This window comes from Agelaius phoeniceus, chromosome 2 (assembly GCF_051311805.1).
Source record: "Agelaius phoeniceus isolate bAgePho1 chromosome 2, bAgePho1.hap1, whole genome shotgun sequence".
Lineage (NCBI taxonomy): Eukaryota > Metazoa > Chordata > Aves > Passeriformes > Icteridae > Agelaius > Agelaius phoeniceus.
In genome coordinates, this window is record NC_135266.1 from 6,479,330 (window position 1) to 6,767,687 (window position 288,358).

General features: G+C 43.0%; 3 protein-coding genes and 1 long non-coding RNA gene across 31 annotated transcripts in view; 2 read left to right on the forward strand and 2 right to left on the reverse strand.

The window, feature by feature from the left end:
* Positions 1-6,426: 6,426 nt before the first annotated feature.
* On the forward strand, positions 6,427-219,876 carry LOC143692001 (uncharacterized). 18 transcript variants are annotated; one of them, XR_013179863.1, is made up of 5 exons: positions 6,438-6,928; positions 7,421-7,574; positions 8,994-9,099; positions 45,048-45,108; positions 111,336-112,551. XR_013179863.1 is itself a non-coding variant. In XM_077171472.1 (3 exons), the coding sequence occupies exons 1-2, from the start codon at positions 7,192-7,194 to the stop codon at positions 9,073-9,075; spliced, it is 465 nt and encodes a 154-aa protein (XP_077027587.1). In that variant the 5' UTR covers positions 7,115-7,191; the 3' UTR covers positions 9,076-9,099; positions 218,062-219,876. The 18 variants fall into 18 exon arrangements, 6 of the variants coding, with proteins under 6 accessions (XP_077027587.1, XP_077027571.1, XP_077027577.1 ...); XR_013179867.1 differs by lacking the exon at positions 6,438-6,928 and adding an exon at positions 6,939-7,108; XR_013179875.1 differs by lacking the exon at positions 6,438-6,928 and adding an exon at positions 127,244-131,943 and having other exon boundaries at positions 7,115-7,574; positions 111,336-112,723.
* Positions 169,845-181,469, reverse strand: LOC129133530 (uncharacterized). Its single transcript, XR_008536010.2, has 4 exons — positions 181,088-181,469; positions 172,353-178,824; positions 171,120-171,182; positions 169,845-170,679 (listed from the first exon to the last, which is right to left on the reverse strand). It is a non-coding gene; the product is annotated as an uncharacterized LOC129133530 (long non-coding RNA).
* Positions 219,877-223,315: 3,439 nt separating the features above from the next.
* Positions 223,316-255,499, forward strand: DIPK2B (divergent protein kinase domain 2B). Of its 2 annotated transcripts, XM_077171488.1 has the most exons (9): positions 223,316-223,364; positions 229,158-229,241; positions 231,747-232,343; positions 236,693-236,836; positions 236,932-237,544; positions 242,596-242,860; positions 251,165-251,338; positions 253,430-253,718; positions 254,869-255,499. In XM_077171488.1, the coding sequence occupies exons 5-9, from the start codon at positions 237,312-237,314 to the stop codon at positions 255,207-255,209; spliced, it is 1,302 nt and encodes a 433-aa protein (XP_077027603.1). In that variant the 5' UTR covers positions 223,316-223,364; positions 229,158-229,241; positions 231,747-232,343; positions 236,693-236,836; positions 236,932-237,311; the 3' UTR covers positions 255,210-255,499. The 2 variants fall into 2 exon arrangements, with proteins under 2 accessions (XP_077027603.1, XP_054484069.2); XM_054628094.2 differs by having other exon boundaries at positions 236,693-237,544.
* Positions 255,500-272,393: 16,894 nt separating this feature from the next.
* Positions 272,394-288,358, reverse strand: part of KDM6A (lysine demethylase 6A) — a 153,953-nt gene continuing 137,988 nt past the window's right edge. For 4 of the 10 annotated variants that reach the window (XM_054627958.2, XM_054627960.2, XM_054627954.2 and 1 more), the window contains 7 exons: positions 288,108-288,256; positions 287,008-287,122; positions 285,265-285,452; positions 283,959-284,100; positions 278,346-278,472; positions 277,255-277,425; positions 272,394-275,015 (listed from right to left, as the gene is read on the reverse strand). In XM_054627958.2, coding sequence (XP_054483933.1) covers positions 274,986-275,015; positions 277,255-277,425; positions 278,346-278,472; positions 283,959-284,100; positions 285,265-285,452; positions 287,008-287,122; positions 288,108-288,256 — 922 coding nt within the window. In that variant the 3' untranslated portion in view covers positions 272,394-274,985. The other 6 variants (XM_054627952.2, XM_077171516.1, XM_077171521.1 and 3 more) reach the window with 4 other exon arrangements.

Sequence of the window (288,358 nt, forward strand, 5' to 3'; positions counted from 1 at the left end):
GGGCAGTTATGATGCTTTATTCTGATGACATCAGGTTCCTTTGTACATGTCCCTTTACCAGGTCATCTTTGTGCATTATTAGCTGTTATTAATAAAGTTCACTGCAGTAATATCACAGGGGCCTTGGGGAATGGCTTCCTTTTGTGTTGGGGGACTGAACAGACCCCCAGACATTCCCATGGCATCCACAATCTCACTTCTCCTACACTGCTTGGGACAATAAATGGATGATCCACAGCAACTCTGAGGAACAGAAATTGTGATGGCATTTTTTGTCTCATTCTTTGTCTGGCTTTTATTTTTTTTCCCTTGATGGTATTGATTTAACCTTTATGAAAATTAATCTCAGGAGAGGGACAGAGCCTGAAGATTTTATTTTTAAGAACTTGCAATTTGCAAGAGCGTTTGCAAGTTCTTGCTCTTCCTGTGTTGTTTTTGTTTTGTTTGGTTTTGGTTTGGGTTGGGTTGGGTTTTTTTTCTTTTCAGGGTTTTTTGGTTGTGCTTTGTTTGGGTTTTTTTGTCGGGGCTATTTTGAGTTTGTTTGTTTGGGTTTTTTCTTTTTGCTGGGCTTTTTTTTTTTTTTTTTTTGTGGATTAAATGTCTTATTTGATGAAAAGGTTATTGTTTAGTGCCTCTTAACTTCACCAACCTGTTTTCAGGAGTCATTAATTCATCTTATAATTGGCAATAAAATGTTCCATCTCATACTGTAGCCTGCTTAAAAATCAGTCATTGCTACCAACAAATGAAAACTCAGCATGTGCTGTGTTGAAAAAAGATGCTGAACCACGTGGAGGGAATTTTATTCATCCTGATACTTTTGTGCACCTGTGAAGTAATTGGGGCATATGAGGCCATGATTAAATGTAGGCAGGAAAGTAACTCCAACCGTGTATTAGACCTAGGGATGAAATTACTCACATGGAGAATAACCTCTGTATTAACAGATTTGAGATACACCCCTTCAGCATGGAGAAGTAAAGAAAAAATCCATGACTGGCAAAGGGCCACTCCTCTTAAATCTGAAGTCCAGCTTGTGTTTAGGTGGCATTGCTATACAATTTTCCATAGCTCTGTCAATTTTCTTCACAGAGGCAGCTCTCAAAGTAAGCAGAGAATTGCGATGCAATCCTGGCTCAACCTGATCAGAAGCAAAGCAGGAGTTATCACCTCCCTCTGTGCCCTGTCCTGGCTGTGAATAGCAGAAAAGAAGTGTAAGGGGGATCCTAAACCAAAGGTACCTCATTCAGCAGACTCTGGGGAAACTGTGACCCAAGTCATAATCTGAACTTTGTGGCTGACTCTTCCTTCTTGAACGGGCTACATTAAAACTTAAAACCCAGTAAATGAGGTTGAATTGACAGAGGGGAAAAGACAATTCAGATATATACTGTGTTGCCTCAAACAGTGGCAAATTACCCAGTAGGAAGCTACAGAAAGCTATATCAGTGCCTTTTCTTTTTGTAAAAAAAAAAAAAAAAAAATTTGACAAAACTGTTTCCACTACCTGAAACAATTGCCAGTGAGGAGGCTGTATTTTATAATTTGAAATGCAGCCCAAGCTGCAAGAGTTCTATTAGATTGTCTAGCTCAATGTTTTATATTTATTCTTATCACTTAGGAGCATCAGATACTCATATCTTGGAAGGTGTCTCTTCAATAAGTGTTTAGTACTCACACAAGTGATAACACTGCATTGGAGTTAACTCAATTTCACAGCCTGTGAGTTCAGAGTATTATCATGGAAAGATCTTGGAGTTTATTTACATCAAATTGACCCATAATTAAGTTTGGCACTTGCATACATAAAATTTGTGATTTCTCCAGTGCTTTCTCTCCAAGATGTTCTACAATTCTTCCTTAGGCAGTCAGGCATCTGATTATCCTATTTATTGCTGTTATAAACCCCTCACTTTAGAACTGTATATATTGCATGGGTAGTTAGAGACAGAGCCCTTACAAATAAGTTTTAAGAATATATTCTAAAGAGATCCAAACTACTGGAACATGAACAGTCCACATGTTGCAGTGTTATGAGCTGAAATGACTGCAGGGAGCAGAAAAAGGGGCACTGGAACTTTTCCTCCTGTGTAGTGGTTGAAGAAGAGTGATCAGGCAGAAAGAGATGTTTGCAGAGAATTGCAGTTACTCTGATAATTGAGGTGTTAGGGCTGGATTGGCCTCGATGACCTTGAAGGTCTCTTCCAACCCAGTGATTCTGTGTGATTCTCTGTGATTCTGTGTGACTCATTAGCTTGGCAGCTATTTGGTTAACCAATTAAGAAATTATATTGATTTACACAGCAGTTCTTAGAAATGCATGTCAGTTTTATTGCAAATGCTTTTAATAACCAGTGGTGTCTCTAAATAGGTTTGGTCCAGGGAAATGGTTGCATTAGAAAACAGATTAATGAATGGCTTCGATGGTTGATGTAGACAAAAAGGAATATATTTCCCAGGGAGTTATGTGGTCATTGACATCTAATTTGTAGGCCCATATTAGCTACAATCTGTTTGAAAGCAGATAAAAATTTGTAATGGTTTCCCAGTCTGTTGGAACAGAGCTCTTGTATTTTAGATGAAAAATACTGGGTTTTTTTAACCTGTATTGGAATCTAAATGTAAGCTGTATTGCTTTTTTGGCTTCTCCTTGAAGAGGGCTTGAGCAAACCAATGTATTCTTTAGGGGGGAACAAAAGTGACTTGAGATCTACTAAAATCCACTCGGAGAAGAACATGGCAAGGGTTTGGGCAGACCTGTTGTGAAGAGCATCCTAAGAAATAAGACTGATTCTACTCTATGTGTTTAGTTAACAAGCAGCACTGATCATGAACCTGCTACAGAGATGGCAAGGGAAATACTTGAAAGCTCAGTAGATGAAGTAGGAGGGTTTCATTAAATGATTGTGTTTCCATAGAATTGACACTCAAGCCTTACTTTGCTCAAGCTAGGTGGTTGCTGGCATTATCATATTCATTGAGTAGAGACCAGAAATAGCTGGTAACGAATAAATTGATGTGAAGGAAAATCTCATTTTCTTGTCCTGATGGTTGGAGATTTTGTAACTCCAAAACAAGGAGTTTGGAATGATTGTAACACCATCAAATTGAAACAGCCTATTGCCTTAAAATGCTGTCCAGGTTTTGTTAACATCTTATGACTGAACATAACTCTCAGCTATTCTTTTCCAAAGAAGGAGAAAAGGCTCTTGATGATCCTATTATTAGAAGAATGATAATTTTACTGGGGAGGAAAGATGTAACGTGAGGAAACTGGTTGTTGTTATAGGCAACTCTTATTCATTCCCAATGATTTCAGCTAAAGCAGATTCTTCGAGGGAGAACTTGTTCTGGGGGAGCTGATCAGCTGCCTCCTGGATTTTTCTGGCTTGGCTGGAGACAGAGCCTTTGTAGTTCTGTTTGCTTAGATGTAGTGTGCAGGATTATAACATTTCCTTAGCCTTGCAGAAGTCTGGCCACACATCTCCCACTACCACCATGAGCAATTCCTTCCCACTGCCAGCTCATTTCCTTTGCTCTTCTGAGTCCCATGTCAGGGCATTTAATCTCCTCTCCAACTCTGAAGTTCTCTGGTGTAAATTTCAGTGCTCACTGACTAATGAATGTATCTAAGCTGATGTTAAAATTAAATAAATAGTTTTAACTAGAACTGGTTTTTTACTCTACAGCTCTTCCTTTTTTTGTCTCTGATGCCCATTGGGGTATGTTGAAGAGGTTTGATAGAAGTTGAAGATATTAAAATACCCTCACTGCTCCGTGCTGATGTTCAGTGTACATAGAAAATTGAGGCAAGAAATTAGGAGAACTTTCCAGCTGCTTGCACTACATTTTGCATAGTTCCTAAGGACTGTTTAACACAGATTTCTCATTAGCACACTATTCTTGCATACTAAATGTTTTATAGGGTATTTTTTTTTTGCTGCTATTACAGGCAATGGATGGTTTTCCTATAAGAAAATTGGTTCTTGATAAATGGGTTTATGAAATGGTTTTAACTCCTTCCTACTACTCAGAAACATCATGTGCCATCCTAACTCTGTCTTTGATTGTTTGCATTCATCTGTGAACATCAAAGAGCACACACTGTTATTCTTCCTCAACCAGCTGTTGGCTTTATTATGCCAAATTCTGGTTTCCTTAGAGTAGACTGAAGTCATTCTTTTGATGATAAATGGATCAAAATTGGCTTCATCACCTCACTGACTCTTAGAAGGGATTTTGCATGTATAGAAAACAAAACATATTTTCTCCGAAGTAGTTTCTATAAACTGCCTTGACAGAAAGTGAAAAATCTCTGCGCCCACTGTTCAGATTTCCCCAGACAATAAATAAGGATGTAGTCCAGCCTGGAAAGTTTAAGATTATGACCTGCATGTTCCTAGAGCTCTAAGCACACTTGGTAGCAACTAAAGCAAGAAACTAGACCAGAAAAATACTGGAGTAGAAGAGATTTCATCTGATCTGCTCTCAGATGGGCAGGGCAGGACATGGCAGATTAGACCTGCAGACACAGGAGGGTTCTTAGCAAGTTCTGGTGGAAGCAAAGGGAGAGATGATTTACCAGCACATAAAATAAATGGATGGTGCATTGAGATGTACTCAGTAGGAGTACTGAGTCACAGCTCATCATCTGGAAAACTGGAAATTTTCAGTACTACAGCAACACATTAGTTGATGTATATATTTTGGGAATGAGGGGACAGTGATAAGTAATGCTTTCTGGAGCATATTATAAGAGAACTGGGTTTTATCTTCTGGGTGTTTCCATCCTATAAGTTTTCCTGTCAGATTTGGGAGAACAATATTTCACTTGGCTTTCAGTTTGTCTCTGAATCATTGTTACAATGGAATTTATTCTTCCAAGCCTGAATTGCTGAAGAAAAAGACAGAGCTGTTTGGGAGGTGGGTGGTATAGAGGAGAGGAGGTGAAAGAAAGGGTCTGTGCATGACTGATCTAATTTTCTTCATCTCACACACTCAAGGCAAGTATGATAGTGTCTGATTAATAGTCATTATTAAGTGACCAAATGCTTATTTTCTTGGCTTGACAATAAGAATTGAGAGAGCATTTCTCCTGTGATGGGCTAGATTTAACAGCAGTGTTGTGTAAGAGCTGAAAGGAACAATGACTTCTTTTGCAGAGGGAACAGTCTGTGCGCTGGCCATGCTTCAGTGAAAAGACAAGAACTTGCTACTAGCATTTAATACATTTGTAACAGTTATGGGAAAGACACCTGTTGACAAAACATTATGTTTATGAAGGGCTCAGTGGAAAATGAATTCTTCTGCACTGGAGGCATGTCAATGTGGTTTCTATTGCTGAGGTCTGTTTGAACAGACACAGTCCTAGAAGTCATGGGCAGACCTCACTGTAGATAACTGTGGAATTTCATATGATATTCACCAGCTGGTAACTACTGGTATATTGATAGTTGCATTTAATCGAAATTTAGGTGAGGAGATAAAACTGAAAAACTTAATTTTGTCTCATGTATCATAAGCTCAAAAGAAAGAGGATAAACACACCATCTAGAGACAAAATAAATTTTATTACTTATCAGCTGTAAAAGCTTGTTCTGTATGTTTAACAAATGCCTTTTTAAGCAGAGCTATGGCACAGCCATTTTCAATATTCACATTGTTTTCTGAATTATTGCACCAATGTGCCACAAGGTTGTTAGGTTTTGAAGGGAAAGACAAAGAATGTTTTCTTGGATGAAGTACATTAAAAAACAATTTCTGCATGCCTGTATCAGTTCTTATCCTCAACTTTATTGGGTTAATTTATACCTTTTTTAGTGTAAGCTTTGTTTGGTTTTGATATTTTTACATTAGGAATGGCTGCAGATATGATTAGATATAATTGCTGTTTATTAATCTAGTGGAATTAAACTGTACAAACGTTTCTCAGATAAGCACCTGTGTATGTTGCTATCAAAATATGTGTGTTATATTTGCTACTTTTACAGATTTCTGGTTTACTACTCATTAAATATTCAGGTAGTCTGGCGTCTCACTTATGAGATGTAAGAAGAGGAACTGAAAATAACCTTAATTCTGCAGAAGACTAGATGAAGAAAAGTGATTTTATTTTTGTAGCTTACTTCTTAATATGTCTAGACTACAGGGTGATACCACAGTTTGTAACATGACCGTATGGATTTCTGGCTTACCTTGAAAAGGCTTGGTCCCAAAATATTAGGATTAGAATAAAACATTTGGGAAAGGTAAAGATTGTCTTAAACAAAGTGGAATCTATTGCTGTGGGAAGAATGAATGCAGTATATTTTTATTACACAAATTTGAAAATGGTATCAGTTGGTGTGACGCTGCACCAATGCACTCAACTCCTCCCCAGGCTCCTTTACTGGGTCGTGCTAGGGCACACTTTCAATGCCAACATCACCCATTTGAGGAAAAAGATACAAACTCAAGAATTTCAATACATCATATTGTTTCCAAGACGCAAATACTCAAGGCAAAAGACAGAGAATGAGAGAAGTGCTCATAAGGATGAGCTGTTCTTCCACCAGTGCGAGAGCTCCAACGGCACGTGCACAACCTCGAGTTGAGCTGCAGTTTTAGTTACAACACAGACATTTTCCTAACACTTTTCTGCATTTACCTGCTGCTTTTCTCGAATTTTTTAAGCGTCGCAACTCGAATTTTTAAGATCCTACCACCTCCCTCTAGGCTATCTCTCAACGCCAGCTGTCAGAGACCCATCAACAACTGGGCTTCCAGCACGTTCCTGAGCACGTCAATTATTTTGTAGCGGCCAAGACTCCTCGTTTGTTTGGGCGGCAGAGCGGGGAGGCACCCGGAGCTCCTCCAGCGCCTGGCAAACGCCTCCCCGCCGCGGGGGCGGCGAGCATCCCGGCCAGCATCCCGGGGGCTGCGGGCACAGGTGGGACGCGGCCCCGCTGTAGCGGCGCGGGAGCGTCACCGCCACCTCCTCCCTTCCTCCGCAGAGCCCCGAGCCCGCGGGCGGCTCGGGCGGGAGCCGCAGAGCCCCGCGCTGCCGGAGGCCGCTGCGGTGAACGGGGCCGGAGCGGGGGCGGCTCCGGCGGGGCCGGGGCGCGGACAGGTGGGCGGCGGGCGGTGCGAGCGCAAAGGCGGCGGCGGCGGCGGCGGGGGCGGACCGGCCGTGCGCAGGCGGCTCCGGCGCGGATGCCGAGCCCCCCGCACGACAGCGGCGGCGGCGGGAGCGGCGGGAGCCCCGGCCCCGCGATAAAAAGGGAAGGGAAGGGGCCGGAGGTGCGCGCTGCGGGTCCGCCCGGGCGCCGTGCGGCAGAACGTGCCCGGAGGGGCTGGAGGCAGGCTGAGCCGGCGGGGGAGCGGGAGGCTGTGCCCAGCCATGAGCCGCCTCCCTCGCTCGCTCCCGCCCTCCCTCCCGCAGGAATCCCGGGCGGCGCGGCGGCACCCGGGACGCGCGGCTCCCCGGGGCTGCACAGCAGCAGCAGCAGCAGCGGCTCGGAGAGGAACGAGCGGGGCAGCCGCGCTGCGAGGAGGAGCCGCCGCCTCATCCTGCGGCACCGGCCCGGCCAGCGCAGGTGGGTGCGCAGCGCCCGCTCCCCGCCGCGGCCACCGCTTGTCCCGGCGGAGCCGGCGGAGCCCGTGTGCGGCTGGGGCGGCTCGGGGGCCGTGAGCGCCAGGGCTCCGTGCCGTGGGGATGGCTCGGGGACAGCGGGGCGGTGCCCGGCGCACCTGAGCGGCCGCAGCCGGGCTGGGATGGTGGCCGGGTCCCGGGGGAGCCTCTCCCGTGCGGGAGTGGCCGGCGCTGCTGGGAAGGCGAGGGGGTTACCTGGACGTGTGGACAGCCCCGGCGGCGCTTGGGAATTTTATTTCTTTATTATATCATCTTCAGGGTTTTTTTCTGTTTTTGGTTGGGTTTTTTTTTTTTTTTCCTTTCTTTTTCTAAGACCAACTTGTTCTTGGAAATCGCGTTTGATTTCGGTTTCTGTTCCATTCAGTGTGAGGTTTCTGGCGGCGGCTGCGGGTGTCGCCGCCGTAGGGCAGCGCAGGGCGCGGGTGCCCGGAGCCTCCCGAGTTTGTTCCTGCCCGCTCCCGAGTCCGGAGCGTTTTCCCAGGGAGCCTTCGGGCGCCCGCTCCCAGGGATGGTGAGCAGCTCTTAGCTGCAGGAAAGGAGAAGGCATGTGCGTGCAAAAGCCAGGTTTCCCCCCAGAGCTTGTACTCCGAAACTTCGCTATTCGGTGAAACCCGTGTTCTGAGCACCAGGAAGCTTTGGTTTTTCTAGGAAGGCGTGAATTTTGTGTTTTTTTCACGTTTTCAGGGAAGGATTAACGTGAGGTCTCTGGGTATACTGGGTTTAGATCTTATTTTGTTGTAAATTGTGAATTTAGTAGCATCTGTAGCATGTTGCTCAAAAGTGCAGTAAGCCTGGAATAAATGGAATGGTTTTCATTGTATAAAAAAGTTCAAGATCACTGTTATTTCTATGAGATAATCTTTCAAATACTAGCAATTTTTATTTGCATACATTTCCTCATAACCTATATAAGGTAACTAAGCTGAGCATGGATATTATGTTTCTGTAAAACTATGTTCATTTTTCTGATGGAAGAACAAATCCAATTAGGTTTTTTTGTATTTACCAAGTAATTAAGTGCAGGTTTTTTTGCATTGCCACTTCAGAAGTCCTTTTGCTCTGTCAAGGTTATGATGTGTCCACCAAGCAATGAGGATAAAATAAAAATCTGCAAAGAGTCACGGAGTTTTAAATGTCCTCTTGGTTTAAAATTAATTGGGATTGTTTGGTGGTAATTATTCTATCTTTTTTCTTCAAATGTATTAAAGAGAAAAATGTAAATAACTTGGTTTGAATATTGAAATGCACATTTTACAAAAGGGGACGCTTTAGAATGTTTGTCTAGAAAAACAAGTGAGCTGAAACATTGTGCTAATAGGATTTGCAGCATAAAATATTGCTAATTTCTCTTGTATGACTACAGGTGGCAGTGTAGAAGCCAAGAACAAAAATTGGCAGAAACTGTGTTCTGTGTACGAGACTATGAAGAGTGTACTCATGACTAAGCACAGGAACCTGGAAAACCACAGGTATGTGAAGTGATTCATACAGCTGCTTATGGTGCTCCTGGTATTTACTGTATTCTGATATTCCTGGCTCAATAAGTATTTTTGGACCAATTATCACTTAATGTGTTCACAGTAAGAGCCTAATCAAAATGTCATGGAAAAATCTATATTTGACTACTAAAAGGAGAAAAAATACTTTGGAGGCAGTATGGAAGGAGAGGTGGGATTTTCCTACTTTTTATGGTTTATTGTAACTATTGAGAATGGGAACACTAAGTAGCCTGAAGTTGTGGTTTTTTTATCCTTTTAAATAAATACATTTTATATTGATAAACCTAGCAGCAGTTACAGGCCTGGATATCCTTGAAAACTTTAGATGCAAGAGACAACTTTGCATGTCTGGGTGTTTTGGATGTATTATCCAGTAAAGTTTGTTAATGAGCATTGAAGAACTGAAAGTGTGAGGAAAATTGCAGAATTAAGAAGATGTAATTAAGCTTTACATGTAATTTCAAATAAGTGTCCAGAGGAGATATGTATACCTTGTTAAGGGTTAATTCTTGTAAAATTAAAAAAAAAGGCAACACTAGGCAACACTGTTTTCAATTAAGAAATAAAAGTAAAAATAAGCAGTGTGTAATAAGAGCTCAAGATTAGGTCTCCTATTTCAAAGCACAGGGAAATACTAGATTATTTTAAAAATTATTTGGTCGTTAATTAGCAACATTAGAGTAAGGCAAAGCTTTTCTTGCATGTTTACCTTGGTGTGCACAGCCTGTGGAAATAAGTCCATGGGTCTGGATTCCTGGGAAGCCATGGAGGATGAGACAAACTCAAAGCTGGGGCTTGAAGATTTTTTAGAACTGATGAGTGGGAAGTTATCCTGGTAAGAAGCGTCAAAGTGGAATTATCACTGTGATCATGGATGTATTTATAGTCTTGCACTTCCTTCTCTGGCCCAGGAGAGCAGTTTGCCTAAACCTTCCAGCTGCTCCTGAGAGAATGTGGTTCTACTGCAAATGCCCATGGATGACCAAGCCACCTTGTGTCAGCCCCTCTGCAGGAGCTGGCCTTGGGCATGGTTTGAGTTGTGCCCAGTTGCAATGGAAATTGCAGAGAGAGTGATTTATTTTGCTGTTAAAGTGGGCCAAGGCTGTGCACCCCATAGGTACAACCAACCAGCTGTCACCACTAAACTGTTAAATTATACTGACTTGGCATCTTGAGATTATGGAATCCAAGTAGAAATGATTAATTATTTCCACCCAGTGCTTAAAGAAGTGACCAGGAAACCAAAGTCCAGGCATGGCTTTGTGGGCACTCAAGCACTGAAATTGTAAAATTGTAAGGTCTCTGTAGAAAAGCTGAGTCTCTGTTGGGGAATAGTAAGACCCTGATCTCTGGTTTTGGGTACATTATAATGCTTTCAAAATACTGTGTGCCTTGGATAGAATACCCTGCAAAGCTTTCCAAGTTCTTCAATTACAAATGAAAAGGTGGCTAAATCTAGGTCTTCAGGCTGGTGTGCAGAAGAGAGCTCTTCTAAGCATCTGGCTGTCATGTTTGTCTTGTCAGCTGTTACTTCTGAGTGAGCACCAGCACTAACTTCCATATAAACCAGTAGTTCTTTCATTATTATATGTTATTGAGCAACAGTGTTTGAATATCCATCAAAAACTCACATTAATATCTCTGATAAAGTCAGTTGAACTGTTTATGTAGTACAGGTCAGCATGTGCTTATGGCTTTGTTGAACATTGTTCAGTTCATTAGCTTGTGCTAACACATTTAGAAGAGAAATAAAAATGTCATTTGTCATTGGCACAAAATTTTAATGGGGTCTTCCATTACATCAAGTGCTGAAAATATTTAAAAAAAAATGGTAACTAAGCAGTGTGATGCTCAAGAGTTCAATTTACAGACACTTCTCTGTGCTAATTATGAAGTATTGACATAAATGAATGAAATCACTTGTTAAAGCGCCTTTTTCAGTGTATGGCAGTTATGTGTTCACAAGATGATTCATAACATTCAGCAATTTGTGATGAATTTCCCTGCCATTACAGGAGATTACTAAGTATCTGATGTATTTGCACTACAGTGGGTTACTTTAAATTAGATTTGATGGTGGAAAGGGAACTAGAACCATTTTCTATCAACTGAAAAATCAGGGCTGTTTTGTGAATCAGTATTGAATTTTTCTGTACTGTATGGCACAATTTACCCCTTACAATAAAATGCAAATGTTTGAGCATCTTGCCTATAAATACAGCAGTGACAGCGTGTGTGTGGAAGCTCTCAAGACTTCTTTTGTGTCGAAAGCTGTGTACATCAGAGCCAACAAAACGCAGCAGACTTGGTGTAATTGAAAGTAGAATTCATAGTAAGAAATCTAAATTTGGAATCTAAACACGTGAGGTCCCACTTTGAATCAGCAAGTCTTGGTTGTGTAGAATACTCTTTGATTTGGTGAAGGGTGTGTTTGTAAGTACAGCTCCCCTCAACAGTGCAGAAGAGGCTGCATCTTAAAAACCAGTTCTGTGCTTCTGTTTTGAGCTGAAAGTTGTGGCTGGTTGTGTTCTGTTGTCTTAGGGAAGCAGTGTTTAAGGACTTGCACAATCAGTCCTTTCATGCCATCATAAAGTGGCTGTGATCTGTTAGATTATAAAGCATGATTGCCCAGCAGTTATGGGAAATGTCTGTTAATGATACCAGAGTGTTACACAAGAAAAATGAAACTTTCTTACTCCTCTTTACTTTCGTGGGATTGTCTTGAAAATGGTTTGTGGGAACCTGAGGAATGGATTAAAGATGCTGAATGGAAGGCAGAGAAGTTATTAACATTTCACAAAATAAATAAATACTTTAAACTTTCACAAGCACCAACCAGTCCAGTATTAAAGATGGCTTTTTAGAAAATAACTAGAATGGTTTGAGATTTTTAGAAAACCAATGTCTCCCAGGAGGATGAGGACAGTCTGAATCAAAGTCTTTGGAGGGAGAGACACAAAGTGAAAATTTCAATGGAATACAATGAGAATAAGCCTAAAACACAAGGAGTGTGTCTGAGGGCATTTAGCCTAAACCTTTTGGCTTCTCAGGCTAGAGGTTGATATCAGATCTCCAGTTAGAAAAAAACAAACCATAAAAAGAAGCATTTACTTGCCCTCAACAGTGTTAATGCAGCTGTTAAACCAGAGGGATAGTTATGACACTGCAAGATGCTCACTGCAGATTAATGCAACTGAACTCTTGTGAAAGTCACAACATGCAAAGTGTAAGGAAAATATTCTCAATTAGCAAATGTGTAAAGCAAACCTCCAGGCAGGTATTCCCACCTCTGTCTCCAGGGAGGCTGCCACTGGGATTCCATGAGGAGCTGTAATGCAGCAGGATATCAATCCTGCAAAGGAGAAATGACCCTGCAATTACCTCCAAAACAAATCTCATCCTGTAGATGAGACCTTGCTGTCAGGTGATAGCCAAGCATCCTTTTGCTCTAGGAATTCCATTGTATGGTGCTGGTTCCAGGTGATGGAGAGACATCTCCTGCTGTGGAGTGTAACCAGTGCTGGAAGGGAGCATTTGGTGACCTTCCAACCACGTGCCAAAGTGGCTTACAGCAAAAGCAGTCCAGGCTGTCTTCTCATGGTGGAGAGGTGCTGGTGACATAAAGGCTACCAGAAGGGTGCTGGAAGCAGCACATGAGTTGCTGGATAAAAGGTGAAGAATAAAGAGCTGTGCAGCATCAGTCTGCAGTGTAATCCCAATGTCCTGCATGAGGGAAAGCAGCAAAGGCACACAGGGCCAGGTGACACCGGCTGTGGCTGCAGTGTGTGGGGCAGAAGTTGGTGAAGGTCATCTAGAGAACAGTCAAGGGCTGCTGGAAAAATTAGGTCCTGTTTAGACAGGAGCACAGAAGGAGAGGCAGGCAGACCAAAATGGAAGCGTTTCTATGCAAATGTTGGAAGAGTGGAATGTAAAATGGAGGGGTTGATGGCTTAGTTCTGCAGTGAGTTATTGACAGTCCACATCTGCCATAGAGAAGGTACCAAGCAGGACACTGATTAGGGTTCCTGTGGACAGCCTGGCAAGAGGAACTGTCAAGAGAATAAAATGCTTGCAGCCATTCTGGAGAGACTCAGAAAAAAAAAAGCATATTTCCTAAAAACTGCTTCTCTGACTCTTTAAAAAAGTTTTGAGGAATATTTAGCATGGTTGAGCAAGATGTAAGGAACAGAAAGATACTTTGCAAAAACTTCTTCAAAAATTTTAAAAAGGTGAAATTCATGCAAAATAAACATGAATTTTACAGTAAAAGAAGTTAAAGCCTGATATGTGATTTATAAAAGGCAAAGAAACTTGTCATAAGTTCTTTTGAAACAATCAGAAATGGAATGGCCAGTGGTCCAGTAGATAACTAAACTCTAAAAGAGCCCAAAGCATATTGCCCCTGTAGCTAAAGGCATGTGAGATAACAATGTTCACAGTAGCAGTGAAGCTGAGGGTGCCAAAGGTGATGCCACTTATTAAAAAGGCTTCCAGAAAGCCTCTGGGAAAGAACAGGACAAGTTTGACTGGCATTCATAGCAGCCAGTTTTCTGGTAAATACCATGGAGAAGAAAACTGAAGCGTTCATGGACAGTTTGATGTACCAGGAAAGAGTCAGAACAGTCTCTCAGGTCTGGTGGAGTTCTTTGAAGGCACTGCTGAGGTTGTGAGTAAGTGTGATTTAGCTGATGCAGTACTCTGGGGTTTCAGGGAGTCTTGTGAGAACAACTCACCAGAGGTGCTGAGCAAAATGAAACTGCTCTGACATAAGAGGAATTTTTTTTGTCCTGGACTGCTGGCCAAAAGATGAATAAATGTCCTGTTTAGCTGAAGGGATGGATAGAGTTATTCATGGATCTGTGCTAAGTTTAACACCAGCATGCACTGGTGATCTGGAAGGGAGAGTGCAGAATGATTCTAAGTTAATGAAAGCAGCATAAATGAAAGCCAATTATGAAGAACCCAAGTGGGAGCTTGTCATGCTTGGTAACTGGGGCTGAAGCTTGCTGCTGGTGTTATGAATTAATGCATGTGGAGGAGAACAATCCTGCCATTGTTGAGGTTTTTAGCATGGAAGGAAGTGATGTTGTCGAGAGTTTATCATGCCAAATCCAAGCATTGATCAAGTGTTTGGGATTGGTCAAAAAAAAACAAAAAACAAAAACAAAAAAAATTAGGGAAAAATGGCTCACAGAGCAGGAATCTGCTATGCCAGTTTGTAAACTGCCTGTGCTTTTGTCTTAACCTCAGAGTGCTGTTCTGAGCCCTGGATTTAAAGGAAGAATGAGGGGGGGAAAAAGGGGGAGAGAACAGAGCTAGAAATGGGTGGCAGAGATGATAAAGAGCAATTAAATAGATTGAGAACCTTCAGCCTGGCGAAGAAACAGCAAAAAATGAAAATGATAAAAAACTATATAGGAGTGTAATGGGGAAAAAAAAAAAAGAACAGGGAATGTTCATTAAGTGTCTCTTGTAGTACAAGACCCAGAGGGGATCAAATAAAATTATCAGGTGACAGATTCAGAACAAGTAAGAGGTGATATTTTTTTCATAGTGCATAGTTTAGCTGTGAGCCACTGCTCATACTGCTGGATTATCTGGGTGTGGACTCAGTGCAAAAGCACCAACTCTTGCTTAGAAGAACACAGAGCCCAGTCCCTGAAGGCTGCAGAGGGATCCCAAAGTCCATCCCTGCATGCTTTTCTTGTCCTGGTGCTCTCAGCCTTTGCTAAAGACACAATGTGAGGACAGAAATATCTTTGGCCTGATTGAATGTGGTTATTAATATGTAAAACAAAGAAAAATCGCAGTCCCATACAGAAAATGCTGACCAAACACCACTCCAGATGCATAACAGAAATATTGGTGAGGAAAACACGTTGAGATGGACAGATTTTTTTCTTTTTCTTGGGCCTGATGGCTTCCCAAAGCAAAAAAATTTCAATTTTCTTTGAACAATGGAGCAGTCTTTACTATACCACATTTTAGTGCTGTGGTTTAGTTGATATGGTGATGATTGGCCAAAGGCTGGACTCTCTGATCTTGGAGGTCTTTTTCAGCCTTTATGGTTGTATGATATGTGGAGTTTAATGCCTATAACAAGAGAGTTAAATTCTTAGTTCTGGAGTATCAGTATACAGCTGTACTTCTGTCCTTGTTCAACGTAAGTTGGACACTTGTTCTCCCTTGCAGTTTATCTTCAGATGGACTGAATTAAAAACCTACATGCAAAAATAAACTGGAGAATTTTGGTTCAGGATAAAATGCTTATTGATGCAATAAAATGAAAAATACAGGTTTTGAACATGGAAGATGAAATCTCTTTTCCTGTAAAAATGGTGAGGTTACACCTAGGCTTGTTCCTTATCCAAACGTAGAAGGACTAAAGCTATGTTAGCCTTGAACTGAGCCAGAACTTGGAGAGAATAGGTTGTTCAGAATAAACAACAACTTGACCATTAGGCATGAGAATGGCACTTAAATATTTAAAAGTATTTAGAAGTTATGAAGCCAGGCTTGTGTAGCCTTCCAATCCAGTAATAAATGAAATCAAAGAAGAGTCTCCCAGTGGTAGATCTTGGTGTGACACAGCAGAATCAGCACAAAGACTGCGCTGCACCTTACAAGGGGTCACAGGAGTGGAGGGTGCAGGGAACACAGGGGTTAATCTAACCCAGGAATATTTGTCTCCTTGGGTTCCTGGGGCTGGTACAATAATTCAGCTTCTCCAGTGGGTGATGAGGAGCACCCCAAGCTGGTTTCTGCTCTGAATTACCTGCTGGAGGAGGTTTTGTCTGTCCACACTGGCTGCAGACTGACAAGGGAAACAAAGCAGACTGGCCTCCCTCAGTCAAAGCTGCCCTTTGGATATATCCATTCTATATGTTACTGTCAGATCTGATTTTTCTAGAGGTTTTTGTAGGTCACTTTTTTTTCCCCCAGTGATACTAAGATAAAAATACATGAAAAGACAATACCAGCTAAACCCATTTTTAAGAGTTTCATGTAGAAGTGTCTGTTTCCTACTAAAGTTCAGATTGTCCCACAAAGTTTTCCATAGTTACCTATTGAGCTGAGAGCCATGTTAAAACATGAGACTAAAATATTCTTCTGTTTAAAGGAAAAAAAAAGGTAAAATCAGAGATTTTTCTGAAATAAAATGAAGAATTGTGCAAAAAGATTATATGGAGTTTTTTTAAATTACCAAATTAAGGCAGTAGAGTCTGTTTGAAAGAAAGGGTTAATTATTTACCTAATTATTTACCACCTAAGACACTCATCTCTCTCAAAGATGGGAGAAGAATCAGTCTTGTCATTAGCTCAGTTATTTTGATGGTTCCCTTGAATGGTCTTCAGTTTTCCCATTTGTTCAACAACAGCAAAACAGACTTAGAGTAATTTCTTGATTTTAATTTTCTGTAGTGGAATGTTATACTAAAGGGAAGAAGAAGTATAGGGAAAATCTTGGTTTTTCTCTTTATCCAGTAATTAATATAGTGAGGTAATGAAGCTGAACCACTGGCAGTCAGACACTGAAGGAGATTTGGGTCAGCACAGATAACAGCAAGGTTTGATTGTTCTCTAAAAAGAATTTGTTACCAGGCACTGTGGAACTGATCTTCACTAGTAACATAGTCAGGGGGTTAGGCTTTCATATCTATTTAAAATCATACTTTAAACTGTAGTGTGTGGTCTCAAGTGGTTAAGGGGATGCACCAGCCACAGCATATTTCCCAAGCAATTATTTATTCCAGCGTTATCTTAGAAAGTGGACTCTGCTGTATCTTTTTGTTTTTCATTTTAATTGAGTGGAATCAGCTATTTGGAAACTATTTCAGTTATATTTTTCTAATACAAGATCCTCTGAGAAAACAGGTTGTTTATTTCAGTATTATAAAGCTTGTGCATACATACCCTTTTTTATTTTCCTTTTTATCATCAACTATACTTGTATTTTTCATTTTTTTGGGGGAGGGTGTCAGGCACTGTAATTATTCTCTGTTGCCTTACAAATAGTTGGTTGTACTTGTTAGTTTTTATCTGGATGGTTCTTAGTGTTCTTGATAATTGAGGTGGTTGTGCACTATATAATGAAAATAATAATAATTCTGAAGTCAAAATGAAAGTCACATGCTGCCTTTGATTCAGATTTTGGTTGTAAGAAGTCTGTGTTGCTCACAAAGAAAGTTGTAAACTCTTCTGAAACCTTTGATAAAATGGAAGCCAGGGCCCAAAGCAAATCAGAAATTGCTTATCAGGTCTCTCCTGAGCCCAGTGCTGAGGCACAGACGCACTTCTGACATCACCTCCTACAGCCTTGCATCCTGCTGCCTCCTGAGAATGCACAGAAATTCCAGGTCCTCTAATTTCAGTCCCTGAAACCATTGCCAATTTGCTTTTTCAACTTTTAGATATGCCTTCGTCTCTCGTTTTGTTTTTGTTTGTTTTTTTCCTTTGCTTCACAGCAGTTTTACCTTTAATCATCAAATTTATAGGTGGAGGTTTTTGGTTTTTTTAATTTTGATCCATCTTGGTGCTTCTTGACACATGTAAACGTAATCTCTGTGGTTGCTTTACCCCATACACAAAAAAAAATTTCGAACTGGAATGTCTATTTAACAGCATATCAAATGACATAACAGTGCTCTCTCCATTGACCCAGATTGGGTTATTTTATGAAGTTTGAAGAAGTTTTTTTGTTTGTTCAGTCAGAGCAAGCTGAGCTACCCTAAGTGGTGGTGTGCTGTGTCAGCTTGCTGGTGGCAAAAGCCTTGAGAGGGTTACTCAGTTTAATATATATTTCCTCACCAGATAAACATTCATAGTATCCTTTACAGAGACCAAGAACTGACAGCTTCTTAAGCTCTGTTTTCTCAAATGATTTCCTGTGCAGGCATTTGCCTGTTAAATTTTTCAATTTGTAAAGGAGTGAGATTTGGTTGGCTGTGGTGAAGGTGCTTTTGAGCAGGGGGGTTCTGTTTGATGGTTTGTGGAATTTCAAGGAGCTGCAGCATCCAGACAGCAGCTGCTCTGGGGTGATGCTTCCTCATCCTTCTTCATCAACCCTGATCTTCTTAATTTTAACTCCCAAAGAAAAGGAAGGCTGAGGGGACCCTTAATGCTTTCTAGAACCCCCTGAAAGGAGGTTGTAGCCAGGTGGGGTTGGTCTCTTCTCCCAGGTTAACAGTGACAAGACAAGAAGAAATGTCCTCAAATTTCACCAGGGGAGGTTTAGATTGGTTATTAGGAAAAAAATGTTATGGAAGGAGTGATCAGACACTGGAACAGGCTGCCCAGGGAAGTGGTGGAGTCACTGTCCCTGCAGGTATTTAAGACACAGGGGACATATTTGAGTGGTGGATTGGCAGTGCTGGGTTAATGGTTGTATTTGGTAGCCTTAAAGGTTTTTCCAGCCCAAACAATTCTATGACTCTATAAATTTCTCTCAAAAATTGCTTGTAAATCTTTTATTTAGCAAAGGCTGTGGAAAGAAACATTTCCCCCCCACCAACCCCACTCCCCTATAAACAGACCCAGAAATCCCAGCCTAAAATAGAATTGCTTTGTATTCCTGAGGCTGGGGAATGGAGGAGAGTGGAAGTAGTGCTTTTAATGACTTCTGAAACCTTTAAAAGGTAGCAGTCCTTCCAAGAAGTCTGCTGTAGCTCCTTTGATTCAGCAAAACCTAGAAAACTCCTAAGAATCTGAAGCCAGGTGGATTACTTATGTAAATTATTGCTGATTTATGACTGGTTCAACAATTGCTTCAGGTTTTATTTCATTTTAATGATTCAAGATAGAAGAAAGTTTTGTCCCACAGAAATTTCCTTGTGTTTTATGTCTCATTAATTAATATCTTGGAACACAGTGAGGAGGTGACAAACCTATGGATGATATAAAGCTGGGAAGATGGAGAATTCTTAGGTAGTTAGAATTAAATCAAACTTACCTGTGAGGTTTTGGGGGAGCAGTATGGTACAAAAATTAAAGTTTTAGAAAAATATTTAGCTGTTCTAAAAAGCACAGGCATTAAGTAACTTAGTGAGCAGTGGCACTCAGGCCAGAATTTTGTAATTAGCAGCAAGACTTGAAACTGCTCAGTGGAAAAGAGGAATGTGCAGATTTCATGTCCATCCGGCTCTTTACATTTAGTGCAGAGGTTAGAACAAAAATTTATCAAAAGGTTTAGGGAATAAAGAACCAAAAGGTTTAGGGAATAAAGAAACAAACAACAAGGCCAGGCAAAAGATGTAATGGCTAAATAAATAAACAGGTATTATTAAAAAAGTCCATTTAAAAATCATTTTGTCTAATGTCTTGTTAAAAGATTCCAGTTTTATATGTGAATTTTGACTGCTACCTGCTTGCTGAAGATTATTTTCCTCTTATTCCTCAGTGGTCATGTGTTCAAAATATGTCCATCTAATTTTCCACATTTGAACTGGGGAATGTTTTATTATGAAAACGTTATAGATCTTCAACCCTTACATTTGGTATTTTATGCAGAAGTGTGTCTGAAGATAAAAAGTTTCATCCTTTAGACCAAATGTTTCTGAAATAGCACAGGACTTTCCTTGAGTGGCAGCTGTGTGTTTTCTTGGTTATATGAGGAAAGAAATACTTCTGCCTTCTTGTTAAAGTTCATAGATGGTTTTGTTGCCTGCTCTAATTGTCTCAAGTGCTCTTTTACTTTTGCCATCTCCAGGCTGTTTCAGTCTGAGACCCTTATGAAGAAGCTTCTCTTATTTTACAAGCTGATTGTAGTTACCTTTTAGTCACTTGGGTTTTCCACCAGCTCTGCTGGTAAAGACATGTGGCCACATGGCACCTTGAAGATCTAGCACATTTTTCTCTCCCAAGGCAGTCACTTTACTGTGATTTTTTCTCTCTAAACCTTTTTTTTTTTTTACACTGAATGTTAATCTCTCTCAAGCTGGTCTCACTGAAATGTTCTTCATTATCACCCTTTTCCTCCCACTCTGATAAATCCATTTCATGCTCCTGCTTTGTCAGGCAAGGCTTCCCCTCCCTCTGCCCCTCTTTTAGGCAGCATTATTTTCTGCTGGAGTGTTGGCTGAAGGGCATCAGCTTTGACACCTTGGGGCATTCACAAAGTCTGTCCTTAGTCTAGAGGGAGCACTGGCTGTGCTTCCTCCCTGGCTGTGGAAAATGATTGGGGTTTCCAGGGCAATTCTGAGTTTCCAAGTTGGGTTTTTTTCTGAATTGCCCCCCAGAGAAGGCAGAGCTGTTTGATGGTCACTGGTGAGGAGCTGGATCTCCCTGCCCAAGGTAGCTCAGTGCGTCTGGAAAGGAAAAATAAGATGAATGATTGGGAATTCCACCTTTTTGTTATGTTGCAGGGTCTGGGTTGGCTTGAACTGTGTACACCTGATATAAGATGTACCCTACAAGTGTTTCAGTGCTCGAGTTGTGTTTCCACTTTTCGTGGCTGTTGGGAAGTGCAGAATGCAAACAGCTTAGCTGGAATTTTCTCAGGGTGCCTCTCATTTAGTTGAGCTGCGAAGAATTGGTGGCTGGTATCATTTGCTTCATAATGTAGTCATTAATTTTCATCACAGTTCTGTAGAGCTTGTCCTGTTCTGCCATGTAGAAAACTGTGCTTTTTATCTTGCCTGAATTGAGGAGATTTTTTGAAGCTGATACATGGTTAAAATATTACGTGGTGCTTTTACAAAGTTGTCACTAATGAATTAATTACAAATCAAGAATTTCAGTTCTTGGAGTATGTCCCTACTTCTGTTCTTGTTCTGGAAAAAATGAGACTTCTATGGAGACAAAGCTGGCTTTGAGACCTTGGAGGCCTTACTCCTCATCCCTTTGAGTGGGTCCAGACTGTATTAAATCAAAAGTTAATGTTTGCTACTGAGGATGTCCATGATGCTTCACCATGCATGGATTTTGGGACCTTTAGAACCAAAGGGACTCTCTGGTCTCAGGCAGCTTTTTGGAGAATAAGACACTAGACAACAGACAAAGCCTTTGCTGTGAATTCTTTTGCTCTCTTAATTCATTGTTTTTCTTATCATATTCACTGTCTAATCTCATTCAGAAAGATTCCCTCACATGCATAATTTGTGATTGTATTTCTCAGTTTTTAATGTGAATGAGTTTAATATTTGCTCTTTTTGACCTTGCACTCCCTTTACATATTTTTTGCTGCCACATTTCTACATGTGGCATTTCATTTTCATTTTTTCTAAATGTTTTCATTTTCTACACCTACTGGGAGGGGATTGAGGATGACAAAAGGATGTGAAGATGTGCAAAAAACCATGGCCTTGAGAGACATAGAATTAAATGGTTTATTTGATGTTAATAACTTGCTTAATGCTATACCTAAAACCTACATTTGGAAGAAGAATGTGGGGAATTCCTTTAAAAAGTGGCACAAAAGCAGGGAAGAAAGTTAGGGGACAGTGATTAATTGCTTTATTGCAGAAGGGGAGCTTTTGGTATCTCCTCTTGGTTTGAAATGAGTTGCTGTGTGTCAAGAAGGTGGAGACTGGCAGAAGACTTTCCTGTCTTACTAAGTTGTGACATCAGGAAATAACTAAATTTACCACGGGGAGTTTACCTAACTAACCACAGCCTTTCAGTGATATGTTAACTTTGTCCTCACATACAAATTTTGAAATAAAAATGCCAGTACTTGGGGTGTCACTGATGGGAAGTAAAAGGCAATATTTTGGTCATAATTGGTAGGAGGCGAGACTGACATTCGCGTGAATTTTCCCCACTTATAGAATGAGCAGAAAATATTTCATAGAAATTAAATTATTTCTTTAAAATTCTGTCAAGCTGACTTGGCATTTGTAAATGCTTGTGCTTTCCCCACTCGTAATGCTTACTGTCTGAAAGTGGTTTTATTTAAATAAGAAACACATTATTTGTTTAAAGCATTAAATATTTTCTTTAGATTTCAGTCTTCAGCTTTAGCACAGCCCTCAGAATTTTGTTTTCAAGGCCAGAAAGGTCCTCATGCTGTCTTTTAAAACATCCTGCATGCCAAAGGACACAGAAATATATTCTGCAATGATTCTGCTGTGCTCAGTATCTTGCAAAAACTGAAGGGGATGACAGAGAATCCATCACTTAGCCTGGTACTCTGTTCAAGCAAATTATCCTCACTGATAATTTATACAGACTTAAACCCTCAAGTCTCACTTGAGGACACTTTGGTTTTATCCCTTAAATCACCAGGGCTTCTTCTATTTCTTCTCCACTTTTATTTAGCACCTTCTGCATACAGTTCCACTGCCTGTGCATTCTAGTATTGATCTTGCCATGCAGAGAAAGAGCAAGATTGGTGAGCTTGGATCTGTTGGGTGTCTGAGGACTGCCCTAGTCCTTCTTTTCCACAGCACTGCCTGCCAGGCACGTGTTGGGTGATTTGTTCAGTGATCCTGCATCAGTCCAGGCTGTGGTCCCAGGTTTCAGACATGCACCAGCTTTGTGTGCTCTCAGAGCAGTATGGCCTTGAATTAGCATGAGAGTTTGCCTTCATTGTGTGTAATTGGTGTCTGCAGATGGGATTTTGGGGAAATACCAGGCCTAACTGGAGATAAATCTGCTTTATAGGCTGCCTGAGTCTTGTAACACTACTGTAGGCCTGATTCTATTGTGTGGGTCTTAAGAGTAAAAAAAACAGTCCTAAATTGTGCCTTCTATATCTCCTTGCATTTTGTGATTATTTGAAAATGAGTCATGTACATATATGCTGGCTTATCATTATGCTTTGCAATTAAGTCAAACTGTACTTTCCTCTTATGCAGGGAAAAACTAGAAAAATTTTACTTTTTTTTTTCAACAAACTCTAAGACCTCTTGGGAACTCCCCTGTTTCCAGCTTGCCCTTCTGCAATCTGTTTCTGCCTTTCTGACAAGTTAGATTTTCATTTCTTGGCAGACCTTTCTGAAACCTGTGTCTGGTAGTTTGTAGCTAAAGACAGGCAGACTAAACCAGGCTTTCCAAAGCTGCTCCTCTTGCATAAACAGTCGAGTGTGACCCTGTGGCTCAGTGTCGTGGATGGTGGCAGTGGCAGGCAAACAGGTCCTGGGGACTCCTCTCACTGTGCACTGTCCTTCAAGTGGTGGCAGAGCTGCCTGAGAAGTTTGGGAGGGGAGAAGCAAGCAGCATTCCTTTCCTGACAGTGAAGTGAAATGTTGGCTTTTCCATGAATAAAGTTGGAGCTATTGATCTGTTTTGGGCAGCTGGCAAGTGAAGATGATCACAGAGCTGTTCAGCTGCCTTCACATGAGCTTTTTTGTCCATTTACGTGTTTCAGTAGTGGTCAGCTTTACCAGCCATTCCTGGTGTGTGGTGGTTCCCTGAAACAAGGTGGGCTACCAGCAAAAACACTGTAGAGCTTCAGCCTGAAAACTTTTTTCAAAACATACTCTCTATTCCTGCCCAGTATAAACTAGGCTTGGCTGCTGAAATCCATGTGTGGTCTTACCCAAAGGCTTCCTCAGTGCAGACCCTGGACATGGAAGTACCACCCTGTTAACTGCTGCTGTTTTCCCTCTGTTGTACCCTCTGTATTTCTCCTCTGGAAACACTGTGGCTGCACAGGGGTTGTCACCACCAGCATAATTCAGTTTGTGTGGGTCCCTTCCTTGTCCAAGTTGCTGCTGGAGGATAAGTGAGGCTGCTTATGAGTGGAGTGAATTATCCAGGCAGGAATTTCCCATTCCTGACCATTGCCTTCCCATCCCAGAGGGCAGGTGAGGATTCAGACTGAGTTGTGTTGTGACAGCGTTCACAGGGAACACTGAGGGAAGAGACGAGGATCTGACTCCATGTTTCAGAAGGCTGATTTATTATTTTATGATATACATTATATTAAAACTGTACTGAAAGAATAGAAGAAAGGATTTCATCAGAAGGCTGGCTAAGAATAGAGTAGAAAGAATGATAACAAAGGTTTGTGGCTCAGCTCTCTGTCCAAGCCAGCTGGGCTGTGATTGGCCATTAATTACAAACATCTAACATGGCCCAATCAAAGATCCACCTGTTGCATTCCACAGCAGCAGATAATCAATGTTTGCATTTTGTTCCTGAGGCCTCTCAGCTTCTCAGGAGGAAAAATCCTAAGGAAAGGATTTTTCATAAAAGATGTCTGCGACATTGTGTAACATAAGTTCAGAAAGTCTGAGAAAGCATCCAGGATTTGCACTGGCTGTGTTGTTCTTGTGGGAATTTGTGCTGCTGGGATGTGCAGAGCCCTCAGTGCAAATGGAGGGTGTTGTACATCTCACAAGATGTTCATGAGGCTGAGAAGGGAGGTATAACCTCGTGGTGTTTGGTGTCTTTTTGGGTGTGGAGCTTTGAGGAGCTGGAGTTTTTGCTCCTCAGCTGGTCCAGTTTGTGAGGTCACCATGAGTGCTGGTTCTTGGAAACTGGAGAATTGAGTTATAGTGACAAAACTCTGACTCCCTTCTGTGTCCCCCTGTGACATCAAGTTGCCTACCCCAGCAAACCATTTTTTTGGGTGGGTGGGGGAATTCAGAACCCCCACGCTGGCTGCATTTGTGCTTTGTTTTCTCCCTTTGGAGAAAGGCAGCAGAGTGCCAAGCGAGGAATTGGTGTTGTCATTGGGAGCTGGGAAGGCACAAGGACCAATGGCCAGCAGGGATGTTCAGGTGAGACAGCCCAGAGTGACACCAAGGAGGGCACAAGGTGGCCCTGGGGACCACAGCAGCTCTGTCATGGTGTGCTGGGTCTTCCTCTTACTGTAGGGTTTATCTGTGTGCCTGCAGAAGGGCAGGTCGTGGGCAAAAGTAAAGGAGAAATGACCTTTCCCAGCAGCTCAAGGAGGTGTAGGTTACCCAGCTGAAGAAAAATTGAATTTCTAGAGGAGAGGGCAATGGAAAAGGATGATAAGATACAGTGGAGTGAGTGTACATGAATAACTCCCACAGTGTTAAATTGACTTTGAAATAAAATATCTAAAATAAGTTACTTTGAGTGTCTGGGACTTAGGCGTACAGCATACTAGAAGTCAAAACTAAAAATGGAGCGGGACTTGAAAGGTCCGACATGGTTGTGACTAAGGTGAGGTCCATGTAGATAAAATTAAGGCCTCTGAAGGCAGAAAACCAGCTGCAGAGAGTTGTTTCAGGTAGTATTCACTAGAATTGACTTAAAAATAATGAACATGTTGATGTTTTTTTGGCAAAATGAAGAGCTTGTTTTGGAGCTGTTTAAATTCGTGGCGGGTGGGAGGGAATAATACTGTTGTAAACGTCATGAAAGCAGGGGAACAATGTAGATCTGAGCTCTTATTCCCAATGGGTTTTTTCTTTTTTGTGTTCTCTGGTACATGCTAAAAATATTTTCAATATCTTAACATCTGCATTGTTATGAAATATGGCACGTCTTTGTTTTGTTTTCAGCTGTGTCATTCTTCCATTACATTTTGTTCCATATGCTCTCTTCAGTTGGGATGTGAAGTCATTTTCTTTAGACAGTTTTAGGCCTAATTGCCTTGACTCCAGAACTGCACTGTGCACCACTTGGAAGAAGTTATTTCTTTTGTTCTGGCTCAAAACAAACCCCAGGCTCTATGTTGGGGAATATGGATTGTGAAAATGTCTTCTGATTGGCAGAGAGGGGCAGAAAATAGGGTAAAAAGAAGGCAGTTATGCCTCTTTAGAGATAGAAAAATATGAGGCTGAGGAAGGACTGGGTATACCAATGTATTTGGGATATTTCTGTGTATTAGCACATCTTACCTCAAGTGCAGCCTCATGTCCCATTTATTTGATTCAGTTGGAAGATAGGGCAGATGGACAAGGGTGACCAAGTCTCCAAAGCTCCAAGGAGCTGAGGAAGATGGTGAAGGAAGGTGGGAAGCAGTTCTGATTCATGTGCAATAGAAGCTGCAAAGCAGGCAAGAAACAGGGCCAGACTTGCTGTGAGCACAGAAAAGGGAAATATTAAGTCAGACTGGTAAAGAGGGCAAGATGGAAGAAGATGAGGGGCAGCCATGGGGAGATTGGATGCTGCTGCTGCTCCCCAGAACACTGCCTGAAACACAAGATTTCTGGGCTCTGCTTTCTCTCCTGGGCTGGGGCACTGCAAAGTAAGACAGACCCTGGTTTTGGCTTCAAGCAACAGCACTGGGTGTTAATGCTCTCACCCTATCTCTCAGGTGTGCAATTGTCAACAGGTTGACCCAAAAGAAAAAAAAGGAATTTGCCTGGGTTGATTACTTATTTCTCTCCCTTAAGTTTGAGGAAGCTTTGCATGCACACCATGAACTTTAAAAAATTTGCTAAGGTGACAAATCCTGGCTACCAGAACTGGGAAATGCTGAAATCAAGGTTGCATGTGTTACTTTAATTCTGTTTTCATGGATGTGTGTGCTGTAACAAAATCTAAATAAATGGTAAGTATTGGAGGTTTTATTGGTGTGTTTTTGGTTTTTGTTTGTTTGTTTGTCTGTTTTCTTGGGAGAAACACACCTTTGATAAAACTATGGTGTTTATGGGATGAATCAGGGCTAGGCAGTTAATGAGATGTCCACAGATATTTCTGGGATGAATTTTTCTGCCCAAAGCTGTGACAGACATTTGCTCTTGGCAATCTCCTCTTCCCAGGGGTTCCTGCCTCTGTGTGCAGCCCTCCTCTTACTCATGGCAGCAGCAGCCTCTGGGACTTGCTGAAAACCCCTGGAGGGAGGGGGTTCCCTGCTTTGAGCCCTTGTCCAGAGGAGGTGCTGGGCTCTACAGGCTGCCTTCATTTATAGCTTTGTAGTAGCCAACATCCCACTACTAATGGTGCGTGTGCTGTACCCAGAGAACATCTCATCTCTGCATCTCCCCTTGTCACAGGAGTGGGAAGGTGTGGCTGGCAAGGCACAAGGACAAAAAAGGGTCTCCTGGCTGGGGCATCAGGTGGTGTGAGAGGGAGCTGGGCTCTGGCATTGCTGCCTGTACCACAGAGCTCCTGCCTGAGGCTGTCATTTTGTGGCCAGCTGCTCAAATCCTGGTACGTGTCTTGTTTTCTGGATTTCCAAATCAACTCCAGGAGCCACGTGGTCATTCAAAGCCAGTTTTAGATGATTTGCTCTGAGGAATTCAATAAAAGGCACAACCACTATTAAGGGGTAATAGGGAGTGAGGCTTAACTATTGAATAGATTACGTGAGACTGGAAGAATCAGACAGCCTGAGGTCTGGAATGGTCTGGTGGTTGAATTTTCAATTCCAGGTCAAACATAACTTGCTGGGGTTCCCCTCCTCCCCCCCCCACCAGGCTTTATGTTCCCCAGAGTGCAGTGCACTTAAACAGAAGTGATTGGAACAAAAAAGGCAATAGATGTGTCAGTTAATCTATAGCTCTTTTCTATATTAAGTTAGTTTTAAATAGCATGAAAGGCTGAGTTTAGTGAAGCACTTAGTAAGGCATCTCATGGCATATTTGAATTGAGGCCAGCATTGATAAACTTGGATACTGTGTGATAATATATTCTAATAGGAGCCCTGCATCCACAATGGTTCATGTGTATGTCCCAAACAGGGGTGTGTTCTTCCTTCTGCTCCGATTCAGGGTTGCAATTTAAAGCTGGTTTATTTGTGGGTTTGGTTCATATTTTTCCAGTAAGAATGGGATAATTATTTTTTTTTTCTTTTGAAGTGATTTATAAGCAAAGGATATTCTTTAACTTCCCAAAATACTCGCTGTCTGTCACAGACCTCACTCCTGCTTTGATTCCTTTAACACTTCTTTACTTTTCTGGTGGATATTGGACCATTTGATGCTCCTGTATGAGATCCAGTTGCAGAAAGTTTTCTGAAAGATGGTTCTGAGGCTTCAGGAAATTGGAAGGGAAAAAAACCAAACATTCTTTAAGTAGACCAACATTAAAACAATGCTTATTCTTAATTTATGGAGAAATATGTAAATTGTGTCTGGAAGGTCACTGTAATGAGACCTTTACAATTTAAAAAAAGACACTATTTGCTAGGTAAAAAAACCGAACACAAAACCAAACAAAACCACAAAAACACTAAGGCTAAGGCTTTCACAGCTTCCAGAAGGTAGAACTTTGGACAGTATCCTCTTAAAAGAAGGGATAAATACTAAAAGTTTCCAAAACACATGAAGTAAGAACAAGAAAAGTAAACTTCTTGCAAGGAATAAGGAGTGCAATCAAGGACCTGTCTATGTAAGAGGCACAAGATGTACCTAAAACATTAAGCAGATTTTTGAAGTCTTGTTAAAAGTCATGTCAACCTGAACCATTATAAACAGAAATTAAATTAAAAGACACATTGTTTTAGCCTGAAAATTCATTGAAAAAATATTGACTTCATTTTGCATTTATTTCTGAAAAAGTCTTCAAAGTTATTTCCTGTGACTCTGGGCAAGAACGCCTTGGCAAAATGTTATTTAAAATGTTGTAAGTCCTTCATTAGTTTATAGGAAATAATAATTTTAATAATAATAATATTTTTTAAGTACATTTTCTTTAACATTGTGGATTGAATTATAATTTCAAATTTAAAATAATTCTCAGTGATTTCTTTTCCTTTAAGTCTCTCTTTAAGTCAAATCAAGAGTCAGAAAATGCCACAGTTTTCTAAGTGGGGATGCTGCCTTCTAGAAAATAGCATCTTTTAGATAATAGAAAATTTAACCAAAGTGTTTACATCCAAAGCAAAATAGCTGTTATGTGCAAGGATGTGAATATTTGATTATTTTATAGTAAAATGTAATTGCATCTGTTGTTGAGAGACTGGTGAAGTGGATACATTCAGAAAAGCTGTGATTGGAGAGAATGGCATTCCCATTGTACCCTCATAAAACCAAACGAAGCAAATAATGTTTGGTTTCATGATGCATTTGATCAACGTGTTAAAATAACATAATTTGAATTAGAATTTAACACAACTATTACCACCTTCATTTATGGAAAAAGAAAACGCCTTTTTTTTTTTTTCTTGTTTGTGATCATCAGTTGAAAGATTCTGTCTGGAAATTATCCTACAGATTGAGCATAACAGCTGATAAAATACAAAGTACTGTTTTAGTGTACAGTGATAGGGCACTTTGCTAGTTTTTAGTCTTAATTTTGAAGTGCTCTGGTAACAAAATTACTCCTATTTTCTGTTTTTACGTTTATCTTTCAGTGAACACAGCTAAATGATAGGAACCCTTAATTTCAAATTTCTACCTTTTTCTTTAAAAAGAAAACCTTTGTAAATTTAATGTAAGTTACTCATAAATATGTGTATCTGCTAGGCAAAATACCAAAATAGCAAAATATAACTTTTTTGTCCTTCTCTTTAGATTTTATTGGAAAGTTATGACATACCTTTGTTTCCTTTCTATTTCCACATCTGGGCTCTTGTTCTCCTTCTTCATGCATAAAGGTCCAACTCCAGTTTACAAAAAGACAAAACCACCCAAATGAAAAAACCACAGGCAACAGTGATGTAAAGATTTAATTTTTTTTTCCATCAGGAATGTGTTTCTATATTCCTAGTTTGGCCCTTCTGGGTAGTGTATATTTCTCTGGTGTGTAGCCTCAGCTGGGTCATGGTTGTAGAGGAATTTTGTGTGTATGGGTATCTGATGCATCCATAAATTAGAATATAAACAAGACTGCTTTAACCCAGCCACATTTAAAACAGTAGGATAATCTGCAGTCTTTCCTCTCACTCCTGGAATAATTGTTCTATAAAATTTTTTTCACCATCATTTTCTTCTGTAGCATTTTAGACTCTAAAAAAACCCCTAACAAACCTAGCTAGCTGATACTGCCTTAGTGAGTTTCTTTTGTTATTTCTACTTTTTGTTAGCTCTCACAAATATGTTAGGTCCTTTGAATTTTTGTTTGATATATATCCCTTCTATCTGATTTATGTTTGTATATATACATAAAAATATGGGAAGGGTTTGTATATATATCAAAAATATGGGCTGTGCGTATATATAAATAAAAATATATGGGGATGTGTGCATATATACACACACACACAAATATATTTAATACCTATCCAACTTCCTTTGGTTGTTTCTGTCATTGTGACTGAGACAAATGGGGTTTTTTTCTTCAAAGGAAGAAAATCACTTCTCTCAGTAGGTGATTTGCAAATGAAGTTGTCCTGCACATCTAGTTCCACTTCTGGAACTCCCCCTCCAGAGAGCATATGAAGGGAATATCCCTGGGTGATTCATAGGAAAAAATGATGAGTGGGGGTAAGATTTTGACAGAGAAGTTAATGACAAAAGCCCTGTTGACTCCAGGGATGAGAGGATTCACAGTAGAACACCAATGGTTTAAATTACTTTGTTTGTTGTTCCCAAATATAATTTGTGCTGCTTCACCACAGTTCACTGACTCTACCTTACTCTGCAGCTTGTGAAAACTAACTCAACTAGTAGCAAAATTCAGCTAAATCTCAAAATTTTCTAGTGCTTTTGTTGTCCTTATTAGGCAGCAACTTAAAATACTACTAAAAAGGTGTTGAACAAAATCAAGCTTGGTTAGTTTAAAGTGGGTTTTTTAGCACTTTTTTCTCTCATGTGCTTTGACTTCTGTAGAGGAAAAACATAATTCCTCTTTAGTTCAAATCCACAGTGAAGTGGAGATCAAGAAATAGATTGATAGTCTGCTAAGACTTGAGAACCTTAATGGCATTGCATGATGAGCAGTGAAATAATATAAGGAATTTGTTAAACATTTATGCACAAGGCCAAGATCTGCCCTCTGTTCTGTGACTTCTGAGTGTTTAGATGTGGGATTCAAAGTATTTATGTCTCAGGCTTTGCAGAAGTGGTGCTGCCTTTGGGAACCTGGTGGAACACCTGGTGTTCCCCTGTGTGAATTCAGTGAAAAATGGGGCAGGTTTGAAGCAGGACCCTAAAGTTCTGTTGCAAGTTTGGTAAATTACAGTGAGATGTCACAACCTTGTCTGAGGAGGGATTGCTGCATTGCTCTGCAGAAAGTGATAGAACTAGAAGACAGCATCTAGAATATCAAAATCTCACATTTGTGGCACTAGAAATACCATACAAAGGAGAGATACAATTTTAAAGATTCACTTTATTTAGAAGATAGGTGCTGATCTTGTTTTGAAAACGTGAAGCTGCATATTTGGTAGTTTAGAGATCCACCAATTTTGCTAAGAGTTGCCAAGAAGAAGTTGAGAGCCTGGACCAAGGATTGCTGTGGTTGCTATGTGCAAAAAGCCCAGAACAAACCAGCGGGAAATAATACCAGGGTGGGAAAGTATTGCTATGGTTACAGAGTATTTTCTTTAAAGGAGAGGTGGAGAACACAGCAAGAATCACTGAAACTTAGGTAATAATGTATTGTACAAAAGGAAAACGACTGAAAGATAATAACTGTCTTCTGCTCTTAATGGCATTTTGTTAGTTTCCAGCAAAGAGGGATTTAATTAAAGGAGGAATAATTTGTGAAAGCTTTGTTAGAAAAGTATCCTTAGCTTTTATTTTTTAAAAGTGGAATGCCAGCACAATACCTTGCATATTTTGGCTCAGTCTCTTTGTTTTTTAAAACAAAAAAGATTATTATTTTTTTTGTCAAGGAGATTAAGAGTTCTTTTAAAAACAATAAAAGTGTAATTATACACAAATAATTTGGCTCATGTAAACTTTTAAAACAGGCTTTCAGAACATTAAAAACTACAAAAGAATTCAGTGTTGCAAAAGATATATGTGATATAAAGTGACTACAAAATACAATAAAAATTATAATAAGTTATAAAAGCCTGCTTTAAGTGGTGCTGTAAATCTGAACTAAAAAATTCATCTGGGAAGCATCCTGTTTCATTTGTAGATGTCCTGCAGGATTTAATTGTAATCACCTCTGTGGGTTTGAGCCTGAAAATCAGGAAGCAGAGGACCTCTGTGGAGCTCAGAGTTGTGTCTGATGGCCTGGGCCATGGCCACCTCCTGCTGCCCACAAGTGCCCTGCTGGGAAAGGTGGGGCTGGGCTGGATTCCAGGTGGCCACCAGAGCCACTCTCTCACTCCCCTCCTCAGCTGGATGAGAGAAATTATAAAGAAAGGTTCATGAGTTGAGGACAGGGAGGGATCACTCACCAGTGACTTCAGGAACAATCTTGTGGGAGGGACAGGACAGATCTGTGCTCCAGGACCAGGAAAAGGGAAAATGTGAGAAGTGGACTTTCTGTTTTTTGGTTTTTTGTTGTTTCCTGTGGCTGCTGTGCCGTGTTTGTCCTTCACTCTGACATCCATGCCTTGGAATGCTGCCTTGCTCAGCTGCTCCTCGAGGCCACCACTGCCCTTCACTGGGCTGTGGTTGATGGAACCAGCTGCAGCTCCTGAGCTGGGTGACTGTGCTGAAGGTCTGCACCACACCATGGCTCGTGTGTCAGCCTAATCCTTGTCCAGGGACACGAGGAGAATTCATTGTGCTGGGGAGGAAAGGATGGGAAGAGAATGAATGGACAATTTCTCTGTGCTCGAGAGCCTGCTCTCCTCCAGAGCATGGCTCCACCACACCACATCAATTGTTCATCACATCTCTGCCTTGGGCACAATTTGTTGAAGTTGAGGGGGAGGAATTAAATTGTCAGCTGAAATATGTTCAGCTGTTTGTGACTGTTTTCTGTTGCTTTAGTGCCATTTTGCCTGTACTGTGGGCAGGGATTTGAGACTTGGAGGTGAGGCAACGTCCTTTTACTTTGCTCTTGATAACTAAACATGAAAATAACCTGCTGTACACAGCAGTGCAGACCCTGGATATTGAAACTGAGATCAAAGACCCTCCTCAAATTAATTTTGTAGCTTTTCCAGCAAATTCCTGGCTTTTTTTTTGCAGTGGACACATAAGACAGACTGTGGAGTAGAGTGGGGAAGAAATGGTCCTGATGGGGACTGATTATACCAGGGCTGGACTTGTTCTGTATAAAAACACTGACACAAGGGTCCTGACAAGTCCAGAACAAAGATCTGAGATGGGGTAGAAGCAAGGGAAATGAGGTCACCTGGGGAGATGAGGAATGGCCATTTTGTCAGGAAAACAGGGAATTTAAGAGAGAAGTCTTTAGAGAGAAAAGAGAACTGGACTAGATGCTGGAACAAAATGAGGAGCTGGGAAAGCAGGATAATGATGAGGGCCAGTGCTTGGAAGCTTAAGAGTGGATGAAGAACAAGTCCTGGAAGGAAAAAAGAATGAAGAGTACAGAAGCAGGAAATGTCAAGGCTGAGGAAATGGGCCAAAAGTTGTATGCAATTCAGGTGCACTGCTCCTTGCAAGGAAGAGCCAAAGATTTCTGAGCAGAGCCTCCTTTCTTTTCCTACATGTCTTGTGTAGCTGACCCACTGTCAAAATGATGGCTTGCATGGATGAGAGCATCTCACTGCTGTAATTATTCCCTCCATTAGTACAAATGACAGAGACAAATGTAGTGTGGATTCAGCTGTTCCACACTGGGCCATTTCCCTATGAGCATTTGTTCTACATTTTTTCCCTGGGGTTTTAAAAAAATATACTGAATAAAAACACATTGCATAATAAGATAGTAAAATAATAAGGTAGGTGCTAAAGATTATCCAAAGTTGGAATCAATTTTTTCCTGTGCTGCCTTAGCTCACTGGAGTTCTGATTATTTAGCCATGCTAGAGGATCTTAATTAGTTGTTATCATGTTCACATGATATTTATTCCACAGGACTTCCTTCTTGCACTCACTAGCTCAGGTGAATTTGCAAATCAAAATTTGACAGCTATGGATTCTGAAAGATTTGTTGTGAAGGAGAGAAGTTTGCAAAGCAAGAACAACTCCCTTAAGGACAGCTGAGGGCTGCCCAGGGACTCTCCCAAGGTCTGTGGGACAGTCCAGTCCCTCACCACTGCTGGAAAGCTGTTCTCCCTCCTCCTTTATCCCATTTTCAGAACTTGATTGTTGGCATTGCTGAACAGCCTCCTGTATTCAGAGAGGACAGGACAGCTGCATTTTGAAGGTCTCTGGCTCCTGGTTGGAGACACCTTAGTCAGACATGGTTGCCCCCAGCCCAGACTTATGGGAGGGTCTTGCTGTGGGCATGTCTGAGGTGGCTTGGAAGCAGCTGAACCATTTCAGTATTTATTTATACCCACTATAAATAAATATATTTATATTTTATATTATATATAAAATATAATATATATATAATATAATATTATATATAAAATATAATATATACTATAATATATTAAATATATATTAAATATTATAATATATATAAAATATATAATATAATATATTATATTATATATATTCTGTTATATTATATATAATATTTAAATATATAATATAAATAAATAAATAAATATGTAAAAAATAGGGTCCCCAGGTCTGTGGGAGGGTCTTTCTGTGGGCATGGCTGGGGTGGCTTGGAAACAGCTGAACCATTTCAGTTTTATTTATACACAGTATAAATAAATATATTATATTATATATAATATATAATATATAATATATTATATATTATATATTATATAATATATATTATATATTATATATTATATATTTCAGAGCCAGCTCAGCCTGTTGTGCCCACCTGGCACCATTTCCCATTTTCTTTGCTACTACTTAAGCTGGATGACCACAGTCATCCAAGCCTTGCTCTCTTTACACCTCAGTTCCCCAGGTGTGAAATTAAAATAGTTCTTCTCCCCTTTTTTCATAGGTGGGTGGTGCTTACAAATGTTATGGGACTCGTTTTCCCAGTATCCATATGGTGGTGATAAACCCAGGAAGAAATTTGAAGTCTCAAAGCTGGAGTTGAACAGGAGATGGCAGGAAAGTCTGTGGCCATGTGCTGAATGGCAGAGTAAACTGGAATATCCCTTTGCTTGTTGAGCAAACAGCCAATGATCTTGTGCTCTGACTGGGATGGACCTGTTCAAGGAAAAAAAAAGCAAGAAATCTAGGATTTGAATGATAGCTGAGGATTTTTATTGTGGTGTGTGCACACACAAAGCAAGATGGATTTACAGGTGCTCAAGGGTCCTTCAGTCTGGCCCCATCTGCTTTGTGAGTGCTCAACTTCACTCAAAGGTTTAAGATACCTTTTTGTGCACCATACATTTTTAGAAGCACTAATGCTTTACAGACCTGTGTGCATTTTTACCTCCTTAATGATTCTGTGAAAGCATTAAGGCACTGGGAATACTAATTCAGCAACAAAGTTTTCCAAGTTAAGTAGTTAAGAAGAGTTCTAAAAAGCTGGTCCCTTGCAAGCCCCCATGTGCCTCCATCTGGCTCACAACCTGAAAGACAGATTCAGAAAAAATCATTGAGATAATTTCTTTCAAAATCGTGGCTTTCAGTCCTATTGTTTAGGTGCAATGGACATTATATTTAAGGACTTGCTTAAGCAAATTTAACATTCCTTAGGACTTGAAAACTCCTCTTTTTTCTCTCTGTCCCGTTCTTGCTCTCCACTCTTCCTTGAAATCTGACATTCATTCAGTTTGCCAAGGTTCTCTCCTTTCTTTTGTTTTCCCATGGTTCTCAAATTAAATAAGACTTGATTTAAATAATGACATGCTACAGAAAAGAATTAGGCTTCTAGCCATAAAAACTGTGAATAAGCTATTTGAATTTTAATTGATACCTCACATTTGTACAGGATAAATTTTTTTAATAAGCTGTTGAAACTTTTTTATCCAGAATAATATAATGACAGTTTCTCAAAGACCAGAGAACTTCAACTCTCATTTCTTCTCTATTTAAAATTATTAAAAAACCTAAAATGCATCTTTTTTGATATAATGTAACATACTTAATTTTTTTGATCAGTGAAAGCAAGTGCAGTTCTTGTTGATGAATGTCACTGCTTATTAATTATAGCAATGATTGTTTATGAAACAGCTTGGTAGAGCAGAACAGAGAGCAGGGTGCTGATCACTGATCATCAGCCTTGTTTATGCTGATAAGTTTTTGATGTCCTGAATAATCCCAGTGAGATAGAACTGGAAAATAACAATGAATGGGAGGCCCTGAAATCCTCCTCCTTCCTTTCTGCTGGGAATCACTGCAGGACTCTTCATTTTGAGTGCAATCATTGCTTGAGATGATGTAACAAGACACAAGTATGCTGAAAAATACTGAGCAGATGTTTCTATAGACACATGGAATAAATATTCTTCCTGGTTTTGTATACATGGGACAAAAATTCACTTGTACAGGAACAGTCCAGGTAGGAGGGAGCTGTTGCAGCCCTCCTGTTTGTGTGCCTGCATCCAGCACTGTGAGATTATTCACAGCATGTCACACTGTAGCCACTGAGCCCCAAAATGAGGCTTTAAGGGTGTCCATTCACAGCAAAATCCCCAAATTAATTTTGTGTATCAAACATAAGGTGTCAGCACCAAAGCCTGAAACTGCAGCACCTGAAAATACTGCAGTGGAAATGGGAGTAATTATTGGTGCTGTGTTCCTTGATTGGCTTTATTGGGCTCTCTGAGGAAGCTGAATAAATATCAATATGCTTAAACTGCTGCTGGTCCCTGAGGAGCCAGTCCAGAACTGCAACATCCCTGCACCTTTCTGAGCCAATGATTGAGTTCATATTTTTCTTAGAAATCTTGGTCTGGAGAAGCTTTTAAATGTTTTCAGAAGCGTATTAATAGCAAAGAAGAAATATTTGAAGATGCCTTTCCCTTTTTGTTTTCTTTTTCCCTTAATTAGAAAGACCATGGGTCTGTAAATATTTCAGAGTATAAAACTGGATTTGAAAATATGGAAAATGCTGGAAAAGATGTGAGGAAAATCCAGTGTCATTAGTTTTGTGGGACAGAGTGTATGAAGTTGCATTGGGAATATGAGGCACAGGTGCAGGGCTCTGTTCTGTTTTGGCTGATTTTTTTTGGTGCTGCCAGTGTCTGAGGGAAATTTGAACTTTGTGCTGTAAGAAAAATCACTTTCTCCCCTATTTTGGAAACAAACCAGTTTGTTTCCCTTTTTATGCTGTGGTGAGGTGGCCTAGATTTGCCTCTGTCTCTTGTTGAATTTAATTTCTGATTTATGGCTGAGCATAATTGCTCTTACTTTGAGACAGGCAGCGTATACCTTTATGTGATAAAGAGATTTAGGGTCTTGGACACACAGCTTGCCCAAAGGATTCAAATATGAGCATGAAAAGGAGTCACATTGTAATGTGGGGTGCTTGGGGTGGGTTTTGGTGCCTGCACATCACTGTTCTGTGCTCTTTGAGGTGCTGCTGTGTCCCAGGCCCTTGGATGGGGTGCACAGCCCTGGGGCAGATCCTGAGCCCTCTGGAGTTTGGAGAATTGGCTGCAGGAGGTCAGGGGAGAGCTGGCACCAGAAAACTGGACTGGAAGAGCTGAATTGCACCTGTGAAATCTGAAGAGAATTTGTGGTTATTGTATTTGTGTCAGAGGAGCTGTTTGTTTGGTAGCTACCACTTTGGCAGTAGATTGTCTGATAAGAAGACCCAAAAGAGAACATTTTCTGCTGTCCTTCCTATGACAGTTTGACATTTCAGAGACTGCAGTGGGACTCTACCAGTTCATCAGACTCAGAGAGCTTTTGCTGCTTTAGTTCTGTTGGAAAACACTGTGAGAGCATCCTACAAACAAATACCTGAGTGACTTTGCTACTTTTAATTATGGAAGTGTTTTACATATATTTCCTTTCTAAATTCTCTGTTCTAAGCCCACTCTCTCAAAATGCTGGAAAACTGTGGAAGAAGCTGAAAATGTCAAGGTAACAGAAATGAACTGTCACTAAAATCTTACCTTTTTCACTCCAAAGAATACCTGGTATTTGAGAGAGAAAGGAAGAGAATAGTGAGGCTGAGGGATTCCTTGTCAGGGAGGGAAGGGAAGGAAAACAAAACCTGTTTCAGGAAGCCCAGCCCATATCTGAAAGTACGAAATAATGGTGTGTGATGGTGTTCAGAGGGGTCTTAGGATGAGGGAAGAGATGAGGATCTGACTCCATGTTTCAGAAGACTGATTTATTATTTTATGATATATATTACATTAAAACTATACTAAAAGAATAGAAGAAAGGATTTCATCAGAAGGCTAGCTAAGAATAGAAAAGGAATGATAACAAAATCTTGTGTCTTGGACAGAGAGTCTTAGCCAGCTGAGCTGTGATTGGCCATTAATTAGAAACAACCACATGAGCCCAATCCCAGATGCACCTGTTGCATTCCACAGCAGCAGATAACCATTGGTTACATTTTGTCCCTGAGGCCTCTCAGCTTCTCAGGAGGAAAAATCCTAAGGAAAGGATTGTTCAGAAAATGTGTCTGTGGCAATGATGTCAATGACAGCAGTGTGCACCTTACTCCAAGTACACAACTTTTCCTTTCCTCAAAGAGCTGCACACCTGGAGGGCCTCAGAGGCAAGCACCAAGTCCTGCCCTGGGGAGGAACAGTCCAGGACCAGCCAGGGATGAAAAGCTGGGAAGGAACTCTCCAGGAAGGGCCCAGGGGGCTGGTGGACACCAAGCTGAGCAGAAGCCAGCAGTGCACCCTTCTGAAATGGACTGATTGCATCCTGGGCTGGTGAGGAGGAGTGCTGCCCAGCAGGTGAAGGAAGGGGATCCCTGGGGGATCCTGGGGTGATCCTGAGGTGATCCTGAGGTGATCCTTCCTCTCTGCTCAGCCCTGGTGATCTGCAGTACTGGGTCCCCAGTAAAAGAGAGATGGAGCTGCTTTTGTGTTCCTTCAAGTGAAGGGACACAAAAGTGATGAAGGGTCTGGAGCAAAGGCTGAGAGAGCTGGGACTGTTGTGCCTGGAGCAAAGAAGGCTTTGAGGAAGGAGCATAAATGTGTTCAAATACCTGCAGGGGTGCTGCAAAGCAGACAGAGCCAGGCTCTTCTCAGCATTGCACAGTGACAGGAACAGAGACAGTGGCCCCAAACTGAGGCACAGGAGGCTCCATCTGAATGATAGGAATCCCTTTTACATTGTGAGGGAGCACTGGCACAGGTTTCCCAGAGGGGTTGTAGTCTCTGGAGGTGTTCCAGCCCTGGGCAATGGTCTGCAGGTGCTCCTGTTTAAGCACAGGGGTTGGACCAGATGACCTCCAGGGGTTTTTTCCAACCTAAACTATTTTGTGATCTTGTAGATGTGCTGACATGCCTCCTCGAGGTATTTCTTTACAATAAAGAAGGTGGAAATTACCTTCACTGCTCTTGCATCTGCATCTGTTTATTTAGCCCTCAAATTGTCTTCTGAAAGTTGTTTTTTGATTTATAAAATTAATTTATATTAATGTCTAAAAACTGGTTTTTATTTTAGAAGGCTTAGGTAGTAAGTTCTGTTCCTCTGTAGCACTGAAAGGTCTGTGAGTAGCTCAGTGCACAGTCTACACAACTCTGCTGATACAAGTAAACAACAGTGTGGTAAACACCACTGCTCTGTGGAACATAAATTCACCCACTGGAGGTAAAACAAATATCAAAACACTCTAAACATATCTAAGCTGCTAGATATAAATTTGTATACATTATCTGACCGCACTTTTGGCATACTGAGATCAGATGGGTTATTCTTGGATAGCTGAACACTTCCTTCACCTTTGAATTCTTATTATTTTTTCTTTTGCACTTGATTTTCACCTTATCATTAAACTGATACATATAATTCCATTCATTCTTGCTTGCAGCCATAATGTAGTTTGGAGACAGCTGTGCATACTGAACAATGTACCAACCTGATTGTTACTACTCTACAAGTGTCTCCTGCCTCTTCCCATCCCCTCTCCCTCTTGTCCAAGTAGCAAAATGCTGATTAAGTTCCTTTCACTTGGCAATTTTCCTCTGATTAGAGACTTTGTGTTTCCTTTTCCTCCTTTTTTTTTTTTTCCACCTACCTCCAAGTAGAAGCAGTGGTGATCTTTCTCATTATTTTCTCTGAAGTAATTTATTAATGATGCTATTTGTTCTCTGGAACACTTGTGTTTAGGTAGTGACTCAGTAGTCTGGATGCCCTGGTGGAGGTTGCTGGTTTGGTGGACACACTCATACTGGTTTATGTCAACACAGAATTTCTCCTGTAATGTAGACTCAAGATAAATATTTTGAAGGAGATAAACTTGAAGTGTTCATAGCATTTCTTTCTTTAATTGGTTTCTTGGTTTTTTTTTGGTTTTTTTTGGTGCAATTTTAAAAAAGAGAACTTCTTCCATCTTTGGAAGAGTTATCATAAATGTTTTGTGGGTTTTCCTCCTCTTTCTTCCTGCCACAAGTTATCAAACCATTAATGGTCATTTGTGCTGAAATGTCTATCAGTTACAATAAACCTTCTTGCTGTGAGCTGGGATATATTAATTATATCTAACAACAAATTATGGGGTTTTTTTAATATTTGTTTTGCAGTTCAGTTCTGCTCACAGTTCCTTGGGGATTGCAGACTAAAAATATTTTTAACTGTACAGATTGTTCTAGCTGTTAAAGAGCATTTCCTTATTCCTGTAAGGACTTGCTGTGGGAGCAGCTCTGAGTTGACTGAAGGGCAAATTTTTTTGGCAGAATGAGATTCATCCATTTAATACCAGATCAAAAGAGCATCCCTCTCAAATAGATGCTATTGAAATTTTTTAAAAAGTGAAAAAAACCTAGAAATTGGCAAGTCACAATCCAAAAAGTGCTTACCAATGCTCTGCAAAGAAGCCAACAGGTTTAAAAATAAAAAGCCCAGGAGCATCAGTGTTGACCAGTGACAGTGTCTGATTTTGCAGTGTTACACCTCATGTTTTCATTCCATCCATGATGCCTTGGGGACATGGTTTTGTATCTCAGTATTAATGGGCTTGCTGCCACATAATTGGTGAACTTGTTGCAATGGGAGCCTTGGAATGAGAATTGTGTTTTGAGTTCTTCCCAATAGTGTAGGGGAGAGTAGGACAGCTAAAAAGTGATCCATGTAAGTAAAGATATTCAGGATGGCTTTTGCTCGACATTATGGAATGCTGTCCCATGAGCAAAATGTCTTAGAGATGCAATTTCTTCAATTTTAAGAACTGGATGTTGGTTCAAATTAAATCTGAGAAGTTTATTAATGTTAGTGTACCAATTTTGAATGTCTTGAAAAGTTTGGAAGTGTAGGTTAGAAATAAATCATAAATAAATCTCTTTCCAGGCACTGCATGTGTGTTTCCTGCAGCAGATAAAAGAAACATGAGCAGATGCTACTTTAGGCCAAATTCCTTTAAATATGTTATTCAAAATTTAAGTTTGCACATAATTCTGGTGTAATATGGGTTTAATGGTTTGGAATTTTCTACTATACCTGCAGAAAATGCCTGTCCACCACTATTCAATTTATTAGGTTAATACCTGCAGGACTGTTGAACTTTTTGATGCTTGTTAGCATAAAGCAAGGAAGTTTCTCTTTTTGTTGGGCACAGGACTGGTAACCAGGAGATGAAGCTCTATCCTTGCCTCAGTCTCCAAGCCTTCCTGTGTGACCTGGAGAAAGTAATTTAGTCTTCTTGAGACCTTACAAACAGGAGGAAAGTTCTGAAAGTCCTCAGCAATGGGGCTTTTTAATTCCTGAGCATTTCCATGATGCCTTGGGATCCTGAAAAAGAAGGTACCAGATAAAGGCAAAGAACTGATTGCCTTTATTTTTGCAAAGAATATTTGTTGATGCTCTTCCTTTTCAAGATTCAAAAGCACAATTTGGAAAAGCCTTCAAGTCTGAAGTCTCATTTCCTTAATATATCCATCATCAGACAGAAACAATTTTTTCCCCTCCCTCTCTCTGGCTCATTTTTTTAGCTTTTATTTCTTACTCCTCACAAAGTCTCCTACAAGTGATCCGTGTGTTTCTGCTGATTACTACTTGATGCCATTTTAGAAAAATGTAGCATAATTAAGTAGTAAGAGGAACTGGGCAGTAAAAGGGGTAGCTTTTGGACAATTCATTAAATACTCGGTGCCTTTTAATGGTAGGGTACTTCCTTTGCTCATGAATTATTCATTTTAATGCTTTTGTTATAATGGCGACAGTGTTCGGTCTCTGAGGCAGTTCTGGACAGCCTTCCTCTGCTGAAATACTGCACAGCAGCAGCTACCATTTATTTTATAAACATCTAAGTCAATAACACAGTTAGTAAATGTATTTTCAAAATCAAGAACACAAGAAAAGCGGACAGATAACAATATTGTAACTGAAGGGATCTGTTTTGCTGAAGGGTTCAGTTTGTTTACTTTTCTGCGAACTATTTAGGGATGCAACTTAAATATTTTTACAGATTATTGTGTTTAGTATTAGATTCAAATTATGTCTATAATGGAAACAGACATTAGTGTCTCTGCTTTATACAGCATTGTGCAATAAAAGGCAGTTTTAAAACACTGTGCATAAACACATCGAGTTTTTCTTAAAACTAATGTTTAAAGGTCTCTTTGAAACAGTTTTTTAAGATGAAACATAACACAACCGCATAACCCACATAGAAAATGCATCTGAGTCATGTGCCTAGAGAAATAAAAGTTTCTTTGTGGTATCTAGTATCAGTCTTTCATTAAAGCATGGACTTTCCTGAAGAGAAATTCCAGTGCAGGCGCTTGAGGGCTCTCCCCATCTTCCCCCCGCCTCCCTGCACTTCCCTCACTCTGGGATAAGCCCCTGGATCTTGGCAGGCTGTGTTAGGGACAGTCCCATGAGGAGCAGGGAATTTGGGGCTGGGAACAGGAATTTGGGGCACTGGGAGCAGGGAATTTGGGGCATTGGGAGAAGGGAATTTGGAGCTGGCAGTAGGAAATTTGGGACATTGGGAGCAGGGAATTTGGGGAGGGGAGCAGGGAATTTGGAGCTGGCAGTAGGGAATTTGGGGCTGGGAGGAGGGAATTTGGGGAGGGGAGCAATGAGTTTGGAGCTGGGAGCACGGAATTTGGGGAGGGGAGCCAGGAATTTGGAGTGGGGAGCAGCGAATTTGGGGCTGGGAGCAGGGAATTTGGGGCTAGGAACAGTGCATTTGGAGCTGGGAAATTGGAGCTGAGTGCAGGGAATTTGGAGCTGGGAGAGGGAATTTGGGGATAGGAGCCGGGAATTTGTGGAGGGGAGCAGGGAATTTGGAGCTGGAAGCAGGAATCTGGGGCTGGAAGCAGGGAATTTGGAGCAGGGATTTTGGGGCTGGGAGCAGGGAACTTAGGGCTGTGAGCAGGGAATTTGTGGCTAGAAGCTGGGAATTTGAGGTTGGCAGTAGGGAATTTGGAGCTGTGAGCAGGGAATTTGAGGCTGGGAGCCGCAATATGGAGCTGGGAGTAGGAAATTTGGAGCTCGGAGCGGGAATTTGGGGATAGGAGCAGGGAATTTGGGGCTGGGAGCAGGGGATTTGGAGAGGGGAGCAGGGGATTTGGAGATGGGAGCCGGGAATTTGGAGATGGGAGCAGGGAATTTGGGGCTGGGAGCAGGAATTTGGGGCTGGGAGCAGGGAATTCGGAGCTGGGAGCAGGGAATTCGGAGCTGGGAGCAGGAATTTGGGGCTGGGAGCAGGAATTTGGGGCTGGGAGCAGGGAATTTGGGGCTGGGAGCAGGGGATTTGGAGAGGGGAGCCGGGAATTCGGAGCTGGGAGCAGGGAATTTGGGGACAGGAGCCGGGAATTCGGAGCTGGGAGCAGGAATTTGGGGCTGGGGTCTCCGTGGTGCTGTTCCCCGTGGACACCACCGCGTGCTCCTCGCAGCGCTGTCCCTCTCTCTGATGTGATTTTAGCGGCGCTGCTTCCTCCCGAGCCGTGTCCTCACTCCCAAAATGCCTCCAGGGCAGAGATAAGTGCGTGTGGGGGACGGAAGCAGGAGCAGATAGATGAGTGATTAGGTCATTGGGATGAGGACCGAGGGGTTTTTATTTTTTCACTCCGAGCTCCCTTCTGGTTTCTTGCTGATCAGATTCCCTGCGAGCACGGAGGGCTGAAACTGCGTAAGTAGAGGAAACAAAACTCCATAGATGGATAAAGCTGCAGAGCTGTTAAGGAGCAGCGAAGAAGAGAGAAGTCTGAACCGAAAGTAAATGTGGTTTCGGGGAATCTGAATCATGCAGTGTTACTTTCCCTTTTTCTAGGCTTGTGTTTCCTATGAACAAACCAGCGGGGAGATAGAGGTTCTGATTTAGATAATGGCTTGCAGTCTTTGGGATAGCACATCCTGCTGGAGGGGGAGTCCTCTGGCAAAGGTCGGGAGAGCTTTCCCCGCTGCCCACGTCCACATTGTTTCTGCTGGGAATGTCAGCTTCGGGCCTTTTCCTGCGGGTTTTTTCATATGTTTAGGTGACCACCCCATGTAAAATGGAAGCACCAATAGGAACCCCTCCTTTCCTTTTTCCTGTAGCCCTGCTCAGACCATTCTCTGTTAGCATGGTAGTGGTACAAAGTGTGTGGTCTTTCAGCTCTGACTAATGCATTTTGTGCTGTGTGACTGAAAATGTCTCGCAGTCTGCCAGGGCTGACTGAGGGTTGTGGAATGTGGTGCCTTTTCTCTTTTTTTTTTTTTCCTCTGATTTATTTTTTTCTTCCTTTTTTTTTTTTTTTCTCTTTTCTCTTCCCTCTTTTTTTTTAATTTCTTTTTTTTTTTTTCCCTCCAGTACAAATGTGTAGGCAGCTTGTTGAGAAAGCTCGGGATGCAGGGGAAATGCTTGAGCGTTGTGGAATGCGGCTTCCCCTGGGAGACCCCAGCCAGGCGGGCAGTGAATGAGCAAAGTGGAAGAATGAGAAAAGGGAGGAGGTCGGGAGGCAGGGACAGATAGGAAAGAGTGAGCGAGGAGGAAGGAAGGAGGTGGAAACAGAGGGGCCCATTTCCCTTTTTTTCTGAAGCAATGACAGCTGGTTCTGTCCTGCCTCGCATGACAAAGTGCTGTGGAGAGGAGGATTTCAGCTGGAAGCCAGGGAGCGAGGGTGGTCAGCTGATTATATTTTAATTTCTTTCCAGGCTTTAGTCAGGTGATCCCTGATGAGTAGCCAGCCCACCAGGAAGGGACTTGAGCACACAGGTAAGAGAGAAGCTGAGCACTCTCACATGCAGCTGGGGGGTCTGGGGGAGGAGGTGAACAGCTCTGACATTGTTTGAATAGTTAAAAAAAATCCTGATTCGCTTGGATGTGTAACACTGTGATTGTCTCCTTCAATGCTGCTACTTCTGCTATTCAGTCTTGTTCTCGATTTTTTTTGGAATCTGTCTTTAATTAGAAGCTTTATTGCAAAAAAAAAAAAAAAAGAAAGAAAAAAAAAAAGAAAAACCCAATTGTGTGGTGTTAAATATAGACCTGGGTATTGCATGAATATTGCATTTTGTTACTTTTTGAATAAAATAACTTTCCATAATGCAAGTATGTCAAACTCATATTTAGAGGGGAATTCCCAAATACTTGAACCATGAGTCATAAAAAGTTAAAGGACCAGTACAACAGTTCAGGATAAAAACTCCGTTCTGCCTTGGGTGGCTGCTTTTGTACACACTGGTAGTAAAATATGTCTTAAAAAAACCCCCAAAGCTCCACAATGCTGAAGCTCTTGAAACTCTGCTGACCATAACCTAGAAGATAGGTGGCAGAGAGGAAACAGATGACTGGGGAGGAGGATTGTGCAAGTGCTCTTGGTTTCATGCATCTCTTCTCTCATTGTGTCTAACAACCTGGTGAATGAGTCTTCTCATGTGCTGAGGATGTTTCAAAGAGATGCTTCTGGCTTCTTAATTCCTGTTATAGAATGTCTTAGTAAGAAAACAGACTCAAAACCAGTAATAAGTGTACCTACTATAAATGAAAGAGTAGAGAATAAAAATTCCTGGTGTGTGTAACAGATAAAATGGGGTTTAACTGGTTTTATGTGTGGCTACTGTGCCACACTCTCTTCTCTTTAAACATAACCATGCAAAATTTTCTTCCTTAGTGTTGTTTTTCCTTACTAGAAGAGCTCAGATACTCTCTGAAGTTCTCAATGACTCCTGTTTAAAGATGTGTTCAGAGTTTTTTAAGATGAAAAAGGCAGGCAAGTGTTCCCACCTCCCACCTGCAGCTCTGAAAAACCCCTCGTGGTCTAGGGTTGAAAACTTTATTTTAAAAACCTGTCATAAAAATTCCCATGTTTTACTGGTAGCATTGCTCCTGCTCATTAATTTGCAGTATTTAAAGTAAAACTATTTGAGCTGTACCTTTTTCTAAGAGGCTGGTGCTATACACAAGGATAATAAAGATGCGTGGCTTTCCAATTTTTTGTTTAATTCTGTGATGCTTCTCTTTTTCTCATTGTTAAAAGTCTTTGACAATCTGGCTGTGGGATGTTGGTATTGTCTTGTAACAACAACTGGTTCTTAGAGGCTCAGATATCCTGAAGTTTGATCTGGAGGAGACCCTGGAATGGGGTTGTGGGATGGGTGGAGGAGCATTTCTGTTGGCCTCAGTGGATCTTTATCATATGCAAGCCTGAGGAAAAACCCAGGTTTGAGTGGAAATCTGGGAGGCTAATGGCAAAAGCACGGGAAGCATCAGAGAGGTTGAGGGTACCAGTGGATTTACAGAATGGGATGAGAGCTGTGAAGTTGGGTTTTGCACTGATCATGGCACAGAGAACTCTGCAGTTTCAAATGATCCTTGGCAATAGTTCTCCACTGAAGGTTTTCCAGACCTGCTTTCCCCTTTCTGTGGGATGGGAGGAGGAGAGGTTTCAGGAGGGGAGGAAAGCTTGGTGGAGCGAAACAATGTCAGGCAATAAAGGTTCTGGATAGCAGGGACTGCTCTGAAGGGGCTCCTCTGCTTGCCATGAGGGCCAGCCAGGAGGCACTTGGTGCTCAATGCCCCCCTTCCCCTAAAAACTGGGAATTGCATGGGCTTGGGGGTCTGGAAAATTGGGCAATCGCCCCAAAAGTACCCCAGGTTCCTGCAAGCTGTTCCACATTGGCTTCATCTTAAGCAAAGGGATCCTTTATGAATGGATGCAAATCTTCTTAAGCTCCTTGCAGTTGTCCTTAGGGGAATTCCTGGCAGGTGGGCTTGTCCGGGCTGCAGCTGCAGAAATGCTGCCAGGGCACACCAGGGGTTCATGTCCTCACCCAGGGCTGCTGCTGGGAGTGAAAGGGGGTCAGACATGTGGAACTGGAATGGGTAAAAACTTTCAGAGAGTATAAGAGTATTCATTGCTTTTCTTCATTTTTGGCTTTCTTTTTTTAATTTTTTTTGCTTGCTTGCTTGCTTGGGTTTTTTTGGGTTTTGGGTTTTTTTTGTCTTGTTGTTGCCGTTTTGGTTTTTGGGTTTTGTTTCCTTTACTTTATGAAGTTTAACCTATTGATTATCTGTGACCACTAACATCTTTAATAATGTAGACTGTCTAGTTCAAATATATCTCAGAGACAGGAAATGTTTTAGTTTCAGGTCTATTTCTGCCTTTTCGCTTGTGTTCTTAATATGTTTTAGTCTGAAGAGACGGATTTGTTTGAAATATTTCAAGTGCAGTTCCTAGATTTCCACTTATTGACATGAGAATATCTCTTTCACATAACTTCTGACTTGTGATCACTGTGGGTCATGTTTAGTTAACCCTGGCAATGCCTAATGATCATGATTGCCTTGAAGATCAGTAGGAAAAAATAAATAACTTGCCCTGCAAATGAGGAACTGATTCTGTGTGTATGGCATTATAAAGGATAACATCTGCAGCATTTAATTTTCCTTAGAGCAGTGGAAGAAGAATTAAGAGTTCAACAGCTGTACTGAGTAAACTTGCAAGAACATGAGCTCTTAACACCTTTAAATACAGAGATGCTTACTTTCATAAATAAAACTGGTCTAAGAATCTCCAAAAAAACCTTGAGAAAGTTGAATCACAATATTTCAATGGATTGTTTATTATGATGAACTGTTTTACTATACATTTTATCATAGATTGGAAAAAAATCATTGGAAAATGATTTTTTGTTTTGTTTTGCCTTTTTTTTTTTTTTTTTTGCTAGATAGAGGGCAAACCCCGATGTTATTCATTTAGTAAGATCTCTACATTTTAGGGCTTAACTTGACACCAAAACAGTCATTACTTAAGTGCTACATCCCACTTGTCTTGCAGTTGGACAGCGCTTTAGCTGCTTAAAACCAAACCCCTTCATTCCCCTCTTTCCTAGTTATGAGCACAAACGCCTGAAATGGGATTTTCCACTCCTGCAGCACTAAGAGGCTTAGACCTTTTTGGTATTATTCACACGAATCTCTCAAGGCTCCACTTGCATACTAACGCTCGGACAGCCCCGCCAGGTTTCGCTGTGGCCTGGTGGGATCCTCCTGGCGCCTTTGGGGTGCTCCCAGAGGGGTTTTTGGGTGGTTTTTGGGGCTATTTTGGGGCTGTTTTGGCGCCGCGGGGTCGCGCTCGCAGCCTGGGAGCGGGCGGGGCAGCGCCGCTGTCGCCCTCCCGCGGCAGGACGCGGTACTGCACCCACCGCGCCGCTCCGCCGGCTCGGGGGAATCGCGGCTGGAAAAGCAAAGGATGGACTCCATCACTTCCCTGCCTTTTTCATTTATTCACCCGCAGAAAATGAAAAAAGGAGACTGGTAGAGGCAGCTCCAGCAAGTTCAGCGTTCCTCGCTTTTCCCTGATGTGATGGAGAGGGACTTTTTGCAAGGGCGTGTAGAGACAGGACAAGGGGGAATGGATTCCAACTGAGAGCTTGGATTGGGTGTTAGGAAGAAATTCTTCCCTGTGAGGGTGGTGAGGCATTGGCACAGGCTGCCCAGGGAAGCTGTGGCTGCCCCATCCCCAGAGGTGTTCAAGGCATGGTTGGGTGAGGCTCTGAGCAACCTGGGCTAGAGGAAGGTGTCCCTGCTCATGGCAGGGTGTTGGAATTATATGGTCTTTAAGGCCCCTTCCAGCCCGGCTGTTCTATGATTCTATGGTTTTATGCCATAGAATCATAACCTAAAATTCTATGGTTTGGGGTTTTTTTGTTTTTTTTGTTTTTTTTTTTTTTTGTATTGGTGCAGGTTGTGTGATATAACACATTGTAAATGGTGATTAATACTCTGGAGAGATATACTAAAAACACCTCGATGAAAATTGATAATATGCTGAAACAATAAAAAAAAAAGAATCTTCAGAAGTCTCTGTTTACTGAAATGTGACATTAAAGTTAGCAAAGCGGATTTAGCCTTGCTGCAAAAGCAGAATGATATTTTTACATGTCTGGATCAATTGGAAAGGCTCTTTGTGAACTTTGCATAATCTTTTGGACTGGAACAAAATGTTGGAAATACCCAAAGCTTTCTAAATCAAGTGTTTCATGTTAATATTTAATATCAATATACATGAGCTACTTCCCAAATCAATTTCTTCTCAACTCCAAGTCTTAGGAGTTGAGAAGAAAAAAAGAATAAACAAAACATTCCCTCACTGCTCTATGCACTGATAGTAGTAATAAGCTTCTAAAAGAGTCATGAGCTCTGATACTAAATCACTATTTGTGATGAATGATTATTCAGAAGCAAAAGTCCTGCCACAACACACATTTCATTTGAGAGCTGTCACTGCACCATGTACTCCAAACCTCAGTTCCACAAACTCAGTTCACTGAGGAAAAGGCACAGGCAAGGAACTGTCCTTGATCTGAAAATGATCTGAACTTTTGGAGCATCTTAGGAATAAAGGGGATGCTCAGAGAGATGGGAGGACCAGGCACGTGGAGCTGCTTGCATGGGATTTGTCCCTGGCAGCTTTTTTTTTGCCATCTTTTCTCTCCCCTGGCACCACAGGCACCACTTGGGCCAGCAACAGCAGATTGAACTCTGTGGAGGGTGATGAGAAGGATTTTTGGGAGCCTGAACACAGAAGGTCCCATAGCAAGCATCATAAGTGTCCCATACCATAAAAATGGCAAAAGAAAATATGAAAAGAGTTAGTCAGTGACACCAATGATGTCCAAAATTCTTCAGCAAAATCAGGACTCAGTATCTGCTCACAGAAAGCAGAATATGACTGAAATGAACAAGAAAAAAAAGGTTGCAATTTAAATGAAGCAAACGTCATCTTAATAAGCTTTGGGGGTTTTAGGGTTTTTTTTCCCCATTCATTCAGATCATAGCTGGCTTTATGTTGAATCACCTTTTCTGAGGAATTTATTTGTGTGTGTGCATTTTAAAAATCAGTGTCATGATTTGTCATTTGTAAGACAAGAATATGGGTAAACCCCAAAACAGTGACCTGCAGTTGAGGCTGGCAATCATTGACATCTTGAGAGGAATCAGAAAATCCATGTTAGGGGTGCTTCCCACGTGTTGCATTCCAAGCACTTCAGTAATACTGTGTATTCTGAAGCTCATATTTATTTTGTTATTCAATGGAAAGTCATACCAACAGAAGCAGCATATTATGACAAGTTAATGTAGTTTCTACTGCACAGTGCCACTGCTCAAGGTGTTGTTTTCATTAGAGGTTTTGTTTTTTTTCCCTTAAAAATAGAGACCTATTTTGATGGCACATCTTGTCTGTCATAACAATAGAAGTTCAAGACCTGCTTTTCCAACTGTTTTCTCCTCGTTTATGTAATTATTAAATACCCAAGTGTGCACTACATGATAGAAAATTTTAATCCTCTAATCTCTACATTTAATCTGTGATACAAATTCACTGCTTTTTTTCCAAGACTGCCCACTGCTTCCTACTGGGTGGGAATTGCTGCTTTTTGGAGCAGGGTATAACATTCTCAGGAAGTTTGCTCCTGAGGAGTGGCAAGATCTGAAGTGCTGCAATAAATCTTGCAAACAGGCAACTATGGTTTTAATTGTATTTTAATCTGTACATGCTCAGATTGTTCCAGTGGTTCTGAGCAATGGCTATGTGAGATCTCTTACTGACCACTCCATCTGAAAACTGTAGAGGAGAGTGTATTTTCCCAAAGAATATTGAAGAAAATAATTGCTGGGGTTCACTGAAATTAAAGTCTCGCTGTTGTGAGAATTCTGAAGATGTAATGAACCTTTCCTATAGCCCAACCTGTTCATCATCACACCAAATTCCTCTGAAGAAAAACAAGCCATAGAGTTGAAGCTTTTTCACTGAACATTTTGTTCTGTGGTCACTTGTGCGAAGTGTTGGCTGATATGGGACATACATTACGTGCCAAAGCTGAGTATTCTTCGTAATGGAAGACAAAGCTCTTTTTAGAACTTCTCATCAGTCTCTGAAGAATGCTTTGTAGACCCTGATGTAAATGTTTCCTGAGAGCAGGGGGGAATCCCCCTCAGAAAAACCTCTCTGTCTGGAGGGAGAGCTCAGCCCAGCGAGTCGGGATGGGGATTTACTGCCCGGGGGCGGCCGTGCCTGCTCTGTGCTTTTGGGGGATATTTGGTTCGGGTCTTTAACTGGAAGAGGTTTTAACACCAGCCCTGCCTGTGCACCAAACCCACGGGGAGGAAGGAAGGAAAAGAAGGAAGGAAGGAAAGGAAGGACCTCGAGTACCGAGTGGGGTCACGCTGGGAGGGAGCGGAGGCGGCGGCAGGGGAGCTCTGGGATGGGATGGGATGGGTTGGGATGGGGTGGGATGGGATGGGATGGGATGGGATGGGATGGGATGGGTTGGGATGCGATGGGATGGGATGGGATGGGATGGGATGGGATGGGATGGGATGGGGTGGGGTGGGGTGGGTTGGGATGGGATGGGATGGGATGGGATGGGATGGGATGGGATGGGATGGGATGGGATGGGATGGGATGGGATGGGGCGGGGATGACTCCCGGGGCAGGTGGGGATTGAGGGATCCCAGCCCTGCTTCCTCTGGCACCTTTTAAAGCCACAGCCCGGACAGGGCGTGCGGAGCCCGCTGAGCTCCAGGAGCAGGAATAATTCTGGGCAGCACCTGAAGGTTCTGTGCATTAACCCGATACTGCCCGGCTCCAGGAGTGCAGCCTTTCTTGGTTTCCAATTCAAGCAAATTTACATTGTATTTGCTGCAAGCAAAGCCCTTGTGAGCAACATTTTGGGCTAAGGTTTGATCTCTTTAATTTGGATCAAGGTGGTGCAAGATGTGTTTCTTCCACCTTGAGGTTTCCTGAGCCTGGCTTGCTGCAGCTCTGGATGTGTTCTGTGCTCAGTGTTCTTGTGAGCACTTGGCACAAAGTGCTGAACAGCTTGTTGCTACTGGTGCCTGTTTCCCCCTGAAGCACACAGCACCTTTTTTAATTTAAAGGAATAGCAATAAGTTAACTAGTTAACTAGTTAACCCCTAACTAGTAGAAATTATTTGCCTATTTCGTTTTCCTCTCAGTTATGAAAGTGCAAAATAATATTAAGTGTGCAGTCTTCACTCTTCTTGTTCTGTGAGAAGCTTAGAGGCTGTTACAGATTAAATACTTGCCCATTTATTCAGTATTAGTAATGCTTGTGTTAGAGAACATAGACTGTGTTATTCTGTGTACCCAGGTTATTTTGTTTTCCCTTTTTGTGAGATTTATTTTTCAAGTAATAACACCCAGTTAGTCAGCGATTGGGTGGACAGGCTGAATAGATTCCAACTTTATAAATGTTAATGCATGCTATGAGTGGCCTTGAGTAATAATGGATGACAGTACAGCATTCAATCAGAGAGGATGTCTGAACCACTCCAGTGTGACTCTGCTACGTGCTCTGGGGAGGGCATCTGTTTTTCTTGATAATAAGAGAAAATCTGGTAAATGTAAAAAGCTCCTGGGGAAAATGCACCTTTGCTTTTCCAAAGAACACAGCAGGCAAAGGCTTAGAGTCACAGAATGACAGAAAGGGTTTGATTGGAAGGGACCTGAAAGATCATCCCCAACAGGGACACCTTCCACTTAGACCAGGTTGCTCAGAGCCCTGTCCAGCCTGGCTTTGAATACCTCCAGGGCATCCACAACTCCTCTGGGCAACCTGTGCAAGGGCCTCACCACCCTCACAGTCAATAATTTCTTCCTAATATTGGATCTAATCCTCCTCTCTTTCAGTCTGAATCCATTACACCTCCTCCTGTCACTCCAGGTCCTTGTGAATAGTCCCTCCTCATCTTTCTTGTGGCTGGAATGGTACTGGAATGCCACAGCTGGGTCACCTCAAAGTCTTCTCTTTTCCAGGCTGAACAATCCCAATTCCCTCCACTTTTCCTCATAGGAGAGGTGCTCCACCCTCATAATCATCCTCATGGCCTCCTCTGGACTTGCTGCAACAGGTCCATGTTCTTCCTGGAGATGACTTCTCCTGATTTAAGTACCTTGACATGTGTGATGCCATACCTCCATTTATGAATTTTGTGGCTTTCTGCTTCTGAGAAACCAAAGCCTTAGTCCACAGACAGTTTGTAACCATTATTCAGAAATGAGCTCTGCTATGGATCTTTAACTAGAAAAAAAATCAAGCAGTTGTGGATTGATACTCAAAAACTGAATGAGACAGCAGCAATCCTCTAATCTGGTAGTGTTGAGTTAGCATGAATGATACTTGTCAGATGTCCCTGTAAGTATGAGCTGACACTTGTTTGTTCCTTGCTAATTTGGGCACAAGAATTGTCTCATAAAGTTGTGCAATCCTTATTGGAAATATACAGGCACTTTTTCAACCAATGATGAGAATTAGAATTCATCTGCTCTTCATTTTTTTGGTGTAATTATGTAACGTGTTCATCTGACATTTGGAAACTTTAACTGGAATTAGTCTCTCTTAAATGTGTTTGTCACTAAGATTTAAATGGGTTCCAGTATATTTGTTTCATGTAGTGGAGGAGGAGGAGGGGAAGTAACATTTGAAAGTTATCACTGCTTGCTTAAAAGCTTACAAATGCTACCATATGTCCGGAGGTTTTACATCATTTATTAAGATGAGAAAATAACCTAACCATTCATGCTTTGAACAAGATATCTAAAAGTGAAGCAGTATTTCCCTGAGAATGATATTGTGCAGTCTATTCAGTGTAGGAGAGGTCAGACTGGTTGATTATCTCTAGACACAATGTTGCCAAAGAGCAATAAATCAGGTATTTTTAAGCTACCCTGTGAACAGGAATACTTTAATGTACCAGCACCACTTGCCTTTCAGACTTGACTGAGCAGACATATTTTAAGATGTTTGTTACAGTGTATTTTTAATCTAACCTGCTTCCCAGAACATTTAATTGTGGAGGCGTCTGAGTGGTTAGCTGTCCTGGACTTAAGTGCAGGACACTCAGAGCCTGCAGGAAATCAAAAGATTCCTGGGCATGGGGTATAATAATCCTGCCAAACTTTGCTGCATCTGTGTCACAGGAGGACTGCAGTGGGGCAGGAAGGTGCAAACAGAGCTCCAGGAATACCTAAGTATGCCACCTTCCATTATGTGTAGATTCTGCCAGAGTGCCCTGGGAGTGCTGAAAATCCATGTGCAGGCACACTTTGGCTGTGGGAAGGGTTTAACCAAAGGATTCTCCTTGTGAAACGGAGTAGTTTGGGTGTTGGAGGCAAGGAACATTCAATAACAGAGCTGATGATGTCTGTGACATGAAGGAACATGAGCTGATCACTTTTTGTCTGCTCTTGAGGATTTTAGTGGCTATTCACAGGTGTTTTACCAGCAGAGATCTATGAATGGGATCTTCAGGCTATTGAGCAAACAGGGGGCTTAAAGAGCTTTGATGAGGAGTTACCAAGGTGCCACTTTTGGGAGTATTGGCCAGACAAACACTGAAAAGATTGTGCAGAGCTCCCAGTCTGCCCATTTAATTGTAGTAATGGCTGTGATGTGGCTCCCTTTACAAAGCAGGTGAGTGCAGAAGAGAAAGGAAATGTTAGGGGCATAGAAGGAGGGAAACCATCCTTGTGAACATGTCAACTACTCCTGGTGCTTTCTTTTTTTTGGGTGGGTTTGTTTTTGTTTTGGTTTAAGGTTTTTTTGGTTTTAGGTTTTTTTGGTTTTTTTTTTTTTTTCCCTTTACCTGCTGCTCTGCTGTTGATTATCCCTCCCACACACACACACACACACACACACACACACATCCCATGCTGGTCTTTCCTCTCCAGCTACAGGTTTATAGGATTTCCACAGGAGTGTTTCACAATTGTCCCTAAGCATGTGGGGGTGATAATCAGACAAGGGATATTATCTCCCAGTGCCATATTTGCCAGGGCTCTCCCTGAGAAACCCTGTAAGCAAAGACTCACCCTACACAGCCTCTCTCACAGTGGTGATTTCAGGGTGGATAACATGAGGAGAAGGCAATCTCTGCTCTTTCTCCATGTCCTGCCTAGCCAGATCACCAGAAGATTTTCCTTAGGACAAGATAGCCAGCTTAGAGAAGAAGATTTAAGAGTAGAAGATTTACTATTGCTGGAGTCTTTTTTTTGTTTGGAAGAGAATGTTTCTGTTGATCTTCTCCACATGTGTGCAGAGTAGTTCTTCAAGATGTCATTTGTGGTCATTTTTTGCTAGAGAAAAGGTTCTGCCCAAGCAGACTTGGCCTCAGTCATGTCACAGCAGCCAAGGTAAATGCAAAAAGCATTTCCTATAAAATGGGGTGATGTACCCAGACCTGGCCATTCAGGCAGGTAACAGCAGGTCAGCATTGGCCCTGCTTAAGCACCTGACTGCTGAGCAGGTCTGGGTCAGCTGCAACCCTGGTTTTGAATCTTGCCTGGCAGCATCAGCAGAGGGCTCTGGGCTGCCTGTGGAAGCTCAGAACCACGGGTTAGGAAATGAAGTGTCTCAGCTCTGTGCAGGAGGAGCTGAGTGCTGCTTTGTTCTACACTTCGATTCTTGCTGAAGTCTTACTGGGACTTCTCCAAGCCAGAGAAGTCCCCATGTTTTGTTGGGCAGCTCCTTGCAGGGTCGATTGTGCTGGCTCTTTTGCTCAATTATGTCACACACACAGGGGTTGGAAAGAGTGGAATTACAGACCAGGCTCTGCTTTTTAAGGTACATGTTGGCTGTTTTGCTCAGCATCTTTCAGGGACAGTCATGCACAGCTGTCCAGGCTGCCTGTGGTGCACCCTGTGGGGAGGAACCAGATGGATCCTAGGTTTTCCTAGCAAGAAGTCTTACCTCAGCATCTCTTTTTTTCTTTTTCTTTTTCTTTTTTTTTTAAGTATAGAATACATTTCTTATCCATTCTTATACATTTCTTGTGTGCACTCCACACAGAAGTGCAGGTGTGTTGTCAAAGTTGTATGCAGATTATTCAGCCTGGTGAAGTAACTGCAGCATACTTTCACATGATTCCAGAGAGGGAGGAATTCCATGCTGGCTGAGCAATACAGCATTTCTCAACCTTAGGGGCAAGGGAATTTTGTAAGGTGTTTTTTTCTTTTTCCCTCAGTAATAGAGCTTCGTTTGTTTGAACTGTAATAGTTGGGGTAGAAAAAGGCAACTGGCTACATCCCATTTTTCAGCTCAGAGAACTTACTTACAGAATTACTGCTTGTAAATTTTAAGTGATGTTTAGATTGTTAAAGAACAAAGTGATTAAATTATATTATTTGGATCCTCTGAAGTCTTTCTAAAGATCTGAGTGTTGTTTGGTTTCGGTACGGTTGCTTTAGTGTTTGGTTAGGGCTCTTCATAAACAAAATACAAACATTATCTTTATTACTCACAGTGCTGCTGCATACTTGCGGTTTAGGTTTTGCCAACTATTTGCATTGTATAGCCACAGACTCTGTCTGGGTGGCATAAACAAAAACAAAGCCTTTCTGTTCCTATCAAGACTTGTTTTTTCAATTAGGTGCATTAGTGTGGTGTTAGGTAGAGAGGTAAGATTATGTCTGTGCGTGTGTGTGACTCTCCTCGAGTCTGAAGTGGCAAAAAACCACATCAGAATAGATTTATGTGCGTCTTATTAGCCCTGAGCACCCACAGCATGATTAATGCTCTGCAAGAGAGACAGACAAGGCTGTCTCTGCCCCTAGAAGCTCACAGTCTAGCACTGATAAGAGTTGCCTTGTAATTTAGGAGGTGTGAAATTAATTTTGCGTTTATTAGTATTGTGACCCTCCTCTGGATGCAGTTCTGGGGCGCAGGAGCTGTTGCAGGCACATGAATCAGCCTGCACTGGCTTCACTAATCCATGCAAATCAAATGCCTCCTGTTAGCTCTGGAAGAGGTGCCAGATCAGGATTGTCTGTGCTAAGACCTCTCTCTCCTGAAGCATGCCTTGAAACAAATTTCAAATAATGCGTTTCAGGCATCGCCGGCTAATTTAAAAACTCACATGTGCATCCGTTATGAAGTCACCAAAACTCATAATCCTGGACTGCCTTTTAAATTTAACAGGGCAGGAATAAAAAATGCACTGGAAGGCAAGCAATAGTTTGTACCCAGGGTTGCACTGTGTCTATGAGTTTTGAAAGAAAGAAGTTCTCTATTTTATTATGAGTGGTGTGTTATGTTCCTGACTACAATTGCCATTTCCTCACATCCCCACACACTCCCCCTTCCTATAGCTTTTCTTCATAGGATTGGAGAAACAAAATGTGTAATTGTGAAGAAGTATTTGTTCTTTGTTCTTGATGATGTTCCCATCCCATGCTTCAAACTGTATTTGCAAGTATTGGCATTTTCAAATGGAATTTCCCATCGTCTTTTCTTGAACTGTTCCAGCAATTCTGAAAATGTGAAGGATGTGTGGATTTTTTTGAAACCAAAACAGAATTTCAGTTTTCAAAGGCTACTTTCAGAAATATTTCTTAAGCCATTAAAGTAAACAAATAGTAGTAATATATGTTCTAATTTAAAGCCATTGCATTTACAGGAGGTTTTCTACAAAAATCTGTAGTGTTTAGATAAATCCCTAATGATTTTGCTAAGTGCATAAGTATATTATTTTCTGTACTTGGATAAAAATTATTCTCTAGCCTTAATATGGTTTTGTAGCCAAGTGCCTAGATAGAAGGCTCTCTTTGAAATTTGTCATTGAGATGGTTGAGAAGAGCTGGTAGAAAAGATATGTTCTAGCAGCTATGTAAAAACCTCATAGCTAACATACACAAAATTATATTGCATATAATAATAATAATATTTAAAACATGATTAATACCTGGGACTGAGGTGTAAGAGCTTTTCTGTTTAGTGGCTGAGAATGTTACTGCTCTGATCAATATTGGTATACAGTAATTTTTTGCCAAAGAAAAATGTTCTTTTCCTTTCTGTACCTTTCTAACAACTACAAGAAATGGCAGCTTTTTGCCACGGAAAGCTGGGAATTTACCAAGTGGTGTGGATAGGACAGTCCTATAAAAGTCCCTACTAAGCTTTGCCATTGTATGCCAAAATAAGGAGGATGGACATTTGAGAAGTTTGGTTTCTACACAGTAGTTGAGAAATAATTTAACCAGAAATGTAAAAAAGCCCAACAACCCACAGCCTGTGGTAAGCTATTGTGTAATAAATAAAGATGACCACAGCTATGGTAAAAATGCTGATTTATCCTTCAGGAAGAGATATTAAGCATCTTCTCTGGTTAACTTCTGGCAACTTGCATTTTATTTCTGCTTATTTCTGCTATTTCTGCTTGGAGCTTATTCTTCATTGCAAGTAAAATTAGGGAACATCAGTGATTTTTGTCTTGAGGCAAGTGAGGGGGAATTGGTCTTCTTTGAGGTTGTGAATATAAAGAAAAAAATTTGTATATTCTTATTATACCACCAGACCATCTCAAAATACTGATTGTCACAGTGACACTGATCTCTTTGCAGGAGAATTCCTATTTTGAGGGATTTTAAAGGATTGTTGGAGAGTTTCAGTTGCTGTGTTCTAGAGAGTCATTCCAGCCTGTGCTGCTGTCTGGTAATCCTGCAGTCCTGGGTGGCAGTGTCAAAGACATCTTCTGAGTGATTTTGTCCCCCCTCACATGTCCTGCTTGTGAGGTGAGACTGTGAGATGCTGTAAGGATAATCTGGATTATCCTTAATATAATATAATATAATCTGGATATAATATAATTTTTATATATATATTAATATAAATATAAGCTGGATAATCGAAGATGCTGTGGGATGATCCACATGGGATGTTTTGAATCTGCCTCTCACCAAGCACTGCAAAGTTGTCTGGGCTTTTGTCCTACTTGGCAGAGGTTTGGGTGAACCTGGGTGCTGAGTGATGCTGACAAAAAAGGAGGAACAGCTTCCACGAGGCAGCAAGGAGCTTGTTGGGCCAGCAGTTTCGTGTTTGAGATGGTCAGAGGGGGTTTTCCAGAATGGCTGAGGGGATTGTCTTCCATTTTCTTCCTTCCCCCACACACAGCCCTGGAGAGTCCCAGCAGCTGCAGTGGGCTCGACAGAAGTTTTCTGTCTGTCTGGGAGTCGCGTCCTTAAGGCTGGTGGTTCAGCTGAATTCCTGAACATGCTGTACACCCGTCCTTTCTGCAGAGAGTTTTACTGGGCACGTGCAAGAGAATTACTATGGGAAAGATCTGGAGTTGTTTAGGGGGAGGAATTGATTCCAAATGATGCCTTGCTGAGGCTTTATTGTGTTTTTCAGACAGGGAATTAAATAACATTTTCTCCGTACTAGAAGCTCGGAGGCAAAGTTTTTAAGTTATCAAAATCAGTGGTCCCTCACTAGTACAAAAATACATATATATCCTTAGTTATCTATCTAACTAGTAACTAATAATGCATGGGTTTGTTCCCAAGTATTTGTGTTGGCCTCTTTAATAGATGTTTTATGGTATAAGCCCTTTATTCTTTACCCAGTATCTCATAGTTAAGTAGTTATTCCAAAGTGTAAAAACCACTCATTTTTCCATTACCTTGTTTCACTCTCACAGGAAAAGACAAAGAGATATTGAGTGTTTTTCTGTTTGGCTTGTTCACTAAATAAGTTGTCTTTATTAGAATGCCTAATAAAGCATCTGTGCTAAGGTAAATCATGTATTCCCTGGACTTGCATTCTTGAGCTAGTCCTGACTGAAGCGACTACATGTGGTCTAATATCTAATTTTCATTATTAGCAGCAGTCTTTTTACCACTGGAGCAAAAAGGCTTCTAACAGATGAAGAAAGATTTTGTTCAGAGATGCTCATCTTTCCCTTGGTATAATAGGAGAAAAAATTAAAAGGAAGAGGAAAGTAATTGAAAGGTTTTAATTCCTGTGAATTTTAAATGGATTATATCGATTAACAAAATTGCTGCATCTTCCAGCAGAAACTTTTTACAAGAACGCAGTAATTGTAATTAATTTTTAGTCTGTGCCACATATTTGATGATAGCTCTGATTCATGCTATTATATTCTCTCTTCCTTCACCCACAGCAAAACAAATTTAATTTGATTCATACCCTTACGAAAAAAAAAAACCCAACAAAATTACTCACATGGTTATGATTCAGCTCTTGGCATAAAACCCTGTCCTCCTCCATCCTCCCCTTCTCCCACCCAAACCTCCCCCACCCTCACCCACTGTATATTTGTGTCACCGTAGTCTGAAAAAGTTGATTTAGAAATGGAGCAAATGAAATCCTTCTTCAAGCTGCTGTTTTACTTCTGTTGATAAGAGTCTAACAAGACTTCCTTTTCACAAGTGCCATAGAGGAGCAGCAGTACTCTGGTTTTCTTGCTACTTTAGCAGACAGCAGCACTGCATTGGTCTTGAGTCGTGTTTGCTTTTAGCAGTCCAGCAGAGCTGCAGCAAGCGATGCTAAAACTGGCCAGGTTCTTGTAATTGTGAGTCTATGAAAAAAAAAAAAATTATTTGAGAAAACCATATATAGGGATTGTTTGTTGAAGTGGAACACCAGAAGACCTCACTTTAATATTATTTGTTCCTTAATTAATCTTAATTTTGTATCCTTAACAAGCTTTTCCCCAAGAAGAGATAAAAGCTACAGTTCTTTCATTACACAAATGTGTAGCAGCGTGCCGTGTTTCCTACAGGCTTGTGCCAGATTCCTCTGTGGATGGGTGGTGGAAAGCTCCTGTCTTCACCCACCGCTGGAAACACAAATGTTACAGTTCTGCCCATCATTGTATCTGACAAGCCGTGTTCCCTAAGAGCTGAATGCTGAGCACAGCTCAGCTCCTGTGATCAGACACTGCCAGCATTCAAAGGAGATGTTTTATACATGAAAAAGAGATGTTTACACAGAGCTGGAATGTAGAGGTGATGCAGTCCAACAATCCCGGTGGAAATTAGGAGCAGCTCAGTGCCTCTGAAAGCTGACGTGTGTTATGTGTATAACACTGAGCACGGAGGGACTTCCTGCACACTGATGCTGTGAATCAGTCACTGCAGGTACCATAACTTGCATAAGCTGGTGGGAAAAAGTGCATTTTCAGCCAAGCGTGCTAGTACAGCCCTTCCACTTTCACTGAAACAGACAAATAAGGCATACCTTAAGGGTAAATATCAAAGAGGATTCAGTTTTAGGGGTTTTTTGTTTGTTTGTTTCTTTGTTTGTGTGTTTTGTTTGGCTTTTTAAATGCAAAGGTTCTAAGAACCTACATCACTTGTTTACCCAAAGGAAAAATAAACAAACATGGACTTGCTCACTTTCTAGTTAAATGATGCATGTTTCTTTGTGTCTGTGCTTACAAGCTTTACTTTTTCAAAATATCGACAAGGAAGGGGATCTGTAGGAGAGAAAAGAGAAAATTCATTTTTTTCTCCTCTTCCTAACATCCTCTGCTTCTGCATGGTGCTATAAGGAAATGATCCATACATTCACATGCATCCATGGTCTGTGACTTTTCCTGGTTCACACGTCCCAGTGGTGCTGGGAGCTTCCCCGTGGGCTGGGCTCTTCCCCTCGGGCAGAGGAGGGCCTTCAGTGCAATTAGCATTGAGGGTGGTGTCACTTTACTGGGGAGCTCCCTCCCTTCCTCAGGGAAACACCAGAGTCTGCTTTTTTCCCCAGTCCTGAGATCTTCAGATCTTCCTCATCTTCACTCCTGGTCACAAAGTACTGCTATAAATAAACGTGACCTAGAGTGACAAGTGGTCTTGCACGTGTGGTCTCTGTGCTTCTCTGTGCTGCCTTTTCCTCTCCCTCTCCTGCTTCATGGCTTTATGAGATGGGAACTGTCTAGCCTGGGCTGTCTGACTCCCCTGGCGAGCAGGAGTCCCAGAGGTGTGGTGATGGTGGCCTTTGGCAGCACTGTGGAGTGCTGAAATCTTGATAGGATCAGTTCCTCTTGCCCATGTTGTCATCTGGATGTCCTCTGTGTCCAACACCAATGACCAACATCCAGCACCAGCGCTGCCCTGTCCCTGTGTCCAACACCAGTGACCAATGTCCAGTACCATCGTTGTCCTGCCCGTGTCCAACACCAATGGCAAGCATCTCAAAAGCAATCAGGCAATTTATCTGTCATGTTTGGACCAAGACACAAAGGTGAGAAAGTCAGAAGAGAAAAATATTTGGGAGAGGTTGCTAACTACAGTAGGAAACAGTCACTGCTAACTACAGTAGGAAACAGTCACTGCTCAGACAAAAGAGAAACAGGTCTCCTGAGGAAATGGTCAGAAGAGGGAGAATAGGTGGGAGATTTTGTCTGTGAGGGGGCACAGAGCAGGGTGAAGAACACAGTGCCTTCCCTCTCACGTTCCCTTTTCTCTGCCTCCCTGCTCTTGTTGGGTTTCTGTGTTAAAGCACCCAGAGAACACGACAGAGGGAATCCACATGAAGTTCAGTCATGTCTGAATGGCCAAGTTGCTGAAATCAGACCATCACTGCCAGCAATTCAGTGATGCACCTTTCTGCATTCTCATTCTGCAGTAGGACAAAAGTCTCAGCCTCTGACCCTCAAAAAAACCACCCAAAAATGACACCACCACCAACTATACTGACTTTACCAAAAAGAGTATTTCTCAACAATGAGGACAACGATGAAAGCACTTCTTACCCCATTAGAGACCAGCTGCTATAACTATTCAATGTTCTGTTTTTGCCACATGGAAGGTGACTGTAGGTGATCCAGCTCAGCACTAGGTTGGAATGAGATGCACAGTGTGCTCTTACAGGAGATGTGGCATGGCACAGGCAGCCAAGAGCTCCTTAGGTGCAGCTCACTTCCTGATGGAAACTTCTGTGATGTTGGTCAAGACGTTTTAAGTATTCCTGGCCTCTCATTTTCTAAAGGAGACTAAAGACTACCATTTCATGGGGATATTATGAGGATTTACCTTAAAATGTACTTCTGAAGTATTTATAATGGTTAATCAGCTTTTCCATTATGGAGTACTTATGTTATTTGGCTGGCTTCAGCCACACGAATTCACACAAATGCTATACATAGAATACTTTGGTGGAATATTCTGTGTTTGGCTCATCTGAGTCACGGTTTCCATTCAAAAAGAACTGATTGTTTCAATCTAAATTATTTTCATGAAGAACCTCATAATAAATGCTTTGGGGAGAACTCAGAGATGGAGCATGATAAAATTGTTAGCATAAAATATCTCATCAGAGTCGAAGGCAGATATGACTGCTGCCTACCAGCGAGCTGCAGAATGGAAGAATGGGGGCATTTGTGGTACAGCACAGGAAAAGGAAAAGCACTGTTCTTGCAAAGAGAGGACAATGCAGATCACTTCATGTTGTGCCAGCAGCTGGCCCTGAATAAGTTTAAGATGGAAATTTTGAAAAAAGAAGTGAAGGTCCAAACCATCAGAAGCGACTTCTGGAACAATCTTTCAATTGCAGGAGCTGTGAGGAAGCTGGAACTTTTTTCAAGATGGGGATACAGTCACATTTATAGAGTCCTCAGGGAGGTGTTGGCTGGTTTGCTTTCCAGTTGCTGATTTCTGCAGCTCCACCTGTTATCCTAGGTCTCATATTCAATGCTACTATCTATCACCAAAGTTCCAATGGAGGTGGACAGTGCCTCTCCCATTTTTTATGTTAATAAAAAACCCGTGGCTATTTTAAGAGAGATTTATTCACTGTCTGCTAAGAAGATGGAACATGTTATTCTCCCTAAACTAATCTATCCGTTATTTAAAAATCACTTACTGGCGTAATGTCCATAGGCATGATTTATAAAGTATTCTGATCTCTTTATTCTAATCAAATAACTTTAAATCCAAGATAGAAAGTACCCCCAAAAGCTTAAAACGTGTGATCATTTTCTTTAAAAAAATTACAGCAGATAAAAAAGTGATACTGAGTTTTGTATGTACACAGTGTGAAATTTTTATTAAGTCATCTGACTTTAATTAAACATAACATTTTTTGCTATCCTCATGCTATTCTAGGATAGGATGTTTTTGTCATTTTATGGTTTTATTGGTCTATGGAATAGTCCAAAAAATTTGAAAATGTGGTTAGATTAGTTTTCCCTTGGGTTTGACCTCAGTAAACTTATCTTGTGGTCCAACTAGATTTCCCTTTAGTGTATTTGTTACCTCAGGAGAGTTGTTGTGAGTTTAATTAATACAATGTGAAAAAAGAGGAGGGGGTGGGGAAGGAATTGGGTGTTTTCTGTTCTGTGGGGGTTTTTCCCCTACCCCTGAGAGCAACTTTGAGTCATTCCTCTAAGAGATCCTACTCCCCGCTGCTAAAGAGGGCTGTTGTTCTGTGGAACAGGAGGGTGGGGGAGAGGCGACTTGAGTCATCTCGGCTGGTTAGTCCTGGCATACGTTTCCTGCCCATAAATTGGGATTGGCAGGGTTTGTCAGTGGCAGGCAGCCTGGCCCTTGTTCCGGCTGTGCACCCGTGTGATGCTCACGGCCACACGTGTTTCTGCAGGCCAGGAAAACCAGGATGCAGCGTGGCTCGCTGGCATCGGTGACATCTCAGGCAGGCGCCGGGAGGTGCTGGCCTGTGCTCCGTACGGGTTTGTGGGCAGGTGAGGGTTTCAGCATTGCTTTTGAGCCAGCCTGATTTCATACACTGTCCGTCTCTTCTCGCAGCAATTCCTCACAATTAAAACGTAAAGCATTAATTAGCACCGGCGCGTTTCTCTTGCGGGAGCCTCTTCTGGCACGGGGGGCTGTTAATTACTAATCGGTCAGTAATGCCTTTCAATAATTCCGGTTTTTTATTGACTCGTCTCATCCGCCGCGCTCAGAAGTTTTTCAGGGCAGCGCCGGCACACATCGCTCACCATCAGCTTTTGCTTTGCGAGCCGCTTCCAGCTTATACTCGAAAATATATCTGTATATGCGTGTGTGTGTATATAGGTAACAGACAGCGCTTTTTTGGCGGAGAGGCGGGAGGTGCCGCTTTGCCCTGGGCGAGGAGGGGGAAGCGGGCGAGGCGATGGCCGCGGTGGCTGTGTAAAAACCCCAGCTCGGGGGCGAGGATTAGCGTAATGTGCGCCAGACATTCCTCCCGCGGAGATGCTGGCCGGTGCTGAATGCGGCCGTGTCTGTGTGAGGCGAGGGAGTTTCCTGCTTTAAATCACCGAGCAGGCTCCGGCTGGGCGTTCCCGCTCCCGCTCGCTGCCCTTTTTTCCTTCCCCCCTCAATGAGTGTCCTTTGTGTAACCCCGCTAATTCAGAAAATTCTCCGCCGTAATTGGAACTGCCCCGTCACGTGGCCGCCGCACGCCGATTGGCCGCCCTTAATTGGCGGGTCGCTATAAGAGCGCGGCGCGGCCGCGCCGGCCGCTGCTCCGCGCCGCTCCCGCGGCCTCGCCGGGCCCCGCGCCGGGGCCGCCCGCCCGCATTCCCTCACCGCCTTCCCTCACCGCCCCCCGGCCCGGCCCGGGGCTGCCGGGAGCCGCCTGTCAGCGGGGAGCGCCGCTGGGCTCGGTGAGTGCGGAGCGGGAGCGCCCGGCCCGCTGGGGAAGGAAGGGGCGCACCTGTGGTGGGGGGAGCGCCGCGGGTGCTGCCGGCTGCCCCCTCCTCCTCCTCCTCCTGTGGCTGAGGGGGAAGTTGCTCGGAGGTTTCTCGGAACCCCGTCTGGATAAAAGTACCCCTTAGCACGTGTGCCTGCGACTTCCTTGTGGCGGGGAAAGTCCTTTCTCCTTGCCCGGGGGTTCAGGTGCGGGTGGTGGTGGTGGGCGCGGGGGGAGGCCGGGGCTGCGGGAGCTGTGAGTTTGCTTTTCCACTGTTTTTTCGTGTGTGGAAGCTGAAGTGACTTTAAATCACGAGCTGAGCGTGATCGCTTTGCGTTCTGCGTGTTAAAACTAGATATAACTTCCCACGTGCTTGTTACTTAATATCCTCTCAGTGTTTAGGGAAAAAATGGAATGTACTTCGGAGACACAAGCAGAAATATAGTGATATATAAATGCATGTAGATATTCAGAATGTTGGTTTTTACAAGATTTCCGAATATAGTGTGATCCTAGAAACCATGTTACTGTGTGAGTGCGTATAGAAACCTTTTTCTTTCAATTTTTTTTTTAATGCTGTACACTAATTGCTACATTGAAAACTGCCTGCAAGTCAGATGGGAAGCAGTAGTGCCTGTAATACGTTGTAGACCTTGCGTATGGTCAAGAAGTAAGGAATGGATATGTTATGTGGAAGTTGTAACCTGTGTTTCAAATTTGCTGTGAAAACTTTGTAAGCTTTATTTTTACTTTCTTTTTGAGCTGTAACTTATTAAACATGCACTTGGTAAGATCTTTGGTTACAGGTTAAAAGGTGTCATGCAGAGTGTGGTCTTCCCTGTTGGTTCTGATGCATAAAACGCTGCTTCTTATTTTATATCTCTTGCTTTCGTCTGTCTGAGATCCCTATGTGAAGATTTTTCCAAAAAGGGAAAAAAGAAACTAGCTCGTGTTGAGATTATATTTCTGTTATGAAGCTTGTCTTGGTTGTTCAAAGGCCTTTCTCTCTTTCCTAATACAATTTTCGGAAGCTCTTTGAACAATGCTGCGTATAAAAATAGAGCTCAAGGTTGTTGTGTAGCTAAAATTATTGCAAAAACGAGTAGGAAATGTCTAATAAGAGCAGCAATAAAAAGAATAGATGGTGAGATAAGCGTGTCTTCCAGAGGCACTCTGGCTTCGCCATTCGGGAAGAGCGTAATCCAAGTTGTGCTGTCGGGATCTCCTCCTTAGCTCAGGTGTGGCTGGGCACCAGCCGAGGGAAATGTTCTGTTTCTAGGCTTGAGCACACGGCTCTGAGCTTCTGTGATTGTGCTGGGGCTGGGGAGCAGCTCCCTGCAGCTGGGTACGTTTTTACTTATAGATTTACCAATTAAAATTCCAGAGGAAGAATTCATAAGGTTAGCATTCTTCCCAGAGGTCCCCCTGCTCCCTTCCCCCCACTCTCCCAAAAATAAAAAGCACATACTACTCTGTTTAAGTAGTCAGTGCTCGAAAAAAATTTAACTGCAATCGATTTGTTGTCTATTATTAAAATGATCAGTCCCCTCCCACTGGGTTTCGCTCACCTATTTTGAAATACTTGTATGAGGTGAGAGCTGACTGATTTAAGCATAAGTTGAAATTTTGAGAATTAAATAAACATGTTCCAGTCAAATTCTGTTTAGATCATGTCTGTTACTTGTACTTTGGTTTGTGTCATACTGTTGACTGTTCCAGTTTATTCATTAAAAAAAAACCCTTACATTTTGTAGTATATGATCTCATGCAAAACCACATTTTACTCTCATTCTGTTAGTAAGTTTTTGCTGTCTGATTTCTGTCAGCATATGTAATGAAAATATTTGTTTTAAAAAAGAAAATGCCTGGAATTACAAAATGCTTTGGGGGAATCTGAAATTTTATGTGTCATAATAACAGTTCTTACTGATTATTGCTAGTGGTGTTGCCTGACTGATGTAGAGAACGGGAAACATGAGGAATGCATAAAATTAGCTTTTCTGGGGAGGGGGAGGGATTGTTGTAGTTCTGTGTCAGCTTAGATGCTGAAAGAGTTACATGGCTGGTTCACCTCTGTCCCTGATTTATTCAGTTGTTTGGTAGCACTTCAGCAATGTGTGGATTCTGTAAAATATTTTGATTATGTAGACAGCAAGACAGTGTGGGGATACCTCCACATGTGTGATGGAGCAGCACTGCATGGTGACACCCAGAACTGTCAGCTAGCACAACTTCCAGCCTCATTAATTTGGATGTTCTTAGACCCTGTGCTGGTGCATGCCCCATTCCTCTCCTCTCTCACACATAACACACACTGACCTCCTGGATATCGAGACCTTTTTGCGACTAAATGGGTTTTTTGAGTGAGAGATCAGAAATTGTTATAATAGCTACAGTGAGCCATGGAAACTTCAAATGTGTGGTGTGTGCCACCCTCACCCTGTAGCATCTTGAGCAGGTTGGGTTCCATGGGACATTTCAGTGTCTGAGTAGTGCACATGCACACTCCCAAGTGGGGCACTGGGGATTGCTTTTGGCAGTACCATGGTTCCCTGTGTCTTAGATGTTACTTTTTCCCCTGCCTAGGAATGGAGGGCTGGGTTAGCTGCTGCACTTCTAGTTAGCCTTAACTTAGGGAAAGATTTAAAAGGCAAGGATGCTTGTTTCCAGTCCCTGAAGATACATTACATTTATTACATGGCAAAAGAAGGAGTTGCCCTTTAGATTGCTTTTCTTCACTGTAGTTTCTTTGAGCAAGTTTTTCCCCTCTATATTCTAGTTGTATTGAGGTTTGAAAACTGCTTTATTTATGTGGGGTCTGTTCTCTACAAATGCAGAAACACTTTGTTCATCCATCTGTAATATTAGTACTGCAGATAGTTCTTCTGCCCCTATACTTGTTAGAAATGCAGTGTAATGTGATTGAAGTAGTTTTCTTTGGGGATTACCATGTTTGATTTGTTCTTACAAATTACTTGACACAGCTGAAAAGTTGAGCTGGTATTACTTATTTGCTTGGGATTTGTGAGAAAGATGAGACATCTTTAAAAAGACACGTATAAGAGATGTAGCAATTTTATAGGCTTGTGATAGGCTGTTAATATTTCTTTAAATGTCTTGTTGAAAATCCTCAACACCAATAAAAATAACTTAAACCTAAGCTGCTGCATGGACAGACAGAGGTGGAGTGCATATCTAAATTCTCCTGTCTCCTACATATGATAAATATGATTTATCATTGGTTTCAGTTCATAATGCCAGGACATCATCATCAGCTCATTTCTGTGAAGATCTAGTATTGCTCATAAAGGCTGATGAGCAATAGAGATTGAAATAAGTGATTTACTGGTACAAATATCAGTATTTTAAAAGTTCAACAGTCTCAGGACAGAAAATCTGCTTTTATGGTTCAGCTGGATGATGTAAAGTTCACGAATGAATTGACTCAAGTAATCTTACAGAGTTGCTGGATGACTTTGAAGTTGATGATGGAGTGATGACCCACAAATTGTTCTTTCACTTTCACACCTTCTGTCTGGCACATAGGAGATTCTCTGGACCAGCATCCTGCCCAAATGGCTAGGCTGACAGTTTTCAAGCAGATCCTGATGGCTGTGTTTCTGCCTTGTTCTCAGAGATAACTGACACAGCCCTGTTGTGCAACTCCCAGCAGAAAAGCTTGCCTTGTCTAGGCTTGCCTAACAATACAGATGCTGCTGAATCTGACTATTCCTGGTGATAAATTTGAACTGAAACTATTTGTCCAAGAAGAACAGTTTAAACCTCCTTTTCAAGTTTGTGTACTATTATATCCCCACAGTATCTCAAAAGTCACATCGTGTGATTGCCTGAACAGAGATTTGAAAAGGTGGGACTGGGTGTGGTGCACAGGGGAGCACGCTCTGTAATCTCCTAGAAATTATTCTCTTTTTTTGAGCCCGATTTCTTTATAAAGGTGGAAACTTCTGTCTTTGACTATAATACACAATAGTCAGATATGCTGTTGTAAGCATCCAAGTTCAGGGAAGAAGCTGTAGCTGTTCTTTTAAAAAAATATACTATATTGGCACAGCTCATCCTATGTATTATGAGATGAGGTATTGAGCCAGGGAAACTAATGATCTGACAGAATTATTGCCTAGAAACACTGCACAAGCAGCATGTTTCTCAAATGGAAATACTCACCAACATTTTGTATAGCCCTGTTCAGATTCTTCCCTATTTCTAAAATGTTCTTTATTTCTCTATGAGAGCACAAGTGAGCGCTAGAACATCTCAACCATCAAGTTTTCCAGGCCAAGCTCTTACTTGTGGCTGTGTCTATATTGAAAGTGTCTGGCTGTCCCCAAAGATTTTTGTAAATGAGGGAGAACAAAACCCCCTTCATTTTGAATATGTGAGCTCTTACTTGTGTTACAACAGTACATGCTTGCTTTCAGGACTAGGCGGTGATGCAACCCTCCTAGTGAATTTGCAGACTGGAGTTATTCCCTGCATAATGAAATATCAAAGTCAACATCCTGAAAAAAATTATGTTGGCCTTCTAATGGTCACTCTACAGTCCATCTTTACAATAATTCTGCCTACTGCATGTGCAAGTACCTTCCTGCAGAATTTTGGGTTCCTTTTTGCACACCAGTTTGTGCTCTTGAAAAGTTATGCTCTGTAGTTATTATGTGATGAGATTTGTCTGTTTCATAATCATCTTGAACCAGATGTTTCACTTTTCTTCACCATCAGAAATATCTCCTATAAATAGCTGCATAGTGCTGTAGTACAGTTTTGTCTTGGTCATGGTGAAACTCTGTGTTTATAAATCAGTGCTCATTTTAAGAGCAACATCTGGTCTAAATTTTGTAGCCAGCTGTTCACACCTTAAGGAAATCATCACAGGTCTAGATGGCTTGTGAATAATTAAATATTTGTATTTTACTAATCTTTTTGTGCCCTTGTCTAACAAGTGTGGGATTGGGCAATACACCTGAAATTATTTCTATTGGCTATGATTTCTATTCTCTACCTTCATTGCAAATACTTGGAGTAGTTGTTAATTTGAGAGGCCCATTTTGCTTTGTCCTTTTAATCTATATTTGGGGGGGAGGGAACAGATTTTAAAACCCTGACTAAAGCATTTAAAAGATCAGACTTTTATAGTGCTTATATCCAATAGTACTTTAAATTTCAGGCTTAGTTAAGAATTATGATGTTGTGATAAGGAAGGCTCAGCATTTGGAGGTGTGCTTTACTGAATGGGATTTGAATGCTTTGAATGGGAGATGGTCACATGAATGTGATCATGTGATGTCATTCTTGGTTTTGGTACAAACTGGAGGTATTTGCCAGTATCTACCTGGGTAGATATGAAGGGGAAGTATGTGTGCTAGCAAGTTAGGAAAAAAAGGGTAAAAATTTTGGGAATATTGACCATTCTGATTGTTTCAGGAGGAATCTGTGGAAATTAGACTTCTTTTTGGAAGCCTGCTCTTGACATAGTCCCTAGTGAGTGAAAAAAATTAGATTACCATCAACAATTACTGCTTCCAGTTTACCTCTACCAGCAAAAGCAGCCTCCAGGGTGCCAGCTCCCTAAGCAGGCAGGGATTTTGCAGGGATGAAGTGCCAGGGTTTGGTGGGCAGCAGCTGAAGCAGGGGCTGAGCTGGAGCCCTGGCCGAGAGAGCTCCGCGCCTCCTCCGAAATTCCTCAGGGGAGGAAGGAGTGGACGGGAGGCCTCCCTCCCCACAAGCAGCTGTGGAATGAGGATGAAATCCAATGTTTATTCTTTCTCCCGGAAACTATAGGAAATGTAGCACTCACGTACATTGCATAACAGTGTTTGCAGTTGTGATAGGGAAAGCCTGAGCAGGGCACGAGGAGAGCGAGGTGTTAGAAACTCGCTGCTCTCAGGAACAACCACAGTGTGGACTGTGAAGGTATTAAGCTGCTTTATCAGGGAATTGATCCTTGCTTAAGATATTCTGAGCATCCTTAGAAGATTTTTGGCCTTCCTTTAGTAGGTGCCAGCTGAACTGAGCTGCAGTGCAGTGTCTTGGGAGCATCTGTTGGTGCAAGCAGACAGGAGGATGTGCCTTGTGGCTGGGGAGAGGAACTGGAAATGAGTGGCTGCTTTGTTTCTACTCTGCTGCTTAGCCCAGGCAATCTTTTGGTGGAAGCTGTCTGTGATTTATGTGTCTTGTAAAGGAGTTGCTCACTTGAGTGCTCTAGTGGTCCAGTCTCTTCCACTGTTGTCAGCTGCAGGAGTGTGGCTCTGCTCTGTGGTGCTCAGATGGCTGAGAAGCTGAAATGACTGATGATACCCAATCTTCACACACAGAACATAAAAATGCTGCCCTTTGTCAGGCAGGTGTAGGGTGAGCTTGTCTCTCACTAGTGACACCACTTTACCTGGGAGATCACCTGCCTGGCTGGAGCTGCTCAGAAATTGCTGAGCAATATCAAGCAGGTCTCACTAAAGCCTTCTTTAGTACAGCAGCTGGAGAAAGCAAAACTCTTCTGTCACATTCAGAAAATCAAAGTGCCTTCTTCCCAACTGGCTTATGGCTGTAGGAAGAATGAAGCTCTGAGGCTCTGAAATCCATATACAAACTTACTGAAGGTGTGCTGGTGTCAGGGTGATGCTCCAGGTTGCAACTGCCTCGTTGGTTTTGTTCAGCTGTTTTCAGTAGGCTGAATGATGGGGAGGGATGGCTCTTTCCTGGTTGTGGAAGGTGATGTCTTCCACTAGATGTGTCAGTAATAGCAGCAAGGTAGGAGAAACCTTTATGTAAGAAGAAACTGAAATGTACCACTCGATTCTTACACCACAAAAGAAAGCTCTTATGACTGTTATCCTATCTAGGTGTCTCTTTCTTGTCAATGATGTGTTTTAGTATCATTATTATATAACCAAAATTCCCCTGAAAACATATGTGGATCATACTCTAGAAAATGAGTACAGAAGGTGGAAATTTATTTGAATTAGAAGCCTCTAATTGCCTTTTAAGTATGAAGTGGCATGTCTTGCTCTTCTGTCAGGATTCATCTTCTTGGTTACCTCATCTGGTAGGGAGAGGGAGGAAAAAAGCTGTATTAGCAAGATGAGTGCTGTATTTTCCCCAGGATTTTCTGCATGTTATAGCCAGAATGCCCCTCAATAATTTGTAACTTCAGGGATTGACTTGTTTGCTTTGAACACTTCCAGCATGCTTTTGCTGCCTGATAAACTTGCTTACTGTAACTTTGTTAGTCCATGGCTGAGATTAAAAGAAATGCTGTGGTGGGGGAGCAGTGTGCAATTCAGTACCACAGAAATACACTTCAATTAAAAGGTGCCTAGATATGGGCAAGGACTCTTAGTCAATATTCATTTAGGGGAGGGGGGGAAAATTCCAAACAGAAAGTTTGTATGTTGCAGATAAAATTGCTTGTTTGTGATAGCCTGGAGAGCCAAACCCATGTGGAAAACTATTCCTGGGATGTCAGGTAAATCTGCTTTTAAAGGGTTGCATTCAGTGGCTCAGTGAGATGGGAGCAGTGAAGGTTCTGGTGGATATGCTGAGCAGTTAGGACAGTTCTAGTTGGTCTAACTAGTTCTGTAGTTAGGCCAAAGGTGTTTTCTTCCTGGAATCCCCCCTTTACTTTCCCTGATCTATTTGGTGCAGAGCTGCTTCTTTGGCATCTTATGCTTGTAAGTGTAATTTCTATGGAACTTCAGAGATGGGTCTTATGCTTCTGGGATGTGCTGATAATCAAAAATTGTTAAAAGAACTTGCTTAGCAGACACCTTGATTTAAAAACAACACACCCACTTCATTGTGATGCTATTCAGGGAAATGATTCAGTGCAGTTTCAGTGGGTTTAAACAATGGCCTAGTGGCACACCTATTTTGTAGAAAGCAGAGTTTTAAATGGGATGCCTATTTTCTGCAAGTCTATACATAGCTAACAGCTGCAAGGTGATACTCAGTAGTATATATGTCCTGTACAGAGCTCCCCTCGCTGCATTCTATTTTCCCATGCACTGAAAACTGCCAAGTGAATTGGAAATATTGAAATGATTTGTTGGATCCTTCAAGTTTCGCTTTCAGAACTGTTTTATCTTGCAGTAAAACATAGCTGGGGCTGAGTTGATTCACACACAGTATACACAGCCAAGTCCATTTTAAAAGGTACACTTGGTTTAGGTTTTTTTTCTCTGCTCTACACACAGGCTGTAATAGCATAACAGCTTATTTATCTTTATCTCCCTGTTCATGGCTAGTTTGAGTTGCAAATAGTGAAATACTGCGGACAGCTCACGGTCTGGAGCTCAGCTTGCAGTCCTTCAGCTCTGTGCATAAATTTGTGTTCAGAAGCAGGAACAGCAGAGCTGAGGCTGACAGTGAGTGGCAGGCTGCAGTGATGAAGATGTGTGTGAGCACACCTTCATGCTGAGCACTGGTGTGTCAGGGCAGAATCCCAGACTGGAGTCTCTCAAATTCCATGTGAACTTTGCCTGCTTCATCCCTGCCCACGTGCACCTCGGGCACACAGATCTGAGTGTGACTGTGCAGTGCATGGGTACTGTACAAATGAGTCAGTTCCTGTTCCTTTGGCTGGAGCTTCGTTAGGAGTTCTCAAAAAAGTATTTCAGAATGTGGATGTGGTCAACACAGTCATTTTCCAGGCATCTTAAAGGAAACCCACATCAACTGTGAAAGTGACCTTTTAACTCCTCTGTCCTGCCACTGTCAGAGCTCAGGCAGTGCTGGATGGGAAGGCTGGTTTGCTTCCATCTACATCTTCCCTCACAATTTGCACTTCTTGCCATTCAGATTAAGTGCCTGGTTATTCTTCAGGAGGATTTCCTTTAGCATGTCTGCCTGATCACTGGTGGCACTACACACGTGGTTAGAAACAGCTTCTGACAAACTTTGGGTCATATTTAGTTCTTCACCACATTTTAGCATTGAAAGCAGTTAAAGCCATTAGAACCTGTAGTGTTATTTCTTAGTTCTTAAGACAGAATGTGGTGAAAAACACTTGTACTGCATCTCCTGGGGTTTAATATATAGCTTCAGCTAAGTAAGTTCTCTTGAAGGCATCAATTATTAAGAGTCTCTTTTTTGAAATGTCAGAGGGATTACTTTCACTGAAAATGTCTGCCTTGTACTGTGAATCTCTGTCTATTTAGAATGACTTATTTTTAAACAACTTTACAAGAGTCTTTCTGCCTTATACCATGGATTTCTTGGTTTTTTCTTGTGGTTTTGGCTTGTTTGTGTTTTTGTTATTGTTGTTGTTTTGTTTTTTACATATTATGTTTGTGTTTGTGTGCACCAGGATCAAGGGTCTGAATGGCATTATCTCCAAAATTACTGTTTTAATGTACTTCCTTTACTGATAAGTGCAGCTCTGCCATCTAATTGTCATCTTGTGCTGATGTTTGTGTTCTTGCAGTGCACTGGATTTCCCAGCTATCCAGTGATGCTGTATGAGGCATTCTGCCAAGAGTAGGGAGATGCTTCCCCTGGGAGCCTTTGAAAGGCTGCTACAGTGGGATGGCAAAGCAAGTCTCCAAATGGGAACTTACTCTTCCTTTAGAGGAAAATGCTGCTACCAGATGATGGGAAAATGCTTTGAACCTGTGTTGGAGTGTAGAATTCTCAGGTCTCTCCTCTGGAAATCTGTGCATTATTTACAGTGCTGACTGTGCTGTACTGGTACAAAACAATTAGAGTGGAGAAGCTGTGCTATCCATAACTCTAAAGCTTGTGAGTGACTCTGCTTTATTAGTAAGCATTGAGCCTTCCTTACATTTGACAGGAAAAAGGAATTTTGTTGCATTACTTTGTGTTCATATCAGGAGTTGTGACTCTCTTATGGGCAGAGAGATAAAAAAACTTTGAAGCTGATCATGCCATTAGCAGACACAGAATGGACAGTCAAGAGTGCCTGTCATCCTTGCTGCCTATCAGAAATATTCATGCATGTGTTTTTGTTTGGGTTTCCCCACTCATCTTTAGAAAGGAGTGAGACTGGCTTTTTGATAGTTGTTCTTGTGTTACTGCTAGGCATTACAAGCTATCAGGCTTAGCTAGACTTTACCTAATGATTTATCAGTATAAATTTACCTGGTGTTTTTAAAATATGCTTTGATAATATCCAGAATTTTTAACAGCTGTTATGCCACAAAGGCAATATTTCCTTCATCTGATATTAAGAATAAAAGTATGCAGTGTGTGATCTGAATTTGATATGGTCACATTTCAGTTCTGTTAGATTTAAGTTTTCTCAGTGTCATCTTGACCTGTAATAGGAATCTAGTTCTAAAGGCTTTGCCTCAAAGATTAAACTTAATTGCAGCAATGCATCTGACACATTCCTGACTGTTGTACAATATTTTGCAGTGAATGTTACTTTCCTTGTCCAGGTTACCTTGCATTTAGATAAACTACTGTGCATGAATATAGAACTCTCTGACACTTATCTTCTGTGTTTATTGCAGAGATTGCTACTGATATTTCTCTTTTTAGACCAACAAAACATGCAGTGACAGACCTATGTCAGTGTGTCTTGCAGCTGTAGAGGGCTGGAGACCACTTCACTTGTGAAACAAATCTCCTTTCTGCAGTGCAGTCTTCATTTACAATACTGATGCAAACACACCTGAAATGGTTGGTCTGCATCCTCTGCTTGCTGATTCATACTTAAGTTGGTTTTGAGTTTTGCCCTTTTTAAATGCTTGTAGTGTTCTGATGTACCCTAAATCTTTGGGTTGTTTGATCATCCTTGCTGTCCTGGTCTTTAAAACCCTACCTTTAAGAGAATATTCTGCTGTCATCTGTTCATGCTGCATCTCTGATTATGAAAAAACCCTTTTGGGCAGAAAGTTGTTGAGTTGGAGTAGATCTGATTCAAAAATGCTGTCTTGTTTATTCTAGTGTACTGTGGCTAATTCAGTACTTGAATACCTTAAAATTACTTGGAATAAAAAAAAGCAAACAATCCCACAGAACCCTTAAAACTTCTCAGAGAAATAACCAGGACTTGCTCCTGTTTCTAGGAGTAAGACTAGGTAATTCTTGCATTTAGAACAGATGTCCTGTTAAGTAGCTGAATTTAACAGTGACTAATGAGCAAGCATTGCAGTAAGTCAGACTGGGTGAAATAGAGCAGGTATAGCCTGGGTTTCTGAAATTCATTCTGCTTTGAGATGGTGTTTTGAGCATGTTGGGAACCAGGAATAATGGCTTTTCAGTGGAGCTCTCCACTTGGACCTGCAGCCACACACTCCTGCAGCAGTGCTTGTTCAGGCCACATCAGGAATGTCATGAGAAGCTCCAGTTAAATCTGCTGTTGTAACACAGTGTTCATAACTCTCCAAGAGACCTTCTCAAATTGCAGAATGAGTTTAATCACTGTCCACTGCTACACACTGTTGTAGTGGGGTGTTAATCTCAAAGCTTTGGTAGCAAATACTGTTTAATGCACAGCTCAAAAGTGAGACCACCTTATGATTGCTGTCATCTGCTGTTTTGTCATAGCCTGAACCTATCAGCAATCCATCCACACAAGATTAGATATTACTGATATTCCATATTAGCCAGGATTTCCCTTCAAGAGGCCTTGTTCAAACCCACTGGTATTCTTGTCCTTATTCCTTTTCTCAGCATTGTGAACTCCTGTCACCATAGTCACTGCCTGCCCTGAAAAAATTTGCCTTCTTCATTTTAAGGTCACCTTGGTGAAGGACAATATTTCCTCCTGTTTGTCCTGAATATATTTTTGAATTTTTGAGTATTCCTGAGATTCTTGAGGTATCCCAATTAATTGGATACTTGAGTGAGTTACTTTTCTGTTCTTTCCAGTCACATCTTACACAACAGTCCTGGGCTAATTTTTGCCGTTTTCTTGGAGATGGTCTAAAAACAGTCCATGTTATGGAAAAACTAAAATATAATCTTAGCAAGACTCTGAGTGGGTAAAACAGCCTAGAGATTGTATCTACCATGAGAGAAGATGCTTCTCCAGCTGGTGCCTCCTCTAATCTGTTTTGTGGGAGTTATATCACTTGCACAAAATATTTCTAGAAGTTCAGGCTTTTCTTCCAAGTTCTGTATTTCCCCTTTTGAAAAAAGAGATAAAATCAAAGTTAAATTTTAATGTCATAATGTGTTCACATGAATTTTTTGACCTACTAAGGTCGTGGGTTTGTGGGTTTTTTTCAGGATCCCATTTAAGACTTCCCCAGACTTTTGTGCTTTTTTAGCATGGTTGCTGTGACATTTTCTAGAAGTTTAGTGATTAGCACTCACTGTGTACAAACTGCCTTTGCACTGATGGATGCAGCCCTGTGTTTTGGCTCCCTCTTAATTATCTGTATGATGTCAGGCATGAGAGGGCAGCCTGGCTTTGACTTACATGTGTCACTCAGTGAGTGGCCTTGTGACACAGCTCAGCTGGTGGCCCATGTCACACAGCCCCAGACCCAAACAGGCCTTTCTGCTGGAATGCTTAAAGAAGGTAAAGCAGCACTGACAGCCATCCATCTCCCCTGCAAAGGCTGTGTCCTTCTCTACCTGAGCACTCCAGTGAAGTGTATTTGTGTGGAAGGAGCAGGGGATCTTCATTTAAATGGTTGTTTCAGTAAAACACAATCATCCTTTTTTTCCCTAGGGATCCTTAATTCTCTGCATACTTTAAAACTCCTCTGCTGGTCAACTTGTAAAGCTAGAACTGTGTGACTTCTTCCAGTGTTGCTGGGAGTACCAATTTGGAATAAGAATCTTACTAACTTCAGCAGCATTGATGCCACTGTCCTTTACACATCCCCATTCCTGCTTTCTCCTCAGTTAAATATAGAATATTACCTGTCTAGAGCTGCATGAATTGGTGTTTGTAACCTGTGTGTGACTTGCTGGTGACTATTACTTTATGCAAATTTAATACCAGTAAATATCACCCTGGGTTCTGCAGAATAGATGCGTATTTTAGGAAACTTCTTAGTACATGTACCTGTTGCTTTTCTGCTGAACATATTTCTCTTCACCATTTATGGTCTGAAGGAAGCAAAGTCATGTTAGCTGTGGGATAAACACACACATTTTGGTATCTGTGGCACAGTAGCTTGCTGTTGTCATGTGATAATCTTCAGGCAAGATAAAATGTGCCCTTGGCTTTCAGATGTCTCTTGCAAAGCTTTCTTAACACTTGAGGAATTGCAAACTTAATTTTTGGTTGTTGAAAGGTGCTTCATCTTTTAAGTAATTTGTAGAACACTTATCTAAAACATAATTTCTGGTTTAATTTCAATTTTTTTGGAGACTTTAACTGCATCTGCACTGTAGTCTGGGTATTATGTTCAGATTTCCAGACTTCTGATGGCTTTGATGTCCCCTGGTGACTTTTCTGGCATCCACCTTAAGACTATGTGTGTTTTTGTTGAAGTTGTAGACTCTGCATTTTCTTTGACACACTTGTAACTTGCCCCCTTGTGTTTCCAGGGTAAAGATTGCTGCTGTGTAAGATAAACTGTGATACCTTGTGTGAACTTGCTCTGTTTTTTGGGATAGTTCTAGCACCTACCCAGGGAGAAAGGTGGCTGTCATCTAAATTGCATGGCTTGGAGGGATAAATTGAGTTATCTCTGATTCATAAGGCACAACAATGCCCAAACCATTTTTATAATCCAGACTCATAATCCTACAGGATTAATTAGTTTAAAACACCTATCTAGGAGTTACTTTATTTTCTTTCCCCACTTGCCCAGGTCTGCTTGGAGGCCAGAGTTACATTCCCTGTAGCACAGGGAACATTTTAAGGGTTTAAGGATCAGAAACATTTTAAATTCTCAGCATAGATTTTATGTTTTAAGTTTCATATTACACTTGGCTGAAAGGGAGGGGGGGAGTGTGTGTTTGCCTCCCCCAGCTGAATTCACAGGAAGGCAAGTAGGAGATGGTGGGCAACAGGACAGTGAATGAATTTTTATTCACCACCCTCCTGTTGCATATTTAGGGTGTGATACAGGGCCAGGTGGCTTTGGAACATCACCTCCATAACTAATTAAGTACCTTATTTTGTGAAGTTCAAGTAACACAAATGCTGTTCTCCTCTGAAATGAGTACTAACTGCTCTTAGAAGAGTAATTATCTTCTAAGTAGGTCCTTGAGAAGGATACAGGAGGATTACACTGTCAGTGCTGAGAGTCAGTCTTGGAAATTGTTGGCACTTGGCTTGTTACCCAACTTCTGGATCAGACTGGTCTCATCCCTGGTATGCTTTCACTTGTTTACTAGGTGCTTGCCATTTCATGCTGGTATTTTCTTTCCCTGATATTTTCTGCACGTTAAGTATCCAGCATGAATAAATAACAGTGTTACTAAAGATGAGGGCCCCTGTTTTCCACACAGACTGGGTACTGTAGAGGGTGGAACTGTGTGATAGCTTGGATTGAATTGCATGGCAGGGACCTAGCAGGGCTTTCAGAGCCCAGCCATCAAAGATTATGTGCTGTAGGGGTATTGAGAGAGGCTTGCCTGAGTCATTTCACCCAGCATCAGAATTTATTAGTATTTAGTCTTAACTTCAGCTGAATTATATCTGCACTAAAATACAATCTTTTGTGATTACCCATTTAGTTTCTGCTCATGTTTCAGCTAGTCAAATTGTTGATATTTGGCATGCTGGGGGTGTGCTGTTGCAAGGAGCATGCATGCTGTTTAGAAAAAGAGAATTAAGCTAGCTAAGAAACTGATAAAATAATTCTTTGGTGGCTGTTGAATCCTTAGCATCTCTACTACAACAATATTGATGTGCTGTGAGCACCAGCTGTTTGCTTCTTGAATGGCTGGGTGGGTCTGTTCTGCACATGTTCTACACCCTGATGTGTGCCCAAAATGCTCCTGGACAGTGAGCCTGGCAAACCCTAGTGGCACAGGGGCTGTGGCTGCTGAGAGGACACACAGGTTTTATCAGTCTCTTTTTCACCTTTCTGTGCTTTGGCAGCCTCCTGCACTGTAACCCTGCCTCATGCTTAGAAATGTTTGGTTTGTGTCCATGCAAGCAGGTCTGGCTGTGGGTGTTTCTCTAATACCTTTCGTGTGCACAGTGCTACCTTCCATATGTCTTGTAAAAAAAGGAGCTGGAATCCTCTGGCAAGGTGTTTGTTTAACACTGTGTGCCTAAACAGAAACTTCACTGGCACTGTTTGCTGCCTTTATATAAAATTCTACCTTACTGCTCATAAAATCGTGGTTTGATGAATAAGTTAATTCAGTTTCTCACATTCTATTACCATCCAGAGGACAGTTACAATACACTGGGGTATGAGCATGCACTAACAATAGCTGACAACTGAATGGTACTCACTTGCAGAACAGTGTGGTCCTAATGCAGGCATTACAGAAATTTAGCTCATTACTTCCTAGCATACAGAAGCCCCTAGCTGAGGGACCTTAACTCGTGCTTATACCCTTCCATGGAAGTTTTGTGCCACTCTTCAAAGCTGCAGGCTTCATTATTCCATCAATTTTGTGAACAGTTTGCTTAACTCCTTATGAGACCTATTTTATTATGGCTGTAAAATGTATGTTGAATTAATGTATGTTGAATTACAACTTGCCTTGGTCATTTTTTGCATGCTTAAATAAGTAATTATTTACAGCATCCTTTATAGATTTTTGCAGCTAAGTCAGTTTCTTTTCTGTATCATATCCTTCAAAGACCATGTCTGTGAAGTCAATGCAAAAATAGGTCCTGGTTAAAGGTAACTGTGTTTGCATTTATCAGCAATCAAAATTTAAAACCAAGTTAGTTAGTTGGCCTTTGAGAATGAGTGGTTTTGCCTTTAGGAAGTTGTTTCAGAAGGCTGTGCCAACCCTGTACCTCCCTAGGCTTGCTCATACTAGTGCTCTCTGGCAAAGCAATTTAAGAAATGTCTTGGGCAGGATTTTCATAAATCTATTCAGCCCAATCAGAAGCTTCACTTAATAGAGCAATGTATAAATAGTGCAGAGAGTCAAGTGACCATCAGCTGGTCTGAATGGGTTTGACCACTACAGTCACAGGGTCTGAGGTATGCAGGAGCTGGGATCACTGAAAACATGCTTTGCTGCAGAGATATCCTGGCTCTGGAGTAATTATGTAACTGCAGAGGAATTCATGTGTGTGAGAATGAGTTTTAATTGGACACCTGTATTTAATGTTTCACCTTCTGTGTCATTACCGTGGGCTTTTAAGAAAGAAAAGTTGGTGCCTTGATGAACTTTTCCATTTTGTTAAGTGGTGTGTATTGCAGTGCAGAGCTGAGCTCCACGATTATGCGTTTCCTTTATAAACTCTGTGCCTACTCTCTTGAAACAATGCACTGATCTGTTTCACTGAATTCAGAACTTAAGACAGAATGGCTCTTTGCCTAAGTTCATATTAGGTAATTAGAAGTTCTTGGCATGCTTGGTAAATGCTGAAATTCCATTGTGTTGTGCATTAGGCATGGGGAAATATTTCTTCAACTACAGTGCCAGTGCACTAAATTATGTGTTTTGGCTGTCCTTGGTGATTGCTTTATTAAATCTCAGTGAAACTGTCAGCTCTGGACTTGCAGGGGTGCTGCCTTGCTTTTCTTTGGGAAGTTACTGAAACTGGCATCCAGGTAATGATTTTTTTTTTTAATTATTTTTATTAAAAGTATGCAGCTTCCCTACTTGTAAATATCACAGTATGGATTCTAAACAAACCAGTAAAATGGCATCTATTTCTTTGAGTTCAGTTCACTTGACACCAGAGGCTGTGCTGTCCAGGACAAAAACATTTTACCAGATTCAGTAGCTTCATGGGAAGAGCTATTGTCCAAACACAAGTAATTGGTATTTCCCTTCTTCCTTTCCCCACCCACCAAAATATTTGTACTGAATAGCTTTCCCCTGCTCCACTACAGATTTTAATGCTTGTCAGTGCCATCCCTGTGCTTAGGATGTATTGGCCCATGATGTGACTCTCACAGCAGAGCTGTTTGATGAGACCCTGATTGTTCCCTTTCCTATCAATTCCATACATATCTAGACCTTGGATTTTAAAAGTTACACATTTAATCCAAACCAGAAAAACAATGGTGGCCTAAGCATCCTTTCCCAGCCCTGATTGATGCACTTGAAGATCATTCAATCATATCAAACATACCTGGATTCAGCAAGTAAAGGTGTGAGTCTGTTAGGAGGTGATTCACAAGTTTTCTGATCACCTGTCTTTGTATTTAATGCACAACACACATCCAGGTTTTTTTTCTAATTTTAGCATGATAGGGTGATGGGCTCAGTTGTATCTTGCTTTTTTTGGCAATAAACTTTTATATTAGAGCAGTTCACCAGTGTCAAAAGCTTTGCCTGTTGGATTTAGATGATGACAGATGGTGGGCTTTTTTCAGTAACTTGGTATTTTTTGCTTTAATGAAGCAGTGAGACTCCTGTCTGCACAAATTCCAAACCAGGCACTGCTCAGGATTATGGTACAGCTCGAGGCTTCAGGTTACATATGTGCAGAGAGCTCCTGCATCTCTGAGGTGTTCACAAACCTCCTCCCTTTCCCTTCCTGCAGGAGCTCTGAATTTGCAGTGGTCCAACCCTTTGTCACCCTTTTCCTGCTGGCCTGAGTAGTTCTGGGGTAAAGTTGAGTGCAATGCACACCTTAGAGGTCTGGGGGAACTTCAGAAGTCTGGGGGTCCTTACAAAACTACTCAGCAGCTGCCCCCCAGCGTCACCTGCCCTAGAACAGAGGGTGATATCTGGCTGCAAGGCTCTGCCCATCCCCTCACCCCACTTTTCCTCTTACAGTTACAGGGGCTTTGGCTGAAACACTCAAATGCCAGAATAGTTGAGAACGTAAAAAATCATACATGTTTTCATTAGAATAAAAATTTCTAATTTAAAAATAACACTTGTACCACCAAAAGTCTTGCAAAGCTGCTGTCTGAGCCTCTTGGCCTCAGACAGTGACTGTGCTGTTCTGCCTTGTTCCAGAACCTGCTTGACTGAGGATGGGAGGGGAGAGGTTTCCTCTGAGTGGCCCCAAGCCCAAAGTGCCTGTGGTGGAGAAGTTCTGTCTCCTTGTTTCAGGAGGGAGGATCCTTTGCCTCCTGAATGCTGCTGGGCCCTGGCTGGGAGGGAAGCTGGGGGTGCTGTGCTCTGAGGTTGGAAATGGCTTCAGCTCTAAGCTGCAGCATGGTGGTAACACTGCAGTGGGTTATGTTGGCTCCTCTTGAGGAGGATTGAAGGCAGGGAAGGGTGGGATTATTGCCTGCAGAAGGAGGGAGAAGTGGACAGGTTGCAGTGAATGAGTTGTGCAAATCTCTGCTCTAGCAGAGAAATGTTCAATTCCCAGCTTCAGTGCCACTGCTCTCATGCCTCTGGTACCTTTTCCTGGGAAACCTCCCTGTTCTGCAAGCTCCAGAGGCTGGCATAGGTACCTATGGCTAAATAATGTTTGTTCATCATTAATAAATGTTATTTGTCAAACTCTATTGTGGAAAAAAGTTCAGCAGTGCCTGCATGGTTTTATTACAACAGGGGCATAGTGACTACCACTTTTTTCCAGAAGTATCTGACAGCAAGCTGTTCTCTTATTTCCTTTGCAATGGACCAGTCTTGAATCACTGCTGATACTGCTATAATCTAATCAAACATTAGTGATAAAAGTGCTCAAAAAATTATTAAATATACTTAATTCTTACAGTCAGTTTTGGTTTCGTGTTTAAAAGGAAGAAAAAAACACTTGGCAGGCTGATGGCTATTAAAATACTCTGTCATTGAAGCTGAAAGTCTTCCCAGTTCCCAGATACATGTTTTATTTAAACAAATACTTGAAATATTTAACGAGCAGTTCTAATATGATGGGCATTTTTTGTTTGTTTTTACCAACAATGACATTTCTTGCAATGAAAATCTTAACACATACAAGACTTCAAGGAGTTACCTGGGGTACATTTCAGCCACCACTGAAAGGCCAAGCTGGGCATGAATCCCCTGGGATTTTTCTCAGCTGTGCTGCTCAGTGCTGGGGCAGTTCCTGAGCTGGCAGAGAGGAGCCAGGATTTCTTCATTTAACAACAGAGATAGAAGAATTTCCAACCACCATGAATGGGAGATTTTTAAGCAAAGTCTTGATGTGCTGGACTGGATTCTAATAGAAACTGACTCTAAGAGTCTTTCCTTAGCTCTGCTAAATGACACTGGAGTTGTACTTGCTTCCCCACTGCAACGTGGGATATGTTTTCCCATTCCAGGATTGCCTCTATGCCTATAAATTTACTTTTATTTACTGAATGCCCTTTCTGACACACTAAGAACAGCCTGGTTTTGCATAACTCATGGGGTTTTTTTTCTTGTAATTTTGTACAATATTGTTGGAGGATTAAGAAGAAACTTAATGTGACTTTGGCTCTGCTATTATTCTACTTCACGTTTGTGAGCAGTTCTTATTATTTGCTTTTTTGGGGGCAGGTCTTTAGTAATACATGAGGATGAAACAGTTTATTTCAGAATAAAGATGTAGCAACACTGTGAGCACTGTTTAACTCTAAAAGCCAATGACTGCATACCTGAGGTGACTGTTCTGACAACACGTTTTCTGTTTGCTGTCCACAAGGAGTCTGTGTGATACCAATGGTGGAAAACTCTTTATTTATGAAGGCTAATCTACAGAACTCTTTCACATACTGATTTTAATTTCTTTTCCTGGTTGTTTCTGCAGGTCGTTTTGGATTAATGCTGTGGATCAATCAACTCAGACCTTGTAGTTGCCCATCAGTCGCTCAGTAGTCAGTGTAGATTCTGTCTTTACTATCAGCAGCTACATCTGGCTACTGGGTCTCTGATGACATCTCCTACCTCCTGTCTAGACTTTTTGTTGGATTTGTGTCTTCTCTCCTGGGTGCAGAACAAGTTCACAGTGCAAATGAGTTAACGCCTGAGGTGTGGCCCCAAATAAAGGATTGGATATCTGTTGGATCTGCTTCACAGTGGGAATCAGATTAAATACCTGGATGTTGTGGCTTGGAAAGCAACAGCTTTTTCTGTAACCTAGTCCTGGGGGTTACAGTTGTCAAAAACCCATGAGAATATTTGCAAATTTGAGCTAAGAAGATAGATGGACTTCACTTTTTTCAGTGAAGGATCTTTAACCTCTCCTGCAAAGGGAAGGTATTGAAACACCTTTGCTGATTGCAACCTCCAGTGTGTTAGGGGAGGAAATTGTACTGTGAACTGGGTGTGCACAGCTGGTTTTTATCAGTTCTGTGTGAAGACTCTCCAGGTTTGGGGCATGAACCTGGCATACAATGTAGATTTCTGTGTTTGTTAAGCAACAGCTACATTGTCTGCTGGGTTTCCAGCTGCCTGGAAATACAAAGTGGAGGGTTGTCTACAATTTTTTTTCTTTTTTTGGTCAAGGTACCTCCTTTATGTCTCAGAGGAAGACAGTGCAATTCATGTCCAGTTGCTGCCTCCCCCTCTCTTCTCACACAAGGGATCCAGCTGGTGCCAACAAGAGCTTGGAGAGAGGGTAGATCTGAAATTAGTTAAGAGGATAAAACCTCAAGGAATTGAAGTGTGGAGACGGTTGAGCATGAGTAGATGTCAGGCAGAAGGTAATGCCTGCTTTCTGAGTAACCATTAGTTTCCCTTGGTAATGGTGCTTCACTTTTTTTTCTTTCAAAAATCTTCAGATGGAAAGCTATATATGTGTGTGCTGTGCAGTTATGGAATTCTTTTTGGAGAAGGGAGTAGTGGGGAGCTATTTATAGGCCTCTTTTTTGGTTTTTTTTTTTTTTGAAAGTATGCTGTGTATAGTGTGACTTACATACAGAAAGTGCCTAGAAATAATTGGGGAGGAATAAGATAATGTCTTGAGTGCTGATTCCAGCTGGATCTCTTGTCATTTAGTGGAACCAAACCTACTTTGCTTTACTTGTGCACCATATCCACCATGCAGTGAGAAAAGGGCAGTTTCAGTTTGAGAACATGAGGCCTGGAATAGCAGGGGACTGTTGTCCTTCCAGATCTGGTCTGCAGCTACAGCAGTAAATGGGGAAGCTTGTGCATCACGTGTCTGTGCTGTTAACCCTTCACTGGGCAGCTCTGGGCCATTCCCCCAAGGAAATCAGGACACTTGTGATGGCTGGAGGAATGGATGGTTTGGCTAAGCTTGTCTGGACTTTACAAAATGTGGTTTTGGATCAGCAGGCATCCAAAACCTTCCTCTGCAAGGGCAATACTCAGGAGGCTGAAGGGCTTCTGAGTGAGTGTTCCTGTTAAAAACTGTATTTTGTTAAAATGAATAAAACTTCTCATGCAAAGAACTGTGTGTCTTTTCTTGGTTTTTATATCAAACTTAGGTTTTCACCAGGTTGTTAGGACCTATAAAGGGACAATAAAGCTGTTCATTACAGTGTCTAATGTAGACAGCCCCTCAATACTTGTCAGCCTGACTGTTCTCATAAAATACACATTCACTTATGCATTTGTACCTTAAGTAAAAATGTACAGACAATTACCAGCAGCCAGTACTTGGCACAACTAATCACTCCCTATTGAAATAACTGTGGATTGTCTAGATAGTTTTGAAAACTGCTAGTTATGGCTGAGCAACTATTTATCCTTTGCTTTATGTTGTTTTCCTCAGTGCCAGCCTTTTGGCATCTGCATCTGTGATATTGCAGAATTGGTGGGTTGAGTCTTTTTGTTAAATTAACTGGCACATTCTCAGAGGTGTTAGTGATGTTTCATTCCATAGAACCACCCAACTCCTGACCACCATGTGCACAACATTCCTAAAAGTGGTACTAAGTTACTCTCTGCAGTGGTTTTGTGGCTCATTTAGCTTCAGCAGCATTAAGATATCAGCAGCTTTTATAGCATTGCTCTGTTCCTCTGTTTGTGGTTGTTCACCTCGACCCTTAAGGACTCATGTCAGAATAAGGTATGACTGCCCCAACTGTGTGTATGACAAACACCATAAAGAATTAAAGAGCAAATCAACCTAATGTTTAGCATCAAGCCCCTCTCCTATTCAGTTTCACTTCCCCACTGTGTTTCAGTTAAACTTTACCATGTTGAAATCCCCTTTGTGGGCAGGTACTTCTGGTTCCTCTTATTTTTCTGTCATGCTACTTGGTTTTGTATATGGACACCTTTAAAATAAAAAAAAAAATAAAAAAGAGGAAAAAACCCCATGCACTTTACTCTGTTACCTTACTCTGAGTTTTTTACTTTGTTTTCAGTGTCTAGCATAGCTAATGGAAGGAAAAGTGGGTGCTCTTCCTACTGTGATATTTATTTTTTTTCTTTTTTTAGTTTTTTGTTCCTTCTGTATGGATTTCAGTGAAACTGGTGTAAGTGCATGGCTCTTCCTTCCTCTCTCCTGCTGAGGGTGCCTTTACTACTCCTGGTTAAACTGCTGCTAACTGCAGCCACAAGTCCTTCAGCTTCAATAAAAGAAACTGGATCCTGTGACATAACAATTTCCACCTGTTCAACCTTAGTGAGGCTTTGAGAGTTTGCATTTTCTTTGTGCTTTTGTTCCCAACAGCACCCATGGCTATATTTTCATGATGTTTCTCTGCTGTGATGCTCACCAGTGTGAGACATAAGGTGAAGGTTGTTCCTCTGACAGGAAAGTGAGATCAAGGCTCCTGCCTGGCCAGAGCTGTCCCTCTGAAGGGGGTGAGGCCCTGGCACAGGTGGGTGAGACAAATTTTGGGTGCTCTATCCCTAGAAGTGTTCAAATCCAGGTTGGAAGAAGCTCTGAGCAACCTGGGATAGTGAAAGATGTCCCTGCCCATGGCGGGGGGGGAATAGAATGATATTTAAGGCAGTAAATGGTGAGAACTGCTAAAAATCTTGGGTTTATCCCTTCAAGATGCAGAGCTTGGAGTTTGGATTCAGACTTGATTTCCCCCAAATGCCCCCTCTTTCCTGCCCAAGCAAATAATGGGAACTAAGAGAATAGTGGCAGTTGGGTCTGTTTGACCTGTAGATTGAAGAGGATCACAGTACTTTCCTAATTTTCTATTTTCAGTTGCATCTCAGTTTATGTAATATCTTCCCACACTGATATTTTTTCTCATCCTCTGACTTGCTTTTAGAATTGAGTTGAATATCTATTTAAATCTTAATAGCAGGAAGAACAATATTTTTACTTTCTGGCTCCAGATAACTGCTAGGAAAGCCTCGCTGCCTACTATTTCTCTATTCTGTGACAAATACAGAACTCTAAGCTTTGTTTTCTTGGCTGTGTTTATTCTTTCTATGCAAATCAAGAGGGTACATTTAGCCCAACCTTGCTATACTTGCAGCATATCCTTCCATATCAGTACATGGTAGCAAGAAATACATTCTGCAAGTTTCTTAAAAAAGAAAGAATCCAAACAACCCTGCAGTCATTAAGTTTCTGAAATGGCAAGAGCCAGCATAAAACCTGAGACAGGGACACCAAAACTCAAAACTATGATTTTTGTAGAACAGAATAATGAATGGGTTGCTTTAATTGCCCAAAAGTGTGAACGGCCATTCCTAATGGGAGAGCTCCATCCATTGGATATGTGGCTTGTAATTAAACTATGGAAACCTGTAATTTGGACTTCTGCTGCTGTCCTGGGTAATTGAGCAGATTTTGTGCCTTGTGCACAGCTGCTTTTGAGGACTGTGTGGCTGTGGCTGTTTCCCCAGCTCCACTCAGCATGAAGGAATTCCCTGAGGCCTTACCTATGGAAGGTCAGGGCAGAAGGAAGGTGTTGAGGGTTTTAGAGCAGTCTTTTGGAGACCTTCCAGCGGGTGCATTTTCTTTCCCTCAGTGTGAGTTAGCATTTTCCAAAGGCATAAACACACCTGGGACTGCTCACCAGAAGTGCCCTCTTCACAATGTGCTTTGGTGTCTGACTTGAATGATGTTGGTGTGCTCATGCATTTTTACTCTGTAAATCTCCCAGTGCTCTCCTGAAGTGATGTTTCAGGCAAGATGAACAGCCCTGGCTCCTCTATCAGATGTCTCTGGGCCTCTCGTGGAGGGTTGTAGCACAAATCCTGTGGCACAGAGCTGCTTGTGTTCATGCTGCAGAGCCTGTCTGCCTGTGGGGCTGTTTGTGCTGTGATGTGTTGCTTTATACAATAAACTGAAAAACGAGACCTTGGTTGTGGGTGTTTGCAAAACAGACCTTTGCTGAAGAGGTGTTTAGCTCAAGTGGTCCTTGGCATTGGAGAGCCCTGCAATTTCTGAATCTCTCCTGTCCCTGGCTAGCCAGCTCCTCATAAAAGCAGCTAACCAAAACTCTGGAAAGCCTTGAGAATCCAGTTTATGCTGTCATTTTTCTCCTACTGTGTGGCTTTACAGTTCCTAGTTGTAACCCACAGAAAATGCTGAATTGTTTTAGGACGCTGCTCCAAGGCAATGGGGTGGCTCTGACTGGCTGTCCCTGTGTACAGCAGCGAGTTTTAGTTCAAAGGCTTTGAAGAGCAGTTGCTGCTCCTACACATTAACAAACTTTATCCTTTCAAGTTGGTAATTTTTCTATCCACTCTGAAAGTCTTGTTCTGTGGGTTGCTAAGTAACACCCGCACGTATTTAATTTTCCATGTGCTCTGAATGCCAGTCTTCCATGCAAAACACCTTTCCAAAATTAGTGTCTGTCAAGCTCCTGAAAGGTAGTGGTGCTGTGATGCAAGTCAATCATGTTGCCTGCTGTAGGTGTTAATTCTCCCATCTAAAGGCACTTGCAGAATCACTAATATGGTGAATCTCCAGTTCCTTTTAGCTACAGGAAAACAGTATCTTCTGAAATACTTGCACACTAATTCCAGAAAGAGAAGTGAATTGCAGGGGGCCCACTTATAATATCAATTTGTTCATTATGGTGGTAACATATCATTTAAAGCTTAGGGGTTTTTTTAGAGTGTGGAGTTCAGAAGGGACCTGGACTGAAGCATTAGGTAGGTAATTTCCTGTGCTCCAAGGCTGGCTTACCACTGACTGGGCAGGAGCTGAGGACTTAGAGGGGGCAGGCATCATGAAGATGTGAGGGAAGGGTTGATGAAGAGTGTAGGAAACTTTCCCTTTCTTTTAACCTGTTTTATCTTGTAGAAGGAAGGATTGGCTCTGCACTTTCTCTTTCCCCACCTCTAGAAATTCAGGATACTGTTCCACTGGACATATGTGCTATACCAGACACTTCAAGTATTTTTCTTCCTGTTTGCCTGTGAGTGTTCCCTGGTTGCTTGTATAATTTGGACTGAGCCTGTTGTGAGAAGAATATCAACACCTGAACAGTGCACTGTGTATGCTGAGACCAGGAGCTGCTGTTCTTTCCTTGAGCACGCCTTCTCTGTTTCATGGACTTCACACAGCAGTGTGTCTTGTACCCTTCCATGAAGAACTCTGGATAACTGCAATTACATGCAAAACATCCACATAAAAGACATTATAATCACAGCAGCACAGCCAAAACTACCAGAACTTTATAGCTGCAGCAACAAATAAGCCAAAAATGAATGAATGTGAAAATAAACAAACCTGCCACTGTGTTTTGTAACCTCTGTGAGCCCAGGCAACTGCTGCAAAGCACCGTGGCAGCCTTTGTCATGGTTACTACAGAACTGACTCAGGAGGTGTAGGATTAGGAATTGCAAAAACCTTTCCTAATGTCTCCCTCTGTTTACTTACAGACAGATTAGCTGGCTAAAGATGTGAGAGTGAGCCCTACCTGTTGCTGAATGGCCAAAATCTGCAGTGCTCTGCAGAAGGTTCTTGATCCTCTCTGCCACCCAATTCCTCCTGGCTGTGGCAGCCACCCCGGGTGTGATTGCTGCTGATGGATGTTTTAACAGCTCTCAGTTATTGCTACATTGGCCTCATTATCAGTCCCATGAAACTTTTATGCCCTTCTCAAAGTCTGGTGCACTCCATTTTTTCCTTCACCTGGGGTGAATAATGCTAAAAGAAGGATTTGAGGGACTGGTTAGGAGGCATTTCAGAAGCCAAATATTCATGGAGGATTTTGACCTCAAGTGAACTTTCTGGTAATTTAGAAAGACATGGATTTACATGGTGGAATGGGCTGCCAAGATCCTGGGTTTCTTTGTGTTTAGCAGTGTTACGAAAAACAAAACCATTCCAGTGGCCAAACTCCCTTCAGTTCTCCCCTAACAACAAGGACAGTGTGATTTAATGTGTTCTCTTGGATTCAAACTTCTGCTGTGTTGTGGGACCACAAAAGAAAGTTGCTGTCCAAGAATGCATGTTTTAAGTGTGTCAGATCTTCATCTGCCCTGTAACATCCCTGTTTCTCAGATGCAGAGTTTGGGCACAGTGAAATTAAAAGCCAGTCTTTTTAATTCTCCATGTAAAAATCAGATTTGAGTGAAAACCTGAAATACTGTGACTCCTGAGTAGCTTCTCAGCCCTGAGGGAAAAACCTGCAGAGAACTGAAAGTCATTGCTGTCTTTATTTAAGAGAAGTTGGAAGGCAGAGGAGAGGAGAGGATCTGAGTTTTGGAAGGCTTTGAATGCTGATCAGAAGAGAGACTTCTTGTCTTTACTGACACAGCCAATATGAATATAACCCAAGGAAGTGGGAGACCCAAATTTATTACCTGTGCATTGTCCTGCCCCCTGAGTTTCAGACTGATGGGCAGCAGGGGGGTGCATTCCCCTAATAAAGTAACATTGCTTCAAAGAAGTGGAAGTCCATACACCCAAAGAGTAGAAACACAGTTGTGATTTAGTGGTCAAAGCAGACAGGACTGAAATAAAGGGTGGCTTGAGGTAGGAAACCTGCTCCTTAAATGTTGATTAAAGAGCTCCTGGCTGCAGCAGCCCGAGGAGCAGGACTGTTACAGTGGTATTTTGCTTCTCAAGGACCTCCTCCTAACAGTGCATTTTGTTTTCACCACTGTTACAGGACCAGATGAACTTGGTCCCAGTGTTTGTAATGAGAGAGGGCACAGGACTGGAATCTTTCCTTCTGCTTTCTCGTGGCTCTCTGAACTTTGCTACTTACTCCCTGCCCCAGAACAACCAAAGTGGGAGTAGGACTGTTTCCCCCCTCCAAATGTGGGAGGTACAAGAGACTAAACCTGAAAATTCATCAGATTTTTAGTCAGTTAAAAAACCTAAGTGAACACCAGTTTTAATTTTGTCTGACACTTACACACCACACAGTCTCAGGAAAATGGAATATAAAGTTCAGACCTCAGCAGATAATGCTGCAGGGTGCTCTCAGACACAACTGGTGCTTTGGCTGTCCTTAACTGGGACTCCAGGAACTCTAATTGGAGTTTATTAGGGTCTGGTGTACAAAGACAAGCACCTCTATGAGTGTTCATCATGTGTAACACTCTCAGAACAGGAATATAAGCTCTCAGAAAGGGATTTAACCACAGTTAGATACTTCCTTGAGTGCTGTGTTGACACTCATTGTTTATCTGTTCAGACTAGTCATATTTGGAAACACTGTTCTATTCTGACATATGACTTTTCCCAGGAGCAGCAAGACTCACAGTGAAGATTTCACAATAAAGAAAATTCTGTTCCTCTTTGTGGGAATGTTATAGTAAAGCCATGACAACTCATTTGGCACAAGATAGTTTTGTGTTCAGCAAGGATTCCCCCTCCCCCCTATCCCTACACATTTTTGATGTGTTTCCATGTGTTGGGGTTTTGTTTTGGTTTTTAAAATATTTTTTGTGGGTTCTTTTTTTTTTTTTTTCAGGAGGGTGGGGGTGGATCATTTTACATTTAGCCTTCCAGCCATCCACTGAGAAACCAAACCCTGCAATAGGTATGAAGAACCCGAGTCCAGGCTTGTGTGTTTCAGTGTCACCACCAGCAGTGGAGTTGCTCCTAATTTATCACCACGTGAACAAGTTCAGCATCAGTCCCTTGGGATCTGCTCAGCTGGTGCAGCCCTGGAATTACACATCCTGCTCCAGGCAAAGGGGAATCATGGTGTGAAATACTGAGAGGTGGCACAAATCCACAGGCAACAGCTTAAATACCAGGTAGCAATTCCCAACCTGCATGACTGGAAAGGCTGAGGTATCTGCAGTAACCTGTGGGGCCAGTAAAGATCAGACACCAATTTTGTTCCCTGGCTCAGTGTTAATGCCATATAAGCCCAGGGTATATTTGGAAGTCCCTGGTACTTCTGGAGGTTTTACTTCTGGTGTCTGATCTTCTTGGACTTTTTTTTTTTTTTTAACTGCAGTGCACAGTGTTGAAGTGGAAATTATTTTTATGATGTCGCACCAGATCTTTTTCCAAAGTACAAGGCTAATTAACCAGGTTTCAGTGAGTTACACTGGGGATGACAGTCTAGCAGCTGAAAAGTCATTAGGCTTTTTTGCAACCTTCCCTGGAGATAAAGTGGTTATTTTGGGAAGAATACACATATGGTGAAATCTGGTCCTCAATGTAGTTCTTGGAAATCTTCCTCATGATCACAGTTTGCACCCACCTAAAATTCCTGAGTTATAAAGAGGACAGCATTTTCCTGCCTCAGTGTTTACTGCCCCATCCAAAAAACTCTCACTGTGTATTTAGGAGCTGGAAGAACCACAAGGTTACACTTTCAAAGAAGAAAGGAGAAAGATAGGAGGTTTTCCAAGATGTGAATTTGTAAGGATAGCAAATAAAAACCCAGTGGCATTGCCAACACTTCTGAAGCATTTCTGGAAAAGCTGCTAGGCCAGCCTTAGCCTGAATGTGTTTGCTGCACGCTGCTGAAACTATAGTTCAGGTTATGTTGCTGTTACTATTCTAAACCCTAGGAAGTGGGTGTTTATAAGTGCAGTCAACATTCCCTCTGAGCAAAAAGCTGGCCTTAAAAGGGAGTTGTCCCAACAGCAAGAAGGATTATTTAAAGAAAAGAAAATGCTAAATTTTTGCTGTTCAGAGAAAAAAAAAAATCAAAAAAGAAGAGGAAGCAAACCAAGGGATGGAATATTACAGCATTGCCCACACACAATTTTTTTTCTTTTCTTTAATGGCTTTTATCCAAGGCCATTCAGTACAGGCAATGATCATTTGTGATGGAAAATGAATAAAATGCCTTTTTTTCACACATTTAATTAACTTGTTTTGTTTAATTAGGAAAAATTACAGTAGCAAATGCACAGAAATGCATTGTCACTGATAGCATTATCATATTTTACTGCTCACAGTCAGTAAAGTCAGGAACATGCTCCTGGTGTTTCACTTGCACCTCTGTTTTGTTCAGTAGCTCCCAAACATTTTGCTGGAGCGATGCAGAGAGATGGCAGTGAGTCAGCCCAGGGGATACCCTCCCAACCTGCCCCTGGGAGAGAGGGATGCTGCCTTGAGGTGAGATGGAAGGAGGAGGCAGCTGGGGATGGACACTCCTGAGGCTGCAGGAGCCTGCTGAGACAGCGGCCTCCAAGCAAGGTGTCCTAAGCCACAATTTAACAAAGCCATGGACTATGACACAGTCCATAGCAGGGACTCACAGTCCACTCAGCCCTGCTCCAGACCTGGCTTTATTTAACGTTAATAAATCATATGATTTCCAGACATCTCCAGTTTCTGTGACATCTGCTTTTCTGCTTTCAGGTCTGATGCTTTCTGTCCCTTTTAATCTCTCTCCTGTGCCTCCCCTGCACAGAGATATTCTTAAGGCACAACTCATTGTCAACAGAAAGCCACTGCTGGGATTTCTCATTTGTGACCAGAGCTTCTCTTTCCCTCCTCAGCTGCTGTTTGTGGAAAGATGCTGGCACTTTCTGTCAGCTTTTTCTGGGTTTCTTGACAAATTGGGTGCAAATCAAGTGCAGTGCTCCAGTCATGTGGGTGTGCACATATTTATCCATCCAGGTACCAGCAGTGCACATGTGCTGTGTGACAGGGGGAAGCTGAGGAGCATCTGCACAGGATAACCAGCACTTAATTGCTGTACAGTACGTGCATTAAAAATCCTGGCACCTGTAGCCCTCTTAATGCAAAATCTCTCAAGTGAAACTTTTGAAGAAAATCATGCTTTGAGTCTTTGGGATTGTAAAGCAGGAGCAAGCCTTTTTTTTTTTTTTTTTTTTTTTTTTTTTGTCCTTCTGAGACATGAAACAAAAAAAAACCCCTTCAAACTATAACAATTTATCTTAACATGTTGAGAAACATAGGGAGGCAAAAAAATGAGGCAAGATTTCTACAAAGAGGGCTGCAGTCAGACCATTTGTACTGCACAGTGTGAAATGCATAAATGCATACAGGGCTCGTTGTGTCTGCAGGTTGCAAATCAGTCCCTCATCCCCTGCCTCCTGCCACTCCAATCTGAGCTAGCATCCAAATTGTTTAGGTTGTGTTCACCAGTGAATTTTCTTCTCCCAAAAGAAGCGGGAGAGCTACAGCAGTCTGTGCTCAGAGTGTTCTGCAGTGCCAGCTCTGGCACTGCCAAACCCAGAATGGGCTCTCATGTCTCAGCCTTACTGTGGCTGTGCTTTGGCTGCAGTTCACTGAACAGGATGGTTCTAACAGACAGGACAAAAACAAGGTGAAATGCTGCCAGGGTTGCACAGCTGACCCTGGTGAACTGCTGCAATTAAAGCTAATTTGTTGTCTCACTCCTCTGTGCCATCTTTGTATCATGGTGCCACTTGGCTGCAGAATGATGCTGTACTTGGAGCTCTTGGGTCAGGTTGAAGCAGCATGAAAGAATATTTGTGTCTGTGCATTGAGGTTTCTGTCTACATTGGTTTAAGTTTTATAAACTTTTTTTTGGTGCTAGTCTGCCCATCACAGCACATCATCATGTTTGTTATTCTCCCAAATCTGTGAGAATAAGGACTGGTAAGCAAAAGAATACCACTGAACAGAGAAAAAGTCATAGGCAAGAAGTGCCTCAAAATGTAGAACTCTCAAGATATTTTCTCCTTGAATATTCAAAGTGAGGACATTAAGGTGGAGAATTTGGGGGAGGACTGCAAATTTCCTGTAGTAACTCACAAGGGGCGAAGTTGGAACTGCTACTTCGCTTCTACTCTTTTATGATCAATTGTGATGTAAATGCTGATGGCTGCCTAACAGGCAAAACAAAGTAGGGAAATGATGAGTCATTTGTACTTGTAGTTTGTCTGAACAAGTAATGTGCAAGTCAAGTTTCATTTAAGTGCAGCAGAACTTTCCCCTGAGGATTATCCTCGCAAGGCAGGGCAGTGGAAGACTGAGGAGGGCTTTGGATCTGCAGCCATGGACAGACAGCCATGAACAGACAGACAGCCTCTCAAACAGACAATTTCCTTCATGCCAAGGCTGCCCAGCTTCAGTGCCCACTGTTCTAGAGACACTGAAATACAAATGGCAGCAGGTTTCACTGTATGTTGTGTAATACAACTGTATGTGTAACACAACTGTATGTTATGTTATGTGAGTGGAATTTTTTTCTGTTGCTCTTCAAGGACATGACCATATTTCTCCTGATGTGGGAGAATACATCCTCCCTAAGGAGAGGAACCACCTATACCTCTCCAGCAGCTGGGAGGAACTGGCTGGCTGTCCTTGCCATCCAGGAGGTTCAAAGAAGACTCTGTCTCACTACCCTCACACCTCATCCTGCTCCCAACTGCAGCTCAGATGGCAAAAGAGCCTTTAATATTTGCCTTGTAAAGCAGCATCTAAATTACCTCTCTATTGATAATCTTATGCCCTATTGCAATTTTTTTTTTTAATTAATAAACAAAGATCCTTTAGTGAAAGGATTTTCTTCAGTGGCAGAATATTTTCCTTCTCCACAAAAGAAGGAATGTCTATACTGGTAATCCAAGATACACCAATCCTTAGGAAGTTTGTAGCACAACTCCCAGTGACTTCAGCAAACCCAGGAAGGAAACCCAAAGCTCATGGAAGTCTCCAAAGGTATCTGTGGTGCTGTAGCATGAACCTAACTGTGACATCCACTCTAAGTGCATCCATCTGTAACTCAGAAATATTGTCCTTTTCCTGGCAGCTGTTCCAAAGGCTGATCTGAAGCCTGGTCCAAGCTGCCTGCTGTCATCTGCTGGGATGTTATTGAAATAGATGCATGGGAAACAAGTCATGGTTATTCAAACCAGCCAGAACCTGGGGGAAACCAATTTCAGAAGCCAAGGTGCTGTGTGTGTATATATATATATATATATATATATATATATATATATATATATATAGCAAAGGTACAGCCCTTTGAAACTGTGAAGTGAATAGGATACAGTTGGAAATGTGCTGCAAAGGGAACAAGAACACAGTCTTGCAGTTTTGAAAACTACTGTTTGAATAAGTAATCCAGTTCCCAATTCAGACCTAAAATAGCCTTCCTGTTAGTGCAGTGCTGCAGTCTGTCACAGTTGGCAGCAAGAGTTTTCTCTTTTGGTTGACTTTAGGCTTAAGTAATAATAAGAATATGCCCAAAGTGCAGTTTCTCTTCACAAAAGGCCTTTTTTTTTGCACATTATTTATTAAAGGGTGGCCTCATCATTTCAATGTTGTACAATTTACAGTTGGTAAATTTCTACCTATAATAGGAGGTGCCATTTGAAACACAAGTGTGCTTTCTTCCTAAGTTTTGGTAAATGTGTCTTGGACATCTGCTCTTAGTCCCAGAAGGTAATTTTGTATTTAATCACCTGGCTAATAAAGATTAAAGGTCTGATTCAGATCTTTGTTACAACTGGTGGCATAAATTAGTAGGAGCATTACTGACTTCAGGCTTTTTAAAATTCTGATTCAATTACTAAGGAAAAATTTAATATTACTTAATGAAAGCAGATGCCAGGTAAAGCAGTGGGAAATGTCCTATTATTCACTAAACAGGCCTTCAGTGAGTCAGTCAAAGGCTCCTGGAACAATTTAGAAAAAGTTGACGGAGGAACCCCAGGAGGTTTGGATGGTCCCACTCTGGCTGAGCAAGCACGTACAGTCAACCAGCATCAGCCAGCAAAGCACCAGGGCACATGAGGGGCAGGAGCATCTCTAAACCACATCTGGGGATTTCTCTGAACAGACATTTCATGAGACAGAGCTGCAGTGTCAGCTGTGGGGCAAGAGATGGGCTTTGGAAGCAGCAGGAATCATCAGAAGTGTTGCTGATCCCAAGGTGAACCAGGAGCAGTGCAGCAAGGAATCTCAGCCATCAGTGTTCACACATCTGAAATAGAAAAGTTCACAGGAAAAATTGCAGAGATCAATGTCCAAGCAATCCTGTGCATGATGTATCAGGGACTGAAGAAGGAACCCACTTCTTTGCTGAATTCAGCCAGACATGTGAAACAATCCATCCTATTTCAAATGAGTGGTTGGATGGATTAAACACAAATGTAATTAGCTTTTTCTCTTGTGCTTGAAGCTTGTCATTTAAAATGATGAGGAAGCAGGAGAGAGCTCTGCTAAAAGCCCACTGTGTTACACTTGTGAAAAATGCCTGGCTGTTCTGTTTATAGCCTGCTCCATAGCTGTAATCTTCAGCAGCCAATAAGGAACTTCACTGTCAGCAAAGCTAAATAAGAACAATCTAATCATTGTGTCTTAGCATTTTGCTTATTGCTGTAAAAACACAAAGTGCTCATATTTACTTGTGAAGGATCTAGAGTGCACTATGGGCTCCTGTGACTAAAGGAGCTGTCCTTCAGTGTAATTTAAACTTCCTTGCTCATTCATAACCACAACCACAAGGTTAAACTGACCTTCTTTGTTCTTCTGAGTTTCATCCCTGAAAAATGCACTGAATATCCACCCCTGCCAAAACTATGGATGTTCCATTCACATGAATTTTAAGTCTAATACAGAACCCTGTCCCAGGTATGTGACTAATTCTTAGTCACATTCACACAAGTTTTTCATCTTGAATAAGGCAGTGTATGTCCTTCCCTCTCCCACCATATGACAGATCTGTCTCTTGATATGTCCTAGTGATATGAAAATGAACACATCAACCTCAATCCTTCTTGATGACAGTGCAAACACCCAAACCAAAAGAATGAAAAGTTTGGAGGAAACACACACTGTCCTCAGACCACTACAACAGAGAAGCAAAACACTGCATCAGATCTCAGAGCAGGCCTGGTGAAGGGAGCCAGGAGCTCCAAAGAGAAGGTTTTGTTCTCTTTGCTTTGGAGTGTCTGAGGTCTTTCAGCATGCTTCACCCTGGGAAATGCCAATTCAGGAGCATCTGACACAGCGCAGAATTTTTGACTGTGAGAGGCAGTAAAGTGTTTAGAGAAGCCCAGAAAATGATTTGGGGACTTGGCAAACACTGATCTGATTTCTTGCTCTTGAAGCCTTGTGCTGTGAGATGAGAATCAGAGGTTCAATAACAACAAATCAGTCCAGTGGCATCCAATTCCCAAATAACACAACTGAGTTGCAACAGAAAGTTATGGACAGATAGAGACTAAGCCCTAAATAGAAGCTAAATGTATGTGCAGACACATGGATACATAACCTCAGAGAGGAAGCTCCTGTTCTGGATGTACTGACATGGCCCATTAATGACAGTCAAACAGAAAGGGGAAACAAACCCATGACAAACAGGCTGATATTGGTTATTTTCAAACCCATGACAAACAGGCTGATATTGGTTATTTTCAGGCCCCGTGATGTAATACCTTTTTCAGGCACTATCGCACAAAGTTTCTCTTTCTTGAGTTTCTTTTTCCTCTAGAAGAAATAGAAACTTAGCAAGTGCTGCAAAGCAGTCAGTCAATGCCTGGAGTGTGTCCAACTCACTGAAGCACATGAAAATGCATGGGAGAAATGGGTTGATTATTAGAAAGTCAAGCCTTACAGAAAGTAAAGGGAAATATCAGCAGCTATTTTAGACATCCGTGCTTACTTTCGGTCCTTTAACCTGATTGTTTTAAGGCATGTTAAACTAAGTGTGAAATGCATTTATCAGTTACATTGCACTGCCAGTTTAGTGTCAATAGGAAATTCATTGTATCAGAGACAAACTCTTCATGTTTTTGGTTTTTTTAGTAATCTGGAGTAAAACCATGATCCATCATCTTCCAGAGAGGTGAAGAATTTTTTAAAAAATTGAGAAGAATACTTGAAATGCCAAATACCTATGTTAGTGAGCTTTGCTCTGTGACTTACAATTAAAACATTTGAATGCAAATGCTAATGAAATGGCCTTGGAATACCTCTAAGCAAGTCTTGTCCCCAGGAGATATGTGTCCTTAGGAGATGTGTGCCTGATGATGTGTCACTCTGTGTAGGAGAGCATAGAAGCTGTTCACAGCACCGACCTTGCCCTGTAATGCTACATTTGCTCTCTTAGCGTGAACAATATGATTTTTTTGTTCCATCCCACATCTTTCTGGTGCCAATTTCATAGTTAAAGCAATTAAGGCTGCACTAGAGGAACCATTTGAAAAATAAAGTCTAGCTCTGGGTATGCAATAGGTGCATTTATCAGCTTCAGCCTTGGTAAGTGGACAAATAAAGCAGAAGCCAAATCCTGAAGGTCTTGGCACTTTCACTTGTTAGCTGTGAGGTCACAGAACAATTTTTACCCTAGACTTGGAGAGCCCAGCTCCTCTTGGCAGCTTTTTGCCCTTGCTCCATGCAGCACCTTTCCTGCTGAGGTGATACTGGGGTGTGCATTAGCTTGGCCACGTAGCTCAAGCTCCCTACCCAGAGCTGCAAGGACACCAGGATGAGGCACACAGGCTACAGCACAAGCTGCCACCAGAGCAGAATGATGAGAACTTGCATTCTGATGGTGAACAGTGTGTTAAAAGCCCATGCTGGTACATCTTCATTGCTGCCTTCAGTGCTGGCTGGCACAGACATGCTGTGCCTTCACTTTAAATGTAGATAGATTCATTCCACATCTCCCTTCCTCCCACTGGCCCTTCCATAACACAGTAGGATTCTGTCACACCCTAACATATTTTTCTCCCCATCCTCACGTTTTTCTTTGGAAACACTCATTGCAGGGAGTGGTGGTGCTGAAGCTCAGTGTTACACCATCTGTTTAGCAATCCCAGCCTGGTTTCCAATAGCCCACCTGAAATGCATGGTTACTTCCAGCCTTTCCTTTTGCTGGAGTGCTGGCTGAGCAAGCCACCTTGCTTCTTGCTGGTGTCAGCAACCACAGCCTCTCTGAGCACATCAGGGTGTGGGGAGAAAGCCTTGTTTCACAGCCAGCACTTGCAGAGTTTCTGTCAGCTGCCACAGAGCCCAGACGTCACCCAGGATATCCCTGCTTCCCCCACCAAGGGTTGCATAAGTGCTCATGTAATCCCTTGGTGGGTGGTAGGACTGGCCCTCCAAGGCCACACCAGCTTTCTCCAGGCACAAACCAGTCCTCAAGCACTGCAGGGATGCACCCAAGCCTGGCTGTGGAAAGTTGACCCTGGCTGGATACCAGACACCCACCAAAGCCACTCTGTCACCCCCCTCTGCAGCTGGACAGGGGAGAGAAAATATAATGAAGGTTGATATGTTGAGATAAGGACAGGGAGAGATCACTCACAAATACCATCGTGGGCAAAACAGACTCAAATTAGAGAAATCAGTTGAATTTATTACTGACAAAATCAGAGCAGGATAATGAGAAGTAAAATAAGACTTGGAAAATGCCTGGCCCCACCCCTCCCTCCTTCCCAACTCTACCTTCTCCCCTCCAGTAGGACAGGGACATGTGGAAGGGGGTTTACAGTCAGTTTATCACACATTTTTTCTGCCACTGCTCCGGCATGGGATCCTTCCCAGGGGAGACTGTTGTCCATGAACTTCTCCAAGGAGTGTTGATCCCATGGGAAACAGTTCTCCACAAATTGCTGCAATGTTGGTCACTCTTCCACAGGGTCAGTCCCTCAGGCACAGCCTGCTCCAATGTGGGTCCCCTGCAGGGTCACAAGCCCTGCCAGGAATCCTGCTCCAGGGTGGGCTCCTCTCTTCATGGGCCTCCCATGGGTTCACAGCCTCCTCTCAGCATCCCTGTGCCCCATTTTGGGTCTCCTCCCTGGGCTGAGGTGATCTCTGCATCCCTGTGCCCTCCTGGGCTGAGGTGATCTCTGCATCCCTGTGCCCTCCTGGGCTGAGGTGATCTCTGCATCCCTGTGCCCTCCTGGGCTGAGGTGATCTCTGCATCCCTGTGCCCTCCTGGGCTGAGGTGATCTCTGCATCCCTGTGCCCTCCTGGGCTGCAGGGGCACAGCTGCCCCACCAGGGTCTCACCAGGGCTGCAGGGAATCCCAGCTCCAGCCCCTGGAGCAGCTCCTGCCCCTCCCTGTGTCCTGACCTTGGTGTCTGCAGGGCTCTTCCTCTCACACATCCTCACCCTGCTCTTCTCTGGCTGCAATCACATCTGCACTATAACTTTTTTTCCTTCCTAAATTTGTTATCCCAGAGGTGTTACCACCTTTTCTAACTGGCCCAGCCCTGGCCAGCAGTGGGTCCATCCTGGAGCTGTCAGGAATTGGCTCTGCTGGGCTTGGGAGAAGTTTGCAGCATCTTCTCACAGAAATCACCCCTGTAGCCCCCGTCCACTACCAAAACCTGGCCACACAAACTCAGTACAGTGGTCCAGGGCAGCAACAGCAGAGCAAATTTTGCAGATCAGCAGCTGGATGTAGCCCTCCTGGTGATGGGACAGGAGGAAGGAAGATGAGGGCTAAGCAGATGGAGGAAGATGAGGGCTAAGGAAGATGTGGCCATAGCAGCCCATGCCCCAGGAACCATGCAGGGTGTACAGCAGTGGTGCCTGGCAGCTGGAGCCCCTTTTATTCAGCCCACAGTGCATAAAATAAACCCTAAGGAGATATAACATGGCCTTTTCCAAGAAGAGCAACAACCCCTCCATATGCTGAGCATCTTCTACAGAATCCTCTATAGCCTGGCAAAGTGTGCTGCCACACTGACCCACTGGCCACAGCCAGACAAGTCTCCAGGTGCTGGGCACCAATTCATTCTGAAAAGTGCCTGCTCCTGTTTTAGGACCAAATATCCTTCTTTCCTATTAATGCTCTGCTGTTGGCTCCATCTTCTGCCATCACACACCATGAAAACCAATCAGGAAAATATAAATGTCAAGGAGAAGTTAAAAACATGATATGCTAATTAGCAAGTGTTCTCGGAGTGTTAGCCCCACATAATAACTACTGACCTGTTTGGGTATATTTTCAAATGCTCTTTCTTTTTTCAAGTTGGCTTCTTCTGCAGCTTTGGATTAAGCAGTTGCCTAAAAGCCTTCATTGTAAAGCATGCGTTGCACTCACCCATCTGGCAACTTTATGTTGTATAATACAAGGGAGTGCACAGTATGTGGCATAAATTACAGACAAGAAGAATGAACAGCACAGCATGTAGGGTAAATTAAAGCAGGCATTCTTCATGGCCCATAGCAGAGAAGGACAGAACAATTTTGCATCATAAATACAGGAAAAACATGTGTTTTCAAATGAGGATTAAAAAAAAAAATAAATAAGATTTGCCCTCAGAGACAGGCAGCTTGTTCCTAGAGGCAGCAGTAACCATGCAAAACCACATAAAGGAGTAAAGAAAGGCATAATGGTAGATAACAAGAGGTAACAGATTGCAGTAGGAGGACAAAGAAAGAAACCAAATGCTGAGATGGAGCAAGCCCCAGTGGACTTTTAAAAACAAGAGTGCAAATTGAAAATGAAAGGAGCAGAAAGCACGCACGGATCTGAGGATGAAAACCATTCCTATTGGTTTTTTGTGACATGAGCATATGTAATGCACACCCCCTTGTTAGTGACATATCACTTGACATCAAAGGGTTCATACATGGGATCTCCTGACCATGGCCTGGTGAACTCAGCAGAACCCAGGAGCCTTCTGCTCTGAAGATCCAGAAGTGCTGACCATGCTATGCTGCTCCTCACCCTCTGGACCATTGTGTGGGCCTGTGTGTGTGTGTGTGCAAAAATGCCCACATAGGAGAGAAAAAGTGGGAAAAATTGGACAAAGTGGGAAAAGTTGAGCCAACTCCACTTGCTAGCAATTGCCAGAGCTTTTACTCTGTGCCTGACCTCTCCAATTCTGGGCGTCCCACTTCTTTTTGTGAGCTTCCACAGCACCTTATGCCAGCCTAGGGCACAGCTTTTGCTTTTCCACTGTCCTGCCATGGCCCTTCCCTCGTGCCAGCACTGGGAAAATCTTCAGGGAGGTAACTCTGCTACACCAACCTCACCAAAGGGAACAGGGGACTAGTTTCAGATCAGTGTTGCTCTTCTCCTTACTGGAGTGGAGTTACTCAAATTGTGAGCCAGTTTAAGCCACTGAATGGGCAATTAGAATTCTGGGTTGGAGGTGCAGGAGTGTGGCAGCTTCGGTTTAGATGAGGTTAAGCTGCCATTGGAACGGTGCTCTGGCTGTTTTCCTTTCCCACCCTGAGCTGTTTTTGTCAATTTAGAATATGTTTTTCTCAAGGCAGGGAGTGTTTCCCATTATGTGTTTGTGCATTGCCTAGCAAGTTGGAACTCTGATCTGAGGTGGAAACTTGAGGCCCCACCATAGTACAAATAATAAATGTAACACAGTGAAGAACAGATGCATTCACATATGGTGCTTTATAATTCAGACAAATAAAAATTCTTATGTTGTATGTTAAAATAATTCTATATGTGCCACAGTTAGCATGAAAACTGAAAATAAAAACAAAGCCATGGAGAGTCCAGGCATTTAGGAGTCCATACCCTCCTTCTGCATCCACAAACACAGACTCCTCTGTGGCCATCCTCGTTGCCTCATCATGCAGTAGTGCCCTGTAACTTTTGTATTGTCCAGGTTGTGCTGTCTTTTCTTTTAATGTTAATTTCAGAATTCCTTTCCAATCTACTCAGGCAGCTTCCCAGCCAGCCAGCCCCTCCACTGCACATATGGGGCTGTATATAAAATATCCACAACTTTTTCATTTTGCATAGATCCCAAAGAACACACCATTTTTGTCTTCTTGAGAATGTGGTCCCTAATGGCAGAATCCTCCTGGGGCAGTTTAGGTTTCCACTGAACTCTGAATAGGGATCATTGTGACAGAGGGTATTTTCCTCTGCTGTGCTGGCATTGGCAATAATAGTAGCAACAGCTATTTGCAAAGAGGAAGGATATTTGTGGCAATCTCTGGCATAGAGTATTATTCAACTCTTTTGGAGGAGACACCTTCCAATAGAAGAAGGAATGACTTTTGAAAGAGTTACAGCCATATGGTAGTTCTGAGTGAATTATATGAGTAGGGTTCTCACAGGTTGATAGAGATGGAAAAAAGTTCTTAAAGTGTGTCTTTATTAATTTTATTTTAATCACACTAATTCAAACTTTGCTGTACCAATTTTCAGAAGATTTATTCTGTATATAACAAGTGCTGCAGATTATGGAGGGTTGTTTTACATTCTTCAAAAATAATTAAATGTTTTAATTCCTTTTTAAAGCACCAAAATCACATCAGGCTTTGAAGTCATGAGCTTTGCCTCTATAATTAACATTAATAAATACAGACTTAGCAAGGCTGGCTTTCAAAAGGATGATGCATTTCAGGAATACAAATTTGCATGTACAAACCGAAGACGCCAAATGCAGCATTTCTGACTTCTCAATATCAATTTACTTATTTTACCAATTTGCTTCCTTGCTAATCAATGAAACCCTATGGAAAAAAAGCATTTTGGACAATTGCCAAAAGTATATCTCAAGGGAGCATAAATCAAGGCACTAGTCTTCTATGCTGAGCATTCATTAGTAACTAACATTAAATTGAAGTGAACCTTTTTACAAGCAAGGAAAACAGGCAATCCTGGAAATTGTTTTACTAGCAGCTGTTTATCCCACTTTTTCTTTCCTGGTCAACTGGAGGAAACACAGCCTAAGCAAAACATGTGGCATTAAAGATCTTACATAATTTTCACCATATTAATAGATTTGGAAAATGTGCAGAAAATAATATCCATAGAAAATGTACATAGGGCCAAGATTTGCCCAGAAGCAGGACATTTATTTAATAGGTGTAGACACAAAAATTAACATTTCTACATCAGTCTCATCTATCAGCTTGAGAAATCCATTCTAGTAGATGTCAAGCTCTGACTGTACAGGGATCACAAGCAGTGTTTGGACTTCAACAGCTTGACAATAATAGAGAGCTGAAAAACATGAAGTATTTCTTCATTCAAACCAAGCTGGTTCTTGCCAGTACAGTGGGGTAAAAGCCTTGCCATACTAAGGGATTAAATAGTTGCAGAATAGGGCCAGACTCTCTCCAGCCAGTTTATGAACTCAGAAGTTTACTTAGGTTGCTGGACCAGTGCCGGTTTACAGCTGCTAATGAGCTGATCCCCACAGTCTTTTTCTTTTTTAAATCATTTAGAATTAACCAAGATAAACTCTTCAGCCCTACAGTACTGGTTGCCTGAGGAAATATTTTGAAAGGATTCTTGCCTAAAATGTAAATATGTCAGAAACTTCTGGGCATATATTTGGTGTATTACTGGAATTGGTGAACATCCTATATAATATGAGCATGTCCTGCATCCTATATGAAAAACCATGTAAGCAGTAATTTTCTGGTACTTTTGGAACAGCTGCTCACTTCTCCAGCAAAGCAGTTAGCCCACACTATTAGAAGGGCAATCATGCTGTACTAGAGTTATTTTTCCTTAGTTTTAATGTGTAAAACCTGGCAACTTTACCTTGGCAAAGGACTAAGAGTTCACCCAAGCTTGCAGTCTGTCTGAGCTTTAGCTCTGCTTAATGTGGGGAACACCCTGGTCAGCACCTTGGGCCTTTGTGGTGCCCACCAGCTCCATGTCAGCACATGTGACTGAGAACAGCTCGTGGAAGGCTGAGTAGAAATCAGCCTCATTGCTCCAGAGGCATCCTTAGGGAGAGCAGACTCAACTGGACCTGCCCAATATTGCTTTCTCCCTCTGTCTTCCCACAGGGAATAACTGGTTGGATTAGTGAGAGGCCAGGATGAGAAAAAAGCAGGTCATACTCTAGCAGTGAAGACTATCACCACCCACTTGTCACTCCCTTCTCTGATTTTTCTCACAACCATCATCTACAGTGAGAAGAATATGGTGTCTTTTGGGCTCCCACTCCTCTCCAGCTGGCTTATATTTTTTAAATTCTATTTCTCTAATGATTTTAGCTTTTCCCCCCCTCTAATTTCCTCCCTCTAATTTTAGCTTCCCCCCCTCCTCTAAAGGGCTCTCCTGGAGCCCTTTTTTTGACTCAGCACTGATCACCACGAAAAAATGCAACAACAGAACTTCCTTCCTCCTTTTTCTCCCATTCACACAGGGCTGGCAAAGTTTCTCAGTGCTCATGATCTGGTTCATATGGTGACCTCCTAGTGAGTCACCAGGAGCACACAGTCACAGCCACAGCCCTCTGAAGGCACGTGGTGACCTGCTCCAGCCCTGCAGAGCTGGTGGGGAATGACAGGACTGCAGTGAATGAGTAGCAGCACCCTGATAGCCAGGAGGAGCTGTGGGTTGGCAGGAGCCTCTTCCCTGAGTCTCCTTGGGTGGCAGCAGCAAGCTGGGCGTGGAGAAGCCCTGCTGGCCCTGGGTTTTCAATTAGCTTTCTACCTGTGAGTGTGCAAGGGCCATCAGTCTGTCTGTGAGCAGAAGAGCAAAAAGCCAGAATGTGTGCATGTGGACAGGGCATAAGAAAAGGGGGTGAGTAGGGGGAGGAGTTGTTTGTAAAGAGAGCTCATAACCATGGTTATGTGTTTGTACAAATGGGGAGAAAAAACAGACCAGCTTGTGGACTGGAAGCGATGGGAAAGTTTTGCAGTTTTGATTTTGACGGTTTCTCTGAAGATAGCTCATGGCTTCTTCTGCCATTCACAGAGGAGCTGCATTTTCCTTTTCCAGGCTAGTGCTTTGAGAAAAGCCTTTCTGTAATTTTTATGGCATTTTTCTACTCACTGTGGTATTCACAGATATGAAAGGAGGTGGGAGCAGAGCGAACAGGCCCCTAAATCCATAATCACTCTGAGCAATTGCATTAATGAATGTCACCATTGATAAGTACAGTGTGCTGTACAACCAACAAGTGTTACCCAAACACAGAGCATTTTCATATGACCCATCAAAGCTATAAGGGGACATTTTGATGCCAGGAGTATGTCCTCCACTCCACTCCAGCCTGACTTCTCCAACTCCAAAACTTCTGGCCACCACTATTGCCTTCAGGTTGTCTGGTTTGCAGCCATAGAGACAAGACCTGGTACTGATATGTTGCTTTTTCCCCTGTTCAAAATGTCCCTTTAACTGTGGTGTTCTTCTCCTGTCCATGGAGACCTTGCACTCTCCTGTAAACCAAGTCTTCCCTTTTCCTGGGGACTTGGTCTCGTGTTGCAGCCCATCCAAATTGAACAAGTTCTTCTTGCATGTGTTTGTTGTGTGACAGAAGACATCTGAAGCATCTTCCAAACATGAACAATTGGCCTCTTCCACGGCAGTCAAGGGGAGGTTTGCCAACAGCTGTACAAAAATTAGGCTCAAACTCTCATCTGAAAGACAGATGAATAAAAAATGCAACAGACATTGCTGCTGAAAATAGATAATTTCTAATTCCCACAGCTCTCTTTGTGGTTTAAAATAAGCCTTTCTGCATTAAGACTACAGTTTTTAAACTAACGAAATTTTAAAACCCCTGAAATGTTCTTTCTGAGTGTTGTTTCAATTACATTTCCATGAGTCTACATACTTTTGATGTGTGAATTTTCCCATTAGATTCAGATTACTTTGGTTTGGACTCCATCAATGAGGCATACAGTGGCAGTGGGATGAGACCTCTCATTTTTACATCCAAGGGACCAAAGGAAATGAGTCAGCAAATTGGCAAGGTCCTTTCTGATTGCAAAACTGCTGAGCATGATCAGTCCTTGGGATTCAATACCTATCCCCTGCCTTGCAGCTCCAGATCAGTCTGCTAAGGGATCATGGTTTCAGGGTCAAGAATGAGTGGGTACTTTATTCTGTGTTCTATCCTAGTCTCTAATACATGCATTTGAAGGACCTGACTGTTAGTTGTTATTAAGAATGTATTTTACTCCTGTGATTGAATCAGCTGCTGCCTGGAAGCATTATATTTAAGTAATGGATTGTTGTTACTAGTGGGTTATGAGTTTAAACAGATGCCACCAAGATTGTTCTGGCCACAAAGAAGCATGTGGAGGAAATTAGAAAAAAGATAATTTGGAGGAGTAGGACGTGGGGTAGCCTTTCTAGATGCAACAATTTGTCTTCTTTTCAGGGTAGAACTTGACCCATTTATGAAAAGTACTCTATGTCTGTCCTGCCTGTGAGTGAATATGGAGGTTCAGAAGCTTTCTTCCACTTCTATATTCCCTGACCTCCACCTTAGGTGTGCTTTAAGCTTACTTGGTGCAACAGGGAGCCCCAAACAGGCTCAGATGCATTAAGCATTAATTTTGTTTCTTTTTTCATGCCTCTTTTTGATGTATTTCATCTGCTATAAACAGCAAGTGTGAATCACATTGAAATAATGAAATGTCAATACACAAACAATACCATTTCTCAGGGACAATGTAAAGGGCAGGAATATAAACTTAAGTCTCAAAGGCAATAAATGCTCCTAAATTAGTCTTGAAAAAATGCATTTCATCTGCCTAAAATGCATGAAAATTTACATATTTTGGTATTATTTACTCTTCTTCCCTATTAAGTATGTAGTGCTTTTCTGATTATGGAATATGTCTAGGGAATGAAAATAAGTTTGTTCTAAGGGAAGCACAGTAATTGCCCCTATATTTCCATTCAACCACTCTCCAGTTTTTAGTGTCCAGGCTGTCCTATTATATTATGTCTAAATGAGGCTGAAAATCTACTCCTTTGGGAATTTGCTAGTGATTTGGTTTGGAACAGGATTTCATCCCAGGAATGCCCAGAGCCTGGCAACTAATAATGACTGTGCATCTTGGGCTTTCACCTGCACTGGTTCTGGGGGAGTTAAAATTTTGTATACAAAGCAAAAAGAGCTGTTAAAATTTTGATTTCCAGTGCAAGTCATCATTTACCATATGGTCAGGTATTTACCCCAACTCTGTTGCTCAGCAATCATAGAGGTTTGCGTGGGGTGGGGCTGAAGCAGGGGGTTGTTGTTTTGATTTCAAAGTCCTGTGCATCAAACTGTCTCTAAATTGCTGTCACCATGATGCCTGTGAACCAGTCTGCTGTGTGAGTCTGACTGGAACAAGCCCCCAGAAACACTGTCCTTTATCCTCCCCACACTCTTGCTGTGTGTCCTTCAGAGCTGGGATGGACTCTGGGACCTTTCATGCACTGCCCCACCTCACCTGACTTTGGAGCAGACAAGACCTGTCAAACCAAGCACAGGAAAGACAATCAGAGAGCTAATCCTGGTGGTTTCAACTTTGCTCCTACTTTCAGTGGTGAAAGGCAAGTTTGCCTCTCAACAGTTAGGCTGCTCAAGTTGCTAGAAAGGCAAATAGCCAATAAACACCCACTGGCCACCTCTACGGGGCTTTTTGTTGTTGTTTGTCATTTATTTCTGCGGCTGGTACTAATTTTCAGTTTGTCATCCTTTGACTCATAGGAATTCTTCCTCTTCAAAAAGGATGCATCTCCCTGCCGACCACGGAAAAAATGTGGCATGCAATTCAATCCTTTCCTGATAGCACCGGAGACAAGGAGAGGGCAAGTTAGAACACCATGATGAGGAAGTTCTGTCATTTCCAGAAGGAAGCATGATTCACTGTGCAGAGCATTTTTGGGAGCCTGAATCAGAGCTGTCGAGGAAGTCAGTTCTTGGACAGTTTAATGTTTAGTTTAACCATGACTTTACCGGTGAAACGCGTGCCTCTCCCCACAGCCAGTGGGTAAGGAGAGATCAGATAACATGCCACCGAGGAGCAGGCAAGAAGATTGCCAAGGAAGCAGCTTTCAAATGTTTCGGATAAAACGAGAAGCGCCCCAGAAAAATCTGTCCTTAAATGTCATCGCGAGGCAGCGCTCTCCTGAAAGCAGATTTGAGGGAGAAATATTTTCTCACACTTTTCCCGAGCACAGCACAGGCAGTGGGAGGGACCTGCAGGGTGGCCATAAGGAGTCTGAGAGGAGGGGAGGGCCATGCAGGGAGCTGCAGCCGGGCTCCTTCCCAAAAGGTCTGGAATTAGCGCGCTAGCAGAGAGATGGCTTCATTAGTCATGGCACGGACCTGCTAAGTGAAGCTATCCGCAGAAAGAATGAGTCGCGTGTTAGCTGCCAGCAGGCTGCAGGAGAAATTCTAGTTGTTGTTTTTAATTGCCTATTGTACCCTAAAAGAATCATGATTTGATTAATGTAGTGTCCCCCCTCCGCCCACCGCACACCCCTCCACACACACACACCGTAATGCAGGAAACAAGATTAGTTTGGAGTGTCTTTCCCTGATCTTCTGCCTCCCCATCTTCCCTTTTTCCCCAAAGACTTACTGGCAAAGTACTCATCTGGGAAGGGTCCTCAGCTCAGGAACTGGACATATTCCTGGGCTACCACGACTGGTTTGGAGCAGGTGGCCAACTACGCCTTTTCTCCCCAAATGTAGTTTAATAAAGTAAAGGGAGAGAAGAAAAATCTATGTTATTACTTGTGAAGATTAGCAGACTGTTGACGTGCTTGTGCCTCCAGGGATGTGTGTATATCACTGAGGTCGAGCAGAGGGAACTGTCAAGATATTTACTGTATGGAAATACATGCAAGAACCCAAAACACAGTGTAGGAGGGCGGTGTTTATAGCCTGTACATTTAAATAAATAGAAACCATCCTTCAACTCACTCTTTGCACTCTGTTGCATAGGGATTTACATTTCTGGCCTCATGGATAAGGAAAGACTGAGTATTAGGGAGAGGCAGTGTTCTTATAGGATGTGAAAGGAAATAATGGGATACACTGAGCATGCCTACGCATCCCTGGAAGACGTCACTCAATCTGGGAGCCAAAAGGTAAGGGAGTGGGTTTGCTGACTATGACACATGGTGGGAGGAGATCTGAGACACAAAGGAGTCATGGGTGTGAACCAGGAAACAAGACCGTGCCCACCCAGCTTTTTTGTTTGCTTGAGGAGGATGTAAAATATGCTTACACCAGTTGTGCTCCAGCTCCAGCGCTAATTGTTAACAATAAAAGGTCACCAGAAAACAATTGCTGGGAACCAGAATTACACAAGGGGCCTGGGTAATGTGATCACTCCTTCATGAGGGAATGCCATCCCACCAGGGAGGGGGTGCTGGGACATCCCTGGGAGGACTGGCCAGGTCAGCCCAGGAAGGGAGGTGCTCCCCTGTGTCAGCCAGACCTCCCTCGACAGCTCCCTGCTCCCAGACGGACTCCATGCTGCACCAGGCAGCTTCAAGCTTATTTAGCACTTATTTAAGGGAGTTTAAATGCAAGGTGAAGGGCTGTTCTTTTTCCTATTATCCTGGGAGGAGAATATTGTCTTTGACATCTCTTCCTGTGGCAGTGTTGGGGCTTTGAAGGGACATGCTGGGTAGGACTGCACAGCAGGAACAAGGACTGCCATCTGAGGGAGGGCCAGGGTGAGCTGGAAGCAGCATATCCCAGAGGAAAAAGAGGGAGGTACCACTCCAGTGTCTTATTCCCTCCCAAAATACGTCTCTACTTCATGGGTGTGAGTACTGCTCTGGAAGGAATTTCTAAGCTAGCATTAAATTCATCTGTGTGGACACCAGTGACAGCTGAAAACTCCTGCCAGCATGTTGGATAAGTATTTTGACAACCCATCCTGTCCCAGCTCTGTGCTCTTGTGCCTCTCTGGTCTACTTGCACACATCTGCTTGTGTGTTCAGCACACCGTGAGCTGAGCTCTGACCATCCTGGTTATTTAACTTCCAGGACTGAACAAAATTAAGGGAAGTCTGAAGCAATGAGAGATGCTTTTAGGCCATGTCCATGCTGAGGAACAGCCTGAATGTCAGAGAGGGGCTGAGTTCAGGCCATTTGACAGTCAGTGCTGGGTACAGCCACAAAAATGCCAACCCTGTGTGGATTTAGAGGCATTCTGGAGCATCCCATGTCTGAGCAGATTCAGACCCTGTCTGCCCTGCCTTTGTTCCTTGTTCACACAAGTTCAACTATTACTAAATAGTCCAAGGCATTTATTTACCTTTTCCTATACCTTGCCCTCTGAGAAGTTGTATGTGTGTCTAGCTCACCCTAACTGAAGTGCTGAACCCTGAGCTTTTATAGCTGCATCCACCCAGAACAGCACAACTTTGTTATCCCCACAAAGGCTTCCATCAGCCACAACCAGCTCTCTCCCAGCCCTTCAAACAATTCCTGCAGCCAAACTTTCCACCAGGGAGAAAGAACAGACACATGTGAAAAGCAGTCATAGGGGGACAGTGCACAACTATTTTCCCTTCTTCCAGTGGTTGCACGTGTCTGATAGTGCCCATGCTGTTCTCTTTTATGATGAGGCTCAAGTCTGTTAAAAAAAGCCACTGCCAAAAACCATTTTCTCAACAATTCCATCAAGTCTAGAGACAGAGGTGAAGATGCCACAGATGACCAAGTAACAATTTCATAGGTGTTCAGTATAGGAAATTTCTCAAGAAAGCTGCAGGAATAGCATGATGTAAAGCAGAATGGGGATAATAACTTCTTGAGCAGCTGAAGGACACTGTGAGAGATGTTAGATGATTTATGTGAGGAGAGCTTGCTGAATTCTCAAACCTTCCCACATACTGTTCCCTTGTGTGAAGAATTTTGTGTTCTGCAGACAAGGAGAGCTCAAGAAGTGACAAGGTGCATCCCTGTGAGGTCTGGGACTGAAAAGGGGAACAAAGATTAATTCAGGGCCTGCTCCTCACTGAAAACACCATCATTATAAAAAGTGGAGGCAAGAGACCTTTAGTTCTCTTTGAAGGGATGCCAGGTATGTGCTAGGAGCTGTTGGAGCATGTCTGGGATCATGCAGATGCCATATGCAGGTCAGAGAGTCTGGGCACTGCGGTGTGCCCAGTACCAGTGCTACAAAAGACACTCAGGAGCCACAGGAGCTGTAGGTATTTTGTTCATCTATGAATCCAGCCCCATTTAGTTCAGTTTGGTCACAGCACATAAGAAAGATGCTGATAATCTGATGAAGATCCAGAGCATTGTTGCAATCCCCACAGATACAACAAAAATTACCTGTGGGGGAAGGACTGGACAAAATGCATCTGCTTACTGTAAAAAAAAAAGATATAGGAGTGAATGCTGAGAATGTTTTTAAATATCTGAAGAGTTACTACAAATAGCAGAACACAGATCCTGTGGTGAGATAGAGAGGTAAGGAGAGGCTTAAGCTGGAATAGGGAAGATTCTTGTTAGACACCAAGAGAAAAAACCCCAATCTTTGTGATAGTAAGATTATGAAGCCCTGTAATGGATTGACTGGAGAAATTCTGGGTCTCCAGACTGGATGCTTTTAAGAGTAGAAAAACATCAGCCAGGAAGAGCAAGGATGTGGCTGATGCTACCATGGATAACCTCCTGAGTTCCTTCCATGTAGTACACAAGCTGAAGAAGAGGAAGGAACTATTTTCCAAGTTGTCCTTCATTCATTCCTGTTTCCGCCTGTACCACTTTTCATTCCAGCTGCTTTTAAAATGAGCAAAATGATTCCTCTGTTAACAAATGACTGTGTAGTAAAACCCCATGAGTTAGGAATGAGCAGGTCATGAAAAAACAGAGGATATGAAAAATTTATACTTTTATTATGGTGACCAGATCCTCCTTTTTCATAGAGCAGGTCTGATTTTGTTCATTTGCTCTCAGCAAGCAGAGTTAATGGTTACTGGTTTCTGTAAAATAGAACTTCCATTACTGAAGAAAAAATCATTTTACAGCACTCAGTCTTCAGCCAATAAAGTTTAAAAGCTGCATGAGGAGTTTTACATTTTGAAACATTTACTTTTAAGTGAACTATAAAGATGACTATAATGCCCAGATTTTTGAATCAATAAAAATGTTCAAATGTCTCTGTCAACAGCATAGTGAAACTGAAGCCAAAATGCCACTAAACAAAGGATAAAATCTTGGATGAAATACCCTGGCCTTTACTGTCATTTGTGAGAAGTGCTGTCCCTTCATATAGAGATATGAGCAAAAAGTGAGTCCTGCCACTGTGACCAATGGGTCCTTATGAAGTGGGCCCAAAATAGACCAGTTAAAATAGTGCAGTTTGCCGTGCGCACAGGGACTTTCAGCACATGCTTTTGTTGAGATCTTTATGACAATAAATGTAGATACTCATTGCTATACTTAAGGTTGAATTCCAGCTTTTGTCCTAAATCCTTCCTCCTTCTCCTCTCTGCTACATTTTTAGCTGCTCAAAACTTTTGGAAGCAATTCCTTTTGTGATTACAATTGTCACATTTGCTTTTATCACTTCCTGGTAAAAGAATCCATGTTAGATTGAATAATCTTTTTTTTTGTTTTTCCTACTTGTTTGGATATCCCTAAGCTGTAATTTGAAACTCAGCCCTAACCTAGCTCAAAACTAACAAACTACACACCCCAGAGGTATGTGAGAGAGACCTGTGAAACAAAATCATGCCTCAGGCCTCAACTGAATCTATAAGGGTTCACTATCCACATCACCTTTTATGGACTCATGGTCCACAGTTGCAATAGAGAATTCAATGATTAATCTAAAACTGGAAGGAAAAAACTCCCAGGTTCAGCATGTTAAAAGCATTAACATCCTGGAAAGTGCTAATGTGACTGTAGATTTGAAATCTCACATTCTGTTGTCCCAGGAGGGACACATATGTGTGTGCTCTCTACTGACCCTTAGGTTTGATCCAAGGAAATGATGCCCCATTCTGATGGTGCTCATAGATCCTGCAGCCTCAGAAACCCTCATGTCAGTGGTATAAAATTAGAGGACAAATTAGTTGAAGCATGATGATTAATCATGACTTGAAATCACCATGTACACCTGTTTGCAGGTTTGGCTTTCCACTGTTGTTTTTTATGAGCAGGCAGTGGACTGTGTGCTCACCAAAAGCAGCCCCAGCCTTCAAGCAGGGTGCCTGAAGAAAAATCCTTTCAGTACCTGCAGAGCCAAACCTTCAGCAAAGGCAGGTGTGCTCCCCACCACAGAGATGTCAGTGAGAGCATCACAGACAGATCTGCTTAACCAAAGCCCCATTTAGGAAAAAAAAAGCATTACTAGCATGTGAAGTTTTCTATTATACAGAGACTGAGGTATATCCTAGCTTTCCATGGGATTGGGATTTCAGGAGCCAGCAGGAAAATGAAGTCATAGCTTTGTAGAAGCCATGGTCTACAGTTTAAGCAGCTATTGAAAAATTGGTGGCTTTCCTAGGATGGTGTGGGGAAATAGGGACTGCAATATTTATCTAACATATAAATAAAATGCATGTAGGCATTTATATCTCAGTGCAACCTGTAAGGGAAAGCAGCCCAGCCTAATTCCCTTCCTCAGGGCAGAGCCTGGAGTGTGCTGCCTGTCCCATCACGTGTGCAAATCTTCATGGACAAACAAGAACTTTCTCTGCCTGGAAAACAGTAACTTGCGATGCAAGGCATGCCAACCTATGTCAGCAGTATTGCTCCCCTGGCACTGCTCCTCCCCATTAATTGTAGAGTAGAAAACATTCTTCTTCAGGCTTTTCCTCTAACTACCCCAGTGTGAGAGCCAGGAACTGTGGACATTTGTGTGGAGGGAATTTGGCAGCTGAAACCCGTGGAAGCCTGGCTCTGGCAGGAGCCTTTCCAAGACCAGCATCTGGACTCCTGGTTAACTTCCTGACTGATCTGCTGCCTCAGACAGGATGCCAACCTCGATAAGTGCACCAAACATAAGGGAAGGGCTGGCCAGAAGCTTGGACATCTCTTCTGCTTTTAAAATAGCAGAGCAAATCCAAAGCACATTGGTAGAAAGACTGTAACTTCAAAGCTCAACTGGAAAGTGCTTCCTCCTGATGTTTGTCTTGCAGATTACTGCCTGGGTTGAGTTTCTGCCTGTCTCTGCAGCTGTAACCTCACTTACACAAAGAGGTGAATTTGAACCTCAAACACAAGACCATTTCTGGTGCACAGTGAACAGCTTGGCTCAATTTATGGGGGCATCTGTGTCAAAACTGTTGTGATGTTTGCAAAGTCCATCAGCATTTTGCTTGTCTGGGTAGTTCTGTGCGTGCTGTTTTCCTTGTTTATGCCATTAGGAGAAACCTTATATTGGCTTTCCAAAATAAAAGGGAAAAAAGGTGCTGTTTAGGCTACATTTCAGCTGAGTATATGTCTACAATGTATATGGTACATCTTTCCTTCAGAGCTGATCCAGAGATTACAGGTGACTGCAAAGTTATTTGGTGTTTTGTCCACCCCAGAAAAACCACCTCCCAAGCTTGGATTCTCCCTTGGTGTTTGAGACATCCACATGAGCCCCTTACCTTCTGGAATTCCACAGCTGTGGAGATAAAGAAACCAAACCACTAAAGAAAAGGGCCTAAAGCAGTGTGGCAGTGTGTTATTCCAGTGCCCCACTCCTACACAGGGCTTGTACAGCCCAACCCATGCCTGGCTTTCACCATCATGGTGTTTTCAAACATGAAAATGTGACAAGGCTTCTGTAACTTCTCTGGGACTAGAGTCAATCATTTTCCTACACACCAACACTTTATACATACACAGATGAAAACATGCAGGTGCTTGCAAACAGTATAAACACCATCCAGCACACCCTTTATACAAAAATCACCTACTTTGTTGATTCACCATTTCTCTTTTCACCACAGGGAAGACTAACACTTTCTGAATAACAAGACACAAAGCATTTTGCAAGTGGGAAACAAGTGGCATTGGATGAAAACTCTTGAACAATTGATTTCTCTTGTCCTTCTGCAATTCTTTCTTTCCATTAACATTGTTACCCTGCCATTCCTTTTAAAGGTGAGGAGGAGAACAGAAGAGCAGCTAAACCCAAAGGCAGTTATCCACGATGCACACTGCATCCTGAGAGTCCTCACCACAAGTACAAACGATGTTGATTTCCTGCCACAACAAGGTAGCAGGGCGGTGTGCCAGAGGAGGAAAATGATCTTTTTACAAAGAGAACCTTGTCCAAGACAACTTTATTACCAGGCATGAACTCAAGAGAGTTAAAAAGCTGCTTTTTAAAAATGATCAGGTGCAGGGTAGAAGGATTAGGTCAGGACTTAAAAGCTTTCTTCCAAAATGTGGCAAATAGATTCTGAATTCTGATCGTGTCTGCAGTGTCAGCAGGTGACTGATTCATCTGCAGCATGGGAAGAAGACTTTTAACACTGTCCAGACAAGGGATATTCCACTCCTCACAGGACACCCTGGCCTACTTCAGTCACTTGGCAATTCTCATCAGGCCATGAAGGCAAGTTAGTCATGCTCCTGTTCACAAAGTTTCTGACACTTCTACTTTCCAGTAAGCCATGAAGCCTCAGAGAGACTTTCTGCCTTATGGGTGTCGTGCAACGAGTGAGACTGTAATATCTTTTTTTTTTTTTTTTTTTGCAGGTTTGTCTGATAAGTGGGTGGGCAACAGTTAGAGGCCAATTTGTGCTTTTCCATCACTCTGTCTAGACATATTTGCAGGGACTGCTTTGCCTAAAAGAGGAAAGGGTATATCATATATTACACAATAATGGGTTATTTTTACTTGTAATGCATTAAGAGGCTGTTTTCAATCAGAAACCATTTGATATGAGGGTATGTTCTGGACGATAAATGGAAAAAGTGGAGAATATCCTTTTTTTTTTTTCTTTTTTCACACAGCAGACAATACCCATACTTTCCATATAGACAGGAAATGGTTTATATATAGAAATACAGTCTATTTTATATGCATACATAATGTATTGATTTATTTAAAAACTGTCACTGTAATTGGTTGAAGCTGCAAAATGGATAAACACCTATGTAAATACTTCAGTGCAGCCCAGAAAAGACAAATCTGGAAACTTTAAGTGGGATTCCTTGCCATCAGACTCTGAGGGCATGACACACATGGTGTGAGGGTCATGTGCCGTTCAGCAGTCGCTCAGAGCCACCAAATCTGCTCTGTTCAGCATCTGTGTATCCCAAGGTACAGTCCTATTTTACATTGTTGCAATGTCTTCTCACAGTTGTATCTTCTCACCACCCTTTCATGCCACAGCTCCCAGTGGGGCTGCAGTTTTTGTTCTTACAGGCACCACAACCAGTGGGGCTGGCTCCCATTCTGCCTCAGGGCTGCGGAGTTCTCCAGTCCCATATTCCCTGGCTGCCTGCCACCTCTTCTGGCTGGAGCTGTCCACTGTCCTCTTCTGTCTCTGGATTGGAAGAAGGTGCTCTACATTCCCCAGGAGCAGGGTGTGTCCATGGCAGAGCACTTTTCTGCACAGACACGTATTGTCTGTAGCCACCCCTTCCCCAAGGGAACAGCACACAAGAAAACCTTTCCTGCTCAGTTTGGAGTTTGGGGTTTCTTTCCACATCTTTGTGCTTCTGCCCCTGAGGACATGAACATTGGGAAGGCGATGAGCTGCTCCCAGGTTTCTGGAGTCCAGACTGCTTAAGAAGTCAAGGAATCCCTGCTTTATCAATGCTGCTCTGCAGTTCAACAGAGCTAAGTCATTTTTTGACTCTAAAATCTTGCAGAAGGTATTTGGATTGTTTTAAGATGATCTTCCACGAAGCTGAGACTCCAGGAGTCAGGAAGGTTAGGAGCTACGTGTTTAAAACTGTGTTCAGTTCAAATTGGATGAATTCCTGCTCACCAGACTATGATCCACAGTCAGGCATTATGGTCAGATTATTTAATACATTAGCAAAAGTGAATTTGATGGACACAGCCACCAGCTGGACTGTGATCTGATAAGGCAGTCACAGAGAAGACACAGTAACAGGCCAGAAAAAAAAATTGTTTCTTTCAGGCACTGTAAACAGATCTGTGTTTACTTTATTGCAAAGGGCTTTTTTTTTCCTGTGCTACCAACATGTAATCTTTCATTTGACTTAATATGTGTTTGATATTGTTTGTTTGCTTGCTTTTACATATGCTACATCCCTTAATGGGATTCTTCAGCCTTGTATTTCATTCCATGTAGATAACAAAGTTCTCCAATGTTTCCCTTTAGATTTCTCAAGCTCCACATGGCTGCACTGCTTTTTTCAATACATTTTTTCCCCAGCTGTTTTTTAATAAGGCAAGAAGTACAGTAAGAGCACTTGGCTACTTCCTACTGCAACCATTAATGGCCATGGTAGGCAAAGACTCACAAACCCTGTTACAGATAGGAAAATAAATCTCTCTCTACCATGAAGCTGTGTTGTAGGGAGTGAAATACTCTCTAAGCCGTAAAAGTTGAACTTGGAGTGAGGAGAACTCCAGCCGTCACCTTGCATATTTAATTTGTTACAGGCCATCTGTGTGCATCATCAGGGATCTCAGGAAAATATTACTCAGCTGTCTTTTATCTCTGTCTAGTCTAGCTGGAGCGTGGGTTAGCAGAATACAAAGAAACAGGTTCCTACCCTCAGCCTGATGATAAAAGATGCTGGTAACCTAATGGAAGCAAATGTTCTGTATTGATTAATAATACAGGGCTATAACCCACTGAATGTGCTGCATGAGGCAGAGTTTGGAAAACAAGTAATGAGTTTCTTCCTTCCTAATGAGCTCTTTATTAGTTGTTGAAGTGGAATGTGAGAGTAGAAAGTAAAGCTCAGGTATCAAAAGAAGTGGTGATGACGGGTTGAGGGGGGTCACTTGTGAAAACAGTGGAAATCAAATCAATTAGGCCTGTCAGCTGGAAAACATCATGGGGAATTAACACTTGTTTGTCTGGATTCCTGCAGCCTGCACAAAAGTGCACAAAAAGAAAAGTGTATTCAGGTAACAAAGAAAGTGTTGTATTAAAACTGTGGTTTCACTAAAGGAAGAAAAAAGGTGTTGTGTTATGTAAGACTTACAGCCCCTGACAGATGAAATAAGTTAATGGGATACAACTTTAAAACCAGCAGTGAGCTTTTACCCTTCAGAAACAAATGCATCTGCTCAGTAGCAATGGAAGGAGGTAAAGGCACCACCTCTGTGAACTTTAGGGCTCATAAAGAGTAGAACCTGGCAGGGCTCTGCTGAAAATGGTGGGATTTTTCCAGGTTACCATGAAACTGGAATTACAGCTGGTGGCATAAATGGAAAAGGCATGCAAAAAATCCAGGGACTATTTGGATCATGGGGCTACAAAGGAGGGAAACCTTGGGGGCAGAGACCTTCCAGAGTCTTTGGATGTCAACCTCATTTCTGGTTTATTTTGCTTTCTCTCACCTCAAGTTTGAAATATACTGAAAGGCCCTTCCCTCTACTGAAAAAGAGTTGTTTTGTTTTGTTTTTCATATCACACTCCAGGAGAGCAAAGATGGTGCCAGGGCAGTTACAACCACAGCTTCTACTGGATCAGTGCCTGACTGAGGAAAGCAGGAATTCAGGTCTACAGTCTCCAAGGCCTCTGACTAAACTCATTAAAACTTGGACACAAAAATTAAGCAGTGAGATGCATTGGCCCTGTTCCCTTCTCCTCCCCTAACTCTGGCAGACACCAGGGAGTTCCCCCCAGCCCCTGCCCCTGGGGCTGTCAGAGGGGTGACCACCCTGGGCACGAGGCAGGGATGCCCTCCTGCATCAACCTGGGCTTTGCAGAGCCCACACCTGGTTACCAAAGCCAGGGGCTCAAGGCTACCTGCACACAAAACCAAGCCTCAGCCTGCCAGATGGATGATTTTTATCACTGGTAAATACATGTAGGTGCTACTGAGACACCCCAAATTGCCAAGAAATAGTGTAGGAATAAGCAACAGGATCAAAAAGTTTCAACAACTTGCACTTATGTTAAAATAGAAGGGGACTGTGAATAACTTCTTTATCTTTTAAACTTGTGTTACCATTATTGATTTTCATTGCTGTTTTTTGAAGCAAAGTAGTTGCGGTAGCTTTGAAAGTCTGACTGGATTCCAGAATAAAAAATGCAATTGTTCTTTCCCTGTTCCCCCATTTTATGCACTGGCTACAAATACACATTCTTGGCACACACCACAGCCTTTAAAGTGCACAATTTTTAATGCAATTAGAAAAAGAAACAATTCCAAATGACAGGAATAAATTAAAGGAATGGCTTGAAGGTGCAATCACAAATGGCTTAGTACTTTTTATTCAGGGGGTATTTCTTCATGAAAAACATTTCTTCTGACTGTCTAGCAGTTTTTGAATCACCTTGTCCAGTGTTTCAAGAGTCATGGCATTCCTAACTGTAGTCTGAATTATTTTATTTGTAAAAATGCATAAAAACAATTTTTCCTATACTTGGGTGAAGTAACAGAAGAGAAAAGTGTTGTTTAACTTTTGTCTTTGTTACTCAAGCCATTGAAAAGCCCTGCTCACTCCTGCCTTCACATATTTTATTTCACAATGAAGTTGGGATGTTAAGTCAACCAACTTACACATTTCAATGCAAATAAAATATAACAAAGCAAGAGCTACTTGTTGCCCTTTACAGATCAGTGGTAGGGAAGGTGTGGAAAGCTATTTGGAGCTCCCCCTGCTCACCCCTGTTAACACATGCATGCTTCCTTAAAGGAGTGATTACACCTTGCTGTTGGCAGTGCAAAGCTTAGTAAATCTTTACATTTTCACTATGAAAGAAGGGAATTTCCTCTTACTTCTGTGGGCAGCCAGCCAGTGAAAGGTGATGGGAAATACATGACATCCTGTTCTGTCTACCTTTCATCTTTCCTGTTCACAGATGCATTTTGAGCCTGACATGCAGGTGTAATTAAAAACAGGTTGATGCCATGCACAGCTCAGCAGATGCACACAAAATTAGTACCTGCTGTGAATCCAAGTACTTTAGCTTTTATGAAGCAGCCAGGCATTTGCAAATTGTCTCTTGTAACTGCAATAATACGAACATAAGAATAAAGTGGATCGTGTGGCTTTCACTAACACAGAAAAATGGCAAACACTTTCCTCATTAGTACTCAAAGCAATGTAATCCTAACTATTCATGCTGATGGTTTTCAAATAAGCTAACACTCATGCACTGGTGCATTTCACACTTTAAGAAACAAATCCCTCTTTTCCCTGCTCATGTGGGCAGCAATGCAGCGCCCGTATTCTCCAGCTGGCCACTGCTGTGCTGAGGCTGGAAAGGGCTCTGGTCAGCCCCATTTGCCATGATCTTTAAAAGCACTTCTAAGGAGGATTCAGCTCTCCAGCCTACTCACTGGAGACACTGTGCTTGGCATGCCTAATGCAGCTGCCATGCCTTCTCTTCCCTAGAAGTCAAATCAGGAGAGGGAGATGCAGGCGGGAGGTGCTTGCTCTGCAATTGCCTGGTCCTGCCCTGCTCCAAACGATCTGAGGCTCTTGCCAGGAGGGGATTCCAGGTGAGGACACAGGCCAAAGTGACAGGGAGCAGAGGATGGGGCCATAAAATTTGATGGCAGTGGAGCTTTCAACTGCAGTACTTCAAAATGATGCCATGCTGGCTCCTCCCTGGCAACTGGCAGCAAGAAAAACACAGTAAAAGGAAGATCCATCTCTTGCCTGCCTCACCAGCAGCTCAGCCAGGTTCTGTTGCTTTCAACACTGGGGCAAAGTTGGCTATTAAAATTCTCCCCACCTCAGTTTAGTGATCCCATACCATGAGTAGGAGCAGTCCTTCACCTCTGATGAGAGCAGCAGCATAAATCTGTTCAGCTGCACATTTCAGCTCCGTGGTGTCAGACAGGCATAATGAGAGCTCCAGAGTCCAAGTGCCACCACTCCAGTCTTACAGCAGTGCCACTGCCCACGCTCCATGTGAGTCAGCTGTGGGAGGGGAGAATTAGGCCCAACATGTCTGGGCTGAAGCAATGATTTAATCAAACTGCTCCTTCCACCTCTGACAAGTGCCTTTTTGTGCTTCGTGGTGTTTAGCTTGAAGTTGCCAGTTGGAATTTTTCACACCTGTGGTTTATTTAAGTCCTTATTCTGCTGTAGCTCCACACATTTGAGACAATAAATGTATCCTGTAGAGCTGTGAAGTATTAGGTGAGGGAAACATTTATGTGCAGGTGATGGGGATAAATGAATGATACAGGCAATGCTACATTTTCTATTACTTTCCAAATACACACAACTGCTACCCATGACCTCCTAGGTCAGAAAACCACTTTTAAATGCTGCGAGGAGCTCTTGGTGGAGTCCTCAAAGTATTCAGTGTGTGTTCTGGCTATTCATGCAAGAAAATTTTTCATACCACTTATAAATATTCCCAAGAACGATCACATGGGCCGATTGTGTTCATCGGGAACACTTAATAAGAGAAAAGGAATGACTTCAATTTCATGCAATCACACCTGAGATCAAAATCTACTTAACAGAGAGGAAATTAGAAAATATTTACAGAACAAAAATTCCAAAAATAAATAGGAAACTCCCACTGGCGGAAAAAATTAAAAAAAAAAATACCAGGCAATACTAGCAGATCAGACTGTAGGAGAACATTGCCATACCTAAGTGGAGTTACAAAGTAACCCAGAATTATTTTAGACACTACAGTGGGTTTATCAAGACTTTAATCACCAGGTAAGCAGGAGATGATTTTTTTTTCAATCATTAGACATTATTGTAATAGTTTGTTAATCATTCATTTTCAAAAATCCTGGCTTCCTCCAGCAGTTTAAAGTTAACCAAAGAATAAGCAATTGTATCTATTTGAATTACCTTGCTTCAGACATAGTAGAGTTTCCATTGTCAGAGCAGCAAGAGCCAAACATTTCCAGCTTCTATTCTCAGCTGTAACAATTCAAACTGATTAGTCAAAAAAAAATTAAAAGAAAATAAAAATAAAGCAACACATTATATATTTTCTTGTTATAGTATCTTCTTTAAAGGCATTTTATTCAGAACAGCTGTGTCCCTACTACTTTCCATCACTGTCCTGTTCATCTCACTTGCACTATCAAGATAAATGATTGTTAGATATACATGGCTGGACCTTGCATTTAAACAGCCTCTAATCCCCATGGCCAGAGATACCATGAATAACTGAAATACCAGAGAATGAACAGTTTCACTAACCATGTTTTGCCTTAAATAATCAGAGCACCTGGTAGATCCACACACATTTAATTAATTTGCTGTTTGCTCCATTACATAATTAACCATTTAATTTCATTGCCCTCTGGTTTTGCTCACTAATTAATTATTTCTTGCTATTTCATCGATCGGCTGCTTGTACATTTCTTGCTTTTCCAGCTACCATGTTTTCCTTCTTTATTATATCAGCCCTCCTCCCTTTTTTTGTTCCTGCCCAATTTCCATTCCTCTTTCTGTCCTTTCTCAGCTGTTGCTCACTCTTCTGTCTCAGCAGTGGAGCCGCCCAGTCCCCACTGGGGCACAGCCACTGCCCCCAGACAGAGGGGACCCAGCTGGGCACCACATTCAGGTGTTGGACAGGGTGGGAACTTCACTGACAGAGCAAAACCTGTTTGAAGTGTGATGATCCCATGACAAAACATCATCCTGGCTGCAAATGGTTCATTTCCAGTTGTTAAAGCAAACCTAGCTGGACTGGGGAGGCATTATTTAGGACAAATGCTGCTTGCATTTGTTTGAAATGGGAAGGGTTTGGTGACTTGGGGATTTTCTGTTCCTAAGACAGGAACTGCTCGCTAGCTGATGTCTTAAACCTACTGTTAATGCTTCATGGCATCCTGCAGGTTACTAAAAAGAATGCTGTATGAACAATATAAGAAAAAATTATCTAGGAAATTAGCTCCTGTGGGAACACACAAATCTTAGCTGATGCCTAGAATACAGATTTGTTTCTCCTCTCCTCTATGAATTGGTGTGCTCATTGTCCAATCTGGGTTCACTTAATTCTCCCAGAAGTCTTTAAAGCTATTTCTACTAAACATTTTGGATTTTTTTTTTTCTCACAAACTGCTTTAGTGAACTTGCACTTTCTGCTGCAACCCGTTCAGTCAGCGAGTTTTAGGAGTGCAATGGTGACTTTGAATTCAATCTCCTGATGTTGGGCTCTCATTATCTAAGTGTAGCCGACGCTTTTTATTTCTGTGAAAGCTTGTTTGGATTTCTGTCTGCCCCAGTCTGCTCTGGTTTAGATTTCTTGTCTGAATGCTGTCCAGAATCCAGTGCTTACGCTACCATTCACCATATCACTTTTTGCTAATTGCTCCCATATTTGAAGAAGTCACGTGTGCCAAATTGCTGGATTGTGACTGCACTCTCAGACGGCTTCTAGCACCTCCCCAAAGAGGCAATTAAAACTCCAAGCAGTGCAGGGACAGGAAAATTGCCTGTCAGAGGCTCTGGGGGTCATCCGACATTCCTTCAAAAATGTCTTTTTTGTGCGTTTGACCTTTCTAAAAGAGGGAATATTTTTGCTGCTAAATTTTCCTCTTTCTTGCAGCAGCCTGAAAGCCTGTTTTGGATGATCATTGCTTGAGAGGATCAGGGAATGTTCCCTCTGATGGATAGGACAGTCATGGCAGCTCTGCCCCGGTGGTGGTGAAGGACTGAAGTCAGCTCTTCATTTCATGGACGTGAGGAACACTGCTGACCTCAGCAGGACTGCATGCACCTCTTGATCCTATCACTGGCAAACTGGTCCTAGAGACAAAGAAATAGCTCAACTTGAGCTGAATCTGCAGAAGAGATCAGTATGTAACCGCGTGTCTTGATGAATTAAGCAATTTTCCTTGAGATTGCTCCTATGGGTTGATACCATTCTTGGAAAAGGGCAACACAGAGGCTCTGGAACCCAGAGCAAAGTCAGGCCTAGTTACTGCTCAAATCTAGTCCTAATTAGGAGCTCTTTGTTCCTATTACTGAATAAAAGGAAGTAAATTCCTAAATTCAGTATTCTACATAACAACAGGCGAATGTAGCAGGATAAAGGCAGATGACATTTCTTGAAACACAAAGAACCTCCTGTGACTGAAGGAGCATCATTAAAAGTAGTAAGAATGGTGGTTTCAAAATCAATTGAGAATATTGGATCAAACAGGAATTCATTTAGCTCAGCTGTAACAGAGAAACTAGTGGGAAAAAGGGCATAAAATCCTCTTTCTGCCCTGTGCTGATGGGAATCACTGAATAGCTCCACATCATGGCCTCAGTGATCTGGGAAAAGCATCCTTAATGCTGGGTGAGCTCTGAGCCCCAGAGCACCCAGGATGGGTCATGTTTCCTTCATCTTCCTCCTCTGGCTGCAGGGGGACACCAAAAGTCCTTAAATGTCCAGTGAAAGCTTCTCCATATGAAGCTTCAGTCACGTTACACCTGAACACATGTTTTTGGACATCTGTCTTCCATTGAAAAACAGAAGGCTGAAAAATGTTTCTGAGTCTTGGGAGGGGAGAAGGGGAGTGAAGGGACAGAGGATGCAGCTTTTCCAGCATCAGGATCCTTGAAGCAGTTCTCCAGCAGGGTCAAGTGTCTCATTCTTTCTCAAGACCTCATTTTTATGTTGCTTTTTATTTACCCAGGCCCCTTCCTACACACAGGGAGCTGCTCAGGCTTGGCAACAGACACATGTAAGACAAATTGTTCAGTACTGGGTAAAGAACTCCACAAAACCCCAACAGCTCTGGGTGCTCTAGTTTGCACCTTGGCAAAATATACATATCCATTCACCCTGGAAGTCGGACTAACAGTAGAAAAATCTTTCCATAAAGAGGAAGAAAGCCTTCAGGAAAAGGGGGAAAAGCTGTTTTTCAACTAAAGTATTCCACTTCTCAATTTTGTAAACTGATAAAAGGATGGACAGCATGGGCGCTCAGAGACTGATGGGAAAGGTGAGGCTCTTCAGAGCTCAACTCATCCCATGGCAGCAGAAATGGCCCTGTTTGCCAGGTGCCAGCCAGCAGGTGCAGGATTTCCCAAGCTATTTTCCCTCAGAGAGCCTCCAAACAAGGAAAAGCTGGCCTCCAAACAAGAAAAGCTGGCCTCCAAAGAGGACAGCTCCGAGGGGTCAGCTACACCTGAGGCCCTCACATTACATGCGTGTGTCTAGAAATGTTTGGTTTTTGTTTATCTTTTTTTTTTTTTTTTGATTCAGCCCAAGTTTGCCAAACACCTGGGCTATTTCTTTGTCTCTGGGAGCAGTTTGCCAGCGGCAGGAGCAAGAGGAGCAGCAGTGGTTGGGTGACCCAGCCCTGGAACAGGCTCCACACGGGGCTGCCACAGCCGATCCCTTTGGCCGCTGCTCCACCGGCCCTGCAGAGGAAATGTCAAGGAGTGATTGTGCAGATTTGTCTGGGTTCACAGGCTCTGAGACAGCACCTGGCAGCACATGCCCACACTGACACCAGCCTTCACAAAAAGTTGGCTTGGCCCACAGCAAGTTCTGAGCTCTCCCAGGCAGAGGGTCCAGGCAGTGGGCATCTTCCTGAAGGGATGTTTTTGGCATAAGGGGAATGTGGATGGAAACAGCTCTGGTTTAAATGGCTTAAAGGAATATTTTCTGGGGGAAATAACTGCAGTGAGGGTTGTCTGCAGCCCTGTTGGGGGAGGTGCCTGTCACTTAGGCAGAGGATCATGCTGTGTATGGTTCATCCACAGTTTTGGGCAGATGCTTCCCTCCCTCCCTGCCCTGGCTCCTCCCTGCCCTGTCACCTGGTCATCAGTCCCAGGTCGGGTTTGCTTTTCCTTCCCTCCCCCTGCCAATTCCTTCCTCTCCTGCTACTCTGTAGCAGCAAATCAAGGCAGGTGAATTTCGGAATTTTTCAGAAAATGGCCACTGGCACTGTACCAGGGACCTCCCTCACCTCTGGCTGCACTCAGAGCCTGTCAGGTCTCTGGTGAGGGTGGGAGGGGGTTGGGGGGAGCAGCCAAGTGAAGTGCTTCAAGCTGTGAGACATTTTCTGTTTATGTTGCAGGCCAAACCTCTTGGATTTGAACCAGAATGGCCACTTTTTAATTTTTTTTTTGCAGGCAGATATATCTGTGGAGAGCAGGAAAGAGTAGCACATATCCTGGTCGTGGTGTTCTCTCAGGGAAAACAATAATGTGAGGCAACACTCTGCCAGCTGCAGGCTGCACATTGTCCTGCTCCATGGGAACAATGGCCAGGACAGCTGGCATTGCTCCCTAAATAAGGAGCAGCTCTTTGGTGCAAATTCACCTCTGCACCACCAAAATCACCATTACTACACTGCTTCAGATTTTCCTTTGGAGGGGCAGATTGCTCAGAAGGAAGTAGCAAGGCAAGCCCAGTGTCATGTGGAATAGCTGAAATTCCTCAAGTTCCTTTTTGCCAGGATTTCAAGCTGTGAAAGACACATGATCTCCACTGCTTGAGACTTTAACTGAGGATTTTCCCCAACAGAGATGGATAGGTAGCTGTACAATTTTTCTCTTTTTTTTTTCCTACATCTGAGTTAAATCATTGTTAGGGCCTGCATTTGGAAACAGTAACCTCAGATGGGGTTTATCAAAAGGAATATATGACTCCTTACCCTCAGGAACTGATCTGCCCTATGAGAAAATACAATTAATTCAAATTTTTTCACCTTTTCTGCCATTCACATTGTTCACAGCACCCCATGAAAGCAGGGGTTGAGATCCAGTGGCCTCAGACCCTTATTGCTGTATTTGGTCTCAGTCAGGGGCCAGTAACAAGCTGTATCTATAAATCTCTCTTGTATGCCTGTAGCAGGAGCTGCTGTCCGTTTTCACACTGATAGGGGATGAAGTTTAAATACTGAACAGCTTCATGCTGATATTCACTGATTCATCAGAAGTAGGTGAGGTGAGGAAAAGAGAAGTTTTATTCCTTGCCACATCAGTGGTTTTTTAATTGCCCAGCCCAGTCCATCAGGGGGTACCTGGTTAACTGAAGAGGCATTGCCATATGAGGGGAGAAGAGGGCTGTCAATAATTTGTGGGCAGGAGTGTTGAAACTGCCTCTTAAATAAAGTTAGAGATCAGCAACCTTTGGGGAGGGGGTGAGAAGATTTGGATTTGAAAAAACAGCTGTAGGAGGCACCAAAGGAACATGGTGTAAATGCAGGTTAGCATGATTTAGCAAGAAGGCCCTGTGACTTTGAGCTCCTTGGAAGACAATGGAGTGTAATTTACTTTAATTTCTTTATCACTCATGTCTTTATGAACCTCTGAAATTCCTGTTATCTGTTCCAGATTTTTTTTTCCCAGATAAGTATTTTAATGAACTTAGAATCACAGTTCATTTCCAGATCATTTCCAGATAATTAGCTAACTAAGGTATTACACACAGAATTCCTTCTCCCTGTGTGTCTGGAGCACCCATACGAAGAGCCAACACCTCCCTGCAGTGTCCAAGGTTTCCATTTTCCATGGCTTTGCTTCCCAGGACAGCTTGAGAGCTGATAGTGCAGGGAGGAGAGGAGAGGAGAGGAGGTGTTTCTATGCTAACCAGGGCAGTAAGGAACATTCCTTCACCTACAGAAAGTCTGCCACAGATTTCACTCAGGGCCAGGATTTTACTCAGGGTCTGCCAAGCTCTTGCCTGTCCTGTGGATTTGAGTGTTTTTGGAGCACGTTTACTGAGCATGAATGACCAAGTCAGCAACATGCAGCTGCCAGCTCAGCCATGGTGGCTGCCTGGGAATGCAGGATGAGCTCCCTGCTGGGGAAAAATAGGGCAGGTAAAAGCACAAGGTACCACAGTGCTGTCACAGTTATTTCACTTTTACCCATGGCTTTGAATGCAGCCAATTACTGCTGGAGAAAAGCAGCTCTATCACCTCCATTTGAATTTTTTCTTCCTTCTAATGCAGATATCTACAGCTTTGTATTATTGCCTTAATTTTGGAAATGAGAAAGGAGAAAAGAGAAGGAATGACACTTGTCCCTGATGATACAGGCATTGTCAGACCCATGAGGGAGGCTCTGAAATGCCTCCTCCTAGTCTTGTTCTCATTCCTCTGGGTTATAAAGATGTGACAGATACAGTACATGTTCTGTTCTTACACTCTGCTTAGCAAAATCAGACAATTAGGAAGACTCCTTGAACATGAAAACTGAAGACTGAATTATCCAGAAATGTACTATCTGCTGTTTTCTTTATTTTTTGAATTTAAAAAGTGTTTATTTAAACTTTGAAATAAATTGTCTATTTGTTACCAGGTTAAATCTTATTTCATTTCCCCAATTCTTCTCTCTAAAGGCTTTTCTTCTCAGTTTGCATTACATTGGATAACGTTTGGAATTAATATCACATAACGTTAGTCTAAAAATACATGCACCATTATTATTATCAAATAGAGATAAGTGTGCGTTGCCAAGTAGAAAAGAAAGCTGTGAAATATAATGCCACGTACAAGTATTTTTTTCGTGATCTTCCAGAACATGAAGGATAGACATGGGCTGCCAGATACTCATTTCTGATGGATAAATGCAACTGTGGTTTCCATAGCTATGCAAGGTTTTGTACAGCACCCATCACCACTGTCTCTAAGCATCTGTTGCTGCTGCTGCATGCCTGAATCCATGGAACACTGAGAGAATTAAATTAAATAAATGAAGAGAAGGTCCTTGAGCCTGGACACCCAGAGTGTGGAGTGACTTGGGCCAGGCTCACCTGTAAAACAAGTTGTTCATTGTATTTGCTGAAAAATGCCTTGACAAAGGCAGGAATGATGCATCTGACTCCATGTTCTCAGAAGGCTAATTTATTACTTTATGATACTATATTATATTAAAGAATACTATACTATACTAAAGACTACAGACAGGATACTTACAGAATGCTAAAAAGATAATAACGAAAACTCATGACTTTCTCCAGAGCCCTGGCACAGCTTGGCTCTGATTGGCCAGAGAGTGAAAACAACTCACACCAGAATCCAATGAAACAATCACCTGTGGGTAAACAATCCCCAAACACATTCCACATGTGAGCACAACACAGGAGAAGCCAATGAGATAAGAATTGTTTTCCTTTTCTCTGAGGCTTCTCAGCTTCCCAGGAGAAAAATCCTGGGTGAAGGGATTTTTTCAGAGAATGTGAATGCCACAGTTGTTTGTTAATCTGTCTTTCCACAGCTCTCCAGTTGCTCAGCTCCTTGTTCTGGTAGCACCTTACAGGAAAGGTCTCAGTGTCTCAGCTGGAGCCTCTCCCACAGCCCCAGGACACGGCTGGTCAGGACAGGGCACCCAGGTCCTCAGCTCTGCACCAAGTCAGGCTCCTCTCTGCAGTCTCACTGCCTTCTTTAGGACCTGTGGATCCAAAGATCCTTCCCTCTTGAAATCATAAAACCAAATCTATCAGTGAGGTTGGGAAATGCCTTTAGAGTCATCCAGTCCAGCCACTAACCCAGCACTGCCAAGTCCACCACTAATCCATGTCCCTAAGAGAGCCATGTCTCCAAGTCTTTTAGATACCCCCAGGAATAGTAACTACCACTAACCTGGGCAGTCTCTTTTAGTGCTTGACAAACCTTTCAGTGAAGGAATTTTTCCCAATATCCAATCTACACCTCCCCCGTGTAACTTGATGGGATTTCCTCTTGTCTTATTTCTTGTTACCTGGGAGAAGAGACCAACCCCACCTGGCTACAGCCTCCTGTCAAGGAGCTGTAGAGGTTCAAAAGGTCACCCCTGAGCCTCCTTTCCTCCAGGCTAAACACCCCCAGCTCCCTCAGCTGCTCCTCATCAGATCTGTGCTCCAGACCCTTCCCCAGCTCTGCTGTCTTCTCTGAACATGCTCCAGCACCCCAACATCCTTCTTGTCTTGAGGGGTCCAAAACTGGACACAGTATTTGTTGTCAGAATTTTGTGTCTTGGATCACTTTTAGAGGTTTTCTTCCCTGGTCTTTCTAGCTGAAGATCTCTTATGGGATTGTCAGGCTTCCATCCTCTCTGCACTACAGGAAGCGTTAAGTCTTGGGAATTTGGCTTTCCCTGTGCAGTTGAGATCCCTCTTTGGCAGGATCCCTCTTTGAAGATTTACTCAGCTTTTTCTTTTCTCCAGGAGATTTCCTTTATCTTTAATCAGGGAGGTTTACATCTTCCTTTTACCAGACCATTGGTTGTTCTCTCCCTTTTAACAGCACAAATATTTCTTTGGGATGGTCTGATGCAGTTTTTATTGGCTCAAATATTAAATAATTCCTGTGCTATCTCATCCTTGGCTTTACTTTTTGATGATGCAGATGCTCCCCATACTTGGAAGGCAGCATCTGAACTCAGAGCAAAATCTTCCCCTAATGCAATCCTCACGTTGTATAAGAACTTGTGCATTGGCAACACGATTTTATGCATTGGGAGCAAGAGAATCAGGGGTGTAAGCTTTCAACTCAGCTGTGCCTGGGACCAGGTAAGAGCCACTAAGAATCTTGAGGCATTAATAGGCTTGAAGTAACCTTGTTCACAGGTTTTTCTCTGAGGGAGATTTAGTACACCTCTGCATGAAGATGCCAGGATCAGGTCTTGGAAGGTGAACAGCAGTGTCTGAACATCACAGTCCTTAATGACAGAATCATAGAATGGTTTGGACTGGAAAGGACATTCAAAGGTCCTCTAGACCAAGCACCTGCAATGAGCAGGGACAGCTTCAACAAGATCAGGTTGCTCAGAGCCCATCCAACCAAGAGGTCACAAATTCACAGATCCTTTCAGACTACACAGACAAGTACCACCACTAATGAAGCAGTACCATAAGCCCTCAGCACCTTTTCCTTCACCCACACCCTCCTTCTACTTGAGCTGGCACAAACCTTTGCACCAAAGTGGTTTGGAGAAGTGGAAAAAGTCAAAACTAACTCATACGGATGCTTCCTTTTAAACCTGTCCAGTGCCCTGCTCCAGTTCAGGGTACAACATGTGCTTGGGAAAGGAGATGGCATTAGGCAAAAACTCACAGCTGGGACTGGAGAGCATCACTTCTCCTGACAGGAGCCCTGGCTAATTCCTGGTTTAAGGGAATTGTGAAATTGTGCCATTAAGGATGGGTTAACTGGTTTTTAAGTGCTGAAATGACCCCACTAATTGCTGAGCCAGGCCAAGTGTTTCCTCATTAAGCTCTGTTGTGTGATTCCATCTTACTCTGGATGTGTCACATTACCAGCTTCCAGTCCCATCCTCCAGTCTTTTCATCCATGCCTTGCAAATGAGCTGCAGGACTTCAGGAGATGATGCCTTATCCAACCCTTTCAGAAGGACATCCATTTTAGTGAGGGGAAATTTGTAGGCAGGCACCAGGCATTTGTAGTACCAGATTTTTTAACTGACCCATTTCCTCTGGTTTTCTCAGCACATTGTCATTGGTTAAATAATCCCTCATTAGGAGAGCTGGCTCCTCTGATTGCAACGTTCAATTTTGTATTCATGGGCTCCTTTACCGTTTTCTGCATTTCCTAAAAAGTCTGTCTGAATGTGGGGCAGGAAAGGATAATCTGCATTGCTCTCTTTTAGACTGCATAAGAAAATACTGTAAAAATCAGATTCTAGGACTTTCTATAAAATGTTTTTGAGAAAAGCCTGGAGCCTCTGCTCACAATCCGAGTGGGTGGATGTCCTGCAAGAGCAGCAATTACTGTACAATAAACCAGTCAACATGTCTTGTGTAACTAGCATGAGTGTTTATTATGGGAATATCACCCGTGCTGACAGATCAGGCCAGGAAAACCACCCTTCTCCATGCACACATGGGCAGACAGGAAGGCCGGGAGGATGCTCCACATGAGCACCTCCTGAAATCATGCTGCTTTTCTTCACTCAGTGCCTACCACGAGCCTGGAGATGGCTGATTTTGTGGGACAAATTGAAAGGGGACCCAAAAAAACCAAATTATCTTCTCAACCCTCCGCCTGCCTCCCCCAGGACAGAGACTGAACAGGGCAGGGGGGTGAGAACCGAGCTCTCCCTGTGCTGCAGTGCTGGCACAAAGAGCTGTCCATGGCAGCAATGTCCCTTCCATTTCACTCACATCCCCTGCTTTGCTCATGGGAGGGGGCAGAATCCCTACTTGCCACTTGAAATCTCACTTGAAACTTGAAGGGATGAGTGGGAGAGAGAGAGACACACGCAGTAAAATAAGCTGGCATTTAAATTTGTCAATTAAATCTGCAAAGATTCACTACCTTCGATTTTTGCTGCATCACTCCCCAGTTATACTTTTTCAATGCCTCTGTCCTCTTGCCTTCTGCAGGATTTGCAGCAGCCTCCTGTGCACAGGCAGCCTTACAGAACACCACAGATAATTTTCTGGCTTTTATTAGCTTTCCAAAAACACATGTAGCTGGGGTCCTTCACTTCAGCCCCCCTAATAGGGTGTCTATTGTAAAGCTAACTTCTTCATTCATTTGCTCGTACGGGGAATATTTCCTTTGAACAGCAGGCATGTTCTGCTAGAAAAGTCCCTCTGGGAAAATATGAAGCTTTGAGAAATGTTCTGTCCTCCCTCAAAGAGGTCCCATCTGAACACAGACAACTTCTACTGCAATTTAACTATCAATATCCACCCCCTGCTGTCCCAGTATCTGCTGAAGCACCCAGATCTGCAGCCATCCATAACTTCCAGTGAAATGTAAGCAATTAACCTGATTTTAATGTTAGGCAGGTATGTTACAGTCATCTGTAATCTTTTAACATTCTTGTCAGTGTAAATCACCTTGGAGGCAGGGCAGCCCCTTTCCTAAGGAATTTCAGCAAATGCTGAGTTACTAGCCAAGGAGCAGAGAAATAACTTTAAAAAGGAGAATATAACTCAAGATTTTTCACTAAAAAACCCAAACAAACAAACAAACCACAAACAACCCAAGACAAAAGCTTTCATTTAAAATGAATTCCAAATATTAATAATAATGGTAATATGGTTGCCCAAGAGAATGATTCCAAAGAAAACCTTTATGGGATTTTTTTTAAGGTAAATAAATTTCATATGATTGCACATGATTAATCAAATATTTCTGGAGATCTGGGGTCTGAAACACATTTCTACATTTGAACCCAAATATTTCAGTTGCTCAGAGACCATGTAGGTGCATGAGATCCAAGTAGGTGCTGGATGAGGGAAGGAGAAACGCTTTCCTTTTATTTACTTTCCAAATCCAAAACTCAGGCTTCTGCATTTAGGATTGAAACCCCAAAAGCCATTCTCCTGCATGTTTGGGCTCTCCCAGACGATGCCTCCAGTGCACAAGAGCGCCCAGCAGTGCATGAATCCCCCCCTCATGCTCAGTTCCTCTCCCACTGAACCCATCCCAGGGAGCTGCTCCTGCAGAGGGAAGGGATCAGGCCCAGCTCTATTTTCAGTGTCACCCTGGCAACCACTCTCCCCTCCATCTGGATGTCACATCAGAGAGATCCTGTCACCTCTCAGGTTTAACACAAGCCTTACAACTTCTGGGGAGGTCTCACAGCCCCAGCCCCAGACACTGAAGAATATCTTCCTGCAGACCTCCCTTCTGGAACTTTGGAGTATTTAGCTTTCACACAAAGAAAACCAAGAAAATATGCCTAGTTATACTTTAAAAATTGAAAATCAAGAGGATTGATTTAGGGGGGTTTGTGATTTTAAGTTTACTCTGAATAGTGGAATGCCTGAGGTCAGCAGTGCTGCCCCAATTTAGAAATTTGAATTTCTATTTATGCTGCTAATAAGTGAAATGGATTTTTGTATGTTTTACTGGGGTGGCCATGAGGGAGCCATATTGTTTAGCCAGCACAAATATCCATGTTTGGGGGTGGGAGTTCAGCCTTTCTGGCTGCACAAGTTCCCCAGAGCAGTGTCTGCTCACTGCCCTTGCCCAGGCAGCCCCAGCACTTCTGCTCTTGCATCCCAGCCACACCAGAGCTCAGTGCTGAGTCCTCAGCCCTCCCTTCTGCTCCAGTGGCAGCAACAGCAACACCTCTGCAGGCAGGTGAGAGGAGAGGATTTCCCCTGGCATTTTATCCTACATTTATTTTTGCTTTATTGTTGTGTTGCTGATGCTGGTCCTTCAGAGCATCCCTTGCTCGTAGAGTCACACAGGCTGGGACTCCTCATGAGGCCATTCAAGACACAAGGACTGATCCTGAGGCAATCAAAATCAGGCAAAAAAAAAAAAAAAAAGATCTTCACTTGTAATTGTTTTCCATGACCAGAGCTGCAGAGTGCAGAGCAGAGAGGACAGCATATGGCCTCTTTCTGAGGCAAATGTTGCAGCTGCCCATTGCACAGCCCTAAAGTGCTTTCCACCCAAGCTGCTCAGGGTGTTTTGGCCTTGTTAAGTATTGTGATGCCCATTTTAAAAGCAGGCAACCTGTGGCCCATGGGGCTTCCTACAGCCACATAGATTGTCTAAGATACACTTCAAACAGCAGGAAAATACCATATGCCTTCAGTTCTGTCTTTTCCTCCCATTGGTTGTTCTTTGGTGCATATCTGAAAGAAAAAATAGAAAAAAAAATGTACAAAAACAACCATAACTCCATAACTTAGGGAAAGCAATTATTCTCCCACGATATCAATGAAGCACTCCCACAGTCCATCACTGGGTCTGCAGCCTCCCATCTGCCACTGCTGGCAGAGAAAATCAGTAATTACTGGAAACTCTAAGGAACTGTGCAATACCAGAGGTGAGAAAGCAGCATGTGTGTCCCTTGCTGCCTGTTAAGGATGGGGACAGGAGAAAAAAGTTCTGTGCTTTTAATCCACTGTGATCTCTGGCCAAGTTGCCACTGGCTGGGAAAGGAAAACTGACATCCAACTTCCACAAAATCCCCACGGTCACTCTGGAGCTGCTTTTGCCCATCCTCAGAGACACAGAGAAGCGGGACAAAAGCAGGGTGGGTGGGAGGAGGATGTCTCAGACACCTGAGTGTAGCTGGGAGGTGCCCAGCTGGCAGTGCCTGGTGCTAGCAGCAGGTGAGGGAGCCTGTGCTGTGAAGTTCTGCTTCAGTGTCACTTGTCAGGGGCAGTATTTTGGGCCAATGTAACAAAAAAAAAAGCTCATTATAGGTGGATCTAGAAGCCTGATCCATATCCAAGCTTTCCTTGACCATGGAGGAGTCTCATCTCCCATTCAATCCTTGTGTTTGAATGTGGGTTGCCACTGGATCAGATACAAGTGCTGTTCTAGACCAAAACTTCATCTCACATCTTGGAAAAAAAAAAAAGAAGAAGAAAAGACAAAATCACCTTTTAGAGAATTAATTTACAGACAGATGATTACTAGTAAAGCCAATAGAATCTGAGTGGAATAGGAGATTAAAAAAACCCAGAATTCTCTTGGAAGTATTGAAAAAAATATCCTAAATATAGAAAGAAATTTCCATTTAAGATGACATTTGAGATTCACAGCAAGAAAGAAAACAAACCCAAATCAATCTTCCCTGTAAGATCATCAATACAGTTGCTCCAGATTAATGCTGATAGAACTGAAATCTGCCTTCCACCCATGTAAGAAATCTGTGATTAGCAGGTGGGAGATCACACACAGTTCTGCAGAAAATTTATGTATTAAAAAAAAAAAAAATCAGTGATGGAACAGTGTGGGGGGACAGAATGTAAGAAAATAAAGAGGGTGCAGAAGGTAATCTTGCCCCTGAGGAGTTGCAGCTGTACTAACAACCAAAAATTAGGAGCAGGCCTGCCCTTGATAGGTCAGAGCTGTGACTAGCAAGGGAGAGTGCTATAGAAGAGTGGGTTAGTGGGTCCAGAGGAGAGTTGGAGTTTGTTGGCTGTGCTGTGAAGAAAGAGGAGTCAGTGCTGCAAGGAGCTGCCCATGAGAACTCACCGAGAAGGTATGAAACCTTTGCAATACAATGGCAACAGAACAGAGCTGGTTGGTTTCCCATTCTGTGTTTGTTCCCAGTAGCACTCATGCAAAGTTGTGGGTTTTTTCCTCCTTCAGGCAGATTTTGGTTGTGTGAAGCAGCACAGCTCACCCTGGAGTGCGCTGCAGAGCAGCAGCAGCTGCCTGCCAGGAGCTGCTCCTCTGCAGGTGCTGCTGCCCCTGAGCATTGCCACAGCCAGGGCAGGAGTGAGCAGCACTCAGAGTGAGATGTGCCACCCCTTCTCGTGGTGCTGGAGGTGGAGAACATGTGGAGGAACATTTGCTTTCGAGCAGAGGCAGATGGAAGCGGGCACTGAACGGAGAGAACGTCTCTGATGTGTTCCCACCAAACCCACTGAATGTCTCAATGCCAGGATTGCACTGAATTTAAAGGAGAGGAAAATAAGTGGAAAAGCAGAATGCCTGAAGGGTCTATCAGATCTGACACTCCAAAAATCTGGGAGACAAGTGGGAGAAATGTAAGCCACACTTCACTCCATGTCTGTAAGCAATGAGTGCTGGTGAAAAAGGACGCAGATCTTGCTCCTGACACTAACTGGGTCTGATACCTTTGATGTATTCAAGCTTCCAGTTTCTCAAGCAGAACAGGACAGTAGAAATTTAACAATCCCATACTCCCAACACAATGAAACATGTAAGACATTTCTAACAGATTTATAGCATGAAGGTAGAAAAATGAAAGAGTAAAAGTCACTGATCTAATGATTAATCTTGTCACATGGGATGGAGAGGGGATTGTGATTTAAAAATGAAGAAAAAATGCCAACTTTAGGGATGGCAGGAGAGCCACAATCACCTTCAGGAGAGGAAGTGCAGATGGGAGAGGACAGTGCTTTGCTGCCAGGTGTCTGCTCAAGGAGCCACACCACCAGCATGGCTGTGTGGCTTAGACACTCAGGTGATCCCCAGCACAGCACAGGTGCTGTGACACCTTTCAGCAGGTGTAGGAACTGGGCTGGTCAGAAGGGCCTCTCACTGCCTGTATCAAAATAAATATTTACATATATATATATATAGATATAGTTATTGTTGTCGCTATGTGTTTGGTTTTAGATAGAGGATGAAAATGAATGGTTTGGAATTTTTCCTGAGAAGGCCTTGATTTCAGAGGCGGGGAGCCTGAATGAGGTTGCAAAGTGAATGAGTGAAGAATTCACAGGCTTCTTGCATCTCTCATTCTCCCTCTGGGCTCTGGTCCCCCTTCCTCCCCTGGAGGGGCTGCACCTTGCAATTTGGGAAACATTGCTGTAGGATAGAAACTGGAAGGTAGGCCAGGAGCTGGAGGCTGTTACAGGGAGTGTTTGATAGGGTAGGAAAATAATGGAGCAATCTGCAGTAATGGCAAGGCAAAGTTTTGTTTTGTTTGTTTTGTGTTTTACTCTGTGTAACTCTTTTGCTATTTCATTGAATTCCCAACCTCTCCCTCTCCGGTATTGCTCCATCCCTCCTCAGCCATCCCCTTAAGCCTCCCACTCACATGTTCATTAAGGATTAATTATTTCCTTTGCACTCATCCTTGCCAGTCTTGGCCTTCCCCACATGTTCAGAGCTTTACCAAGCTCCTTCACCTCTGCACCACCCAGCTTCTGTTCACTTAGAAATCCCCTCTTTGAGAGACAACAAATCTATGCAGCTGGCCTGGACCATTCCTTCTTTTCCTCCCCCAGGGCAAACCATGACTCCAGCCTCAAAACCAGGCCTTCCCTTGACTTTGATACTGAGCATCACCCAGACAGCCTCTCATCCCTGCCATCTGTTCCATAAAGGGGCTCAGAAACCCCCTTATTCTTGTTCTGGACTTTAAAAAGTGAAGAAAGCAGCAGGAAATCCTACAAGTGGCCTTTATCAAATCACTCTGGTCTAGGCAGAAGCTGATGCACTCTGTGCTTGGGCATCCCAAGGGCTCACAGGGATGTTCATCCCAAGGGGATGCAACCAAGCTGCTCCAAGGCACTGTGGCCACCCTGGCTGTCATGCATGTATTCACCAGCATGGACCACACTGCATATTGCAGGATGAATACCCCCTTGCCCCCAAAAACCCAACCCAGCCCACCCCAACAGGCAGAGTTTGAACAGCTGCAGTTCTGGCTTTGTTGATGTGGTTCAGTCCATTACCTGCATGACCAAAGTGCAATGCAACTACATAAAATAAAGCTTGTGTCTAGGGAAAGGCTGGAGGCAGGAGAGGGGAAGGCACAAATCACCCAGGCACAGAGAGGAAGAGATAATGAGGAAAGCAGGTATTTATAATTTTTTTTTTCCCCTGCAAGGACACCTACACCTTACCCACAATGGGAGTGTGTCAAACACTCAGATCAGTTGGAGCTGGGGGGTTGGGAGGTGGAATTTTTGCCTGTCTCTTTCCTTTTTAACAGAAGTGTTACTCCATCTCACTAGCTGAACCTCAAGGAGCCTCCTGAGAAAGAGGTAGCCCCTGCACTGCCACTCAGGATGAATACATTCATTTAAAGACAAAACAAATGTGTTTGTCCTTGAAACAACTGTGACGCTGCTGGCTGGAAGAGCTGTTTGCATTTAAAACGGTATGAGAGTGTGAAGTGTGAAAGTTATATATACAACACAGACTAGAGAAGAGCAGCCTTTCCTCCTTATAAGGAGAATCTTTTTCCCTTTTATTTTTCTTCCTTTTTTTTTTTTTTTGCCATTTGGATCCACACATCACCAGGATGGCAGGTACTGATCGTGTTCTTCCTTTGTGTCCCGAAAAGGAGGAGGGTGTTTGCCTAAACATGCAAGCACAGAGGCAAGACTTGTGTATTTTATATAGGAAACTGCTTTTGTTTGCTGCCAGTAGGATACACAATGTGCTCTCTACAGGGGATCAAGATGTAGGGTTGTACAAACACCAAGCAGCAATACCTTACATAACCAGCCCTAGGGGAGAGCTGTGTGTCATGAGGAGAAACAGTTTTGCCAGGAAAGGTAAAACACAAGAGGCAATGTGGAATTCATGGAAGAAAACAAGAGGCTGGTGGAAAACACAAACCCAAAGAAAACAAATTCTCTGTGCAGATTATCAGCAGGCAGTGGCTCAGTCAGAGCAGGTTCGCAGTCAATTCACTGCTCATTGCAGCCACTGCATCCATAACTCTGCTCTCCTGGGATTAGCTTTGTTTGCCAGCAGCAGGCAGGTGGGAAGGCAGTGGGCACCAGCCTCTGCCACCTGGGATTAAGGGATAGGGATGGTGCAGTGCTGCTGGAGATGGGACCAGCTCTGGGGTGGGAGTAGAGGTCCACTGGCTGCATGGTTTGGGGAAGGGTTGCTCTGAGGCTGGTGGGCAACCCAAGGATGGACAGAACCCCTGGAATAAAAGGCTTGGAAGGCGCTAATGCACCTTTGCTTCCCCCCCAGGGGACTGCCTGGGTGTGGGGTGAGAACAAAGCACATTGGGCTCCCCCCAAGAAAGCTGTTCAGAAACTCTCTGTTCCCATAAAAAACACTGTGGAGCTACATGATGAAAATAACCCTGTAATGGCATGACATGGTGTAAGTTTTGCTCATGAATGAATGGATAGATTCTCCCATGGGTGAATTGGAAAGAAAGACCCTCTGGGAAGAGAGAGAGACTGGAGGAAAAAGTGAAATGGGCTTTTAATTTATTGACAGCAATAAATTCATTGCATGCAAGGTCACTCACTGCTGGGCCTGGCAACACATGCAGCCAGTTGTGACCAGCAGCAGAATTTCTAAACCTGAGTCAAGAGAGCACAGAGAGAATATCGCTGACCTCTCAGGGAGTACTCTGAAACTGCAGATGCTCCCTGATGCACCAACAACAGCTTCTTGCATTTAAACCACCCCGTTAACACTCATTTGCCTTTGGGACACTCCGGGTTATCAAGTGACCTCTTGAAAGCCTTGCAGACCCCATGGAGAGCAGGTACAGGAAATCAGCCTCACCAGTACTGTCCATCCAAAAGGAAGAAATCAGGGCCTAGGAAAAGAGGAGAATTCCTTCTCCAGCTTCCCACTAGCACTGTCTTCAAGGATGATCTCCCTCTATAAAGGTGTCTTGGAAACGCAGGACACTTAACCAAGACACCAGCAAACATCCAAGCCAAGCTCAGTGCTCTCTCTGGTGATGTGCTTTATTCCTGCCGCTTCACTGAGGGTCCTTCACCTGACAGCATAGCCTTTGCTGATGATCACTGCAGGATTCTGAAGAAAAGATGGAAAACCTACTGGAAGCAGCAGTGAGCTGCTGCACTGTGCCTGATGCTAAGCAGGGAGATGGGTTTGATTTTTATAGATGTCTTTTGCACTTCAGAAAAGTACTGTAATTGCAGATACCAAACTGAGTAAGAAATAGCAGTTCTGCTGCCAGGGCAGACGAAACACTCCCCAAAGCCTGTTATTAATAGAAAGGCAGGGGCACTGCCAGCAGGATAAAAAGGTCAGGGAGAACTTTTAGCCATTTTCCAATTAAAAAGGAAAAAAAAAAAAAGTAAAAGAAAGGGAAATCACTCTAGACATATTCTGAGGTGAAGCAGAAGTCAGACTTAGAGTGAACTTGCAGGCAGTGAATCCAAACATCCTGAGGAGCAAACCTGCAGAGAGCAGGGACACCCTGGCTGGCTCCCACTGCTCCCATCCCCAGCCCTGAGCCCAGGCTGGGACCTGGGCTGGAAGCACTGAAAGAGCAGGGGGATTTTGGTGGTGCTGCTGTTGAAAGCAGTAGAGCTCTGCTGAGGGCTCAAGAACAAGTTGGGAGATGCTCCAGATCTGCTCCTACGCCTTCCCTGTCTGTGAAAAATGTTCACAAGACTCAAAGCCTCAGAACTGGTAGGATTTTTTTGGTAAAAAAATCAACAATTGCGTCCCAAAGTTCCCAACCCAAAAATCTGAAGGAGTTCTGCAAAATAAAAGAATATCCTTGCTCAAAAGAGGCATAACAAATCGTATTTCAAATATCAAAACCACAGAGAAAGACCATACAACAAACCCTGTGGAGAACAGATGCCTAAATAGAATTTCAGGAGGAATTTCTATAAGAAGATTGTTTTGTAAGAAGTGATTTTGTTACTACTTTGCAGTATTTTTTCTTATGTATAGGCTTCCTAAAAAATGAAAATAAAGAACTGACAAACCCTCCACCTTTTTCCTAAAACTGCTTCTTTTTTTTTTTTATATAACACTAACTGAACCAAATAACACTGCTTTATAAACAAGTAACACATACTTTTAATGAACTTGATGGAACCTGAATTCAATTTGCAATCACAGAAATATTTGATCCTGGATTAGGCAACTTCAATTTATGCTTGCAGGTCAGACACAACCATTAAATCTTTTCCAGAAGTATTTCAAGCCCCAGGTTTTGTGGTATTGGTTTAAGTGCTTGCAGAAATGGATCATAATATACTTCTGGAAAAGGATTAATTGTTAATCTGTTAGGAGAAGTTGTTTGAACTACAATTGCAGAATAATTTTCAAGCATGTTACACTTTCTTCTGGCCAACAAGAGAAAATCCTGAAAGCTTGAAAGTATTTTTTAGAATTTTACCTCAAAACCCTGACACTTTGATATTTTGTCAGGACCTTGATAAAAGAGAAGTTCATGATTTTAAATATTTTAGAATGAAACTTCAAGAAGTTATAACATCAGCTATATTCCTTGATTCATTACTAGCTTGTAAAACTCAAATTGAACCCATGCAAACTGAAAAAGTGACTGAGGAAACTGCAAAACATAAAATACTCTTTAACCTCCCAATAAAAATCTATAATTATTTTTCCATTTTTAAAGCACTGCAAATGGATTAATAACTTTTCAGAATTACAGCTTTATTTCTATCTCCATCAGGGCAGTAGAGACTGATAGGATGAAAAAAGTGTTTCCTACATTGGAAAACTTTGCTCTTAACATAAAAACGTGATAAGATGGAAAGATAATTTATGTAGTTCTATGATTTAGTTAAATAATTATCTCTTCCAAGATATATGTGGTATTTTAAGAGGTTTTATTTCAGTCTAAACAATTTTTGATAACAGATTACGTGAGATGCCAAGATATCATTAATGGTCAGTTTTCCTTTTGATATAAATCACTGCAGTTCTATCATGGAGACCATTGAGTGTGAGACGTAAAAAACATTTGTAACATTCTTTGAAAAATAAGTGTTTAATGAGTATGTCTTAATCTTGCACAACTGAGAAAGTATAAACACAATCATTTCAAAAAGAAGTAAAATGTCAGATGCTCAGTAAATGCTTTTTAATTTATAATAATGGACTTCATCATATACATTATACAGCATAACATTTCATCATGGAAACATTTCATCATAATTTTCTCAAAATATATTTTATATTCAAATTCAAAACAACTGAACAAAGTGAAATTTAAAATTCTGGTTTTGTAGGGAAAAAACCCAACCAAATTCTGTAACAATAAATGGGGGGAAAAAATTCTGTAACAATAAACATGGATTTTTTTTTCATACTTTTTCCTTTCAAAATTAACACTATATTTGTTTGGTGGTTTGGTTTTTGTGTTTGGTTGGTTTTCTGTGTTTTTGGTTGGTTGGTTGGTTGGTTGGTTGGTTTTTTGTTTTGGTTGCTGTTGTTGTTAGGTTTTTTGGGGTTTTTTTGTTCCTTCTCTCCATGCTCAATAACATCCCTTTTTAATTCATAGAATCACAGATCATCAGATGAAAAAACACTAACATAAACACAGGCCCATTGCCAACAATCTTAGGTGGTTTTCACTGTTAAAAATCCTGAATTGTGAACACTCTTAAAACCCATAAATGATGGATTTGGGAAGTGTTCCATGTAGGCTGTAAAGGGATGTAAGGGAAATGTACATTTTTTTTTCCCTGGAGTGAATGGATGTCCATTTTCAGACCTGTGCCTCACGTTCTTTGATCTGCTCCTTCCTTTGTACTTTATATAGTAAAAAAAAAAAGTCCAGATGAGATCTGAAATTGGTTGGAATCCAAACAGGTCACCTGTGCAAAGCTGCTTGCACCTTGACAAGGTCCTCCCCCCGCCTCAGCTATGTGGGAGCAGCTCCCAGCCTCTCATGCAAGTCAGGGCAATTCTGCATTCCCTGAGCTAAACAAATATTGCAGGAGGTACAGCTTGATGGGGACTTAGGGGTGTTTTAGAAACTACAGGAAATCCCACTCTAGCAGTACCCCAGGCTGAGCAAAGCCTCACCTGCCTACGTGCTGGGGTGTGAGAGCTGGGGACAGGGTGCTCTGTTGGCTTTGTGCTCACACACAGGAAGGAGAGATTAATGGGAAGGATTTCCTATGCACATATCAGGCACAAAAAAGAAAAAAAAGTATTCAGCAGGTAATCTGATTTTGGAGTAGAATTAAAGAAAAATTACACAGGGCATAGGGAATTAACCGGTTCCATATCTTCATATCAGTCCTCACATTAATTTTGGGTGCCACGTCTGTGCCATAGCAAAGGGCAAATGCTGCAGCTCAGGTAACCAAACACCTCCATGTGTTGCAGGAAAGTCTGTTCCTATCAGCTGAGGAGAGCTGAGAAGCTCCTCATAGCTCATGTGGTCCCTGAGGCAGTATTAATTCATACTAATGATTATTATGGAATGACTATAATAAAAAATGACTAATCATTCATTAATGATTATATTAAGTGTTTTATTTTGCATGGATGACAGCCTTGTGCCAGGCAGTGGGAAATATCTGCTTCCCCTAGTGTTGCCTACTTGTCAGTGTATCAATCTTCATCAAGCTCAAGGAAGTGGCCAACATGAACAATTTACTACAACAGATAATACCAGCAGCTATTCCTTTATTTCAAGTGAAAGGTACTCATCCCTTAGCCCTGAAGGTATTGGCTTAAAATCCCATCAATCCTACTTGGGAAATAGTATATAATGGACCCACACTTATCACATAGACTCTGTTAGAATGTCCACTTAAAATACAGAAAAGGAAGCTCCCCAATTTCCACATGCTCTTAAAATATTTTAAGCAAATTATTTTAACATAAGCATTTCTGTCTTCTTAATTTTAAGTTTCAGCCAATTATCAACCAAAATAAGGACGGAGAAAGGTAAAAAAATGTCCTTTCGTCTCTATAAAGAAATCAAAATTATTTTTTTTTTGCTATAGAAAAATTTCCAAGAAGCAAATGTCATTCTCCATTAGCACTGCCCAGAATATTATAGATTTTTCTGGTCCCCTCAGATCTGCACTACTCCTCTCCAGCATCAGTGCTCGCAAGCCACGCTTCCTCTGGTTCAGAGGGTAGCTGGTGAGATAATGATATTGATTCCCTTCACCTCTCCATGTTCTTGGCTCCCCTTCTCCCTCCACATCCAGCTTCCTCCAATTCCTTCAGCAAGGCCTTGCTGCCCAGCTCTGGCTGTGTTACCCAGAGAGGGTCACTTCCTCCCTCCCCTCCACTCCTGAGCCTGATCCCAGCACTTGTGCAATCCCCTCTGCTGATCCTTGCAAGCTGGGAAGGCAAGGCTGCCAAAGCCTGTGAAACCTTCAGCTGTTTCTGAAGGATGCTCTTCACCTGGGGCAGGGCTGTTCATGTGGCTTCCTCTCTTCAGACTCTGCTGGGTCCCATCCATCCACATATTTCTGCCTCCAGGTATTTCTCCTTATGGATTACACCATGCTGTGCTGGCAGACAGACTGCCACCAAGAAGAAGGGCCAGATTAGGGGGCTGAATGCTCAGAAATGGCCACTCACAAGAGCAGCATAGCAAGAGCTGCCTGAAAAATATATCAGCCTGGAGATCTCCAGCTTCCTGACTTCAGTTTGCCTTTTTCCCGACATTCTTTGTCGCAAAAGGGGAAGTGAGGAAGGAGTCATAGCCACTTTTACTTTCCAGATTAACCAAAGTTCTTAGGGACCCTTTGTTTGTTTGTGGGGGTTTCTTTTGTTTTTGTGGGGATTTTTGTTTGCTTGTTGTTGTTGTTGAGGTTGGTTGGTTGGTTGGTTGGTTGGTTGGTTGGTTTGGGGCTTTTTAAAATTAATTTTGAGTGGTGTCTCTCAGTTTCTGTGAAGATTTAGTGGGTGGCATAAGATATGTGTGTCTCACACACAGTGGTGCTGCCTTTTCTTTGCTACTGTCCCTGGGATCAAAACTGCCCCTGAGAATGAGACTGGTGACAGGAATGTTCTGTTTCCTTGCTGTTGAGAAGCAGGTTTGGGTTTGCACTTTCCTCTTGCTTTGTTTTTTTTTTTTGGCATATGGTGCTACTGCACAGAAAGTCTCAGCAGCATAGAAATCAGGCAGTTTCTCCCAAATTTACATTTCTCATGAAGCTTTATTCAAACAAGATCCCTTATTTATGCAGAAGAAGGATGCTCCTGCAGTTAGGGCTGCAGTCCAGGCTTTCAGAGTTGTGCTCTGGGCTCCTCATGTGGCTGGGGGATTGTGGTATCACCCTGCCCTATCCCTGCATGTACAGAGCATTTTCATACTTCACCCTGGTTCTGGGAGTATGAAATACCTGGGAGATGCTCTGCTGTCACCCTGAGTGCTGTGCAGAGACAGAACTGCCAGCTTGTGACAGGGATTCCTGGGAAACTTCCCAATTTCTTGCTGGGTTCGGCTAACAGTGGTTTCCTAGTGTTGTACATGAGCATTGTGGCTGGATGAGCTTTAAATGACCTGGAAAACAGATTTTGGAGAAAAATGTGCCCTTTGAATAGTTCTGTAGTGTGGGTACCATGCTTTACATCCCCACACTATTCCTTTCCTGTGGAGGACAGCAGGGATCCCACAATCCTTGGTCTCCAACTCAAAGACTGCATGAATATAATAAATATTCCAAACTCCCCTTCTGTGGCCACAAAGCCAGAGTCCAAATCATTGGTAGACATGAATTGAAAAGCTGCATTCCTGTCATACATATTTACATTTATACAAATATACCTATATATGTTCCTATATATATGCCTACACCTTTATGATCTAAGTTATGAAAATATATTTAAATCATCATCCTATAAGACTTGACAGTCAGCAGCTGCCTGGGTGCAAGAACATTTTTTTTAAAGCTTCAGAAGGAGGAAACAATTCAAACACATCTCTGCTTATGGGAAATAAATATAATTTTGATTCAACATAGCAAAAAGCTTGGCAAAGCTGAAACCTTGTGTCTCCCAAACTCCAAATGCAAGTGAGTCTTCCAAAAGTTTACTGAAGGAATGCCTGACCACTGCTTTACCTCCCAATCCTGTGTTTTCTATCCCTTTCAGATAATAGACTGACTTTCCTGTTTAGGTCAGAAACTGTAAAGCTGGTCTTTCAACATCACCAGCCTGTACGCTGAATCCTAAGCTTAAACTTACTGACCTGGAAAAAAAAAATCCCTGTTACCTTCTGAATCAGCAGACATTGCAATGCTGTGCAGAACTCACAGAAGTGGACATACAAAATTTAACACCAGTGCAAAGCAAATGAGAAGCAATCAGTGCAGTGGAGGGCTGGAACAAACAGTTTGATGAACCTGAACGTTTATTTGGAAGAATACTTATAGTCCATTTGAAAGTGAGAAAACTGCTTGAAACTTCAGAGATTTTTTTGGAGGGGGTTTGTGTGGAGGCTTTTGTTTGTTTTGGACTTTGCTGCAGAAAAATATCGTGTTGGTTTATGTATTTTAGAGTGACTTGTGCAAGAATAAGGAATATAAAGCAGTAAACAAAAAGCAGTAAATGCAGCTCCCCATAAGAGTGTAAGTGCCTTGAGACAATAAATATGGGAAGAAAACTGGCAAACTCTAAACATCTCATATTTTGAGCCAAAGCACTGTGCAGTGCCCAGCTTGTGTTCTAGAAAGACTTATATTCCTCATTGATGGGAGAAGCCCATTCCCACACAGAAATTGGATGCTTGAAATGAGATGATCTCTGAGTATAAATGAGGCTGTGTATAGAAGCTGCTGTCAGTGAGATCCAGACCTGAGATTTGAGCTCCAGGACACCGAGGGTTTACAAACCAATAAGGTGAAAAGTAAATGTAGACTTAACAACATTCAAAACCTAAATTTTGTAAACCTTGTAGACCTTGATTAGAACATCCTGTCTCTGAAGTTTTGCTGAGGTTGTCTGGGAGTGAATTCACTCTAACTTTCTATTTTGTGAACATCCTCAGGGGAAAAGGGTGAACAGCTGAGAACTGTGGAGGTCAGTAAGGTACCACATTAAGACACAGCAGGTCAGAAAGATGTAATTTTGTGCTAGGCTGCTACAGCATGTAATCATCCTTGAAATGTCTCATTTCTATCAGGAACAAGTCTACTGTATGAGCGAGTAAAAGAAGGAAAGAACACATCATTCTGAAAACTCAATGTGGCTGATGAGGCACCATAAAAACCCCTCATGTTTGGGATAAACAAACAGACATGACATTATGCCAACAGAAGGATAAGGAAATGCTCCATCAGGAGAAAAGGACACAGAAAGTCCACCTGAAAGAAACAAATGAAAGAAATGGAAGCACCAAGAAATGGGGGAGCAGAGGCAGATGGACCTGAATGTTCTGTTAGAGGGCTGGTAAGGGCAGCCTGACTCTGGCAATTTACTCTGGCAGTTCTGTCACCCAGATTAGGTCCTCACTGAATTAAAACTGGATAGAATTGATTCCAGTTTTGCATCCCATAAAAAATGGATCTCCAATTTGCTTCTGAAAAGAGCTTATAGAGAAGTGGGTATGAGCCTCTTCTCCTGACTAACAAGTGATAATACAAGAGGAAACTGTCTCAAGGTGTACCAGGGGTGTTTACATTGGATATTAGGAAAAAATTAGTCACTGGAAGGTTTGTCAAGCATTAGAGCAGTCTGCCCAGGGAAGTGGGGAAATTGCCATCCCTGAAGGCATTTAAAAGATGTGCAGATGTGGTGCTTGGGGTCCCAGTTTGGTGGTGAACTTGGCAGTGCTGGACTAATGGTTGGACTTGATGATCTCCAAGATTCTTGATGATTCTATAAGCAAAATTGCATATAGGACAATGAAAATGGGGCACCAAGTCCACCCTGGCTGCCTTTTCTTTTACCTCCTCCCCATGTCCTTCTCTTTGCCTTTATGCATTAAAACCTTTGGATTACTCATTGAGATACTGTGTAACAGGTGAATTTGAACGTGGGGTTAAAAGCAACCCATGCTTTGGAAACAGCAGTGTAGACATGCTGTGAAAATTGGGTTTTTCCTCCAAAAAAAAAGAAAAAAGCCTAGGTAGACCCTGTGAGGAGCTCAGAGCCCCCTGGCTGGTGGCAGATCTGGGGTGACCCTGGCTGCAGCCCTCCCTCCCTGCCACACTGCCCTGGCCTTATCCCCACTCAGGGCTGCTGTCCTGGTGCTCCCTTCCTGCTGCTGTGGGATCAAACAGGGCCAGTGAGTCAGCCCTGGGAGCCAGGGGAGCTCCATCTCCTGCCAGCCCCACGTGGGCACTGCCTGAAGTGGGTCATCCCAGGCCTGCCTGCTTCCCAGGGTGGCTTCTTGGCTTCTGGAGGATGGCTCCCTCCTCCGTGCTGCAGTGCTCCAACTGTTAGGAGCATCTGTCCTTTGCTGGCACTCAACACCCAGACCTTGGGGATGTGAACTCATTTCTGAGAGTTAACATATTCTGGCCTCTTCCCCTCCCCATTTCTTCCTTCAGCCCACCTCCCAAAAAACCCCCACCGCAAACCACAATGCTCAAACCTCCCTTCTCTGGAAGAATTGCTATTACTGAACTGTGAAAAGGAGGGGAAGGGAAAAAAAAATGGTTTCCATGGCAAATTTGCAGGATTTAATCTCAACACAAAAAGAAGAATTTTAACATTCTTTGCCTGTTTTAGAACAAGCTGGATAGCAGATGAAATTGTCTGTTGTGTGTTGGCTTTCAAGGGTATCACTATGATTTATGTCCACAGAGACTTTGTCCCACTATTTTCTTATTTTGTTCTTGTAATCAGAAAGTTGCTTATCCCTGCCCTGTGAAGAAGATTAACATAATTTAAACCAAGAGCTTTGTCCAAAAGCCAGTCAGAAGCCTGCAGAACTTGCTAGGAAATAACCAGGTTTCTAGATATTTCTCCCTTCTGAAACCCCCTGTTGTGATGATATTTTTCCCTCTTTGGTTCTTCCATATGGTACTGGATGCCTTGGTGGAAATCACCCTTTCTTAAAGTGCTCCAAAGGTCTTTTCTAAACTGGCTGCAAATACCTGATTTGTTGGCCTTGTGACCCAAGACATGTTCAGTGTATGGATATAGAGGAGACTTCATCTCCCCCTGGAACATCAGTGGTGTAACACTGATTTTGGCTTCAAACATTTATTTTTCCCCTCATGTGAATTCAATCAAATTGATCTTGGAGGAGAGTGCCTTTCTGATTGCCATCATCTGCACACTCTTAATTTTTCCAAGATACAAACACATGCAAACAAAGCCTGCAAATGATCAAAGATTATTAAATTAATGGATCTTTTGTCTTCCGTTTCTTTCACTGTGGTAACCATTCCTAAATGTTCCTGATAAATAAATTCTCTCCCACCCCTCAGCTCCACTTTCTTCTGCAAATCACACAAGTTCAGAGCAGAAGATTTACCAGGAAGTAAGTCTTCTAAATATGTTTCCAAAAAAGCAGCATGTATACTGTTGATAAAACCACCTCTCTGCTTTGCTGACACATTTCCTAGCTTGGCACCCTTTTTATTGAGAAACAATAAAAAATGGAAATTGTAAGAAAAATATCAGTCTATGTTTAGTTTATGTAAGTGAAACAAGATTCTTGACTTCTGGTTTTCAGTTGGATTGCTCCTCTTACCTGGAGGGATTTTAATGTAAAAGCAAAATCAGAATATGTTTGTTTGTAGATAACTCATCGGACAAAAACCTATACATTGAAAAATGTTAAAATGTACAGGTAAAATTGAGTTATATGAGACCAGATTTGTTCTCCACCTGAAAGTTCCTCTTCCTTGCTCTTCCCTTGTATAAGAATATACATGTTCTATATTATGCTAGATTAAAATATTTTCCTTGAGACCATGTTTAGTTAATTGTTAGGTCTCAGTACATAAGTATGTCTAAATATCAGCTTTAGGAAATTTTGAGAATCCCAGTCCTGCTTGTCCCCACAGAATAACTACTACTGCAGGCATGAAATAAATTACAGTATGATCTTTGTAAAAATGCATAGAGATTTGGATTATTTTTTCTCTCCATCAAAATTTCTACACAATGTTCCAAGAAGAAGTAGACCCAACATTCAAACTCAGACCAAAGGTTTTGAATGACCTTGCATTTATTAAAAAAACCAAAACACACAAAACCAAAAGGATTTGTTTGGGCTCTCTTATTTATCCTAAGACACAATGTGCAGGAAGTAAAAGGATCTATCAACTTTTATTCTGAGATCAGTGTCTGCATTCCAGGGCTATTTATTATTTGTGCAGCTCCTATAGGTTTTGTTGGAGGTCTGGGTGCTTTCCACATGTGGAAATTCTGTCTCATTATAGGCTTTTAAAGACCTAAACGTAAGAATCCTCTTGGCACCACCAGAACATAAAGAGTGACAGAAATGGCAGCTCCTGCTCTAAAGTACTCACAGTTAAAACTTGGGTGTTTTTACCATTTTTATTTTTCAAAAAGAACAATACAACAATCTTGGATATCTAGGCATTACCCTGTTTTACAGATAAAAGTGGAATTTACTTTTTCTTATGAATAGTGAATACAAATAAGGATAGCATAAGCACATGCTTGTTTTATTGTATAGACTACTAAAATGCTTGTGAAATTATATATACACATACTTCTAATTGCTCTGTTGTATTTTTTCTAAAGTTTTAATAAAAGGCTTAATCAACAGGACATAAACATTCAATAGTGTTAAAATATCAGTTGCAAGGTAAAGTTCATGTTAAGGTAAAATTTTTCAATGAAAATTTATGACAGAGGCACCTCAATTCTGTTGGGTTGGCTCAAGAGCTGCTCAGTCTTTTGAAGAGCTTATTCCAAATCCAACAAGTTAAACCTAAACAGAACAGATTCTGAGAAAGATCTTGGGCTAAGAAAGTGAAGTGTTTACAACCCATCTTAATGGGAATACAGTGAAAAAGGAATCCATCTGTAAATCATTTGTCATTACACTTCCACCTCTAAACTTTTTTTCCTCAGTAGCGGCTGCTGAAAAGAAAGAGAAAATAATTTCATATCAACAAAACATGTTGTTACAACAGTTTCAGGTTTTTTTCAATACATTCCCAATATAGAGAAACTTTTCTTTGGCTCTGTGATTGCAAGACACAGAAGGTGAACTGGAAGATGTAAAACTGCACCAGACACAGTTTTCTGGGGATCCCACACGTTCTCAGCACATCAGCTAATTGTTTTTGCAGATTAATCAAATCTCACTTTGTCCTGAGCTCCATGCAAAGGTAAGTCCTGCTTACAGAGATCCTGAGATGATTTCATTTCTTTCAGCACACCCAAATTCACACAGTGGCTCTAGAAGGAATTTTTAATTGATGGTAATTGCATATGAGCCTCCTAATGAGTCAGATGAGCTTTTGCTTTCCTACTGCATTCCAATGAATTCATCTGGGTGTGGGAGCTGGGGAAAGCTTGTTAAATATAGAGCCCTGGCACTGAGAGACAAATGCAATGCTGCAGGACTGCTGCTATTTCTTAAGAGTTTGGGCTTGGTGAGGGCTGTCCTCGTTAGCACTTCGTAGTCTTTCATAACTTTTTTTTTTCTAAATCAAATGGCTGAACTAGAGAGTGTTAAATATACACTAACATGATTTACTTGCTGCCTTCATTGTCATACTTAGAAATACAAACACTTGTGTATTTGTAAATCTTTCTCAGACAGATGTCACTCGCTGTGTTCTAGGCATGTCCATTAAAGGTTCATCTCATTTAGAAGTCTATGAAACACAAAAATTACAAGAAAAACTGGGAAAAAATCCCACCACTTAATTACTGAACTGGCTTTGCTGATTTTTCTGCATCAGAGTGCTTCAGAGCAATTGCAATGCTTTTTCTTGGTGCATTAAATACAGCAAATATTAACTGAGTAAACAAAAATCAGACCTTGAAAGTCTTCTCAGGAAGTATCTGTCATCTTTGCCAAAAGTACAGCTGCACAGCATGTATGGATCTTTACTTTACATGTACTGTTCATCTACAAACACTGCCCAGTGCACATATTTCTGGAGGTGATATACATTGATTTAATTAATGGTTCTAAGATTTTCTGGCCAATCTCTATCCACACACACACACACACAGAGTACAGTCCATACCTCAGTGTAGCTTTGCCCAATTCATTGTAAAAATGCAAGTAGGGCTGATTCAAAAAAGCAGAATATTTTCACCTCTATCTGAAAGGTCTCTGGGCAACCAGAGTTCATCATCCAAGTCACTGGACTTCCAGTTTGACATTTCCCCATCTGGAAGGTTGCTTTTGTAAGTGCCATTTGCTGACAACACTTTCTATTATGTAGCAGTGAATAAAGTCTGGAAATTGCTTTTTTTTGCTTTTTTTTTTTTTCCTTTGGTAGGAAGAAGTTTCAAAGAGCAGAGAGAGCACTGCAACAAAGGAACAGCCACTCAGGAGTGAGGTCCATGTTCTATACTTCAGAAATCTCTTTATGATAGGAAATCTATCAATTTGATGTGAAAAATACATCAAAGCCATGTTCTGTACTCCAGCAGTAAGGCCTGGCTGCAGAATACCCTCAGTCATGCTATGATGAGGAACATTTCTAGATCTTTTCAAACAACATGATTTGGGTAAATTGTCAGGATATAGATAAAATTTACCCAAAGATTAATACATGCTGTACAGCCTGGCAACATTTCAGAGCACTCTGTACTAAATAACAAGTCCTTTAGATTTCCTTGCAACAATTAAAAAGGGGCCACAGAAATTTAATTATGGCCAACATCAGATTATTACTGGTTAAACAGGCTAGATTCCTGGACTTAATTTTGTTGCTTGCTCAAAAAACACTGCAGAAACTAGTACAGGATGTAAATGGAGAGGGCTAGGAGGCATTTGAAAGGAAAAAGAGTTCAGAATGTTTCCTGAGTTTTCAGCTGCAATCCTTTCTTTTCCATGGCTGCAGTGGCAGGTGATCCAGAATGGCTTCTCAGAGGCTGTGTGGATGTTTGCTGACAGCAGAGGAGTAGGATGATGCGAGCATCCCCGGCTCTGTCAGGCAGCACCTTCTTTCCACTCTCCTCAAGCCTGGGTTTATCTTCACCAACTTGTCCCTGTCTCCTCTCCTTGCTCATGTCACTCTCCTCCCACACTCATTGGTGCTGACTGTTCAGTCAGTCCTAGCCTACAATTCAGGATTTCCAGACCCGGTCTCCTCATTCAGCCCATCCTTTCTCTCTTCTTTTTCCTTCTTCTATCCCTGCTCTCATGCACAATTCACTCAAACACACACTTTACACCCATGGTCCATCTCTCTGGCTCCCCATCTCACCTGCCTCTTTCCTTCCCCCATCATATCCTGATTTCTTCTCTTTTCATCTGGTCAGGCAAGATGTGATCTGTCCGTCTCCACTGGGCTGTTCTCTCCTCTGACAGAAAATGGAATTTGGGATTCATGCCCCATAAAACAGTTGTATAAACTACATCTCTTACAGCATTGCTTGGGATCAGGCCCTACAGTAGTAGAAGTCCTTGAACCTTGCTCATGATTATCCACTTTTCTTCCCCCATCTCTTGAAATAATGTGCCTTTCAACTCGATGTAGCTTTACATTCTCCTGAATGCTTATTATTTGGCTGTATTTTAAGTGCTCTTCCAGTTTTCCCTCTGCATGTGACCACCCACCTCTCCACCTACAGTCTCTATAATGTGATTTCTATCTGCTGTAGCTTATAACAGTTTAAATTATGCTAATTGTATTCAGAGATTAAAGTAAAAATCAGTTTGACTATTATTCTGCCCATATACTGTACCAGTGCTGGTAGTTATTCACTTCAGAAATGAACATGGCTAATAAGATAAGAAAATTACACTTGCATACAGTTAGTCAGTTTCATATTTAATTAGCAAGAAAAAAAATTATTTCCATGTCTTCTTGAAGCAAAATTAACCCTTTTTCTTCTGGCTGTGCTCACTGTTGAAACTCCAATTCACACACCATGCTAAGCGCCCTCTCTAACACCTTGAGATTTGATTTTCTAAATCTCTTAGGCTGGCTCAGTAAATATTTTTTTTTAAATACCATGGGCAAACACATCCACAGGCATCACTGTGGGCCATGGAGGCCATGCCTTGGCAGCACACACAGCAGGGAGCACACTCCCAACAACCTCACTCCTTATAAAAGCACGAGAGCTCCTTCAGCAAAACATTCCCTGCTCTAATTTTGTTAATGTGTCATGAACAGACTGGTCTCCGAATCACTCACAAATTTAAGATTAAACTTCTTAAACATTTACTGTGGCAACAACAACAACAAAAAAGTGCTTTCAGGATTTAAGATGGCCATGATATGCTGTCAGAAGGGGCCAACACACTCCCACACTTGCTATAAATAACGAGCCCGAACACAAGTACAGGCTGGATTTAACTGAATCTCCTCAATTGCTGCAAAGTACACTTTGCTACATGGTGAGGAGATAATGTGTCACAACACATTTTGTGTAAAGTGCAGAATCTATCCATGAGAAACACTTCTGCTTTGGATTTCCCTGCAGCCAGCACCATGGCAGGGTCCCTCTCACTGAAAGTTGTCTAAATCTCCACCTGAAGCAAGTGGACACCACCCTACAAAGGGAAATAGAGGCTCAACATCCATGTGCAGGTGGGGTTTGCCATGTGGGACTTCACTCCCATTGCAAGCAGATGGGCAGAGTGCTCCAAGAGCTCTTGAACTCATCTCATTTCTCTGACACAAGTTCAAAATACATTTTGAACCCCCTGGTTAGTTTTTGATAAAACCACAGGTGAGGGCAGAGAACCAATTCTGCTGAAGGGGATTAATTTGGTTTGTGCATCACCTTTCAGACAATTGTGCCCAGCTTTTCAAAAAGCACTTGTCAGCAGTGGTGAAAGCTCTGCTGCCAAGCCAGCCTCTTGTCCTGTGAAAGACACTCAGGTGCAGACTGTGAGTAAGGGCACTTCTGGACATCATGTGTCCTGGGGCTAGGATACATTTGGAATATTGGTAATAAAAGTCAATTTGCTTGTGTTGATTCACTAAATCTGAATGCTCTCAGCTGCAAATTGCAAATTTATCCCTCTGTGACTGCAGAGTTTAATCCACCCTGAGCAGCTAAAACGTTCAGCCAAGTCAATGCAGACCAGCTATTGCATTTAGTCCTTTAACAGCATTTTTAGCCACACCTAATTGCTACCAAGGATGTAGGGCAATGGAAAATCAGTCATAGCTAATAGAGATGCTCTGCCTTTCCTGTTATTGGACTTTCTTTATTTTGTTTGTGTTGTGACTCTGTCTCTGATCCTGCAAAATTTATTTCTTGATCCAATACTTCATGTGTCAATACAGCCCCTATACTTTGATGAGCCACAAGCTCTATATCCATATTCATACTAAACACTACAGTTTAAGTGACTTAAAGATTAGGTACATTTTTATTGCAATTCAATATATTTGTCTCAAAAAAAAAACTATCTGGAGAAATCATACCCTTTTACACTCCCTTTTCCAGTAGATTTTAATTTTTAAAATTTTTAAGCATGTACATACACACGTACACATACACACACACATAGAGGTAGATTGTTATCCTCCCTGTCAACAGAAAGACTTATAGGTGAAATTTGCATTTTATCACCACTGGAAAACCTACAGTGCCCTTGCCTAGAACATCAGGAACATTTAATCCCTTAGCACATGCAGGAGAACCATTTTTCGCAATAGCAGAGCCTGGCTCTCTGCCTGGGAGGTTGAATTTCTTTCAAGCTAGAGTGGTTGTGGAGATCTAAACACCTGATTTGGAGTTTTTATGATTCTTCTTAGTGCATTGAAAGTGTTTCTGGGCACATGACTGACAAAACCAGCAAGAATTTGAAATGGTATGTGTTTAAGAGATGCAGGTGTGATACAGATTAATATTAGTTTTACAATAGCTGCAATTTATTATTCTGGACCATTGCAATTATTGGGAACATTTTGGGGAAGAATGTGTAGTTATATTTATGTAGCACACTCAAGGATGCACAGCTGGGGAGGTACCTTGGCATGGAATTACTCAGGTGAAGGGAAATCTGCTGCAACACCTTCATCTGCTTAAAGTGAGTACTTGTGCCACCCTTTTACCCTTGGATCTTCCCATTTCTGAGACTTCCTGTGCTTCCAGGGTTGCTCAGCACCACCTTGCCTCTCACACTGTACCACACCTGCCTTCCCACAGGGGTCCTTTTCTCTACCCCCTCTTTTACCTGCTCTAGTGGAAGGTGTCCATGCCTTCAGAGAGCTGGAACAGGGTGATCTTTAGGGTCCCTTGCAACCCAAACCTTCCCATGACTCTATTATTGGTAAACCAACCACATTTAAAAGGACTTATCTCACAGCAGTGACTTTGTATCTCCTTTCTGACATGACCTGTTCAATGTTGCTCTTCAGGAAAGAAATTCTGTTCTCTCCTGGCTCTTCAATTAACAGCTTTGTATAAATCATTCCCATCAATGATTATATCTTCCTGATTCAGGAACCTTAAAATTAAGTATATGACTATTTTTCTGTTGTATGGCAGCATCAATGGAAGCCTAAATAAGTGTCAGCCCAGCCACTATCCAGTAAGAAGGTGGGTGGGAAAAGGCAGAAGGATTGTAGGATCCCAATCCAGTTTGATCCCACAGTCACTGTGGCAGTGGCCATGTTCTAAATTGGCTTTACCTATTAAAAATCAGCCAATCTCTTTAAGTCCTGAACTGCATTAAAAAATTATCCATTTAAGCTTCTTTGGATCTCTGACACTCAATAAACCATCTGCACTGCCTTTGAAGAAAAGCATCAAACCCTTTGCTCTGGAGGGAAAGTCAAACTCTGCATCAAAATTAGCAATGATCAGCTGTGGTACAGACATGAATAACACTCAAGCTTTACAAGAAATCAAGACTGGGGCTCCGAAAATGGAAAAAATCTATTTGTTGCTCTGCAAAATGAAACACTTGAGATCAGTAGATCTCAAATGTCACAGTGGAAGGGACTGTCCCTGGGCTCCACCCCATCACAAAAACCTCACTGGGCACTGGGACCTCTGCTCTCCTGGCACCTTCATTCTGGTCTCTTCCACAGGGCTGCCACAGAACCTCCATGCGCCCAGAAAGAAAGAGAAGGCTCAGGCTTGGCAGAAGATGGAGCTGGACTGGGCTTTTTTCTGCCGATGAAGCAACAGAATGATTTGTTTTTGCCTGGAGTAATGATTGCAGTGTGACAGAAAAGCAACTGGTGCCAGCAAGTTAATCATCAGACCCTTTGCACAATTGCTTCCCACACCCTGAAAATTCAGCTCTGTGTGTTAGTGCAAGCTCCTCATATTGCCATTGCAACTGTGAAACCAATTAACCTGATGTGACCATTCTGGATTTTACCATCTTTTTTTTCTGGGATATGTCTTAACTGCATCAAGGTATTGTCAGGAAAATGAAATCCGTGTTGCTGGATTGCCACTGAACTGCTCAAATTAAAGTACACTTCAATATTTTATTTTGTTATCACACCCAAGTATTGATTACCAAGTTCTTCTACAGATGCTCAAATGGAGATTAACGAAGCCACTTAGACATAAAAAAATTACTTGTAAGGATTATATAGTTCAATGGTACAGAAATCCTGACTACCACTTAGGAAAGGTACATCTGGAAAGGACTGGAAACACAGGAGAACCTACAAATCTTGTATGTTAAAAGTTCAAATCCTAATTATTCTTACTTAATGATATCTCATAGCATGACTCCATGCAGCTGAGGAAATAAATCTCTTACCTCCTTATGAGTCCAATAATAGCTCTTCCTGCACAGAGCAATTGATGAGAGCCTTGCCCAGATTAACAGGAGTGCTTTCTAGAGCACTCTGCTTGGAGGATCTCATCTTTCCAGTATTTGTTATGCTTATCTGAACTTTTGTTTAACTCCTTTGCTCTTCTGCATTTCCCTCTGAAATATTGATTTTGATCAGAGGCCAGAAAGAGGGTGGGGTTTTCCAAAACTTGAGCCATGGCAGCTGGGACTGCAAGGATTAAAGACATCAAGGAAGAGGGCGTCCACTTCTCTGGGATCAGCACTTCACTGCCACTGCTGGGAGATTTCATAAATATTCACAGCCATTAGCTAATTACAGACGCTTGGATCAGCTCCCATTTTGCTCCTCTTTCGAAAGGTCTTTCTTCACTCATTTCCCTTGTCACAGTTTGGATCTCTTGTTAGAAAACATCAATAGTAAGGGAGTTAAGGAAGAAGTTACAAGCCACATTGATCCCCATCACTTTGTCTTTGAGATAATTGGAGGAGCCCTGTGTAGACTGTGCAGCCAGAGCCCACGGGGCTGAGAAGAACACTCGTGGGGTTAAGGTTCAAGCCCAGCCTCCTCCCCTCCTACCCCTCCCAGGCTTCAGTCTTATTTCAGAGTGTGTCTACACCAAATAAAACAAATTTGGAAAAAAAACCTCCAGATACATTCTTCCTACACAGCTTTAGATGACATATGCAACAAGGCAAATATACAAATTAACAATAAAATGTATCTCATATCCCTTGAGACCACAGGCTTAGTTTTCCTTAGCAAAACTACAGTTCTCTCTTTTGGAGATTGAGAAGAGCTGGTTTCAGTTTCAAGGGGCTATTTCACATCCAGTAGAGGATGCTGAGTTCATCCATAATGCTGGTCCCACAGAATTACACCCCTTCCTCCCACAGAACTTCCCAGCAGGAGATCTGCCATGCAGCAGGACCAGAAGCTCTTCCTTATCTGCCCTCAAAGACAACCACATTCCTATCTCATCTTCTTTCCCGACAAAGTCAAATCCTTGGGTTACTTTTTGGGAGATTTGGTTTTAATTCAGAGCCGCAGCCAGGCATGCAAAGTTTTATTTCCTGCTGGAAAAGGGAGTGCAAGGTGTTGAGCTCAGTTCTCTGTCAGGCTGGACCCAGAATATAACTTCAAACATGTCTGAAAGCTCATCTAGGATGGTCTCAGGACATTTGGGTAGGAACACCTTGTACTACCCCTGGTAGGCAAAAGTAGGTCAACCAGTATCACCAGAAAAATAAACATTTGGGTGTAGCAATCTTCTTCAGGTGTATGGAATCCCTTTCAGTGACATGACTGGGCAAAATGTAGAGATTTAGCAGTTCTTCCAGCCTAGGACACATGTGGCGTCAGTCATGCTTAATCATGTTAACTGCTGTACAAACTTCTCCCTTGCTTGAGGCTAAGACAGGTCTGGAAATCCAGAAATGCAATGCTGTTTCTGGGTAAGATTTGCCATTCTATTATGTTTTCTTTACCCAAGATACACAAAGAATGCATTAAACATGAAGCAGTTGGTCTTGGCAAGGTCTGTTTGAAATAGCTGAATATGCTCATGATTTTATGCTGGAATCTGGGGCATGGATAAGGTGTAGGCACTGGATATTGTCACATATTAGTACAATCAGGACATCTGTCTGTTTCATTATAGTTATTTAGCAGCAAGTTTTGAAGTTATTCTTTAGAATTTTATCCATAGGCTTATCTGGTTTCCATGAGGAGTTTCTGTGGCTCTCCTTGAGTTAGCTTTAAACTAAATAACTTAGAAGCAAGAGAGCTCTGTTGGGTTTGCATCTGGGTTTCTGCCCTTTCCCAAATATCACAAAATCACAGAATGGCCTGGGTTGGAAGGGACCTTAAATATCACCTACTTCCAAGCCCCCTGCCTTATGAAAATCCAACATTGAGATGATGGGTTTTCCAGTGGCAGCTCATTTTTCAGTTTCCCAGGTATCTTATTTAAAGTCTCACTGTGAGTTGCAAAACACATATCTCAGAGCTTCCCATTTACCCAAAGCACCTCCAATGGAGATGCAGCTCTTCTTTTGCTGGAATGAATTATATTTTGTATTCATCCCAGTGAATTACCCAAAAGTAATGAGAAACTTGCCCACAACAAGCCAGCCTCAGCTCAGAGGTGAAATCTCACAGAAGCTGTCTGGCTAGGATCTAAATTTCACAGCTGTGATTCTCCATTTCCAACAGCAACAAAGAAGACAGAGGTGAGAGCTTTTACCACTTCATCTTCCTTAGTTATGGTTTTACCCAGGATTTTCAGGTCCAGATCCCAGACACTGTAGAAACCAAGGAATGTCAGGCCTGTGTGAGCTCACTATGCCACTCTTTTCTATTCACAACTTCTGTTGAATTAATTTTCCTCCTGCAGACTTCACACTTGGGCCTCCCATGGACCTTTTCAAGCATTCCTTTTTGTCTCCTTCCCCTCTGTGAGCAGGGGGTCACCAAGACTGGTGAAGCAACAGTAATCAGGGGTGAGCAGTGCATGTTGCTAGCAAGGAAAAGCCACCAGGCTAATGCTGACCAGCTGTGGTGCCCATGTTTTAGAAAGGCCATGGCCTGCTCCCCATCTATGTAGTTATCTGCTGAGGCCCCAAGGGAGGGTTTTAGGTGGTGAAAGAGGCTGCCCAAGAGGGCACCCAACCAGGGCTGTAGGGTTTTGACAGTAAAAAGAGAACCTGAAGCACATGCATTGGACTGTGGAGCAACAGCCAATCTCAAGGTGCATCAAACACAGTAACCTGCACCTTGCCAGAGCACCTGGGACAGCATCAATCCCTGGAACTCTGCACTGACGTGGAGCACACCATCCCTCTCCTCCTGCATGCCTCACTGCAGGGAGGGGGATAATGTATCAGGATATGTCACTGCCAGCACCCACGGGGAATCCCAAGCCTAAAAACCCCACAAAAGTATTTTCTATCCCCACCTACAGCAATATTGTAGGCTATAAATTTTGTATGTGGTCACTGTGTTCTTCCAGAGCATGTAGGCGGCTGTCAGCTTCCTAATCCTGGATTTATTGGCAGCAATGAGAGGAGAGAGGAGGCTCATTTCAGGGACCAAGAGGACAAACCTATTCTTGGCACCTTGGAGGGCTTTCCTGATGCTTGTTAGATGCACTGGAGTCCCCAGGGGCCCTCATGAGTGTCACCCTTCCCAAACCTGAAGACGATCCACCTCTGCAAGCAACCCCCTCATGTTTCCTTTACAACCAGCCCTCAATTCCCCTTCCTCTCTCATTCCCACATTCTGGATGACAATTCAGCACCAGCACCTTCGCAGCTACTGATGAGGAGCTCAGACAGAGGAGACAGCTCAAGCTCTGTCTCCTTGCAGGGAGGCAATTCCCAGGGCAGCATCTGACCTCTGAAACAGAGGACTTTGGAGGAAATGTCAGTGATGGACTGTGGCTGTGCCATGGTGCTCACAGGTTGGTTACAGCTCCAGGATCTCCAAATCAGAGCTCCTGGTGCCAGGTTTGGATTTATTACCAGGTTAACATGAGTTTCCTCACTGTCCTCCATAGATTTTAGCATTTCTTTCAGAAACAAGGTGACTGTCTCTCTGTTCTTACCTATGAAGAGTGCCTTAATCCAGAGTGCTCTTCTATGAAAACCAGGCAAAAAACATTCCAGAAGAAACTGAAAAGCAAGGAAACCCAACACTTTCTTTATATTATTCACATGGACTCTGCTACCTACGGAATGTCAAGCACAATTTGTGTGTCTCACATTGTGCAAACGTGAGCACCTGGCAGGAGTGCTCAGTGTACCCATGGCTGGTGTGAGAGAGTGGAACTCTTGCATTCAGCAAAGAGCCACAGGTATTATGTCATATAAATAAGTGACAGCTTTGGAAATGAATTCATTTTAAAAGAAACTGTCAACCTGAAACCTGTCCACTTTGCAAAAAAACCATTTCAAAACATTTTCAGGTTGATAGCTTCCCTGAATTTTCCCCATCACTCTTGGTATGTCATTTCTGTATCATTTAAACTTGCTCTGCTGTGAAGAATACACACACACAGACACAAATCTTGAGGAAAACCAATCATGCAGATTTACACGATAAGACAAAACCAAGAATGTGTCATAACTGAGGAAAAGCTATCAAGAGAAATCAACTCAAACCAGAGAGGGAAGGCAGGAAAGAATGTTAGATCTTGTAAAACAGTCTTCTAACATACCTGTAATAAAATCTAGCCTTATCTGTTTAACAGGACTACCAACTCCAATTCTGTAAGCTCTGCACAGACCTCTAAACCTATGTAGAGGTGCACTATTTTAATTTAATTTTGTTTTGTTTTATTACTGACTAAGAGCACAGCTCAGAACCACCTTCAACATGTCATGCCTTGATGCAGGGTTTTCACAGGAACACTGGCCTGCAGCAGCACTGATTCCAGCCAAAAGGGTCTCACAAGGCTTTCTTGCATTTCCCACTTCAGCTTCATCCACAGCTAAAAAATGAGTCTGTTTAAGCATAACTCAGAGTTATCTCTTTCAGCTCGTCTGTAAAATGTTAAAGCAATGTGCTCCCATTTAAAGATCCCTTTGCACTGCGAGAGCCACGTGAAGCAGCCTCCATCGACAGGAGAGCACCCGGATCAATCTGCCGTGGGAGCAGGAGGGATGAGGAACCCTTCCAAAGGGCACGGTGGGATCCAGGCAGTGCCAGGGAGCCCACAGGCTGTGTGGGCAGGCGGCAGGAGCAGGATGGGCACTCTGTCCACCCCGGTGCCAGGGAGCGCCTCGGCTCGATCCTACAAACCAGGCAAGATGTGACTCACGCAGTTTGCTTGCAAAAGAAGGAGGACCATCTGCTAGTCATGAGCAGATGACAAATTCACTGCATTGCGTCTTGTCGCTACTTCCAAATTTGTAAGTAAACACATTTTGTAACCTCTCTCGGAATATTTGAGATCTTCGATAATGGGAAAAAAAAAAAAAAGAGAGAGAGAGAAAAAAAAAAATATAAGGGGGAAAAGTTTAAATTTATGTAAGGCGCGGAAGGGGGGCAGTGTTTTATCCCGGATGGGGCCGCTCCGCTCGGTGCGGCCCGCGGAGCCCCGCGGGCGGAGCGCGGCGCGGGCGGCGGTGCCTGCGCTCCCCCGGGCGGCCGCGGCCCCGCGCTGCAGCCGCCGCATCCCCTCCCGGAGCGCTCCCCGGAGCCGGCAGCGAGCAGTGGGGACTCTGCGATGCCTCCCCGCCCTCCGGGATGAGCCCCCGGCCCGCCCGCAGCGCGCCCGCCGGGAGCGGGGCTGCCTGCCACAGCCGCATCCATCCGCCAGCACACCCTGGAGCGGTTCAGGGCAGGAGCTGCGGAATTCTGGCAAAGAAGTGAGGCAGCAAGGGCTTGCGGCAGCAGCCCCTGCACTGACAACCTCTGCACCTCAAAGCGATCAGCCCAAAACTCCAGCAGGTGCCTGTGCGCTGAATTTCAGCGAGCATCTCCAATGGAAGTCTTAGGAATTGCACCAGGGGATGGTTAGATTAGATGGATATCAAAGAACAATTCTTCACTGAAAGGGTGATCAGGCACTGGAGCAGGCTGCCCAGGGAAGTGGTGGAATCACCATGCCTGCAAATGTTCAGAAGTCGTCAAGATATGGCAGGTTTAGTGTTGGACATGGAGGTGCTGGGTTGGACTCAATGAGCTTACAGGTGTTTTCCAATCTTGGTGATTGGGAAAAAAGCAGATTTTGGATTTGGTCTTTTCCAATCTTAAAATTTAAGCATCCCTATCTTTCTGCCCCTCCGTAAAGACTGAGAGGATTAATGGAAAGAGCAACCAGGAAACACTTATTTGGCCAGACAAAGTATTTCCACAATTTTTGAAGGATAAGATTTGTGTTATTCAGAATTATAGAAGCTATACATAAAATGCAGACATAAGAATGACCAAAGTGACAGGACCACCTCCATTTTACATCAGTCCAGCCCCTTACTGCTCTTAGACATAGTGCAGTCTTCACTGAATGCAACTTTACTGCTTTTAGAGAGAGAGCCTGTCCTTTTCCAATCCCTCTCTTGGTGAATAACTGCTTTGCTCTGAGTCTCTGCCATCTGGACCAGACTGACAGGATGATGAAGGACTAAAACCATGCTGTCTCTGAAAACTGAAATCGGGGGAGTAGGGTGATGATGAAGCCTGTAGCTGTGCAACCCAAGTGTTTGCTAGCCCAAGGAAAGCCTCTTGCTGTTCTGCCCCTTCTTTCCCAGCTCTCTGTACTCCTCAGTGCACCTGCCTGACTGATTGCCTGACTCTGACAGCCTTCAACACCTCTTCTTCTTCTGGGTTTCAGTAATGCTGATCTTTCAAGTGCTGCAAGAGAATGCAGGATGTCCCAGCCTGTCCTCTGTCTCCTTGGTGTTTGTTCACACCTGAGAAAGGAGGGCAGAACAGCTGAAGGCAGAGGAAGAAAGTCAGAGACCAGCAAGAGACCTCTGCAGAGCAGCCTGTGAGGCCACAAGGAGCAGTGCACAGCCCTGAGGACACCACCTGAGTCAGGCACCCATGGAGCCACCACCCTCTCTTGGTGACCCACTGGCTTCTCTTCCTTGCTCAAGTCTCCTTCTGCAGATGCTTCTCTTCACTGCCCCACTCTCCAGGGACTTCTGCATCTGCTTCTCTCTTCTACTCCTCTCTGTGTGTCCATGTTGTCTCTGTGCAACCTCACCTACAGCCCCAAACTCGAATTCCCTTTCCCAGTCCCTTGTGATTTACAGACCTGCTCCCCTGCTCCATCTCTCCCAGCTGAGGCCTCTCCCTCTAACACCATCCAAAAGACAACTCTTCCCCAGCTGCAGCCCACCGTGGTGGGAGCAGAGCTGCTCAGCTGACAGCTCTGGGAGGTACCCATGGCCTCAGGAGCATGCTGCCTGTCCCACAGCCATCCTAGGAGATATCTTTGGCTCAGACTTCTCACATCCTCAGTGATTTTTAATTTTATTTTTTCCTCAATACCATCTTTATTCTGTGGCCTTTCGTCTCCTTTGAGCTAAAATTCCTGTGCAGGCTTCTGGCATTTTGAATCTCAGCTACTCCCACCTCTTTTTCTTTCTGGCCTTGAAAAGCACTGTCTGATCCAACTTGTACCCAGCTCAAACACTGCTGTGAGCATCCTTTCCTCAGGGGTGGCTTTTGCTCTGCTGCTGCTGCCTCTGGCCCCCTTCCTCTGCCCTGCTGTGCTCAGGAGAAGCCCCTTCCTTCTGCTTTCAAGGCTCAAGTGCATCATTCACCAACCAGATAAAATTTCTGCTCTCATCTGGCCCTTAATATAAGCTTTTTGATAGATAGATCAAGCCCACTTGATAGTTTTTCAGGCAGGCACCTTTGCCCATCACTCCCAGCACTCAGGTGTGAGACGGGCCCACCACCAACACCCACGCAGCCACTCTCTTGTCTTCTGTCAAAACCACTGTTACAAGCTCTCAGAAAATCTTTACTGTGGACTGCCCCTGTGCTGGGCTCATTTCTGGTGCTGCTGCTCCATCATTTTGTTCTGCTTTCCCTTCTCTTTGCCTCCTTTGTCATTCCCCTTGGCCTCTGCTTCAGTGCTAAGCTCTCCAGCACAGGGCCCATCTTTTTTCCTTAACCATTCAATACTCAATCTGGTGATGTCCTGGTCCTTGATTAAGATTCCTATGGTGATATGAATCATTAGGATTGATTCCCTGATGCTATACTGTCATTTGGTGCATTTGCTACAGCTCTTGGTAGCAATTTGTACTTAACTTTCCTTCAGCACCTCAGTTCTGAAGGTAGGAAATGTGTGATATTAATTACCTCTAATCACAGCTGACATTAGAAGTTCTGGTAGAAAGCCCATTGAAATAAGTACCATAATTCCTTGTCTCAGAATGGAGATACAAGTTTCTCTAGCGTTACATTTTTTAACCCATTTTGCTGAAATTTAATGTAGTTATTTAACTTTCATTTTCTTCCAGCTGCTAACCCCTCACCTAGTTCAAATGATTCATCCCTGCTGCATTCACTGCCCAGGAATGTTGGCTTTCAACAAACTACAGCAAATAATGTAAAATAAACACGAGTGTGCTTTCATCTCACAACAATCTGGGTTAAGTACATATTTCACACACTGCACCACAGGATATGTTAAATTAAAATCAGAACCACCAGATTTAAAAATCCAATGCCAATTCAAACCATTGATGAGTTATTTTTGTATTCACTTATATCCAACAGTGGGCATGAGCAACAGCCAGTGCTGTGTTAACCCTGAAATGTGCCACTTGACAACTTTTTGCTGCATTAGTTGAGGAAAACCAAGAATTTTGATTTGAAACTAGAGTTTGTGGAAATTACTCTTATATACTCAAGTATCCTGATCTTGAACAAATTTGAGAGCATACCAGTAGTTGTGTCTCCATCTTCCTCTTATTTTAGTGTCCTGCATTTCCTAAACTGCTTTCAATCACTCAGAAAAAGCAGCCTGGAATGGCTTCCTTGAAATGATAAATGTGTTTTTAAATGTCTGCTCCCTCATGCTGCTGGAATCATGAGGTCTGGGGTCTCGCATGTATTCATTTCCTAGCCAAAAGATGTAGGGGAGCTACATTTGAAATAAACAGCATTAAAAAGAGATTGGGATGGGAATCTGACAGAAAAGTGATGGTGTGCTGGGCAAGACTCAGATTTAATGCACTCTTACTCTAGATTTCCATAGTGTAACATTTTGTGAATCCAGCTTCTCATTCCAACAACACTGGGATAGGAATCGTGCTTAGTTGTTGATTTACTTTGAAGATAGTCAGAATAGGCATTACATTTCCTTTAGGCTTTAAATACAAGGTTTTAAAGAGATTCCCTAAGATTTAGGAAGCCTTCTGTTCAGTGCCATGTTGCTATGTTTAGACTCTAAAAGTCAAAAATTAAATGCTGGGGCTAGCAAGAGGAAAAGAGAATTAGTTTAGTTCATTTCTTTTCTTGACATTATGACTTGATGAGCTGTTGCTTTCTCTCTGCAGTGTCTGCTTGAAGAGATGAGCAGGGACCTTCTGGGGAGCTTTGCTTCCTCTGAGTTGCTTGGAAGGATCTGAGCTTATGGGAATGACTGAAGTGTCCTGGGGACAGAAAAAGAAACAGTTTCATTTAAATAGGTTAATGGTTCCTGGATACTGAAGGATCCACCACTTGCCAAAACTACTTCTTGCTTTTCTTCTTTTAGCTTTCATGCTGCTGTAAATCTAGACATCATCTTTCCCTGACCAAGGAAAAACATTGACCTTTTCTGGTATTGACAAAAACAGCAGAAGACAAATCCAGATACAAATATTTTCATCCATTGCCACAGAAACTCCTTGAGAGCCATATAGCCCTGTCTGGTCAGCTGAAATGTGAACTCGAAATGTGTCTCCCTTGGCTGAGAATGGATGGAAAACCTTTCTCTAACAAAGTAGTGCTATGTATTCTTCCACCTCGGGAGGAGAATCATCTCTGTACCCACAACCCTGCTTTGCTTCTTTTAGGTCAGGTTTTGTGTAAGGAAAGTGATGAAGCTTACCTCTAGACCCAGAGGCTGAAGGTGGTGATGAGAGCAGAGCAGTTGGCTTTAAAAGATAAGTACCTTTTAAAAGAAGACATTTTATTCTAGCTGAGACTTTTGAGAGGCAACGGAATGTTTGTATTCCCAGAATTAGAATGGCTTTTTTGCAGTGCTGCTACAGTAATTAAGGTTTAGGGCTCAGTTCAAGACCTAATACTACCACAGCTGGCAAAGAAGAGAGCATAAATACGCTAGCAGGTCTTCCACCTTCAAAATTAACAAAAAAAAAAAAGAAAACATAAATGTCAAGATTTTCAAAATTGTGGAAAATTCATTATAAGGGATTTTCTCAGCTGTCTTCAACGATCTTTGGATGCAGTCTTTGGAGACAACATTCCTCAGAAAAAAATGGAATATCAAAGGAGAAGAGCACTGGATCTCAGCCACTGTAGAGCAGAATTAGATCATTCCACATTTCTGTGAAGATCTATGTACTTGATTAGAGTATCTTTCCTGCTTCTTTCAGTGTCTGAAGCCCTTTTTCTCTAATCTTCAGTTGTGCCTATATTGTAGGTTAGGGGAGTGGTTGGTTTGTACAAGAATACAGGGAAGAGAAGCAGGTACATCACTGGAGAGGAGAAGTTGAGGAGACCCTGGGTCAAGTTTTGTTCCAAATGTTTCTCTTCTCTAGCACTGATTGGTAAAATCATTCCCAGTATCTCTATGGGCCAGCTCACTACAGAGCTGCATGGAAATCTTCCATGGCAACACCTTTCCCACCAGAAAAAAACCAAAAACCAACACCAAACCAACCAACAAAAAAAAAGCTAACAGTGCTAATTTGTTAAAAATAAAGGGTTTTCTGTTAAATTAAAAGAAAAATGAAAAAAAACCTTTATGTGGAAAACAAAACATCTTAGAGAAAGTCTTCAAAGGTCTAGCCTGAACTTCTTAAAAGCAAATGTTTTAGATTTTCAGCTTAAAAAGATGGGTTACCAGGGTTTGACTTTCACTTTATAGTACATGAAAAAAAATATTTTTCAAGGTGGAGTAAGAATGAGATGAGTTTTTTATCAAAATGAAACTTAGAGAGCAGTTCAAAAAGGGGGTTTTAAGGGTGTTTGGGGGAGGGATTTGGTTTGGCCTCATAGGAAATTTGAAAAAAAAAAAAAATCAGTGCTTTTTTCCCGTTCTGAGAAAGAAGAATGCATTCCCTGTGGACTAAAAAAAAAAAAAAAATCCATCTCTCACCCATCCTTAATACTCAGGAGTCTGCATCTTTTGCAACGGCAGGGCTGGAGTCATGCTGTGGGTGCTTGGTGGGAGCACAGCCAAAGAAAAGCACTTTGCTGTCAGAGGCATTGAAACTGCAGCTCGTGGGCAGGAGTGGGTGAGCCTGAGAATTCCCCAGGCTGGCCAGAGAGTTGGCAGCCTGGTTGGAAAACATCCATGATCTCCAAGTGCCCAGGCCAGCCCAGGAAACAGCCTGACTGAACAACCCTGGGACACCCGGGAGGCCTTTTTTGGTGAAGTGCAAACCTTCAGTCACACGCACACACCCCACCTCGAGCAGCAAACCCAGTCATTCCCAAAGAATGTCTTGAAAATAATTAAATGGCTTTACGTCATGTTCCAGGAGATTAAATTTTTTCTGCCTTGCATTTCTTAAAGCTACCAGCTTATAAGGTAGCATGTCAAAGCAACAAAAGGTCATACGTGGCACTACTTGCTGCTTCCAACGAGGAGCAGCCTGGTACATTACAACCCCTTTGCTTTGCTGAGGAGAGAAAAGAAGAAAAATGCAACAGTCTTGGCTTAGGCTAAGTAGTGTCAACAGACTTTCTGCATCTACAAGTTCTCTCTAGTCATGAAATGCTCAAAGAAAATAGGCAGTATTTTTAAGCAGAGCTGATACACCCTTTGCCTGCAAAATTAGTTGTTTTGTACACATCCAACTGCTAAAACACATATACTGTCCCTCAGTCTCCTTAATACAAATGCAGAGTGGTGCTTTTGGAATTGCTTTACCTCCTGTGAAGTCATGGGTGTCTTCCAAATATGAAGATTAATATGGAAATTATGTATTGAACAGAAAAAGTATCTGTCCTCAGGTGAAATTTGCATGTTCCCTTCATTTCTCTGGTATTTATAAAAACAAACACACAAAAACTCGCAGATTAAAAGTAAGGAAAAACTCCAAATAATACCAGTGTGGTATCACCTGCTGAGCTTGGAGGGCTGTTTTGCTTTCATTTTCTTTCTTTTTTTTCACTTTCATGAGGCTTAAATACCCATATTTTCAGGCTATCTGTGATGAGGAAAAAATGAAGTCTCATCAGCAATAGGCAGAAGCAGCCCTTGGAGTAACGCACTGTAAACAAACGCCTCAACCTCACAGAGAAACCTTTCTGTCACACCACCTTTGCAATCTCCTTTTTCACAGGGCTTTTCACATCAGCCTAATTGCGATTCTTAGGGGAATCTCAGCTTCCTCTTTGTATCAGGGTAATGAAAAATTTAGGTGCTGTTTCTGACCACTCCTCCACATCACAACCCAGTGTTTTGTTCCAGTTCCTGGCACCCCAAAGCACAGTACAGACATGGCTCTAATAACCTCTCCTGGATGAGCTGCTAGTTTCCTCACATGGAGAAAGGGCATAGAGAAGACTAGAGAGATCAGGATAAATGAAAAAGCTTCTCAAAATTTTTCTCTCTCTTCTCAAGTTTTATGAAAACATCATGGAGGATGAAATAGGGAAAAGCAAAAATGACAGTCTACGGTCTCTGTGTCACACAGAATATGAAAGATGGGAAAGGGAAAACAGAAAAGGAAGAAATAATACAAAACTGAATGAAAGAAAGGAAATGGTCATAGTATGGAAAGAAAGTGAGAGACAAAGTGGCTGAGAAAAGAGAGAGATGAAAATGTAAAGGAAACATGTGAGGCAGCAAAATAGTAGCTGTACATGTCTCTAGTGGAAAATAATTATGGGGCACGTATAAGCAAATATGACATTAAAAATTACACAATAGCAGATAAGTAAAGGCTGTGGGTAGGTCTGGATAATTCTCCTCCAAATAAGGAGGCTGAAAGTCAGCATTCCCTTATTGCAGCTATTGTGAAGCTAAAGTTCACTTGTACTGAAATGTTTCCTTACTTTGTATCATAGCCTGATAAGTGATTTGTTCCACTGGGAGAAAATGTTTTATCACCACGGCCCATGTGTGTTTTGTTGGCATAGTATCTGAAGTGCAATTATTCAATATAATTTTTCAGCTGGTGGGTTATTTGTTTTAATTTTTAACAAAGGCGGGGTAAAAGAAGTGTTTTCCAAAAAATCCTGGTTTGCACTTTCTCGTCTCTTCTTTTGCTACTTTTCCTCTCTGTCTACAGCCAGATCCACTCCCTAAAGCACGGAGGCACTGCAGCCCTTAAACCAAAGACCCTTTGGGTGTTTTGAACACCCTGCTCACCCACAGGCACTCACACCACTTGTTCCAGGTGCTGTTCCCACTGTCTCTGTGCTGATGGGCTCGAGGACACCAAGCACTGTCACCTCTGATTGTACCAAGGGGCGCTGCAGGGACCGCACACCAGCAAACCCAGTGCCAAAGCTGCACCAGGGCCTACTGCTTCTCCCAGCACAGCCACTGCTTGGTGGCAGCTTTTACAACACTCACACTTGTTAAATTCCTCCTCTCCTTGATTTCATATGGTGAACAGTAGCCAAAGCCATAATCTGTGATCTTTATACCTCCCAGGAATCTTCAAGCCATACAGTTTAACACACATGTGCCCTCTTACAATTAAAATGACCTGGAAATGAGAAAGAACTTTTCCTAAATGTGTCATGTAAACATCACATTTCTTTCAACATGGTTTTTTCCCCTCTCAGCTTTATTTACATAATAACCTTTATTTTGCTGGACTTCTTTCTCTTCAGTTCTTGAATTACACAAGCTTTACATTAAAATAAAAGTTATCCCTTTCCTTTGCCTGTGCAGACATGTGAATCTCTGTCTAAACTGAAAAAAAATCACAACTTTCTAGCATAAAGCATGTAACGTTTTATGGTAATGGTACCTTTGACCATTTTAACCAATAATCTTTGAAATGTACATAGAAATTAGGCAAGGTTGGGCAATATGTAAACATTACCTGCCAAGAAAGGCTGTTACACTGTACCAACTGCTATAATTCACAGACTTTGTAAAGACTGATGCTGGATGAAGTATCCTGCATTCAATAATGAAACAATTTTCTTTCTTTGATGATGGGTGACCATCCCCAAGCCATTGACCACATGTCATGAGATGTTTCCCATCCTTGTGGGAGGATTTCCTCGGAAATAAGTTGCAGATTAAGACATTGGAGTGCTGCTTGACTGCAGGTCTATTAAAAAATCAGCCAGAGAGTGAAAATAAGGAGAAAGCAATCATACACCAAAAAAGAAAAAAAAAAAAAGTGTGGTCCTGGGTAGAAACCAGAACCCAAAACTTCTTTTGGTTAGAGAGCTTACTGACAAATCCAGCCATGATTTCCCAACAAGGAAATGGACTTGTTGATTGTTCCCACTGGTCCAGGAAGAAAAACAAAGCAGGATAAATAAACAGGGTTGCTCCAAATAAATATTTGTCTCTAAGTATCAGTGTCAAAACAGCATCCTCCTGGAAACAAACTGGCATGATCCTACATGTTGTCTCTTTTACTGGGATGAGGGAAAAGCTGCTGGGGACTCATGGACTTATGGATACAGAACTGTGGAACTAGGACATTGCAGGGAAGACTTCTCTCCCCTCCATCTGTAAAAATCCTCAGGTCTGAGGAAGAAAGTACCAGTAAGTGAGAGATATAGCATAAAGTCAGTCTCATTTCTCAAGATGACCTGTCTTCCCCTTTCCATGAGCCAGTGCTGTTGCCTTATTGAACTGGCTGAAAACCAAAGGGAATTTTGCCACTTGAAACTGTTCACATTTAAACCAAAAAGACTTTCAGAATTCCTACAAGGCAGAAATTTAATAATAATCTGGCAGCTGTGGAAAATACTTAGTGCAGTATTCTGAGACTTCATTTAAGATGTTTTATCTTAATGCATGGGGTTTCATCTGTGGATTGGTCAAAGGCCTGGCAGCAGGAGTACTAGGCATGACCATGGGCCACCAACAATTCTTTGGAATCTGTCCCTTACAGCCCAAACTGTTCTGTGATATTTCAGTGGCAGCAGGTGACAATGATCTCTGGGCAGTGATAAGGATCAAAGTGATCACAGAATCAATTAGTTTGGAAAAGACCTCTGAGATCATTGAGTCCAACCTGTGACCAAACACCACCATGTCACCCAGCCCAGGGCAGTGAGTGCCACATCCAGTTTTCCTTAAACACCTCCAGTGACAGTGACTCCACCACCTCCCTGGGCAGCCCATTACAATGTCTAAGTCACCCTTCCTGTGAAAAAATTCCTTGTAATGTTTGACCTAAACTTCCCCTGTCACAGCTTAAGACCATGTCCTCTTGTCCTGACACTTGTTACTTGGGATAAGAGACAAACTCCCACCTGCCTCCTTTCAGGGAGCTGTGGAGAGTGACAAGGTCTCTCCTGAGCCTCCTTTTCTCCAGGCCAAACACCCCCAGCTCTGCCAGGACTTGTCCTCCAGACCCTTTCCAGCTTCACTGCCCCTTTCTGGACTTGTTCCAGCACCAAAATGTCCTTCTTGAGATGAGGAATCCAGAGCTGGACACAGGACTCAAAGTCCTCAGTGCTTTGGGGCAGCCAGCAGGCACAACAGGGTGGTGACACTCTCCGATCTGTGGGTCCAACATTCTGAGCTCCTTCCAGCTGGGGAGCACTGTGAAATCAATGCTGCTCAGTGTACAAGTTGTAATTCCAGTTTGCACAGACATGGAGAAGACATAGTAACACAGATTAGCTCCAATCCTTGTAAAAGCTTGGGTTTTGGCATGTCTTTCCATCAGCTTGCTGCCCCCTTGCATAACAATCGTCTTTATTTAATTATTACATTTTAAATGTATGGAATGGGAAAAGGCCTCTTGAACCACCATTCCCCCTCCTCAGGTGACTCCACATGTGACTACATCCAGAATTATCTTCAGAAACCTGCTCCAGCTCCACCTTAAAAATGTTTTGAGGGTTTTTTTAACATCATGGCTTAACACAAATGTTGAAACGTGAGATCCTGATAACATTCTGACTGCAAGCTTTGAAGTAACCTTTGAAAGCCCTACAAGCAGGTTATTTTGTGCCTTCAGAGGACTTGTTATTCTGCAGTGACATTTGCCTTTCCTCTGAGCGTGGCACACTGTGATTAAGAAGTGAGTTGCTTATCTCCTGCTCACAATCACTTGTAAGGATCTCAAGTACCCTTTACACATCACCAGCCACCCCTCCTGTGCTCTGTTACTTTGTCATTTAGCTTTATGACCAGTTTAACGTTCTTGAGCCAGATCTGAATGCGTGGGACAGCACAGTGCTTGTTCCAGGCACACAGAGAGAATGCTGAGGTAGGATTTTATGCACATCTCTGAAAGCCCATGGTGCATTCCTGTTATGATCCCTCCACCCAGAAGTTTTATGGAACAGTCAAGCTTCAAGGCCAGGAGTTCCCATCACCATCATCTGCAGTTTTTCACCCGCTCAATCCCTTAATACCCCTAAGGGAATTGCTGTTCCCTCTTAAGTGAATGAACTCTCCTGAGCCAAGTAACTTCTGTTTAAAGTAAAATCTGTTCCTCAAGAAAAAAGAATAAAAAACTCCAGCCTTGCTTACATCACCTTTCACTATCAAATACCTTCTCTTAACATAAGAGCTAATAAACTATGAGCAAGCCATCTGCTGACTTCATCAGTAAGTTAAACACACAGAGCTTCAACTCTGCCTCTGTGAAGCAAATTTTTCCACATATCCAAGGCTTTTTGAACTCCCTCTGCTTGGTCACATTCATTGTGAAGAGGGTGCCAAAGCAGACACAGCACTGCAGAAGAGGTCTTGGAGTCTGGCTCAGTCCAGATATCCAAAATAGGGGAGTCTGCTCCTGAGGCTCTCCCATGGGCCACACCTCTTCTCTGGAAATCTGTAGCACAACTTCCCTCTGCTGCCCACAAGGAGCCGCTTTCTAGGGCCCGGGAAATGGGAAAATTTCTTTGCACCTCCAAGAGGAATCCAGGTAAAAGTTGTGGGTCAATGATTCTCTCTGGGGATGGGAACAAGGGAGAGAGCCTGCTTTTGAGGACATTTATTTCTCACCAGCCCTGATGCAGTTACCTGTTTAGGAGACAGGTTTTTATATCAACATTGTCACAACATTAAACAGATGCAGAGTCAGGGTCAGAGCCCCATTGTGCTGGACATTTCTGATCTGAGACCTAAAGCTGCTCCTTTCTCTGGGAACAACAATATCTATATTTTTTCCTTTTTTTCTTTTTTTTTTTTTTCTCTGCAGACTCAGAGTGCTCACAGGGCTTTTGTTTCCTGTTTGTCTCACTATGTTTTAAAGTAAAAATGTAGTAATGATCAGCCTGGTTCTTCTGTATTTTTTCAATCAGTGCCTTATTTTCATTCTTCCAACTCTCCAGCAGTGTTTACAGTGGTTCAAAGGGCTTGAAAGCCAGGACATCAGAAAACACATTGTCAAGTCCAGCAGAATAATATGTAGTACAAAAATAGTAGTAGTCTTTTTTCTTTTTTAAATCTTTTAATTCCTGACCTGTAAGAAAATTTTTTATAAAATTATTGACATTTTAAGGGAAACAGAGAGGATCATGAGATTTCTACAGGCATTAAAAATAATGATTTTCACTTCATTAGAATTTACTTTACTGTCTAATTCTCAGTCATAGTTCTGCTTGTTGTACCTGGCTAGTAAACCTGTTCAGTAAAGAAACTGGGGCTAAACTCAATAGGAAGCAATTGTGGAACACTTTTACCAGAGAGAAGCTTTATGAAAACAGAGATTGTACTCATTCCTTTCACTTGGAAAACAGTGCTGGGATTGGATGAGGAAAATTTAATTGATACATGCTGTTACTCTTCATTTTGTTCTCTGAGTAATAACTGATATAAATTCAAGCCAAGTCATTCAACTCTAGATTTGTTTAGGAAGAGGGCAAGAAGTACAGGAGATTGCATCCCATCTAAGGTTTGACTTGCATCTCACAAAGAGATGGGGAAGATGTAACTGAACTTAATTCCTATTTAACGTTGTGGATTTTGCCTAAATTCTTCTCTAGAAATAAAAATGTAGTATATCTTTATTTAGGAAAGAAAGGCTGTGATGAAAATGATGAAGCAAAAGGTAGAGGGAAGGTTCTGGATCCTGGCAGTCCCTCTGCTTTAGCTGCTCTCATCACTGTCATTGTTATGGGCACTGGGCTGGACTGGGATGTGGCTGCTGTTTGTGCAGCAGATGGATGATGCTGAAGCATTCTGGAGGAACTGATTTTTTTTCAGGCTTTGACACAGACTTTCTCCATAATGTTGAGCAAATTACCTATGCAAAGAAAAAGCATAAAGGTAGTGAGGCAAATACATTCAGCCAATGCTTAAACACTGGAGTTTATAGCATTTCAGCTTCAGAAACAGTATGGTTTTTAAAAACTATATAATTTTTAAAGAAACATAATATCAAGATTTACCCTGTTATCTTGTGAAGTGAGTTTTCCCTACATAACAATTTGGATGATTTCGTTCTTAGTAAAAACAGAATTAAATCCTTTAAGAGCAAAAATAGCTATTTAGAAAAAACAATAATAAGCAAGCAACAATAAGTGTATGTCATTACTGCACTCCAGAAATGAAGCCCATCTGAAATCTGCTCTCTAAATCTTACTCCACTGAGCTCCTGTGGGCACCCAGACCTCTGTGAAGGAAGAAGAGATGGCAGAGGAGAAATGGATGAAAAGTTCAGACAATAAAACATAAGAGAAGTGCTGGATAAAATAGGTGGAAAACAGTAAGTACAAATGTCAAACATGAGTTAAGAAAAGCTGCCCATTTCGTTTTCCTCAGCCTCAGAGGGAATGGTTGGCTAAGTGAGTTTGTGTCCCCAGAAAGTGTGGTTTCCCCAGAAGTTGCTCTCTGCACAAGAAGTTGGAAGGCCACCTCTGCCAACCCAGACCTTTGGACCATTTAATCCCATTGCAGAGATGCACAGAAGTATCTGCCATCCTCACAGGCTCCATAGGGACCAGAGCCTGGGGATGTTCTTATGAGAGTCAGTAATTATATTTTCATTTTCCCTCTTTACTGAAGGGAAACATGCTATCAAATTTAAAAAAAAAAAAACAAGTGGAAATTCCATGGAATAAAAGAAAATGGAAGGACTAAGTGCTGAATGATTGAAGAATGGAAGGAAAAATAACCCACCTTCCAAACCTGTAATGCTCCCAGCAAGAGAAGAGAGACACACAAATGCAAAAAGGACAGAGGAAAGAGCAGGGACTTTGAAGATCTAAATCTTCTCCTCTGTGCTGTACAAAGTGTGCAGTTTTGACTTGTGTACACACATGGAGAAAGTGAAATATCATCTCTTCTCTGAAAAGTTAAATTACTCGAGAAATTTAGAGCATTACAGGACCTGTTCTCTAACATTTTCCATGAGTTAAGTAAGTCAGAGGAGATGCAGCAGCTCCACCTTTCTTCTGCAAGACAATATTGGCACTTGAAAGGACATGGTGGCCATGGAGAACTTGCTTTCCATGAAAGCAAGAAGAACTTGCTTTCTTATTAAAATGAATTCCATGTAAAGGTTCAACTCAGACACTCCAGGAACCAGTGGGAGGGTTGCAAAGTCAGTCACAAGAATATAGGTCTCTGTTTTCCAAAAATGCCTTCCTAAAGTAGAAATACCATCATGAAAACTGACCTGGACTATCAAGATTGTAAATTCCACTGACAGACACCTTAAAAATGCCTCTCTAGTTTTTCCTTTTTGAAAATGCTGTGCCCAAGAACAACTAAAAGCAACTCACCCTGTGGAAAGCATACCGAGGGAACCGCATTCTCCTTGAATGTCACTGGATTTAGAAAGCAGATCCTGTAGCCACACAGTGTCCCCAACTTCCTGCTTACAAACTGCTTCAGCATTGACTCAGTGGGAATAACACCATCCACTGAATCACCCACCCATGTGCAACACCTGCTTCTTCCTCAGCCATCATCACGCCTTCCCTGGCATGACTCAACTGAGCTGCTCTGAGCCTGGGAGATGGGAGAAGACCGTACCTAGAGACACACGGGCTGGTGGGAACTCAAGGCCCCCCACTAATTCCTGGTTTTCTGCAATCTGGGATGCAATAATCCCTCGTCCACTCCCTGTGACTCCACACAGTTGGGGGGTGTTTTGTAGCTTGTCCAGCCCTGCCTATCTGGAACACTTTTCCTGCCGAGACAGTGACTCACTTCCTCTCTAGGAAGCTCACCCAAAATCCTTTTCACTTTAGCTTATAAACTATTATTAACTCCATCTGTAAAGCAAAACTTTTTACTCATCAGTGGTGCTAAATGGGAATTTTCCAGTGATACACATATTTTTTTTTAATTGGAAGATGTTGATTTGTCAGAACATAAATCTTTTTTAGAAACAAACCAGTTTTGCTTAGGCTTTCATCAGAAAAAGTGTTTGCATCCAAAGAAGGAGAACAGCTCAGCTTGGCCAAGACACCAGTGGTTAGGTCACTGACATGGCAAAACTGAGCTTTTTGGCTACACAGGGATCTGAACCTGGCCACACTATCCTCCACAGTGCCATAACAGCAATCATCTCTTAGGATGGAGCAAGTTCATGGTGTCCCACTGATGATGTTTTATTGAGTCACCAGTCAGTGTTATCAGAACTTGGTCCTGATATCTTCTCCATTTTATATCAGTGCTTAATCCTTAGGTGACTGGCAGTTCAGGAAAGCCACAATATTTTTTCAGTCTTTCTCATTTTCCAGTGAAACTTCAAAAAATCTCAAGTTGTTCTCACCGAGGATGTTTTCAGATCCTTAAAGGCTGTCACAGAAGAGGAGAAATAGAGAAGATTCCAGATGAATTGTACTCACTGTTTTTCTCAGAAGTAGTCCCAAGCAGGAGGTCACTCCAATCACCTCACAAACACACAGGCTGTAGCAGTGGGTTTTTTTAGGACTGGTGGCAAATTTTTTTTGTGATGAACCATCACAAAAGACATTAAAGACACCCCATGAGTCAAAGGGTTTCCTCTGAAGTCCTTTATATTATTCTGTTGAGTGAGGTGATGGGTTTCTGTGGCCAATGGACACTCCAAATTTGTTGGAACCTAGGCATAACTGTACATTTGGATTTTGTTCAGATAGCAGATTGTCCATTATCCATGTGTCTATATTTTTCCATGGGCTGTAAAAGCAAGACTCAATTAGCAAGTGTGGCTTTTTTCTTCCTCTATTTTCACCCATGGCTCAGGATATGTCTTTCAGATGTAGTTTCAGAAATAAACTTAAGAATAAGTTCTGATATTTAAATATATATTCAGTACTTTAGTCTTTGAAATTGCTCATTTTTGCAGCCAGAAGGATGCCATTATCATCTGAGCTATTTCCCTGCTTGGTATTCCTATAGTACTGCTCAGTAGGAATCGTGGGGCTAATGGAACCATTCCCGCTCATTTTGGTTTTTGTAATCTGTTATTCATCAAGTGTTGAGCTTCCGGGGATTTCACAAACTATATCAACTATCTTACACCTCTAGATTGCTCCCCATCTAACAGCCAAGAAGTCCTGGAGCTGCTGACCACCATGGTCCTGCCAAAGCAATCATGGGCTGTTCAGCACCCATTTGATCCACACAACCAAACAGGGTGGTGGTAGATCTTTCTGAAAAGCAAAGGCTTTTGTTGCTATTTAGGCTGGAACACCCTCCTGTATGAGGACACACTGTCTTTTAGTACTGTTTACTTAACTGCAAGGCTTCATGGTGAGAAAGGGCTTCTTTCTGCTAAGAGAACTTCATCACTGGAGATATCTCATTTCTGGGGAAAATGTTTGTCATCTGTTTCTAGGAAAGACATTATTTCAGGGAGCCTTAGCCTTGGCTGTGCCTGCTTTCCATGTACATGCTGTGGACCCATATTTACTGCTAGAACAAAAGGACAAGGGAGGGAAATGTCTGTGCAAAGGAAATTTTCAACCTAAGAGTGAAGAGTCTCAAAGGGTTTTGACTGCAAAGGAAAAGGAAAGAAAAAATCCAAGCCAATCTGCCTTTTCCACCCCCTCTATTTGTCAGTTGCTCCCCCTCCTTTCGACTGTCAGATTTCACTCCCATTCTACTGTATGGGCACATAAATCTTGCCAGAAATGCTTCACTCACTTAACACCTACCTGCTGGAGCTTAGATTCAGAGAGAGGGGAGAAAAAGCAACCTCAAATCCTGGCAATTCTTATAAATCACAGTGTTGCTAATCTCTTTTCAAGAGAGTCGAATGTAAAGTCATGTTCTTTCTTGTGAAAACATTACTAGCCTGTGGGTGTCAACACAACCTTCTTTTCCAAGAAATCTGTTGCATCCCACAGCGACTCTAGAGAAATTGCACTCTGATGACAGTGAAGAGAGTCTGCTAGAAAAACAGCACACGCCAATTCCATACAACAGCAACCTCAACCAGCACTTGTTTTTGTAAGATCAGCTCTCTCTAATTTCACAAAAAGCAGAACTGAACTTGACCAAGATATATTTTTATGGGAGTTGTTTTTACAACCTCATTGTTGCGAGCTCTTTCCCCACCCCAAAATCACATTTTCAGCTTCCTTATTCATTCCATGCCAAGACACACTATCCCATTTCTTTACAGCTTCCATATAGAATAAACAAGAACATAAACCACCTGGCTGCTACCTTTACACATCCTTCTGCACCCTGTCCTCTGACAGTGGGACTGTCTCCTCTGGGAGCTCCTCAGCACCAAATTGGTCAGTTACCCTGCTGTTACCCTGTTTTGATAAAAGTTTTGTCTCTTCCTGAGGAAAAGATCATCCCTAATCCCCCAGACCATTGCAGAAATCCATCTAATAGTGAGATGTGAGGAAATCCCAAAATGCTTCACAGATTATTATCTGGAAAGTGTCCATAGAGGACTTGCAGGGAAAGAGCCTTTAACAGGAAACATTTTTGCAACTAAGTGAAGGAAACAAGAGATGCCTTATGAAGAAAGGACAGAAGAATCTCAATTAGTCAGAATGCAGTACATTACTGAAAGGCAGCAGCCATTGAGTATTTTGTTCCAGTATTTAAAGGGAGATTACAAAGAGGATGAGAAATCCATTTTCTACGTGGAAGAGACAAGGGGTAATGGGTACAAGTTACTCCTGGAGACATTTTGATTACAAACAAGAGAAAAATTTTTACAATGTGAGCAATCAGACATTGGAATGATGTGCCCAGGGAAGTGGTGAATTGGACACTTTCAAGAAGCAGCTGGGGAGGCTGCTGGGCTATCTTGTCTAGACTGTGCTTTTACCCAGAGAGGTTAGACCAGAGGTCCTTGAGGTCCTTTCCAACCTGCTCTTTTATGATTCTAATTGCATTTGAAGTCACATGGAGTGTGGGTTCTGTATTAGAAGTTACCAGAACAGGAAAATAATTTGAACTTCTGTGCATGATGAGGAGCACCATAAAATGACCAGAGATCCTTCTAGTTAATCCTTGAATTACCCAGTCTGAATCATTGGGGCTAACAGTTTGTGTGTGTGTGTTGGGTTTATGTATTCATTTATTTGGGTAGAGAGAAAACCCATTTGTGTGTGTTGCTGTAGTGTCTAGAGCTCAGACCACAGCTTTGCCTGGGCTGTGTTTCTGTCCAAAATAATGACTCGGCGTGTGACAACTTCACATGAAGTCATGGGGCTGTCTGAGAAGACTCCACTCCAAACAAGACTTATCCTTTCCAGCCCTCCCACTTCCCTTTTTGTAGCTGCCACACTGCCAGGGTGAAGTCAAGCCCCCACCTTTTCAGCCTGCCCTGAGAAAGCACATACCAGGCTGTGTCTGTCAGCCTTGCATGCACACCTTAGGCATGAACAGGCAAAGCTTGGTGCCTCACACCCCCTGAGGGGTGCACTTGCTGCCTGATGTGCTGTCACCATGGGAGAGTTCATTATGGGAGGGTTTGTTAAAAAACAAACAAACTCCGAGATACCAAAAAAAAAAAACCCCAAAACTATTGTTCAAATGCAACTATTCACATGGAAATAAGTGCCTGCTCAAGACAAACGAGGATCTGCTTCCACCTCACACATGGTTCTTCACCTTTATCTTCTTCTATAAGAGCAGGAGGAAGAAGTCACCTCCTCCTTCTAAAGTTCACCCTCTCACTTCATCCTGCAGTGGGGAGGCCTGGAGAACTCTGCTGTTTGTGACTCCCTCTCTCCCTCCCAGGCTGGACTGCCCAGAGCCAGGAGAAATCAGCCCAAGAGCTGGCTGTGCAGAGGGGTTTGGAATAATGACCCCACCAGGGATCCCAGCAGTCACCACCTCACAGCACCAATCAACCCTGCTCTCACCTCCCTGTGACCACCTCTGTGGAGCATCTGTCCTCTCCCAAATCTCCTTCCTCTCTGATGATCTACAAATCTGGGAAAATCTGACAAAACCTTGCAAAACCCATCAACAATAAGGCAGGAAGTGATGCCTTGAGAGGCTGCCTGGAACAGAGGCTGGACAGTGTTAAAGGAATAAAGCAGGGATTTATTAAAAAGGCCTCCTAGGATACTCCTTGGGCAGTGCAAGAGCCTGGCCAAGGCTATACCCAAGATGGACAATGGGTCACACCTTTTACACTTTTATAAGTTTTGGTCCATTTCCATGTTGGGGTTAATTGACCAATTACAGCTCCAGGTTATGCAGTCCCATCCTCCCAGATTGCTCTCTTCAGTTCCCTGTTGTTTGCACTTTTTGGGCCTGAAGCTGCAACGGTGTCCTTGGTTCTGGGGAAGGAAAGGGATTGTTTTATCTAATTAAACTGTGAGGAGAACCTGCTGACACTTTATATGAAGTTCAGAGTTCTATACTAATGAAGTACAGATTCTGAAAAATATGAAAGTTAAAACTTAAGGCATCAAAAAGAACAGAAGAAAGTCACTGAAAACAAATGAACTAAAGACAAAAGGAAACACACACATGTTTTAGAATTGCTGTCTGAGAGATTTGGAAGAAAACAAAATCATTTTTCTATGAATTGTTTCCTATTAAAATTTTGTAGCAAATTATGACCCCAATAAGAGCATTGGCAAGCTGGCATCCATTTAGTTCTGGTTCATTAATCCATTCTGAGAGGTGACAGCCCATATAATGATTTCTTGGCAAGGCAAAGAGGCAGTTCTTTGGGTAAATCATAACTCCACTGGCATCCCATGGTACCACAATAATTTATACCCCACAAGGGCCTATTCCACCATGTGAATTCCCTTGCCCATCACATTGCTGCTTGTATCCAGGCCAGCTTGACTTTTATGGTTAGCATCCCCATCGTTTGTTATTCACACTGTGGCAGAAACTTGAAGTCACAACCAGGATGCCTCTTGCACGGGGTTAGATGCTGTGACAACATATGCAGCACAATTCCAAAGAGCTTTCACTCTTCCTCTGCTGTTATCTGTCACGTTCCTACCCCCAGCCCATCCAAACAGATTTTCACCAAGTGCTTAAATGGCTGAACTTTGGCCAAGAAGGCACCATGGAATTACTCACAGTGGCAGGCCAGATGAAATGTAAGCATCACCAATTCATCCAATTATTTCTCAATAGAAGCTGGGGCCAGAAGGGACTTTGTACATCATTACTCTTGATATTCCAGACATTCTTGTTTGCAGTTTGGTTCTGCAGAAAGAAATAATAGTTTGTTTCATTGACAAGAGAGGACAAGTAAAAATTAGCAGATTTTATGGGACATAAAAAAGCCCATTAGAAAATGATGTTTAGAGAGAGACATTTTTTATTGTGCAACACAACTCTTTAACATGTTTCAAAATAAAATATTGATGAAAAGAATATGACTGTGCTTACCAAATATTATTTTTGAGTCATATATAAGTTTAAAGAGATTATAAGAAAATAATATAGGCATGTGATGGATAGGAGGAGGGGGAAAGTGATGGTAGTTTAAAATACATGTCTTTTTTTTGGCTCTGTTCACAGAAGAAGCTAATACTGGCTTCCTGAAAGTTGATTTTGGTAACACTTCCCTTCCATGCTTTAGTTCATTTATTGTTCCTGTAAAACTGAACTTCAGCATAAATCCAAACCATAAATATGGGCACCTCAGGACTTCTGGATTTCTTGAAATTTGAGTCCAGATCTCTGTTCTGCACATGAACTAGGACAGAACTCTAGGTCTGAATGCCCTCAAATACTATGGCTCTACTAGTGTGTCCACAGTATCCTGAGCCAGGTCTTCTGTCCACTGGAAAGGCAATTATTTACCTGGAAACAAGCTGGGAGAATCTCTTAAAAAATACTTGCAAAATGAGAGTTGAACAACTTGAGCTGGAATCTGCTTGGAAGTGACTCTATAAACAGAACTTCCCATGAATCAAAAACCGCTTTAAATTTTTATTGCGACTTGATTTAAATTTCTGGATTATTCAAATTTATGTGAAATTGAGATAAACCTCCAAGATTCAGTCACTTTTAATAGCATGAGATACAGACTTCTCAAACCTGCTGTGAAAGCTGGAACCTGGGCCAGCTTTTCATCCACAAGCCGAACTTAACATCAGTAAAAAACACATCACACTCTTCTCTCATTTCCTATACAGTTAAGGAAAAGAGAAAAAGAGAAAAAGAAAAAAAAAAAAAAAAGAAAAAAGAAAGAAAACAAAAGCCAACCCAGAAATATCCAGGACAGATAAAAAAATTATTTCTGAAAAACACAGTCCTTTCTCATTCTGGCACTTCCACTTCAATCAGATGCTTTGTTTCATACATTTAGCAGCTTGTATGCATCCCCACTCCTTCCTGGGAGATACACAGTCTCTGTGCAAGCAGGGCACACCTCAGAGGTGACCCAGAAACCCTCTCAGCAAAGCACTTGCCTGCACCCGTCAGAGGCTGAGCACGGCTGAATTGGCACCTTAACCCATACCAAGCCACCCCTGCCAACTGCAGGCAGGAATTTTCTAACTCCTTGTTCCAAAAAAAAAAAAAAAAATCTCTCCAGTCAAAATCCCCTCCTGGCCTGCAAATATGTTCAGGCATACACCTCTGTGTTGTAAATGAAATATCTGGCTTGCTGCAAAGCCGTGCTGGAGGAGCCAACTGGAAGCGAGCACTGGGAGAAGGTGTTTGAGCTCTTGAATTTAGTGAATTCATGGATGTCTCATCCAAAGCAGCATTGCACATTTCCCTTCAAGAGTCATGTTGGTGGGGATGAATTTAATACCTGGTCTTTTCATGCCCAATAATGGGTGTTTTGAGGAGGACTTCTTGGGTTGCTTCATGTGGAAGATATTCATCTTTCATCCTGCTTGCAAAGGGGAGCAAAGCCCCTGTGCCATCCACTGACTTCAACAGGAAGAGTTACAAGAGACTCAAGGTGTCCTGTTTAGTCTCAACAATGTGATTATTGAGTCCAGATTGTATCTTTTAAAGTCCAGGCCAAGGAAAGTGGGGCCTTTGAAACCACTAATGAACACCAGTCCAAAGACTGCAACTTCTACATGCCTTTGGATACACAAAACATTTCTAACAGGGTTGGTATGAATGGCTTAAAATTATGGTTTTTCTGCTTTCTAGATTGCAGCAGGTCTGGATTTTAAAGGGTCACATTAGTAAGAGGGAAAAAAAAAAGAATATTCAGTAGAAGGGATTTTGTGTGTTTCTTAATGAACTAGGAGGGTGATTGATCACAATTCCATCTGGGGCAATGAAAAGACCAAAGCATGAAACCATAAACTTTCATTCTAAGAGTAAATTGGTACTGAAAACTGTCTGAGTCAGTGCCAACAGTCTGATTTCTGATCTTTGGTGTACATGCATTCAGGTTTATTCCAATGTAATACATGAAGTAATATGAAGTAATAATGAAGTAATGAGGTAATACTGAAATCATGAAGAAAAGCTATATTTTCTCAGATAGCAGTAGTAGAGTATCTAGCAGTCTTGAAAAGCTGTGCAGGGTTTGCCAAACACCATATCAAACATTTATTGGGCAGAGTTTATATATTACCATAATTATCCTCCAGATTTTACTCTCTTCAGAAGTCAACAAAGAAAAGCAGAAACGAAAGCTGGATTATTCCTCAGGAATCATTGGTCTATTATTTTCCCGAGGGCTTGACTCTCCACACCCAAGAGACATCTGACTGATCTGGTATCAAAAATCCCCAGCAATAAAGAATCTATTGAGCTCTTGTTGAACTTGGCACATGGTATTTCAAATTAAATTCATAAAGGTGAAGAGCAACTTCATGCATAGGAGGACACAATTGTGCAGCAAGTTGTGGGAGGCAGCACCTGCCCATGTCAAACATGAGGGTTCTTCTGAGAAGAATCCATCCAATCTCCACAAGCTGAGCCTTGCAGGCAGCTGCTCCTTCGACTGTGTCCTGAATGAGCAGCTCTTTCCCTCTCACAAGCAAGGAAAACAGCTTTTAAGAAGGGAGAAAAGAGGAAGAAGCATCAGCTTGGGAAAGCACAGCCACTCTGTCCCAATGAATACCAGGAACACTGTTGGGACCTCCAGCTTATCAGAGTGACCCCAAGAAAAGTTGGAAAGTCTCTTTTCCCGGCCCGGCACTTGAAGGAGTCAGAGCTCTTAATTTCTCGGTCTCAAGGTTGTTTATTGTTTCTTATCTATAAAATTCTTTCTCCTGTCCTGCTGAGATCAGCTCAGCAAGGCTGTCCAGGCACTCTGCCTGCCCCCAGGGAGGTGTTATGTCTTTATACTAAAAACTACGTGTGCAATGTTTACAATTACTTCCCAATGCCTATCACCTATGTTAGACAGTGAGCTTCTACTCTAAACCAATCTAAAAGTGCCAACATCACAGCAGAAGATGGAGGCCAAGAAGAAGAAGGAGAAAGGCTGGACATGCCCAGTTCCCTCCATCTTGCGCCCCTGAATCCCCATTCTAAAAACCCCAAAATCTACTTTTTCACCCCATTATAAATTCACTATTATTCTACCTAAACTGTTGTGGCTTGCTGATCTTCATATAAGGTTGTTAATTTGCTCCATGGGTCATAATCAAACCCACAGGTGTTTTGGGCTCCATGCTGGGGCTTCTGAGCCCCCTGGCAGGGGTCCTGCTGTCCTGGACAGCCAGAGGGATGGTCTGGGTTCCCACAGAACAGCTTTAGCAAGAGTCTGAGTTAACTTAATTTCACTCTTCCCATGTGGATGCCCAGCAGGTGAATGCAACTTCTACACCTCACCCATGTGCATGTCCCCATCTCCCACACACCAAAGCACAGCAGATCCTTTGCCACTCACGTTCCCCTTCCCAGAGGCCAGCTCTTCCAGTGTTTAGTGTGTGCAGGAAGCTTGCATGGGCTTACCACTGCTTGGGAAGGAGCTTTTCCATCCCAGGAGGTTTCTGTACCCCACTGCCATCCTTTGGGAGCTCTGATGTTTCCCCAGTGCTCCCAGCCTGCCACATTTTGCCTGTGTGAGGTCTCTGCATTTGGGCTTTTCCTTCATTCACCAGCAAGGGGAGCAAAGGACACTGTTCTCCTTGGAGCTCCTGGCTGCAAGATTTACAGTCTGGGATCTGTCTGGGATTTTCTCCTCATTTGGCAGCCAGGTCCTTTGGCACCTCAGGTACTGTGCTGTCATAGGAGCCCCCAAGGCCAAGCCTGCTGAGATGCATTTCCTGATACCCAGTTTGGAGAGACTTTGGTGGGGTAGCATCCTCAGGAGAAACTTCCAGTGCTTTTCTAAATTCCTCAAGCAACTGTTGCCACACCCCACATCAGGCTGCAGGCTCAGCAGGCATTGCCCTGTTACTCTGTGGATTTTTGGATTTTTGCAGTGTTGAGGGGCAGTGAGAGATGGCTGCTCCCTAGGAAAGGGGAGCCAGGAGACCAGACTCACAAAAAGGCATCAATGCATCAGCTCCAGGGCTTGTTGGACTCCTTGTGCAGTTCCCTGGCCAGGCAGAAAAATCAATTGTTAAAAAGAAAGAAAAGCGTAGCTGTTTCCTGACCAAAGGAGCTGAGTTAAATGAAGAGAAGAAACGAAGGGTCAGGACCATGCAGGCAGGAATGGGGCAGGGTATGGCATGGGAAGAGGAGGAGGAAAGGTGCAAGATGGTGTTCTTGGAGGTGCAAAACCATAATAATGGTCCACCTGCTGTGGGTGAGCACAAATTGATCACCTCTGTGCTGTGCAGCAGGAGCAAGAAGCCCTGGAGAGCAGCTCTATGGAAATGGGAGCTGCATGTCCCACCCTGGTTACCACTCCTTGATAGCAGGAGACCTCTCCTGTCTGAAGCATTTTTGTGCTGACAGTTAGTTAAAAAGCAGTGCTGTGCTTGTCCTTTCCTTTTTTACCTATGGATGGGAGTAAAGAGCTTTTTTACCTCTGAAGTGCCAAATCACTGGGCTCACAATAAATATATCCACTTTAACAAAATGCAAGGCATAGGAAGAGTTCACAACAGTTAAGAAGAATAGATTATCACATCAGTCTTGGCAATTTTTATAGTTTTCCATGCATTTATACATTTCATGTGGTGCAGCTGACGTAAAATACAACCCAGAAAAATCAAGTTGGCCCAGCTTGGAAAAATCTCATATGCTTCAAGGTATTTGCCTAGGCTCACCAAGCTCATTTTTTGTTTTGCATTAAAATTCTACAAGGACGCAGGATTAACCCCACACCAGCTATTTCAGACCTGGCAGTGTGGTATTTAAAAGTTAATGTTGTAATCTTAAACCTGTAACTTGGGCCAAATCACCCTAATATACTTTCCTTGGAGCAGCTTTTTATTATGAACTTCAAGAACTCTACATGTGCTGTGCATGACTCTTGTCCTTAATTTCGTGTTTTCTGTACAATTTTTAAAAGCTAAAAATAAATATTAATTTTACCTGTTTAAGCATGTAAAACTCAAATATGTATTAAAAAAATGCACCTACTTAAAAGTACCCAAGCAGATATAGAAAATGTAGAAATGATACAGTGTTTTCAACGTAATATTTTTTTAACTAAGCTGTTTCGGTATGAGGACACAGATAGAGGTTTGATACTCTTCCAAATATGTTTTATGTTACAGGTTGTATCCCAGAGGAGTAGTGGGTGCCCTGTCCTTGGAGCTTTCCAGGCCAGGCTGGACAGGGCTTTGAGCAACCTAGTCTAGTGAAAGGTGCCCCTGCCCTTGGCAGGGGGTTGGAACTGGGTGATTTTTATGGTCTCCAATCCCAACCCTTCTGTGAAACAGATACCCCAAAATATCCCTTTCAAAAGAATGAAATAGAAACTATTTCATTTTTCTCCCTAGCATGGTCTCTTTATTCTATCTAAAGCAGATTATGATGAAGACTAAATGCTTTTGTCTGATCACTTGCTCATGTTGCAGAGAAGTCTGGATGCTGTCCCTGCCAGGTGAGTTTCAGGGTTTGTAAGGGTCCAAGCCAGGCAGATGCAGACAGCTAAAGGCCAGGCACTGCTCCTCACCACTTTTCCAGAACAGCAGGTGAGAATCTGCAGAGCTGTGGCACCCTCAGGCACCTGGGGCCATCCCCTGATGGTTTCTGTGCAGCTTTGCTGGGAATGTCTGTCTCCCACCCTGCCTAACCTCCTCTCCCTCCTCTTTTTCCTCCTCCTCCCAGCCCCAGTGAAGCACAATGTTTCTGTGCCAAACACGCTCCCATTGTTTCCCCTGTAGGACACTGAGTGCAGCATAATTCATTCCCCTGATTTGGTTCAGCAAGAGCACCAAGCAGGAGACTTGAAGAGCTCCATATGTTTAGCCTGTCAAAGGAAAGATCAAATACTCCTTTATTATAAGCACCTTATGTACTTTAATCAAGCAGAAGCCAAACATGAATCAATATCTGGGGGTTAAATCTGGGAAAATTCAAATGAGAAATAAGGCAGAGTGTTCTAAGATAATGATTAATTATTTTTCCAAACTACCACATGAAGAGGTGAATCCTTTATCTCAAGCCCAGGTGCCTTTCTGGAGGAGATGCTTTAGGCAAATACAAGATGTTGAGCCCAGGTAAAGGTACTTGAGTGAAATTTTCTGGAAGTCATACCACTTGCTTTCTCGGCCTTGAAGTGCTGATATCTAATAATCACCTGATTATAAATGGTATTTGACTTGAACTCAAAGGATTCAAGGCAAAAAACCCAAAACATTTTAGAAGATTAAAAAGCCTATCCATAGTTTATGCCATTCAAATCTGTAAAGTCACAAGAAAGGATGATCATATTCCATTCACCATGGAAACACAAGTACACTGAAGAAATCACAATGTTGGTTGTCGTGTGATAGAAGACAAAATGGGACACAAGGGCTGTGAAGTGAATTGTTAAAAATTAATTTTAAAAGAAAAAGCAAAGCAACTTGTTACAGACAGAACTTTTTTAAAGACTGAAGGACTCAGTCTCTAAGATGCATCCTGTAATTGCAATGGGAGGAAAGCAGCAAAAACCACATTTCTTGGGAAGGGCACTGGTAAAACCCAAAAACCATGCTCAGAAAGCCCAACATGCAACAGCAAGTTGAGGGGGAAAGTTGTAAGGCAAGGTACAAGATGATGAAAAATAAAAATCAAGCTATCCTAAAAGTTGGGCCAGTAAGTATGACATGAAAAAATGCATGCCATTTCCCAAATCTGAACTGATTTTATTATTCACTTCTCTTGTGACAGTGGAGGGACAGCAGTGTGAGGTTGTTGCTGGCCATTTTTCAATTTAGCAATGCTACTGTTGCTAAGACACAGATGTGATTTTTCAGATTGCCTGAACATGACTACCAGTGAGTTTTCTATTAGAAATAAATGTGTAAAGTGACTGTGGATACAAAAATAAATGTCTCAAACATGAGGAACTACATACAAAGTGGGACAGCTGTAAATTCAGAACCTCTTGGATATTGTTTCTTCTCTCCCTGGAGTAAATCAGGAATAAGTTGGAGTAAGTAAGGGCTAAGGTTTCTTTAGCTCTCAGCAGCTTCTGGCAGGACTTCCCAAAGTCATGGGACTGGCAGCCTGTCACTGAGCACTGAGGGATAACATGGATTAGGTAAGTACATTTACCTTCACCTCTCTTTTTCTTCTGAGAAAAAGCACCTTTCTGTTTTTTCTTTCCCTCAAAGCAACCACAGCAGTTAGCCAATATTGAATACCTCGAGGGTTGTTTCTATTGGGAAAAGAAGCCAGTGCTGGAGCTGGGTGCTTTGTGCAAGGCTTATTATTGAAAAAGGATGTCAGGAGCCCTATTTCCCTGAACTCAGCATGGACGGACAATAGGACGCAGTTTCTATTTCAAGACTCTTTTCAGCCAACACAATCCATAACAGAACTTCTTTTTTCCCCTGGTCTCTCTCTCTCTCCACAGCTTTATCTGAACAGCAGATGACAAGTAATTTTCTGGTGTGTCCTCATTTTCCATCTCTCTCTATTTCTTTTCCTGCAGACAGGGCATGCACACTCAGCTGGTATTAATTCAGTCCTTACGTCTTTTTGTTCTCTGTGTTCCCATTCAGGCTACCATTTAGATGGGTTTCTCCCATGAGGAACAAAGAGGCCATTAATTTCTCCACTGTTTCACTGATTCAGAGGTATTAATGCTCACCAGATTCAGAGCAGAGATGTGACTGCATATGGATCAAAGACAAGATTTGCTGAGGGCCATCCACTCAAGACAGCAGCACCTCAGCTGCAGCTCCCTCAGCCTCTCCACTTGACTTGCTGGCACGTGCAGTGACAAACCACTGAGGACAAGTTTCTCTCCTGACACAGATCATTTGCAGCCAAAAACTTCATTTGCTGAAAGCTCTGCCATACCAGTTTATGTCTGTCGCTACATTTCTCTTCACAGAGAAAAGCAAGGCACAATTCTTCCCAAGAATATTTCTGGGTTTCGCATTCTCTGAACCTCAGAGAAAGAAAACACAATTCTTATCATTTTCTGTGCCTGTGTTTGTGCAAAAATAGAATGTAATATGGAGATTGTTTACCCAGAGTGATGGTGTTGGCCAGGTGTGTCTGTGTGAGTCGGGACTGTCGGGTGACAGCCACGAGATTCTGTGCAGTGTGAGGTGTTGAGTGCTTGGCAGATTCAGTTTAGATGTAATGTAATATAGTGTAATATAGTATAGAATAATATAGTATAAAAATAAAATAATTAATTAGTCTTCTGATAAGATGCAGTCCTCCTCATCATTCTCTCCCCTCGTAGGGGACAGCCTGCAAATTCTATTTGTGTCTACTTGAACTGTCTAAGGCTGCAAAGTCAAAGAAGGGAAATAGTACCCCCAAATACGAAAGGGTAGATGTCTTTCTATAGCAAAAAATATTATTTTATTTCATGGTCACATTACTTGTTCTTTTTGTGGCATGGTCTGTACTTGATTTCAGTCTAAACCACACCCTGGCTCACTGTGCTGGAATGCTGTGCATAATGGACAGGTGGGCAATGAGTAAACCCTGAACAACTCATAAGATGATGTGAGACACAGAACACAAGAAGGCAAATGCAAAAGCTTCAGATCAGTTCCTATCTGAGCAGAAACCACTGCTTGTTTAATATTTGTTTTCCAGGGGTTTTTGCAAGTAGGTTTTTTCCTGTCAAGCTGAGCCCTGTGATAGAAGAGCATATAAAACTCAAATGTCCAAATTCAATTTTTTAAAAATCAGGTCAGATATATCCTATGAAGAGGGTCAAACAGTAGAAAGAAGAGAGAACAGAAAAGGGGAAAAAATCTACAGCTGTCTTTCCTGTTCTCATTTAACCTGAATAAGAAATTAAGGAGGGGAAAAGGGAAGGAAGAGGAAAGACAGAACTAGAACAAAACTATTTCAGGATCTTTTATGGATGACAATCTTTATATTTACATATGAAACCAGACTGGACAAAGCACTAAAAATACACCATATCTCATTGGGAACAGCAGCAGGGAAATACAGCAGTTGACATAAATGGCCTTTTTCTATCATTAGCCTCTGTGATTCCAAGCCCATTTCATTCACAGCGTGTATCCTTCTTACAAGGCTCTCTGTAATAATAGTTCCAGAAATACAATCCACCCAGCCCTCATTCTCTGCACTACTGAGGAACTGGAGCTTTTTAGTCCTTGTCATATTGGTGTGGACATTGATGACAGACATCCCAATGCCCCTCTCTATTCCATTAGTTTTATACCATTATAATTCATGCAGGGAGAAAATGTATAAGCAGAATGTCTCACACAGGTTTTGGGGTGATTTCTGCAGAAAGAACAGAGGATGCAGTGTGCTGCAAAAGTCCTGGAGAAAATGAGCACTGTTATCTGTCTTTGATGTACGCAGAAATTACTTATCAGCCATTAAACAACTGCCTTGACTTTTTACATTTTCTTTTTACACTTTCTCTTTCTACTTGTCCAGACCTAGAGTTACCTGTCTTGATTACACTGAACATGTCTTGTCAGCCTTGCAGCAAAAGCTATTTTTACAGGGCAAATTCCCCTGACCTGATAATAATGGGGGATTTGTCATTACCCAAAATATTAGGCATATGGGGAGTTCCTGTTAACAACAGAATAAAAGCATGAGGCATATGAGGGGTTTCAGTTAACACCAGAATAGCACTTCAAGCACTCTCTGGGAAGGTAAAAGGCCCTATAGGGCATCTACTGTAGTTTTTGAGCCCTACCCAGCACTCAAATGTCATATTTTGTCTTTCCTTTTTAAGGTCACCACTTGGCAGGAGACTCCAACTTGTTTAAGTATGTGGATGCTCTGACTGAAGCCAAAGTGATCAGGAACTTTGGTCAATCAGTGTTTTTTGTTTCAGGCTTTCCCCAGAGGTTATCTGAGGATCACATTTGATGTGACATTCTGGTTTCTCTGTATTGTTACAGAACCCACCTGGTATGGCACCAGGCAAACACTATGGAGGCTGATTTTCTTCTCCATATATTCAGCTTCTCATTGCAGGCTTATGGATTCGTTGTGTGGTGTGGGACAAGGGGGATCTTTGGGCTTGGCTGGCCCAGATTTCTTGTGTGAGGTGCTCTTGCAGCAGGTGGTGAAGACCAAAGGACAACCCAAATCCAATTGATGGCCCCAGAAATGAGGAGAGGAGAGGAGAGGAGAGGAGAGGAGAGGAGAGGAGAGGAGAGGAGAGGAGAGGAGAGGAGAGGAGAGGAGAGGAGAGGAGAGGAGAGGAGAGGAGAGGAGAGGAGAGGAGAGGAGAGGAGAGGAGAGGAGAGGAGAGGAGAGGAGAGAAGAGAAGAGAAGAGAAGAGAAGAGAAGAGAAGAGAAGAGAAGAGAAGAGAAGAGAAGAGAAGAGAAGAGAAGAGAAGAGAAGAGAAGAGAAGAGAAGAGAAGAGAAGAGAAGAGAAGAGAAGAGAAGAGAAGAGAAGAGAAGAGAAGAGAAGAGAAGAGAAGAGAAGAGAAGAGAAGAGAAGAGAAGAGAAGAGAAGAGAAGAGAAGAGAAGAGAAGAGAAGAGAAGAGAAGAGAAGAGAAGAGAAGAGAAGAGAAGAGAAGAGAAGAGAAGAGAAGAGAAGAGAAGAGAAGAGAAGAGAAGAGAAGAGAAGAGAAGAGAAGAGAAGAGAAGAGAAGAGAAGAGAAGAGAAGAGAAGAGAAGAGAAGAGAAGAGAAGAGAAGAGAAGAGAAGAGAAGAGAAGAGGTTCCATGCACACATTACTCAAGGGCCTAGTCAGCCCTTTCCCTCAAGTGGAGAAAGGTAACTTCTCTGTCAGAGTTAGAGTGGGCAGCCTTTAACACATTGATCATGAATTGACTTGGGTTGTTTCTGACCCAGTTGCATCACTTTAACAAGGGAATCAAGAGCACTCCTGATGAAACCACAGGCTTCCCACTCAAGCTGTCTCGCCTGCGATGTTTAATATTCCGCTGTGCTGACGATGATCGCAGCTCTACGTGCAAGGACAGGAGGATCAAATGCCTGACACTTCCTCCACTTGAATTTTGCATTCTGGACACCACTCATGCCCTGGCCCCACAGCAGGAGTAGCAGCCAAGGCAGCTTGTGCAAAAGGCCTGAAATGCCATGTTTTACAAGCTGAAATATGAAGTGATAACTTCAGGAAGTTTGTTCATGCTTTGGATCGGTAACTGAGGGAGGAAGCAAGTGCATGGTTTCAGAATGAGTGAATTATTTAAGCCAGCAGTCCAGAAATGCAAAGGAGGGATGTCAGGTCTCTGGAAGCAGCTGAACTGGACTGTATTCCCTTGTCATCAACAACAGCAGTGTGGGTGTTCTGAATGCTACCAACTTCTGGGGTTTGACATGAAATTGTGCATCACCAGAAAAAAACATCTGTTCAAATTTTCTTCACCAACACTTTTGTAATTTAGCAACTTGCCAGTTGCATAATAAAATCAAACTGGGCATGTTGCCTTATGTTTGGCACTTCAGTTTATTTACATTTTGCAAAGGTGCCCAAAGATCATTGGGCAATGACTGATGAGAAATTCAGACTATTACTGAAGGTTCTTAGATTATTAGTCACTCTTGGACAACTGAGATAATGTCACACAAAAGCTGAGAGAGCCAGAGGGTTTTTTTAAACCTGCTTTTCTAAGCTAATGAGGTTTGTCTGTTTCCAGTGTACGTGTATTTTAATTACGTGCAACTATGAGACCTGGCAATACTTTTTGAACCTGTTCATTGATTTTAAAGGGAAAAAATCTAACAGGAAGAGGGGAAAAGTTGACAGGGATACAAATTTCAGCCAAATTCATTGAAACAGAGAGAGAAAAAGCTAATTAAAGTCTACATGGGAGAAAGGAAAGGTCAAGAAGGAGAGAAAGAGTAAGAGAGACTATAAATGGAGAGCCTATAAATGGCTATCTGTAAGGGAAAACTTGAGTTACAGTTCATATCCTAGCAAAACTGAAGTTGATCAAACTCAAACAAAACCCACTTCCTTTATTCCAATGCTTGGGGAGATACTTGGAGCTTTGGTTTCTTTATGCAATTATATTTTCCTGCACAATATTCTTTACACACATTACTCAGCTACATATAAAGGTGTTTTAAATAATGAAGGGAGGCTGGAATATTTAATGGACAAATTTAGAAGGGAGGGAGGCATTCCATTGTACCAACTGGACTTCACCATCTCTCCTTCCTTGGCATCTAGAGAAAACTCCATTAGGAAAGCAAGAAAGCATGACAAAGTAAACCACAATTTTTTCCCTACTGAGAGCTTCAGGCATACAAAAGAGTTCTTGCCAGATAGCAAGTGAGATTGTATCATTTCCAAACAACTGACTCAAAGAAAAAAAATAAAATGCAGGCACCTTGAGAATTCTCTCAGACTCAAAACTGCAGAGATCATTTTGCAGAATTAAGCTTTGCTCTTGGATTACAAATGTTTGTGCCAAATTTCAGTTTCCGATGCTTTTGCCTGTGTGTGAGTAAGTGTGAAATTATTAATCCTTGAAAGCAGGGATTCATAATAACAGAGTTATTGACATTTTCCTGGCTCTAGCATTGCAGATGTGACGCTGAAGACAAGAAACATTCCCACTGTTTGATGAAGAGGGTACCCAGGAAACACCAGCAGCAATCATTCTCCAGGCAGAAGATGTTTTCTGTCATCTGGTTCTTGACAACTATAAATAAAGGGCTCAATCTGATTTTTATACACTACTTCTACACTGTAAGGGACAAAGTGATATATCCCACAGCTTGCAATGGAAGCCATATACGAAGTGATGAGATTATAAACAAAGTATGTGTGCGCCACAAACGTTTGTATTTTTAGCAGTGTTGTGAAGCAAAGTCTCACAACTGCACTTGTGGGCCTTGGTTAATGCAGAAACACCATTTCTGGTGCTGCAGCTGAAGTGTTTCAGAGACAAATGTTGGTACACAGGCAGAGGATGAAATCAGAATTTTCTCACCTGCATAAAAGAACTGCTATTAAAAGCTACCAAAGTGAAATGCTACCACTATTTTCTTTTCTCAGCTATGTCAAACTAAGTTATTTGAAAGCAGAAATACAGAAAATACAGCATGGTGCCCAGCCACAGGGCTAGAAGATCTCTGAAAGAAGCACCAGCACTCCCTGGGAGAGCAGGGGAGTTTAAGAACTCTGGCAGAACAGAGTCCTCCTCCTGGAGCTCACAGCTGAGCTCTGCTCTCCTGCTCCTCTGCTGCAGCAAGGTGGGAGCCCACCAGGAAAGGCCCAGAAGTGATAACCAATGAAACCTTCATTGTTAGAGGAAACAAAAGCCATGGAATTGTCTTTACTTTGCTACTCAGTGTGATTCAGAGGGCCCTGAGCTCGCAGTGGTGCAAGTCAAGCAGCTTTGACAGCTTAACCCACTTGGGCAAGCCACCACACTCCAGCTATCAGATTTTCACCAACAGGACAGCAATGATGAGCTGTGCTGCTTCCCACTCCGAGTCAGCAGGACTGCCAGCACCTCCAAAGGGAGCTCCAAGCAGGGGTATCCTTCCCTTCCCTTCCCTTCCCTTCCCTTCCCTTCCCTTCCCTTCCCTTCCCTTCCCTTCCCTTCCCTTCCCTTCCCTTCCCCACTTAAGGGGGCAATAATGAACATAAGCCACACAAAATACAGAACTACTGGGCAATAAGATGAAGGAGGTACCAATCCAATGCTCTGCATTTGAACATTTAATTTCATTTTCTTGTGATTAAAAATCTCTTTATATTCTGTTGCCTGACTCAGCACGGGCTCCCTTGTCACCATGCTGAGTTCCCAGGACAATGTGTTCCCCTTCCCTCCTTACTTCCTCCTGCAGGATCATGGCCATTCAGCCTCATGGAATCTGCCACCTGCCCAGCTGCAGCCAAAAAATGAAAAATAAAAAGCCAAGAAAGCTCTAATTGCCAATGTTCACATCACCAAATCTGTAATGAGAATAAAGTTTCACCACCATACCCCAGCTCTGGGGGGTTGTGCACATCTTTGGGAAGCAGATCTCCCCTCTGCCCATTCCATGTGACAATCTGCCCATCCCTGCAGATGGGTCTCAGCTTTTCCAGGAGCACCCAGAGCCCTTCCCTGAATGGCAGGGGTGTCAGTTTGCAGGCAAATGACCATGCTGGGCAGGCAGAGTTCTCAGGCTATCTAATGACTGCTCCACATGGATGTGTCATTGCTGTTCCCACCAGGCACCACAGAGCCTTGCACCGAGCCCTGTGAGTGAGAAATGAGCTGAATCTAATCAGAAGGAATGGCATAATTAACAGGAATTCTGTGAGGAGCTGTTTGTTAAGTGATATGCAGCTCTCTGCTTAGTGGCTCATTATTCAAGCAAGCCCGGGTAAAGCTTTGCTGTCTCCACGGAGCACAATGTAAATAGAAAAAAAAAAAAAACAAACCAGCTTCACTTTCCCCATCCTGTCACTGCAGACCATAATTTAAGCTGATCATACTTTTCCATTTTTCACAGAATTTTTCCACAGTGTGGACAGGGGCATCTAAAGTGTTATTAAAACATGTTGGGGAGGCAAGCTGGCCAGGGCTGCTTGGAGAGGGCAGCTCCTCTCTGCTTTCTGGCTGCTCCTGAGTCTGCTCAGAGTGAGAGGAAACAAGGATATAATCACAGATTTCTGGTGAGACAAGCAAAGTATCAGTGAGGCAAGTTCTGCAAAAGCATTTCAAGATCACATGGCGAGGTTTTCTCGGAAAGCAGCTTTCTCTTTGAGAAATAACCAAAGGATATTGTCAGGAAATGTGGAACCTCACCTGCTCCACAGCGCTGCATTGTATGCAAAGAGAAATTTCAGTCAGTAGAAGGCAGGGAGGAGCAAGAGGCATCAAAGTGGCTGCTGCTGAAGGAGTAGCTCCAGCATGACATGACATACTGCCACTGCCTCAAGCCAGCATTGCTTCTGCCCCACCATCCACCTCAGAGCCTGGTAAAAGCTCCTCTTCTCCCTACTGCCAAGGAGTTGTGTGCTAATGGACTGCTGACAGATGGGTGAGAACATTTGTTTTATTTTTTATTTCCTTTTTTCTTAATTTCTTAAAAAAAAAAAAACAACAGTGCCTTAGTGCCTTGGAAAAAAAAAAAAAGCCAGCCATTCCTCTGCAGTCTTAAGGAAATATGGGCACCCCCTGTTGATTTATATAACTTTTTTTTTTTAAATGAAGTCAGGACCTTACCATGTCCTGGGCCATTATACTTTCTTCCATTTTGTGCAGGAAATGCACTCATGTAGCAGCTGCTGACATATCCAAGTTGTGCTCCACAGCTGCTGCTGATCAACAGCAAACAGGAGGCCACCACTGTGGCAGGACGAGGACACCTGAGCAGTGTGCCCCAGGTTTCAGTGTAAAATCAAGGCAGGAAATCAAGGCCAACACATGACTAAAGACGTAATTTAGCTGGAGCGCAGCACAGTGAATGCTCTCCAATCTTCATTTCTCCATTTTTGGGTGCCCACAGTCTCAACATCTCTTCCTAGGATTTCCACATGTCTGCCAGAGGTGTCCTGAGCAGAAATGAGTGTGTCCATGCAGGATACTGCATGTTCATGGGCCTTTATCCATCTTCAGTGTCTTGGATTCACTGCTCTTGGGCAGAACATCTGCCTAGGATTCAGATTTACCAGCTGTGCCTTCTTTCTCTGCCCAGAAACTCTGCCTGGACAAAATCTGAAAAATGCATGCCCATTTGGCCTGAATTTCCCCATGTTCAGCAGTCCAGAAGGAGTGATATTTCCAGTCAGAAAATGAGACAAGATCAAGAAAACCCAGACACATGGCAGCTGTATCTCCTACAGCATAGATGCATCCTTTCTTGGAAAACACTTTCATCCTGACACCTCCATTTCAATAATCTCTGTTAGAAACTGGATCCCATTGCATCAATTCTCTCTTGTTCCTTCAAATCCCAGCTCAGCCTTGCTCCTGAGCTCCTGTTAGTGAGCCCTAACTGGCAGCTAAGGAAATAGGAGTGTGTTTGGAACTGTGGGGGTTTGGAGAACCAAAAGTAACCCTAAACCCCAGACAGTAATTAGAATGGAAAAGTGAGGAGGCTGGTCATACATGGAAGTGGAAAGAGAAATAGAGACCAACCTGAAATCCATTGCTGGTGATGACTCAGAAATGAAGAGGCAGGAAGTGGAGACTGAGAAGGAAACCACCCCACAACTGAGAGACACGATTTCCAAATAAGCTGCAGTTTGGCCAAACTATCCCAAGAGCAGCAGGTGTGTTTGTGGTAGAAAAGATGTTTCTTGGGAACATGAAGCTGTGCCTTAACTTGAGCAGAAAGGCAGCCACACCTATAAGGTAAGAAAACTCCCTCCTAATATAATAGTTCAAAACAAAAATAGAACAGCTGAATGTAATTTCCCCTCCATTTTCCTCTTTCTTTTTCTCTCATTAGACACATTAGATCTGCTGAAGGGAATTTTTTTTCCTATTCATGTTTCACGAATGCAAAAACATGTGCAACATGTGCAAATTAAGGATATAATTGACAGACAAATGGCAGCTGCCAAAACCAGGAGGGAAAAGTTTCTAAAAGCTAAAGGTTTCACAGATCCTTTCTGTTGCACTGTGGGTTTGTGTTTCCTGTTGTCTGTTATGTAGTAGATTCTGGTAAGAATACCCCAAACTGATGTTTTTTATGATTTAAAGTACTCTGTCCATTATTTATGTCGGAATCAATAAAACAGTTTATATAAAAAAGATGCATTGCAACAGTCAATTCAAAGAGAGCAATTTGTATGCAAGTGGAACTGATCAATCCAATAAAAATGATTGCCAAGTCTCCTGAGACTTATAGAAATCCTTTCAATAAATGCATTTTTAATAAAAAAAGCAATGAAATATATCACAGCATAGGAGTCAAATGGAAAGCAAACGTTTTCTTAACAAGTGAGGAAAAGAATTTACACTTTTCTTACAGTCTGTTTTAATTCAACTATTGATGCAATATGTGTATTTTAGTATGGTATATTATTTGTTTTTAAATCCTGGATTGCTCACTCAGGTCCCATTTGTCCATACAGTTATTTCAGTGGAAGTGCCTAACTCCAGGATAACTCCTGTTCCCAGGCTTAAGGAAATAAGGTGCATCTTTAAGCTTGTATGGTGATATCTCCACAATAAAATATGGAAATAACTGCTCAGAGAAGGTGCTCAGAGTCTAACTCAGGCCATGCTCAGCCTAACTCATCTATGACTGTAAGAAATTTAATTTCTTATGTGTCAGAAAAGTTCTGAAATACCAGTGTAAGAAGGTGACACTTTAGTTAAGAAAAAACCAGATTTTCTCGGGAAGACATTACATTTTCTGGGGAAGTTTGTGCTGTTCAGAGTCTCTTTCACTGGAAAGCAAAGCACAGCTATTTGGTGCTCAGCTGAGTCAGCATTCACAGCAAAGAAACTGCTTCCAAGGCAGGAAGGAGAGGATTCTTTAGATTTGGGTGATATAAGCCTTCCTTCCTTCTGACCGTGGCAGGCACAATTCTGTAACAGGACTCTCCCACCCAAGCTCCTTCAGTCATGGCTGGTTCCATTGCAGCCTCAGAGGCTGGGTTGTGACCTGACAGGGTGTGGGGTGGCACAGGGACCTGCAGCTCTGAGCCTGCTGTGGCCCTGCCTGCAGGTGACCCAAGGCAGTGACCCCGCTGCCTTCTCTGCAATCCCCCAGGGCTTGAGGAGCTGCTCTCACATCATCTCTGGGTGGATGGGGACCTCCTGCCAGAGGGCTCTTCATGACAAGAGGAAATAGTCACTTTTATGCTGTTATTTCTTTACGCTGCAGATAGATTCAAACAGGCTGGTTTGGCAGACAGAAGGAAACCCAACTTGTTGATAAACTTGCTTGTTTATAAGTTCTCCACTCAGATTTCTTAGATATAGACATTGGGGTTTTGGAAATCTTTGCCTGGCCATGGTTTGTCTGTCTGGACTCAGTGTCTATGGGATTCCTTTTTGAAAGTGAGTGTGATACCTAAAGATTTTAGCTTTTTATACATTTTTCATGCATTTGTAGCTTTGTAGACTGTTAATACATTGTTATGTAGCTCTTGGTATCTTTCCTACTCTTTCTCTTAGATTTTGGAATTATAAGCTAACCTTCTAACATATTCCTGAAATACTGTTTGGTCTTATTGCCAAGAGGACAACCTCCCAAAGGACATTTTGTTTTCCAACCAGAATCTGAGAGGACACAATGAGAAATGGGGCAAAGAAGCCCCTGGACCAACACCAGTAGGGCAGAACCCGGAGGAAAATTACCTAACCAACTCTTCTTCTAATTGAACAATATTTGTTAGATATGCTCATTTGTTGAACTTATAAAAAATTAGAGAAACCTGATGTCAGGTTTGATACCATGAGGGTATCTGGAAGCTTCCAATAAAGCCCTGCTTTTTATTTTACTATTTTAACACCGTTGCAAGAGTTTGGACCTTTTTTTATTTTTTTTTAGGTGACAAATGAACTCACCTTTTGCTGTCTTACCTTAAATCTATGAGGCTCTTAATGAACCCAGACACAACATTCTCCTTCTCCTTCACCAGGAATGTGCTCACCCAAACCCTGCTGCCTGCTGCAGAGGTCACAGAGCTGACTGTTCTAGAAGCCTCTTCTCCCACCTCCTGCAATTTCCTCAGGCCCTGGGGAGCCATGACTATTAGCTGTGCAATAATTACATCAGCAGCAATAAAATCATGGAGCCCAGGCCTTCCCACCACAGTCACAAGCTCAGATGATGGAGGCAAACAAGAAGTGTCACCACTAGTCACCACCAGGCTTGCATAGTTGTGGGGTGCATGAAATAAATGACCTTTGGTGTGACACACACTTAGTCATTAATATTAAAAACCCCAGTCATCCAGCCTACTGCTTCTCCTACACCACCAATGTGTTTTCATATTCCAGAAAATAAGTATTCCTGTGAAGTCACCCAGTCATCCTCCCAGGCTGCTCTCTTTTCCTAGATTATATTTCTTTCAGCTTGGGACCAAAACCCTGGGTAGCAGCATGAAAAAAAGCAACCATTAAAGACACATTTGATGAACCTCTAACATTTGGACTCAGGTACAAGAGTAGTCATCTCTGACGTCAAGGTTTCCAGGGACATATGGCAGCAAAATATAGGTCTGTGAAACAGAAATAAATGGATGTCTGAAATGAGTAACCAAGCTCACAGTGAGAAATAGGTGAGGCAGTTTGGAGGATGAGATCAACCAGTTATCTCTTGACACTGCAGTATCATTTTGTCAGCTAATTCTTTGTCAAGGTGAGCCAGGACAAATTCAAAAGCCTGACAGTGAACATCACCAAAGAGGAATATGTCTTTACTAATAGTATTTATTTCCTCCTCTGATGCTTAGTGATGTCCTCCACCAGATCCAAGTCCATTGAGGGGTCAAGGAGGCTGAATCAGATGTCAGCTTCACAAAACCAGCCTGGAGAAACACCCTCTGATTTTATCTTCTGAAACACAGAACTGCTGTCACAAGCACTCAAACTTACACTCATATGTGCAGCAACTTTTCCTTATTTTCTTATTATGAACATCCTCAAATTCCCAGATTTGTCCTGATGATTAATGTTAGTCACACGCCTTCCCATGGAATTTGTCCATCAGAAAATGGCACCTTAAAAAAAATCTCAAATCCCTATTTTGTAGCATGTTAAAACAGAGCATAAAACCTTTAAAGTTTCATTCCAGCAAGGTTAATTTCATCATTTTGACCTGCAGGTATATTGCAGATTACTATTCTCATGCTAGCAATAAATTTAAAGATCAAAACAAAATGCTGCAACTTTATTGAAACTGATAGCTGGTATTTCTGAAATAACCTAAAAAGGTATTGTGCCAATGATTTAAAATTGTAAAGTTTTACTGTGCTTTGGAACAAGAAGAATCATTGGCACAGTACCACGCTGTTCCCTCAGGCAATCATGCACATTAACCACAAATGCAGATAAAAATTTCTCAAGAGCAACCTCTTCCATGTTTTCCTGACCACAGAACACATGGAAGTAAAATATCACACATTAGACCTTTTAATAAACAGTCTCAAATTATTGAAAATACTGGAATAGGAATTTCAGACCCAAAATCCTGGATTTTGGGGAGCTGCAGATGGAAAGCTGGGACTCAGCAGCTCCTTTATGTTGCACAGACAGCGCTGACATTACGATGCAGTCATTTGATGTGACAGGGATCATATGCACTCCCAAAAGCAGCTCCTCAGGCTTACAGTCCTTGAGCAGTCATAAAAATAAGATGTCTCTTGAGACATTTCAAAGATAAGGCTGGAGAGAGAGGGGCCATGTGGTTTACAACACTCTTGGATAAATCCCATGACGCACCAAGGCCGTTTGCAAAGTATCCGGTTCTTCTCATGACAGCGGGCAGAAGTGCTGTGCTGGGAGAGCAAAATAGGAAGGAAGGATTTGGAGCTTTGCCACTTTTCCAGAAAAATTATGACTTTGTGAAAATGCACTCTCAAGAGCATCTTTGTCATAAAATTTGATTTTGGTGCTGGGTTTTATAGCGCACAGCCCCAACATTTCCATCCCCAGCCCATCCTTCTGATCCCCAGGGGGATGTCTTCTGGGGAGGCTGCCCTGTGACATCCTTTCCCTCTCTGAAGGATCAGAGACACTTTATTGAAGATTTCCACAGCTTTGTCAGTTTGTGCCTTTAGGGCATCTGGTGTTTAGTCACACAATCACACGAAGGAGGCCTATTAGCCTTAATTTCTGCCAAGTTTGCCGCAATTAGTAAAGATGCTCCTGGGTTTTAACATCTGTGCAAAGCATGTCCTGGTATGGTGTTTTCTGTCCTTCCTCCTTGCCTTTCCCATCTCCTCCTACTCCTCCTCCTTCTCTTATTCTTCCTCCCTCCTCCTCCTGGACCACAGCAGGTGGCAGCAGGAGCTGGCAGTGCCAGCCGTGCCCCTGTGCTGGCCCTGCCATCTGGGTGCCCCTGGCATCACCCTCCTGCAGGAGCAGGGTGTGGCAGGCAGGGCTGGAGCTTTTGATCTCAGATCAGAGGGGGAGAAGGAGGCTTCACTTCGAATCCCTTGCCAGCTGGTGTGGTTAATCTCTTCCCGTGCCCACAGCAATAAAAATCAGCATTTGCATAACACCTGGGGTCACCTGGGAAGCACTCTGCAGTTAGTGAAGGATTATGTCCCAGCCTCAGATGCCCCTGTCCCTGCAAGGGGAACTTCTGAGTGCCAGGCACAATGCAAAAGCCTCCTGTTCCTTTTGGGATGATGGCTCACCCCACAGTGAGGTATTTGAGTGGGTTTGTACTTGGGATAGCACAGGGGTGGGGATCAGCATCCACCTGCCTGGGTCCTCATCACAAACAAAAACTGCTCTGGCCACACAGGACAAAAAAACTTGTTTAAAGTGATCCCAAAGAAAATCTTTTTTTCATAAAAGAAAAAGCTTGAAGTCTTATTTCTTTTGCTTGGAAAAAGAAAAAAATCTAAATATTAAGTCCTGCCTTTCTTATTGGTGCTGTTGGGTTCCTTGGAGGGCTGGCAAACATGGGGAGCTGCAGCATCAAGCAGCAATGGGAATATATTTCATGTAAAATGCTGCTTATGTTAACAACTCTTCAACACAAATGCCTGCAAGAACACTCAGGGGACAAACTCTCTTTGTGGAAATTTCAATATCGCTGCCTCTTTCTCTGCAGGCAAGAAAGGATTCCTTTCCAAAACAGAAAGGGAAAGTGTGTGACATTCTGGATATTTCTAAAAGAGCAAAATAAACAGATAGCATTTCAAATGAAGTATTTTAAATATTTACATTGTTTGGAATGTGGTATGTATGATAAATTAGTAAATGAATAGAGAATTATCCATCTATACAGAGAAGTCTGTATGTTCAATATAGATATGTCTATATAGGCAGAGCAAGAGATGCAAATATAGAAAGAAATGTATTCCACAAGTGTTGGGGGGCAGCAGGACACATCACTGGATATGGGCTAGAAATCATAAAACCTGGGATTAAAACCTGGCTCTGCCACTAAGGTTTGGTGTCATCTTGAGGAAAAAAAACTTCATTTTTCTATGTCAGCCTTTCTCCTCTCTTCATCAGCTTAAACTGCAACTCTAAGGACTTCCAATTACCTTGTGCTGGTACTGAGGATCTCTGGGTGCTGCTACCATCACCCTCAGTGGTTCAACCAGTTCTCTTTCTGAGGACTGGCTGTAAATCTGGAAATGCAAACCAGAGAAGTACATCCAGTGTAGATTTAGCAGCTCCCAGATTGCCAGTCTAACAGCTTCAGTTCCCTCCAGTTTACAAAAGACTCTGCTTTGAAATGTCAGATTTCAGACGCATTTAAGCAAAAAGCTTCCTCCTAAGTAAGATTTAGAAACAAGCAGCAAGTGTTTCTACCCTTTTGGATTGCAGTCCTCCCTTTTCTGTACCTGCAATCTGGGGAGCAAAAACTTTTGTAACAAGATCAAAATTGAGAGTTTCCCAAGGCAAAACTGCAAATATGAGTGGTGTTTACAGCAGAGAAATACACAGTCCTGGACAGCAGGATGGTTTAATTGAGGCTGGTCTAAATAATGGAGGTTTTCATCATAATAAAAGTAATTTTTCTTGTACTTCTTGGGTAAATGATTCAGCATGATTCAACACCAACCAACAGCTAGTTATTACATTTTTTTATATGTCTATTTCTTACAGTGAAAGGGGATAGGACAGCAAGCTAAACAAGCCTTTTCTAAGGGAGCAGCAGGAACCTTCCAGGGTTCCCACCTCCCTCTCGCTCTGGGCAGGCAGATCAGCTGCAGCCAAGCTTTTTGGGGGAAGTGATAATCTCCACCAGCCTTGAGCACTGTGAATGGGCACAGTGCTCTTCCAGCCCTTCCACAGCTGTCCCCACAAGACTGAGCACCACAAAAGCAGCCTCCACCAACTGGGCACACCTGGTACCTAGGCAGGGGCATGGAAGCAGAATGGGAAGAGGAGATTGGCGTGCATATATGAAAATTTAATCCCGAGTAATGATCTGCACATCAAAAGAATTTGCAAGCATGTCTTATAGGTGGGGATATAGCAGATGGCAGAGGATTTTTTATGAGTTCTTTCTGAATATAAGGAAAGCAGGGAATGGAGCATTTATGCAACTGCATGTTGCTTGGCTTTTTTTTCTGTTTCTTAAAGGCTTAGATATTTGAATTCTAGTGATCTGGCTATGGATTTTGCATTATATCTGCTTTATAAATTGCCCCAGGTATTTAAATTTTATGCCATAGAAGACACTGGAGGTGAAGTGAAATATGTTTGTTTGTGTGGGTACCCACACAACACAAAAAATGTGTTTTTGATAGGAAAATCAAATGTTTATTATGATTCAGCCACGATGCTTGTTAGAGCACCCTGGAGTACAGAAATGGACTGTCTCCAGGTTTGCAGTTTAGAACTATCACAGACAATTCATTCTGGGTATTGATCGCACCTCTGAAAATTTGCCATGAGGAATATCTCTTCTCCACAAAACAAAGGGGAAAAAACCCCAACCTAACAATATGTAACTCCAAATTTCTGATATCACATCCCTGTGTGAAGAGCACAGATCAGTTTTTCCAAGATACACGCAGGGAGGGAAATCATTGTTTCTACTGGACAGCTGTACTCTGTTCAAAATGTGATTTGCATTCACTTTTTGGTTTGATTGAAATGCTTTCATTTCTCCTGGAATATCTCCCAGAGGAGCTTCACTCAGAGTAACTCCAGTATTACCAAATGACAAAAGGAGAAAAGGAGAGAGAAAATGTCCATATCTATGCATACATAAGTTTTGAAATAGCTAAAATCAATGCCTTAATGTGACAGGGGGAGAGAGGTTAGGAAAAACATATTTCAAAGGGAAGAATACTTAATTTACTAATAAAATTATATTCATTCTCTGAGGCCATGTATGGTCCTTTCTAAGGAAAGAGAGTGTACACCCTTACAACTTACCCTACCTCATGGTAGCTCCTGCTTTAAAGAATATAAAACCTCACCCAGCACTCCACCCAATTCTCAGGACAATTCAGAATACACACTTCTAAGGTTAAGTATATTTTAAACATTGAAAGATGTTCCCTCCTGTTTGCAGAGTTCAGACTGGCTCCCTCATCCCTTCAGACCCTGCCTCCAAGGGCTGAACAGCACTTCCAGCCTGCACTGAACTCATCCATCGCCCTCATTCTGCACCTGAGCAGCTCCTGTATCAAAACAGGACAGCCCCCATGGCAGGGAGAAATGATGAGGAGGACTCCATCTTATCAGAAGGCTAATTAATTACTTTAATATACTATATTATCCTATACTATATTACATTATGTTACATTACATCTAAACTCAATCTGCCAAGCACTCCACTGCCCAGAATCTCATGGCTGTCACCTGACAGTCCCAACTTTCACACACACACTTGGTCCTGATAGGCCAAGGGAACAAAACACCATCACTCTGGGTAAACAATCTCCATATTGCATTCTGCTTTTGCACAAACATAGGCACAGCAAATTATAAGAATTTTTTTTTCCTTTCTCTGATGTTCAGAGAATGTGAATCCCAGAAATATTCTTGGGAAGATGTGCCTTGCTTTTCTCTGTGAAGAGAAATGTGGCTACACTCCTGCACCTCTTGGCCAAGGGCTGCTGAGAGCAGCTGAGCAGACACCAGCCCTGGCCAGAAGGAAATGGATTTAAACACCAAGGAGGTGTCCACATTCCCATGGGAACCAAGGAGCTGTGTGCCACAGTGTGTGACAGCAGGGCTGGGAGATCCAAAGCACCCTGGACACCTGAGACACTTCCCTTCCAGCTGAGGAGGGTGCCAAGCCCCAGGCCAGGGCTTCCTCCCCTTTGCCAAAACCAGGGAGAACTTCTCAGCAGCTGAGGAAAGAAGGCAGGAGCCAAATACCAGCATGGGAGAGAGAGCAGGCCGGTGCTTTGGGAGGTGGTGACAAGCTTTGGCAAAGAATCCAAACTTTTTGCCAGAAAGAGAAACTCCCCCGTTCACTGCAGGAGCTCCTTCCAGGCTCGTTCCCCCGTTGCCTGCAGGCAAACACACACACAGACGCTCATCCTCTCCCCACTGGAGCTCTCCTAGAGGCAGCTGTGAGGCTGAGACCTCTGCCATGGCTTTGAGCGCAGCAGCACGGTGGGGGCTCGTCTGTGGTGCACAGAAGGCTGGGCAGCAGGGGTTGGTCACTCAGCCACCAAAGCAAGATAAGGCATTTTCACTGTCACCATCCAAATCAACTACTGGGTTCTGGTTGTTCAGATGATCTCTCTGCTAATCCCTCCCTTGATTAGCCACATAGCAGAACTTCTACTCAAAGAACACAAGACAATGTGAGAGAGAGAAAAAGTCCACCTTGTTTTTCATCTCTATTTCAACAACACTGGCTTCTCCAACAGCAGCAGTAGATGCTGATCCCCTGACCTGCTCTGAACTCCACAATTAACCAAGTTCACTATGACCTGGGGCAGGGGGAAGCAGCTCCCACCATCCTCTGACAGGGAAGGGACTGGTCAGTACCAGAACCAGCACATCTGGACACATGGGTGATCTGACCTTGAAAGAGTTAAGCAGCATGTGGAGAAAAGAACCTACCTCTGAAGAGTGGTGTACAAAAGCTTTTAAAAATTCCTTCCAGATTATTTTTTTCCTAACTTGTGATGATGTTTCTGACAAGCACATCTCAGTGGAAAGACTCCATGAGACATGGTAAGCACATCTGTGATAAATGCTGTCGGAAGGGCAGAAGAGACCAATCTGCCATGAGAAAGAAAAAAAAGTGAGAAGTGGTGAAATACCTGGGAATAATTCAGTTTAGTGTAAGAGAGTTGAGAGAGCAAGGGTAGTTCTGGATTTTTATACTTGAATGCAGAAGTTTGCAAGCAGTTTTTAATCTCTTGGGACCACCTCTCTAGTGAAGCTGGGAGTCATTTGAAAAGCTGGTTTTGAGACAATTCTTTCAGCATTGGTGTCTTTGTACCACACAGGGAGAAAAAAATACAGAGATTGTCTTTGATACAGTGATCATCTTTGCTCAGTGCCAATGCTGTTGTTTTCGACATTTTCAGCTCTAAGTTTCTACTGCAATTTTTCCACCACCCCTCTAACATTTCCCCTTCAATTCACTGCTCTCTGCCTGCACCCCACTCCCCAAGCTCTGTGTCTGGACTGCAAGCTACACCAGGTAGATGTTGAATTTGCCTGTTTAGGAGCCTTATATTCTGGGGAGATTCTAAAAACACCCCACAGGACTAATTTGGTTGACACAGCTTAGTCTAATTCCTGTTCTCCGTGAACACACTTAGAAACACTGGTATTTTTAGGCCTAGAAAAGGTGATCATTTACAAATCTGAGCAACTATTTTTCTGTACAAGAAGGAGGAGCCAGGGAACTCCAGTCAGTCAACCTCACCTCCAGCCTTGGTAAGGCAGGTAATACCATTCACCATCTCCAGGCATAAGAAGGACAAGAAAGTCACTGGGAGTGGCTTCACCAAGGGGAAGGCATGGTTGAACTTCTGTGATGAAATGACTGGCCTGGTAGGTGAGGGGAGAGCAGTGGACATTGCCTAGACTAAAGTAAGGCTTTTGACACTCTCCTTATCATCAAGTTGGTAAAGTGTGGACTGGATGAGCAGTGGGGTGCACCAAAATCCTGCTGAACAGTCTGGCCTGAAGGATGGTGGTCAGTGACATGAAGTGAGGGTGGCCAGAGAAGGCCCAGGGGTCTCAGTGGGTGCTGAGTTGAAGATAAGGCAGCAACATGCCCTTCAGCAGAAGCAGCTAAAGGTATCCTGGGCTGGAAAAAGCATTGCCAGCAGGTGGAGGGAGGTGATCCTTCCTTCCACTCTCCTCAGAACCAGGCAAGCTGGAGAGACTTCAGCAAAAGGCCATGGCAAGGATGTTTAAGGGACTGGAGCATTTCTTCTGTGGGGAAAGACAGAGAGATGGGACTGTTCAGCCTGGAGATAAGAAGGCTCAGAGGGGATCTCATCAATGTATATAAATACCCAAAGGGAGGGTGAAAAGAGGACAGGGCCAGGCTGCTCTCAGTGATGTCCAGTGACAGGACCAGAGGCAGTGGCACAAACAAACACAGGAGGTTCTGCCTCAGTAGCAGGAAATGCTTTTTCACTGTGGGGGTGACAGAGCACTGGCACAGCTTGCCCAGGGATGTTGTGGAGTCTCCATCCCTGGAGATATTCAGGAGTTGCCTGGACATGGTCCTGAACACCTGGCTCTAAGTGATCCTGCTTGAGCAGAGGGGTTGGACCAAATGACATCCATGTGCCCTCCAACCTCAACCATTCTGTGATTCTGTGGTTTGAGCTGCTGCCAGGAGCTTCTCAAGAGCATTTCATAATTCCAAAGGCTTCAGTGTTTGGTGTGTTCAGATATTGCACATCACCAACATGGCTTCCAGCTGGGGGTGCTGATGTGGCACTTCATTTGCAGTAGACAAATTCTCTATCATCTGATAGAAAATTGTCCAGTCATGGTTTGAGCTGCTCCGATCTCCCAGTGTGGGTTTGATATTATAGTTAAGGTGATCTTTGGATTGGCTGATTTGAGTGAGACAGCTCTGCCTGGAGAGGTGGAACCAGAGGGGTTATGAGACTCAGATAAATTCAGCCATAATATCCTGTGAAAGATCCAGCTCTGACCAACAGACCTGCTCCTCCTGAATGTCAAGATAAATCTCAGTTTCTCCCTGACCCTGAAAGTGACAGAATAAAAAATCATGGCTCTTTCTAAATGTTACTAATTCATGGCACCAAGAATTAAGTGCCTGGTATTGAAATGGGGATATCTAGCACATCCTCTTCCTCTGTAACAGGACACAGGACCACCCCAATGATTTACACTGAGTTTTCAGTATCAGCCTCAGGAACACTTCACATGTCATGGAGCTATGGTCCTAGGTTTTCTGCAGACTCATATCTGCCTTAATTACCTTAATTCCTTATTTTTGAGAGTCTCCTTCCCCATCACATCACCTGCAACCCTGTCTGTGTTGTTGTATGAAAGTACACAGTTTCCAGAGATTAAGATAGTTCCTCAGGAGAAAGGCACAGCTACAGCAAATTGGCACATATGGGCTGTTTCTAAAGTTGCTTCCAGTAATTTTGCAGCTGTTTACATGGCACCTTGGTTCAGTCCAGAAAGCACCAGTACTAATTCTAGTCCTTGGGAAAAAATTACAAAAGAGGTGAGTGATTTGCCATCTCATGCTTTCTTCATCCTAAACCACCTGTTTAAATTCATCAGAGCACCACCAAGCAGCTTTGTGAATTTAAGCCTTTCTACTGAAAGTCAAACAAAATTGCTAAAGGACTTAAAACCCTGAAATTTTGACTTTGCAGTCATTATTTTGGCTGCTGTTTTCCATATGCCTACCCTGTTGAGGGAGGATCTCTGGAAGCTTCTGCACCTTGTGTTGAGAATAAGAAATTATTTTGGTGGAAGAGGTTACAAAGGTGCATACAGGAGAAATTTGTTCTGGTCTGCTGTGAATATCCTCCATTTAAAGGTTCTGGTTGACCTCTGTGACTGAGACTCAAAATATGCACTGGTGGCTTCCCATTTGTGCACTCAGAGGAGGTAGAACCAAGAGGACAGCATGGATGGCATGGCCAAGGGCAGAAAACAGGCAGGCAGGGGTTCAGCTATTCATTTTCTAATGTTTTTTCTCTAGCTTTCATTTGAGCTAAGACTCACAGGAGTCTTCATCCTGTTGCCAGTGCAGCAGATTTCCAATCCACTGTAGCTGTCACATAAAAAAACCCAAGAACTATAGAGGTTGAAAAAGAGTATGAGAAAGCAATTCTGTGCCCTTGAGAGGCATAAATGGCAGCTGATCTGAGAGGGACAGCAAGGACTCTCAGCACAGGCTCCTTCTACAAAGAATCACAGATGGTCCTACCCTCCAGCCATGGACAAGCACACACCCCAGTGGGCTGCACTGCATGAGAAAGGTTAAATCCATCAGGTCTTTGTGGTGACCACGTTCTGTCCCCAGCAGGAAGGATCTGCTCAGTTCTGGGGCAAGCTCTGGCTGTGGGCAGATGTCCCTCAGCCAGGCAGCACAGCAGGGAAGGTGGCTGTGGTGGCAGTGGCTGCTCCTCTGCCAGCTGTAGAGCTTCTTCAGGTCTCTGATCTGCAAACCACCTTCAGGGCCTCTGGATTTGCCCATGCACTCTTCCAGAGTGTGGCTGCATGGAGCAGAGGTGAGCAGAGCCATGGCAGATCCAAGGGCCGGGAGGGACAGCAGCCACAGGGTGCAAGCTCTAACTTCCCCATTTGTCCCAGCTGCCTGCAGAGCGTGGCATGGCAGCCAAAACCACCCAGGGATGTGCTTTGCCCAGCACTGTCCCCCACCAGCACAGGAATTCCTTCAGGAAACACCTCTGTCCCCAAAGAGCCCAGACCCAACCCCTGCCCTGCTTGTGCCCAGGGCTCACCTTGAATCAAACCAGGCTGGGGCAGATCCTCCCGTCCTTATTCACTGTCAGCTGTGCTGTAGGCATTTACAGACACACAGGAATCAATGGGATAATGAATACCAATTAGTGGCAAGCCAGAGTAGGAGAATCTGGCAAAACATCTGTCCTTGCCCCAGGAGTGGGAGTTCCTCAGGTCCCTGCCATTGTCACACAGTTTGGGGGGCTCTCATGAGCCTGTGGAAAGCCAGATTTTGAATATTTACAAGCAGCATAAAAATTGGCCCCAAAAATCACTTTCTCATCAGTTTCACTAAGCTCTAATTATAATGTAAATTGCAAAATTGGAAGGAATTCAGAGACGAGCAACAAATACGACTAAGGGGATTGGAGGATTGATTTATGAGAAAAGATTAAAAGACCTAAGAATTATGCACTTTGACTAAATGATGACCGTGGGCCTGATCTTGCAAACTTTTCCCAGAGATGGCTCTCCACATTAAAGAGCAAGTATGATTTTAAAATATCTACCCTGTCCTCCAGTGAGAAGTTCTGCAAATCAGTATTCCAGCCTAAGACAGAGGGGAGCATTAGTTTTCATCATGCAGATAAGAAAGTAAAAAATTCTAGTACAAAGCTCAAAGATCGTTTTCATTTTTGGGGGGTGTTATATGTGAAAAAAAAAATTCTGAATTTATTTGCATCAGAAAGAAATGGGAGGTATTTGAATACTTGAGGTCTGAAAGTGACCAGTGTTACAGGACTGATAGAAAAATGATGCTTTTCACATGCTAGCCTGTAAAATGTCTTTATTTGTACCTTTCTGAACTGATGAATTGTGCATTTGTATGAGCTCTGCACAGCTTTTAGTGCTTTTGAGGATCTGTTAAGCTGTAGAAAACATTATAGAAATGTCACAGGACCAAGCAATTCAAATGACAGAAGAAAGCAATAGGAAATGAGAGATGCAGCACCTCACAAGGAAATACAACACCAAGTCCTAAACTGTCTTCTTGCACAGCCATGGCATGGCTGTGTTTGAAAAACCAAGGTACAGCAGTTTATCACTTACCAAAGCATGGTTTCAATACTGTTCTAATAATCATCACAAGATGAAATAAAGAAGATTTATCATGATTGGCAAGGAGGTCTTCCTAAAGAAAAAAAATAGGTAGTATTTTCCTTAAAGATGGATTGAAATATTTTACTTCAGAAAAAGCAACTTTCTCTTTGTTAAATTTGGGGAACATCAGGACCTTCAATTTATTTTCAACAGATATGGCTGGTATGGCCATAAAAAACTTCAACAGGTTTTTCTCAGTTAAAAATGAATGCACTATTTTATAAAGCAGAATTTTTTTTTAAATGCCAGGTGAATCAGAATCGAAGCCAACATTGACTGAAAAGATAAGGAAATCAGAAGCAAATCCAAAACTCATATGGATCAAAACGTAGTAAAAAGAGGGGAAGAAACCCCACAAAAAAACCAAGAAAAACTTTTGTGTTTTGGCTCAACCTAAGCAAAATTCCACTCATTTTTTACCTGTCTGTCCATCTCTAAAATCCATCACTCATCAGGCTCTTGCCTTGGGTAGCTAATGGACATGGACACAGATTCAGTGCATGACTGGCTCTGCAAAATAGGGTGCGTGTAAAAAATGCCTCCAATCTTGACACAGCAACTGAAAATCCTCACAGTGCTGCTCCTTAAACCAAACCTGGCCCAGAGAGATATGTCTGAGTCCACGTTGTGATGGAGAAAGCAAGTTCCCAGCACCTCCAGGAACAACCTCAGTGATTCAACAGATTTGTATTTATATCAGCAAGCAGAGAAGAAGTAATGCCTACTTCAGAGGCCCTGGAGCAAAGAAAAAACCCCACATTATCTTTCCAAAAACCTCACAGCTGCTTATCTGAAGCAGTTCATGACAGTGAAAGAGGTGGATAAATGTGTCATGTAATGCTGCAATGAGATGTTTAAAGGCAGGCATGATTTCACTTAGGCAAGCAAGGGAAGGGTGAGTCAGCAGAGGATTTTGTAAGAGAGATCCACAGCTGGCTCCAGCGTGGTGGCTCCAGCAAGGCAGGCTGGCTGCTGGGCTGGGATGGTGCCAGCTGTGACCCTGACCTGCCAGGACAGTCACCAAGGCCAACAGGGAGAAAAGCAACACCTGAGGAAAACTGCTGGGGCAGGGAAGGCAAATGCCATGGGAGAAAGCCACCAAAAAGTCTTTCTAAACCAGGGTAGGTCCACCATGGTCTTCATCCTCCCTCCTATGGCTGCTCCCTATTGCACTGCCCTGATTCCCACAAAAATTCCGCTCATGGAGGAAGAGGAGGATGAAGAGGAAGAGGGAGAGAAAGGCTCCCGGAGACCTGGGAGCTGATGCTCTCCTTCCCAGCTCCTCTTTCACGTGTCTGGGTCCCCCTTCCCCAATGGGACAGGGCTGATGACCTGCTGGTGCCAGCACTTTCCCACCCACCACAGTGCCTGGCTGGAGCCAGCTGCTCCAGAACTGCCTGGGAACCATGGCACAGCAGCCCTGTCCATCCCCCAGGCAGTGCTGGCACAGCCCATGGAGGAATCCCACCCAGGAACCCACCTGCAGGGAATGATGCTATGACACAGGGGCAGGTGAGGTCTGTGAGTTCCAAATGAAGGGCAGGTAGGTGTCCTTCCCTCCCCTCCAAAGCTGGGGACATCAGGGCCTCCTCCCTCTGTGCCTGTGATGCAGGAGGAAGCAGGAGCATCCAGGAAGGAGCCATCAGGGTAGGCTTAAAATACTTTGCAAGTTCGTTGATTTTTCAGACGGCTGGAACCGAGCACAGCCTCTGCTCCATGGAGGGAGGTGATGGAAGGAGGAACTGAGAGGCACAAGCTCTACAGACCATGGAATTCTGCCTGTGGTCTGCAAACCAAAGCTTCACCAGTTTTTTTTTTCCCTGCTCACCATCCCTTATTCACATGCCTCTGGCATAAATATCCTGCACAAGTGTGCTCTGTCTGACATCTACCAAACACGAGCATCACCTCAGCCAGCCCCAGGACACGCATGAAGCAACACCAAAACACCTTCAGGGAGAGAAAAGGAAGTAGTGAATAGGGGAGGGTGAGCAAGATAAAAAACTGGATGAAGCTTCAAAAAACTGTGGATTTATTCACAAAATTTGGAGGGTTTATCAACCCTAATTTAATATAATAATAAGCCATGCTTTCAAGTATATATTTTGCCATATAATAAGCCGTGCTTTCAAGTATATATTTTGCCATGTGAACTCTGATAGGTTTTCATGTCTTAGTCTGATATTGCTGTTCTACTTGATATTTCCTCCGGTTATTCCTGCACAGGTTGCATTCACCATTGCATTTCTTTCTCTTTTTTTTTTTTTTTTTCCCCTTGCAAGAAACTCATAATCAGCCTCCCTGAAAAACTCAGCAGTTCAAGAGTGCCATCTTGAGGCTTCCTACGTATAAGGACTTTGTGCTGATTGAACCTCGGGTATTCAGGGAGTTATTTACATTTAAAATATCATTTAAAAAAGGCATGAGCATGTGTACAGAGGGGCAGTTAATTTCTGCTGTGTATTACCTGGAGTTAAGGGATCCAGCCAACAGAAATGTCACCCACAGTCAGGATTTTCAAAAGCAAACAACCCTAGTGAGCGCTCTGCTTTGGGATATTCTATTTGAAATGCCTCAGGAGATACCTGTTGTTCAGACTGTGCTCAGTTCCAGCCTTCTGAAAAATCAATGAACTTGCAAAGTATTTTAAGCCAGGTACTGAAAAGGAATAATTATATTTTTTTTTCCTATAAGATGCATGTTTGTATGTTTAATTTAAGTTAAAGGCAAATTCAGAGGGAAAATAAGACTATGGCTTTCAAAACTATTTTAAGTCTACATGGGGAGAATATTGCTTTAGATATTCCCATGCTGTAAGATAAAGCAGAAACCTTCATGCTTTGGAGTATAAGCTGTGGGGTTATTATGAAATCTTTCTCCTTCCACGGCATAGTCCAGACATCAGTAATTTATCCCTGCAGGAGAGCAAATGTGTAGATTGCTACAACAAATCGTACACAGGTTGAGAATTTACCACTGAAAGTGGGATGTTGCTTTTCATTCTTCCTGCTGTAGCTGCCAGGTGGCTTTGGGCTTGGGAAAAGGATGTGTGCCAGCACGTTCACAATGAAGTGCCCTAAGGATGAGGCACCACAGGAAACCAGAGACCCTCAAAAATATGCATTGTTAGCACCATAAATAACCCTGTGTTTCCTTGTGATATTTTTCATTTGGAAGCCGAGCAGAAATGTAAATCTTTCTGAAAGGATTGCCCATGATGTGTATCCCCTGTGGTCACCAATTGTTGTGGTTTTGAGGGTCCCCAGGACGAGGTGAGAGATGAGAATTGACTCCAAGTTCTCAGAAGGCTGATTATGTTATGTTATGTTATGTTATGTTATGTTATGTTATGTTATGTTATGTTCTATTCTACTCTATTATATTATATTATGATGATATACTAAAACTATACTAAAGAAAGAGAAAGGAGACATCACAAAGCTAGACAAGAATGAATAATAAAAACTCGTGACTGACCAGAGTCCCGACACACCTGGACTGAGATTGGTCATTAATTAAAAACAATTCATAGGGAACCAATCAAAGATGCACCTGTGGGTAAGCAACCTCCAAACCACACTCCAAGCCATCAGATAATTATTGTTTACATTTCTTTTCTGAGGCTTCTCAGCTTCTCAGGAGAAAAATCCTGGTGAAAAGGTTTTTCATAAAATACCATGGTGGCAATCCCCCAGTTGTCAGCGCTGTCAAAGTTGCACAAGTGTGCTCCTTTTGGTATTTTTACATGAATTTTAGATTTCATTCGATGGGAAGTCATAAAACTGTGAATTTGACTGAAGTCCAGATGAAAAGCAATCTACCTCCAGCTACAGGAAGAAGTCCTGCTTATTTTCCAGCAGCAGCAGCAGACTGCAGCAGAAGGTAATTTTATCCTCAGCATTTAGTACAGCTACGACACATCTCACAAAAGAAATCCAGCATCGGCTCTGATCATCCTTAAACTATCAGGATCTGAGTCATATCCCGGTCTGGAAGGAGGAGTGGGTAAGGAACTAATTTCCCTTTCACAGCAAAGAAAACCACGAATTTAAATTATTTTTTTTCTTGCTCGGAAGTCCAAAACACCTTGCCAATAGTCGGTGAAGATGTGTCAGATGTTCTGGATGGGGTGGGAGCACCTTGGGACAGCCCATGGGCTGTGAATCCCACACAGATCTCCTTGGGCTGCTGGCCAGGGCACAGCTGGGGTGACTTGGGCTGAAAGAGAGGATTTTTTAGTAGTCCAACAGAGCCTAAATAGGAGAGCCACAGTCAAGGGGTTAGAGCAAATGAGGTCTGTCTCCACAAAGAGAGGCCATTTTGGAGATCTAGGTTGTGTTAAACATATTCACAGAGAATAAATGCCTGATTCTGGGTGTAGCCTGAGTTATTAATTGAGGACTAACACACTGCTGAGCATGAATGGTGTGGCAGAGTCTATCTCTGTGTGAGTGAGAGATCTCTGAAAGACTGAGCTGGGAGCTGGTTCACTTGGAAACTATGGCTTGGGAATGAGCCAGGTGTCTATTTTGGGTCTCTTCACAGGCTGGAATTGCCTGCAGTCAAGCTGGACTCCTTTCTAGGACAAGCTAAAATGTTGCTCTGTCTTCTAGAGGAGCGAAGAGCAGGAATACTCCAATAACTAAAAAGATTTCAATTTAGTTGGCTCTTAGCTCTAGGCATGTTCAAACAATTTTAAGCCTGCTGCTGTAATTTTTATTATAAATTCCCAGTGACAATTGGGAAGCTAATCAAAAGGTTCAGGAAGATTTACACAAAAGTTAATTCCGCAGTCTAATCAGCTACTGAAAGGTTTTGAATGTGGAAATTTTGACAATTATTTAGCCAAATGTTACATTTACATTTGCCAATGAGGGATGAAATTTGAGTACATGTTAATATCCTTTTGAATGTTTCATAAAATTTGCATTAATCAAGGTATTACTAAGTTGTCTTCAAAGTTTTTTTTGTTTTGCAGTCATTGCAGTGCATCATAACATATCTTACATGGGCTGTAAAAGGATGACATTGTGTCCTGTCACATCTTTAAGTTATATTCTAAGCAAGTATTTTTGCCTGTGTTTGTATGAAATCTAAGTGTTCTGGAAAATTGTAATTTAGGAGCCTTTTTCCTTTGTCTTACTCCATACCTTCTTAAGATATTTTAGATATTTGACTTTCATATGTATGCCTTTCTACAAACTTGATTTTTAATTATAAATTGAAAGTAATTTGCGCTACCTTCTAAAATTATTCATACAATTAAAACTTTAAAGTTTTTCCTATCAAAGTTAATAAACTTATTTCTCTGAAGAGATAAATGGATAAAAGAAAAAGAAGATTTGCTTTACAGCCACTGGCCAAAGACTAACTATTGACAGTGATTGGGGTGATTTTCCCAGGTTATGTTCAAAAATGAGACTGAAGGACACATATCAGGAGAAAATCATTTCGTTGGAAGGAGAAGAACATCTTGTCTGCCTTGAGTTAAGCCATCTCTGCAGTGATTTGGAGTGGTAAATGCAGGAACATTCCCTGGATATAGCCGTGAGGTAAGAAAACCATTAGCGGTTTCAGAAGATATTTCTGCCAGGGACATGCAGATCATTTTTTTCTATTCCTGCATGTGTAAGAAGTATTTCCAGGAGAACTTAAATAGCATCACTTGCTTGAGAGCTTGGAGCTCATGCAATGAGAAGAGAAAATGGAAATTAACAAGTAATAGAAAAGAAAACTGTTGTTCCAAACACTCTCTCCATGCATTGGGAAACACAGAGAGCTCCACCAGTGCTGCCACCAGCAAATGCCAACAGCACATTGTGAAATGCTGGGTACAGCTCTGTGATAAGCTTATGTACATATTTCTCTCCTTTAAGCAAAGAAACTTTAGGAATGGGACCTAAAAGAAGGATTGTCCTTGAATGAACTCTGAAAAAATAAAACCATACAGAACCTGTACGTAATCCTCTTACCTTTATGCATTTTTTTTGATCCAGTTTGTTGTAAAGTAAAATGCCAAGTTCACCTGCCTGCAGGTCTAGAGCTAGAGAAAGCTGGAGAGGAATATAAGTGATCTAACCAACCTTGTGAGCAAATAAGTGAGAAAATCATTAAAGACACAGTGTGTGTGTGTGTGTGTGTGCACATGAAAAATTTTACCATGTGGATGAAGTTATATATAAATACATATATGCTACATTACAGCTGACTGAACAATTGTTCTGCAGTCAACTCCAAAATTACACAAATAGGAACTTGCAAGTGTGTGTAGGCTGTGAATTCCTTGTGGTGTGAGGAGGCACCAGGAGGGTTATGCTCACCTACACCAGTCATTGCCAAGCCAGCCATGATAAAAAGCCAATAATATCAGTTCAATCCAGACTGAAATAAAAAAACTAATTGCAAAGCTGTCCATATTAAAAAAAGATAAAATAAAAATAAATATGTGGCTCTGTTTGCAAAATTAGCTGTCTTGAGGGAATCCAGTGTTTCTGAGTAAAAACCACCAGTGCTAGAGGTCTCCAGCCTCGCCCCTTGTAGCAAGGCTGGTGCCTTCACCAGCTGGACACTTCACACCAATTCATGTCACGCCTGTGGATGTGATGATGGGGACAACAGCCATGGACTAGGGGACAGAAGGGGAAAAAAACCACACAGAAAGCTGTGCATGCCTTTTTCCTTTGCTAATTTTTGATCTTACCCCGGGGGAAGATGTTCAGTTTGCCTGTTAAATCTGAAGATCCAGATGGGAGAAGGCTGTAAGCAAGACGGCTGTGACTGCTGGCATTCCTAAAGCAGAGCCACTTATTTCTTATTTCTCAGTCAGAAACAGTTTTGACAGTGGCAAAACGAAGGGAGGCAGAGGAAGTTTGCTGAACACTTCTTCCATCACTGTGGCCCTCAGTGGGGCTGATAGCAATTGTAGAAAATTAGTGCAGAAAAAAAGCAGCTGCAAACATAGGCACAGCCTGAAGCTATCAAAGTGACTCCTGAGCATTATTTTTACTCTGGAGAGGACTGCCCAGTCTCCCAGGAAACCAAGTTTGGCTACATCCTCCTCTTGCCTTTCATGTAATGTGTCAATAACTATTTATAATTGTTTTTTCCTTCACATACAGTCAGAATACACATTAACTCCAGGCAGAAGCTTTTTCTTTTTAAAGTCAGTGGAAACACAGGTTTCAATTTCCTCCCTGTTTCTGATTTATGATTAATACACATCTCCTTTGCAATGGCTCATATGCTGTCACTTTTGAACAGAAAAGCACTAGGGAACTTCCAACTTTGAAATTAATTACAGGAATAAAGGCTTCTCTGCCTATTTTCTAATTATCCCTTTCTTTGTTAATGCCAAATAATGCCTTTAGCATCTTCCTGGAAAAAGTCTCATTGATCGCACTCTGTGATTATAGTGCTTTTATCTCCCATCTGTGCTGTGAAAGCTACAGGCCTTCCATTTCCAAAGCAAAAACCTCCATGATTAAAATCATTAGTACAAACAATAAAATAAAATAAAGAAATCTGTACAGGTACATAATGCAAGCCATACACTAGGCAGCCTTATCTAGTTGTGGATGAAGGAGGAGAAAAAAAAAAAGACATGACTCTGTGATTGAAGGACAAATTAGACTTTAAACTAACCTAAGAAATTTTGCAGACACTGAGAAAACTCCCAAGCATTAAGAGTCCCTGAGATGGCTGGGCAAAGGTCACATCCCAGCCAACACTGAGCTCTGGAGCAGAGCAGTTGTGCTGCTTCACTGCTCACATTTGCTCTTTGCTGACCCCGTATCTCAGCTGCAGAAGGGGCTCTCACAGGTCAAGGTGTCATGCCTGTCCACCCTGGCCTCCCCAAAAAGCTGGGAGAGCAAGGAGGATCCTGGAGATGGAGCTGGAATTGAGATGGATGGTAGCCTGAGACCAGAGCCAGGAAGAAAGGAAGTCTTGCCAAGCTCAGGGATCAGGACAGGAGCGCCCTGGGGTGTCAGCCCCAGGAGGTAGCAGCAATCTGTCTGTCCATCTCCCCCTGCCCAGCACAAGGAACCAGCAGGGATGGAGTGATTGTGGTTTTACAAGTTATTCAATCCCCAGCTTTGCCAGGTGTCTCTGGGAGGAGGTTTCTACGTGTTCCAGATTTCCAGGCAAGATGTATTCTGTTACCATCTGTATGGCAGGTGTCTTTTGCCAAGTGGGCAGCTTTCCTTATCTCTCTCTCTGAGTAACCACACCCACTCCTCCCTCAGAGGGGACATCTGCTGATAACAGCCATTGAATGTCACTGCATGGCTGATAAGAACTATAACATCCCATTGTGAGATGTGAGCCCAGAGGGAGGAGCCAAGCATTCCTACCTGGATATAATCTGGAGATTCTGGAACACCAGCACGGCTTCTCCACTGGATTCCCAGAGGAGCAGCAGCTGCCTCTTCCCCTGGATCTTCAGAGGAAGAACACATCCTTCTCTACAGGATCCCTGCTGCAGCAGAACCACCCCTGACACTGCAGGAGGGCTGAGCCACAATTCCAATGGTTCTGCTGCCAACACCCCACAGGGTGTCAGTCTGTGTTCTGATTCTGTCAGTGTGGTTCTAGTGCACTGCATTGTTTATTTTATCCTTTTATTTCCTTCCCTATTAAAGAACTGTTATTTCCTGCTCCCATATTTGTTGCCTGAGAGCCCCTTAATTTAAAATTTATAGCAATTCTGAGGGGTGAGGAGGGTTTACATTCTCCATTTCAAAGGAGTCTCCTGCCTTCCTTGGCAGACTCCTGTCTTTCCAAACCAAGGCACCATGTACAGTGACTTTTGACCAGAGCCCAGGGAAGGGACTTCCCCAGGGTGACATCTCCCTGCCCCTGGTGGCTGCTGCTCCACTCCCCCATGAGATTTTCCCTCCTGCTGGGAGCAGCCTGTGCTCTGGGAGCAGTCACTTCACAGAAAGAGCAGAGGACAGCCTGTGCTTGCTTGGAACCCTCCACCCCTGCTGCCACACCTTGTTCTGTGCCCACCTGCCACAGCCTCCTGGGGACACCAGGGCAGGGCTGGGAGGGCTGGAAGAGCTGGATTTCCAGGACAGAGCTGTCAGCACACTCCAGAGATCTGCCAGCATTATGAAACTCACAGAAAAGTGCACGTGTGTCATTTTTTTGCTGCACACACCTCATGTCAGACCTTGCTCTCTCTTTTTTTTTTTTTTTGCTTGATCTCACTTTGGCTCCACAGCCTGCTGTTCTCTAGTTTGTTCTCATGATCCTTTGAGCTGTGCCATGGTGCTTTGAGCTGCTTGCAGAAGAGTTGGCAGATAGCTCCTGTTTTTCCTCCTGGAGTGATGATTTAACCACGGAGAGCTGGAGGGGATGACGTTTGTGCAGGTTACTGACCTGGAGGCCTGGAAGCCTCCTGGAAGAGGATGATGAGCTGTTGTGTAATGGAGAGTCCAAAAAGCACACTGAGAGCTGAATTACAAACACCTGGGGAGCAGTGGTGCTCTCAGCTCCACCTCCCACATCCACCCTTGAAATGTGTGAGTTTACTTTCCATTGCTCCCCTGATTTTTTTTTATTTTTTTTTTTTTTTGCAATTACAGAAAAAGCCAAAGCTTTTCCAGGGTAAATGTTAGTGAAGTGTCCCGGAGGATCATAAGTAACACAGCCCTGGGTTGCCCTCCTCAAACAGGATCTCAACAAAAATAGCTACAAAGAAATCACATCATAGCAGCAACAGCAGCAATGAATGTCTGATAGAGCAATTGGAGAAAGTTCCATGACTTTTAAGACAATGTGTGCTGTCAAAAAGGAAAAGAAAAAAACCTCCCATGTGTTTAAGTGTTCGTTATGCAAAAAATAAAGTCTATCTTTTTTGGCAATTTCTTGAAGGGCTGGATGTTTCTTGGGTTTTCTTCAAAGAAGATCCACAGAAACCAGTCAGAAAATGAGCACATTCCTTGTAATACCTAAAATTAACAACAGCAAGGCCTCAGTCTAGACCTGATTCACTTCTTTAAAATTAGTTTGGCCTGCACTTTTCATTTATTTACTCACCCAGCAGCCCAAGGGAATATTCTTCGTGTGTGAAGCAAAGCACGTGCCCTTGCAAGAGCAGATTTTATGCCCCTAAAAGCAAAAATGTAATGCTGCAAATGAAGGAATGCCTCATTAGAATTGCATTTACTTCACCACAAATGCCAGCCAAGAATTTTTTTTTAAAACATATACCCACACTTATGGCTTCCAGATATATTCTGCTACCAAAAAAGGCGCCACAAGTGGCCTGTGATGTGATCCCTTGTCTTAGGGTGTCTTTGCAGCTCATAAAGAGATGCCTAAGGAGCACATAAGCTAAGGGGTTGTGGGGAAAGAGAGGTGGAGGATGGCTGGCAACAATCACAATTCAAGAGCAATGCAAAGAACAATGGGGACTAGGATGGGATTCTCACCTCTGTCTTCACACAACTTCCCATGAAGAAATTCTCTTCCCCACAGACAGCTCCATCACAGCAAGAGCTAAGGATCAAAAGCCAAGCTTTCTATTAAAGTTTGTTTTAATGAAATGAGCTTGGATTCGGTTGGATTCAGTTCTGCTTTCCCATCCACATTTTGCTATAAGCAAGGTTATGGCCAACTTTTTTTATCTCAGTGAAATTTTGCCCTCATGGATCAGGAAAAAAAAAGAAAGTGGGGTGTTTGTTGTAAAACACTGCCAGGAATTCCCCCAGCTAATGATCCTTTGCTTCTCTCTCCATAGGCAGAAACAGAACGTTCTGCTTTTGGAATGGGAATCGTTTGCATATTGCAGCTGGGAAAAGCACATCAGTTTCTGAGCTCTGGGAGGCAGAGGCAGCCCAGGGAGGCACTTGCAGGGTGCCTTGCAAAGAGGTGTTAGCCTGGGCTCCCACAGGCTGCTGTGACTCTCCGTGCCAAGAGGAAAATGCATTCTATTTACAAAGTGCAGGAAAGTTGCAGAATGTTTCTGAAAATTGGTGGCCACCCCATGAATTCACTCTCTGCAGAGTTCAACAAGCAGTCAGCTGCTGAAAGAGCCTCTGAAAGTTTTCATTGAGCTGCTGGCTGCCTCCCCTCACCAGCTATCTTCCTGACTGGGGTTAAATAAGGACAAGCCTTTAAAACTGTACTATCTTAAAACAAGTTACCTTATTTTTTGCTGATTTGGCATCTATTTCCATGGAAACAGGAGCAAGAACTAGAAGCCAGCAGCTGAAGTTGGCTACACCACTGCTCTTGGCTTGTTCTACTTCCATTTCCATGGAAACTGATGCAAAATCACTGCAAACAAGGCAAAGTTTGCTTTTTTTTTAATTAACCCTTTCTTGATTTTCCACTCCTAGATTAATTTGTTGCCAGAAATGCAGACACAAAGTCAGTGGAAACGCAAGGAGGAGCAGCACAGATGCCTTCAGGAGCCTGTGCAGGTGTTTGCATGGTAGCATGTGTGTGCACTTCATTTCCTGACTCGAATCTTCAAAGTAAACTCCAATTTGCTTTGAGGATGCTAAAGAAAAAGAAGTGAGTGATGTGAGGGAGGGTGACGTGCATGATTGTCCCCCAGGGAGGTTAAAGGCAGAAGAAATAAAGTGGCAGTGGAGGGAAGCAGTTTGATGAAAAGAAAAGGCACTTCTTGCCTACAGCTTTCTACATTTCCTAGAGTTTTCCAGACTATTTCTCCTCTGAAGACATGTATGGTCTTCTTTATGGCTGAAAACCCATTGGAACTCAGATTTGGGCATTCTTTTTTCTTTTTTCTTTATTCTTTTCCCCCTCCTGATCTGGCAGTGTGCTAGAGCACCTAGAGCACATGCCACAAGCCTTCAGAGGTGCTGGGTAACACATGAAATTTAATGTGGAGCCAGAGCATTTCAGTCTGTGTTACAGAGTTTGGGCAGGCTGGGGTTGACCATGGAGCATGAGATATGCAGGTTTTCTTTGAGTTCATGGCTGAACCTCATCTGAGATAACTCATGTTTAAGGAATTGATTTACTTACCCTGCTTCGTTTGCAGGGATTTTGGTGCCTGTCCTAAAAAATCTGGATCCACACATGCAAAGCCCAATGTAATAAAGCATTGAATCATCTACCTGAATCCTCCAAAAGCCAAAAAAATATAATTTATGGCCATGCTCTGCTGTTTCACACTGCTGAACCAATGCTTGCATGTAGAAAAACTTTTACAGATAGTGACTCTGCTTAGACCTGGGGGGCTTTTGAGGAGCCTCCTGCAATTGTAATTGTTATTTCTTCTAAAATGCAAGGAGGAGGCTGGTGGGAGAAAATGGCTAAAGAGAATGGAGGTGGCCTAGGTCACACATCTAGTTACCAAAATATTAAAACACCATATTTATAGACAGAAGAGAACAGAAGCCAAGGTTTTAAGAGAGATGAAAAAAAATACAAAGAAAATCAATACTTTTCATGTCTTGATTCATTTTTTCTTCCAATTAATACACTTGCCAGTTTTAAAGAACCTCTTCATATTTGCACTGGACACAGCAGAACCTGGTCTGTACCAGCTCTGATCCCTGAACAGGAATCAATGCCTGGATATCAAAAATTGTTTATGGATATGGAAAATTGTCACCTGCAAATGTCAGCTGCATTCTTACAAGAACATTCAAGACTGTAGGGCACATATTCCCTTTGGTATGTGGGAAAAACAAAGGTCACTGCCTAAAGCGCACTTGTACTGTTAAAATTCATACTGAAATTCCCCAGTCCTAGCACTGGGTTTGGTCAAAACCACTCCCAAGGTTACTCAAAGCATGCTCCACTTCCCCCAAAATACTTCTTCTTCCACCCAGACAGCTGGAATGATACAGCTGATTAAAAGAGAGATTCCAGTCTGATGGACAGAAAACAAATTGGGCCAAATAAACAATGGGTATCTAGAAAGAAAGTTGTGGTTTTTTAAATTTATGGCTTAGCAGTCTGCCACTGGATCTGTGGCAAATATCTGTCATGTTTTATTCCTTCAGGGCATATTTTTTTTAAGATTTTTTTCATGTACCAAGTAACTAATTCAGAAGGAATCTTTTCATACCCATATTTTAAAAGTGTTTCACTTTGGTCTTGGAAAGATGGCTGGGTTTTTTAATGGCTCTGGTTCATTGGCCAACCATTTCCAAAATGGCCTTGCCATTTTTATTTTGGAAGATCATGTGTCGTCCTGCTTCTGCCTCACAGAGGAAGATGACCAAAAATCTGAATGACACCAGAAAGTCTGAATTATTTTTAACCCTTTTAACTGCTTGGATGCTGAACAAATAGCACATATCCAAGAAAAATACTGTGGGTAGGTCCTTCCCTTCTGAAAAAGTGTACAATGTGAAAATATTTCTGGTTTTCTATAGGAAAGAGATTTCTAAAAATGTATTTATTTATTTAGCCTAGGAAGTTGTTAGGAAAATTAATCCACAAACACCAGAGGTTTATGTCCAAAAAGGAGACAGAGGAGTCCTTTGACTTTATTGGAATAAAGGGAGAGGCCATGGAGCATTCCCCTGGGGTCTCTCAAATTTTTGGAGGAAGCAGACTCCTTTTTATCCCAATTTCCCAGCTGCATTTCCCTTCTCCCTTTGCCCATTGGCTGAGGTACTTGAGAGGTACAGACTGCCCAGAATGCCTGACACCAGAGATTTCCCTCTAATTTATAACCCTCCCTTTTAATTTTTAATTCTTATGGAGTTTAGGGGTTTTTCTTCCCCATTGTTTCTTTCATCTCTTAATGTCTAATTTCATTTATCAGCAAAGCTAAAGTTTATTTGTAAAGGCAAATATCTTTTTCCATTCATCAATCAGTGGAATCCTTCCCATTGTTTCTTTTATCTCCCAGTGCTGGTTTTATCTACCAGCAGACCCACAGCTCGTTTGTAAAGACAAATCTGCCATTCCTCTCAAAGTGATGCTTTCTTTCTTTGTTGCAGCATCACCAAAAACAATCAGGAGGCAGGTGCTGGTGTTGCAGCTGCAGCCACGTGGACTGGACTGGACCTAAGGAGCTGCTTGGTGGTACCAGTGGTCAAGGAGCCCATGCAAGTCACCCCCAAGGCCAGCTGCTCCTTGAGGAGGAGCTTTGCTCCCTTCCCAAGCAGCTCATCCTGGCCTCTTTTCCTCCTGCTTTGTGCAGGGAGTGACCAGCACACCCCGTCCTGCTGTGCAGCCAATTTTCTTTTCACTGTCAATTTCCCTTAGGCTCGAGATTCCTGCATCTCATTTTCAGTCTGTGGATAGTGATGCACCAAAATCCAGGATTCTCTTCCACAGTTTTTGCTGCTTGGCATGGTCTCCCATAAATGCTGCAAACACCAGAGCAGCCGATAGCATCCAGTGGCCTTCTGTACTGACATTTCAGCCTCTCACAAACTAGAACTGGTCTGATGTGCTGGCTGCAGTGCCTGAGGCTTTTCTTCTCACTGGCTTTTTCTTCCAGCCTACCAGAATGTAAAGACTTCCCAAAGAACAACAGGTTTCCCCTTCTGCAGTAGAAGAACTGAGTGAAGGAGAATCCAAAAATACTGCAGGTATAATATATATATATATAAAAAAAAATAAATATATATATATAAAATAAATTATATATTATTTAATATATAATTAAATAATTATATATTTAGTTAATATATAATTAATTGTATTATTTAATATAATTAATTTATATATATATATATATATATATATATATATATATATATATATATATATATATTATTGTTGCTTCAGATTAATTGCATCCAAGATTATCACACAATAGGAATTATTCCCTGGTGAGGAAATTTAAAAAAAAAGGTCAAATTTGCATCACTCTTTTAGTATTCAAAATGTAGAAAAATACATTCATTCATACATTCAAAATGTAGAAAAATCCATACACACACAACATCAAATGTTCTCAAAGAGAACTGAATTGCAAACATTCTCTGCCAGCTCAGCTGTGGAGTTTCACACCATCCACACCTCAGTGGCCCCTTTTTCAGTCTGTATTTGTAGTCTGGGCAGTGGTGTTTGTTTGCTTGAGTTTTTCCTCCTCCTCTTCCTTTCTCTTTCATCTTTCAGCAAAAGAAAAAGGGAAAGAAACAGGGTTGAGGAGAACAAGACTGTAACAGAAGCTGTCCATTAAAAATCCAACTGGAACAAAAATTTTCTGTTGCAGATCGCTTCAAAACAGATGTTTCTTTCATAATCATGCAATTGGGAGGAAAACAGAGAAGAAGGAAGTGATCGCATCCTCCCAAGTGCTGGGAGTTTTGTAGCATTCAGAATCACATTTTTCGTTTTGAAAGAATTGAAAATGTGTCAAGATGCTCTAGCTATTAATCCACACATCCAGCCTGAACTGGGATTGAAGTGATAAGCAGTTTGATACCCAGTCTGTACTGATTATTTGGCAATAGTTTAATGATTATCTTGGCTATGATTATTGAAAAATGTTATTAATAATAATCATGGTTGCACCACACCCCTCTGAGCTGCTTTCCACCCTGTCCTGCAAAGCCGCTCTGTGTGACAGCCAAGGTCTTATCCGGGCCCTGCAGGCAGCATGACCCAGGCAGGGATTACTGAGGGCCTCAGGAAGAGCAGGAGCCTCTCCTCTTCCAGCAGAACTTTGATTTTTCCTGTCTGTTGTTTCCTTTCTGTGTGATGCAGCCCTCCTGCAACCCACGCAGCAATCCATCCTTGCTGAGCAGGCTCTTTTGAAAAATAACCTGGGCTGAAGACGAAGATGAGATGATGTGACACCCAAAATCTGCTGGTTTAGGTTGGCCAAGCAGCAAAATCCCCATGACAGGTGCAGGTCAATAACAGCAAAGACCCTGGTGGCAATGTCAGCTGAGGAGCAGCAGCACTGCACCTTCTTCTCCTCTTGTTTTGAAACACTTATTGGTGATTATCCCAAACTATTTAATTAATTTTAACTAATTTAAAAGGTCTCCTGCTCTGCAAAGTAATTTCCAGTGTCCCACTGGAATTAACAGTGCACCCATGGGATGGGGAGAGGGAGGCTGCAAGGCTCTGCTGACATGAAACCCACCCCTGGGGGCAGCTGGCATTGACCAGGGAATGTGGGCAATAGACTGGGGTGGAAAGAGGCAGTGAGGAACAGCTGGATTGCATTAATGGACTGGATGGAAACCAGGAGGTGGGTTAAGGTATATTTCACCCCATGAATACTTGGGAAGAATCAGCTTGTGTTCTCCTGATCTCCTCCAGAACCAGCAGCAAGGGAGGGCAGGCCCTCTCCCACCTCGATGGGCAGCTGGAGATCACAGCCATACCCACCCAAACCTGCAGGGACTGGGTGCTTTTGGGACCCAGGAGCTCCAGTGCCCACATGGCTGTGATCAGAAGTGGGGCTGCACTTCCAGGTGTGTTCCCACATCCCTCATGGCACGTGGAGAAAGGAGGGACCAGAGCTAGATAAAAAACTCTTACCTCTGTTGGTAGAAACCACCCCAAAAGCTTTTCTGCAACTGTTCTGACCTCGATAGGGCAGTACATTCATACTGATCCTTTTTAGAAATTGTTAGAAATTACAACTTTTAGAACACTAACGAGGCTTTTCTGTCAGGGCCATGTTCTCACATGGTTAATGGTGTTGCATAGGAGTCTCTCTTGTACAAGTTTTGTGAAGGTCCCATGGGGTTGTTAGGGCCAGTCCTTGGTTCCAGCAAACACCATGGTGATCCATGCCCTGAAAATCCCACATCCTGGCACAAGGAGAAGATCTACAAGGCTCCTGCAGACCTGGCTGCTCTCCACCTGACCACAACAGCTCTGTACTGTGTCACCAGAGGGAAAGGAAAACAAATACAAAAGAAAGCAAATACAGGTTTGACATTACCTGCTGAATGACCTCAGTAAAAGAGAGGGCACTTTCAGGAGTGCAGCCCCTCTCACAACACTCACCCAGCTGTGGTTTCTCACCTGCCTCTCTGGCTAGTTCAGATATACATCTATTCATTTTTAAGCTTTGGTTTTTTCAGTGCTGTGAGCATGAATGAGTGTTTCCTACACACATCATCTGTGCTCAGGGACTGCCCAGCCTGAGCAGAAATGTTTGAGGGAAGGAGGGAGCTCAGATCCTGGGGGTAAATGCAAATGCCAGCAGCAAGCTTGAGATGGTCATGATGGACCTGCTCCCATTCTTCAAATAAAAAGTTGCTTTTATAACACTTCAAGGTAATGCAGGTGTGATACACTGTACAAAAGCACACTTACACATGCTGTTCCTAGGGAGGCATAAACATTGCTTTACATGTGCCTGAACTACATAAAAGTGCAAGAACAACACGGACACTGAGGCATCATTAATAGCACAGAAAGCCCACTGCCCATGCATTGGGTTTTGTGCCAGACCCTGGGGTTTGCATTGAGAAAGGCTCAATTACCACCCCCAGAGGTTGAAGCCCTCCCCTTTCCCTGGGGCAGCAGAGGCTGGGGCACCAGGAGATGGAAGCCTAGGTGTGCCTGCTTTAAAATCACAGGAGAGGGTAGAAGACAGAAGGAAGGCAACTGAATTAGTAAAGAAACTGAAGGATATGTGGTTTATGCATTACATAATGAAGATAAAGACAGATTGCTGGTGTGTAATTTTGGTACCATCCAGGGAAGAGCTGGGCAGGGAGCAATGTGGGCATGGCCAAATTTGCAGAGCTACTGGCAGGAAACTGTGGGCAGGGCTGGTTCCTGCAGAGGGGAGAGGAACAATGTACCAGCAATAGAAAAGACCAGGGATAAACTTCTGGAAGTGGGACACAGCTAATATTTGTTTAGCTCTGTTTCTGTCTCTTTCCACCAACACGTTTCAAAGAGCTTTACATTGGAGTGTTAGGCCAAAAGCAGTGATGGCTCAATGCAGTTGTGCTGAGTGCACTTGCTGGTGTATTAGCACTGCCCAGCCCCTTTGGCTTTGCAGCTTCTGCAGGGTTCATGATATCCTCCTTTCTTCTCAGCAGGGCTCCTCATCCTCCTCTGTCAGTGCTGTACCCTCAGAGGCAATCCCCAAACCTCACCATCTCCATTTTGTGCACCAGGAGGTGAGGCAACCCCCCACAAGGGCATGGAGCCAAGGAGAGACCCTGGATGTCCCAAGTGCCACAACTAAGGAGTTTCTGTGCTTTAAATAGCTGCCTTGCACTGCTGGGATCACCCAGCAGCCCCTTCAGAGAGTGAGGGGTAATCACAGAGCCCAAGGCACCTCCCTGTGGCTCTCACATCCCTTAGTACCATCAGGTTAAATGCCAGAGGAGATAATAAAGGATGGCTACAGTGCACCCCTTCTTCCATTAAAAATGTGCTGGGAAATGGCTTGGCCACTTGGTGTGAGTAGCCCAGCTGGGGGATGAGCAGTCTCCAAAGCCTCAGTCTGCTCCTCCCTGCTCCCATGGTGAGATATGGCCCAGGAGAGTCTCCTGTGTCACTGAAAACACAACAGCTGGGATGGAGAGGACCCAGGCCCAGTGCCACCACAGCAACATGTGCTGCCTGCAGCCAGAGTGCCACTTGCTCCTTCAAGGTGGGCTTCCCTGGCCCTGAGCATCCTGCCAGATCTCCTGGCATAGTCCCCAGCACCCAGGCCAGGATGGGTAGCCACCAGTTTCCATAACTTCCAAGTCTTTGTCCTAACAAGAACACCTTTTGGTGTGATCACAGTAATCTCTAAGTCTATTTGAAACTTCTGACATTCTCCTGAGTTCGCCCCCATCCCTTTCTCTAGCTTCTTTCCAGTGCCAGGACCATCAAGAAAAGACATTCCAAAGCACACGTGTCTTGCCGAAAACCTCATTTTCCAAGAGGGGCGTAGAGGTCAGGCTGCTCTATCAGCTGGGAGTTTTGGGAAAGCTGCAGGCTATCCTGCTTTCTTTTTTTTTAGCAACCACTGCTGAACAATGTTGTTCTCAAGAAACAGAACAATGATGATTCCACCTGACAGCCTTTCAAGAGAAGGGCCAAGGAAGCATCCAAGAAGTCATGTCATGCACCACCACAAATCTCCTGGAATAAAGCAACACCAAAGGTCTGGCTTCTGGCAAAATGTGCATTTCTGCCACGCTACTACTCCTCCCAAATCAGTTTTTTTACTAAGTGTCCCACATGTGCCCTTTTCTCCAGCGACAGGATATCCTTCATTTGTCTGCACCAAGAGCAGATGAGCACTCCTTGGTGTTGTTTCCCAAGTCTGCTGATGGGAGGGTCAGCAGGGGCCAAAGCAGCTGCAACAAGGAGAGGAAAGACAACCATGGCAACCCAAGTTATCTGCATCCTCCATGTATTTCCTTCTCCCCACCCTACAGCATATCTTTCCCACCCAAACCTCAAGCCAATAGAGCCAGTGACCAGCTGGCAGGATGGGGGCTGCAGCAGTGTCTCCTGCACCCAGAGTGTCTGGCTGTGTTTCGGGGCTCACCACTGCAGGCTGAAGTCACCAAAAAGAGACTGAAATCCTAGAGAGGGACAACTTGCAAAAAGCAGAGAGCTCTCCACTACTGTAGATGGGGCGCTGGATATGCTGCCTTTGCTCCAGAGTTGCAGATCCATTGATGCTGCTCCTGGTTTTGGCTCTGGGCTGTAACCCTTCCACAGCAGCAGCAGCAGCAGCAGCTTCTCCGTCTGTGCCCCACGTCAAACCCAGCTACAGTTTTGGCCGGACTTTCCTGGGACTTGATAAATGCAACGCCTGCATTGGGACATCCATATGCAAGAAGTTCTTTAAAGAGGAGATAAGGTCAGAAACTCAGCAGAGTAATTTTTAAAGCGTTCTGTATAGTAATTTCAAAGTTGCCTGTTAGAATTTCCAAGTATTTTCATGAGCAACAATGCAAAGAGCAACTTAGCACCCAGTTGCCATTTCAGCACTTAGTGTTTTAATTAATGCCTGTAAGCTCATGCTTTGTCTCTTTTCTTTTAAAGCAATGCAAACATGATCAGACTTCAGCCCTAAACTATAACTTGAAAGCAGGAGTAAAAGGCACAAATTTCTGTCTGGAGAGGGGCTCTGAAAAAAACTCAAGGCAGTGATGGGGGGAGGGAAGAGGGAAGGAAGAAATCAGCCCGTTTAGATTTACTGGAAGAATTTTATTATGAGCAAACTGACTAAAGGCAAAAGGGGGTTTAGCTTTGTGTGCTCCCAACAGAGTATGTTAACTACAAACATACAAACATGCTGTATAATTCTGTACCAGGTGCAACAACGTGAATGTGCAGAATTTCACGTTTTAACTAAGATCAAAAGGGATCTAAACCTGCCTGAGGCATGAGGACTTCTGCACATGAGGTTACCCACACGCTTGAAAATAGCACACAGCTAAATTACTGGTACATTTTGGGGAGATTTGTGTGAGAACTTGAAGGCAGAAATTGCATCTGCCTCGCTGTTGATGAGACACACACTGTCCAAGTGGTCATTGGACCAATCCAATCATTTTTAGGCTCAAAAGCAGAGCATATCTGATGACAGCAGGGAAAATGTTGCCACTTGAATTTGAGGAAAAAGTCAAAGGCAGTGCTTGGCAGAGGAAGGGTTTATTGGGTCTGATATGATTTATAGAGCCATATGCACTTTCTTTTATAGATATAAAAGCCTGGGGGAGAAGAAATTATTATAGTAAAATTGTATTTTTAATGCTATAATGTAAGTAGTATAGTATTAGACAAATCACCATTTTTATCTTAAACTATCCTATAAAATGCAGCATAGTAAAACCATAATGGTTTGTCTGGGATGGACTTGTAATACCAGACATCCATCCTTGCACTGCTGCTGGAAAAAGGCAGCTTGTGGCTTTGCTGAGCCAGAGCACTCCTTGCTGCTGCACATTGGGGGTCCCAGTCCTTGTCACTTTGCCCTTTTGCTTTCCACATCCACAGTGCCAGAGTGAGCAGTGAGTGAGGTGCACAGGGCTGAGTTCTGGGTTTCTCCCAGCCCAGCCTGGATTCCTGTCCCAAAATGCAGCGTGGATTTACAATCAGCCCAGCATGCTCAGCTGGCTGACAGGCTGGTGGGGGTCTGCAGGGGCCAGGGGTGCATCCAGGGCAGGGTCTGCTCTGCATTTTAATTCTCTGCAGCAGGATGGCATCACAGCTGCCTCCTGCCCCAGCCTGCTGCATCCCCACTCACCTGTGCAGGGTTTTTAGGGAATTGCTGCCAGGTACAAAGCAGCTCCCTTTTGGTTACTCCCACTTGGCCACTGGGGAGGCTGGGGCCATGCAGGCTCCCTCAGCCCTGCCAAAACCAGCAGAAGTGCCTCTGGCTGTGGGGTTCCAGCTGCACAGTGGGCTGTGGCAGAGAGGGGCTACGTGAGCCACGGCAGGAGGGCCCCGTGCTGGCTTTCCTCCCAGGGACAGCGGGAACAGGGAGCACAGGCTCCCACTGGGCTCCAGGAGTGCAGAGCCACAAACATGTGGGAGCACAATTCTTCTGCCTCAGGGGACACAGAGGGGCTCCCTAAGCCAGACACTTCTTTTTCTCTCCCACCAGCCTGCAGCTGGCATCCCACACATAAGTGATAACGTGAAGTTCTGCTGTGAGCGCTTCGGGAAGGGGAGCTTAAAAATGTTCTCCTGAGCACTCACTCAGCTTCAGGCTTTCCTTTGCATGGGTAAAACTTTTTCTCCCACTTGATTTCTTGAAAAACTGGGATTATTTTTTTGCAAGTGGGAGCTGAAACTAGGGGAATTTCAGTGGTGCTTAGACTCTTTGATCCACCCTCGTACCTTTTCACGTGTTCGCAAAGGTGGATGGCGCTTGGGCTTCTCTGTGCTAATTCACATTGGAACATGCTTCATTAATTCTCCATCATTTCTGGGAGCTCTGACATGCGTTCCCAGTGAGAAGATGTGAGTTTTGTTCCCAGAACGGCTGGTGACTCATCTCGTGCTCTAATGTTCTATACTTCCCTTATCTTTGCCCAACTTTATCCATCTGTAAATGAGGACACCAAGCCTCTCTACCAACTGTACTGAGAGCAGAGAGCAGTGGAAGTTTTTGTAAAATATTAGATTTTCAAAATACCACAGAACTGAGCCGACCAAAACTATTCAAAGACTTGTGCCAATGCTGGTCCTGAGCTTTGTCCAAGAATAATGGGAAAGAAGACTGAAGAAGCTGAAATGCTTCAATTAGAAGGGGGTTTATAGGTTACTTCTTTATTTTTTTTTTGTTTTAAGGCTTAGCTTACTTCTTTTTTAAATAAAATCAGAAATTCCAAATGCAAGCAAAATTATTTTGGCTGAAACAAAATACTTCATTTCATTCAGAAAAAAAAACAAAGGAAAACTAGTTTGGATTTCTTCAGCATTTAGTTCTGGGTTCATCTAAAATCTGTAATCTATGACTCACTTATTTGCATAGATTTTACTGAAGGTCTTAGAGGATTTGCTGGCCCTTAGCTAAAAAGCTCTGTACAAGAGGGAGTGGTTACAGCACAACTTGATGATGAATCTTGAAAGTATCCAGCAAATGTGCCAGGCCAGTGCTGTGCTGCCCAGAAATGATGCCAAATACAGACTTGCTGCAGCCCATGGCGGGTTCCCAGGCCAGGGTGGTTCTTCCCCCAGAGATCTGCAGAGGGAATCACTCCATCCACCCTCAAATTAATGCTCAGCCTTGGATTTCACACATCCATGTGCTGCTTGCACACTGGAGGTGGCACTTTCCTGCTATCTGCCTGATATGATTTCCCCTGAACACACAAGCTTGAGTCAAGTCACAAGGCATATTTGAGAAAGAAAGAAAGAAAGAAAGAAAGAAAGAAAGAAAGAAAGAAAGAAAGAAAGAAAGAAAGAAAGAAAGAAAGAAAGAAAGAAAGAAAGAAAGAAAGAAAGAAAGAAAGAAAGAAAGAAAGAAAGAAAGAAAGAAAGAAAGAAAGAAAGAAAGAAAGAAAGAAAGAAAGAAAGAAAGAAAGAAAGAGAAAGAAAGAAAGAAAGAAAGAAAGAAAGAAAGAAAGAAAGAAAGAAAGAAAGAAAGAAAGAAAGAAAGAAAGAAAGAAAGAAAGAAAGAAAGAAAGAAAGAAAGAAAGAAAGAAAGAAAGAAAGAAAGAAAGAAAAAGCCAGCCAAGAGCCATCTCTTCCCAGTACGTGCCTGGCACACTGTGCCCACTTTGCAGATTAGGCACTGGGAGGGGTCCTGATGCACAACAATCACAGTGAGGCACAGCAATTATTCTCTTTTCTTTAATCCTAGCTCAAAATCCTAGACCAAAACCAAAAAACCTAACCAAAACACTAACAAACCCACCAAAAAGAAACCCCAAACCCAAACTAAGTGTTTATTATCATGTCAGGTGCTCTAATTGTAGGGAATCTTTAGTTTCATATCAGGCAAAATGCCCAAAAACTGAAATGCAGGAATCTGCCAAGCTGTTCACACAAGGTTCCCCCACTTCTAGTCATCCTCCACGGCAAATTTTTGGAAGGAGGCACATGGCAGGAGTTGAAAGCCAAAGCAGGGGAAGCACCAGGGTTTCACCCATCCTGGGCACCTGTGCCTGCCCCAGAGCTCAGCTGCACAGGGTCTGTGGTGGGGAAAGGGAGTGGGGTGCTGCCTTCAGGAGGGATCATCTGATCAGTTTCTGATTGCAGATGGTGGCTCATGTCACTGAGTCAGTTATTTGCCTAAAATCATAGAAAATTAATCCTCTGTGCCAATTTCCCAAATGGAACTTGAAAGGAGCGACCAGCTTCAGCTTTCAGATTTGTTCATGTCTTGTAAGCTGTCTGAAACTCCAGCTAGGCTAATCCTGCAGGGAACCTCTTGCCTCTCCTGTTTCACTTCTGAGCTACTGGCTTTAACTTAGGGTGAGATTAAATTAGAACGTGCTTTCCTACGCACTTGGACAAGGAGCTCAGGGCAGGAGGGTTCAGAAGCAGCAAGGGCAGGATGCTGGCCAAACCAAAGGTCAGAGTTGGGCCATTTTCCAAGAGCAGGTTACAGACACCCTCCCAGAGCAGGCACCGCGCTCCTCGGCTCCGGCATGTGTGACGCGCGTGTGGGCAGGGCTGAGGGGGCTGCTGAAACAAAAAAAAATTACCCAATTACCCAGCCCATATGCTCCCCTCCTGTGCCTGTGGAGGGGGAGCAAATTAGTGCAAGATCTCCATGGCTACAGAGGTGCTGCACACCCAGGACACGCACACCCTGTCCCCCCATCACACCCTGTATCCCCATCACACCCCAAACTCTGCTGATATCAAGGAGGTCACTCATCCTGGCTGAAAAATAGTCGGGGATGTTGGGGGAGAAAATACAGTCAGGGATGTTAGGGGAGACAGGTAGACCCCTGCACTGACAAAAGCCACCACCTCAAAACAAGAGGCAATTTTGATATTCCCAAGTACATTTGTTGTTAGGTTTTAATATCAGGACAGACCTTTAAAGTGTCAAGTAGTCCTGTTTTGGGATCCTTCCTCTAGAAATAGGAAAATTTAAAAACACCAGGAATTCTTCATGAACCAAAACCCTGCAGCCCTCTCCCTTTCCTCCCACCCTCTACCCAAAAGATCCCATTTAGATGTTTTACCCTTCACTCCATGGCAGCATTCCTGCCAAGGGATGGTATTAGTGGGAAGCAAAGAAGGACTTTTTTACCAAAGCACATTTCCTTAGCTGATGGTTTCAACCTGCTGCCCCTGGGGCCACCCAGTTGGGGTGACTCAGCCTTTGCCAGGCACGGCAGGAATCCCCAGGGGCCGGCCTGGAGGAGCAGCTCAGCGGGGCGGGCGCTGTGTCCGTGCGGTTTTTAACCCGCTCTCCGTGGGGCTCTCCCTTTGGTTTGGCAGGTTTGACACCTGGCTTTCTTCTCATTTAAAGCTGCCCCCCAGCTCCCTGCTCAGCTACTCGGGCAACTACACGGACGATGCCAAGAGCTGGCGGCTGGTGGACATCACCCGCCTGACCTCCAAGTACCAGCACGACCGGGCGGACAAGCGCATCTGCACCTCCCTGCTCAGGACCAGGAGCTGCAGCCTGGAGCGCGCCCTGCGCCGCACACAGCGCTTCCAGAAGTGGCTGCGGGCCAAGCGCCTCACGCCCGACCTGGTGCAGGTCTGTCTGGGGGTTCTGGTGCCCCAACACAGCTGGGGGAGCACTGGGGAGAGCAGGTCCCGTGGGGTTTAGGGGTGTGAAAATGGTCTTGTGGGGATGTGGTTGTAACTCCCTGGTTGGAGGGTGAGATTGGGTGGTGGTGGGCGCTCAGCCTGGTCAGTGGCAATGGGGCAGCCTTGTGTGCCCCCAGCCAAGTCCACGTGACAAAGGGAGAGGCAAAATGAAGCACATCTGCACCTCCCTGCTCAGGACCAGGAGCTGCAGCCTGGAGCGCGCCCTGTGCTGCACACAGCGCTTCCAGAAATGGCTGCGGGCCAAGCGCCTCACGCCCGACCTGGTGCAGGTCTGCTTGAGGGTTCTGGTGCCCCAACACAGCTGGGGAGGCACAGGGAGTGCAGATCCTGTGGGGTTTAGGGTCTTGTGGGATGTGGTTGTAACTCCCTGGTTGGAGGGTGAGATTGGGTGGTGGTGGGCGCTCAGCCTGGTCAGTGGCAATGGGACAGCCTTGTGTGTCCCCAGCCAAGTCCATGTGACAAAGGGGAGAGGCAAAACGGTGCCTTGAGGGCAGGAAGAGCGCCACAGTTGAAGGCCAAGCCCTGCCAGCCATAGGTAATGCTGTGGCACAGCCTGTACAGGGCTGGGATGGGCCTGGTCCCAGCACCAGCTCCTGGCTCCTTGTGCAGGTTGAAGCTGAAGTCCTGTGCAAAGCCATAGCTTTGGCTCTTACCAGGTTGTAAGAGCTGAAATGAGGGATGCAGGACTCCAGGCACTCTCCAAAATGCAGTTTATTCCATCCAAGAGGTTGCAGCAGCCCAGGGTGGTGGGTGACAGAGCCTGTGCCCACAGCTGTCAGCTCCAGCTGCAGGCAGGCCTGGAGACCCTTTGGTTTAGGTTACAATGCATTATAGACTGTTCTTTGCTGAGCATCTTCATGCAGTACAACCAATCTATACCTGAACTTTTATCTATAGCCTATCATAACTACTGTAATTACCATAGTCATGTTACTGTTCTCCAGTCACTAAAAGTTAGTACATTGCAGTTTAACCTAGAAGTTCTTTTTCAGTTTTCTTGCAGTGGAAAATTCTAAGTCGTTTTTTCTACTTGCAACATTGGCTGACTTGTTTGCCTGTGCTGTCTTTCTGCTTGGTAAAAACATCTTCTTGTTTGGGGTGGGTTTATCCTTTGCTCTAAGCCATAAAACCCCTTCTGACTAACACACCCTGTGCATCCTTGGTTATCATGTCAGACTGGCCCAGCAATTCTTTTCCTCTATATCAAAACCTGCTTCCATTTCTATTCTTCTTCAGATTCTACATTCAAAAATCTTTCTGCCAAGCACACATATCTGTGAGACTTTTTTGTCAAACTTTCATCCTTCCCAACACCAGGTGGCTTCAGGCACGGGGGTAACAGCAGGCTGTGCACACAAATGTGGTAACAGCTCCCATGGGGAGATTGCTGCCTTTTTTTTTCTCTAGTTTTCCATCATGTCTCAGCATTGTGGGGTTTTGGGGTTTTTTTCATCATAAAGTTGTACCCACAAGGGCAGCCAGTGCCTTGAAAGCGATTTTGCTTTGGGCCAGGGGCCAAGCCAGTGTGGGTCTCTCTTGCTTGTGGCTGGCAGGACGAGGGGCATGGGCAGTCAGAGCCAAAGCCTCGATTACTCCTCCTCCTGCCATCCATAGCAAATGACCTCAGGCACAAGGAAGCACACTGCCCTTTCTCCCACAGTCCTGGGGTGTCACAGGTGAAGCCAGGACAGGAGCACAGTGAGTGTGGGTCACACCACCAGGTAAATGGGCAGCTACAGCACAGGGCATCCCCCTCACCCCACCCAAACAACAGCAAAACATCACAACAACCCCTGGAAAGGGCAGGGGCCAGTGTGGGGGTTGGATATACACTGAGCAAGACCCTGAGAGACAAAGGATTATTCCAGTACTTCTTCCCATTCCAAGAGAGAAGTGACTGTGAAAAACTGACTTCATTTATATTTGTATACAGGCAGCTGCTTCTGCATCCACTCAGCTTTGGTGAGTGCTAAAGCTGTGCTGCTTTAGTTCTTCCTCCACTGGAAGGAAGAACTAAACTAACTCTTTCTCCTCTTCCCTGTGGAGCAGCAGACCTTAGGAGAGAGGGAGGGAAGGATGCACTGGGCTTATGCCTGGACTGCCCCAAAAAGGACTCACCCAAACCACTGACAGTCCAGCTCAGCAGGTCACCCTGAAGTCAGTACCCTCCATGCTTGACAGGGAGAGGATTTTTGGAGCAAAGCTACACTGTATTTTGCTCAGTAACCTCGGGAGAGGCACTAGAGAGAGGGGATGGGTATCACCTCCACTCAGAGCATCCCTCACCTGAGCTTGTGGGCAAGGACACCTCCTCAGGCTGGCAGGCAGTCCAGGCACCTGCTGGCCACCCCTGTTGCCCCAGGCAGCACTGCAGGGGCTGCAGGAGGGCAGCTTGGGCTGCCAGGTCCTCCAGCCTCGCTGGAGTGTCCCAGGTGTTTGTGCCAAACTGTGCTGTCCCCCCACTCCCCAGCAGTGCTGAGGGAAAGGGAAGGAATCGAGAGCTTAAAACTTCAATTTGCTGAGCTGGGTGAAAAAGTAACTGGAGAAATGTGGCTCTGTGGTATCTCAGACCTGCTGCAAAGCTAAATCATCAGCTGAGCCCAAATCCCTCTCCTTAAAAGGCTCTTCATGTGGTACAGTTCTGCCTAGCCTGTCCTCCCAGAGTCAGAAATGCCAGCTGAGCTGGCAGGGCTGCACACAGGGGCACACACACAAATATGGATGCACATGTGCACACACAGCACCACCAGAGACCCTGCTGGGGCACCCTGCCCTTGCACCTATCCAGTTTCTCCCAGGAATTTCCCTGTGCAGGGGAATTCTCAGCAGCAGTGGGGAGCTGAGCTGATGCCAGCTCCAGGGCACCTCTGCAGGGAGCTCAGGGCCAGCCTGGGGGGACGTGCCCAGTGACAAACTCCCTGGGACATTCATCAACCCCTGCAGCTTTGTAGTTGGAAAGGGCATGGGTGGCTGCAGGGAGGCCCAGACCTTTGCACATCAGCCCCAGGATTGCTCTGGTCGTGTTTTCACAGTCCTTTGGTTCTGTAAATCAATCAGAGGAACACAAATTGGAATTTAAATCCCTTCTAACAGCATATAGATTTGAATACAAAGAGAAACATAGTGATCCAGAGACCCTGGGACTTCCTCATCACCAAATTTCTGCAGCAATCACTTTTTAAGATCAGGCATGTGCTCTGGAAAATGGCTTCTGGTCTCACACTGATCTTAATTAAAAATCAGCCAGTGGCAACAACATTTCAGTCATACTGGGTGTGTGAGTCTGTGTGTGAGACCCCATCCCAGCCCTGCTGTGTGGGGCACCACAGGTTCCAGTCTGACCTCCCCAGCCCACTCAGCCCCACAGGGATGGGGATGCCCTGGGATGGCCAGGGAGGTTGTTGGTAACCCAGCAGGAGCCTCTGGAGAGGGGTTTTTGGGGCTCCCATGTCTCTGCAAATACTTACCTAAAGAACTGCTCTTCTGGCTCTGTTCTCCCACTCTCCCTCTTTTCAGAGGGGTTAACAGAGCAGCTCTCCCAAGGCCTGACAGGGTGCCCAGCCTGTTTCACAGAGCTGCAGTCACACAGCAGTGCCTGTTCTCCCTCCCCTGCAGTTTATCCTGTGCAGCAGCACTGGGGGAAGCTCATGGGCCCAGGTAATTCTGTCTGATAGACAGAGCACCATGACAAACCACAACGTGCTCGAATCAGAATGACAGACCATGAAGTGATGTTTTTCCACTTTACACTGCCTGCCCTGCCTGACCCAGCCAGCAGCTGAGCCGCCTGCCACAGCGATTATTGCACCAGCCACAAGGAAAATCTTTACTGGATGCAGCAAAGTCTTCAGTCTTAAAATCCAGCCTGCCTCAGAGATGAGCAGGATTTGGCTGGGGCTCAGCCTGCTCAGCAGCCCCAGACACCAGGGGTTTCACCAGGAGCTCATCACCTCAAACCACTCTGGGTGCTTTCCTGCTGGAGGGGCTACAAAGCAGTTTGGTTTCAGCACAGGTCACCCACAGGGAAAATTTGCAGCCCTGCTTGCAAAGCACAGCCTGGAAAATGCTGAAGGCAGGTAGAGGAAAGCAGTACCAAGGTGAAAATCCAGCATTTGCAGATGGATTCTCTAGGATGGACTGCTTGAGACTTCTGACCAAAAACTGCTGACCAACAATTACTGACCAAAAACTGCTGACCAACAATTACTGACCAAAAACTGCTGACCAGCAACTACTGACCAACAACTGCTGACCAACAACAGCTGACCAACAACTGCTGACCAACAACTGCTGACCAAAAACTACTGACCAGCAACTGCTGACCAAAAACTACTGACCAACAACTGCTGACCAACAACTACTGACCAGCAACTACTGACCAGCAACTACTGACCAACAACTACTGACCAACAACTACCGACCAGCAACTGCTGAGCAACAACTACTGACCAACAACTACTGACCAACAACTGCTGACCAACAATTACTGACCAGCAACTGCTGACCAGCAACTACTGACCAAAAACTACTGACCAGCAACTACTGACCAAAAACTACTGACTAACAGCTATTGACCAGCAACTATTGACCAGCAGCTGCTGACCAGCTGGTGCCCACAGCAGGTGCACCAGCACCCTGGTTATGAGTCCAGTCCACGCCTCTTCTTGCTGCATGGGGGCAGCAGCTCACTCACATGTCCAGTTGCCCATTCTAGGGAAGGATGGGCACTCTGGGGCTCCCAGAGCCACCTCCTAGACCTGCCCCCTCTTTGACCCAGTACCTCATCATCAGGGACTTCCATAAACCTGCTGGCAGTGGGGATGAGTTTCTCAGGGCATTCCTACCTTCTTTCTTTTGGGAGTTTAAGAAACCCTTGGATTCACATCGCCAGGAGCTGTAGGTGCTTTGACACCTACATCCAAGTGTTTCTTCCTGGAACCCATCCTAAACCTGGTAGTTTGGTGAAGCTGGACCTAGGTAGTGGCTCATGGGCAGGAGACAGCTGTGATTCTGGTCTGGGCCATCCCTCCTTGGGCTGTCTGAAAAGAAAACAGAGCAAGAAATCTTCCTCAAGTTGTCTTTACATTCAAGTGAATTCTGGGCGTGTCTGTGCTACATATGCATAAACTCATGGAGTTTAAAATGCATCCTGTACTGTGTAATAGTGTTTAAGAACTCACAGCTGAGTGGAGCTAGGCTTTGCAGGAGCTACTCACTATCACATACAGAAATGTGGGTACTTAATCAAAGTAAATAAGAAGCTTTCCACATCAATCACAAACAATACATCAGGCTGTCTGTCAGGTCTTATTCTCTGGGGTGATAAGTCACTGCAAAGGACTAAAGATATTCTCAGATAAATCTGTATCTCCAGTGTTTCAAGTGTGTGTTCCTCACATTTTTCTTCTGTTGACAGTTTTGTCTGACAGTTTTACAACTCCAGCTCCTTCTCTGCTGTAGAGATGTTTCCATCAGCCTGCAGGAAGGTGGGACCCCTCTCCACTGAAACAATCAAGCAGGTGCTGAGCTTTATGCTGTTGACTGTCTCTGCTGAAACCAAAAGGCCTCATAGCCCAGTTTTTGTGGGTCAGAGCTTCATTAAACTGTAGGAAGGTGTCATCACCCAGCCCTGCTCCTCTGCTTCCACTCCTCCCTGGATGTGCCTGGAACAGTTCCTCAGGAAACCATGAGCCCCACAGGCAGCACGTGCCCACATTTATGTTAAGAGAATGAGCTCTGACCTCAGAAAAACCCTAATTACACCATCCATGCCTTCTCTGCTGCTGTGATTGATGTTCCCACTGTGTTCTCTTCAGGGCCTCAGCTTTTGCATTGCAGGCTCCTGGAAGCAGCAAGGCTTTCTAACTTCGGCTGCAAATATTTGCATACACACAGAGCTGCAAGAGACTTTCTCCACCATTTATCTCTTACTTTACATGTCTCTGTTCTGCTCATTTTTTATCACATCTCCTCCAAAGGGAAAGTGACAGAGTCAGCCACAATGTTCCTGCAAGTGCTGCAGGACAGAAATCCATACCCATCCCTCCCCCTGCACCTCTTCTATGGTTTTACACAATTAATTGAGAAAAAATTTTCCTCATAAAGCTACACCAGAGAAGTGTATGAAGACTTGCAACAGGAACTGAGTAGGATTATTTTTGGCAAATGTTTTTTTCTTTTTGGGAAGAAAGGTTTTTTGGTTTTCATGAAACAATGCTTCAGCTGTGGTTGAGTTTCTCAGGTGGTTTTGACAAGCTATTGGCATTTTGGACTTGTTTGTGCAACTGATGGCCAAGGAAGGAGTGTCTGGAATCTCACCGAGGCCAACAGGGATGCAGAGGAAGAGACATGGGACATCTAATTCTCCCCTTTCCTCCTCCAGCTGGGAAAGTGTGCTGCTCATCCTTCCCATGTTCCTTTATTTCTTTGTCCCGGCTGGGTGGTTCAGGGTTTTGTGCCAAACGAACAGCTCGCACAGGAGGGGCTGGGAAGGACCTACCCCAGGGCTGCCACATGAGCTGGGGAGATGCTGCGTCACATCTTTGCTGCCAGCATGGAGGATGGCAGGGAGAAGCCTGAGCTACACCTCCCTGTCCTCTGAAGCACATCTCCCAGCCATCAGATTATAAACAAAACTCAAAAGAGCAAATTTGGCTACTGGGATCATTTTTAATAAAGAGGCTTAAAACACCTGATTCCCTTCCCCAGCAGAGGCATGTCAGGGCAGTGCTTCTGTGCCATTGTGGGCAACCCTCCATATATAAACTCTTCTTGGCTATTAAGGAAGACTAACTGAAAAATAAAAAAAGGCCATTTTTGACTCTGAAGGTATAATTTTCTATGCTGTTTATCCCAGCCATAGATTGCTCATGCAATTTTACAAGCCAAACCTCCAAATCTGAAGGGTGAAATACAGTGCTAATTGATTCCATTAGCCCAACGGTTCTCTATTTGTTACTGGTATTTACAAAAAATAAACACAGGCTATTTGGTTTTGATAGTTAATGCATGAGTTTATCAGAGAGAGAACATATCCTGTGCTTATACTCACACATAATGTTTATTTACATTTTTAAAGCGTGTTTACTGACCTTAGCAAATAGTATTTCCAAGAAAGCTGCTCTCAGGTTAAGCAAATAACAAAGTGATCTGAAGATTATTTAACAAGGGAAGTGACTCACTGTTGTAACAACTGGAGGGCCTCCACCAGGAATGCCAGGGCTGGAAACCCAGGCAGAGGGAAGAGTCCCATGGTGTGGAGTGATGTGGTGCTGTGCAGCTGGAGGAATATGGGGTTACAGTGCCCAGGAATGGGGACCATTCTTGAAACCTGAGTTGGCAAATGGCATTTTTGGATGGCAAAGGTCCTCTCCTAGGAAGGGTGAGATGCCCTGTGTGCCCACATCCTTTGGAACTGTGCCAAAGCAAGCAGGGGCACAGTGGGCAGAGCACAGAGGTGTGTGTACACCCCAGCATGACCCAAGCACATTGCTCTCGGGGGTCTCTGTGGTCAGGATGCCCCAAGATCTGTTACAGAGTCTGTTTTGCCAGCCTGGCAATTGAAGAAGGGGTCAGGATTCTTCTGTTCTGGTTTTCAAGGTTGTTTATTTTCTGTTATTTATAACATTCTTTTCCTGACCTGCTGAGGTCTGTTCAGCAGGTCAGTCTGTGGCACACTGCCCACCTTCAGGGCAGTGTTGTCTTTTTGTACTAAAATCTATGTGTACTTTATTTACAATAACTTCCCAATACCTATCACCTATGTTAGACAGTCTGTCTCTACTCTAAACCAATCCAAAATTGCCACCATCACCCAGAAGATGGAGGCTAGGAAGAAGGAGAAAGAAGGACAAGGCATGCCCAAATTCCTCCATCTTGGCCTCTGAACCCCCATTCTAAAACCGCCAAAATTCTACATTTTCACCCTGTGACAAATTCACTAACATTGGCTTGTAACTCCTCCCACAAAGTTTTGGGTTTTTACACAAAGGTAATTGTTTTTTTCCATTGGTTAAAATCAAAGGCACAGCTGTTTTTGACTCCGTGCCAAGGTCTCTGAGCCCCCTGTCAGTGTCTCGAGCCCTCCAGGGCAGCCAGAGGAATTTCCTGGGCTCTGACACATGGCAATGTCTCGGGCTGGAATCAGACATCCCTGCTGGGTTTTCCCCTCTCCCAGGGCAATGTCTCGGGCTGGAATCAGACATCCCTGCTGTGTTTTCCCCTCTCCCAGGGCCTGCCCAGCCCCTTGCTGCGCTGCCCATCCCAGCGGCTCCTGGACAGGATCGTGCGGCGCTACGCCGAGGTGCCGGACGCCGGCAGCATCTACATGGATCACCTCACAGACAGGGACAAGCTGCGCCTGCTCTACACCCTGGCAGTGAACTCACACCCCATCCTCTTACAGGTACGTGCCAGCCTGCCCCAGCCTGAAACACCACCCCACAGCCCCTCACAAGCAAGCCCTTGCGTGAGATGTGTGCCAGGCTCAGCGGCAGAGGAGTCCCAGCCCTGGCTCTTGTCAGCTCCCTGGCCTTCAAAAAGTGTTTTTCTTTCATGAGGTTGGGGGGCTGAAGCCAGGCAGGCTCATGAGGTGCTCCCTGTATCATTCTGTGAGGCTGGAGAGAGGGAACCCCAGGTGTTATTGCACTGGAGCGCTGTGAAATCCAGGGTTTTACACATCCCCAACACTTCAAAGTGTTAGGTTTGCATTGCTAATGCATTACATAAAATCACAGCCTGTTTCAGGAAGAGAAAGAGCATGATTCCCCATGCTCCACGTGCCAGTGGTGTGTTTTCCACACACTCCTCCCCTGGACCCCTTCTGACCTGCCTGGCATGCAGCTCCTCTCTTTCCTTATGCGTCCAAGGGAGAATCCTCACCTTTCCCCATCCCACCTTTAGGCCTCACTGCTGGTTCTTGCAACCCTTCGTGATTCCATGAAGAAAAGATGGCAGTGGCAGCATCATCCATCTCTGGCCCAAGGTCGTTCTGCACTCAGCAGCTCACAGGGCTCTGTGTGGTCCCAGGGAGGGGAAATGGTGCTGGGAGGCTCCTGGGGTCACTCAGCCACCCCAGTTATGGGTCCCTGGGACATGAAGCTGTGGCCCTTAGCAGCCTGAAGACACAGGAACACAACTTGAAGAGATGAGAAAAATATGCCAAAGAGAAAAAGCTAGATTTTTATACAGCTGCCCAGAGTGTCTTCACAGCAGAAGGGAGAAGTAACCTTTAACATGAAACTGGATGAGTTCATAATGGCTTGGCAGGGTCTGAGGTGCTGGGGTCTGAGGTGCTGGGGACACAGATGAGCTTTAATGCAAATGACAGAAAGCTTTGTGCTGGCATAGCTCAGCAGTCACACAGTTTGGCACGAGCTGCAGGGATGCAGGGAGCCCAGCCCAGGTGTCTCCACTGGAGCAAACACCCACCACTTCTGCCCCTGAGACTGCAAAGTCTCTTACAAATGAGCCTGGCAGTTCTCACCAATTAGCAGAAACTGCTTTAGCCTTACCTCAACTCCAAGCTGTGACTTCATCTGTTCAGTGCTCATGAGGGACCTATCAAAGACACCTAAATTTAGCTGTTCTGTGGCTAAAATTTTCATGAATCTGAAAACTATTATTATCTTGGACTTTCCACTTAGTCTCTCTTACAGAATAAGTCTCGAAATACCAGATTCTTCCTCTGTTACAAAAAAGAACCATAAGAAAAAGAAAAAAGCATCCTAACTCCTCCAGGATGGGGTAGTAAGTACCTTTCCCAGCTGGATGGGCAAGGAAGGATTGCAGGGTGATTTAAGAACCAAACCACAACCTTTCAGAATCTCTTGTCAGAGTGACTCTGAGATACATACAAGCGTCTTTTTCCCAGCCCGGCAGTTGAAGAAGGAGTCAGGACTTTTCTGTTCTCATTCTCGAGGCTGTTTATTATTTTTTATCTATAACATTCTTTCTCCAACCTGCTGAGGTCTGTCTGGCAGGTCGGGTTGAGGCACACTGACTGCCTCAGTTATTTTTTTATACTGAAAAATACGTGTACATTATTTACCATAACTTCCCAATACCTATCATCTATGTTAGACAGTGACCTTCTACTCTAAACCAATCTAAAAGTGCCAACATCACCCAGAAGATGGAAGCTAGGAAGAAGAAGGAAAAAGGACAAGGCATGCCCAAATTCCTCCATCTTGGGACCCCGAGCCCCCATTCTAAAAATGTCAAAAATCTATTATTCACCCTGTGATAAATTCACTACCATTCTACTTAAACTTTCTTGACTTGTAATTCTTCATATAAAGGTTGGTAATTGTTTTTTCCAAGGGCTCAATCAAAGGCACAGGTGTCTTGGGGCACGAGCCCTCCAGGGCAGCCAGAGGAATTTCCTGGGTTCCGACAGCAACCCCGCTGCTTGGAGCCAGAAAGGGGCACTCTGAGAGGGCGGTGGCTCCATGAACAGAGGGCAGGGGTGATGCCCCCCTTGCTGTTCTTCCCACAGATCTTCCCTGACGTGGAGGGCTGGCCCTTCCCGCGGTACCTGGGCTCCTGCGGGCGCCTGCTGGTCAGCGCCAGCACCCGGCCCCTGCGCGACTTCTTCGGCGCGGCGCCCGAGGTGGCCGCGGACCTGGCGCTGCAGCTCCTGGCCGTGCTGCGCTCCATGGCCACCAACGACCTCAACTACTTCTTCTACTTCACCCACGTGGACGCTGGCACCTTCGGCGTGTTCAGCAACGGGCATCTGTTCATCTGCGATGCCAGCACGCTGGGCGTCATCGACAAGGAGGAAGGTACTCAGCGGGGTCCACAGCCACGCATCTGTCACGGGAGGGCTCGGGAGGCAGGGCAGACAAATCTTTCCCCTTCTGCCCTTGGCTCTACTGCTGCCTTTTTGATTTATTTTGGGTTGGTTTTGTTTGGTTTTTATTTAATTACCCAAACACCCCTTGCTAAATTAAATTATGAGAAGTTCACGGAGATGCTCACCATCAGCAGCTCCTGCCATCCTGGCTCTGAGTCGGGAAGGCGACGGGTGTTGTGTTTGTGCAGTCGGTGATTTGGTGGCCACTCTGTAGCTGGCAGCAGCTTTCAGTGTGCATGGTGTGCCCAATGCTCCCATTTGAAGCCTTCCTTTTCAAACTTTTGCCACGCAAATGTCAATATTTGCCAGCAGAAATTTTGTAATTTCCTTTGTTCCAAGTACTGGGTCAAATTAGACTCTTTTTACATGCATTTATCAAATTGACTAGTAATGGTTATTATTATTTATAACAATAATAACAGAATCTCCCTTTTTGTCACTTTTACATAAAATCAAGGGTTAGTATTCAGTTTTCACAGGTTACATTGGTCTACTCCTGCAAGTAGAGCTAGTCAAAGACTATTCATCCAATAATTTAACAGTTTCATTTTGAATATTCAGATTTTCAAAAGCTTTTTCCTCAGCTCACACATTCAGCTGAGTATTCAGAATATTCAGAAGCAGCTGTTAGAAAATTTTCCACTGGATTTCCTTTTCTTATCCCAGCAGACTGTTAACTTGACTTCAGCTAGATGAGCTGTTGTTTCAATGTAATGATTTTGGTTAACATGGAAAAAATTACAGGTCTGGCTATTTGTGGTAGTTTTTTGTAGGAGCTCCACATTTTAGATTTGTACTCCAATTCTCATTTTTTTCTGCATCAGCTTGACTCGACAGACTCATCTCCAGTTCCTCTGACAGGCAGTTCTGAACAGCTCTGTCATTCAGAAAAATATACATATTTCAAAAGCAAGAAAATTGGCATACACACAGCTTCAGCACCGAGTAATTTGCAGTGAAAGGTGGCCACATCCTTTAGACAGTAATAAACCCCATGTTAACACAGAGGCACAGCTATCTCTGACTGCCCAGCAGCTCACTGTTATGCTTCTAACAAGCAGTTTAATTGTCCCCAACAGGGAGCCAGCTGATCGATGGCCAACAGGAGTACAAAGACATCTTCAGCTGCCTGACCATGGACTGCCAGTCTGCATTTGTGTCCTGTGACTCCATCAGGGACCAGCACAGCCTCGTCATGGTGTGCCAGGACCTTCTTCCCAAGCTGCTGTCGGGGAAGTTCCTGCCCCCCGTGCAGGAGAGCATCGACGCCTTCCTGCGGCGCTGCGCCCGCGGCCTCGGCGATGGCGGCGGTGCCAGCGAGGCCATGGCAGAGCTGGCAGGGATCCTGAAACCTCTGCGCTCCTGCGACTCCCGCTTCGCCTACCGCTACCCCGACTGCAGATACAGTGACAAATATTGACATTGGGGCCGGGCCTGGCAGGGCTGGGGCAGCGTCAGCCTCCTCCCAGAGCGGGAAGAGAGAAGGAACCAGGGTGGCTGGAAAGAGCTGCCCCAAATCCAGGGTGTTCTCGGTGTTAGAGGGAGCAGAGTGCACATGGGATTTGTTATTCATCTGCCAGAGATGCATTTGTTACATGGGATATAGATGTGGTGTATGGTTTAGACATGGTTTATGGATTATTAACGTTGTCATGACTGACAAGGAGCCACAGGATTAATAAATCTCATTCATGTGTTTTGGCCTTGCAAGAGTTTCCCATGCCATTTGTTGAAAAGCAAGGCAGGATGCTCACAAGCAGCTAGACAGAGGATCTTTATTGCCATGAAACTCTTTCTGATGGAGATGATATATAAAAATATGGGAGGGATGGATGGATGGATGGATGGATGGATGGATGGATGGATGGATGGATGGATGGATGGATGGGGGATTAATGGATGGTGGATGGATGGATGGATGGTAGATGGATGGATGGATGAGGGATGATGGATGATGGATGGATGGATGGATGGATGGTGGGTGGATGGATGGATGGATAGATGGATGGATGGATGGATGGATGGATGATGGATGGATGGATGGATGGATGGATGGATGGATGGATGATGGATGGATGGATGGATGGATGGTGGATGGATGGATGGATGGTAGATGGATGGATGGATGGATGGTGGATGGATGGTAGATGGATGGATAGATGGATGGATGGTGGATGGATGGATGGATGGTGGATGGATGGATGGATGATGGATGGATGGATGGATGGATGGATGGATGGATGGATGGATGGATGGATGATGGATGGATGGATGGATGGTGGATGGATGGATGGATGGTAGATGGATGGATGGATGGATGGTGGATGGATGGTAGATGGATGGATGGATAGATGGATGGTGGATGGATGGATGGATGGATGGTGGATGGATGGATGGATGGATGATGGATGGATGGATGGATGGATGGATGGATGGATGGTGGATGGATGGATGATGGATGGATGGATGGATGGATGGATGGATGGATGGATGGTGGATGTATGGATGGATGATGGATGGATGGATGGATGGATGGATGGATGGATGGATGGATGGATGGATTGGTGGATGCATGGATGCATGCATTCATTTAAGACTTTCCCTGTGGTTAAGAACCATAGGTAAATGGAACAATCAGGTCAGTTCTGTTCCATCACCAATCACAGCTCACTTTTATAAAATATTTTAATTTTATTACTTTGGTGGCACAAAGAACAGAAAGACACAATCAAAAGCATTAAAAAGCTGAAAGGTTCCATGTCTCTTGAGACTTAATTTCTCTAATCCCCAAATATAATTGCTTCTAGTCTTTCCCAAGTCAATGGACAGTAATCAGAGACTAATACAGGACTTTGCTTTAAGGTGAGGAAAAAACTCCAGCTCTGGGATGGGATTGTTCAGCAGATATTTTCACATTATTCTCTCTAAAATGGAGGAACCATTTGCACAAAACCATTCAAATGGAAAAATTACCTTAAGAGGAGGAGAAGCACAGGCAGAGGATGAGACATTAATTTACACTGAGCCTGACAAGACTTGCCAAACACTCAATACTCCAGTGTAGGTGCTGGGGCATCCCCCAAGAGCTGGGGAGATCCAAGTTCTGACCAGCAAGAGCTACAGCAATCCTCATCCATTTGCCTTCCAGAGGAGGAATTGGTAAGCCAGTCCCCAGAGGAGTGAGTCAGGCACTTAAAATTTGGGGTTGTTCTGGAAACATTTCACAGCAATTGTCAAACCAGGGCTAGATCCAGGTGCCTCATTTTGCACAAGATGGTTGCAAAAGTGGCAAAACACAACTTTTCTCACTCAGAATCTGTCAGTCCCCCTCATGTAAGCTCCCTGTGAGGTGTCAGAAGCCCACACCAAACCTTGCCTGATGTGTAGAGATCAGACAGACCTCACCTGGGCTTGGGGCTTTCTCCTGGGATCCAGGCATGCAGGAATCACTGAGAAAATTTGACTGAGCTAAGTGAGAAATGAGGCTTTCTGCATCATCCACAAGAATTTTCATCATGGAAAGAGTCTTCTTCTAGCTATGGTTTAAAAAAAATTGTTAAAAATGTAAAGGCAGAAAAAGATGTGAGTGCGTTTGCATTGCCAGTGGTTGTTCTGGCTTGTGTTGCACAGAGAAGGAATGAAAATCCAGATTTTGTGTTGGCTGTGAGGGGCTCTGTGCACACAGAGCATCCAGCCTGGGGTTCCAGGCAGGGGTGGGTGAAGGATGATGGAACAGGCTGGGCATCCAAAAGCCCACACAAAGGTCTGACATAGGGGGAAATCTGACTCAGGACAATTATTTTGCCTTCCTTCCTGGCATGAAGTATCCACGTGCACCTTTTACCTCTCAAGATGTAGAAACATTGGAAATAATTTGTAGGTAAGTTTAGCTGCAGGCCCAGATGGTCAGACAGCAAAGAGGTTTAAATATACAGCCTCAGCCACTGCAGCCCTCTTTCCTGCTTTCAGTCTATTTCTACATCATGGCTCTCTTCCAGAAAGAAAAACATGTCCTTCACTGAGATGCACAAGGCTGTCTAACAACCTGCTTCCATCACTTCTTCTTCAATCTGTCTGCATCTCCAGTCTCTTGGGGAATGGGCTTACCTGAGAGCTGGGTGTTAGCTCTGGGCCCCTTTTCCTGCAGAGATTATCCCACACTGTGCTGGAAACACAGAGGGGATGTGTGTGCTCAGCAGGGAATGCCAGGAGCAAGCCCAGATCCCTCAGGAATAGCCCAGCATTGGGCAAAAGGACAGAGAAGAGTCCCACAGGCCCTGGCAGCCCACAGCCCTAAGGAGATGGGGGTCAGAAACACAAGAGTTTTACTTGGCTGCTTGGACTCATTTTGCAAGGCTGCAGCAGAAGCCTTGAGACACGTAGCATCTATTTTTACAGGGCTTGATTCAAAGTTGCTAAAGCTGAGAGGAGTCTCCCCACTGCTTTTAATAGACTTTGATACGAATTTAAATGAAAAAAACCACTCATGATTAAAAATAACGAAATTGTGGATTTACAAATTATTAAAGCACTGGGAGCTGTGTTCTCCACCAGTTTCTTTGCAGACATTGATTACAAAGGCCAGGCTCATGTAAAACTGTGACTAATAAACCAGCCATAAAATCAGTCCATGGCTCAGAGAACAATAATTTTCCTAAACTAAATCTCATTTCCCTGGCCTTCTTTTTTTTTTTTTTTTTCAGAATTGCCAATTTTTACTCTTAATATTTTCCTTTTTCTTGGCAGTCAAACTCTGGAATCAGTGCCCACCCTGTCTGCCAGCTTCAGTCAAGCCTTCAAATCCTAGTAGGCCAAACTCCAAAAGGATGTGAAATTAACTTATAAATGGCAATTATTTAAAACCTAATCCTTCCCAAAAGAACTCTCAAGCAATTTTTTCCTCACTGTGTTCGAGTTATTTCTGTCAGCGGCTTTGTTTGAGCCTTTGCAAACTGTTCCTGGTAACAACTTCAGCTGTTTCCACAGCAGAACAAGAATCTGATGGTGGCAGATCTTCCACCAATCTCCCAGGCAGCCTCAGCACCTCCTTTTTCTCTGGGTAGTTTGCAGCTGCCTTTATGCCCAGCTGCTTATCAGGTGTCTCTCTTAGTCCCACATATTTTTAGAGTTTTCATGTCAAGAGGTTTATAAAACTGTGGTTTTGGCCTTATTTTGACATGCAGTGTATTTTGACACTGTTGTTTTTTCAGGGCGTTGAGGCTGCTGCACATCCTGGGGTTGGAGATTCAGATTTCCCACTCCATTGCTTTTGTGGGTGATAACTTCTTGCCACATTTTGCACACACACACAAACACACACACACACACAAACACAAACACAAACACACATCCCCTTCCCTGCCAGCTCCCAGCTTCTCTTTTGGCATTTTGGAGAACCTGGAACCACCACTCAGCAGCTCCACGCCACAGGAGCAGCCAGTCAAGCACATCTCATGCATCTTTCCAGCAAGCTTGGCCAACATCAGTTGTTTGCAGGTGCTTTTTATTTGCTTTCTGGTTTGCTGAGACTTTAGGATGCACTTGGGTCCCATTTGCCAATTACTCTCTACAGCCAGGTGCTCTAGATGCTTTATTGCTAATTCTTCCTCAGCTTCTCCCATCATCCCATGAATCTGAAAGGCAGAGCTCTAACAAAAATATGGAGTGTCATGAGATGTTATGAAATCACAAGAACCAGCTCTGTGCTGCTCTGAATTGGCTCACCAAGACACATGAATTTGATTAATAGGTGAGTCTGCCTGCTACTGTACCCTCTGTTCCCCTAATTCAGTGCTGAAAGGAGCTTGGTAGCCATCCTGAAGCTACAAAAACACAAACAGGAATTTCAGGGGAAGGAAAATGAAATGAAACAGCTGCTCCAGGCTGGGGGGCTGGGAGGGGCATGCACTGTTCTCACCTTCTGGATTACAGAATATGGGCAGACTCATCTGCTCTCCTCCACAGAGGGATGGTCTCAGCCACAGTGGGGACAGTGGGGTTTTAGGGTGACCTGAACAACTGATAAGAGACCCCAGGGAAGGGTGAGGATAACCCAAAAGTCCAGAAAAAAAATGAAGAGGAAAGAAAAGACAGGTGGAAAACTAGGGAGGGACACCTGACAAAGATCTTCAGTTTTGTTACAGTCATAGCTTTACTTTGCATCATTCTACCTTTCTGCTCTTCCACAAAGCCCCACAATATCTATTCCTTGCAACATGCAGCATAAATGACAATAGTTAGTCTAGAACAAACTTTTCAGGTGTTTGAAGAGCAAGAATACACCAGCCTGTTCCCTGGGGAAATGCAGGTTGGAAAGAAGCAGCTTGTCAGGCTTTCCAGTGCTCTAGTACAACTCAGCAAGGATGCACAGAGCTCCAGCCCTCGCCTTACACAGTTCATTTGCTACATTGCATGCAAAGATAGCTCTTTAGACTTAACACCCACAGAAATGTCATGCAAGGTTCAGCATATTATGTGTTTGAAAAGGACCTTGTCAGTCACATGGGTGGGGGTTTTTTTCCCCTTTCAAAATTTAAACATTTGGATAAGGGCTTGTCAGATTCATTCCTCTAGTGATGCCTGAAAATAGTGGGTTTTCTTGCTTTGAAAAAAAATTATGAAGACACTTGGAATAATTCAGGCACTGAAACCTCCCTCTGTTCACATTCTTGGTGCAGAAAAAGTAAGAGAGAAAATCACCTCTGGGTGTTCACTCTGCTCTGGCTGGAACAGTTGTAAACATTTACTCATTTTTTTTCCTCAACACCTGAAGATGAAGATGGAGAAAATAAAAGTGCCTTTCTGTGTTTGCACTGTTTCTACAGAGCAGAAAAAAGCAGGGATTTGTGCACAGTTCAGGCACTGCTAAGGCCAAGAGGAGGAGGGTGCTGGCACAATGATGCTGCTGGGAGCAATGCTGGGGTTCAACACCTCTGCACCCATTCAGGGCATTGGCACCGTTTCAGACACTCCTGAAAGGAGCCCCTGCATCAGTGCTGGTGTTTCAAAATGGAAATCCCTTCAGCAGGTGGAGAAGGGATGGGAACAATTGTCCAGATTTCAGGAAATCAATTTGTTATCCCTTCCTGTTTCCACTCACAGCACTGCTTGTTCTGCCTGTCCTTTTCCACCAGGCAGATTCATTCCTCTAGTGATGCCTGGAAATAGTGGGTTTTAGAGGCTCCCATGGGCTGCCTTTGTTGATGCACAGGATCAAACCTCCCAGGTTTGATCAGAGGAACAGGGCCAGAGGTGATGGAGGCTTTCCATCAAATGGCTGCATTGACTGGGGACAAATATTGGCAGGAGTTTGTGTCTACAAGGTGTGAACAAAAAAACCAAACCTGCAGGAAATGCTCTTGTTGCATTCTGTGAGTAAAATGACCAGAAAAACCTAAAAAAAACCCAGCTGCTGACTTGTTCTGTCAAAGTGCTTAGGGAAAGGCTCCCCAAAGTCAAGGAGTTTGAGTTTTATTCCAACTTTTATTCCAACAGGAGCTCTGGGGTTACCAACCCCAGGGAAGGGCTGACTGAACTTTATGGTTGCACGTCCCCAGGCTGGAGCCAAGCAGAGCTGTCTAAAAATACAACTTTTGCATGACTGCAGCATGGCATGTGCAGCAAGATAAAATTACTGGGGAAGGAGGGCAGGAAAAAGGAGCTTCTGAATGGAGGACAGGAGTACAAATATGACCTTGAGGTGCCACCAAAAAAATGTGTATATTTATCAAAAAAAAAAGTCAAACCCCTGAGTGCTGGCAGATCAAAGGGGAAGTGTAAAAGGTCAAAAGGCATGGAGAAAACAGGGCTTTTCTAACTGGGTCAGAGCCTTCAAAAGACTCATTCCCAGAGGTGTCCATGTTCATGGGATTTCATGGGAGGAATTGTTCATAAATTTGATAGAAACACAGACTGAGCTAAAGGACAGGGGTCTCAGTACTACAGAGGCAAAAATAAGGAATTATTGGAAAAGCTGTGACCACAGGTTCCCTCTTTTCCCTGCTGCAGACCCAGATCCATGAGCACACTCTGAGGCACTGGGCAGCTTCTCCTGGGGCAGGTGGGAGCAAAGGCCCTCAGGTGCAATCCCCCAAACCCCCTCCTGCTGCTGGACAAGGATGGAGGGATGGCTCCCTGGCAGAGGGGTGAACTCACTCAGAGGGAAAATTCTGGAGGCTGGATTTGCAGGTTGCAGGAACAGCTGTGAGCTGCTTCATATCTTTTTTTAAGCCATATATGGAGCCCAATGGGAAAGTGGGATCTGCTGTGATCTCTGCCCAAGTTTTTCTTGAAGAGCCCTGCAAGAGTGGGATCCCTTTAAAGACACCACATTAGAAGTTCACAGTAAATGTGTGCTGACAATAAATAAAAAATACACACACACCCCCCAGGTGGCTAAACAGCAGCACAAGGGAGCAATTCTAACCAAACAGACACCCTTCAAAAGGGAGGAATCAGATGCAGAAATTAAGCAAATTAGATGCAAGGCTACAGTAAGGCAGCCCCAGAAGAGAAATCCAAGGAGTGACTTGCTAACAGCGTGGAGGCTGACAATGAACCCTTTCTCAAACACATCAGAGGCACAGAGTCTGCCAGGAGAGCTGCTGAGGCCAGCAGGAAATCTCAGTGCAAGGCAGCCCAAGGAATGAAGAAATCAGGATTTTGCAATGACAGTCACGGGCGGCGTTTCAAAGAAGAAATAGGAGTAAAAGCTTAAGTGACTCTGTTAAAACTAAAATCAGGTAAACCCCAGCCCAACCTCCCCTCTGAGAGAGCAAGGAGCACATGAGGGAGGGTGCACTAAGACTTTGATGCTGTTTTGCAGTAAAGATGGTGAAAAATGGGTGGGAATGGCAGCCAGTGGGTGCAAGTGAAGAGCCCTGCTCAGGGTGTGTGTGATTCCATCCAGGGCAGATGCTCCTCATGGGGAGGAAACCAGGAGCAGAGTAGAGGCTCCAGGGAGCTCAGGCAGCCAAGGGAGCCTGGGAAGAGCTGGGGTTTCAGCACAGTGCAGAGGAGAACAGGATAACTGGAGGGGCACAGGCGTGGGAGGGTTTTCCCTGGAGAGATCAGCCTTGCAGGATGCCATGGGCCTGAGGAGAGGAATCCCCCACGTCAGGGATTGCAGGGAGTGCAGGGACACAGCAGGACAAGGATCCTTCTTTGTCTTGTTTCTTACACTCCTCCCCAAACACAACACCAGAGATTTGGCCCAGTGCGATTTGGTCCAGCCCAAGGGAACTCAAATGTCACAGGAATGGCAGGAACAAGGATTGGGGTTCCTGGGGTGATGTCTCAGGTTGTGGTCAGGTGTCCAGTTGACCAAGAAAACATCTTTCTCATCTTAAGTTTTGCAGTGTCTGTAAAATTAAAGATGTGAATAATTTAACAGTATTTATGAATAAAGCTATTGCAACACAGCTACTAATGACTCACTGTCTTCTCAAGGAAACACCCTAATTTTTCACTGATATCTCCTTCTGGGGAATAAAAAAAACCCCAAACCAAACCCAACTTGAAGGAAATAACCTTATCCTGATCCAAAGAAACTGTCTTAACATCAGAGCTGTGAGTAGGAGGGAGGGAACACTGTGTAATGGCACATGGGAGCTTTGAGATCCCAGATCTATTAAAGTGCTGGTTTGCCAGATTAGCCACTTTGCATGCCTGGAAATGTTCATTCAGAACAAACTTTCATAATAATCAAAAGCAAGTTATCAGGCAAAAATGCATCTGGTTTGATTTTCAAGGGCTGGTATCCTCGAGAGACTTTTTGTTTCAACATCTGAAACAGCTTTCACTGGCTGTACATGGATTGATACAGGTTTCTCTGCTCTCACAAAGTCAGAATGGTCCAAGAGAGTTGTTCTGCTTTTTATTTGCTTTTCAGGGTTTGGAAACCTTGGGCTCAGAGAATTTGCTCAAAAGGCTCAGGAAGCTGAACCTTCTCCTGTCTTCTCATGTCCTTCTTGGCTTTTTGGAGAAATTAACCACCATGACCAAGTTGTCTTCATGTCTTACCCAAAACAGCTCTCTCTGTTTTTCCTCCTAACCATCCTCAGTCCCTTATGTTCACTGAAGTTGAGTCATTTCTCTCAGAGGACCAGAGAGATCCCAGACTCCTTCCCAAGGGACAATTCCTCGCTCCAGAAGAGGAGACAGAAGTGTTTTCTGACCTGAAATGAGGGACAGGGAAGAGGAACTCTTTCCTGGAAGCCACTGCAGCTGGAGAGGTGCCAGAGGAAAAACTTCCCTGTGGTGCTCCCAGAGAAGATGAAAGAAACCCCAAAGAGAAGGAACAGGGGAATGTTGTTATCACCCAAACCAGCACTGGGTCCTCCAATTCCAGCTTCATTAAGGGAGCATGGCAGGGCAGAGGACCCCAAGGCAGGAGGTGTCCTGTGCTTCTGCACATCAGAGGAGATGAACTGTGCTCAGGGGAACCTGCCATCCAAACAGGTGCAACAAACACATTAAAGAAAGCAGAAACTGTGAATGAGGTTTCACTGCAAAAAAAAAAAAAAAAAAAAAGTAAATGCAACTCTTTCTAGTTCATTTTCTATTTTTTTTTCTCAGTTTTTTTCCTCTGCTGACCCAATAACCACTGGTCAATAACCTTGGGGAATAAAGGAGGGAGGCAGAGGAGGGAAAGACTTCCACACTTCCCTATGTGGGAGGGAAGTGATGACCCAAAGCATTTTAGCATGGCAAGAGGAAAATGTGAAAAAAAACCCCAACAAATAGAGAACCACAAAGTAATTCAAGTCAAACCAACATTGAAAACAGCATTTTGGTAATGGGGACTAAGGTGGAGGAGCATTGGAGGGACATTATGCCTTCAGTTTTTAAAACTTTAAAGGCATTTAATGCTTTCTCAGACAGCCCAAACAAATGAATCACTTTGCAATGAGACAAATAAAAGCCTGTTTTACAAAGAACTATTTTTCATGTATCCCAGTGGATTTGCCATTATCAGTGACAGGCACAGACCTACCTACAGTATTGAGCTAACTGCTTTATGATATCCTTTGGTCTGGAAGTTTCTCCTAATGCCAACCTATTCTTCAAACCCAAATTTTTCCTCCCCTTTGAGCATTAAATCCACCAAGAGAAGGTGAAGAGCATGGCTGAGACACAAAGAGGGTGTCAATGAACAGAAAGGCTGCGCTAGGGATGTTTGCCAGTGACAGCATGGAGATAAATGTGAAGAGAAAGGGAGATATTTTGAGAAGGAGACATGAGCACAGCCACTGAAAGGCACCAAAATGAGCACACAAATAAGGCACAGGAGACATTCAAGAAGTGAAGAGATTTGCCAGAATAGAGAGAAAGAGGGCTTCTTCTCTGGCAGATCTCAAGCAAGATAGCTTGCCAAACAAACTGGAAGAGGAAGGAGGTGCAAAAAAAAAAAGACACAGAGCAATGAGCAGCACTTCCTCTCTGTGTGAGATTTTTTTTTTTTTTTCTGTGTATTCAAGTTTTTCAAAAGCAGTCACACCACCCAGCTTCTGGAAGATGAGAAGAAATGCACGTCCCTTCTCCTCAGACAGAGAAAAAACCCACTTTTTAAACTCACATCCTCCACTGCTGCCCTGCAGCCAAAGGTGGGGGATCCCTGGCAGGCAGGAAAGGAAATGCTGAAGTGAGGTGCTCCACCCCTCTATCCTCTCTCCAGGTACCAAAATCCAGCAGCACAGAGCTCCTCATTCCTTCCAAGACCCTTTCTCAGCAGAGCTCAGAGACGCGTGTGGGAAAGCACCGCGCTCGGCCTGGCTGGGGATGAGCAGCGAGGGAAGAAGGGGCTGAGCTGGCCCAGCACCCTGCTCCAGGAGCCAGCACCCCTGCAGGGCCACCCCTGTGACCCCCAGCCCCCCTGGGAGGTTCTGCTGGGGCACAGGAGGTGCTTTGAGGGCAGGGCATCCGCGTTCCCACAGCACACAGGGGCTGGGGATGTTTCCGTGCTGGAGGCCAAATTGATTTTTGTGGCGCAGTTTCCACATTAATGCACAGCTCAGCAGAGTCCAGCATCACACCCAACACATCTCGTGGCCACAGCCCCAGGGAAGGGAGCCATGGGTTGTGCTGGCAGGGCCTGGGGCTCCTGCCCTGCAGGCGCCGGCAGGATGGGAGGTGGAGGAACACCAGGGAGAGCTGGAAAAGGCAGCTCCTGGCACACACAGGGCAATCAAATACCTATTCAAACACAGCAGCACTTCATTCATATGCTGTTCTTATGTTCTCCCATCTCGTGGTTGTGTAAATAAGCCATAGAGAGCATTAGCCATGGCATTCTTCATAACACAGCCCTAATTGCTGGAGGCTCCATCGAGCTCTGTAAACAGCATTTTGCACTGATTTTGAAAATTAGGAACTGAAGTTGCACTTATGATAATTGCCAACTCGTTTTGCTCAGTGCTGGAAAACTCATTCCACCTTTGCTTTCACTTTGGAGCTGCTGAAGCAGCTTTTCAAAGGTATCATCACTTACTGACACACACATTATTTCTCTGTTAACAGAACTCAGGGGGGTTTACAAAGCACTCAGTCAAACAATTTTTTGCCTCCCCAGACTTTTGCCCTGCCAGAATTTGCTTCTCTGCTTCATTTGCTACCTTTAAAAAATGGTATTCTTGTATCACTAAAACACTTCTCACAAAAACTGGTATTTTTCCCCTGATCTTTTTTTTTTCTTTTACAGGGGAAATGTCTGTATCTGTCTTAGAGACAACCCTGCAGAAGATCTGATTGGAAAGCATGGGTAAAAGCTGAAAGATTTAAAAAAATCACAGAATCATTAATGTTGGAAAGGCCCTTCAAGATCATCAAGCCCACCCTTTGACTAAATACCACCACACCAATCAAACCACAGCACTAAATGCCACATCCAGCTGTTTCTTGAGCACTTCAGGGTGACACCACCACCATCCTGGGAAGCCCCTTCCACTGCTTGACAACCCTTTCAGTGAAGAAATTCCTCCTGAGAATGAAGGTGCTGAAACAAGATTCAGCTGTGAGGCTGCAACTTGACTTGGAATCACATGGTTACAACACACAGACACAGCAATTTCCCTCATCCATGTTTAGGAATATCAAAATCTCATTGCATTTGAGTGCAGGAATGGATGATGGTGAAGGAAACCTAATCCATGTTGTCCTGGATTGCCAAGCAAATTGTATTCTATTGCCATCTGTATGGCACCTGTCTGCTGTTCAGTGGGCAGTTTGCCTTATCTCTTCCACAATCACTCCTCCCTCAGAGGGAACATCTGCTGATAACAGCTATTGAATGTCCCTGCATGGCTGATATGAACTACAGCATCCCATTGGGAGATGTGAGCCCAGAGGGAGGAGCCAAGCATTCCTGCCTGGATATAATCTGGAGATTCTGGAACACCAGCACGGCTTCTCCACTGGATTTCCCAGAGGAACAGCAGCTGCCTCTTCTTCCACTGGATCTTCAGAGGAAGAGACTGCACCTTTCTCCAGGATGCCTGCTGCAGCAGAGCCACCCCTGACACTGCAGGAGGGCTGCAGCCATATTTCCAATGGTTCTGCTGCCAACACCCCACAGGGTGTCAGGCTGTGTTCTGACTCTGTCCGTGTTGTTCTAGTGCACTGCATTGTTTATTTTATTTTTATTTTCTTCTCTATTAAAGAACTGTTATTCCATATTTTTGCCTGAGAGCCCCTTAATTTCAAATTTATAACAATTCTGAAGGAGGGGGTTTACAGTTTTCCATTTCAGGGGAGGCTCCTGCCTTCCTTGGCAGATACCTGTCTTTCCAAACCAAGACATGTGTGGAGCTGAGCTATTTTTCTCCTAAGACGTCCCTCTGCCTAGGATCTGTTTTGGGCTGGTTCTCAGCCAAAATATTTTGATGCAAAACGTGTGCCATGGGGCACCCCTGGGCTGAGCCCACACTGCTGTTTCTCAGCAACATTTTACCCCATCAACCTGTCACTGAAACCATTTTTTTATTTTTAAATCTCCCAGCCAGGCATCCAGTATCCTCACCCTTATCTGATGGCTGCATATCAGCATCCCAGGGCTGCCCGGGCACTTCTGCCTCCTCAAGCATAATTACAGCCTCTTTGCCACCTAAAACCAAACCTTTCTGGATGCTCTCCTGAGGTTTCCAGGGTTTCACCAGCCTGGGAAGCATCAGGAGGTAACAAGATGGGCAGAGTATTAAAAAGCAGCAGCCGCAAACCCTCTCCAAGACATTCCCAGCTCCTGCTGTCTGCCCTTCCTAAGGGGTGTGGGTGAGCACCCAGCCCTGCCCTGGGCTCTCCAAAAGGACTCTGGAGGAATCCTATTGGAGCTGCTGTGCTCCTGGAAGGCTCACACAGCCCAGGGGACTCGAGCAGCCACTGTGCTGTGGCAGGGCTGGAACAATTGACACTCCTGTGCCAGCTCCTCCCTGCTTCTCCTTCCTCCTGGTGCCCAGCCCAGGAGCTGGGAGAGCTGCTCTGTATGCAATGGATACATCCCTAAGTCACCGTTTAATCTGGGACAGCAGAGATAACACTGGCATCTCAAGACAAAGTTCTGCACATAAATACTGAGCTGTAAGTCTGTCCCGAGCCTGCCAGCAGTTCCTGAGCCCCTGGAATACCTTTGCAGATGTTCACTAAGAAGGCATTTGACCTTTAAGGAGGTCTTCAACAACTGGAACCACAGGAGATGCTCTTATCACATTGCATTGGGTACCCTGCCTAGTGCTACCACTCTTAAAAAGCCCTTCACACTCCCCCCTGCACCCCCCAGAAAACCCCAAACATGTGGCAACTGTGACTGGCTCCCAGTGGTTGTCCTTGGATTTCATCACAGCCCAAATGAGGCTGTTCCTGGTGGATCACTTACCCTCCAGTAGCCAATGTTCACTCCTACCTGAGGACCACTTTGGAACCTAAATAGGTTCCAATGAGTACCTTACTCTTTGTTTCCGAAATAGGTCATTTTTGCACCTTGCTTGCAGGCAGGTGACCAAACCCTGTTTGCACCCACTGCCCACCTCTCAGCCTTCTCCAGGTGCCACAAAAATCCTTCAAGTTGCTGCTGTGGAGGCCAGCCTGTGGGAAAGCCCACTGGCAGTGATGTTCTGGGGGAACAAAACAACCCCAAACCCCTAAATTTTATATATGTTAAAATTGAACAGATTAAAGCTCCAGCAGCATCCAGGACATGAGCTGCATGCTGCACTCAGCATATGGCATTGACAGCTGCAGCTGACTGACCACTGCCACAAGAAAAAGGCCAATTTCCTCAAAGGACTGCTCAGTTTCCCACTGATTTGGTGATGAAAAGAACAGAGGAGGAAAGGGGTGAAAACATCCTTGATGCCTGTTCATTTTCTCTGTGCCCACAAGGCTGAACTAAATGATAGCCCAGCACACATCTTAGGCTACTTCTTCTCTCAGTCCTCTCTTGTGGTGTCCCTTCCTGACTCTTTCAACGATTTTAATTTTTTGCATGTACTTGGAGCCAACTCTCTCCTGCCACGTTTCAGTGCTCCCATGGACTCTGGCAATGGCTGAGTTGTTTGGGTGTGACTCCTTCAAGAATCTTCCAGCTCAGCGCATTAAAGGAGTCGGTGCTTTTAGCCTAGTTGTTTAACCATTAGCCCATCCATTAACCCTTGCCTGGGATTTTGCTACTTTTAAATTGCTCTGTCCTAAGCTTGAAAATATCTTCTATGAGGAAAAAAATAAAAGGTAGGATGTCATTTGAGAGCAGTGCTCCATCCTAATAAAAAGCAGAGTGTGCTCTTCTGTGAGACTGTGAGAGAGGAACCACTGCCTGTCAGGAGCTTGGGGGCAGGACAGGAGGGAGGCAGCCCTGTGGCAGGGCTGGAATAATTTCCTCTCTTATGCCAGCTGAGCCAGCTTCTCCCTGCTCCTCCTTCCTCCTGGTGCCCAACCCAATGGGCACCAATTGATAAATGATAAATCCATGATAAATCCATTTATAATGGATGATAAATTATAAATCCATTTTCATGTCCCCTAACTGCTGTGCATGCCCACAGCCCCACTGTTCCCCAGGGAGGGGCAGCAGTAATTGCATTTTAACCCTTTAACAAGGTCCTGGCAGCAGGAACTGCAGTAAAACACTGACACTGCTGCCCTAGGGAGGCTGGGAGCTGAGCCCTCCCTGCTGCAGTGAGGTGCCTCTTCTCATCTTCCAACCCTTCAGTGTTTTTATGACATCCCAAAATAAATATGGATAAGGGCACCTCACCCCTCACCTCTACGACCCATCCTTGCTCCCTTTATCCCACTGCAATGGGAGAGGCCAGCACTGCTCCTCCTGGGCACAGCAGCTGACAGGACAGCTCCTCCCTGCTGCGGTGACAGGGGCCAGCTCCTGCGGGGCTCAGGATGTGACTCTGTGCTCCTGTCTGGACACACAGCTGTGCTGCACCCCCTCCCCATGTCCCTGTCACCACAGGGGCCCTGCCCGGCACTGCTCTCCCTCTCATCCGCTTTCAGCTTTGCATGGAGTTTCCAGCACCAACAAGGCAATGTCACCTTCCACCTCCCCCAAATGTCTTGCTCTCCCCTCTTTGGAGGAATGCCTTTGTTTTCCTGCAGTGAGGCTGCCCTGTGCCCTCCCCTGCATTGCTGCCTTGCTGGCAGCCTCATCCCTGGCACCCTGTGCTCTCCTCCACGGGGCCCTCGGGCAGCAGCCCTGCACTGAGCTCACCTGGGGCTGAGCTTCAGCTCCATTCTGTGCTTGAACTTGTGTGGGCACCACCTGCACCCCTCCTCCCTCCATCAGCACCAGTGCAATGGGAACAGGCAGCACTGGTTGGCTTTGACCTGTCCCTGAGTAAACCCTCACACTCACCAGCCTTGTCTCCGTGCACTCTCAGCTGCAGGGATTCCTCTGCCTGTTCCCACAATGGCTAAAGCAGCCATGGAAGATCACAGAATCATATTTAGACTCAACCATAGACTTTAGAGCTCATCTAGTCCCAACACCCAGCCATAGGCAGGGACACCTCCCACCAGACCAGGTTCCTCAAGGTTTTTATCCAACCTGGCCTTGAACACTGCCAGGGATGGGGCATTCAGAGCTTCTCTGGGCAACCAGTGCCAGGGCCTCACCACCCTCACACAGAAGAATTTCTCCCTAATATCTGCGTTAAATTTCCTCTTTTTCAATTTATAACCAATCCCCCATTTTCTGTCACTACAGTTTCTAGCAGAAAAGTTCCTTTCCAGCTTCTCTGTAACTCCTTCAGACTCTGGAAGGTGCCCTGAGCTCCCCACACAACCTTCTCTTCTCCAGGACGAGCAGCCCCAATTCCCCAGCCTGTCTCCATAGGGGGTGTGCTCCAGTCCTTGTCAACTTCATGGCCCTTCTCTGAACCTGCTCCAACAGTTCCACAGCTTTCCCATGGACAAGTCCACCTTACATGAAGCTTTCCTCCCACACTCATCTGCTGCTCCCATCATGGCTCTGCTCTGGTTCCACACAAAATGGTTCTGACCTAACTAAGCTCAGGTTTAAACACCCTCCTCCCTCCTAACCCCAGCACTAAGTACCACGTTTGAAACCCTTCCCAGGATCAGGGCAGCAACCAAGGATGAGTACCCTCTTCCCTGTGGTCTTGGCTGAACCCCTGCATCTTCCTTCTCTTTATTAACCAACAAATGTATTTGTGGCCAGGAAATTCCTAGCTGTGAAATCCCCAAGCCTTGCCCACCTTTGACCCAAGAATCAGCTCAGCTTAGCCAAGCTGTGCTCATTTAAGCAAAGCATCATCACTTTAATGCTACTTGGAAAGTCCTTCTTCCACATGGCAAGGCACAGATTCAGGGTACTTTGTCTTTAGGATCAACAAGTTCTCTGCCACACAAATTCAGGAAGCTTTGGGATTTCCTGTCAGTAGATACTTCTCACTTTCTAGTGATTTTTATCAAAATACTTCGTATATAGATATCAACATCACTACTTCTAAACTGTAACCACTGGTAGGACTTCTCCAAAAAAGCAAAGATGAACTGCTCCCAAATTATGTATCCAGAGGAAAGCTTTAAAATCAAATGCTGTTGAATATATTTATGGAAGGACTTAATTAAGCTCAGAAACACACAACTATTTATTTCCTCATTTAAGGATCCCTATTTGTCAAGCTCCTCAAGGACAGTTCTCAGATCCACAGCTCAGTAGCAAATGTTGCTCTTACTTTCGAATTCCTTCTAATCTGTAATTCAACTTTATACTATTTTTTTAAACACCTATTTTTATCTCTGGTTTTATCCATCTCCTAACAGAATCACTTTTCTCTCAGCCTGTAACTTAATGAAAATTCTTGCAACAAACACCACGTCTTTGGCCATTTTCATCTTAAATCTGCCTGCTACTACAATAAGTAGCTACAAGCAGATCAAAATCACTTGCACTAGGGCTCAGCTGTGGAGCTTAAGGGCCCCAAGATTCCTTGGAAAGTTCAGCTCCAGACTCCAGCCTCCCCCCACCCTGCCCAACTCCTGATGCTTGGAAACACCCAGAGATTACAAATGCCTCACTTGGCATCGTGTGCTTCATGACTGAAGAAGCAGAAAGTGCTTCTTAAGAAGTACAACTGACGAAATATTAACTTGTGCTTTTTTAATGAGGTGAAACAAAAGCATTCTAAATCATAGCAGCTTATAGATCCAAACTGTCCATTGCTTGGGAGCAGAGTGGGATTAAGAAGTGTGGAAACTGCAAAATATTAAAGCCCTGCAGCAATTCCAATTCATGACAACCCTTCCCACAGCACGAGGAATGCTGCCTGATGCTCTACTCATTTGGTCTACTTGCTCATTGGCAAAATATGAATATTCTTCCTTGGTAATGCCATATCCTCTTTTCCACAGGGGAGGAAAGGTACAAAGCCCTTCTGATTAGCACACAGTAGCTCTTTCCCTAATTAGCAATGTTCTTTTACAGCACTGAGAAATGAGGACCTTCTGTTTACCATTAGTTGAGGTAAGTGTATCTTGCTTTTATTTGGGTTTAAGACTACTTTAAAGGAGTAGCTTTTCAGTTGCAGCATGGTTTGTCAAGATTACAATATTTATGACTGCGTAAAATACATAAGTAAAAAAAAAATTATGATTTGTAGAGTTTGTTATCAAGAGCTGAGACTTACACCTTTACAGCACTGCAAATACTGGCTTCCTAACTGCTAGTTGATAATTTTGCTGGCAAGAACATTTCATTATGCTTTTCTTTAATCTCTACACCCTTTTGTCCAACTAGTGAGAACTAGCAAGAAAGTCAGCTCTACCTGTGGTTAAACTGTTGTAACAGCATTAGATAAACTGTGCTGATTCTTCATTAAAACACCCTTCAGTTTGAAGCTACAACATAAGAGGCGATTCTTTTTGTTCAAAAGGAACTATCTGCATGCTCTGTGCCTGGAACACTTCACATTGATTACAAAAAATTTAACAATGCAACCACTAACATACCCCACTAATGAGAAATTATGAGAAAGTGTTCGATGCAGAACCTTCCGCATCAGTCAACTCTGATCGATAAGGAAGCTATCAATTTTGAAATTTAGATTTAATGCATTTTCAAGAAGCTAATGAGAAAGGAGCAACTTAAAATAAATACCATCATTAAAACTGCAAACTGTTACAATGATATATTATAAACTTGTCCTAAATAAACCTAGTGCTTCGAAAATTTACCAGTGAATTTGTATTACAAAATATGTGAAAATACAATAGAATACCACAAAACAACGTCCTTTTTTTGGGGTCAACAATGACGCCAAGATGATTCAGTCTTCACTTTTAAAATTGTTAATAGAACATATTGTAATATATAAGTTGCAATTTGGTTGAAATCTAGAGAACATCCCCACCAAAACTCAATCTTCTTCATTCCTCCTCTAAAACTAGTGCCAAACTTCCTGTCAAAGTTGGTATTTTCTTGAAGAGCTTTAAAATTTAGCCGTTACTTATTTTCTACTACTACATTTTGGCAGCAACTATTTATTGGTCTGTTATTGCAAAAAGTGCAATTTAACAATAAACCAGTCTGAAGGTCATTCTATGTCTTGAGGATACATACCATATATTTCTTTAAAAATAATCATACTTTTGTAAGCAATACTTTACAGTAGACACCTCAAATCTACCATAGATGTAAAACTTAAAACGAGAAAAATTTAGTCTCTAAATCTTTATACACATATTTATATTCGAGTTTCTATATATATTATATATATACACAAGCACAAGAGTATATATAAAATATATATAATCAGATTCAAAAAGAACAAAAACTGGGCACTGTACATAAAATCTTTTTAAAACTCAAACAATAGAAAAACTTTAAACATTAAACAATTTTAATAAAAGTTTCTGTACAATGCTAAGCAGTTTTATTTACATATAGAAAATGTAATAGGAGTAGTGTTTGAAATTACAGAACTCCTTAAAATTTCAATGGCAGGTAATCTGGAAAAAATAACAGCATTCCATTCACAAATATTTTCAAGCAATAAATATGTATTTATAAATAGTGTAAATTTACATCAAGATTAGAAACAAAAATCACAAATCTGAAGTTTATTCCTTAGTCTATGTGCAACCCATTTATCTTTGTGACTTGGCTGTTAATTGTTTTAAATTTTATTTAGGAACCAAAAGTGTAACCGTCATGGTTTCAAAACAAGACAGAAAAACATAAAAGCAGTAAAAAATTTATATCACCTAACTCTTCACATTAAAAAAAAAAAAAAAAAGAAAAAAAAAGTTGCCCAAAGAAAGACTTAAAATTTCTAACTACCTTACAAAGAAATGACCAGCTAAGCTAGTACTTTTTCCAAGGGAAATTCTGAAGGGGGAAAAATGGATGAAACCAACTCATCAGCCCAGAAACAGAGAAATACAAAAGAGGTGGTCTTCAAGTCAGTAGTCTGTATAATGTTGCCAGTTTTGTCAGATATATACAAAACATGGAATTATTTTTTTGAAGTACAGCTGGATGAGCTTTATTTGTTTTGAGTTCTGGAGTAGGAGGCAGTGCTCTCTCCTGTCCAGTTGGTTGACACTCCGCACTTGGAAGGTTGCATAGACACAGCTTTCAGCCAGCAGCCTTACGGGATAGCTACAAAAATCAGTGGTGCAGAACTGGGTCACTTCCTGAATATCAGAAAAGTTTTCATTTAATGTCCATGAAAAAATGTCAAGATGAGGAGGATGGCAATGGAGGAGCCTGAAAGAGAAAACATTAAATTACCTTTTCTACAAGGGTGCAAAACTCTGTGTTTAACTAAGACCTGCACAAACGTAACCATGAGAGTTTAAAAGTCACACACACACACTATTCTTTTTACACTTCAGGACACTTTAGAGAGAACAGTGGCATTTTTTTTTTCCACCTTACTCAAATACAACATGTATTTTATGAACACTCTGCATTAGGATTTTGCCTGTACTGCAGACTGGAGTATTCTGTGGGGATGTCTGTGTTAATATGATGTGAGCAGCCCCAAGTCCCACTGTGGCAGCAAAGGGCTCCATGTGCCTCAGTATAGATATATCTTTACACAATCTAAAACAGGGATTCTCAACCTGTTTACCAATGGGGAAATGGTCCATTTGTGGCTCTCCAAAGTCTTTGTGGGCTTCATTTTCCCTCCTCCCCTCTACCTGAGCAGTAACATACCCCCCTGAGGTCAAGGTATCTGTGGAAGGGGTCTCAGATTCTCTGACATGGGGACCAAGTGCCTCAAGAATGAAGTGAGGTGTCTTGTTCCTGCCAGCTGCCAGGAGGTCCAGAAAATCACCTAAATGCTTCCCAGTATTGCACTTTGTGGCATTCCATCAATGTACTGAGTCTCTGCTGGCATTTCCTCCTCTTTTCCTGCTCATCTGTGGAACCCCTTCAAAAAGCTCCTCACAGTTGTTAAAGACACTTTAGATCATACCAGAGAACCTAGCCATGGAACTGTAACACTGGCTCATCCCCCTGTTTGCTCCTGGTGCTTTACCCCAGTCTCTCTTTGGCATAATTCACCTTTGCCAGTTGAGATTATCTTCATCCTGTGACTTACAACAAACCTTAACTCTCCTCCTACATCAGACAGATGTCACTTCTGGGCTATGACTCTTCCCAATTGAGTGTGTATCCCCTTTGAAAGAAATGAATGGCACAGCAACTTCATACAAGAACAATTATCAGTGTCCTTAGCCTTAAGTTTTGGTGGGGGAAGGAGCTACTCACAGGTTGAGAACCCTTGTTCTAGGGACAGTATCATCACTGTTACCTATATAATGTATAAGCACAGACAACAAAACACCCCTCCCTCCCTCTCATCTCCATACAGAAACATTCTTCCCCATTTCCACTCAACTGGATGAAGTATCTGAGAACAGGTGTTTATTTATATGTTTTTCTATAACAGATCATCACTTTGAAATTGCAGCATTTCACAGACTATAATGACAGTGGACCTTCTAGAAGCATGAACTGAAGTTTAACCAATCCAGGCTCTGTGGGACTAATGAAGAGAATTAAATTCAGAGGACATGGTCCCACACTCTGGCCAGCCTCTGCTGAACCTTGAGGCCTTAATTCAGAAGGTCACAACTTGGCATGCTACCAACACATGAAAAAACTAAACACACATTTTCTGCAGCACCTGGAAATAAATCGAAAGGCACAGCCCTTACTGGGCTGTCATATTAAACCCAACATGAAATTCCCATAACACTTAGTCCAATGTTTGTCTCCTTTGACAGAAAGCCAAGCCTTATCAATACATCCAGCATCACTTTCATTGTGGTTACAAAAAAAGCCATCTTTGCCTGGAACAATGAAACCTGGGTGAAATGTTAGGACAGTTGTGCTGACGCAGTTCAAAGCAGGAGGCTGCCATATATAGCACAGAGCTACAATGGCAAAGAGGCTTTTTGCTTTAAATTGAAATGCAAAGGAGGCCCCAAGCCAAGAGACAGAACTGTTTGAGAGCATCCACTTGCTAAGCAGAAGGACAGTGCTGATTTGGGAGGGGATGGGTGGGGAAGGGGAAGGAAGGGTCTGAGTGCATAGGATGCTCTGCTGCTATACTGACTTCATACCACAACCAATGTATTAGAGATGCTCTTGAACCTGGTGCTAGTTTCTCCAAGCTTCACTGTCCTGATTCTTCCCATCTCCATCTGATCCAGTTATGGTCTTCAGGTGATCTCTATTGGATTTTTAAAGCCACAACTTTATGAATTGTAACATCATACTTTTCCTGAAAACTCAGTGGTTATGTTCTGCAGTAAGTTACTGTAGTATTTGACACAATTCTGACTCTTCAGGTTTTGTTCTGCAAATATCACACACAACCCAAACCTCCATTTGAATCAGAAAGTCCGTGGTACTCGTACAAGGGAGCACCAAGACAGTCTACAACTGCTTTACAAATAATGTATTTATGCACCCACTTATTAATTTGACTTACTAATGTAAATTGATCATAGACTTGCATCAAGTCCTCCATTTTGTACTGTTCTAGCACCACAAAGTTTTCCAGGTTCGTGCTTATCTTTCGTGCACAGTCTTGGCAATGTACAACATAGGTCTTTCGAGAGTTGCTCTCACTAGTGACAAAAAGCAGATCAAAGACTTCCACCTATTAGACAGGAAACAGAAAGCCAAGCGTTACAATTTCATTTTTTAAAAAGTTAAAACCATGAGAATGGCGTTTTCTTCAAGATTTACAAGCTTACCCTGTGCATGCAAAGAGAAAAATTAGATTTGTTCAGGGAAAATCCATTCTCCTAAGGCTTGGGCAGAGAAGTGAAGCAGTGTAAAACCACTAATATTACACTTAGGGTGTGTGCATGAACAGCACCATGGGAAAGCTTTGGGTCAATATTGACAAAGCAGGATTCATCTGCTGAATAGTAAGGTGAGGATTTCAAAAAATTATATTTATTTTTCCTTTTTACTGTCTGCTAAAGAAGTTTGTTTTTTCCTTACTACTGAGCCACATGCTCATCTTGCCCAAGAGGCTCTGTCAGAGGATAACTAGAAATGGATTTTCAGGGGGTTGGAAAATGTTATTTTCTTTTAAACGTCATGAAAATTATTATCTAATACTTTGAAGCAACTATTAACAGTAAGTAGAATGAAAAAATGCAGCAAAAAGGGATGTCCTTCAGAAAAAAAGGACTTAAGTTCTCTCTCTTCTGGGTGTGTTGGTGACTTCTGAAAGGAAGACCAATGTACCTTTAAAATGAAGCTCAGCAGATCAAATTTTATGCAGGAAGGGACAACAACATTTTATAATAACTGAAAATTGAAAATCGACCCAGTGAAAAACAATATTGTGGAAGTGCTGTGGGAGAGCCTTCAGCAAAATACAGCCCATGTCCAGAAAAACATCTGGATGAGCTCCTGGAAGGCACCACTGCATCACACAGATGTGCTTACAGCACAGAGCAGATGCTGCAGCTTAGAAGCAAACTTTAAACATCATCAACAACAAAAGACAGGGCAAAATTTAAATAAATATTACAAGAGTAGATGACCCAAAACATTTTCACTGACCTCACAAATGCTACAGTAATGAGCTGGCTCATCCTTTGCTCGTCCATGCCAGACAATCTCCTTTCCTGCAGCAATCAGAGCTTCCCTCAGTGTCTGACACTGTTTGAGAGTTCTTAACAGGCAGTACCTGCAAGCAAAAGCAGTTGTGTGTTCAGGTCAACATTCAACTGGACAGTAAAACTCAAGAAGGCTTCAGCTTTTTCCAAGACCATGCACTTGGAGCTTCCTCTTCCTCTGGGATTGCAGAAACAGCTGCCTAGAAAGAATCATTGGACTCATGGCTTGGGGAGAAGTCAGACCTTGTGCTTCTGGACCTCTTCCAGGACTGCCCCTTGCCCTGTACCTTTCATTTTTGACTGAAATACATGAATGCTCTTTTAAGCACAACAGAACAATGTGTTTTCAAAAGCAATCCACGTATTTTATTTTGAACCATAACTTTGTCAGCAAAAAGTTAGCTTGCACTGCCAAGTTCAGCACAGCTGCTTACATTTTGTGTGACTATAGCCTGATCCAAAGGACTCTTTTAACATCCTAAAACTCCTGTTACTTTCTCAGCACTATTAAAACTTTATTATCCCAAGTTTTCTGAAACCCCAAGTTCTGTCAGGAATCACTTTACACACAGTGGGAATAGAATCTATGAACATGTATCTTCTCCCATGAAAAGGACAGGTTGGTATTATGAAAAAAAAATTGACAAAACAATAATTCTAGCACTTATTTTATGAATGAAGAGAGTAACTGTTCAAATGTCAAATTAAAACCCACAATTCCCTGTCATACCCCCTGCAAAGGCAAAAAAAACCAAAAAACAACTGAATAATTTTATATCACAATTTTATACAGTTCTTGTCCTTACAAGAAAATGCAACTTGTTTTCTAGCATTTTATGAACTATGTATGTTCTTCAAAAAAACCCCAACAAAATAGGTCGCCAAATTTCTAAATTACAATGTTATTTACAATAATTTTAGCTCTCAGCTACTCTATTTATTTGAGCTGCAGCCTTTGCAGGCTTCAATTTTCTCCTCCACAGGGTGGTTATGTTACATGCTCATTAGAAGCAGAAGGAAGACTGAAAAAAATTAAGGGTAAAAACAAACACTGGACAGAAAATGAAGTGCTCAAGACTTCTATCAATTGTTTTCAACTTGAACCTTCTCCCATTAGAGCCTGAAACATGTAATGCATTCTCTATTTTAAAAAACACCACATTTCTTTCATGTGCTTCCAAGTAGTTAATAAAATCCCAGGGTTCTGAAATACTCTCCTCTTGTTTTACACTCATACTGTTCATCTTCACTAAAACAGGGGCTTCACTATGGCTTCACTAACACCCTCACTGTAAGGATAACACAAAACTGAAAGTGTGTTTCCCTGTTAAACATCTCAATTTCATGTACCCAATTCCAAGAAAATTATGCAGCTCCTTAAGCTGTAACTCCTTCAACACTTTTGAAGTTTGATGTGAATGTGAGTTATGATGTTAAGGCCAACCACAGGTGATAGATTAAATACTAATTCATTCAAGTGTTGGGTTATTGTGCTCCTGACAAGCTCAGAAATTTTGGAAAAGCATTCATTTATGCAATACAGCCTGATTATTTAAAATAAACTTAAAAGCTACCATTCTTCTTTTCTGCTGTTACCTGGAAAAGTCTTTGGGCATCCCCAAGAGCAACTGCAAGAACAACTGCACACCTGCCACCATTGTTCCTCACTCCTGACTTCCAAAGACTTTTCAAAGTGTTATTATGTTCAAAGTGCTCTCTATTGCTACAGTTATGAACAAAAACCTGCCCAGAATGAACCCACTTACAACACTGCTCCAATGCTTGCCAAATTCACAAACAAAGCAGAAAACAATAGATTGAAGGTGAACTCCCCCCTCCTTGGATAAAATTCAGGTCTCAGTAATGAAACTTGAAAATGTAAATGTTAACTATTTCATGCATTTAAATTTGAGAGAAAGGATACAAACTCTCACTGTGAATATGCAGCACAATTTCCTGAAGTTTGGGAAGGCTTAAAAAGCCAAAAAGGTTCCTAGCAAAGTGACAGTGTGCAAGTTCAATGGGGTCAGCTTTTAGTACTGCAGGCCAGTTTTTATTCTGGCACAGTGAGAATTCAATTGGAAGAAAATCTAGACCATCCCCCTCTCAAAGTCTTTGCAGGTGTGGCATAAAGATATGAGTAAATCATGTCCAGTCAAATTCAAATATTCAAGAGAAGAGAATTAAAAATGGACATAATCCTGATTTATTCTAGAAGAGCAGTGATAAAGCCATTTAAATACTAAGATATTCAGTAAAACTTCTCAAAAGTGTGGAGACCATCCCAATGGCAATGCAGAACTGATCTCTTGTACCTTCCAGTAATACATCTTCCTTGATATTGAAAAGTATTTTACCTAACTTCATGATTTTGTGCAAAATAATTTCTCCCATGTCATGTTCTTTTACATTTCTGAAACTATTTCTGTAACAGAACTTAGTATTTCAGTTACTTTGGAATTAATTTTTTAAGCTTTTATTACTATGCTCATTCTACCTCTAAAATTCTTCTCTTCCTCAGATGCATTTGTAAAAGTCCTTCTGGCTCCCATCTAAGAGGTTTGCAGTTAATTTTTCTTTTTGTGAGGGCTGTCCTCCCTCAGCCAAGTTTTAAATAATTTTTTCTGCTCAGTTCCTGCTCACACTTCTACTGTTAAAACCAAATCTTTAAGAAACATCTCATGAGAAAGTTTCAAGGTTTTGCTCTTTGACCTTTATCTTGCAAGACAGCACTGAACTGCACATTAACTAAAAATATAATGAGGCATCAGATTTCTTCCAAAAGCAAAGTTTCCTTCTATTACTTTTCCTCTTTTGCTACTCCATTTCTTTTCATCACTAACCTGGTTCCCAATATTTACATCTATGCTCAAATTTTAGTTTATTGACTCTGCAGTGGTTACTTTCACACAACCCACTAAGACATATTTGTATTTATCTTTCAAATTAAATTAGAAGCTACTTTTTATTATTTTCCAAGAGCTAATCTTTTGTACCTCAGAAGTCCCAGAGAGAGAATTTAAAACCACCTTAACATTTTATGTATCTTTGACATGCAATTTTTGACAGACCTGTGCTCAGCAAAAAGATGACAGCTGTGTCACTTATTTTTATTTCCTGATGACAATGAAGCCAGCTGTCCAAGATGAAATTCAACCAGCTCTATCAAAAATGACTGCTTTTTCCAGCATTTTTATACATAAGCATACACTCCCATACACATAACTCACAAATGTCTCTGTTTTGTACACAGAAAATCCAGCTGCTGTGGACAACAGCCACGATCCCAGATGGTTTTTCCTGCAGACAAGGAGCCCACAGGAAAATTATGCAACTGCTTCCCTCTCTTAAGGAAATTCATGAAGGTTTCTGCATTTCCAGTGTGTTTACAAAGCCAAGGTCAGACACAGGCTGTGCTGATACTGATTTCTAGGAACTGTTTTTCCAGAACTACAGGAGAGACCACAACAAAAAGTTATCTCAGGCTGCTGCTGCTACTGGACATTACAGACCAGTGCTAATCATCCCCTCTTTTTCCCCTCTGCAGCCACAGCAGGAACTTGAGTTTTGGCTGACAACTAACCTGGATGGGGGAGGCCTAATCCAACTAAACTGGAAATTATTTCAGTAAACTGGAAAAAGCGAATGCACATGCACACCCAAAATTTCTATCTGCTCCTTAGCATCTCTGTTTCTTTGTAATCTACACTAAAGTTTGAGTCTCTTGCTGGAAAAAGCTGGGCTGCTGTCAGCCAGCAAGACAACAGCAAATTACCATTTTGTCCTCTGTGTTTTCCATAACCTTTTAAGCAATTCTCTTGGAGAAGGATGCTGGGCTCAGTCACATTCTTCTCCTTTTAAACCCAAAACCATGGCGAATGCAAAATTCCAAGTGGCCAAAATACCAAAATCATATTTTTTAAGAACATTCCAGAACTGCTTTAAGCCTTACAATACATGTCTGCTGGGCTTTGTATATATTTTATATAAATAAAGATAAAAATGAAGCTTGTGGATTTGGTATTTTTAAATGGACTTTTTGGCTTTCTCCCTCCCACACTCTCCTGCATTTTCCCCTGTTTCTCATTTCTAACTACTCAATTTCTCTTCTCCTTTTTATGACAGCTGGCATTAGGAATATGAGCACTAATTGTTTAATTGAAGGGGCAGGACTGCCAGGCCTTCAGCAAATACTTGATTTACCCTGAGTATCAGTTCCTAGATTTTAGAAAAGTATTCACACACAAATGCTACCCTATAATCAAGCTTTAGAGTTAGTACAAATCTCCCTGTTGTCAACTTCCAACATTCTCAGTTCTTACAAATTTAACATTTCCCCAATCCACCATTCTGCAACAGATGTTCAAGCCTAAATTAAATTTCTGCTGTAAAAAGATGTCGCACTCAGATGTCACCAAAAAATCCCATTTGGGGTAAAAAAGACACTTCTTCTTTGCCCCTTTTTTTCACAAATTAATTCACCCATTTTTTTAAAGCCCATTTCAAGGCAAATAATAAAAAGATATAATGCTTGTTGATCCAGTATGTTGGTAAGATTAAGAAGGGTTCAGAAGTGCTTTGGTAGAAACTCAGGCAAAGCAGAGTGTGCTGCTACCAGAGGATTCTCATGATGAGTAATATGCTTTGGAATTCATTCCCCCACTTTAAGACAAACCTATGTTACATGCTGAAATGTTCATTCAGTCCCCAACCTCAGTATGGTGCTGCAATATGATTTACATTTCTTGAAGTTGCACCCTTTGAAGAAAATCACTACAGATGCTTGAAGCCTGGAATATTCCTGCATTTTGGAATGTGCATATGAGAAAAGCCACTAAACTCAGTTATCATTTTACAGATCAATCAATTCATTGTTAAGAAGAGCAAAGGGAAGGAGGCTCTCAAGTTCCTACTTGAGATAAAGATCTAAAAGATTTATACTGGATCTCCAAATGACAACATGGGTACACTAACTACATGTTCTAGAAATGCAGAATTTGACTTTGCTGTAAAAATGACTATAAATTTAACTTTGCTGTAAAAATGACTATATATTCCAATTCTAATATTTGAGTTGATGACTTGATTTTCCTATTTCTGATGATATACACTAAACAGCTGCTGCGATCAAAGCCATTTTTCTGTAAATTGTTGAATTAAGTCTATGGCACATTTAACTTTAAACAGTTACTTAGAGGATTCTAAAGCTATGCCACAATAACATCATATAAAGCATAATAAAATTAGGGATACAAATATTGTATTGGGGATAATTATTAGGGATATAAATATTGTGCTTGAAATTATATAAATATAAATTATCATATTTATATAATGTATAAATATAAATTTATATAATTTTATTATATATTGATGTATAACATTTTATATAAAATTAGCGATATAAACATTGTGTTTGAAAAACAGAATCTAAAGCAATTTTGGTTTGGTTCCTGGGAAGAGAAAAGCCTTGCAAAGAACTATTTACAAATCAACCACTGGTTTATGTGTGAAGAGGAAAAGAGCACAGTAAATCTTCAAATCAACAAAAACTTACTTTATCATTTCGAAAAGCTTTGGATCTGAGACCTTGATATTCCGAGCCATATTCCATGAGAGGTGAACCATGGGCACTATGGACTTCACGCTCTGCAGCTTATTCCACTCGTACCGTTCCACTGCCAGCTTGTACTGACAGGCTGCACAAACACACACAACAGCAGCCATCAGTCAGGGCAGGAACAATTATCAACCCAGATCACTCTGTTTAGATTAGGAATTTATATCTCTAACAGCTAAACTTCATTCACAATGAGCCATTCATTCCCACTGCGTTTCCATTCTTTGAAATGTCTTCAGAAGTGTATTTATGATGCTGAGAGAACACACAATGCCACAGCAGCAACAAATACCTGTGCAGACAAGTTACTGGCAAGTGTTTGATTTCTTTGCTGAACATGGAGCAGGTATTTCAAAAATGGTGAATTAGAAAATTTTAAAATATTCCTAAAATATTCCAGATTAAAAAAAAATCCAGGTTTGAAATGTCTGCATCTCACTCTATTCACAATTTATCATGATTCTACACTGCTATGGTATGTAATCTCTTCTTGAGAGGAGAAATGAGTCAGACTTTTTCATTAAGCAGCCTACTCATGCCACCCTTCTTTTAAAAATGTTTTACAAAATTTACTGTGACTGAACATGAGAGGTCTCTCAGTCAATCACACAATCCTAGAGATGCACTCTTTATTGCACCATATAAAGACATATTTTAAACTACTTAAGAAAACAGAAGTTTTTTTGGAAGTACATTCTCTTCAAACACTTGACAGACTCTTGTTTTAGCACTGGAATTTCCTTCCACACTCACAGATAAAAATCCTTCCAAGACCAAACTGAAGAATTCTAGAGCAGTAGGTCTGAGAAACCTCATGTTCCTTATGAAATAAATTTTACAGCTGTTTGCATTTCCTGATGCTCTCACCAAAGAGCTATTAGGTACCCACTCTCCCACCAATATTAGAGGACTAGTCCTTAAGTTTATATGAAATCCACAGTGCAGTTTGCTGCTTAGAACAAATCTGGGAGAAAAAGAAATGACCTAAGAAGACAGTACATAAATTAATATACACATTTTACTCCATTCAAAGCATGAGTGCCAAGGCTGCATTCTTGCTGCTTTCTCTTCCTCTTACAATGGGATTCTTTAAAGCTTCAATATGTCATATTTTAAAAATACAACACATTGGGTTTTTTCATCTAGTAAAGCATGGCAAATGAGTAATAACTGGCAGGTTCTGTGCCATGTGAAGTATAATATTACCTCCACAGAGCTCAGCACAGGCACTGCTCACACATACCTGTGAGAGGGCCAACGTTCCATGCAATGTTGTTGCACCAGCCAATAGCCTGAACCCAGTGAACAGTGCCAGCATTTATCCACACCAAATCCCCTGGTCTTTGAATAAATCTATAAACTGGGACATTGGCTTCATACAAATCTTCCAAATTTGGCCACCAAGATCCCATTAGGAAATTCATATTGTTCCTGAAACAAGAGGAAAGATAAAGTCTTCAGCATTTCCCAGTGGATGTGTAAGTGGCAGACACTTCCATAAAACTACCTGTGAAGAATGACCATCACCATGGATGTGCTCAGTGACCCACAAACAGTACCCAAAAGGAAAGTGTCACCTGTAAAATTTCTGATCATAATTCCACATTTCACATCCTGCAATACATCAGAACACCTTCCCATCCACCTGCCCATGTGAAGTCAGTTTATAGCTTCCAGTTAAGTTCTATTTTCCTTTAAGTTTCCCAGTATTTCATTGATGCTGAGGCAGACCAACCCTTGGTCAGATCCAGTGTGGCACTGGTGGCCAATGCTGCTTTTTCCATCACTGCCTGACCTCCTGGACAGACCACAGTAGCTCCCAAGGATGTTTTCTGTTCTGAACATGTACTCACACTGCCTGTGTGTGCATGTGCAGCCTGCCCACACAACAAGCAACATTTTAACTGTGATCCATGGGTCTGTGCTTTCAGCCAAGGAATGCTGACCCTCCTAAGCAGCAAGGAAAAACACCTCCATATGGACTTCTTAACTATGAAGTCTTCCCCAATGGTTATGCAAAATCCACACTCCTCTCCCATCCTTATCTCAGTATTGCACTGCCTTTATACTGCACCATGAGTGATTATTTGCAATGCAGAGTTTTCAAAGACAATCGTGTGCCTTTGGAGAGGCACTGTAGACATTTTGTGAGGTTACCAAGCTCTCAGTTTCTCTGTCAGCATCAGAAGGATACTGACATGCAAGTAACAAGGCCTGTTGTGCCAGAGACATCACTATTCCATCAGTGGAAATTACATTTTTGAGATGGCTTCTTTTTAAAGGTGGATGAAATAAGAACAGCTGTCAGTAGGCAGGCAGAAAATACAGAGACACTGAGATGAATTCACAGAGCTCTGGAAAAGTTCTGAAGTCAAGAGCTTAATCCAGACTCAACTGGGTAAGCAAAATCTCCCACAGAATCAACTCAGAGGCTCCTGTTTGAGTACTGGCATGATTAGGGGACACAACTGATGCTCCCTCTTTTTTTGTGTGTGCATGTACAAACATTGTTCTGTTTGTTTTTAAAACCACTCTACACAAGGCATAGCAGAGAAATCCTAATTTTAGAGCTGGCTGAGTGGTTCCCCAATGCTCAGGGTACCTCAGCTTTTCCAGGGAGTTACAAATATGTAAGTCTGAGCAAAGCCTGCCATGGCACCTCCTGAGGTCTGAACAAATTAAACTTTCACTCTAAATGCAACAAGAAAACATGCCAAAATACCAGTGACTCTCTATTTGCTTCTGACAAGAGAATTCTGCTTTTGCTTGTGTCACAGGCAATCCAAGTTTCTGTATATTGTACAAATGGGGTATTTTGTATGAACTCTAGATTTTGCATTTTGACCTACTTTTAAAAGACTTTTCTGACTACATGGAAAACCCATAATGTCCCCTTAGAACACCCTCAGTAATTCCCCCCCCTCAGGTCTGAGACAGGCACAAAAAATTAGATAAAAGTAAGAGAAAAACACCATGTCCAGCTTACTTTTCACAGAAGTCATTCATGACACCCCAATAGCTTTCAGGGACAACAAACCATTCACAGTCACCTGGACCAATATTTATATTTACTGAGCAAAAGTTGTTATTTTCTTGATGACCTGAAATTTAAGAGAAAAGTAAACATACTTTATGCAAGGCTTTTCTATCAAACAATGCCAGGAAATGCAAAGACACAATTTCTAAAAAAAAACTTACACCACAGTTTAAGTATTTTTATATATTTTACATGACACTTACATACACTATTTAGGTGCTTCACACAGTTAAGCTACCAGTGACATGAGAATTCTGCTTTTGTTAGTTTGTGGAAAACAAAATTGGAACTACCAATCTTGGAGATCTAACAAATATTTCAGCAGTTCCTCCCTCCTGTAGAAACAAATACTTCAAAAGCTCAGATTTTGTGTTTCATGTTATCTCCTGACAGTCCTGGTCAGTGCAAAACTTTGTGACTTCAGGCACTGAACAGACAAGGAGTACAAAAATCTTTCTGAAAAAGATTTCAAAATTCATGCAGAAATGCCCAGTATGTTATCTTCTTTAGAAAGATGGAAAACTGAGCCATAATCCCTAATAGAATATTCTGAAGATCTACTTCAGAAAAAAAAGACCCTGAAATTTAGTCCAGACTCCTCAAATCCCAATCCAGGTCTCCAGCACAGCACAATTCATCATGGAGGATTGAGTCCTATTCTCAGACAATAAAAATCTAAAAAAGTGGAAGTGTCTGATTTCTATAATTGCACCAGACCCTCTTGGGAAGCTCTAGAAACTTCCAAGGTATGTAAATTGGAAATACTGTCTATGTATATAAACCAAATTTTCTTTTTCTCCTTAAAGAATCCACTATTGCATGCAAGGGGTCAACAGGGCAATTCCCTAGCACTGCAGAAATCCAGAAATTTCCACCCTAAATGCTTTGAACACGCAGAGTGCAGTTAAGTAAGAACTACAAAAATATTGAATATGTATATTTATCCCATTTAGGCATGCTCTAAGATATAGGAAATCTGCAGTGCATTTAAATCCAACATCCCACAGTAGAAGCTGATTTTTTAATGGGATTATGATGATTCTACTCACCTGGTGTCCTGCTGCCTGGAACCTTCATGTAGAGCTGCACTGTGTTCATGCCCAGGATGGTATGACCAACATGGCTTAGAAGATTTCCTGCTGATACCACACGTACAAAAGCAGGAAGTTTTGTCAGTTCATGGAGTTGCAACTTCCACCTGCAGCAAAATAGCAAATTGACAAACTGTGAATCCCTGAAACTCTTAGAAGAGTCTGGGAAACAAACATTTCCAAAAAATTGTTAGCACAGGTATCTGTGT

Coding starts and splice junctions, on each gene's coding strand:
- LOC143692001 (XM_077171472.1), top strand. CDS start 7,192: ATGCCGAGCCCCCCGCACGACAGCGGCGGCGGCGGGAGCGGCGGGAGC. Junction 7,575..8,993: donor CACCGGCCCGGCCAGCGCAG/GTGGGTGCGCAG, acceptor GTATGACTACAG/GTGGCAGTGTAGAAGCCAAG.
- DIPK2B (XM_054628094.2), top strand. CDS start 237,312: ATGGGGCGCTGGATATGCTGCCTTTGCTCCAGAGTTGCAGATCCATTG. Junction 237,545..242,595: donor TTCTTTAAAGAGGAGATAAG/GTCAGAAACTCA, acceptor TTGGTTTGGCAG/GTTTGACACCTGGCTTTCTT. Junction 253,719..254,868: donor CGTCATCGACAAGGAGGAAG/GTACTCAGCGGG, acceptor TGTCCCCAACAG/GGAGCCAGCTGATCGATGGC.